The sequence below is a fragment of the Anomaloglossus baeobatrachus genome, chromosome 1, assembly GCF_048569485.1.
Source record: "Anomaloglossus baeobatrachus isolate aAnoBae1 chromosome 1, aAnoBae1.hap1, whole genome shotgun sequence".
NCBI lineage: Eukaryota > Metazoa > Chordata > Amphibia > Anura > Aromobatidae > Anomaloglossus > Anomaloglossus baeobatrachus.
Window position 1 is genome coordinate 320,124,889 of NC_134353.1, and position 288,358 is coordinate 320,413,246.

At 46.9% G+C, this 288,358-nt stretch overlaps 2 protein-coding genes across 2 annotated transcripts; one reads left to right on the forward strand and one right to left on the reverse strand.

The window, feature by feature from the left end:
- The first annotated feature begins 40,366 nt into the window (after positions 1 to 40,366).
- LOC142312550 (putative E3 ubiquitin-protein ligase HERC6) lies at positions 40,367 to 189,902 on the forward strand. Its single transcript, XM_075351539.1, has 23 exons — positions 40,367 to 40,671; positions 48,731 to 48,890; positions 49,549 to 49,625; positions 50,083 to 50,310; positions 50,390 to 50,481; positions 79,913 to 80,040; positions 83,096 to 83,229; positions 89,405 to 89,481; positions 99,022 to 99,140; positions 104,663 to 104,722; positions 107,677 to 107,773; positions 109,243 to 109,432; positions 120,157 to 120,293; positions 164,176 to 164,292; positions 170,068 to 170,175; positions 174,714 to 174,884; positions 175,187 to 175,330; positions 175,600 to 175,766; positions 179,519 to 179,585; positions 181,531 to 181,601; positions 185,114 to 185,297; positions 188,582 to 188,684; positions 189,059 to 189,902. Exons 1-23 carry the CDS (start codon positions 40,446 to 40,448, stop codon positions 189,268 to 189,270), a joined length of 3,069 nt encoding a protein of 1,022 aa, XP_075207654.1. The 5' UTR covers positions 40,367 to 40,445; the 3' UTR covers positions 189,271 to 189,902.
- A 16,967-nt stretch (positions 189,903 to 206,869) lies between these two features.
- Positions 206,870 to 207,274, reverse strand: PIGY (phosphatidylinositol glycan anchor biosynthesis class Y). The gene has a single exon (XM_075351552.1). It carries the CDS (start codon positions 207,177 to 207,179, stop codon positions 206,964 to 206,966), a length of 216 nt encoding a protein of 71 aa, XP_075207667.1. The 5' UTR covers positions 207,180 to 207,274; the 3' UTR covers positions 206,870 to 206,963.
- Between the last annotated feature and the right edge of the window lie 81,084 nt (positions 207,275 to 288,358).

A 288,358-nucleotide genomic window follows, 5' to 3' on the forward strand; every position in this document is an offset into this window, starting at 1 on the left:
TCAGCACCCACACCCCCTTATACAGCACACACACGCCCCGTATACAGCACACACACGCCCCGTATACAGCACACACACGCCCAGTATACAGCACACACACGCCCCGTATACAGCACACACACGCCCCGTATACAACACACACACGCCCCGTATACAGCACACACATGCACCGTATACAGCACACACATGCCCAGTATACAGCATACACATGCCCAGTATACAGCACACACACCCTGTATACAGCACACACACGCCCCCTTATACAGCACACACACGCCCCGTATACAGCACACACACGTCCCGTATACAGCACACAAACGCCCCGTATACAGCACACACACGCCCCGTATACAGCACACACACCCCGTATACAGCACACACACGCGCCGTATACAGCACACACCCGCCCCAAATACAGCACACACCCACCCCGAATACAGCACACACCCGCCCCGTAAACAGCACACACACGCACCGTATACAGCACACACACGCACCGTATACAGCACACACACGCCCCCTTATACAGCATACACACGCTCCGTATACAGCACACACACGCGCCGTATACAGCACACACCCGCCCCGAATACAGCACACACCCACCCCGTAAACCGCACACACACGCCCCGTATACAGCACACACACGCCCCGTATACAGCACACACACGCACTGTATACAGCACACACACGCCCTGTATATAGCACATACATGCCCCGTTATACAGCACACACACGCCCCGTATACAGCACACACACACCCCGTATACAGCACACACATGCGCCGTATACAGCACACACCCGCCCCGAATACAGCACACACACGCCCCGAATACAGCACATACACGCCCCGTATACAGCACACACACGCCCCGTATACAGCACACAAACGCCTCATATACAGCACACACACGCCCCGTATACAGCACACACACGCCCCCTTATACAGCATACACACGCTCCGTATACAGCACACACACGCGCCGTATACAGCACACACCCGCCCCGAATACAGCACACACCCACCCCGTAAACCGCACACACACGCCCCGTATACAGCACACACACGCCCCGTATACAGCACACACACGCACTGTATACAGCACACATACGCCCTGTATATAGCACATACATGCCCCGTTATACAGCACACACACGCCCCGTATACAGCACTCACACGCCCCGTATACAGCACACACATGCGCCGTATACAGCACACACCCGCCCCGAATACAGCACACACACGCCCCGAATACAGCACATACACGCCCCGTATACAGCACACACACGCCCCGTATACAGCACACAAACGCCTCATATACAGCACACACACGCCCCGTATACAGCACACACACGCCCCGTATACAGCACACACACGCCCCGTATACAGCACACACACGCCCCGTATACAGAACACACGCCCCGTATACAGCACACACACGCGCCGCACACAGCACACACCCGCCCCGAATACAGCACACACATGCCCCGTACACAGCACACACCCGCCCCGAATACAGCACACACATGCCCCGTATACAGCACACACACGCCTCGTATACAGCATACACACGCCTCGTATACAGCACACACACGCCCCGTATACAGCACACTAACTCACCGTATGCAGCACTGACTGGGTAATGTGTGGCCAATCAGCGCTGGTTTCCTCTCCTCTTCTGTCTCCTCTGTGGGGCACACAGGCCTGAGTGCACAGAACAGGAGGGTGAGAGGCTGAGCACATTGCACAATGCAGCCTCCAAAAGTGCCGTGCATGTCCCTCCCCGATCTCAGTGCTTCCAACTGCAATCTGATAGGAGATCGTGCAGGGGGAGGGAGTTCTCCCCCCAGCGCTGTCTGCCGGCCGAGTCCCTGTGCCACTGCATAGGTCGCACAAAGCTACTGCCGACAATGCAGTTGGTCACAGCGAGCCGCGCACCACACTTTCTCTGACTCGGCTGTCAGCTTGACTGATGGACTCAGAGAATAGCGTCTCCCACTACAGAGAGCGGAAAACACAGCCGCGGGGAAGACTCTCAGAGCCGCTGCATCAGGCAGCCTGTCAGTGCCCCCCTGACAGCTGCGCCCGGGGCAGATGCCCCGCCAGCCCCCCTAGATACGCCTCTGCATTATGAAGCTATCAGGGACTTATGATAAATTGCTGGGGAAGGACACAAGTCAGAGACTTAAGGCCCCGTCACACTAAGCAACATCGCTAGCAACATCGCTGGTAACGAACAACTTTTGTGACGTTGCTAGCGATGTTGCTGTGTGTGACATCCAGCAACAACCTGGCCCCTGCTGTGAGGTCGTTGGTTGTTGCTGAATGTCCTGGGCCATTATTTAGTTGTTGCTGTCCTGCTGTGAAGCACAGATCGCTGTGTGTGACAGCGAGACAGCAACAACTAATGTGCAGTGAGCAGGAGCCGGCTTCTGCTGAGGCTGGTAACTAATGTAAACATCGGGTAACCAAGAAGCCCTGTCCTTGGTTACCCGATATTTACCTTTGATACCAGACTCCTCCGCTCTCACTGCCTGTGCTGCCGGCTCCTGCTCTGTGCACACATGTAGCTGCAGCACACATCAGGTAATTAACCCGATGTGTGCTGTAACTAGGAGAGCAAGGAGCCAGCACTAAGCAGTGTGCGCTGCTCCCTGCTCTGTGCACATTTAGCTGCAGCACACATCGGGTTAATTAACCTGATGTGTGCTGTAACTAGGAGACTGGGGGCTGGTCACTGGTTGCTGGTGAGCTCACCAGCAACTCGTGTAGCCACGCTCCAGCGATCCCTGCCAGGTCAGGTTGCTGGTGGGATCGCTGGAGCGTCGCAGTGTGACAGCTCACCAGCAACCTCCTAGCAACTTACCAGCGATCCCTATCGTTGTTGGGATCGCTGGTAAGTTGCTTAGTGTGACTGGACCTATATGCTCAAACATTCAGGATTTGCAGCTTAAAATTGTGATGCAAATCCTGATGTGTTGACAGGAAGAACACTGCATGAAATAAGAGTTTTTACATGCGTTTTTCTTGCATATTTTCCCCACTGATTAGTATGGGTGAAATATGCTTCAAAAATGCTGCAAGAATTGACATCCTGCAGATCTGAATCTGCTGCAAATCTACAAGGAAAAAATTAATCAGCGTGTACATGAGATTTCAGGAATCTCACTCAGTTTGCTTGTAGCTGCGTAAACAAAAAATGCTTTGTATTTTCAGCTACAAAATCACAATGTGTGTACATAGACTTAAAATTAATTGGGGGGAGAGTCACAGAGACTGATTAGTTTATATTTATTAAGAGAAAGAGATTATGGTTAATGGGGGCCACAGGGCTGGCTTATTTATCACTTTATATTTAGAATGGAGTGTGGCTAATTGTATAATATATAATCTGGTACATATTTATATTCAGGGGCGAAGGGTGGGGGATTTTTTATTCAGGAGGCAAATGTATGTATACAATATATATGACCTTGTTATTTTCAGCGCTGTGGTGATCAGTGTGACAAGATGGGTCGTGGCTGGAAGATGGCGACATGAAGGTCTGACCAGATGGAGAAGAAACTACAGAAAACTATTCCTATAAGATGTCAGCTGTAAGTAACTTTATGAAAATCTTTATTCTGTACTGTATATCTTGGAGTAATGCTGTTACCTGTTAAATCCTTTAGGCCAGTCTCACATTCGTGTGACATTTCCGTGTGTTGCCAGACTTTTTTTTATCAGATGGCACACAGGCTTCTAGAGTTTCAGAGATCCATTTAATTCAAATACTTATGCCCCAAGAACGACAAACGTATTTTAGGAGTGATACCTTTATTAGCTAACCAGAAAAATTATATTAGCAAGCTGTCAGAGGACCAGGGCTCTTTCTTCAGGCAAAATTACAAATTAATTACTGAGTCAAAATCCAAACATTTAAATTAATGTTACAACAGGACATGGGAAAGCTGAGTGCCTCTTAAAGATAAGCCAAGGAAATTAAAGTAAGGTTTTTGTTACAAATGCAGATGAGTTGGAAGTGGTCTTTTCAGATCACTTCTGAAGGTATTCTTGTGGATGTGTGAAGTGTTTCCATTTAGGGAGTCATAAAACCAGTCCTTTTGTTAAAGATCCTAACATCCTTATCAATTTAAATTCTCAATTTTTTTTCTCTCCGTCATCCTTAAAATGAGCTTACAGGATTGATACTTTTAAATCTGTCATACTGTGTAAAGGTCTAGAGAAATGTTTTCCCACAGGTCTATCCAGCTCATTTTTTTTTATTGTGTGCCTGTGTAGATTCATCCTTGTTTGTAGTTTTTGTTTAGTTTCCCCACCTTGTGGATTGTATCATGTATACCACATTGGAGGATGAACATGAAAATAAATCCATGATCTTATACATTGTGTGCAGATTTATTAGGCAAATGAGTATTTTGATCACATGATACTTTTTATACATGTTGGTCTACTCCAAGCTGTGTAGGCTTGAGAGCCAACTATCAATTAAGTAAATCAGGTGATGTGCATCTCTGTAATTGTGGCGCCCTGGACAAGCCAGGGGCCACAGAGAACAACATCAACACACCCCACACTCCCAGCAGGCACACCGAAGTCAAACACAAAACCCTTGTTGCCTTCCTCCAGGGGCTGATGTTCACACCAGGGGGTGGGCCAGGCGGTTGGTCCCGCCCACCGAGGAGTTCACAGTCCTGGAGGCGGGAAAACAGACAGATTAGTTTTGGAGGTGAAAGTGGAAGGAGAAGTGGTAGTGGAGCAACTAACTGACAGCGTCCGGGTGTGTGGCCCGGGCGAGACAGCAAGGTTGGCAGACGGTGGTGACCGTCTGCAGGAGTGGCTGATTCTAGTCTACCGTAAGGACCGTGGACGGGCGGTGGCCCGGCTGTACCGGACCGGTACACAAAGAGAAGCCAGCACCATCTGGCAGGGGCTTACGGACCCCGGCAAGGCTAGGAGTCGCCGTGAATTTGCCAAATTCGTTAGTGAAGGGAACCTCCTGGGTTTCCCAACAGCCAAGTCCCGACAGAAGGCAACAGTCCAACCAAAGTGAGGGGGACACCGCCACCGCCAAGGCTACCATTTCTCAGGGCCAGAGCCTGCGGGCAAAAGGGGCTCCTCCGGCTCATATCCAAGCTGGGGAGCGAGTTACCGGTGGGAACCCATTGGAACCATCTACCGTACATAGGTGCAGGGAAAGGCAGTCACCATCAACCTGCCGGGAGAAACAACACCGCAGCCGTCTGTGGGACCTGTCCATCCAGCTGTGTGTTTTACCGAGAACTGTGTCCTCATCATTGGCTGAGTGAGTACCACTGTGTCGTGCGGCACAGCACTGCCCCTGCGACCCTGCACCTCACCAGGCCCTGTAACCCGCCTGCCATCCATCCCTACCCCATCACCGGGCCCCGGGACAACCAACCCCCTACCCACAGAGGGTAGAAATAACAACCAAGCTGCTCCCTGTCACCGCTCCTGGGATCCCCGTCTAGAGCAGCGGTGGTGTCACCAATATCACCACAACCGTGGGTGGCGTCACGGACAATAACCAAAACCCCCACAATCTAAATCCCCTTTTCACTCACGGGCGAGGAGCGCCGCTCGAGTCCCTGGGATCCGGCCCACCGCTTGAGCCACCACAGAGCAGCAGCAGCCGGACCCGAGCAGTGGGAGAGCGCAGCGTCCCCTCCTCCGCCCGCGACATAATGAGGAGGGGTGTGGTGTAATGACATCAACACCCTATATAAGGTGTGCTTAATTATTAGGCAACTCCTTTCCTTTGGCAAAATGGGTCAGAAGAGAGATTTGACAGGCTCTGAAAAGTCCAAAATTGTTAGATGTCTTGAAGAGGGATGCAGCAGTCTTGAAATTGCCAAACTTTTAAAGCGTGATCACCGAACAATCAAGCGTTTCATGGCAAATTGCAACAGGGTCGCAAGAAGCGTGTTGTGGAAAAAAGGCGCAAAATAACTGCCCATGAATTGAGGAAAATCAAGCATCAAGCTGCCAAGATGCCATTTGCCACCAGTTTGGCCATATTTCAGAGCTGCAACGTTACTGGAGTATCAAAAAGCACAAGGTGTGCCATACTCAGGGACATGGCCAAGGTAAGGAAAGTTGAAAAACGACCACCTTTGAACAAAACAAAAAAATAAACCTTATGTTTCATAAGATAAAACATTAAGACTGGGCAAAGAAATATCTTAAGACTGATTTTTCAAAGGTTTTATGGACTGATGAAATGAGAGTGACTCTTGATGTGCCAGATGGATGGGCCAGAGGCTGGATCAGTAAAGGCTGAGAGCTCCACTCCGACTCAGACGCCAGCAAAGTAGAGGTGGGGTACTGGTATGGGCTGATATCATCAAGGATGAACTTGTGGGACCTTTTCGGATTGAGGATGAAGTGAAGTTCATCTCCCAGACCTGCTGCCAGTTTCTGGAAGACAACTTGTTCAAGCAGTGGTACAGGAAGAAGTCGGTATCGTTCAAGAAAAACATAAATTTTCATGCAGGCTAATGCTCCATCACATGCATCCAACTACTCCACGGTTAGCCAGTAAAGGTCTAAAAGATGAAAAAATAATGACATGGCCCCCTTGTTCACCTGATCTGAACCCCATAGAGAACCTGTGGTCCCTCATAAAATGAAAGCTCTACAGAGAGAGAAAACAGTACACCTCTCGGAACAGTGTCTGGGAGGCTGTTGTGACTGCTGCACACAATGTTGATCGTAAACAGATCAAGCAACTGACAGAATCTATGGATGGTAGGCTGTTGAGTGTCATCATAAAGAAAGGTGGCTATATTGGTCACTAATTTTTTGGGGTTTTGTTTTTGCATGTCAGAAATGTTTACTTCTAAATTTTGTGCAGTTATATTGGCTTACCTGGTGAAAATAAACAAGTGAGATGGCAATAAATTTGGTTTTTATTAAGTTGCCTAATAATTCTGCACAGTAATAGTTACCTGCACAAACAGATATCCTCCTAAGATAGCCAAATCTAAAAAAAAACCACTCCAACTTCCAATAATTTTAAGCTTTGATATTTATGGGTCTTTTGGGTTGATTGAGAAAAAAGGTGTTGATCAATAATGAAAAAAATCCTTTAAAATACAACTTGACTAATAATTCTGCACACAGTGTAGTCCTGATTTGTGTTGGGTATATGGACTGTATCTTTTGGTAAAATGTGGGTACAGGTCCTGCATTTCTTACCATTTCAGGGGAATGTGACCATCTCTGATGGTGATGAGAGGACACTTCTAACAAGGAGATTCCTTAAAGGGAACCAAGCACCAGGCATTTGTATAAAACCTAAAGCCAGTGCTATACAGTCACTATCAGGCTGTTTATCTACATACCTGTAGTGGTCAGTTTAAATGGTTAGGTTTTGAAATCCAAAAAAGAAAAGTTTATAAATTTAGCTGCTTGTTGAGTGACAGCAGCAAAGCAGCAGATAATATATTCATAGTTAACCCCTCCCTCTTTTAGAATTAGTATAAGTATTATACAAATGATTCACTTTGTCTCTTGCAGGACCTGTGTGAGGTCATACCCATGTGACCAGAAGGGGCGGGGTCTCAGCCAACAAAGCTGGATACCAGGTCACATGGGTATGACCTCACACAGGTCCTGCTAGAGACAAAGTGAATCGTTTGTATAATACTTATGCTAATTCTAACAGGTGGAGGGGATAACTATCAATATATTATTTGCTCCTTTGCTTCTGTCGCTCAACAAGCAGCTAATTTTATAAACATTACTTTTTCCGATTTCAAAACCTAAACATCCGAGCTGACCACTAATGGTATGTATAGAATCAGCCTGATAGTGCCAGTATAGCACTGCCTTTAGGTTATATACGAAAATCCTGATGATTGGTTCCCTTTATGTTGGAGATATGTTTGTAGGTGAGAAGTGCTAGTTCTGGGAATATTGCTTTCAGTCTGTGGTGTCTGTGGAATATGGGTTGAAGATCAGGGCCTTAAGCAGGCTTTACACGCTGCGACATCGCTAGTCGATGCTAGTGATGGCGAGCATGATAGCACCCGCCCCTATCGTTATGCCGATATGTGAAGATCGCTGCCGTAGCGAACATTATCGCTACGGCAGCGTCACACGTACTTACCTGCTCTGCGACGTCGTTGTGACCAGTGAACCGCCTCCTTTCTAAGGGAGCGGTTCGCTCGGCGTCACAGCGACGTCACTGAGCGGCCGCCCAATCAAAGCGGAGGGGCGGAGATGAGCGGGACGAACATCCCGCCCACCTTTTTCCTTCCTCATTGATGGCGTGTGGCAGGTAAGGAGAGGTTCCTCGTTCCTGCGGCATTACATGTAGCGATGTGTGCTGCGGCAGGGACGAGGATCAACTTCGCCCAAGCGACAGCAGCGATAATTGGGAGAGGACCCCCATGTCAACGAGGAGCGATTTTGGACGTTTTTCCAATGATCCAAAATCGCTCCTAGGAGTCACACACAACGAGATCGCTACAGCGGCCGAATGTGCGTCACAAAATCCATGACCCCAACGAGATCGCTGTAGCCCCTTGAAGTTGTTTCCCTAAGAAAATTACATAGACAGACTGTGTACACAGACAGACAGACTGTGTACACAGACAGACAGACTGTGTACACAGACAGACAGACTGTGTACACAGACAATACAAAAAATAAGCCTGGCTCACTATCTAGTTGGGTGCTCTGGAGAAAAATAAACCTCAGAAACATAAATATAGCTCCGGCACTCCTTAGAAAAAATTGCAAAAAGTCTCGGGTGGTGCTGAATGCGTTTTTATTAAGAATGAAGTCTGTCCCATAACATTTCGGTCTACATCAGACCTTTATCAAGGGATCTATCAGACTGACAAGATAAACATAAAACAGAAACAGAAAAAATAAATAAATAAATGTACATTAAGGGAATATTTCATCACGAAAAACATTGTACAAAAATGAATAAGGGGAGACACAGCATGTTATGATGCAGCATTGTAGTAAACCGCAAATTGTGATACAAATATATGCAACGGCAGCAACGGCACATTATACCCTGGACAAAAAGGATCAGAACAACACGAAAATACAGACAATGTATGAACATGTAATATAATGGATAGATGCCGTAACTAGTAAGTAATATATGAACATACCTAGAGTACTGTAGAAATGAATATGCACCAACGGACAACAAGTGTAATCATCAGTCGCATCTAACAGTAGGGTTGAATACTATATGAGAGAATAAATGAAAAAACTCTAAGGTACGCGAAAAGATCCATGTTAAACAGTGTGAACACTGACCTATGATAAGTACCTGTGACAGTGTAACCCAGGTAGTGTGTCACGCTAATTGCACGAAAAATAGGAAGAGTCCCGTTTTACAACACCTTGAGGGGCGAGATATTGTTTATACTCTAAGTAAAAAAAGTAAGAGTCAAGAAGGAAAGGTACGAAATCATACCAAAAGCCAAACGTGAATTATCTGAGATCATACCTGCGCATGTGCTGACGGGCAGAAAAAGAAGGAGGAAGGGGAAACCCAATTTTATATATAGGGTATTATGCCCAAAGAAGTAGCCTAATGGGAAAAAGAGAGATGGTGAGATGTGCTAGTGTCAATCTCCATACTCAGTCATGATGGATGACTATGTGCTAAAAGTGAGATCAAATGCTGAGGTACCTGAATAATCAGGGTTGAAATCACAATAACAGTGGTTCTCGGTCGGAGGTAAATACCGTGTATTCCTAGTCGAGCATTAAGGGATGTCATATGGCTAATGTCAAAGCACCAAGGAAAGAAAGAAAGAAAGAAAGAAAGAAGAGATGATAAGGTAATAACCTTGCGATCAGGTGAAGAATCTAGTAGAAGAAATGGAGGAGATTATATGTGTATCAATAAAATGAGCAGGAACTATGGGAGGGAGGGGGAATAGGGTATCATTGTGGTGAATTACCATACGATATAGGTGCTAGGCAACAGAAACAGCTGCAGGTGTGTCGCCCTGGGCAAGCCAGGGGACACAGGTCACAAACCACCACACCCTACATCTCAGTTAGGAACACCAAAGCTAACCAAAAATCCTTGTTGCCTTCCTCCAGAGGCTGATGATTCACACCAGGGGGTGGGCCAGGCGGTTGGCTCCGCCCACCGAGGAGGACACAGCTCTGGAGGCGGGAAAAACCAGGCAGTCAGCTCAGGGAAGAGCTTGAGAGTTGAGCCCAGGCAGGGCAAGAGTTGAAGTCTAGCTGAGGGCTAGAAAAGAGTAAACAGCTAAGTGAAAGTGAAGGAAGAAAAGTAGTAAAGGAGGAAAGCAAGAGTGGTGACAGAACAGAAAGAGTGTGCTAAAGCCTGAAGTAGTCCAGCGGTGTGCAGGACAGGTCAGCAAGGTCAGCAACGGCGGTGACTGTCTGGAGGGGGACCGTTTGGAAGTTCCTGGAAGGACCCCGGAGGCTGTGTGCCCGGCGGTCTGGAGCAGTGTTCCGAAGGACAGTCAGCACCAGGGCAGGGGCCTCTCGGACCCCGGCAAGGCTAGGAGTCGCCAGAATTTGCCAAATCCGTCAGTGAAGGGGACGTAGATCCCCCAACAACCAAGTCCCGATTGAAGGCAACAGCCCAGCCAGTGTAAGAGAGACGCCGCCACCGCCAAGGCACCAGTTTCTCAGGGCCAGCGCCTGCGGGCAAAGAGTAGAGCTCCTCCGGTCCAGCTTGAAGCCGGGGAGCGGGTTACCGGTGGGGACCCATCACAACCAACAAGTACACAAAGGTGCTAGGAAGAGGGACATCACCGTCACCTACTGGGAGAGCAAGTGCAGCCGTCCGTGGGACCGTCTTACCAGCCGTTTGGTTTACCGTAAAAACTGTGTCAACGTCTCAGGCTGAGTGAGTACCACAGTGCCGCAAGGCACAGCGCTGCCCCCGCGTCCCTGCTTCCGCCAGGCCCTGCACCCCCCAAGCCATCACCGGGCCCCGGGATCACCAACCCCTACCCACGGAGGGGCAACACAACACCTGGCTGCTCCGCATTACCATCCCCGGGATCCCCGTATTGAGCAGCAGTGGTGAAATCACCACAACCGTGGGTGGCGTCACGGACAATCAACAATCCCCACACCCAACAACCCCCTTTCACTCACGGGCGAGGAGTGCCGCTCGAGAAACCCCCGGGATCCGGCTCACCGCTCGAGCCACCACTGAGCAGCAGCCGCCGGACCCGAGCAGAAGGGGTGAGCGTAGTGTGCTGACACCCTCCTCCCCGCCCGCGACAACTTGGCGTCACGAACAGGATCTTACCGCTCTGCCATTTGGTAGAGGTGCGCCTTGTTACCGCCGGAGATATCCGGCAGAAAAATTTCAGAAGCCGCCATCTTTGGCGTGAAAAGTTTCCGCTCGAGCGTCTTCTCGAGTAGTAGAGGCGCGAAGGCCAAAACCCCGCCCCGAGAAAGGAGGGGCCGGAAAGAGCTAAGGGGGACGCGATGGCGGCTGGACGCATGTAGCTGCAGCTATAAAAGCAGGGACGCCAGGACTCTGCAGACATACCGTTCCTGGAAAAGAAGCCATCATGTGGATGCCGTCCCGCGACACCGTAGCCCCCGCGCCTGGAACCGCGGCGTGGGTGGAAATCCGAACTGCGCAGCTCTACCAAAGGCTGCAGGTCAGGATGCAGCTCCTCATGGAGGAGTGGGAGGCCGACATGGCGGACGTTGTAGCCACCGTGCGGAGACGCGAGGAGGAGGCGGAGAAAGGGAGGGTGAGTGACCCACGTCCCGATGCCCTTGAAGGGCCGGTCATTGCGGCTGTGGGGCCCGGTCCAAGCCCTCTCCCCCCGTCGCCTCCCTCGCCACCCGTTCCGGAGGCCGTGACCCCGCCACTAGGCCTGCTACCACCGCAACCGGTAGCAGTACCCAGGGTCCCCGCCCAGGCGGGTCAACCTGTAGCCGGAGCCCGCAGTACACCGGAGGTGTTACCGTGGAAGATTCCGAAAGTTGAACCGGAGGCATCCCCTGAAAAATCCCCCGAGCCGGAGCCGATGACCCGCTCCGAGCCGAAGGCCCAGCAGCGGAAAGCCCTTATGCCCATCCCCCACACCTCGGCTGAGGTAGCGCCGGGTTGCTGCTGCAAGGCAGCGCCCAAGGCCAAGACACCGCGGGACATGCCGCCCAGATTCCTGACAGTGGGCAACGTCCAGGATGTCCCGCGGGGCCCGACCCGTGCGCCGGCGCTGGCAGCAGTGCCGTATTGGGATAGGGAGCCGGTACCGCTGGGCCTGGAGATCGCCGAGAGGGAGCGGAAGAAGGCCGAGCTGGTGGCCCGAGCTATCCGAGAAAAAGAAAGTCTCCGCCAGGCCACGTTCCGTGTCCGGGGACCGCTGTACGAGGGACAGGTGAGGCGGTTTGATGTCCGCCGGGGCTACGGGTTCATCTACGAGCCGGGCCTGGAGGCCGAAGTGTTTGTAGCCCGGCGGGATGTGAATGCCCACCTGCCCGAGGAGCATCCTGGCCGCAACCTAATGCCGGGAGACCTTGTGCGGTACACCCGACACTGCGGAGAGAGGGGGTGGTTTGCCCTGGATGTGAAACTACGGGGCAGCCAGGAGAGCAGAGTGAGCTCGGCACCCCCTCCCTCGGATGAAGCTGAAGGCCTGGAGTAGGGCAGCGGAGCACCGTTGTCCAGTCCCCGTTGGGACCACCACTTTGTTGTTTGTTTAAAAGTTTGAAAGAAGATGAAAATGATTACCGAAGTTTCACCTGATTTGCTTTGTGATTGAACCGGCTGGGGCCGGCACCGTTGTCCCCGTGGGGACCGTTTAAAAAGTTTTGCATGGGAACTATCCATGGACAAGCCCGTGAACTTGCAGGGCAACCACAAACGTTAAGTGGCTTGTAAATAAGTTGTTTGCCGTTACCGTTTTCCGCAGGCCGCCTCCGGAGAGGCAGGTTGGAGGGAGGGCCCTGAGCAGAGCAGGCTAGGGCCCAGCCACCAAAGGAACCGGTGGCTACCCTCTGGAGGGAAGGACAGATCCCGCTCGGGTACCGTGTGCTGGACTGTGGGTCAAGGGGTGCTGCCTGGGCTTTAGGGGCAGCATCAGGGCCAGGTTGCTTGGGTGGGAGAGAGCGGAAACCGTAACCGTAAACCGTTATGCAACGTTAAAGTAAATGTGCCTCCCGTTAAGGGAAGAGTTATTAAAAATGTATTTATGTTTGATTTACCATGTTATCTTTTCAGAAAAATAAAACCGGTGTTGGACGGCAGCCCGCGGACGGTCTGCATTTTGCTAAGGGGGAATGTGTTGCCCTGGGCAAGCCAGGGGACACAGGTCACACACCACCACACCCTACATCCCAGTTAGGAACACCAAAGCTAACCAAAAATCCTTGTTGCCTTCCTCCAGAGGCTGATGATTCACACCAGGGGGTGGGCCAGGCGGTTGGCTCCGCCCGCCGAGGAGGACACAGCTCTGGAGGCGGGAAAAACCAGGCAGTCAGCTCAGGGAAGAGCTTGAGAGTTGAGCCCAGGCAGGGCAAGAGTTGAAGTCTAGCTGAGGGCTAGAAAAGAGTAAACAGCTAAGTGAAAGTGAAGGAAGAAAAGTAGTAAAGGAGGAAAACAAGAGTGGTGACAGAACAGAAAGAGTGTGCTAAAGCCTGAAGTAGTCCAGCGGTGTGCAGGACAGGTCAGCAAGGTCAGCAACGGCGGTGACTGTCTGGAGGGGGACCGTTTGGAAGTTCCTGGAAGGACCCCGGAGGCTGTGTGCCCGGCGGTCTGGAGCAGTGTTCCGAAGGACAGTCAGCACCAGGGCAGGGGCCTCTCGGACCCCGGCAAGGCTAGGAGTCGCCAGAATTTGCCAAATCTGTCAGTGAAGGGGACGTAGATCCCCCAACAACCAAGTCCCGATTGAAGGCAACAGCCCAGCCAGTGTAAGAGAGACGCCGCCACCGCCAAGGCACCAGTTTCTCAGGGCCAGCGCCTGCGGGCAAAGAGTAGAGCTCCTCCGGTCCAGCTTGAAGCCGGGGAGCGGGTTACCGGTGGGGACCCATCGCAACCAACAAGTACACAAAGGTGCTAGGAAGAGGGACATCACTGTCACCTACTGGGAGAGCAAGTGCAGCCGTCCGTGGGACCGTCTTACCAGCCGTTTGGTTTACCGTAAAAACTGTGTCAACGTCTCAGGCTGAGTGAGTACCACAGTGCCGCAAGGCACAGCGCTGCCCCCGCGTCCCTGCGCCCACCAGGCCCTGCACCCCCCAAGCCATCACCGGGCCCCGGGATCACCAACCCCTACCCACGGAGGGGCAACACAACACCTGGCTGCTCCGCATCACCATCCCCGGGATCCCCGTATTGAGCAGCGGTGGTGAAATCACCACAACCGTGGGTGGCGTCACGGACAATCAACAATCCCCACACCCAACAACCCCCTTTCACTCACGGGCAAGGAGTGCCGCTCGAGAAACCCCCGGGATCCGGCTCACCGCTCGAGCCACCACTGAGCAGCAGCCGCCGGACCCGAGCAGAAGGGGTAAGCGTAGTGTGCTGACACCCTCCTCCCCGCCCGCGACACAGGCTTAACAGGGTAAAACCCGTGGAGAATCTGTATGAAAGGTGGTGAGAGCATAATATGTTATTAGTGACAGAGACAGATGGTGAACAACATGTGACAGATACAGTTATACCCAAAGAGGATGGAATGGTAACACATACCGTCAGGAGAAAGATAATGGACATGTAACCTGCGCTGGACTGCGCCTATGGTAATGAAAACATAAGTTCACAGAGAGCTATAGTACAAGGCTGAGGTAGGAAGGAGTTGATACAGACCTGTGTCCGGGTGGGTGTGTGTAGACCGGATGCTCTGTGAAATGTGGAGGGACCGGATCTGTTATAGGTGCCAAGAATCAGGAAAGTGGAGTCAGGTGACACCACTTCCTGATTCGGAGGGGCGCAGTGCGGTGACGCGATGCATGCGGCAGCGCATGCGCAGACCGCATTCCGGTCCGCGCATGCGCACCGCGCATCACGCAGTGGAAAGATCAGTGGTGGCTGGTGGTATTGCGGCGCTGTTCGCGCCTGCGCGATAGCATAGAGAAACATGAGGATGTGGGTGGCAAACGGTATTGCAATGCTAGTGAGCGGCAGCACCTAACAGAGGGGGAAAAAGGTGATTATACAGTAGTGCTATCCACCGGTGACAACTGAGAGGAGGTGCCTTTTCTAAACTTCTATCGGTGGTAATGGTGGGTGAAGAGCAGGTGATCACGTGTTGTAGAGTGCCTAAGGAGAAAAAAAGATAATTTTAGTATATCATAGTGTAGAAAGTTTATACTGTAATGAAGCACAACATCACGCACATATCTACCAATAGATACACAGGGATAAGGGTGATATGTTTAATCAGTATGCAGTGGAAACCACAGGGATATATACAGTAGAGGTGTGTAGAGGTCACTCAAAAATGGAATGGAGGCCCAAAACCTATATATGATTATATATGTACGTCATACTCTCGGTTTAACCCTCTAGGTTCAAGTGTGCCCAATGTGTGTATCCAATAGGATTCTCTATCCTTTAATCTGCGAACCCTATCACCACCCCTCCGCATGGACGGAACATGTTCTATGACTTGAAATCGTAGCTGAGCCACTGTGTGGTGTGCTGTATCAAAATGGTGAGGAATGGGTAACAGGAGTTGTCCACATCGTATCGTGGATTTGTGCTTGCTGATGCGGTCCCGGATATGTTGGGTGGTCTCTCCAACATATCCGAGACCGCACGGGCATTTAATGAGATACACAACAAATGAAGATTCACAGGTGAAGTAATCTCTGATTGTGTGTAGGGATGCATGAATGTATTTCCCTTGGTAAGGTTGTTGCATTGGAGACAATGTAGACAGGGAAAATTGCCCATTTTGGGTGGACCCAGAAATGTTTGTCGAACAGGGGTAAGTGATCCTATATCTGCTCTGATCAAGTCGTCTCTAAGGTTCCTGGGTCTCTTGTGACAAAAAACCGGGGGTGTCGTGAACTCCGTAATTGAGGGATAGGCTTTATGTAAGAGTGGCCAATGCCTAGAGATTATTCTCTCTTTTTCCCATTAGGCTACTTCTTTGGGCATAATACCCTATATATAAAATTGGGTTTCCCCTTCCTCCTTCTTTTTCTGCCCGTCAGCACATGCGCAGGTATGATCTCAGATAATTCACGTTTGGCTTTTGGTATGATTTCGTACCTTTCCTTCTTGACTCTTACTTTTTTTACTTAGAGTATAAACAATATCTCGCCCCTCAAGGTGTTGTAAAACGGGACTCTTCCTATTTTTCGTGCAATTAGCGTGACACACTACCTGGGTTACACTGTCACAGGTACTTATCATAGGTCAGTGTTCACACTGTTTAACATGGATCTTTTCGCGTACCTTAGAGTTTTTTCATTTATTCTCTCATATAGTATTCAACCCTACTGTTAGATGCGACTGATGATTACACTTGTTGTCCGTTGGTGCATATTCATTTCTACAGTACTCTAGGTATGTTCATATATTACTTACTAGTTACGGCATCTATCCATTATATTACATGTTCAATCAAACAAGTATAGTTTTTGTTTTATTTAAGTTGTGAAAAAAAAATTCTGAAATTTTGAAAAAAAAAATCTTGGACTGTGTGAGGGCTGACTCATGATTTTATTGATATTAAAATGTTTTGATCACCCATTACATTGTTTTCTTTTCTCGTTACGCTGTTTACTGGTCAGATTAATTTATTTTATATTTTGATAGATCGGACATTCCTGAACGCAGTGATATCAAATATGTGTATTTTTTTTAATTGTCTTATCTTCAATTGGCCAAAAGAAAGTGATTTAAACTTTTGTGTAATGTCATGGATAAAAAGAAAGACACTGGATTTAGTCCATCACTATGGTGAATGCTAATGTAGAGAGATTCTACATCGCATGTTACTAATAAGTATACATTGTCCCGCGATCTCCTCCTGGTTTCTTTGCCTGCATACACTTGTTTGCCATCTAGTTTTAAACCATTTTTTAAAAATTTCACAAAAAAGTTTTTCAGTTTCATTTAGGCGGCTTTGCACGTTGCGACATCGCAAGCCGATGCTGCGATGTCGCACGCGACAGTCCCCGCCCCCGTTGCAGGTACGATATCTTGTGATAGCTGGCGTAGCGAAAACTATCGCTACGCCAGCCTCACATGCACTCACCTGCCCTGCGACCGTCGCTCTGGCCGGCGACCCGCCTCCTTCCTAAGGGGGCAGGTCGTGCGGCATCATAGCGACGTCACACGGCAGGCGGCCAATGGCGGCGGAGGGGCGGAGATGAGCAGGTGTAAATATCCCACCTACCTCCTTCCTTCTGTATAGCCGCTGGCGGCAGGTAAAGAGATGTTCCTCGCTCCTGCGGCTTCACACACAGCGATGTGTGCTGCCGCAGGAACGAGGAACAACATCGTACCTGTCGCGGCACCGGCATTATGGAAATGTCGGAGCCTGCACCGATGATACGATAACGACGCTTTTGCGCTCGTTCATCGTATCATCTAGGATTTACACACTACGACATCGCAAGTGACGCCGGATGTGCGTCACTTTTGATTTGACCCCACCGACATCGCACCTGTGATGTCATAGTGTGCAAAGCCGCCCTTAGTCGTGGTTGCGCATTTTTTACATGATCATAGTGCATTATGCTGGCTTACTTGATTGCTGTAAGTGATGATTTTCTAATTTCATTTATACCATATTATTGCCTCTCGCTTAATAAAAGAATAATGAAAGAAAAAAGTATCAATAATACTGTAATAGAATATCCATAATACCAGTGCTTTTTTTGCGGTGGTACGCGCCGGTACGGCGTACCGGAAAATCTGAAGAGCGCTGAGGATAAGCACCTCTGCCTCTGTCCACATGGCTAATTTGTAAATTTGCTATATCATCAGCCATTGGCTGGAGCAGGGTGACCTCTGTGTCTCCCCCTCCCCTCCGATCTGATTGGAGCTAGCATCCATGTGACGCTATCCCTCCAATCAGATGTGGAGGGGCGGTGGATGCCCGCCCTCTTCAAGATGTTCGTGGACACTGAAGATCGAGGTCACGGCCGGTAACCCCGATCTTCTGCCATCCGGTAAGGTATTTGCTCCCCTCTGCTGTCTTCCACTCCTCCCTGACCTCCGTTGCCCCCCTGTCGTCCGATTCAACCCCCCCACCGACTTCCGGTCCCTCCCACCTGTCCTGTAATCACTGTGCTGCTCCTGCCGCCGGCGATTGGGTCCCCCAGTGCTCACCCCCCTCCCCGACCTCCGCTCCCTTCCACCTGCTCTGTAATCACTGTGCTGCTCCTGCCGCCGACGATCGGGTCCCGGAAGTGCTCACCTTCCACCGGCCCCCAGTGCTCGCCCCCCCCGTTCCCCAGTGCTCACCCCCCCTGCTTCCTCCTGCTACCACCGCCGCCATGTCCACTCCCAGCTGCTAAGCGGGAACACTAGAAAAAGAAATCTCACACTTACCGGTCTGCAGCCTCCCGGGACACGTCTGATCAGCTTCAGGACCTGCCGGTAATCAGCTGATGCAGTCACGCTACGGCATCAGCTGACAGTCTAAGTCCAGCGGTGGGGCTGGCATTTTAACAGCCCAGCTGATTTAAGCGATCAAGTGAGGCTCTGAGGTGACTGCACCAGCTGATTACCGGCGGCTCCTGGAGTGATCAGATGTGTCCCGGGATTTTGCAGACAGGTGAGTAGTTTTTTTTTTGCACTGATGCATCAGCTGATTGTATAACTGGCTTTTATACAATCAGCTGAAGTGTGATGTGATTCAGGCCCTTGAATCAGACACATCATCTGATTGCTTTGCCTTCCAGCAAACCGATCAGATGATATTGGATCCAGATTGGACGGCGCGGGAGCCTTGACCCAGGATTACTGCGGAGGGGGGTTCTTTATTTCAATAAAGATGGAGTCCCTAATTGTGTTGTGTTTTATTTCTAATAAAACTATTTTCTCTGTCTTGTGTTTTTTTTTTTTATCTTTACAAGAAATTCATGGTGGCCATGTCTAATATTGGCGTGACACCATGAATTTCGGGCTTAGGGCCAGTTGATAATATACAGCTGGCCCTAACCCCTTATTACCCTGCGAGCCACCCATCACCAGGGCTGCTGAAAGAGTTGGATACAGCACCAGAATATGGCGCTTCTATGAAAGCGCCATTTTCTGGGGAGGCTGTGGACTGCAATTTGCAGCAGGGGTGCCCAGAAAGCTTGGGCACTCTGCGCTGCGGATTCCAATCTCCAGCTGCCTAGTTGTACCTGGCTGGATACAAAATTTGTGCGAAGCCCACGTCATTTTTTTTTTCTTAAATTATTTCATGAAATTCATGAAATAATTAAAAAAAGGGCTTCCCTATATTTTTGCTTCTCAGCCGGGTACAAATAGGCAGCTGGGGGTTGGGGGAAGCCCGTACCTGCCTGCTGTAACTGGCTAGCATACAAAAATATGGCAAAGCCCACGTCTTTTTTTTACGTTTTTGGGCAAAAAAATCCTGCATACAGTCTTGGCTGAAGGATGCTGAGCCTTGTAGTTTGGCAGCTGCTGTCTGCTCTCCTGCATACACTAGTGGATGGAGTATGCTGAGCCTTGAGGTTCTGCTCCCCCTGCCTCTCTCTCCTGCATACACTAGTGGATGGAGTATGCTGAGCCTTCTAGTTCTGCTCCCCCTGCATACACTAGTGGATGGAGTATGCTGAGCCTTGTAGTTCTGCACCCCCTGCCTCTCTCTCCAGAATACAGTACTGTATGTAGTAAACCGTGTACAGGATCTCCCAGCAGCACGACAGCAACGACAGCACACCCTCCCATTCCTCAAACTCGGCCTCCGGCGCCTAACAGCACCCCCCCCACCCCGCTCCGTGTCTCAGAGATGCGTACCAGCAAATATTTTTTTACAAAAAAAGCACTGCATAATACTATACAGAATTACCTATACAGCTGTTCATTTCTTTCTTGGGAAACATTATATGAACCCAATCAAACACTAATGGGAAATTCTGAGGGTGCGGGTGGGTATCCCTCTACATCAAGCATGCAGGAACTAAAAGAGGTAAATCTTTAAGAATGCAAAATGATTCATGTTGTAATATCTCGCCAACTTGTTCATTCCATGCTAAAAGACTTGATGCTGTCCTTAAAAATCATGGAGGTCATACTTGATATAGTGGTTTTTGATGTGAGTGTATTCAGTTTTGCATCAACTAATTTGAGTAAGTGCTCGTGCACATGGCCGTATTTTCAATCTGAGTGTGATCTGGGAAACCATTCGATCAAACTCAGACCATTGTTCTACTAGGCCATGCACGTTGCATTTTTTTCCTCGGATCAAGCCTGTCTGAGGAACAAAATTGCAACATGACCCAGTAAGATCCAATATTCGGACTACACTTGGCTATGGAATTCAGTGAGTCCGTGGCAACAATTTTCAGAGTTTAATCAGAATGTACCCTCACCTACTGTATCCTCCATCCTTCGCAGACTGAGCCCTTGTGGGTAGGGTTCTGTCTCCTCCTGTATCTTTCTGTGCCCTGTATTGTTTATGATTATTGTACTTGTCCCTTGTCACACTGTGTGGGTGGCTGTAAGGTCATCATTTTTTTAATGGGAAACTGTTAATCAAGGTATAAGGGCTGAATAAGAAGAGTAGTATGATTCACTAATTTACAAACTTGAAAAAAAATTATTTTGTCAAATAAACACACATGTGACATGGGGTGTGCCTACAAGGGTTAATTTATCTCCACTCACTCAATCCAATAAGCTCTTTCATAACATGTATTAGCAGTAAATGCAAACATGCTTATGCCAGCAACCCTGGGCAAGGACTCAGTTTCTTCATCCCAGCATGCTGCAGACAAGGGTGGTTGAGTGTCTGTGGAAGCTTTACCTTGTTACACCGCTACCCTACTTATCAGCCGCAGGCTAGCTCCTTATCATCTGATGCACACTGTGCGGTACCGCATTCAAAGTCATTAAGGGAGAGTCTGCGATGGTTAACAACTTCATGCACTTTACTGATTACACGTTTCAAACTTAAATTCTTACAAAGCATTCACATTTTAGTATAGACCTCCTTTTCCATTACAGATACAGACATGGTCACACCAGCTACCAAGGAGGGAGGGGGAGTTCAGCTCATCTCTATCCCTTGAGTATCTAACCACATGGGTCATTGTGTACCACTGTGATTAGAGTATCCAGCATGACTCTGCTGCTTCTACAGTGTCATTCCTAGAGTCTATTCCCTGTACTAGTGGCTGTCAACCAGGCATCTTCTTTTCTGTCTCTAAATGGGCCCCCATAACAAATTGCTCTGCCACTGTCTGCACCTTTGCACACTGCTTGCGTAATGGGGAGTCCTCTTCTGTCGCTCAATACGCATCCAGGAAGCTTAGTCTGTCATCCAATTCCGTTCACTCCCGCTTCCTCCTGTACATGAATTCTATCTAAGCTTTCCCTACACAACACTACTAAAACAAGGAAATACCCTTCACTATATTCTCATCACTGTAGGTAGGCTCTTCAGTTAATAATTCTTAATAATAATTCTTTATTTTTATATAGCGCTAACATATTCTGCAGCACTTTACATGCATCAAGAATGCTGTCCCCATTGGGGCTCACAATCTAAATTCCCTATCTGCATGTCTTTGGAGTGTGGGAGGAAACCAGAGTACCCAGAGGAAACCCACAGAAACAAAGGGAGAACATACAAACTCCTTGCATATGTTGTCCTTGGTGGGATTCGAACCCAGGACCCCAGCGCTGCAAGACTGCAGTGCTAACCACTGAGCCACCATGACGCCAACACTGTCCGTGTTCCTAAAGCTAAATCTTTCCCATACAACCGATGAACTCGGAACTGATAACATCTAGTGGTGTCTGGTAACACTGTAACCATGCATGGGGAATTAACCAAGTTACCACAACTACACATGTAAATACACATTACACATAAAAGCAATAACATCTTCAGGGGAGTGTGGGGATCAAAGACCACCCTCCTACATAGCAGCAGTCAACATACTTAATTCTGCTCAGTATTAAGTGACAAAAATTAATATAACATTTAAAAAAAAAATAACAAAAATAAACAGATATATGTTTGGCCTATTGATTCAACCCTCCACAACAGGGACAATTTCTCATGTGGCTCTTAGGAAAATTAATTGTCCACCCCTGCCATAGAGACTGCTGAAACCCTAATTGGGGTTGTGGTCTCCTACTTAAACACAAGACATCACAGATCTTCATAGAAAGAGATTAACTGGCATCTAGGATCCATAAAGAGTAGAAATGTATTGTTATCAAATTAAAAACTTCCAATCCATATAGTGAAGATAAAAATACAGTGGCCAAGAATATTAAGAATCATACAAACGAATTTCGGAGTAACTGTCCTTAGTCATTGTATATCCGAACCATGTGTCTTGGCCGTTTTACCTCACATCCCATCCATCACATGTCAAAAAGCAGCTAATCGTAGAAATTTAGACAGGTCCTTAAAAGTTATTGCAGTATCAACATGTATTGTAATATAAAGAAATAACAAAAATATTAATATTCTATAAATAGGATAAATAATATAAACATCAATTATAATGATATAATATCATCGCTCTTATTTAATCCATGTTGGACTCTGGTCTGCAAACAAAAAAATCCACCAGGATTCCCAATTCAGCAAGATCCTCCTGTGATCTCCCCCACTAGTAGGCTAATTAATTCTTTCTATCCCTTAAATTTTACACATGGAAGTATCCCCATTGTGTTTTTCAGTAAAATGTCTCATGGCTGTTAAACATTTAATAGTAATTTTTTTAGAAGCATCTGATAAATGTCAACGGGTACGAATCTTCAATGGGTCTGCTGTGCAACCCACATATTGTAGCTTGCACATCTCCCAAGAGCAGCGAAGCCTATTAGACCCAATTGACACGTAGGTGAGTATAATAAAGGTCTACTTTACGTTATGATATACAATGCAGCATGGGCACTTACACTTGAAACCAGAAGTTTACATACACTATCTAAAAATACATATATTCATGTTTTTCACAACTATTTGACATGAAATCAGAATAAACCATTCCCATTTTAGGTCATTTAGGAACCAAAATTATTTATATTTGCCCAATCCCAGAATAATAAGAGAGAGAGAGAGAGAGAGAGAGAGAGAGAGAATGTTTTAAGGCATTTTTATTACTTTCTGCAAACTCAAAAGTTTACATACACTAAGAATACTATGCCTTTAAACAATATGGGACAGCCAATATGATGAGGTCATGTCTTTGGAAGCTTTTGGTTTATTGGCAACATCGAGTTAATTAAAGACACACCTGTGGATGTATTTTAATGCACACCTGAAACACACTGCTTCTTTGTGTAGTATCATGGGAAAGGCAAAAGAGATCAGCTAAGATCCCAGGAAGAGAATTGTGACCTTGCACAAGTCTGATTCATCCTTGGGTGCAATTTTTGGATACCTGGAAGTGCCTTGTTCATCTGTTCAAACAATTATACCCAAGTACAAACAAGATGGGAATGTCCAGCCATCATACCACTCAGGAAGAAGATGGGTTCTGTGCACCAGAGATAAACGTCCTTTTGTCAGACATGTGCATATCAACCCAAGTTCAAAAGCAAAAGACCTTGTGAAGATGCTGGCGGAAGCTGGTAAGATTGTGTCATTATCCATAGTGAAACAAGTATTGAATCAACATGGGCTGAAAGGGCACTCTGCCAGGAAGGCGCCATTACGCCAAAAGAAACATAAAAATGCTAGATTAATGTTTGCAAATGCACAAAGGAACAAGGGCCTTAATTTTTGGAGACATGCTATGGTCTGACGAAACTTGACTTAAAATTAAACTTAAAACTTAAAATTGAACTGTTTGGCTATAATGACCATTGTTACGTTTAGAAGAAAAAGAGAGAAGCTTTGAAGCCTAAGAACATCATCCCAGCTGTGAAACAAGGGGGTGGCAGCAACATGTTGTGGGGTTGCTTTGCTGCAGTAGGGACTGGTGTACTTCACAAAATAGATGTCTTTATGTAGACAAAAGATTATGTAGCAATACTGAAGCAACATCTCAAGACATCAGCCAGGAACTTAAATCTTAGGTGAAAATGGGTCTTCCAAATGGACAATGATCTGAAGCATACTGTCAAACTGGTTGCAAAGTTGCTTAAGGATAACAAAGTCAATGTTTTGGAGTGGCCATCAAAAAACCTTGCTCTCAATACTATTGAAAATTTATGGGCAAAGCTGAAAAGGCAGGTGTGAGCAAGGTGACCTAGAAAAATGGCTCAGTTATACCAGTTCTGTGAAGAGGAATGGGCCCAAATTCCTGCCAACTATTGTGAGACGTTTGTGGAAGGAGATCCAAATTGTTTGACCCAAGTCATATAGTTTAAGGGCAATGGTACCAAATACTAATGAAATGTATGTACACTTTTGACTTTGCAGAAAGTAATACAAATGCCTTGAAATATTCTCTTTCCTCCCTCCCCACCCTAAAGCTGGGGTCACACATAACGACAACGACGTCGCTGCAACGTCACCATATTCTGTGACGTAGCAGCGACCATAGATGATTGTTAGTAAGCTGTCAAACATGTTATAAAAAGCAGCAATGGAGCAGCGATCATAGCGACGTCGACGGTCGTTGTGTGGTTTCAGACGTAGCGTAGCGTCCCTGCTGCGGTGTCAAACACAAGGATTATCAGCTTATCAGCATGGCGCAGTGGGATAGCAGCGATCAAAAAATGACCTGGAGCATTCAGGAGCGAGCAACGATTTCGCAGCAGGGGTCTGATCGTTGTTATGTGTCACACACAGCGACGTCGCTGTTGAGGTCGCTGCAACGTCACAGAATATGGTGACGTTGCAGCGACGTCGTTGTCGTTATGTGTGACACCAGCTTAAGCCTCTATCCCTATAGATAGGAATGTTTACTCCTTTGCCACATAAATTACACTATATATTGCTACTTACTGTGTATTGATTTTAGTGTTATTGTTTGTTTTGTGATCCTTTGTTATGAAAAATTGTTCAATAAAAATTATTTACAATAAAAAATTCTCTCTCTCATTATTCTGGCATTTGGCAAATATAAATAAATTTAGGTAATCCTAACTGACCTATAACGGGAAAAGTTTATTCTGATTTCATGTCAGATAGTGAGAAAAATATGCATATGTGTCTTTTTAGATAGTGTACAGTCAGGGCCAGAAATATTTGGACAGTGACACAAGTTTTGTTATTTTAGCTGTTTACAAAAACATGTTCAGAAATACAATTATATATAATATGGGCTGAAAGTGCACACTCCCAGCTGCAATATGAGAGTTTTCACATCCAAATCGGAGAAAGGGTTTAGGAATCATAGCTCTGTAATGCATAGCCTCCTCTTTTTCAAGGGACCAAAAGTAATTGGACAAGGGACTCTAAGAGCTGCAATTAACTCTGAAGGTGTCTCCCTCGTTAACCTGTAATCAATGAAGTAGTTAACAGGTCTGGGGTTGATTACAGGTGTGTGGTTTTGCATTTGGAAGCTGTTGCTGTGACCAGACAACATGCGGTCTAAGGAACTCTCAATTGAGGTGAAGCAGAACATCCTGAGGCTGAAAAAAAAGGAAAAATCCACCAGAGAGATAGCAGACATGCTTGGAGTAGCAAAATCAACAGTTGGGTACATTCTGAGAAAAAAGGAATTGACTGGTGAGCTTGGGAACTCAAAAAGGCCTGGGCGTCCACGGATGACAACAGTGGTGGATGATCGCCGCATACTTTCTTTGGTGAAGAAGAACCCGTTCACAACATCAACTGAAGTCCAGAACACTCTCAGTGAAGTAGGTGTATCTGTCTCTAAGTCAACAGTAAAGAGAAGACTCCATGAAAGTAAATACAAAGGGTTCACATCTAGATGCAAACCATTCATCAATTCCAAAAATAGACAGGCCAGAGTTAAATTTGCTGAAAAACACCTCATGAAGCCAGCTCAGTTCTGGAAAAGTATTCTATGGACAGATGAGACAAAGATCAACCTGTACCAGAATAATGGGAAGAAAAAAGTTTGGAGAAGAAAGGGAACGGCACATGATCCAAGGCACACCACATCCTCTGTAAAACATGGTGGAGGCAACGTGATGGCATGGGCATGCATGGCTTTCAATGGCACTGGGTTACTTGTGTTTATTGATGACATAACAGCAGACAAGAGTAGCCGGATGAATTCTGAAGTGTACCGGGATATACTTTCAGCCCAGATTCAGCGAAATGCCGCAAAGTTGATCGGACGGCGCTTCATAGTACAGATGGACAATGACCCCAAGCATACAGCCAAAGCTACCCAGGAGTTTGAGTGCAAAAAAGTGGAACATTCTGCAATGGCCAAGTCAATCACCAGATCTTAACCCAATTGAGCATGCATTTCACGTGCTCAAATCCAGACTTAAAGGGGTGGTTCACCCATTTTTTTTTATTTTCTGTATGAGTTCTACTTACCTTTCTAGGTGTTTTCTCCTTTGGCTTCTGTTTCCAGTTCTGGCACTGAGCGGCGCTATCCTGCACGCTCAGTGCCGGTCACATGACCCCCTGGAGCTGTGGCCGCCAGCATCCTCTGATGTCCCGGCATTTCCGGGCTCTCAAACTGGACGGGTACGTCAGAGGAGGCTGGCACCACTCAGATTGAGTGACAGGGCTGTGGGCGGTAACTACCGCACATCACAGCCCAGCATCGAGGGGAGGATCCGGAGGACGTCACTGTGGAGCCGGCGTCCTGCAGATGGTGAGGCACGGGGCGCCAGTGTGCAGTACAGGGGGGGGGGTTCTTCAGCTGAATCCCCCCCTGCACGTAAGTATGTGATCACAATGTCCACCCGCCCGCTCTGCTGCGATGTCAGGAGAGCGGCCGGTGTCGGGCAGTGTGATCATCTGCTCCTCCCAGCAGCAAGACACTGACAGGCATGTCACCGCTGTGCTCTGCCATCTGTCCTGCTGCATGGGACCAACTGTCTGCACTCTGTCACCTGCACCACAAGTCACAGAGTGGAGACAGTTGGTGACAGACACCTCTGCCCCCCCCGTTCTTTCCCCACTCTCTTCTCTCCCCCCCTCTTCTCCCCCTCCCCTCTTCCCCCTCTTCTCTGCCCCCCTCTTATCCCTCTCTCTTCTCCCCTCTCTTTTCTCTCGCTCTCTTCCCCCCCTCGCTCTCTTTTCCTCCCCCCCGCGCTCTCTTTTCCTCCCCCCCGCGCTCTCTTTCCCTCCCCCCCGCGCTCTCTTTTCCTCCCCTCGCGCCTCTCTTTTCCTCCCCCCGCGCTCTCTTTTCCTCCCCCCGTGCTCTCTTTTCCTCCCCGCGCTCTCTTTTCCTCCCCCCGTGCCCCGTGCTCTCTTTTCCTCCCCCCCTCGCTCTCTTTTCCTCCCACCCGCGCTCTATTTTCCTCCCCTCCGCGCTCTCTTTTCCTCCCCCCGCGCTCTCTTTTCCTCCCCCCCCGCGCTCTCTTTTCCTTCCCCCCGTGCTCTATTTTCCTCCCCCCACGCTCTCTTTTCCTCCCCCACTCACTCTTTTCCTCCCCCACTCACTCTCCCCCCCTCTCTCTCCTCCCCTCTCTCCCCCCCTCTCTTCTCCCCCCCTCACTCTCTTCTCCCCCCTCACTCTCTTCTCCCCCCTCGCTCTCTTCTCCCCCCCTCTCTCTTCTCCCCCCCCTCTCTCTTCTCCCCCCCCTCTCTCTCTTCTCCCCCCCTCTCTCTCTCTCCCCCCTCTCTCTCTTCTCCCCCCCTCTCTCTCTTCTCCCCCCTCTCTCTCTTCTCCCCCCCTCTCTCTCTTCTCCCCCCCTCTCTCTCTTCTCCCCCCCCTCTCTCTCTTCTCCCCCCCTCGCTCTCTTCTCCCCCCCCTCTCTCTCTTCTCCCCCCCCGCTCGCTCTCTTCTCCCCCCCCGCTCGCGCTCTTTTTCTCCCCCCCGCTCGCTCTTTTTCCTTGCTCTCTCCTGGCATGGTCAGTACAGAAACCTCTCCATCGTGGAGGGGTGAGAGGGAGTAATAAACATGGAGTCCCTACTGTGTCTGTGTATTTATTTCTAATGTGTGATGTCTTTTTTTTTTTTTTTAAACCCTTTGTTGGAGATTCTTAATGGCCAGGTTAAACTTGGCCTGACATTAAGAATCTCGGGCTTTATACCAGCTGGTAAAACATAGCTGGTATTAACCCCTTATTACCCAGCGTGCCACCTGCCACCAGGGCCACTGGAAGAGTTGGATACAGCGCCTGAAGATGGCGCTTCTATGAAAGCGCCATTTTCTGGGGCAGCTGTGGACTGCAATTCGCAGTGGGGGGCCCAGAAAGTTTGGGCACCCTGCACTGTGGATTCCAATCCCCAGCTGCCTAGTTGTACCTGGCTGGACTCAAAAATTTGGCGAAGCCCACATCATTTTTTTTTTTAAATTATTTCATGAAATTCATGAAAAAAAGGGCTTCTCTATATTTTTGGTTCCCAGCCGGGTACAACTAGGCAGCTGGGGGTTGGGGGCAGCCCGTAGCTGCCTGCTGTACCTGGCTAGCATACAAAAATATGGCGAAGCCCACGTCATTTTCTTAAAAACGTTTTCAGGAAAAACCTTTATAAAAAAAAAAAATGCTTCCCTGCATTTCTATTGCCAGTGAAAGTAACACCAAGCAGCGGGGGCTAGCAGCCAGTAGCTGCTTTGGTTACCCTTAGCAATAGAAAATGCAGCGGGAGCCCACAAACAATGTGATTTTTTTGTTTTTTTATTTTTAATGAATTTTTTAAAAAAAAATCGGCATGGGCTTCGCCCATCGAGCACCAGAGCATTTTACTTCTCATTCATCCCAAGTAATCAGATGACTCCAGTGTCGGCCGATTACTTGTTCTGTGTCCCCCTGCATCCATCGCAGCGTGTACGGGCTGTGAGGTCAGCGGAGTGGAGACAGTGACATGCTCTGCTCTGACACATAGTGTGCTGCATGTCACTATCTTTCTCCACTCTGGTACTTGTTGGGCAGCTGACCGGATGCTACATGTCACTAACTGTCTCCACTATGGGACTTGTTGTGCAGGTGAGAGTGTATACAGTTGGTACTATGCAGCAGAAATCACAGAGTGGGGCACTTAGTGACATGTATCATCCGGTCACCTGCACAACAAGTCCCAGAGTGGAGACAGTGACATGCTCTGCTCTGACACATAGTGTGCTGCATGTCACTATCTTTCACCACTCTGGGACTTGTTGTGCAGGTGACCGGATGATAAATGTCACTAACTGCCCCACTCTGAGACTTGTTCAGGTGAGAGTGTATACAGTTGGAACAATGCAGCAGAAGTCACAGAGTTGAGCAAGTTAGTGACATGTATCATCCGGTCACCTGCACAACAAGTCCCAGAGTGGATACAGTGACATGCAGCACACTATGTGTCAGAGCAGAGCATGTCACCAACTTGCTCTGCTCTGTCACCTGCGGTGCTGCATGTCACGTTTTTGCCGCGATTTGGTGCATTTTTTGCTGCGTTTTTGCTCACTGCATTTTTAATCAGTGCACAATGCCATTAAAGATTGTTGATGAAAAAAAAAAAGGTCTGATGTCATTTCCTTATTCAAAATGTTCATTGTATGCAGGAGAGCAGACAGCAGCTGCAGAACTACAAGGCTCAGCATCCTCCATTCACTAGTGTATGCAGGAGAGCAGACAGCAGCTGCAGAACTACAAGGCTCAGCATCCTCCATTCACTAGTGTATGCAGGAGAGCAGCCAGCAGCTGCAGAACTACAAGGCTCAGCATCCTCCATTCACTAGTGTATGCAGGAGAGCAGACAGCAGCTGCAGAACTACAAGGCTCAGCATCCTCCATCCAAGACTGTATGCAGTTTTTTACCCAAAAAGAAAAAAAAATGACATGGGCTTCGCCATATTTTTGTATGCTAGCTGGGTACAGCAGGCAGGTACGGGCTGCCCCCAACCCCCAGCTGCCTATTTGTACCCGGCTGGGAACCAAAAATATAGAGAAGCCCTTTTTTTTTAATTATTTCATGAATTTCATGAAATAATTTAAAAAAAAAATGACGTAAGCTTCGCCTAATTTTGGTGTCCAGCTGGGTACAACTAGGCAGCTGGGGATTGGAATCCACAGTGAAGGGTGCCCAAGCTTTCTGGGCACCCCCACTGCGAATTGCAGTCCGCAGCCACCCCAGAAAATGGCGCTTTCATAGAAGCGCCATCTTCTGGCGCTGTATCCAACTCTTCCAGCTGCCCTGATGCCGGGTGGCTAGCTGGGTAATAATGGAGTTAGGGCTAGCTGTATATTATCAGCTAGCCCTAAGCCCGAAATTCATGGTGTCACGCCAATATTAGACATGGCCACCATGAATTTCTAGTAATGATAAAAAAACACAACAACCAGAAAAATATTTTTATTAGAAATAAAACACAACACAATTAGTGACTCCATCTTTATTGAAATAAACCCCCCTCCGCAGTAATCCTGGGTCAAGGGTCCCGTGCCGTCCAATCCGGATCCAATATCATCTGATCGGTTTGCTGGAAGGCAGAGCGATCAGATGATGTGTCAGGTTAAAGGACGTGAATCACATCACACATCAGCTGATTGTATAAAAGCCGATTATACAATCAGCTGATGCATCAGTAGAAAAAAAATAAAAAATAAATAAATACTCACGTCTGTGCTGATTACCGGCAGCTCCTGCAGCGGAGTCTGATCCTGGCCCATCACTGCAGGAGCTGCCGGTAATCAGCTGATGAAGTCCCCTGACGGCAGGATCAGCTGATAGCCGGCCGGGCGCGAAAAAGCCGGCGACACCACGAGAATCGATCAGCTGATGCGTCAGGTGACTGCATCAGGTGATCCACCGCCAGGTCCTGCAAGCTTCGTACGTGCCCCGGGGAGACTGCACACAGCCAGAGCGGCGGTACCGAGACAGAGGCTGGAAGCAGGCATGGCACCGGGACCCTGCAGACAGGTGAGTATGACATACACACACACACATACACACTCACTGTATATATACACACACTCACTGTATATATACACACACACTGTATATACGCACACACACTGTATATACGCACACACACTGTATATACGCACACACACTGTATATACGCGCACACATACACACACACTGTATATACGCGCACACATACACATACACTGTATATACGCGCACACACAATTTCTTCCCCTGGCTGTGTAGAGCTGCTGCTGTCTCTGTGTGATACTGTGATTGCTCTCAGTGCACATCCACTGGGAAGAGGCAGGGAGGAGGGTTTGGGTGGGAGCAGAGTGGGTGTATTAGACACAATGGGTGTGTTAGATAAGCTTGACACCGCCCTAGAGCCACAAAGAATTCTGGGACTTGTAGGAACTGAACACAGGAAGTCAGAGGAGAGATTAACCCCATCAGAGCTGGAGCCAGCAATGAGCATGTGCTGCTAGTGCACAATAAAAGATAATTTTGCTGAAAAAACATAATAGATGTGTTGAGGGGCACATATTAGCAAGATTTATCAGAAAAAAAAAAAAATCAGTTTTGGTAACTGGACAACTTCTTTAAGACGGAAAGACCCACAAACAAGCAAGACCTGAAGGCTGCGGCTGTAAAGGCCTGGCAAAGCATTAAGAAGGAGGAAACCCAGCGTTTGGTGATGTCCATGGGTTCCAGACTTAAGGCAGTGATTGCCTCCAAAGGATTCGCAACAAAATATTGAAAATAAAAAAATTTTGTCTGGGTTTGGTTTATTTGTCCAATTACTTTTGACCTCCTAAAATGTGGAGTGTTTGTAAAGAAATGTGTACAATTCCTACAATTTCTATCAGATATTTTTGTTCAAACCTTCAAATTAAACGTTACAATCTGCACTTGAATTCTGTTGTAGAGGTTTCATTTCAAATCCAATGTGGTGGCATGCAGAGCCCAACTCGTGGAAATTGTGTCACTGTCCAAATATTTCTGGACCTAACTGTATGTATACTTCTGGTTTCAATTGTAATGCTGTATATAATGGTTCACAGTTTATAAGGGAAACTCCTTGTGACAGTTTGCCTTTAAGAGATGTGACAACAGGACAATTGAGCCAGGCAAAGATGGGTGGTACCGCCTAAAGATAAGCTAGGGAAATCAAATTAAGGTTTTTTTTTTACAAATGTAGATGTGGTGGAAGTGATGGCTAGTGATCTGGAGTCAGTCTGGTGACAGAAAAATCTGGGAACTCAAGCTAATAAGGATATTCATGTCTTTGATAAAAGGACTCAATCTAACACCTGGATTTAAGACTCACTACATGGACACTTCACACCTCCACTAGACTGACACCAGATCAATAAGCCAACACATCTCAATTTGTAACAAAAATCTTAATTTAATTTCCTTGGTTTATCTTTAGGAGGCATCACCCCTTCTTTACCATGCACAAATGTCCTGTTGTAACATCTCTTAAAATGTGCTGGTCTCAGTAATGATATGAAAATAACCCTAAAGAAGGAGCCTCTGTGCTCTGAAAGCTTGCAAATATAACTTTTCTGGTTAGCTCATAAAAGTATCACTCCTAGAATGCTTCTGTCATTTTTGGACATGAAAATATTTACATACATCAATTAAAAAATATGCTTCTGAGACCATTTAAGGGCATCACAACTCTGGGCAAGACCTCAATCAGAGGACAATAAAACTTTGTCACGGGGGTATATGAATGGAACAAGGGCTCCTAGGCTGACCTTAAGACTGGGACCCCTGTGCTGTCCCTTATCCCAATGGTAGACTTGATGGTAGTCAGGGTCGAGTCTCCAATGAGGCCCTTTCTCCTATCCAAGCCCTGATACTACTTCCCCACCACCCAAGGAGTGGGCCGAAGACCCAGTTACCAACACCCCACAAATAGTCACAGACAAGGGTAAACGAAAACTTGTGCACACTGCACTCAAACACAAAGGAGTGACAATATGTAAACTGGGCAATAACCACACAACTGGAGGACTCACACGCCACACAGAACCGCAAACTGAAGATCACCATGCAACTGGCTAGCAACAGGAACCAGGAAGCAAAGAGCTATTTTTTGCAAACAGCCGCATAATCCAGAATCTTATAAAGGCTGTAGATGGTGATCAGCAGCCTGAGCTCCCAGCAGCTGATCACAAGCCAGCAGAAATGAACTCTCTCTGAACTGGAGTGCTGTGAAGCCAGAATCAGCCAACGCCCATGACAGGCTGTGCAACAAAAGAATCTCAGGCAGTTTGTTGGACTCTGCAGTGTGAACAGAATCCTATGCCGCCATGACACCCAGCAAGTGCAACGCAGAACACCGCACACCACTTTCACATTACTTATCTATGAACTGCTCCAATATTTACTTTCACAACTGTTTTTCCCCTTCCCATACTGATAGTTCTGCTTCACGTCACTTGTCTTATTTTCCGCACTATTCTATGTACTGTTGTGTATAAGGCTACAAAGATGCAGCGTTTTTGTCCCCAAAAATGCACCTGCAGCAAAAATGCATCAAAAAAACGCATTCCTTTTATTATGTCTAATCTATTGACTGGAAGGGCTCAAAAACGCTGGCAAAAACGCAAAAAGAATTGACATGCTGCATCTTCAAAATGCAGATAAAAAATGATGCATTGTGTGGACAGCAGTCTAGAAATCTCATAGACTTTGCTGGGGGAAGGAAATTCATGCATTTGGGTGCATCTTTGTGATATCAAAAACGCACCAAAAGCTAAGTAAAAGATGAGTGTGTGAACATAGTCTAAATATGTGACTTCAGATTTTGTGTTCTACCATGCCTGATGAAGAGAACTGAAAGCTTGTCTTTTGTTACCATCTTCTCAGAAAATTGCAGTATGGTAGGGAAAGTGAAATTCCCATGGTTATTACACTACCGAACTTGAGGGTGTAGATTCCAAAACTGGGCAACATGTGGTTGCCTTTCTTTGTGCTAGTAATTCAGAGGCTCTGCAAATATGTAATGGCAGCCAAAATATATTCCAACCAATTCTGCACTCCAAGAACCAAATGGACATGTCGCTGTGTGGAAAACATAGACACGCATGTGTTCCACACGGACACATGGTCCATGAGAAAACATGGATGTGTGATCAAGCCCATTGATTTTAATGGGTCTACATGTGTCCATGTTTCCAGTACGTGTGAAAACGGACGTCACAAGTACCGGAGACATGGATGTGTGAAGGAGGCCTAAAGCTTTGCCTGGAAGTGCATTGTGTCGTGACGATGCACTTGTAGCTTCTCAGCCCCATACTACTTTTCCTACCTAGCTGAACCCTCACCTGGCTGTTTGACAGAGAATTTGCTTTGATATACTGACACTGATCTGTCAACCAGCCAGGTTCTGGAAGGTGCTGCTAGGTAAGAAATACCGGATGTCCCTAAGATGCTAGAACTACATCGTCATGCCTCAATACACTTCCAGACACAACTTAAAAACGTAATTTGTCTCTGCTGCAGCAGCACTTTGGGGTTACAAAGGAATTGACTGTCTCATCTTTTAAAATGTTACACCATTGTGTACATGATTTTGGTGGACTAAAATGGCTGAAATTTGCCGTTATTTGTTTGAATATATATTCTTTCTGTCCCTCCATCCCAGAATTACTTCACTATTGTGTTGCAAGTAGAATGTAAGGAAATTAGAAGCATTGTTCTATTCTCTAATAATCCTAAGAAAAGTTTTGTGTTCTTTTTTTGTTTTTTACTGCCAAGAGCCCCATGGTCACTTCACCTCTTCACCCCCAGCCTGTTTTCACCTTAATGACTGGGCCATTTTTTGCAATTCTGACCAGTATCACTTTGGCAGGTTATGACCCTGGAACGCTTCAATGGATCACGGTGATTCTTCGTGACATATTGTACTTCATGATAGTGGTAAATTTAGGCCAATTTTTGCTTTTATTTGTGAAAAGATCGGAAAATTTTGCAATTTTCAATCTTTTAATTTTTATGCCCTTAAATCTGAGAACTATGTTACACAAAATAGTTAATAAATACATTTTCCACATGTCTACTTTACATCAGCGCAAATTTTGAAACATTATTTTTTTTGTTAGGAAGTTAGAAGGGTTCAAAGTTTATCAACAATTTCTCATTTTTTCCGAACAAAATTTACGAAACCATTTTTTTAGGGACCACATCCCATTTGAAGTGACTTTGAGAGACCCAAGTGACAGAAAATACCCAAAAGTGACACAATTCTAAAATCTGCACCCCCTCACACTGCTCAAAAGCACATTCAAGAAGTTTATTAAACCTTTAGGTGCTTCACAGGAACTATAGCAATGTGAAATGAAAAAATGAAAATTTTACTTTTCGCACAAAAATGTTAATTTAGCCATAACATTTAGCATTTTCACAAGGGTAGTAAGAGAAAATACACCATAAAGTTTGTTGTGCAATTTCTCCTGAGTACGCTGGTACCTCACATGTGGTGAAAATATATAGTTTAGGCACACGGCAGGGCTCAGAAAGGAAGGAGAGCCATTTGTACTTTTGAACACAAAATTAGTTGGAAACATTAGCAAACACCATGTCGCGTTTAGAGAGCCCCTAAGATGCCTTAAGAGTGAAGTTCCCCCACAAGTAACCCCATTTTAGAAACTAGACCCCTCAAAGAATTTATCTAGATGTTTATTGAGCACCTTGAACCCCCAAGTGCTTCACAGAATTTTAAAACGTTGAGTCGTGAAATAAAAAAAATACATTTTCACCACAAAATTATTATTTCAATCAGATAGCTTTTTTTCACGAGGGTAACAGGAAAAAATGCACCATACAATTTATTGTGCAATTTTTCCTGAGTACCCAGATACTTGTAAATCAACTGTTTGGGCACATGGCATGGCTTGAAAGGGAAGGAGTGCTATTATTATTATTAATAATAATAATAATAATAATATTTATTTATACAGCACCATTGGTTCCATGATGCGGTACATGAGAAGGGGTTACATACAAAATACATATACAAGTTACAATAGAAAGACTGGTACAGAGGGAAGAGGACCCTGCCCTTGCGGGCTTACATTCTATAGGATTTTGGGGAGGAGACGGTAGGTGGGTGTAGGTTGGGCGGCAGCTCTGCACGGTGGTGAGGCTGCAGCCCCGCATGGTGGTGAGGCGGCAGCCCTGCACGATGGTGAGGCGGCAGCTCCGCATGGTGGTGAGGCGGCAGCGTTTTTGACTGCAATATTGGCTGGAACCATTAGCGGATGCTGTGTCGCATTTGGAGAGGCCCTGATGTGCTTAAACAGTGGAGCTCCCCCACAAGTGATACCAGTTTGGAAACTAGACCCCTCAAGGAATTTATCTAGATAGTTGGTGAGCACCTTGAACCCCCTGGAGCTTCACAGAATTTTATAACATTGAGCCATGAAAAAATACATTTTTTTACTACAAAAATGTTGTTTAATCACCAAAGCTTTCATTTTCACAAGGGTCACAGGACATAATGGACCATGCAATTTGTTGTGCAATTTCTCCTGAGTATGACAATACCCTATATGCAGTGAAAAACTACTTTTGAGGCACAGTGCAAAGTGAAGAAGGGAAGGAATAGGTAAAAAAAAAGAGGATCTACAATGCGTTATGCAATTTCTCCTGAATGTGGCAATACCGCACATGTGACTATACAGTACTGTTTGGCTACACCACAAGACTCGGGAGGGAAGGTGCGCCATTTGATTTTTGTAGGTCAGATTTTTCTAGAATAGTATGCGGACTCCATTTGCAGAGCCCCTAAGTGCCAGAACAGAAAAAATCCCCCAAGTGACCAAATTTGGAAAATTACACCCCTCTGGGAATTCAACTATGGGTGTAGTGATGAGTTAATCTTTCGAAAACGCCCATAGTGTCAAATATATCAAAAAGACTGACCCTCACATCCAACAGGTATGAACAGGGGATAGTTGAAACATGACATAACTACAAAATACATAAAGCTGCACTCTAGAATGCTAACAATGAATAAGGGAACTCTGGTATTGCATTACTGCTATAGGAATATTTGAAGAAAAAAAAAAAGAGAGCTTATGTATTGGTTAATGGGTCGGTCCCATGGCATGTTTCCAGAACATTTTGTCTACTAGTAATGTGGAAGCACCCTATATTACCACTTTCAAATGGCAGATCTGAGTGGGGACTTGTGTTTTCGTGGGTTGAGTTGAATGTTATTTGGTGGCAATTTTGGTACAGAACATTTTGGATCAGTCCATATTTATTTTGTGCTCTATGCTGAGAACTTACATCGGGGTTTCCATCTACATCTCCGAAATATATAGTTCAGGTGAAACCTGCAACCTGCAATGGACCCATTCACTAATGAAGCAGCAGAGTTAGGGATACTTTGCACGTTGCAACATCGCTACTGCGATCTCGTCGGGGTGAAATCGAAAGTGACGCACATCCGGCGCCGGTAACGACGTTGCAACGTGTAAAGCCTAGAAGTACCGATAAACGATCGCAAAAGCGTTGAAAATCGGTGATCTGTGTAGTGTCGGTTATTTCCATAATTTCGCTGCAGCGACAGGTATGATGTTGTTCCTCGTTCCTGCGGCAGCACACATCGCAGTGTGTGAAGCCGCAGGAGCGAGGAACATCTCCTTACCTGCCTCCACTGGCTATGCGGAAGGAAGGAGGTAGGCGGGATGTTTACGTCCCGCTCATCTCCGCCCCTCCGCTTCTATTGGCCACCTGCCATGTGACGTCGCTGTGACGCCGCACGACCCACCCCCTTAGGACGGAGGCGGGTCGCAGGGCAGGTAAGTGCGTGTCAAGCTGCCGTAGAGATAATGTACGGCAGCTATCACAAGATATCGCATCTGCGATGGGGGCGGGTACTATTGCGCTCGGCATCGCTACAATCAGCTAGCGATGTCGCAGCGTGCAAAGTACCCCTTACTCCAGACTCTGTTTGGCCTCTATGCAATGGTGTCTGTAAAAAGATGGACACTGTCGGACCACAGGCCAGATGTGAGGTCAAAGTGACTCACTCTGCCTCATTACAGTGAATTTTCCATTGGGAATTTTGGCTGAATCACATTTTTCAGAGGTTTAGGGTTTGTGCCCATGATCTGCACATGCTGTCTTCTGGACACAGCATGTCTTCTCCTGAGGAGATGCGAGTGTTTTCCACAGGAGACTGCAGCTGCCTGTGCCCATGATCAGGGTTTGTGGCACTGTGGACTTTTGCTCTGTTTTCCCCAGGGAGAACAGTGGCATCTCCGCAAGCATAAATTGACAGGATGGGAAGCCACGCCACATATCAGTTTATGCTGTGGAGAAAAGAAGCACAGCGGGCATGGGATTTCTACAAAGCCATCCACTGTGCTTGTACTGTACAATGTAGCGTTTTGGAAGCAGCAAAAATACGCTGCCTCCAAAAGGCTGCTAAGACTGATTGTGGGCACCCATTCTTACATGTAATCCTCGGAGTGCAGGATAAATACGAGCCGCGCCATACTGCGATATTTTAGAGGCAGAATGAACAAATCATTAATCGTTGAAGAATTGGCTTTATTTATTTATTATGCCATTCACCTTGCGGTATAAGTGATTAGGCGGCTTTATTCCTCAGGTCAGTACGATTACAGTGATACCAGATTTATATCATTTTTTTTGTTTGGCGACTATCATACAGAGGGATTTTTTCTGCATCACTGAATTTTGAAGGCTATAGTTCTTATGTTTCTGCCGACAGAGTCATGTGAGGGCTTGTTTTTTGCAGAATGAGTTGGATTTTTATTGGTACCACTTTGGGCCATATAATATTTTTTTATTGCTTTTTATTCCACTTTTTGTCAGGGATAATCATGAAGAAACAGCAACTCAGAAATATATATATTTTTTTACACCTTTCACCGTGGCATAAAAGTGATAAGACAGTTTTATTCTTCAGGTCAGTACAATTACAGCGATACCACGTTTATATAGCTTTTTTTTGTTTTGCCGCTTTTGTGCCATATAAACTATTTTATAGAAAAAAAAATGTTTTTTGCATTGCTGTATTCTGAGAGCTATAGCTTTTTTATTTTTTTTGCTCATGGAGCTGTACGGTGGCTTGTTTTTTGCTGGACAAGATGATGTCTTCAGCGGTAACATTTTCATTTATACAGTAGTATGACTTATTGATTGTGTTTTTCTCAGCTGTATGATGAAAAGACATTGTTTTTGCAAAGTTTATATTTAATTTTTTTACGGTGTTTACTGATTGGGTTAACTAGTGTGCCAATTGTAAAGATTGGCTTGTCATGGACGCAGCAATACCAAATGTGCGCGTGTGTACTTTTTTGTTTATTTTTCTTTTTTACATAAATATACTGTAAGATTTAGGGGGTTGGACGCGGACACCGTCCCTGGCTGTGAGGCTATGAGGGACGGGGCTCACCTGTCAGATAAGCGCACTGTGCCCCCGCGATTTCTAGGATGTACTGGTACATTCAAGGTCAGGAAGCATCTGAAAAATAGGATGTAAAAGTATGTCCAAGGTTGTGAAGGGGTTAAAAATATGTATATGAGATAAATTGCTTAAAGGTAACCTATCATGTACAAAAACACTATAACTGCAGACATGGGGCTAATCTACAGGTTAACAGCGTTATGACTCTGTGTGCCCATTGCACTGAGAACCCAGCTGTTGGGAGAAAATGAACTTTATTCCTCCTACCAGCCTCAGGCTTTCAGTCATTGAAGCAGGGCTGATGCAGTTTCTGTCAGTGCTCAGTGCATAGTGAGTGTCATCTATAACTATAACCATGTCACAGACGCTGACTGACAGCTGGCTGTACACTGGTGCAATGCAGAGCCAGCTGTCAGTCAGTGCCAGGTGTGCGGTTACAGATGCCGCTCACTATACAGTGAGTGATGACTGAAATCACGCCGGCCGTGCCTCTGTGACTGAAAGTCCGATGTTGCTGGGAGGAATAAAATTGATGCCCTCCTCGCAGCGGGGCTCACAGTGTGGTGTGGTGGTTGCATGGCTTCAGAATACTAATAACCTCATATGTGCAGGTTAATAGCTTTTTTTTTACATGACAGGTTCCCTTTAAGTCTGAATCATACTAAAAATCAATTACACTGTATAAAAAAAAACAATTAATGACAAATTAAATTATGCTTAGCTGTTCTGTATGTCAAAAGCAAATAAGTTGCACTCTCATGTATTATTGATAAAACCTGGAGAAACATTCTTCACTTTAGGTGACAACTACTGGTGTGGCTCAGTAAGGTGGAGCCTGGAGGCAGCTGACACTGGGCTGAGGGGGATGAGAGCTTTATTTTCTACTGAGACATTAGGACTCCTCTCAGCCCTTGACCATCACCTCTGGGATTCTAGCTAGCAAACATGCACTGCTGGGGCGACAACAGGTTCAGGCAACTGGGTCTTCCAGACAATGGAGAGGAGAATGTCACCTTCGCAGCACATGACTACTTTATAAGTCAGCTGGGGGTTCGGAAGGTGGCATGTGGAGGAAGGCATACACTTTTCCTCCAAGAAGATGGCATTGTTCTGTCTTGTGGTCAAAATAACTGTGGACAGCTGGGCAGGAAGACCAACACCAGCTCCTTAGGTAAGATCTGATGGTCCTTTATTATACTTAGGTGTTTACACATTTGTACACTTATTTTTTGCACTTTATATCCCTTGTGATGTAAGTTAAAATATTGGAATAAGTTGCCCTACAGTCTTCTGTGAATCCATATCAAGCTTGTCATAGACTGAGCCCTGCCATGGATGTCATATTTCCTCTGTATCTGTGTGATGCTGGTGGACAAACTAGTCATACAAGTTATTACTTCTTACTGTAGCACTGAAACAACACATTTCTTAAACATCTAAAAACACAAACCTTTTTTGTGGTTTTGCTGTGAAGTATTACATAAATATAATAGATAAAGTAATATTCACTTCTTTATAAAACATAACATGACTGAGATCCTGTATTGTAGGATATTCCACATAAGGAGAGTCTGGAAATCAAGTTTCATTTCTCTCCTTTTTCAGGTTGCCAAGTTTCACTTTCCTTTTATGTAGAAGACACAGATAACATTTTCACAGGGTGGAGGCTATGATTAGTGATGAGCGAGTACTAAAAAGCTCGGGTGCTCGAGGCTCGGGCCGAGCCTCCCAAGATACTCGTGTACTCGGCCCGAGCAACGAGCCCAATGTTATCCTATGGGAGACCCGAGTATTTTTGTGAAATGACCCCCGGCAGCATGTAGAAACCCTAAAAATGTCACAAAAGTCTCAGAAGAGTGCTCAAATGACATGGCAACAGCATGCGGAAGACCCCTTGAAGCATTTATCACTCAAAAATCACAGCTGTGAACAATTTTGTCCGCGTTTTACGCCATTTTTACGGACTCACCAGAAAACCTTGCAAAATGACCCCAAAACGAATTTTCATGGCGGAAATGTTAAGGGCACATACACAATAGTGAGATAGAGCTGGTGTATGTTACTTTTTGAGATTAATACATGAAAGATTTTACATAAACATTGTGTGGCACTCCGATGTCCAAAACGCACGTTTTGTGCTTTTTACTAGCGATGTCGGTCATTTTTTTTTTCATTCTATCTCCCGTCGGTCGGTCTCGCTCTGTCGGTCTCTCTCTGTCTTGTCTGTCCCCCTCTCACAGTCTGTCGGTCATTCTCCCCCTCTCTCTTACTCACCGTTCCCCGATCACTGCTGCGGCACTGCACGGCATTCACACTGCTCCGGCGGCTTTTCCTCTTTTGAAAAAGCCGGCCGCTCATTAATCAATCTCGTATTCTCTGCTTTCCTGCTTTTCGGCGCCTATGATTGGTTGCAGTGAGACACGCCCCCACTCTGAGTGACAGGTGTCACACTGCACCCAATCACAGCAGCCGGTGTGTGTGTGTATACTGTGCAGTGAAATAAATAATTAAATAATTAAAAAAAACGGCGTGCGGTCCCCCCCAATTTTAATACCAGCCAGATAAAGCCATACGGCTGAAGGCTGGTATTCTCAGGATGGGGAGCTCCACGTTATGGGGAGCCCCCCACCCTAACAATAACAGTCAGCAGCCGCCCAGAATTGCCGCATACATTATATGCGAGAGTTCTGGGACTGTACCCGGCTCTTCCCGATTTACCCTGGTGCGTTGGCAAATCGGGGTAATAAGGAGTTATTGGCAGCCCATAGCTGCCAATAAGTCCTAGATTAATCATGTCAGGCGTCTATGAGACACCCTCCATGATTAATCTGTAAATTACAGTAAATAAACACACACACCGGAAAAAATCCTTTATTAGAAATAAAAAACAATAACAAAGTCCCTCATCACCAATTTATTACCCACAACAAAGCCCTCCATGTCCGGTGTAATCCACGGTCCTCCAGCGTCGCGTCCAGCTCTGCTGCATGAAGGTGACAGGAGCTGCAGAATACACCGCCGCTCCGGTCAGCTTCACACAGCAACTGAGGAGAGTATAGCGATCAGCTGCTGTCACTGAGGTTACCTGGATCCAGCGGTGGATGCAGCGGTGGCCGCGGGTAACCTCAGTGACAGCAGCTGATCGCGCTACTCACCGCCGCTCCGGTCAGCTCCATGCACCAACTGAGGAGAGTATAGCGATCAGCTGCTGTCACTGAGGTTACCTGGATCCAGCGGTGGATGCAGCGGTGGCCGCGGGTAACCTCAGTGACAGCAGCTGATCGCGCTACTCACCGCCGCTCCGGTCAGCTCCATGCACCAACTGAGGTGAGTATAGCGATCAGCTGCTGTCACTGAGGTTAATCGCGGCCACCGCTGGATCCAGCGGTGGCCGCGAGTTACCTGACTGACAGCAGCTGATCGCGCTTCTCACCTCAGTTGCTGTGTGAAGCTGACCGGAGCGGCGGTGAGTAGCGCGATCAGCTGCTGTCACTGAGGTTACCCGCGGCCACCGCTGGATCCAGGTAACCTCAGTGACAGCTCAGCTGATCGCTATACTCACCTCACATTAGCTGCGTGGAGGTGACCGGAGCGGCGGTGTCTTCTGCTGCTCCTGTCACCTGCATGCAGCAGAGCTGGACGCGACGCTGGAGGACCGTGGATTACACCGGACATGGAGGGCTTTGTTGTGGGTAATAAATTGGTGATGAGGGACTTTGTTATTGTTTTTTATTTCTAATAAAGGATTTTTTCGGGTGTGTGTGTTTATTTACTGTAATTTACAGATTAATCATGGAGGGTGTCTCATAGACGCCTGACATGATTAATCTAGGACTTATTGGCAGCTATGGGCTGCCAATAACTCCTTATTACCCCGATTTGCCAACGCACCAGGGTAAATCGGGAAGAGCCGGGTACAGTCCCAGAACTGTCGCATATAATGTATGCGGCAATTCTGGGCGGCTGCTGACTGTTATTGTTAGGGTGGGGGGCTCCCCATAACGTGGAGCTCCCCATCCTGAGAATACCAGCCTGCAGCCGTATGGCTTTATCTGGCTGGTATTAAAATTGGGGGGACCGCACGCCGTTTTTTTTAATTATTTAGATATTTATTTTACTGCACAGTATAGACACGACCACCGGCTGCTGTGATTGGGTGCAGTGTGACACCTGTCACTCAGCGTGGGGGCGTGTCTCACTGCAACCAATCATAGGCGCCTGTGGGCGTGGAAAGCAGGGAATATGAGATGGCTGTGTACAGAGCACAGCGCGCCCGCCGGTATAAAGGCTCGGTCACGCTGTGCAGGCCGGCCAATCACTGCAATTCCACAACTAACAGGGCTGTGGCATTGCAGTGGTCTGCCAGCCAATCCCTGCATGAGGGCTGGCTCTCAAAAGAGCGCCAACATGCAGAAATGAAGACCACGAGTAAAGCACGAGTATTGCAAAATTACTCGGTACCCGCCGAGTAGCCCGAGTACAGTGATACTCGTGCGAGTACCGAGTAGTAACAAGCATACTCGCTCATCACTAGCTATGATACATAGCTCTCTATTTGCTCTCAATGTGGTATTTAATTATTAACCCATAAAGGAAAAGTTAATTTTTGGCAGTACAATATATATTCTCCCAGCACTTCAGCAGCTTTCATAATTTAATATTTGATTAATTATTTTTTTGTAGAATTAGTTGTAGAACTTTCAGGCACAATGATAGCTTGTTTCATTTATACATATTTTCAACTTTTTTTTTACATCTATTTGCTAGTCATTTAGATTTTTGCGCTTGGCTTTTTTCTTCCACTTATTCTAAGAATCATAAACTTATTTTCCATTGGCATAGTGGTATTAAGTTTTGTGGGATAAGATGTAGTTTTATATTAACCTGTTTTTATAAGGTTTTTAAGAGAAAGAGTAAGGGTATGTGCGCACCTAACATTTTTTGGTGGCATCAAAAACGCTGCGTTTCTGGCCGCTAAAACGCATAACGAATCAAAATAACGCATGGGTTTTTACCGCGAATTGGTGCGTTTTTGTTCGCTGCATTTTTATGCGTTTTTTTTTTATCTGTAAACAATGTCATTAAAGATTGGTGAAGAAAAAAAAAGATCTGATGTAATTTCCTTCTTCAATCTGTTCTTCTTTCTCCACTAGTGTATGTGTGTCGCCCAGGGAAGGGGGGTACTCTGTCCCGGGCAGTACTTATACTTGGGAATGTCACTCTGGTGGCCGTTGCCCTTACCCGTGCCCTGGGCCTCTTTTGTAAGGGTACTTTCACACTTGCGTTCAGCAGAGTCCGTCACTATGGAGAATAGCGCAGTCCGTTAACGCACTATAGACTTGTATGGACGACGCACTGTAACGCAAGTGTCAGCGTTGCATCTGCTGGACGACGCAGCGTCGTTATTTGATGCTGCGTCGAGCGGAAGAAACGCAGCATGTAACTTTTTTTGAGCAGCGCAATCCGTAGGATTTCACTGCGCATGCTCTTTTTTTTTTTTTTAAATCACAAACTTTATTTTGTCTCTCGGTGGCCGAACGTTCAGCTGAGAGCCCGCCTGCCGGCATGTGAGAGCGCTCAGCTGAGCGCCCGCCCGCCGGCATGTGAGAGTGCTCAGCTGAGTGCCCGGCCACTGGCTATTGAGAGCGATCAGCTGATCGTTCACAATAGTCTGCTGTAACCGTTGTCTTGTACGATCCGTAGCATCCATTGTGCCACTATATGCAACGCATCCGTTGCATCCGTCACACAACGCAATGCAACGGAAGCCGTCCAACGCAAGTGTGAAAGTAGTCTAAGGAGGGATATTTACAGGGGAGATAAGAGTTAATGTCATGTGACGCCACCTGCGGGTTGCGGTTAAAGGGAACCTGTCATCAGTTTTTTCCCTATTAAACCAAAAATATCCCCTTCTGCAGCGTCTGTGCTGCATTCTAGGAAGGTGCACCTTGTTGCTGGCCCCCCTTGCAGACCCCAAAAAGAACTTTATAAAATCTTACCGTTTTCCTATGCAAATGAGTTTGGTTGGCCAGATGGGCGGGCTCTAATTCGTCTCCTGTCTCCCCCCTCTTGCCGCTGTTCGCGTCCCCCAGGCATGATTTAAATGGATGACGCCGCCCCCCGTCTTCGTGCACGCTGCTCACCAGCGTCATCCTCATACCCGCCCATAATCTTGCGCCTGCGCAACTACATTATCGGCGCTCGCGCGAGAGAATCTTTATGCTCAGCCCCGCAATAGGGGCACAGCAAAATGCGCCTGCGCGAGACTCCAGCAGCGTGCACGAAGATGGGGGCGGCGTCATCCATTTAAATCATGCCTGGGTGACGACAAACTCCAGCAGCTTGCACGAAGACGGGGGCAGCATCATCCATTTAAATCATGCCTGGGTGATGGCGAACTCCAGCAGCGTGCACGAAGACGGGGGCGGCGTCATCCATTTAAATCATGCCTGGGTGATAGCGAACTCTAGCAGCGTGCACGAAGACTGGGGCAGCGTCATTTAAATCATGCCTGGGGGACACGAACAGCGTCAGGAGGGGAGACAGGAGACGAATTAGAGCCCGCCCATCTGGCCAACCAAACTAATTGCATAGGAAACGGTAATATTTTATAAAGTTCTTTTTGGAGTCTGCAAGGGTGGCCAGCAACAAGGTGCGCCTTCCTAGAATGCAGCCCAGGAGCTGCAGATGGTGATATTTTTGGTTTAATAGGGAAAAAACTGATGACAGGTTCCCTTTAAGGATGGAGAACTGCCACTGCTGAATGTGAGTATCATAGGAAATAAGGGGGCACCTTTCTCCTATTGGGATCACCACCAGCAACAATAGGCCATATCAAGAAAGAGAGAAAAAGAATTGCTGTATATAGGGATCAACCAATACGATTTTGTTCAAATCATCAAAAATGTATTTTATTGGCACAAATTTTATACATACAAAAATATCCACACAGAACAGTGAAAAATAGCAAATAAAAACATCTAAAAACAGTCAACGAACACCCCAATATATAGTTCCATGTTAGGAACCCAGCACCATGATCCTGAATGAAATTCCACTAGATGTACAAATCAATAATATTCACAGGCATAAATGCAGGACCTGTGTGCAAATTCACTGCAAACTCTATGCCATATAGTACTCTAGAGAATTGTACCCCATCTGGCACCACCATCAATAAATACAATAATAAGAACAAAATACTAGAAAAAGAAGGGGATGAAGATAACCTTATAATGAGGAAATCAATACACCCAGTTCAATAGTTAAATCAGGTAAGTCACAGACTATCCAGAATAATCCAGAAAGTCATCACCAAGATGTATTACCCCCTGCTAGAAGTCCCAAGTTTAAGGTGGTGTGAGGCCTCAGGATCGGCGCGAGTATGGGGTGTTTCCCCACGCGTATCGCCACTGGAGATGTGGCTTCCTCAAAGACCAAAAAAATGAATGTCCATTGCCACATATTAGAGATGGCCAGCATGAATTTTTAGTAAAGATAAAAAAACAACACACAGAAAAATATTTTTATTAGAAATAAAACACAACACAATTAGTGACTCCATCTTTATTGAAATAATAAACCCCCCCTCCGCTGTAGTCCTGGGTCGAGGGTCCCGCGATGTCCAATCTGGATCCAATATCATCTGATCGTTTGCTGGAAGGCAAAGCAGTCAGATGATGTGTCAGGTTCAAGGACCTGAATCACATGACACATCAGCTGATTGTATAAACGGCTTTTATACAATCAGCTGATGCATCAGTAGAAAAAAAACCCTACACACTTCTGTGCAGACTCCCGTCCGATCGCTCCAGGATGGGCGGTAAAAAGCCGGCTGTTCACTGCTGGACTTTAACTGTCAGCTGATGCTGTCAGGTGACCGCATCAGCTGATCATCGGCAGGTTTTGAAGCGATTGGATGTGTCCCGGGAGTCTTCAGACAGCCGGAGCAGGGGTGGCGATACCGAGAGAGGAACTGGGGGCGGACATGGTGCAGAACAGGAGGTGGGACCAGGGGTGGCGAGCTGGGAGCAGCCATGGCGCAGGACGGGAGCGGATATGGCGCCGGACAGGAGGTGGAAGCAGGGGTGACGGTACCGGGAGGATTCACTCTTCTGTGTTTACGAACACAAGGACTGCTGGGGGAGTACAATCCTCTTCCTGTACACGTGACTGTACTACCAACCCCTTCCATTTATAGCTGCGTTTTTAGTCATAGAAATGCAGCTATATTTGCAATTTGTGTTTTTCATTGCGTTTTTGAACATCTCATTGAACTCAATGGGTGAAAAACATAGTGAAAAACGCAGGAATAATTGACATGCTGCGTTTTTGTGGGCACCACAAAAACGCAGCTAAAAAAAACGCTGTGTGGAGACAGCAGAAATGAAAACTCATGGACTTTGCTGGTGAAGCAAAGTCATGTAGTTTTCTGAACAAAATCCAATCCTAAGAGCATACAGCTCGAAACGCGTACCATCTACTTCTTTCTATTTCCCATGGGGATTTTTATGCTATGCATATGATCTCTATCATCTTTTAATGGAATGTGAATAAAATCAAGTTTTATATTCTGGACGTAAGTGCTGGATCCTTCCTTTGTCCTTGGAGTTTCTTGGCCGGGCCGACCTTTTCCGTGCACCTGTCCCTCATTGGAGTCTCTACTAACCTGGGTGAGCTGAGTTTTTTCTTCTCTGTTTCCACTAAGCAAGTATATTGATCACAGACTGTAGATAACACAGGATCCACTATTCACAACTAGTTATCGTCATATTTCACACCCTTTTTTCACAATGACATCTGACAAGATCAGGGCATGCCTAGAAAGCTTTGTTCTAGAAATAAATGAGTCAGAACCTGTTCATTGCTGGCCTAGTCCATGTGACTGCTGAAAATGTATCTGTACCAGGAGACAGGAGACAGGAGAGGGCCCCTTTGCAAGAACAGTATATGGGCCATTTCCAGTTCAAGAACTCACCTTGATACACAATTATGGAGGTGAAAGCGGTCCCCCATTATCATTTGGATAACTGTGCAGACACCAATGGTATGTCTGCCTCTGATCTCTCCAGAATAAATATAAGCCTAATATAAGTCTAAGGAGCCAGGGTGAAAATAGCAAAATTTCTGATTTATTTTTTTATGCATTTAATATCAGAAAAGGATTTATTGTTTAAATCAAGTTTTATGATTTACCTTTTAATAGTGATTCATGGCATTGTTCATTACAGAGCAAATCTATTCCCTGGAAGCCCAGACAATTTTGGATGTGAGCTGTGGTTTTCACCATTCTGTTGCAATTTGTAATGAAGGCAACATATTCACCTGGGGTGAAGGATCACAAGGACAACTTGGATCAGGACAATTTCCTCCGCAATCTCCTATTCCTAGGTACAGTACAGTCTTGACCAGCTACTGTATTTGGTTCTTTTAATATTAGAGAGCAAGCAAAGCCTATAATGGTACTGTCCCTATACTTTGTTGGGGTGTTTACAGAATGTGTTCTTGCCGGTGATGCTCTTAAGTCCCTAAAGGACCCTGTTCCATTAATAATGGTATTTTCAGATATCTTGCCATAAAAGATGAGCGGATTGCTTTGCGCAACCCTGGTCCATGGCCCAGGTAAGTGCTCTTTGGCTGTGAACAAGAGCTACGCAAATTTCCTGACCTTCTAGGATACCGGCCTGGTTTTATGCTTGTCTTAGCCTTGTATTTCCTATGCTGGCTTGTTGTTTCCCATGCATGCCACACCACACAGATGGCGTCACACCAGGCTGGCAAGTCAAAAACAGCACCGAAGAAAGGTCATGAAATTGGCTCAAATGCCTGTCTCCGGCCAAAGAGCACTGACCTGGATTATGAACCGGAGTTGAGCGAAGCAATCCGCTCATCTCTGTCTGTCATACTTTTTTACATTGTAACTCACTAGGGTCTGTATCTCTAAGATAGTGCTAGGGTGTGAACCTGGGGAATAAATTTCATGAAACTCCTAACATAATATGAAAAAAATATGTTTCACTAATGACTGCCCTGTTTCTTCATAACATAGGAAGATTACTGGATTGTCCGACATAAGAATAATTCAGATCTCTTGTGGACACTTCCATACAGTCGCTCTTTCAGAAGGTAAATAATCACTGAGCTTGTAGCAATGCAAGATTACTAAATACTAGCAACTAGACCCTTTCTCTAGAATATGTAACTTTAGAACATGCTTTATTTTCCATTATGATTCTGTAGGTTCCTAGAGCCTGTTTTATGCATATCTTTTCCCAAGATGATCCTTCTAATAATAAAATGATCACGATACTCAGTCACTACAATACTTCCCTGGAGACTTGAGGCAAATACAAATTTAGAGAAGAATTCCATATCAAACCATCAAAGTTGGCCTCTATCTGGTGCTGGGAGTTTTCTGCGGATTACTTCATTAAAGCCATGGCATACTGAGATGTCTCCAACCTTAGCATGCAAAGTACTCTATTTGCTCCATTCCGTTGCATTTGTAAGGCCTCCATTATTGATGATTACTTTTTAATGTTGGATTAGACGTTTATGGTATTGTTGGCATTTTTTTTTTCAGATAGCAATGTTTTTTCTTGGGGAAAGAATGATGTCGGTCAACTGGGGCTGGGTAAACAGGTGCCTAACCAAGCAAGCCCTCAACTTGTGAAGTCTCTGAAGGGAGTTCCACTGGTTCAAGTCTCTGCAGGAGGCTCTCAGAGTTTTGCTCTGTCAATGTTAGGAATTGTGTTTGGATGGGGAAAGAATAATGCAGGGCAACTGGGACTTCAGAGCGATGCTTTAAAAGGTAGGTTGTGCTTATGGTCATCTGTATGAATACTTAGCTGAAAGAGTAACCTTTGTGTTTTTTTTCTTTTAATTAGCAGGTGTGTTTAAACCATATGCAATAAGTTCTTTGAGAGATAAAGATGTTATCTATATCAGTTGTGGAGATGAACACACGGCTGTATTAAGCAAGGTAATTACAATATTTTGTACTTGTGGTGCCCAACATGAGAATAGATACTGTAGTACCTGATGTGGTAAAAATAATGAGAGCATCCATACTCCTAGGATATTGAATTTTCCAGTAGTAATATATAGTAGAATAGGGTATGTTTAAATGTATACTGATCATAGAAAACTCTATTCATTATATTATATACTGTATTGTTCGGATTATAAAACGCGTTTTTCCTCCCAAAAATTTGGGAGGAAAATAAGAGTTGCGTCTTAAAATCTGAATATAGCTACCCGAAAAGTGGAAAATTGGCGCAAGGGGCTGTCTGCGTGGGTGGCCAGCTGCCGCTCTGTACGGGCGGCTCTCTGTGCGGCCGGCTGTCTGTGCGGGCAGCCGGGTGCTTCTCTATGCGGACAGCCAGGTGCCTCTCTGTGCGGCCGGCCAGCGGCTGCTTCTCTGTGCCAGCGGCCTACTGCCTCTTTGTTCCGGCGGCTGGCTTTCTCTCTGTGCCGGTGGTTGGCTGGCTGCCTCACTGTGCAGGAGGCTGGCTGCCTCTATGTACGGGCGACTGACTGGCTGTGCTGGCAACGGAAGCTGCGGTGGCTGGCTTGAAATGAGAGCTCCATCTGCGCATGCACCGCTCCGGGTACCATTTCTTTGAAGCCTGGACCGCCGACAGAGCATCTGGGACACCCGCCGCACCGGCCTGCTCCACACAGCCACTGCAGCTTCCGCTGCCAGCACAGACCCCCACCTCTGCCAGCACAGACCCCACCACTGCCAGCACAGACCCCACCACTGGGAGCACAAACCCCACCAGCACCGCTCTGCCTCCTGTGACTCAACTCCACCACCACTGCGGCCCCCCTCCAGTAAGAAAACACCGGAGTATAAGACGGACCCAATTTTTTTTATCTCTAAATTTGGGGTGCGTCTTATAAAGCGAAAAATACGGTATATAATCAGAATAACAAGTTTTTCTCCAGTCTCTATCCTTAGTAATACTTATCAAAAAGTGGGAAACAAACATAAATTATAGTAGTTATATATTTTTTTGTCTAACTAGAAAAATTATAGTTCCAAGCCTTCGGAGCACAGAGACATCTTCATCAGAAAAGTTTACAAATGAATGACTCTGACAAAAACACAACATGTAAAAGACGTTACAATAAAACATTTGGACATGGGGTGATTACTCTTAAAGGGAATCTGTCGCCACTGTGAACTTTTTAAACTGTTAATATGGGCATACAGGTTATAGAATGCTGAAAAATGTCATACCTGTGTCTCATGTCAGATGCCTTCTTGTCATCTGTTATCACTTTATGTAAATTAGCTCTTCATGGGGCTGATGTAGCCTGGAAGATAACTCCGCCTCTAGAAATTATTCTAAATGAAAGGGATGTTACAAGTGTGACACAAGTAACTGACACAGGGCAAGAAATATTTAATTTTTCTTCATTCAACACACATTTTTGCAGCTCCCTGAGCTGTGCTTCATTGCAACAATGTTGCAACACTGTCTGCCTGCAAACTGGAGGCGAAGCTGAGAGGCACCTTGTTTTGCCAAATTTTTAGGGTACTTTCACACTTGCGTTCAGTGCAACCCTCCGCTATGGAAAATAGCGCAGTTCGTTAATGGACTGCGCTATTCTCCATAGACTTGTATTGACGACGCACTGTGACGCAAGTGTCTGCGTTGCATCCACTGTCCGCCACTGAGTCGTTATTTTGACGCAGCGCCGGGCGGATGGAACGCTGCATGTAGCGTTTTTGGTGTCGTTAAAACAAAGCACCTTGGCGGATTCCGTTGGAATCCGCCATGGTGTCTAATATTTGTCTATGGTGGCGGAATCCGCCGCTTTGCGCTAAGCGGCGGAATCCGCTGATGGATTCCGTCACGTTCTACTGATCATGCTCAGCATGTCCAGCAGAACGATCTAAATCGTTTAAATTTTGAAAATGCCAGCCGGACTCTACCTAGCTCATCCCGAATTGCCCTGGTGTGGTGGCAATCGAGGTAATAAGGAGTTAATGGCAGCCCATAGCTGCCACTAAGTCCTAGGTTAATCATGGCAGGCATCTATGAGACACCCCCAATGATTAACCTGTAAGTGAAAGTAAATAAACACATACACCCGAAAAAATACTTTATTTGGAATAAAAGACAAAAAAACACCCTCTTTCACCACTTTATTAATCCCCAAATACCCCTGCAGGTCCGACATAATCCAAACGATTTACAATTGTTATATTCCCTCATAGTTGTAGCACCCAACTTTATTGAATACATGAATATTTATTGGGCATATGTGCACCCTGTTTTCTATGTATATAATCCAAACGAGGTCCCACAACGCTTTCAGCTCTGCAACATCAAAAGCTGACAGGAGCGGCCGTAGAACACCGCCGCTCTCTGTCAGCTCCACGCAGCAACTGAAGTGAGTCACGCTGTCAGCGGGGACGTCACTGAGGTAGTGTGTGCGGTGATGATGGGTGCGTTAGTGCCAGTATGTGTGTGGTGATGATGAGTGCGGTAGTGCCTGCATGTGTGCGGTGATGATGGGAGCGGTAGTGCCGGGGTGTGTGCGGTGATGATGATCGGGGCGGTAGTGCCGGAGTGTGTGCGGTGATGATGGGGATGGTAGTGCTGGTGTGTGCAGTGATGATGATAGGGGCGGTAGTACCGGTGTGTGCAGTGATGATGGGGGCGGTAGTGCCGATATGTGCAGTGATGATGATGGCGGTTGTGCCGGTGTGTGCAGTGATGATGATGGGGACGGTAGTGCCGGTGTGTGCAGTGATGATGATGGGGGCGGTAGTGCTGGTGTGTGCGGTGATGATGGGGGCTGTAGTGCCGATGTGTGCAGTGATGATGATGGGGGCGGTAGTGCCGGTGTGTGCAGTGATGATGATGGGGGCGGTAGTGCCAGTGTGTGCAGTGATGATGATTGGGGCGGTAGTGCCTGTATGTGTGCGGTGATGATGGGAGCGGTAGTGCCGGGGTGTGTGCGGTGATGATGTGAGCGGTAGTGCCGGGGTGTGTGCAGTGATGATGGAAGCGGTACTGCTGGGGTGTGTGTGGTAATGATGATGAGTGCGGTAGTGCCGGGGTGTGTGCGGTGATGATGGGAGCGGTAGTGCCGGGGTGTGTGCAGTGATGATGGAAGCGGTACTGCTGGGGTGTGTGTGGTGATGATGAGTGCGGTAGTGCCGGGGTGTGTGTGGTGATGATGATGGGGGTGGTAGTGCCGGGGTGTGTGCGGTGATGATGGGGATGGTAGTGCCGGTGTGTGTAGTGATGATGATGGGGGTGGTAGTGCCAGTGTGTGCAGTGATGATGGGGGGGTAGTGCCGATGTGTGCAGTGATGATGATGGGGGTGGTTGTGCCGGTGTGTGCAGTGATGATGATGGGGGCGGTAGTGCCGGGGTGTGTGCGGTGATGATGGGTGCGGTAATGCGGGGGGGGAGCGGTGCTGATGAGTGCGGTAGTGCCTGCGTGTGTGCGGTGATGATGGGAGTGGTAGTGCCCGGATGTGTGCAGTGATGATGGAGGCGGTAGTGCCGGGGTGTGTGCGGTGATGATGATGGGGGCGGTAGTGCCGGGGTGTGTGCGGTGATGATGGGGATGGTAGTGCCGGTGTGTGCAGTGATGATGATGGTAGTGCCAGTGTGTGCAGTGATGATGGGGGCGGTAGTGCCGATGTGTGCAGTGATGATGATGGGGGTGGTTGTGCCGGTGTGTGCAGTGATGATGATGGGGGCGGTAGTGCCTGTATGTATGCGGTGAAGATGGGAGCGGTAGTGCCGGGGTGTGTGCGGTGATGCTAGGGGGTGATAGTACCGGTATGTGTGCGGTGATGATGAGTGCGGTAGTGCCTGCATGTGTGCGGTGATGGGAGCAGTAGTGCTGGGGTGTGTGCGGTGATGATGGGGGCGGTAGTCCCGGTGTGTGCAGTGATGATGATGGGGGCGGTAGTGCCGGTGTGTGCAGTGATGATGATGGGGGCGGTAGTGCCTGTATGTGTGCGGTGATGATGGGAGTGGTAGTGCCGGGGTGTGTGCAGTAATGCTAGGGGTGGTAGTGCCGGTATGTGTGCGGTGATGATGAGTGCGGTAGTGCCTACATGTGTGCGGTGATGATGGGAGCGGTAGTGCTGGGGTGTGTGCGGTGATTATGGGAGCGGTAGTCCCGGTGTGTGCAGTGATGATGATGGGGGTGGTAGTGCCGGTGTGTGCGGTGATGATGGGGGCGGTAGTACTCTCTCACGGCTTAATGCAACGCGTTATTTCACAGGAATCCGTTGCCTTTATATCACACTATTTACAACGCATCCGTCACATGCGTCACACAACGCATTGTGATGGATGCCAAACGACGCAAGTGTGAAAGTACCCTAACACTAAGGTCCAGATACAGCTTTTAAAGAAGGCAATTAAATAATTTTATTATAAAGGTTAATATGAAATACACAATAAAAGAAAAAGTATGATATTGTGTACACTTCTTGTATATTCAAAATACAAAGGTTAAGTACTTACATCACCAAGGAGCTTTTGAACATCATCTGTTTGGAACATCAGTCAGAGAAGCATGACAAAGACAGTGTTAGGTTGACCTACTGGTCACAACTGTTGCCAGCGATGTCCAAATGCGGAGGGAGTCCCGGTAACCCCCCTGCTCTTTCCCAGTCTCAATGAAAACAGGCAGACGCTGTTATACACATAAGCACTGGAGATGTGCGGCTCCCAAATAGAACTGTATTGATTTGTTTAGATACATAGGGTTATACAAAAATAATTAGGGCGTAACTATATAACATACATATTCATTATAGGCGTGGATTACATGTTCTCGCAAAAGAAAATAACATGGCTTTTATTCTAAAAGCAAAAAAAACAACTGTTTGTGTCAGCAGTGTTCTTCACTTTCTTTAAGCCAAAACAATGAGTCCTTGAAAATGTATCAGTCTGTTAGGTAAAAATTTCTTGGTTGTTTTCTTTTCAAGGAGAACGAGAGTCCATGACTTTTCTAACCAGTAAAAAGTTAACTCTTTCCTCACAATACCCCCTTTTGGCGTGAGTGATGGACGGGGAGCTATGTAGCAGGCTAGTCACCAGATACTATCTGAGCTGCGTGTTGCTCAGGGAGTGTCGTCCACATCTGTCCTCCAGAAAACTGCCTGCAAGCTTCCTGACATCGGTCGCATCATGATACGCCAAGGTGTTTCTAGAGGAAAGAGTAGAGAAGAAAAAAAAACCCAAAACATATTAGTGATTTCATAGGGGTGCTGAATAATCATTATATCTGCATTTCTTCAAGCAGCGGGAAAACAAAGCCATTAGCAATCTAAACACTGCATAGGCAACTAATAAACAGAGTAACACTTGGAATACCGATTGCAGTATCCCCATGAACCAGCCTCCTAGTCCCTTAAACTAGTTTGCAGGATTGAACATGGAAAAGGTATTGCTCCACCAAGCATCTGAGCTTCTGAGTACCTCTTCATCATGTTTTTTTCTCAGCTTTTGTATCTCAGTTAAACTGGCTTGGGCTTTTAAGGTTCCTTTTAGATCTATGTAGTGACAACAGCTGGAACCTATTATTTGGCACATCCCCCCTTGGGCCGCAGTGAGGTAATCCAGTACCAAAGTATGTTGGTTGGTTACAATGATTAATTGTCTCTGTATGGCAATGGTACTATTTACTGCTTGGAGAACCTCAAAAATGTGATCATCAAGATAGTCGGTGCTGTCCGCCAACTTATCATACATCTGCATTATCATGGGATAGATAAAAACTTATTTCTTCGGCGCTCCATTGGGAGACCCAGACGATTGGGTGTATAGCACTGCCTCCGGAGGCCACACAAAGCACTACACTAAAAAGTGTAAGGCCCCTCCCCTTCTGGCTATACACCCCCAGTGGGATCACTGGCTCACCAGTTTTTTGCTTTGTGCGAAGGAGGTCAGACATCCACGCATAGCTCCACTGTTTAGTCAGCAGCAGCTGCTGACTATGTCGGATGGAAGAAAAGAGGGCCCATACCAGGGCCCCCAGCATGCTCCCTTCTCACCCCACTTTATGTCGGCGGTGTTTGTTAAGGTTGAGGTACCCATTGCGGGTACGGAGGCTGGAGCCCACATGCTGCTTTCCTTCCCCATCCCCCTGAGGGGCTCTGAGGAAGTGGGATCTTACCGGCCCCCAAGCCCTGAGGCCGGGCTCCATCCACAGACCCATGGAACCTGATGGATGCGGAGCTGGGTACCGTTCAGGGACAAGGCCCTGCGACATTAAGGTACTCTGTGTCCCCGTATGTACAGGCACGCACACCCCAGGCTTGCTGGGTGTGCTAGTGCGCCGGGGACAGTAGCGCTGAGCGCTGGGGTTATAGTCACTACAGTTTTCTGAGTGACTTTATGTGTTGGGGGACTGCCGCGCCGACCGCCCCTAGATCGGCGGCGCGGCTGCGACTTGTAGTGCGCCGGGGACTTAGCGACGGCCGTGCTTTTACGACGGCGTCGCTTATAAATTTAGTCCCCGGCTTCTGCGGCCTTGCTCCGTTTCGTTCCCGCCCCCACCCTGTCAATCAGGGCAAGGGAGAGACGCTGTACGATTCATCAGCGCCGAGGGCTGGAGTCTTATTTACATGCTCCAGCCCTCTCACTGAGCACAGTGGGACGCAGGCTTCCCGCTCTTTGTCTGCACACGCCCAGGGCCCGCCCCTCTCCATAGGACGCCGGCAGCCATTACTACATGCGGTCTGGCTGGAGAACGGACACAGGCTCTGGGGGACCCAGACAGGGGATTTCTGGCGACCACACACCCGCGTTAAGCGGGCGGTAAGCAGCACTTAAGTGCTGGCCCCACTAGTGCCACAGTGTTATATTTGTGTACTTTTCTCTGTACCATATATATAGATATATTGCACTGTAAGGTCGCTTCTTGGCTGTATACCCCAATTGCTCTGAGGAGAAGGCAACATGTCATCTGCAAAACGCAAGGGTGCCAAGACACAGGCTGTGAGCGCTGCTTGTGCCGCTTGTGGGGCTGATCTACCGACAGGTTACAATGACCCCCATTGTGTGCAATGTTCGGTCCCTGTGCCACTTCGTCAGCCGGAGTCTATGGTGGTGGTGGCCCAGGCAGAGACACCTGTGAACCCTGTCCCGGTGACGGGGACAGAGTTTGCAGTTTTTGCTGACAGGATGTCTGTCACTATGACAAAAATCCTAGAGACCTTGCAGGCCAGGCCAGTTACTCAGTCCATGGACACTGCTGCGGCAATGTTCCCCGGTCCCCCTCAGTTGGAGTTAATCCGAGCTTCAAGGGGGTCCCAGGCATCTCAGCCTGACGGATCTGATTCAGATGACAGTCCCAGGCAGCCTAAGCGTGCTCGCTGGGAGAGACCCTCCACGTCATCACGCGGATCAGGGTCTCAGCGAGAAGAGTCTCTACATGATGAGACAGAGGAGGGGGATCAGGAGTCTAATCCTGAAACCGCTCTCAATCTGGATACTCCTGATGGTGACGCCATGGTAAATGACCTTATAGGGGCCATCAATAGTCTATTGGAAATTTCTCCCCCTGCCCCTTCTGCAGAGGAGGCAGCGGCACAGCAGGAGAAGTTCCATTTCAGGTATCCCAAGCCTAAACTGAGTACTTTTATGGACCACGCTGACTTCAGAGATTCAGTCCAGAAACACCATGCTTGCCCAGATAAGCGTTTCTCCAAACGTCTTAAGGATACACGTTATCCCTTTCCCCCTGACGTGGTCAAACGCTGGACCCAGTGTCCAAAGGTGGACCCCCCAATCTCCAGGCTTGCAGCTAGATCCATAGTTGCAGTGGAAGATGGGGCTTCACTTAAAGATGCCAATGACAGACAGATGGACCTTTGGTTAAAGTCTGTCTATGAAGCTATCGGCGCGTCGTTTGCTCCAGCATTCGCGGCCGTGTGGGCACTCCAAGCTATTTCAGCTGGCCTGGCACAGGTGGACTCTATCATATGTCCAGCAGTGCCGCGAGTAGCGTCCCTAACCTCGCAAATGTCTGCGTTTGCGACTTACGCTATCAACGCTGTCCTAGACTCTACAAGCCGTACCTCAATTGCGTCTGCCAACTCTGTTGTCTTGCGCAGAGCCTTGTGGTTAAAGGAATGGAAAGCGGATTCTGCTTCCAAAAAATGTTTAACCAGCTTGCCACTATCTGTAGATAGACTGTTTGGTGAACAATTGGCTGAAATCATTAAGCAATCCAAGGGTAAGGACTCCTCCTTACCCCAGCCCAGATCAAGCAAACCTCAACAGAGGAAGTGGCAGTCGAGGTTTCGGTCCTTTCGAGGCTCCAGCAAGACACAATTCTCCTCGTCCAAAGGGACTCAGAAGGAGCAAAGGAGCTCAGATTCCTGGCGGGCTCATTCACGCCCCAAGAAGGCAACCGGAGGAACCGCTTCCAAGGCGGCTACCTCATGACTTTCGGCCTCATCCCTCCGCATCCTCGGTCGGTGGCAGGCTCTCCCGCTTTTGCGACATTTGGCTGCCACAGGTCAAAGACCGGTGGGTAACAGACATTTTGTCTCACGGGTACAGGATAGAGTTCAGTTCTCGTCCTCCGCCTCGGTTCTTCAGAACCTCCCCACATCCCGACCGAGCAGATGCCCTTCTGCAAGCGGTGTGCTCACTAAAAGCAGAAGGAGTGGTGATCCCTGTTCCTCTGCAGGAACAAGGGCAAGGTTTTTACTCCAATCTCTTCGTGGTTCCAAAAAAGGACGGCTCGTTCCGTCCTGTTCTGGACCTAAAGCTCCTCAACAAGCATGTGAACGCCAGGCGGTTCCGGATGGAATCCCTCCGCTCCGTCATTGCCTCAATGTCTCAAGGAGATTTTCTTGCATCAATAGACATCAAGGATGCTTATCTCCACGTGCCGATTGCTACAGAGCACCAACGTTTTCTACGTTTCGTGATAGGAGACGACCATCTCCAGTTCGTAGCTCTGCCATTCGGTCTGTCGACAGCCCCACGGGTTTTCACCAAGGTCATGGCGGCAGTGGTAGCAGTCTTGCATTCTCAGGGACATTCGGTGATCCCTTACTTAGACGATCTACTTGTCAAAGCACCCTCTCAAGAGGCATGCCAACACAGCCTGAATGTTGCGCTGGAGACTCTCCAGACTTTCGGGTGGATCATCAACTTTTCAAAGTCCAACCTGGCACCGACTCAATCACTAACGTATCTTGGCATGGAGTTTCATACTCTCTCAGCGATAGTGAAGCTTCCGCTGGACAAGCAGCGGTCACTACAGACAGGGGTGCAGTCTCTCCTGCAGGGTCAGTCGTACCCCTTAAGGCGCCTCATGCACTTCCTTGGGAAGATGGTGGCAGCAATGGAGGCAGTCCCGTTCGCGCAGTTTCATCTGCGCCCACTTCAATGGGACATTCTCCGCCAATGGGACGGGAAGACAACTTCCCTGGACAGGAAAGTCTCCCTTTCTCAGGAGGCCAAGGACTCTCTGCAATGGTGGCTTCTTCCCACCTCATTATCACAGGGAAGATCATTCCTGCCCCCATCCTGGGCAGTGGTCACGACAGACGCGAGTCTGTCAGGGTGGGGAGCAGTTTTTCTCCACCACAGGGCTCAAGGGACGTGGACTCAGCAGGAGTCCACACTTCAGATCAATGTTCTGGAAATCAGGGCAGTGTATCTGGCCCTATTAGCCTTCCAGCAGTGGCTGGAAGGAAAGCAGATCCGAATTCAGTCGGACAACTCCACAGCGGTGGCATACATCAACCACCAAGGAGGGACACGCAGTCCGCAAGCCTTCCAGGAAGTCAGGCGGATTCTGATGTGGGTGGAGGAAAGAGCATCCACCATATCAGCAGTTCACATCCCGGGCGTAGAAAACTGGGAAGCAGACTTCCTCAGTCGCCAGGGCATGGACGCAGGGGAATGGTCCCTTCACCCGGACGTGTTTCAGGAAATCTGCCGCCGCTGGGGGGTGCCGGACGTCGACCTAATGGCGTCTCGGCACAACAACAAGGTCCCGTCCTTCATAGCGCGGTCTCGCGATCAAAAAGCTCTAGCGGCAGACGCCTTAGTGCAAGATTGGTCGCAGTTCCGGCTCCCTTATGTGTTTCCACCTCTGGCACTCCTGCCAAGAGTGTTACGCAAGATCAGATCCGATTGCGGCCGCGTCATACTCGTCGCCCCAGACTGGCCGAGGAGGTCGTGGTACCCGGATCTGTGGCATCTCACGGTCGGCCAACCGTGGGCACTACCAGACCGTCCAGACTTACTGTCCCAAGGGCCGTTTTTCCATCGGAATTCTGCGGCCCTGAACCTGACTGTGTGGCCATTGAGTCCTGGATCCTAGCGTCTTCAGGCTTACCCCAAGGGGTCGTGGCCACCATGAGACAGGCTAGGAAGTCCACTTCTGCTAAGATCTACCACAGGACGTGGAAGATTTTCTTATCCTGGTGCTCTGCACAAGGAGTATCCCCCTGGCCATTCGCGTTACCTGTCTTTCTTTCCTTCCTGCAATCTGGGTTGGAAAAGGGCTTGTCGCTCGGCTCCCTTAAAGGGCAAGTCTCGGCGCTATCCGTGTTTTTTCAGAAGCGTCTAGCGCGACTTTCTAAGGTGCGCACGTTCTTGCAGGGGGTGTGCCATATCGTACCTCCGTACAGGCGGCCGTTAGATCCGTGGGATCTAAACAAGGTCCTTGTTGCTCTCCAGAAGCCGCCTTTCGAGCCCCTGAGGGATGTGTCACTTTCTCGACTCTCACAGAAAGTGGCATTTCTGGTAGCGGTCACGTCTCTTCGGAGAGTGTCTGAACTAGCAGCGCTATCATGCAAAGCTCCTTTCCTGGTGTTCCACCAGGACAAGGTAGTGCTGCGCCCCATTCAGGAGTTTCTCCCTAAGGTGGTATCCTCTTTTCACCTTAATCAGGATATCTCCTTGCCTTCCTTTTATCCGTATGCAGTTCATCGGTATGAAAAGGATCTACATTTGTTGGATCTGGTGAGAGCACTCAGAATCTACATTTCCCGCACGGCGCCCCTGCGCCGTTCGGATGCACTCTTTGTCCTTGTCGCTGGTAAGCGCAAAGGGTCGCAGGCTTCTAAGGCCACCCTGGCTCGATGGATCAAAGAACCAATTCTTGAAGCCTACCGTTCTGCTGGGCTTCCGGTTCCATCAGGGCTGAAGGCCCATTCTACCAGAGCCGTGGGTGCGTCCTGGGCATTACGACACCAGGCTACGGCTCAACAGGTGTGCCAGGCAGCTACCTGGTCGAGTCTGCACACTTTCACCAAACATTATCAGGTGCATACCTATGCTTCGGCGGACGCCAGCCTAGGTAGAAGAGTCCTGCAGGCGGCAGTTGCCTCCCCGTAGGGGAGGGCTGTCTTCGCAGCTCTAACATGAGGTATTTCTTTACCCACCCAGGGACAGCTTTTGGACGTCCCAATCGTCTGGGTCTCCCAATGGAGCGCCGAAGAAGAAGGGAATTTTGTTACTTACCGTAAATTCCTTTTCTTCTAGCTCCTATTGGGAGACCCAGCACCCGCCCTGTTGTCCTTCGGGATTTTTGGTTGTTTTTCGGGTACACATGTTGTTCATGTTGAACGGTTTTCAGTTCTCCGACGTTACTTCGGAGTGAATTTGTTTAAACCAGTTCTTGGCTTTCCTCCTTCTTGCTTTTGCACTAAAACTGGTGAGCCAGTGATCCCACTGGGGGTGTATAGCCAGAAGGGGAGGGGCCTTACACTTTTTAGTGTAGTGCTTTGTGTGGCCTCCGGAGGCAGTGCTATACACCCAATCGTCTGGGTCTCCCAATAGGAGCTAGAAGAAAAGGAATTTACGGTAAGTAACAAAATTCCCTTCTTTGATTCCTTCTGTTGGAATCTTGCCCATAGTAGGTGTTTTTGTGTAGTTACGGGGTACCCAGCTGCTTCCTTCAAAGGCTAAGAATTGCTGGGTTCCGGGAAGGCCGGTAGTAAGGTTGCCTTGCCACCAGGGGAAATCTACCCATCCTACAATTGGTATAGCTAAGTAAGGCATAGAAGGGGCTGTCACAGGTGCATGTGTACATATCCAGCAGTCTGAGATGGAAAGTTTTTTAGCCAACACTTCATGGTGGGTCTCAAATGAATTCTGCCGTGGTGTAGAAGGCCCCAAAAAGGAAGTACACATAGAAATACTTATCAGCAGTATTAGGCCTTCTAGCAGTGGCTGGCATGGACTCATGTCGATCTCCCCTCAAGTTTGACAGAGGTTGGAGGGGTCAGCTGGACAGTCAAAGGCCCTTCGAATCGTGGCTCAAGGGTCTTTTTCACGTGTTTCTTTAGGTAAGCCCGGTCACCAGGCTTTAGGGAGTGGATTCCTGGAATGGCATCAGGATCGGGCAGAGAAGAATAGACCCTTTGGTGGGTTTCAGTTAGTCTCTTCTGCAGGGAAACAACATAAGACATTAGGCTATCACATTGCAGGTGTAACTCCTGTGTGAAGTAGCATCCTAATCTGGGTGCACTACCAAAGAGTATTTCAAAGGGTGAGAGCCTGTGCTTTCCCTGCGGGGTGGTCCTTACAGAGTAAAGAGCTATGGGGAGACATTCTGCCCATGGTCTACCAGTCTCCTCCACTGCCTTGGCTAGTTTGAGCTTTAGAGTTCCATTTAACCTTTCCACTTTCCCTGATGACTGTGGGTGGTAAGGTGTGTGTAAGGCTGACTGAATGCCTAACAGGGCACAAGTGTTCTGGAAAACTTGTCCAGTGAAATGGGTACCTCGGTCTGACTCTATGACTTCAGGGAGTCCAAACCGGGGTACCAGCTCACAGGCCAATTTTTTTGCTGTGATTTTGGCCGTGGCTGAGCTGACAGGGTAGGCCTCTGGCCATCCTGAAAAGAGGTCTACACAGACAAGTACAAACTCGTAGATGCCATGTTTTGGCAACTGGATATAGTCTATTTGTACTCTTTGGAATGGGGCAGACGTCTTTGGCATGTGTCTTTGCTGGGTTTTTGTTAGCTTGCCTGGATTATGCTGTTGACAGATGTGACAAGCTTTTATTCTCTGGGAGGCGTATTGACTGAAGCCGGGGGCTACCCAATGAGGTTGCATCTGGTTCATGATTGAGTTTGTGCTACCGGGCGTAGGGTAGTTGAGTATTTGGAAAATGTCAGGGAACCAACTGCGTGGCAGGACGGAAAGTCCGTTTAGGGGCCAAATCCCCTCCACCTTTTCTGCCCCCTTGGCCCACCATCCGGCCTTTTCTTCCTCAGAGGCGTTTTCCTGTGTCTCAGAGAGGTTCTGCATTTCTTCCTCCGTCGTTGACACTGTTTCCGTCTCCTTCAAAGGAAGTAGGGCTGATTGTTTTGCTGTTTGGTCGGCCAAGCGATTTCCCCTTGCCTCGGGTGTTTGAGCCTTGGTGTGGGCAGCAACCTTTATGATAGCTAGCTGTTTTGGTATCAAGGCTACTTCCATTAGTTTCTTCACTGAGGCTCCATGCCTGATGGGATTTCATGTTGCTGTGAGGAATCCTCTAGTCTGCCAGATAGTGCCAAAATCATGCACAATGCCGTGTGCATAGGCTGAGTCTGTGTAGATACAGTCAGGGCCAGAAATATTTGGACAGTGACACAAGTTTTGTTATTTTAGCTGTTTACAAAAACATGTTCAGAAATACAATTATATATATAATATGGGCTGAAAGTGCACACTCCCAGCTGCAATATGAGAGTTTTCACATCCAAATCGGAGAAAGGGTTTAGGAATCATAGCTCTGTAATGCATAGCCTCCTCTTTTTCAAGGGACGAAAAGTAATTGGACAAGGGACTCTAAGGGCTGCAATTAACTCTGAAGGCGTCTCCCTCGTTAACCTGTAATCAATGAAGTAGTTAAAAGGTCTGGGGTTGATTACAGGTGTGTGGTTTTGCATTTGGAAGCTGTTGCTGTGACCAAACAACATGCGGTCTAAGGAACTCTCAATTGAGGTGAAGCAGAACATCCGGAGGCTGAAAAAAAAGAAAAAATCCATCAGAGAGATAGCAGACATGCTTGGAGTAGCAAAATCAACAGTCGGGTACATTCTGAGAAAAAAGGAATTGACTGGTGAGCTTGGGAACTCAAAAAGGCCTGGGCGTCCACGGATGACAACAGTGGTGGATGATCGCCGCATACTTTCTTTGGTGAAGAAGAACCCGTTCACAACATCAACTGAAGTCCAGAACACTCTCAGTGAAGTAGGTGTATCTGTTTCTAAGTCAACAGTAAAGAGAAGACTCCATGAAAGTAAATACAAAGGGTTCACATCTAGATGCAAACCATTCATCAATTCCAAAAATAGACAGGCCAGAGTTAAATTTGCTGAAAAACACCTCATGAAGCCAGCTCAGTTCTGGAAAAGTATTCTATGGACAGATGAGACCAAGATCAACCTGTACCAGAATGATGGGAAGAAAAAAGTTTGGAGAAGAAAGGGAATGGCACATGATCCAAGGCACACCACATCCTCTGTAAAACATGGTGGAGGCAACGTTATGGCATGGGCATGCATGGCTTTCAATGGCACTGGGTCACTTGTGTTTATTGATGACATAACAACAGACAAGAGTAGCCGGATGAATTCTGAAGTGTACCGGGATATACTTTCAGCCCAGATTCAGCCAAATGCCGCAAAGTTGATCGGACGGCGCTTCATAGTACAAATGGACAATGACCCCAAGCATACAGCCAAAGCTACCCAGGAGTTCATGAGTGCTAAAAAGTGGAACATTCTGCAATGGCCAAGTCAATCACCAGATCTTAACCCAATTGAGCATGCATTTCACTTGCTCAAATCCAGACTTAAGACGGAAAGACCCACAAACAAGCAAGACCTGAAGGCTGCGGCTGTAAAGACCTGGCAAAACATTAAGAAGGAGGAAACCCAGCGTTTGGTGATGTCCATGGGTTCCAGACTTAAGACAGTGATTGCCTCCAAAGGATTCGCACCAAAATATTGAAAATAAAAATATTTTGTTTGGGTTTGGTTTATTTGTCCAATTACTTTTGACCTCCTAAAATGTGGAGTGTTTGTAAAGAAATGTGTACAATTCCTACAATTTCTATCAGATATTTTTGTTCAAACCTTCAAATTAAACATTACAATCTTTACTTGAATTCTGTTGTAGAGGTTTCATTTCAAATCCAATGTGGTGGCATGCAGAGCCCAACTCGCGAAAATTGTGTCACTGTCCAAATATTTCTGGACCTAACTGTATTCGCTGTTTGTTCTTCCAGAAACTCAATGGCCCAGATGAGGGCAAGAAGTTCTGCTTCTTGGGCAGATATGCGCGGAGGTAGCGGTTGTTTGGCTAAGACTGCATGTAAAGTCACTACCGCAAATCCGGTGTGGAATTTGCCTGCTTCATCAGCATATCTGCTACCATCCACAAAAAGTTCAAAGTCTGGATTTGTAAGTAGTGTTGCCTGAATATTGTGCAGGGGCTTTGCCTCATGTTCAATGAGTTCTAGACAATCATGGTCAAATGGTGCGCTGGTACATTTGTCACTCTCTTCTTCTGTCCCCCCTTCTAAACTTGTGAAGATCAGCAGATCAGCGAGATTTAGACTGGTCACTCGAGCAAATGAGATGTTTGGGGGTAGCAACAGCGTGCACTGAAGTCTGACTTGTCTTGCCATGGAGAGATGTTTCAACTGCACTTGATTGAGAACAGCATAGATGTCATGGCTGGTAAGGATGGTGGTCGGGAAATCGAGTGAGATTTCAGATGCTTTCTGCAGTATGTTTGAAACTGCTGTAACAGCACGGACACAGGTTGGTGTTGCTTTAGTGACATTGTCGAGTTGAGAGGAGTAGTACCCGATTATGTGATGTTTGTCCGTCTTCTGGGTGAGTACTCCTACGGCAAATCCTTGAAGCTCTGTTACGAACAGATAGAAGGTGAGATCATAGTTCGGTAGTGCAAGAGCAGGTGCATCAATCACTAGTTCTTTGAGCTGTTGAAAGTTTTGTCGAGCTTCTTCTGTAAGGCAGAAAGGAACATTCTTCGTGCAATCATACAGCGGTTGCATGAGTAGCGATGCATTGGGAATCCATTGTCTGCAGAATGATATTAGCCCTAAAAATCCTCTGAGCTGTTTGAGATTCCTAGGAATGCTTGCTTTTCTGATCACTTCTTGTCTGTCCGGGCTGAGGTGTTTTTGTCCCGCAGAGAGACAGTGACCCAAGAAGGTGACCCTCGTTTTGCAGAATTGTAGTTTATCTTTTCTTGCTTTGCAGCCTACTTCTGCTAGAAAGATGAGAAGACTTATTGAAGCCGTTTTACATTCTTCTTCACTGGGGCAGCACAGTAGTAAATCATCCACGTACTGAAGGAGGACACAGCAGTCTGGGGGCTGCCAGCTTTAAAGGACACTACTCATAGCCTGAGTATATAGCGTAGGGGAATGTTGCATCCCTTGGGTCAGCCTTGTCCACGTATATTGATTTTGCTTGTGCGTGAATGCAAAGAGGTCTTGACATGCTGGGTCTAGTGGTACTGAGAAAAAAGCATTTGCAAGGTCTATGGCCGTATAATGGGTAGATGTAGCCGGTACTTGTGTAAGCAGTGTATGTGGATTAGGAACAACGGGAGTGAGGGGCTGCAGTATTGAGTTCACTGCCCTCAAATCGTGTACCATGCGGTACGTGACTGGATCACCTTTTTTCACTTGTTTCTTCTTTACAAGAAACAGTGGAGTGTTGTAAGGAGACTTAGTAGTTCTGAGAGCTCCCGACTTCAACAGTTCTTTTATCTGTTGATCCAGGGCAGCTTCCTGTTGAGCGTTGAGAGGATATTGTCTCAGCTGCGGTGGTGTAATTCCAGGCTTGACTGAAACTTTTACGGGGGGCACAGGTAGTGTGCCGAGGTCAGTTTTTGATGTGGACCAGAGTTTTGCAGGAACTTGTAGAAGTACTGGATCCGTGTTTGCTTCCTGTGTGGCATCAGATTCTGGTTGATCTTCGATCATTTAAAGAGTGCACAGGACTTCTTCAGGAATATCCTCCGGAATTTGCAGGATAGCAGATCCATCTTCATTGTAGACAATCTGAGCTTGTAATCTTGATAGTACATCTGCTCCCACTAGGGCATCTCCACCCAGGGGGGACACTAAGAATTTGGGCACGAACATGTGTGGTCCCAGTTTCACCTTCAATGGATATGTTATTGGGATTATCTGGGCTTGTCCATCAAAACCGGATACTACAGTAGCTTCAGATGAGATGGATCCTTCAGGCACCAGGTTCCTGGGGAGTACGTAGCGTGAGGCTCCTGAGTCCACCAGAGCCCTGATTTCCTTGTTGCCAATTTGAAGGGGGACGTGTATAAATGGACCTCTGGCATCCCTGTCCCGTGCTGCCGCAAGTCAGGCAGTCTTCTCCTCCTGACTCTCGGGCTGGTTTTGAGTGTCCCTCTTCTTCTTTCTACAGTCTCTGATCACATGTCCTCTGATGCCACAATAGTAGCAGGTCGGTGCCTTCTTTCTTGTGCCTTCTGGCTTACCGTCCACTGCTGCTATGACAACTTTCTTGTTGGTCCTTTTATCCTTTGTGTCGGTTTCTAAGCCACTTGCTTTGTTGACTAGAAGATCTATGTCTTCCATGTTTCTCCATTCGGGGCAGAATGCTTTCAGTCTATCTGCCAGAGGTGCATGTATCCCATCCATGAAGGATCTTACCATGAGGCGACGTATTGCACCTTCTTGTAAGTTCAGCCCTTCATCTGCGAATGACTGCATCAGTCTGTCGTAAAATGAGCTGACATTCTCCACAGGACCTTGATGCACTGGTCCCATTGTGCCCTTAGTTCTTTGCTCCTGGGCACAAAAGAGTTTGAGTCTTGTCATGAAGTCTTGGCCCGATTCCACATTACGGGTATCAGCTAGAACATGTCCTGTCAGATGGGCAGTGAGTTTGGCATACATCTCAGGGGACATTTTAACTCTACATAAGCCCTCCATGTCCTGCTTCTGTAAGAGACCTGTATTTGGTTCAGATAGCGTGAAAAACTGGCAGGGTTTCTAGCCGGGTCTGGAGCATTTTGCAGGAAAGCCATCTGTTCGGCTGGAGTCCAGGGTACGTAATCTTCATACGTATGAGGAACTGCATCTCTGGGAGCATCTGGGTTTTGTGGATTAACAGGTGGTCTTATTAGGACTCTTCTTTCCACTACGGGATAAAGAGGCACTGGTGCTGTAGCTTGTGGCTTGTGCTGTGGGGCTCCACAGGCTAGGCATGTTTCACTCCAATCCGGATTTTGTTGGCCACAGTTTGTGCAGGTCCATTCCGAGGATCCTGCTATTTTTGGAGTTGTTGCAGGAGTAGTTGACAGGTACTGAGAAGGCTGCTGATCCTTATTAGCCTTCTTCCCAGTTTCTTCCCATGTGTCTGATTCTTCATGGTATATCCAGCCTTGATCGTGGGCTGTTTTTGCCATATCAGAAAAAGTTCTGACCACTTCAGTCCATGATTTATCTGCTATTACTCCTGCTCTAGTAGCTCTTATTTTCTTCCATTTGTTGGGGTCCAATTGATCTTTTCCCTTCAATCCAAATGTCTTGAAAACTTCCTTGGACTGACTGGCTGTTCTTTTGCCATGATAACACGTAATGAGGTGCTGCAGGGTGCATCCAGCTCTGTCTTTTGATATTCCTTGGCTCATTCTTCGTCTATCTTCAGCTTTTAGACCCTTGAACGTCCCTTGGACTAGACCTACCTATCCTGGAAGTACTCAGAGACTAACTCCTTATTTGTATTCCTACCTAAGGTGAGGTCTAGAACCACCTATCCTAGAAGTACCCAGAGACTGACTCTTGATCTGTATTCCTACTGAAAGGTGGTGTCCTAACTTTGTTCAGAGAGGGCTGAGTATGTTGAATGGTGGTGGGTTTCCCTTCTTCTACCAGAGGTACACTCTATATCCGATGGCAATGGCAAACAGGGCTATCCCACCTAACGCTAAGGCAGCGAATATCACATCCATTAGACAGAGCAGACACACTGTTCCCTTAGCAACACTCACTGACGTGAGGGCCAATGGAGTTGGTTATCTGGTTCATCCCAAGGTGGTTTTAGCACTGGCACTGGTCCCACTGTACTCGCTCCATAACCCGAAGGTGTCCGGCCTGACCCTGGGCACACAGTTTTAGCCTGGAGGAACCAGATGTTACCAACTCCTCTGATCTTGGACGGACAACAAACGCAAAGCACAGAGAGCAGACAAACAGACAAGGACACAGAAAAACATCTTCTGGCAAAAGTTCTCTCAGAGTTCAGTAGTGACCCGCCAATTACCCAGTATCTACTCACAGTGTCCCTCTTGCACGTTGAGGAGGGAAGAGAACAGAGATGGGGAGCAGAGCAAAGAGCAGAAAGCATTCAACTCTTACCTGGCCAGGTATTTCTGGTCCCCACGTCTGGTCACCTCCTCCTCGAGTTGGCAAGACGATCCACCGGGTCTTGGGAAACTGGTTCCTTCTTTCGGGCGCCAGAAAATGTTAGGTTGACCTAACGGTCACAACTGTTGCCAGCGATGTCCAAATGCGGAGGGAGTCCCGGTAACCCCCCCTGCTCTTTCCCAGTCTCAATGAAAACAGGCAGACACTGTTATACACATAAGCACTGGAGATGTGCGGCTCCCAAATAGAACTGTTTTGATTTGTTTAGATACACAGGGTTATACAAAAATAATTAGGGCGTAACTATGTAACATACATATTCATTATAGGCGTGGATTACATGTTCTCGCAAAAGAAAATAACATGGCTTTTATTCTAAAAGCAAAAAAAAAAACTGTTTGTGTCAGCAGTGTTCTTCACTTTCTTTAAGCCAAAACAATGAGTCCTTGAAAATGTCTCAGTCTGTTAGGTAAACAATTCTTGGTTGTTTTCTTTGCAAGGAGAAAGAGAGTCCATGACTTTTCTAACCAGTAAAAAGTTAACTCTTTCCTCACAACAGAAACTCCTGTAAATCCCAGCACTCACCTGGTGTCTCAGGGTGCAGGTAAATGAGCTTCTGTCATTGCCATATTACACATGTGGTCTTAACTAGTGACTTGTACAAATATTACAAGCTATACACAGCAGCAGACCATGGAAAAAAGGTCAGCACTCACCCGACATCTTGAAAAAGTCAATCTTTTATTTCATCTAATAAAAGCAGAACAGAGGGGAAGGGGAGGATGCGGAGAGCAGAAGGGGAGGATGCGGAGAGCAGAAGGGGAGGATGCGGAGAGCAGAAGGGGAGGATGCGGAGAGCTTGGTTACTGCACCCCATGACTCTTGCTTCTCTACCCAGCTTTTCAGCTATGCTGTCTTTGCGACTGTAGTGTGTGTTAGTAGTGCCAGATACTTTGTTTTTTAGTATTAAATATTACAAGCCTTAACATTAGGCCCCTTTCACACATCAGTTTTTTGCCATCAGTCACAATCTGTTGGCTCTACGGATCAGTCGTAGATTGTGGAAAAACTGATGCGACGGATAAATAAAAAAAACGTATCAGTTTTTTCAGCCCAACAGTGTTTTCTTCATCGTTCCTTATGGGAGACCCAGACCATGGGTGTATAGCTTCTGCCTCCGGAGGACACACAAAGTACTACACTAAAAGTGTAGCTCCTCCCTCCGAGCATATACACCCCCTGGATGACACATCTAACCAGTTTCAATGCTTTGTGTTCAGGAGGTCACACACACACATGCATTCTCTGATTTTTGATTTTTAAGATTTTTGATTTCAAAGATTTGGAAGAAAAGTGGGTCCAGTCTGGACTCCCGGCATGTCCCTTCTCACCCCACTGTGTCGGCGGTGCTGTTAAGGTTGACTTTACAAGGCTGGAGCCTTCACATGCCGCGCTCCTTCACCATCCCCTGAGGCTCTGGCTTGAAGTGGGAGCCATCACGGTTCTCACTGCTTTGCAGGAGACCGACCTCCATCCGCAGCCCTGTCAGGATCCTGTCGGACGGAGCGTTTACCCCCCCCCCCCCCCAGGGACATGGCCCTGCGTTTCAAAAGCTAAGTATTGAGACGTTATTCAGAGGTCCCGGGTACTTTTATTGTGGGGAGAGTGTGTTTTGACACTTTGCTGTAATTTCCGGCCGGTTCTCTGTTTTTTTCCTGAGAACCGCGCCGAGGGTGCCTGCTCGTCGGCCGCATGGAAAAATCTAGGCCCCGGCTTCAGTTGCGGCCTAGTTTCGTTTTCAGTTCCCCTGCTCATGCAGGGGAACAGTGCGGCGCCGCCCACTGGCCGTTCAGCAGAGGGGAGGACACTCCTCTTTGAGGAGATGTTTCCCTCCCCTGTATCTCTCCTTGGCCCTCCGGTTCCCGCTCTTGGCCTAATCCCCGCCCCCCCTCCTCACTCCAGCGCCATTTTATCAGCGTTCACTCACTGATCGGCGCTGGCTGCTGCAACTTCTGCATCCACTGGGGGGTCCGAGCTGGGAATCCGGAGAGCACACAAGAATCGGTCTGGTAAGCCACAACCTCTGGTTGTGGGCTTTATTATACACTCTCTGGGGGTCATTCTGAAGGAGTGTATTTTTACTGCAGCCTCCACCTCAGCAGCATGTCTGTCACTAGGAGCAACGCCGCAAGGCTATATGCTACCGTATATGCACGGCATGTCAGCTCATTCTGCCTGAACCGAGCACATATCCACATTGTGATGCCTGCTCTAACATGGTGGTGCCTCAGCCTGGAGCCTCCCCAGGGGTCCCTCCGGCTGCTCCGGCCCCGGTGGCTGAACCCCCGGCTTGGGTAGCATCGTTTTCTAATGCTATCTCCCAGTCCTTTGCCGACTCCATGGGACAGCTGTCCTGGACTCTGCTGACCATGCATCAGCCCCCTTCTCAGGGCGCCTCTGCTGCTCCGACTCGCTCTGCAGAGCTCACAGAGCATGTTTTAGGACCCCGTCCTCCTAAACGGAGACGCAGGGACTCTTCTCCTGCCTCGTCCCACGGCTCTGATTCACAGGCTGAATTGCAGGGCGAGGAGGATACTTTTACTGTGGGCTCAGACGCTACCTCTATGTACCCCATTGATTTATCTGAGGGTGATGCGGATGTTAGTGACTTGATTGCATCCATTAACTCCGTACTGAACCTCAATCCACCAGTGTCAGAGGAACAAGCCTCTCTGGTAGAAAAACACCAGTTTACCTCACCTAAGAGAGCAAGGAGTATGTTTTTTAACCACTCCAGTTTTCAGGCCACTGTGACCAAGCCCAGGGCCTGTCCTGACAAACGCTTTCCAAAGCGTAGTTCTGATGACCGTTTTCCTTTTCCACCAGAAGTGGTCAAGGAGTGGGCTCAGTCACCAAAGGTAGATCCTCCGGTGTCTAGAATCTCAGCCCGGACAGTCGTATCTGTGGCCGATGGCACCTCTCTTAAGGATCCCACTGACCCCCAGGTTGACCTTCTGGCCAAATCTGTATATGAGGCGGCAGGAGCCTCGTTCTCCCCGTCCTTTGCAGCAGTGTGGGCTCTTAAGGCAGTCTCTCCTTCTCTGGCGGAGATACATTCCCTCGCCAGGGACTCTATACCCGAGATGGTTGCCTTAACCTCCCAGGCTTCGGCTTTTTCATCCTATGCCATGTCTGCCATTCTGGAGGCTTCTCACCGCACTGCGGTGGCTTCCGCTAATTCCCTCGCGATCCGCAGGGTCTTGTGGCTTCGAGAGTGGAAAGCAGACGCTTCTTCCAAGAAGTATCTTGCTGGGCTCCCCTTTGCTGGGTCCCGGCTGTTCGGTGAACAATTGGATGAAATAATTAAGGAGGCTACTGGCGGGAAGAGTACTTCCTTGCCACAAACTAAAACCAGGAAACCTGTCGAGGTTTCGTTCCTTTCGTTCCTCTAACTGGTCATCCTCTAAGCCCTCAGCTTCGTCCACCAACTCAGCCAAGGATAGAAAACCCAGCTGGCGCGCGAAGCCGCGTCCTCAGAAGAACGGAGGAGCCGCTGCCACTAAGGCAGCCTCCTCTTGACTATCTAGCTGCGCCAGCAACGTCCTTGGTCGGTGGCAGGCTCTCCCACTTTGGCGACGTGTGGTTTCAACACGTCTCCGACCAGTGGGTGCGGGATATCATCTCCCATGGCTACAGGATAGAATTTTCTTCCAGCCCGCCAAACAGATTTTTTATGTCCACTCCCCCCTGCTCCAAAGCCGCCGCCTTCTCACAGGCCGTGGCATCCTTGCAGGCCAACGGAGTAATTGTTCCGGTTCAGAGGTTTCTACTCAAACCTCTTCCTAGTCCCCAAGAAGGACGGTTCCTTCCTGGATCTCAAGCTTCTCAACAAGCATGTTCAGGTGCGGCACTTCCGCATGGAATCTCTGCGATCGGTCATTGCCTCAATGACCCAAGGAGATTTTCTAGCATCCATCGACATCAGAGATGCCTATCTGCATGTGCCAATTGCAGTTTCACACCAGCGTTGGCTACGTTTTGCAATCGGAGAGGAACATTTCCAATTCGTGGCTCTCCCCTTCGGGTTAGCCACGGCTCCTTGTGTTTTCACCAAGGTCATGGCAGCAGTGGTTGCGGTTCTGCATCTCCAGGGGTTGGCAGTAATCCCTTACCTGGATGACCTTCTAGTCAAGGCCTCATCCAGTGCAGACTGTCAGCGGAGTGTCTCGCTCACTCTCGCCACGCTTGTTCATTTCGGGTGGCTTGTCAATCTGCCCAAGTCCACTCTGACCCCGACCCAGAAACGTACGTACCTAGGGATGCAATTCGAGACTCTGCCGGCACTTGTGAAGCTGCCCTCAGTCAAACAGCAGTCTCTTCATCTGGCGGTGCGTTCTCTGTTGAAGCCCCGCCGTCATTCCATCAGGCACCTCATGCAGGTGCTGGGTCAGATGGTGGCGTCAATGGAAGCGGTTCCCTTTGCCCAGTTCCATCTGCGTCCCCTGCAGCTGGACATTCTCCGCTGTTGGGACAAGCGGACCTCTTCCTTGCACAGGCTAGTGGCTCTGTCGCCACAGGCCAGGAGCTCTCTCCAGTGGTGGCTTCGGCCCCTCTCTCTGTCTCAGGGACGCTCCTTCCTGACTCCGTCCTGGGTGATCCTCACCACGGACGCCAGTCTCTCCGGCTGGGGAGCAGTATTTCTCCACCACCGAGCACAGGGCACTTGGACTCCGTCCGAATCAGCCCTCTCGATCAATGTGCTGGAAATCAGGGCTGTACTTCTAGCTCTCGTAGCCTTTCACCATCTTTTGGCAGGCAAGCACATTCGAGTCCAGTCGGACAACGCAACGGCAGTTGCCTACATCAATCACCAGGGCGGGACTCGCAGCCGCCTGGCGATGTTGGAGGTTCAACGCATCCTTCAGTGGACGGAGGACTCCAAGTCCACCATATCCGCAGTCCACATCCCAGGCGTAGAAAACTGGGAGGCAGATTATCTCAGCCGTCAAACCGTGGACAGCGGCGAGTGGGCCCTGCATCCGGCAGTGTTCCGGTCAATCTGCCGCAAGTGGGGCACTCCGGAAGTGGAACTAATGGCATTCCGGCACAACAACAACAACAAGGTCCCGGTTTACGTGGCTCGTTCCCACGATCCTCAGGCCTTGGCAGCGGACGCGCTGGTTCAAGATTGGTCCCAGTTCCGTCTGGCTTATGTGTTTCCCCCTCTAGCTCTCTTGCCCAGAGTCCTGCGCAAGATCAGAATGGAGGGCCGTCGGATTATAATCATTGCTCCAGACTGGCCCAGGCGAGCTTGGTACCCAGACCTGCTCCGTCTGTCCGTAGAAATGCCGTGGCATCTCCCGGACCGCCCAGACCTTCTCTCTCAAGGTCCGTTTTTCCGCCAGAATTCTGCGGCCCTCAGATTGACGGCGTGGTTCTTGAGTCCTGGATCCTGACAGCTTCAGGCATTCCTTCCGAGGTCATCTCCACTATGACTCAGGCTCGGAAGTCTTCCTCGGCCAGGATTTACCACAGGACTTGGAGGATTTTCCTGTCCTGGTGTCGCTCTTCCGGCCATGCTCCTTGGCCGTTTTCTTTGCTGACCATCCTGTCCTTTCTACAGTCCGGCCTGCAGCTAGGACTATCCCTCAATTCCCTCAAGGGACAGGTTTCGGCTCTGTCAGTGTTGTTCCAGCGGCGTATCGCCCGACTGGCCCAGGTGCGCACCTTTATGCAGGGCGCATCTCACATCATTCCGCCTTACCGGCGGCCTTTGGATCCCTGGGACCTTAGTCTGGTCCTCACGGCCTTACAGAAACCCCCCTTTGAACCTCTTAGGGAGGTTCCTTTGTTCCGACTTTCACAGAAAGTGGTCTTTCTGGTGGCCATAACTTCTCTCAGGAGAGTCTCTGATATGGCTGCGCTCTCTTCGGAGTCACCCTTTTTGGTTTTTCACCAAGACAAGGTGGTTCTCCGTCCGACTCCGGACTTTCTCCCTAAGGTGGTGTCTCCTTTCCACCTTAACCAGGACATTACATTGCCTTCCCTTTGTCCGGCCCCTGTGCATCGCTTTGAGAAAGCGTTGCATACTTTGGATTTGGTGCGGGCACTCCGGATCTATGTGTCACGCACCGCCGCTCTTAGGCGGTGCACCTCTCTTTTTGTACTAACCACGGGTCAGCGCAAGGGTCTCTCGGCTTCTAAACCGACCCTAGCTCGTTGGATTAGGTCGGCCATATCCGATGCCTACCAATGTTCTCAGGTGCCCCCACCGCCAGGGATTAAGGCGCACTCGACCAGAGCTGTCGGTGCCTCCTGGGCTTTCAGGCACCAGGCTACGGCTCAGCAGGTTTGTCAGGCTGCCACTTGGTCTAGTCTGCACACCTTTTCGAAGCACTACCAAGTGCATGCTCATGCTTCGGCAGATGCGAGCTTGGGCAGACGCATCCTTCAGGCGGCTGTCGCCCATTTGTGAAGTTAGGTTTTGCCTACTTCTCAGTTCTGTTTATTTCCCACCCATGGACTGCTTTGAGACGTCCCATGGTCTGGGTCTCCCATAAGGAACGATGAAGAAAAAGAGAATTTTGTTTACTTACCGTAAATTCTTTTTCTTATAGTTCCGACATGGGAGACCCAGCACCCTCCCTGTTGCCTGTTGGCAGTTCTTGTTCCGTGTGTTTTCACCGGCTGTTGTTGTAGACAGAGGTTCCGGTTATTCCGGGTTTTACTCTATCTCTATGGGTGGATGTCCTCCTTCAGCTTTTGCACTAAACTGGTTAGATGTGTCATCCAGGGGGTGTATATGCTCGGAGGGAGGAGCTACACTTTTAGTGTAGTACTTTGTGTGTCCTCCGGAGGCAGAAGCTATACACCCATGGTCTGGGTCTCCCATGTCGGAACTATAAGAAAAAGAATTTACGGTAAGTAACAAAATTCTCTTTTTTACACCCCATCTGAGCATGCTCAGTTAAAAAAAAATGGAATCCGTTGCTGGATTCCATCATTTGATGTATTACGACGGATCCTGCGCGCATAGGCTTCTATTATACCAAACAACGGACGGCGACAGATGCGTCATTTTTTGACGTGGACAAAAAACGTTACTTTGTCCGTTGTCTCCGTCCGACGGACAAACAATTTTCGACGGATCCGAGTTTATGAGAAAAACGGATCCAGCAGCATTAGTCGCCGGATTCGTTTTTTTAAAAATTCGATGGATTGTGACTGATGATAAAAATCTGTGTGAAAGGGGCCTTAATGTGTCGTATGTCTCACTGACCCATGTCTTCTGGTGTCCGGCCTTTGAACCAAGATAAGTTTGACATACACCTCACAATCTCAGACAATGGGGCAATAAACCCACACAATTCAAATCTCCCGTATGTACATTTCAGATATTTGAGCTAAGTAAATAACAAAGTTTCAATGGACATATTGTCTGTTTGTGTATATAAAGCAAACGCACAAAAACCCACAAGAATGCACAAGGATTTTTTGTCACAATGAACCATTGTCTGTCTCAATTAACACTGTTATAGTTTAACATTCTGTATGGCCTCAAAATACCCATTTTTATATTTGCAATACACATCTACAGAAATGTCAGTTATAATCACATAAAGCTGTTCAATGAGAGCAGAGAGCAGCCATCACACATCACACTGTCTGCCTGTGAGATGGAGGCTGAAGCAGAGAGGCACCTGCAGAAGTGTCAGTTAGGGCAGAATCACACTTGCGTATGACTCACACGAGTGCAATGTGAGAAATTTTCACATTGCACTCGGCCCCATGTAAGACAGTGCTGCAGCTCAGATCTGTGAGATTTTCCTCAGCCATAATTGGACTGAGGAAAAAATGGCAGCATGCTGCGATTGTCTGCGAGAGCCGTATCACTCGCACCCTTTCAAGTGAATGGGTGCGAGAGAAACATCGGACTGCACTCGGATGGTATCCAAGTGCAGTGCGATATACGCACAGGCTGACAATAGAGGAGATAGGGAGATTAACCCCTCCCTGTCCTCTGCAGCGCAAGCCCTCTCCTTCGCAGCTGTGACCCGATCGCAAGATTGGGTCACAGTCGCATGACACTCGGCTCACGCTCGCAGCATAGCCTGAGCCGAGGGTCATTACATCCATTGCTCTCGCATCGGATGCCATACGCTAGTGTGAGTCCAGCCTTATAATCACACACAGCTCTCCAGAGAGCGGCCATCACACATCACACTGTCTGCCTGTGAACTGGAGGATGAAGCGTAGTTTCTGTAATCTCCCCAAACAGAGTACATCAAACAGATGATCTTCAGATTGTACATATGACTATTATAGTCTCCTCTGGTGCTGGCGTATCTTTAGACTCCAAAAGTTGCCAGGTAATACAGAGTTCCATACAATATTAGTGTGGATGTTACAGAACAAAAAATTCCTGTTATAGAAATATTTTTCATATTTTTGTCATCTCATTCGGGACAAAGCTGTACGTTCTAGGTGAATGATGGTGTCACCTATTAATGACATGCCCATTCATAATTCCCCTTCAACAAGCTTTTTTCTTTTCTGTGTCAGTGGGGATGAATGGACTAGGGTCCCCTCAGGTTGCACTTGGTATGTCCGGTCCACATAAATTTAAAACTATATACCAGCATGTAGTTGGGGCTCCCTGCAATGTTCAGAGCGTTCCCAGCCTCTGCAAAATCCACGTGGAGACAGCGTTCAATCTGAAGATCATCTGTTTGATGTACTCTGTTTGGGGAGATTACAAAAACTATGTCTGTATTCACTATATGATTGGAGGATAATGTATAAATTATTTGTATTTTTCTATACTACTTTTTGATGACCCCTGAGGAACGTTCTATTAGAAGGGGAAACGCGTCGGGTCGATTAGGGGTAGAAGGTTGACAGCCTCCTCACTAATATAGGAAGTGGCAGTATATACAGAATTATATCTCAGTGCAGAACCAACTAATTTAGGGTAAAAAGTGCTGCCTTTAGGGACTGTAGGACCCTTGACTATTGGACTGTTTAGGGATATATTTTTGTATTGCGCCTTACTGACATTTGTTCTTGCTCCTAAATTGGGGAAACACATAGGACTATAAAAATAAGGGGGATATATGTTTGAAATTGTTGTATGGCACCAATGAATATTTTCTATATATAATGTGGAAGTGTGTTTTAATTGCTTCTGTTAATAAAATTAATAATTTTTAAATTAAGGAGTTTTTAGTCTGTGAACCACCATAGAGAGTAGAATATCCCTATGAAATCTGTTACTTCGTCTTACACTAAAGGTCACTTTACACACAGCGACATCGCTAGCGATGTCGCTAGTGAAAGCACCCGCCCCTGTCGGTTGTGCATCACGGGCAAATCGCTGCCCGTGGCCCACAGCATCGCTAGGACCCGTCACACATACTTACCTGCCTAGCGAGGTCGCTGTGGCCGGCGAACCGCTTCCTTTCTAAGGGGGAGGTTCGTGCGACGTCACAGCAGAGTCACTAAGCGGCCGCCCAATAAAAGCGGATGGGCAAGGCGGAACATCCCGCCCACCTCCTTCCTTCCTCAATGCGGGCGGCCGCAGGTACGGTGATGTTCCTCGTTCCTGCGGTGTCACAAATAGCGATGTGTGCTGCCGCAGGAACGACGAACAACCTGCGTCCTGCAACAGCAACGATAATCGGGATTAGAACGACCGATCAACGATTAGGTGAGTAATTTTGATCGTTAACGGTTGTTCATGCGTTTCACACGCAACAACGTCTCTAACGAGGCTGGATGTGCGTCATGAATTCTGTGACCCCAACGACATCTCGTTAGCGATGTCGTTGCGTGTAAAGCCCCCTTACATAATAAATATGACCTGCACTACATCTACTGGTAGGATTTTTTTTATAATATAAATGATTCTCTTGTTAATGTTGTATTCCTAATTAGTTTCTATTTAGTGCATATTTCACAAAAAGCTACCAAGTTTCCAAATTTCATTTGCTGATTTTATATTGATACCAGGCGGGCACGGTGTACACTTTTGGAGATGGCTCTTATGGACAGCTGGGGAAAAGTTCTGTTACTCACACTTCTGTGCCTCAGAAGGTAGAAGAATATGAAGGACAGGTTTCACAGATAGCTTGTGGAAGGTAAGACAAATCTGGGAAAATATCTACAACAAACATTGCGGGCTGCAGATTTGAATCTTTTTGCATTTTTCTGCTGCATGTCCATGGGACAGGTTCTCGGCTGAGCTGCATTTTTCTGCTGCATGTCCATAGGGCATGTTCTGGGCTGAGGTGCATTTTTCTGCTGCATGTCCATAGGGCATGTTCTCGGCTGAGCTGCATTTTTCTGCTGCATGTCCATAGGGCATGGTCTCTGCTGAGCTCCATTTTTCTGCTACATGTCAATGGGACATGTTCTCGGCTGAGCTACGTTTTTGCTGTATGTCCATGGTGCTTGTCCATGGGGCATGTTCTCAGCTGAGCTGTATTTTGCTGCTGCATGTCCATGCGGCACATTCTCGGCTGAGCTGCATTTTTCTTCTGCATGTCCATGTGGCAGGTTCTCGGTTGAGCTGTATTTTCCTGCTGCATGTCCATGCGGCATGTTTTTGGCTGAGCTGCATTTTTCTTCTGCATGTCCATGGGGCATGTTCTCAGCTGAGCTGTATTCTCCTGCTGCATGTCCATGGGGCATGGGGCATGTTCTCGGCTGAGCTGCATTTTTCTCCTCCATGTCCATAGGGCATGTTATCGGTTGAGCTGCATTTTTATGCCGCATGTTCATGGGGCAGGTTCTCGTCTGAGCGCCATTTTCCTGCTGCATGTCCATGCCGCATGTTTTTGGCTGAGCTGCATTCTTCTGCTGCATGTTAACGCGGCATATTTTTGGCTGAGCTGCATTTTTCTGCTGCATGTGTATGGGGCATGTTCTCGGCTGAGCTGCATTCTTCTGCTGCATGTCCATGGGGCAGGTTCTCATCTGAGCTCCATTTTTCTGCTGCACGTCCATAGGGCATGTTTTTGGTTGAGCTGCATTTTTATGCTGCATGTGTATGGGGCATGTTCTGGGCTGAGCTGCATTTTTCTGCTGCATGTCCATGGGGTTTTGTTTCGCACTCAAGCGTCAGGGAGCATATAATAAAAATTATACAATAAATATACAGTAATAAGCTGGCTTCACATATCTGAGTGTGGACCAGGATTTACAGACCGGCAGCAGGCCTCCTGACTCGAATACGACAGCCTCAGACAGGCCCAGACTGACTATAGGGCAATTCTGGCAAATGCCAGATGGGCCGGTCCCTGTAGTGTGCCGGTGCCTGTAGTGGGCCGCTCTATCTGCAGTCACCGGCACCGCCAGCGCCGCGCTTCTCAGCAGTGTGTGCATGCCGGGCACACTAGCTGCAGCAGGAGCAGGAGGCAGCACTGTGCTGTTGGCTCTGCTGTGTGATGGTGTGCCCGGCATGCACACACTGCTGAGGAGCGCGGCGGTGGCGATGCCGGTGACCGCAGCTTTCTCCTTCCTATTCAAAATGTATTTGCGTCTTTCAGACGTAAATACATTTGAACAGCGCGTCGGGACTGGGCCCCGCCCCCGACGTGCAGCAACGTGATGAGATCAGCACCTTGCTGACATCATCACAGTGCTGCGGGCGCCATGCAGGAGACATCAGGAAGTGGTAAGCGCTCCATGGAGGAGCCGAAGATGAAAGGTTTAATTAATGGGGATGAGTGGGGAGGGGCTGAGGACATAACGGGGAACATTTATGAAGGAACACAGCTTTGTGACAGGTAGAGGGGGAGAACTGTATTCCGAGGGAGGGGGGGAGGCAGGAGTGTGTAGTGATAGGGTAGTGTAATTTGTGTGTGTAGAGGGTGATGGGGGGGTGCAATGTATTATGTCTGGGGAGGGGGTAATGGAGAGTGCATTGTATTGTGTAGGGGGAGGGGTAATTGGGGGGTGCATTGTATTGTGTGTGGGAAGGGGGTAATGGGGGGTGTATTGTATTGTGTGTGTGGGGGGAGAGGTAATGGAGCGTGCATTGTATTGTGTGTGTGTGTGTGTGTGTGTGTGTGTGTGGATGGTTAATGGGGGTGCATTGTATTGTGTGTGTGTGTGTATGGGGAGGGTTAATGGGGGTGCATTGTATTTTGTGTGTATGTGTGGGGAGGGTTAATGGGGGTGCATTGTATTGTGTGTGTGTGTATGTGGGGAGGGGAAATGGGGTGCATTGTATTGTGTGTGTGTGTGTGTGTGGGGCGGGGTAATGGGGGTGCATTGTATTGTGTGTGTGTGTGTGTGTGGGGAGGGGTAATGAGGGTGCATTGTATTATGTGTGTGTGTGTGTGTGTCTGTGTGCGCGTGTGAGGTTAATGGGGGTGCAGTGTATTGTGTGTGGGGAGGGGCACCGAGTCATTAATTCAGGACTAATTAGTGTGATATCAGTAATATTAGTCCTGGACCTGTCCACACAGGTACAATCCCCTGTAGTGACTGTAGCGCTTGTAGAGTGATTAGGACACTGGTATGTGGCGGAACCATCCACAAATCAGGGAAGCAAAGAGCAGAAAATACATCAAGGTCTGCTACACACTGCAAAAATGTGTCACATAGTGCCATACAGTACTCACATAGTGCCATACAGTACTCACATAATGCCATACAGTACTCACATAATGCCATACAGTGTCACATAATGCCATACAGTACTCACATAGTGCCATACAGTACTCACATAGTGCCATACAGTGTCACATAATGTCATACAGTGCTCACATAGTGCCATACAGTGTCACATAGCACCATACAGTGTGACAGTGATACAGTGTCACATAGTGCCATACATTGTCACAAAGTGCCATACAGTACTCACATAGTGCCATGCAGTGTCACATAGCGCCATGCAATGTGACATAGAGTGATACAGTGTCACATAATGCCATACGGTGTCACATAGTGCCATACAGTGTCACATAGTGCCATGCAGTGCTCACATGCCATACAGAACTCACATCTACAAGTGCACAAAGATATTACACATTCACCACGCGAAAAGTGGGCCTGTGTACCCCCAAATGCCAGGGCTGAATTTTAGTCCCAGTCCGGCCCTGGCCTCAGATATATATTTGTGAAACCGGCCTATGTGAAGTATTTCTATAAAAAATTCTGTTAACTAGTATTGTTTTTTGTTTATAGCTATCACACACTTCTATATGTTTTCAAGTCTCATCAAATTGTATCATTTGGTCCTGGACTGCAAGTGAGACCAGATAACCCTCCATCTGAAGTGTCTTTGGCGTCTGACATTAGCAGCCTGTTCAATTCAAAAGGTACAGTGTTTTAAGTTCAATAATGCACATATTTTGCTTCATACATGTGAGTGGATTACAGTAACTTGTACAACCCCAATGTTTCACTATGGGATAAATGGTTCTCTGTGGCACTTTTAGCTTAGAACTTTAGACCCGTAGTCTGGCTAGATTTTCAGCTATAGTGCCAATGTTTGTTAGAACTGGTCTTATAATTTTCCGTATAGAAAAGTTAAATGTAAAGTAATTGAAAAAGGTATCAAACTAAATTTACCGAACAAGTAAAGAATGATGTATGAGAACAACAATGTCAGAATTTATTGGATATAATGCAATGTAATAATGTTACAAAGTTATTAACAGATAAAGTAGCACATGCTCTATCTGGTTGTACAATTTTCAACAAATGAATTAAAGGATTTTCATGAAGGTTTTCTAATATGTTCTTTTCTTCATCGTTCCTTATGGGAGACCCAGACCATGGGTGTATAGCTTCTGCCTCCGGAGGACACACAAAGTACTACACTAAAAGTGTAGCTCCTCCCTCCGAGCATATACACTCCCCGGATGACAAATCCAACCAGTTCAATGCTTTGTGTTCAGGAGGTCATACACACACATGCATCCTCTGATTTTTGATTTTTGATTTCAAAGATTTGGAAGAAAAGCGGGTCCAATCTGGACTCCCGGCATGTCCCTTCTCACCCCACTGTGTCGGCGGTGCTGTTAAGGTTGATTTTACAAGGCTGGAGCCTTCACATGCCGCGCTCCTTCACCATCCTCTGAGGCTCTGGCTTGAAGTGGGAGCCATCACGGTTCTCACTGCTTTGCAGGAGACCGGTCTCCATCCGCAGCCCTTTTCAGGATCCTGCCGGACGGAGCGCTCACCTCCCAGGGACCTGGCACCTGCGTCTCACAAGCTAAGTACTGAGACGTTATTACCACAGACAGTGGTCTTTCCAGGGGTCCCTTGTACTTTATATATTGGGGAGAGTGTGTTATATAACTGTGTTAACATTTCCGGCCGGTTCTCCAGTTTTCATTGGAGAACCGCGCCGATGGTGCCTGCACGCTGGCCGCATGTTTAAATCTAGGCCCCGGCTTCGCCTGAGGCCTAGTTTCGATTCACTACCCCTGCATGTCAGTCGTGCAGAGGGACAGTGCGGCTCCGCCCAGCGGCTGTTCAGCACAGGGAACGGACACTCCTCACTGAGGAAGGATTCCCTCCCCTGTATACCTCATTTGCCCTCCAGATCCTGCTCTCAGAGTAGGCCCCGCCCCCTCTCCTCGCTCCGGCGCCATTTTCTCAGCGTTCTCAATGTCTGCATAACCACATTGTGACAAATGGGGGCCTGGGCTGGGGATCTGGAGGGCACAGAGATGTCCCTATGTTAAACGGTCTGGCAAGCCACAACCTCCGGTTGTGCAGCTGCTTATATACTCTGTTTATATACTCTGCTGGGGGTCATTCTGGACAGAGCCCCCACTTCTGCAGCATGTCTCACATCAGAGCAAGGCTGCAAGGCTGTTCTTATTATGCACTGCATGTAGACTCGTACTGCCTGTACCGAGCACATAACCACATTGTGATGCTTGCTCTAACATAGTGGTCCCTCAGCCTGGAAGCTGATCAGTGGTCCCTCCAGCTGCTCCGGCTCCGGTGGCTGATCCCCCGGTTTGGGCAGAATCCCTCTCTTCAGGGGACAGCTGTCCCGGACACTGCTGAGCATGCATCAGCCCCCTTCTCAGGGCGCTTCTGCTGCTACGGCTCGCTCAGCAAAGTTCACAGAGGATTCTTCATCTGGTCTCAGTCCCCGTCCTCCTAAAATGGAGTCGCAGGGTCCCCTTTCCTTCCTCGTCCCGCAGCTCTGATTCACGAGCCGACTCGCAGGACGAGGAGGATGCTTTTACTAGGGGCTCGGATGATCTGTCCGAAGGTGACGCAGATGCTAATGATTTGATTGCGTCCATTATATTTGTACTGGACCTCAATCCGCCTGTATCAGGGGTGCATTCCACTCTGGCAGAAAGGCATCAGTATACCTTAAGAGAACAAGGAGTGTGTTCCTTAACCACTCCAGTTTTCAGGCCACTGTGACCAAGCCCAGAGCCTGTCCTGACAGACGCTTCCCAAAGCGTGGTTCTGATGACTGTTTCCCCCTTCCACCAGTGGTGGTCAAGGAGTGGGCTCATTCACCAAGTGTGGACCCTCCGGTGTCTAGGCTTTTAGCCCGGACAGTTGTATCAGTGGCTGACGGCTCCTCTCTAAGGATCCCACTGTCCGCCAGGTTGTCCTTCTGGCCAAATCTATATATGAGGCGGCAGGGGCCTCGTTCTCCCCATCTTTTGCAGCAGTGCGGGCTCTCAAAGCCATCTCTGCTTCTCTGGAGGAGATGCATTCCTTCACCAGGGACTTTATGCCCGAAATGGTTGCCTTAACTTCCAGGCTTCAGTCTTTTCATCCTATGCCATGTCTGCCATGCTGGAGACTGTCACCGCACTGCGGTGGCCTCGGCTACTTCCCTCGCTATCCGCAGGCTCCGGTGGCTTCGAGAGTGGAAGGCAGATGCTTCTTAAGAAGTTCCTTGCTGGGCTCCCTTTTGCTGGGACCAGTCTATTCGGTGAACAACTGGATGAAATTATTAAGGAAGTTTTTTGGCAGGAAGAGTACTTCCATGCCACAAACCCAGGAAACCTGTCCAGGGCAGGAACCAGTCGAGGTTTCGTTCCTTTCGTTCCTCTAACTGGTTGTCCTCTAAGCCCTCGGCCTTGTCCACTAACTCAGCCAAGGTCCGTAAACCAACTGGCGCATGAGGCCGCGTCCTCAGAAGTCCGCAGGAGCTGCGGCCACCAAGGCAGCCTCCTCTCGTCCTTGGTCGGTGGCAGGCTCTCCCTCTTGGGTGACGTGTGGTTTCAACACGTCTTCGATCAGTGGGTGTGGGTTACCATCTCCCACGGCTACAGAATAGAATTCTATCCAGCCCGCCAAACAGATTTTTTTCTGTCAACTCCCCCCTGCTCCAAGGCCGCCGCCTTCTCACAGGCCGTGGCATTCTTGCAGGCCAATGGAGTAATTGTACCAGTTCCCGACTGGGAACAGTTCTGAGATTTCTACTCAAATCTCTTCCTAGTCCCCGAAAAGGACGGTGCTTTCCGACCTGGATCTCAAGCTTCTCAACAAGCATGTCAGGTGCGGCATTTTTGCATGGAATCTCTGCGATCAGGCAATGACCCAAGGAGATTTCTTAGCATCATCGACATCAGAGATGTCTTTCTGCTTGTGCCAACCGCAGTTTCACACCAGCGTTGGCTACGTTTTGTAATCGGAGAGGAACATTTCCAATTCGTGGCTCTCCCCTTCGGGTTAGCCACGGCCCCTCGGGTATTCACAAGGTCATGGCAGCAGTGGTTGCGGTTCTGCACCTCCAGGGGTTGGTAGTGATTCCTTTCCTGGACGACCTTCTAGTCAAGGCTTCATCCAGTGCAGACTGTCAGCGGAGTGTCTCGCTCACTCTCAGCGGAGTGTCTCGCTCACTCTCGCCACGCTTGCAAGTCCACTCTGACCCCGACCCAGGACCTTACGTACCTAGGGATGCAATTCGAGACTATGCTGGCACTTGTGAAGCTGCCCTTAGTCAAACAGCAGTCCCTTCATCTGGCGGTTCGCTCTCTGCTGAGGCTCCGCCGTCATTCCATCAGGTGCTGGGTCAGATGGTGGCGTCAATGGAAGCGGTTCCCTTTGCCAGTTCCATCTGCGTCCCCTGCAGCTGGACATTCTCCGCTGTTGGGACAAGCGGACCTCTTCCTTGCACAGGCTGGTGGCTCTGTCGCCACAGACCAGGAGCTCTCTTTAGTGGTGGCTTCGGCCCCTCTCTCCGTCCCAGGGACGCTCCTTTCTGGCCCCGTCCTGGGTGATTCTCACCACGGATGCCAGTCTATCCGGCTGGGGAGCAGTGTTTCTCCACCACCGAGCACAGGGCACTTGGACTCCGTCCGAATCAGCCCTCTCGATCAATGTGCTGGAAATCAGGGCTGTACTCCTAGCTCTCGTAGTTTTTCACCACCTGTCGGCGGGCAAGCACATTCGAGTCCAGTCAGACAACGCGACAGCAGTTGCCTACATCAATCACCAAGGCGGGACTCGCAGCCGCCTAGCAATGTTGGAAGTTCAACGTATCCTTCAGTGGACGGAGGACTCCAAGTCCACCATATCCGCAGTCCACATCCCAGGCGTAGAAAACTGGGAGGCAGATTATCTCAGCCGTCAAACCGTGGACAGCGGCGAGTGGGCCCTGCATCCGGCAGTGTTCCGGTCAATTTGGCAGGCGGGGCACTCCGGAAGTGGATCTAATGGCATCCCGGCACAACAACAAGGTCCCGGTTTACGTGGCTCGCTCCCACGATCCTCAGGCCTTGGCAGCGGACGCGCTGGTTCAAGATTGGTCCCAGTTCCGTCTGGCCTACGTGTTTTCCCCTCTAGCTCTCTTGCCCAGAGTCCTGCGCAAGATCAGAATGGAGGGCCGTCGGGTCGTACTCATCGCCCCAGACTGGCCCAGGCGAGCTTGGTTCCCAGACCTGCTCCGTCTGTCCGTAGAGGTGCCGTGGCATCTCCCGGACCGGCCAGACCTGCTCTCACAGGGTCCGTTTTCCGCCAGAATTCTGCGGCTCTCAGATTGACGGCGTGGCTCTTGAGCCCTGAATCCTTACGGCTTCAGGCATTCCTTCCGAGGTCATCTTCACTATGACTCAGGCTCGGAAGTCTTCCTCGGCCAGAATTTACCACAGGACTTGGAGAATTTTCCTGTCCTGGTGTCGTTCTTCCGGCCATGCTCCTTGGCCGTTTTCCTTGCCGACCATGCTGTCCTTTCTACAGTCCGGCCTGCAGCTAGGACTGTCCCTCAATTCCCTCAAGGGACAGGTCTCGGCTCTGTTAGCGTTGTTCCAGAGGCGTATCGCCCGGCTGGCCCAGGTGCGCACCTTCATGCAGGGCGCATCTCACATCATTCCGCCTTACCGGCGGTCTCTGGATCCCTGAGACCTTAATCTGGTCCTCACGGCCTTACAGAAACCCCCCTTTGAGCCTCTTAGGGAGGTTTCGTTGTTTCGTCTTTCACAGAAAGTGGTCTTTCTGGTGGCCATAATTTCTCTCAGGAGAGTCTCTGATTTGACTGTGCTCTCTTCGGAGTCACCCTTTTTGGTTTTTTTTTTCACCAAGACAAGGTGGTTCTCCGTCCGACTCCGGGCCTTCTCCCTAAGGTGGTGTCTCCTTTCCACCTTAACCAGGACATTTCATTGTCTTCCCTTTGTTCGGTCCCTGTGCATCGCTTTGAAAAAGCGTTGCATGCTTTAGATTTGGTGCGGACGCTCCGGATCTATGTGTCACACACCGCTGTTCTTAGGCGGGGCACCTCTCTTTTTGTGCTGACCACAGGTCAGCGCAAGGGTCTCTCGGCTTCTAAACCGACCCTAGCTCGTTGGATTAGGTCGGCCATATCCGATGCCTACCAATGTTCTCAGGTGCCTCCCCCGCCGGGGATTAAGGCGCACTCGACCAGAGCTGTCGGTGCCTCTTGGGCTACGGCTCAGCAGGTCTGTCAGGCTGCCACTTGGTCTAGTCTGCACACCCTTTCGAAGCACTACCAAGTGCATGCTCATGCTTCGGCAGATGCGAGCTTGGGCAGACGCATCCTTCGGACGGCTGTCGCCCATTTGTGAAGTTAGGTTTGCCTACTTCTCACTTTCTGTTTATTTCCCACCCATGGACTGCTTTGAGACGTCCCATGGTCTGGGTCTCCTATAAGGAACGATGAAGAAAAAGAGAATTTTTTTTACTTACCGTAAATTCTTTTTCTTATAGTTCCGACATGTGAGACCCAGCACTCTCCCTGTTGCCTGTTGGCAGCTTTCTTGTTCCGTGTGTTTTTCACCGGCTGTTGTTGTAGACAGAGGTTCCGGTTATTCCGGGTTTTACTCTATCTCTACTTATGGGTGGATGTCCTCCTTCAGCTTTTGCACTAAACTGGTTGGATTTGTCATCCGGGGAGTGTATATGCTCGGAGGGAGGAGCTACACTTTTAGTGTAGTACTTTGTGTGTCCTCCGGAGGCAGAAGCTATACACCCATGGTCTGGGTCTCCCATGTCGGAACTATAAGAAAAAGAATTTACGGTAAGTAAACAAAATTCTCTTTTTTTCAGATCTCAAAGACATTCATTTAAAGCAGATCTTTGCTGGACACAATGTGAACTTTGTAACCTCCACTGTTCAACCGCAGGTTAGACGTCATTATGCATGATAGCGTATAAGACTTTTATAAGATGTTAAACATTATGGACCTGGGTAAAATTCCATTTCCAGATGTAATTTGTTGTTTTCAATCTAGTTTGTGAGAAGGCAATGAAAATTGTATGACAATGTACATGCTACACAATATAGTCATCTGGATTGGATAGCTACTGAACACCAAAAGTTGAAGTCTGTTTCTGAGTCTTCAGAGAAATCATATTTTTCCTAACATACTTCTTCCTTCGCTAATCATTCACAACATTAAATACCCTTCACATTCTTGCTATCCTAGCACAGGACAGCGGCCGGTTCTATATATCCTCAATACATGATATCTATAGAAATGAAACCATCTTACAAGATGAAACTGATATATCCAATACATTTACGCTTTAATTGCTCTTGGTGGTGGTGGGTACCTCATGAAAACATACATGTACATGATACATTCACGCTAGACTTCCACTAACAAACATGTCATAACCCATTAGTATAGCTTGTACACATATACACATGTGTTTTCTGAGGGAAAAAATAAAAAAACAGAGGCGCTGAGTTAGCCTGGCCGGAGGGGAGGAAGGGGAGTGATGGAACAACTCATCTGAACGAGACACAACTCTGATGATCACCATAAAGAACTGCTGCACACATTGCCAGACCCTCAATGAGGGAAATAAATGCAAAATCAAATAGAAAAGATGGCAATGAAGGGGCACTGTTCTGGATGAATGGAGACTTTATTGCAACGCGTTTCAAGAGCGATCCGCTCTGGAGGGAAAACATTTTTAGGGCTATAAAGAGCAGAGGCTCATTCAGACATGAATGATTTTCTCGTACGAAAAAAACGGTCCGAGTTTCGTCAGTGTTTTTTTCTTCATCGTTCCTTATGGGAGACCCAGACCATGGGTGTATAGCTTCTGCCTCCGGAGGACACACAAAGTACTACACTAAAAAGTGTAGCTCCTCCCTCCTAGCATATACACCCCCTGGATAACCAAATATAGCCAGTTCAATGCTTTGTGTTCAGGAGGCACACATCCACACATGCATTCTCATCTGATTTTTGATTTTAAAGAGTTTGAAGAAAAGCGGGTCCAAGCTGGACCCCCGGCATGTCCCTTCTCACCCCACTGTGCCGGCGGTGTTTTTAAGGTTGATTTCAAGGCTGGAGCCTTACATGCCGCGCTCCTTCACCATCCCTCGGGCTCTGGCTTGAAGTGGGAGCCAGCACGGTTCTCACTGCTTTGCAGGAGACCGGTCTCCATCCGCAGCCCTTTCAGGACCCTGCCGGACGGAGCACTCATCCCTCAGGGACCTGGCCCTGCGTCTCACAAGCTAAGTATTGAGACGTTATTGTCAGGGGGGTCCCTTGCACTTTAATGTTGGGGAGAGTGTGTTATGTAACCTTTTGTGACATTTCCGGCCGGTTCTCCGGTTTTCACCAGAGAACCGCGCCGAGGGTGCCTGCGCGCCGGCCGCATTGTAAAATTTAGGCCCCGGCTTCAGCTGCGGTCTACTTTCTTTTTCACTGCCCCTGCATGTCAGTCATGCAGAGGGACAGTGCGGCGCCGCCCACCGGCAGTTCAGCACAGGGGAGGACACTCCTCTCTGAGGAGATGTTTCCCTCCCCTGTATATCTCCTTGGCCCTCCGGTTCCCGCTCTTGGACTAGGCCCCGCCCCCCCTCATCACTCCGGCGCCATTTTATCAGCGTTCTCACACTGATCGGCGCTGGCTGCTGCATCTCTGCAACCTGTCTGGGGATCCGAGCTGTGGGATCCGGAGGACACACAAAAAAACGGTCTGGTAAGCCACAACCTCTGGTTGTGGACCTTCTTATAAACTCTCTGGGGGTCATTCTGAAGGAGTGTGTTCTTTACTGCAGAGCCTCCACCTCAGCAGCATGTCTCACACTAGGAGCAAGGCTGCAAGGCTGTACTCAATATGCACTGCATGTAAGCTCGTACTGCCTGAACCGAGCACATATCCTCATTGTGATGCCTGCTCTAACATGGTGGTGCCTCAGCCTGGAGTCTCCCCAGTGGTCCCTCCGGCTGCTCCGGCCCCGGTGGCTGAACCCCCGGCTTGGGTAGAATTGTTTTCTAAGTCTATCTTCCAGTCCTTTGCCGACTCCATGGGACAGCTGTCCCGGACTTTGCTGACCATGCATCAGCCCCCTTCTCAGGGCGCCTCTGCTGCTTCGGCTCGCTCTGCAGAGCTCACAGAGGATTCTTCATCTGCTCCCAGACCCCGTCCTCCTAAAAGGAGACACAGGGTCCCCTCTCCTTCCTCGTCCCGCGGCTCCGATTCACGAGCCGACTCGCAGGACGAGGAGGATGTCTTTACTGGGGGCTCGGACGCTACCTCCATGTGCCCCATTGATCTGACCGAGGGTGATGCAGATGTGAGTGATTTGATTGCGTCCATTAATTCTGTACTGGACCTCAATCCGCCAGTATCAGAGGAGCAACCCTCTCTGGCAGAAAAGCACCAGTTTACCTTGCCTAAGAGAACAAGGAGTGTGTTCTTTAACCACTCCAGTTTTCAAGCCACTGTGTCCAAGCCCAGAGCCTGTCCTGACAAACGCTTCCCAAAGCGTGGTTCTGATGACCGTTTTCCTTTTCCACCAGAGGTGGTCAAGGAGTGGGCTCACTCACCAAAGGTAGACCCTCCGGTGTCTAGACTCTCAGCCCGGACAGTTGTATCTGTGGCTGATGGCACCTCACTTAAGGATCCCACTGACCGCCAGGTTGACCTCCTGGCCAAGTCTGTCTATGAGGCGGCAGGGGCCTCGTTCTTCCCATCCTTTGCAGCAGTGTGGGCTCTCAAAGCCATCTCTGCTTCCCTAGAGGAGATGCATTCCCTCACTAGGGACTCTATGCCTGAATTGGTTACCTTAACTTCCCAGGCTTCAGCCTTTTCAGCCTACGCCATGTCTGCCATGCTGGAGGCCTCTCACCGCACTGCGGTGGCCTCCGCTAATTCCCTCGCTATCCGCAGGATCTTGTGGCTTCGACAGTGGAAGGCAGATGCTTCCTCAAAGAAGTACCTTGCTGGGCTCCCATTTGCTGGGTCCAGGCTGTTCGGTGAACAACTGGATGAAATAATTAAGGAGGCTACTGGCGGGAAGAGTACTTCCTTGCCACAGACTAAAACCAGGAAACCCGTCCAGGGCAGGAACCAGTCGAGGTTTCGTTCCTTTCGTTCCTCTAACTGGTCGTCCTCTAAGCCCTCGGCCTCGTCCACTAACTCAGCCAAGGACCAGAAGCCCACCTGGCGCAAGAAGCCGCGTCCACAAAAGTCCGCAGGAGCTGCTGCCACCAAGGCAGCCTCCTCTTGACTATCTGGCCGAGCCAGCAACGTCCTTGGTCGGTGGCAGGCTCTCCCACTTTGGCGACGTGTGGTTTCAACACGTCTCCGATCAGTGGGTGCGGGATATCATCTCCCACGGCTACAGGATAGAGTTCTCTTCCAGCCCGCCAAACAGATTTTTTCTGTCAACTCCCCCCTGCTCCAAGGCCGCCGCCTTCTCTCAGGCCGTGGCATTCTTGCAGGCCAACGGAGTAACTGTACCGGTTCCCGCCAGGGAACGGTTCAGAGGTTTTTACTCAAATCTCTTCCTAGTCCCCAAAAAGGACGGTTCCTTCCGGCCCATCCTGGATCTCAAGCTTCTCAACAAGCATGTTCAGGTGCAGCACTTTCGCATGGAGTCTCTGCGATCAGTCATTGCCTCAATGACCCGAGGAGATTTCCTGGCATCCATCGACATCAGAGATGCCTATCTGCATGTGCCAATTGCAGTTTCACACCAGCGTTGGCTACGTTTTGCAATCGGAGAGGAACATTTCCAATTCGTGGCTCTCCCCTTCGGGTTAGCCATGGCCCCTCGAGTATTCACCAAGGTCATGGCAGCAGTGGTTGCGGTTCTGCACCTCCAGGGGTTGGCAGTGATTCCTTACCTGGACGACCTTCTAGTCAAGGCTTCATCCAGTGCAGACTGTCAGCGGAGTGTCTCGCTCACTCTCGCCACTCTTGTTCAATTCGGGTGGCTTGTCAATCTGCCCAAGTCCACTCTGACCCTGACCCAAAAACTCACGTACCTAGGGATGCAATTCGAGACTCTGCCGGCACTTGTCAAGCTGCCCTTAGTCAAACAGCAGTCCCTCCATCTGGCGGTGCGCTCTCTGTTGAGGCCCCGCCGTCATTCCATCAGGCACCTCATGCAGGTGCTGGGTCAGATGGTGGCGTCAATGGAAGCGGTTCCCTTTGCCCAGTTCCATCTGCGTCCTCTGCAGCTGGACATTCTCCGCTGTTGGGACAAGCGGTCTTCTTCCTTGCACAGGTTGGTGGCTCTGTCACCACAGACCAGGCGCTCTCTTCAGTGGTGGCTTCGGCCCCTCTCTCTGTCTCAGGGACGCTCCTTCCTGACCCCGTCCTGGGTGATCCTCACCATGGATGCCAGTCTATCCGGCTGGGGAGCAGTATTTCTCCACCACCCACCGAGCACAGGGCACTTGGACTCCGTCCGAATCAGCCCTCTCGATCAATGTGCTGGAAATCAGAGCTGTGCTCTTAGCTCTCGTAGCCTTTCACCACCTGTTGGCGGGCAAGCACATTCGAGTCCAGTCAGACAACGCGACAGCAGTTGCCTACATCAATCACCAGGGCGGGACTCGCAGCCGCCTGGCAATGTTGGAGGTTCAACGCATCCTTCAGTGAACGGAGGACTCCAAGTCCACCATATCCGCAGTCCACATCCCAGGCGTAGAAAACTGGGAGGCAGATTATCTCAGCCGTCAAACCGTAGACAACGGCGAGTGGGCTCTGCATCCGGCAGTGTTCCGGTCGATCTGCCGCAAGTGGGGCACTCCGGAAGTGGATCTAATGGCATCCCGGCACAACAACAAGGTCCCGGTTTACGTGGCTCGCTCCCACGATCCTCAGGCCTTTGCAGTGGACGCGCTGGTTCAGGATTGGTCCCAGTTCCGTCTGGCTTACGTGTTTCCCCCTCTAGCTCTCTTGCCCAGAGTCCTGCGCAAGATCAGAATGGAGGGCCGTCGGGTCATACTCATTGCTCCAGACTGGCCCAGGCGAGCTTGGTACCCAGACCTGCTCTGTCTGTCCGTAGAGGTGCCGTGGAATCTCCCGGACCGGCCAGACCTTCTCTCACAAGGTCCGTTTTTCCGCCAGAATTCTGCAGATCTCAGAATGACGGCGTGGCTCTTTAGTCCTGGATCCTGACGGCTTCCAGCATTCCTCCCGAAGTCATCTCCACTATGACTCAGGCTCGGAAGTCTTCCTCGGCCAGAATTTACCACAGGACTTGGAGAATTTTCCTGTCCTGGTGTCGTTCTTCCGGCCATGCCCCTTGGCCTTTTTCCCTGCCGACCCTTCTGTCCTTCCTGCAGTCTGGTCTGCAGCTAGGACTATCCCTCAATTCCCTCAAGGGACAGGTCTCGGCTCTGTCAGTGTTGTTCCAGCGGCGTATCGCCCGGCTGGCTCAGGTGCGCACCTTCATGCAGGGCGCATCTCACATCATTCCGCCTTACCGGCGGCCTCTGGATCCCTGGGACCTTAATCTGGTCCTCACGGCCTTGCAGAAACCCCCTTTTGAGCCACTTAGGGAGGTTTCTTTGTCTCGTCTTTCACAGAAAGTGGTCTTTCAAGTGGCCATAACTTCCCTCAGGAGAGTCTCTGATTTGGCTGCGCTCTCTTCGGAGTCACCTTTTTTGTTTTTTCATCAAGACAAGGTGGTTCTCCGTCCGACTCCGGACTTTCTTCCTAAGGTGGTATCTCCTTTCCACCTTAACCAGGATATTTCCCTGCCTTCCTTTTGTCCGGCTCCTGTTCATCGCGTTGAAAAAGCGTTGCATACTCTGGATCTGGTGCGGGCGCTCCGGATCTATGTGTCTCGCACCGCTGCTCTTAGGCGGTGCACCTCTCTTTTTGTGCTGACCACTGGTCGGCGTAAGGGCCTCTCGGCTTCTAAGCCGACCCTAGCTCGTTGGATTAGGTCGGCCATTTCCGATGCATACCAGTGTACTCAAGTGCCTCCCCCGCCGGGGATCAAGGCACACTCGACCAGAGCTGTCGGTGCCTCTTGGGCTTTCAGGCACCAGGCTACGGCTCAGCAGGTCTGTCAGGCTGCCACTTGGTCCAGTCTGCATACCTTTTCGAAGCACTACCAAGTGCATGCTCATGGTTCGGCAGATGCGAGCTTGGGCAGACGCATCCTTCAGGCGGCTGTCGCCCATTTGTGAAGTTAGGTTTCGCCTACTTCTCAGTTTTCTGTTTATTCCCACCCATGGTCTGCTTTGAGACGTCCCATGGTCTGGGTCTCCCATAAGGAACGATGAAGAAAAAGAGAATTTTGTTTACTTACCGTAAATTCTTTTTCTTATAGTTCCGACATGGGAGACCCAGCACCCTCCCTGTTGCCTGTTGGCAGTTTTCTTGTTCCGTGTTTTTTCACCGGCTGTTGTTGTAGACAGAGGTTCCGGTTGTTCCGGGTTTTGCTCTATCTCTATGGGTGGATGTCCTCCTTCAGCTTTTGCACTAAACTGGCTATATTTGGTTATCCAGGGGGTGTATATGCTAGGAGGGAGGAGCTACACTTTTTAGTGTAGTACTTTGTGTGTCCTCCGGAGGCAGAAGCTATACACCCATGGTCTGGGTCTCCCATGTCGGAACTATAAGAAAAAGAATTTACGGTAAGTAAACAAAATTCTCTTTTTTTATCAGTTTCATCACAGTTTGCTCAATGTGTCAGTTTTTACCATCAGATTGGTCCTAGTTTCATCGTTTTTTTTTGGACGAGAAAGCCTTCAAAACATGTTCTCTATCATTTCCTGTCTAGCAGCACTCGGATGCAATCCAAGTGCTGTCCACTTTTTTCATGGACACCTAGACTTGCATTGGCGATGTTGATCCAACACTCAGATCATTATTGGACATGATTTCTCAATTTTGCATGGACCACAAGCTGAAAAACACATTTCACTTGTACACAAAAAATGGACGTGTGAATGAGCCCTAAGGCCGAACTACCTCAGGTTATAAAGAGAACTTGTCATGTCGCATAATGGTATAAACCCACAGATATCGTGTTAATCTGCAGATTGATAGCGTTAGAATGGCTGCTGTACTGAAATTGTGGCACCTGGGAGAAAAATAACTTTATTTCTCCCAGGAGCCGCCGGCTTTCAGTTATGTAGACATTCACATAGTGACTCTAGTGACCGCTAACAACAGTCATTTTCTTTTGCAGAAATACAAGGGCAATTGATAACTAAAAATATTTGGCCTAAATGCCATGCTATGGAAAAATGTAAAACAGTATTACCAGTGTTCACGTGACAAGTTAAGTTTTGCAGAAAAGCTGTTGTCTTTTTGAATTTGTGATTAAGAAAAAGTTAACCAGTCAGGATTGGAACTCCGGCAAAGAACTTTAAGGCCCTGTGGCACACTGCGTTTTTACCTGCGTTTTTTTGTGTTTCTGCTGCAGAAATTTCTTGAGAAAATGGTTGTAACCTTTCTGCAGACATTTTCCAGCAAAACCTATGGAAAAAAAAAATTAGCTGTGCGCACACTACGTTTTTTTTTCTCAAGAACATTCTTTCTGCAGAATTTCTTTAGATAAAGAATGTGCATGTCACTTCTTTTCTGCAGGTAGCTGCGTTTTTTGCCATAGAGAATGGTAAAAAAAAAAACACAAGGACCAACCTGCGGAAAAAACGCATAAAAACGCATCAAAAACACACAAAAACGCGGTAAAAACGCATGCGTTTTTTGGTGAGTTATTGGTGCGTTTTTTAAACGCAAGTGCGCTACTCTTTCAGACTCTCAAGAAATTTCTGGAGAAAAATTCTTTTTCTAGTGTGCACAGGGCCTAAAACCTTTTGCAGGATAATGTGTCCGTCCACAAATCTCCTATTGCCCTACAAAAATGTAGTGAAATTGTGTTAAAAATTGTCAATTATCCACCATATTATCTTGAATTTGTCCTCTAATTATTATCTCTTTACAAAACTAAAAAAATCCTTCTAAGGATAAATAATTATGAAAAATGAGGTCGTAATTGATGCTTTGGAGCTGTGATTTGACAGTTTGTCAACAAAAATATCAGATTGTGATGACAATATTTGTAATTTAGGCCTTATTCAGACGTCCATTTTTCACGTATAAGTGTTTTCAGTTCTTTTCACGGATAGTACTCGTGCATATGATGGTCTATAGGATAGTTCACATATCCGTTTTTTTCCCTCGGGCCGAGCAGTCCATGCAAAATCGCATGTCCTATAATGATCAAAGTGTTGTGTTGAGGAGAGCCATAAGATGAAATACTTGATTAACCTCTGGACATAGAGCATTGTGAGAAGTGTGTTAAATTAAATGAATTCTCTATACATAAGCCAGTCACTCTTCAGAGGAAGCAAAGATGGCCCCCGATGACATCACAGACCAAACCATCAGCATGGATACACCAGATGACGTCCCTCCCATCACCATCACCATGGATCCATCCAATGATGTCATAGACCCGCCTACAATGACGCCCACCAATCAGCTCATGGACTAACACATTGTTCGACCCACTGACCAATGAACACATCCGTACATGCCCCTTTGCAAGGTTATATCAGAGCAAGCTCAGTTGTAATAAAGGCAGAGCATGGGCTGACTTCTGTCGAGGAAAGATGAATATCCGACAGTGTCTGATCTCATTTTTCAAGCATGCACTCGATCCACACCAATTAGGCTAGGCAGTAGGCAACTAGTGATCTCTGATTAAGAGTTCACCCTAACAGTTGGATCAAAATCAGATGCCATTTGTGAGCTTTCCGTTTTTCACTGACTGATAAATAGAAGAAGTGGAAGAAGGTGGAGAAAGCTCTTTTTTACTCATCAGTGAAAAAACTGATGGAACACTGACCAAGCCCTGATGGAAACCACTGATGAAACTCGGTCCATTTTTCTCAGACTTGAAGAAAACTGATGTCTGAATGAGGCCTTAGGCTGCATTCAAACATCTATGAGACACGTCTGCGTGCTCTCATATTATTTAGCGGAGAGCACTCTGATCCATAGAGTAGAATGCATATAGTCATGGAGCAAGATCCATGTGACTCAGATCATGTCACATTCTGATCCCATTTTGCGATCAGACTTGGGCATTAAAGTCTATTTGAAATACATGAGACACAAGTGCAAATCGTGAGGCTTCTCATTTTCTTTAACTTTGGATCAATACCTTATGGATCTGTTTAGTGATAAATTTGAATAAAAATGTGACCTTCAAGGTTTTTTTTTATTGGCTCACTTCCTCAGAAAAAAATAGAAGCAACTAGGATGACACCTGAGAAAAAAAAATCAGTCCATTTCTCTTGGATTGTAACGCTTACACGGATGCGTGAATCTAGCCTTCTCCTCAGGCCTTAGGCTTACTTTCTCCAGGAAGAAAATTATTGCTTTCTTTTGCTTTATTTCTTTATGTACAGTTCCTAACAAAATACTTCTATTTTGTCTTGTAGACCCATACTATTACTCTGGTGACTGCTAACTTACAAAAGATTTGCCGACTAGATGGCACTCTAGTAAAAAGCTGGATAGACACAAAATCTGGAAGTACAAAGCGGAAGGATGCAAAAAGGTTTTTAATGATTAGTGTTATTATATTGGTGTGTGTGTGTCATGTAACAAGGAATCCACCAAAGTATCATTTATATTTAGAGTAAGATGCAGACATTTTCTACATAGGATCCATTACTTTTGGGTCTCATGAATGATTAGATTTGTGAAACACAGAAAAGTTCCACTGAGGAAAAGCCTGAAATAGTATTAATCACACATTGATAGCAACAGAGGTAAATCTAAATGTTCCAAGTCCCAATGTATAATCAGTAACAGGAACAGCCTTATATATAATTTACAGTTCTTATTTCCTCTACTAAGTACTGGGACCTCTTAGGCTCGTTTAGGCACCAGGACCCTGCTTCTACTGCACCCTTTATACCCATTATTATCAAGAAATTGAGAGGTACATGGAGAACATGAATGGCCATTAATAATCTGTCATAATATATTGTCCCCTGATTAATTGAGGGGAACATTAAATGAGCAATATGACTTCATGTTTAACAATACTTTTAACAATCTAATATTTATTAGAACAGCAAAAGAAAAATCTCATACTTCTTTATTTTGTATCCAGTCCATGCAAAGCTGACTTGTCCCACACACAAAGTACATCTTAAGGCTGAAACACACATCCGTGAAAAGCACGCACGTGTAATACGGGCCGTTTTTCAGGTCCGTGATCCATTTTTATGTCCGTTTTCATTGTCTGTGTGGCATTCGTGTGAACGGCGTATGCTAACCGCGTGTGCGTGTGTAATGCCCGTGTGTGCGTGAGATTCGTAACTGATATGTGAGTGTGATGTCCGTGTGCAATGGTACGTGTGTGATGCACAATGTCATTGATACATACCCGCAGACAGAGTCGCGCACTGAGAATGAACTCAGGTGAACTTCACCCGACTTCATTGTCATCCCGCGGCTCTGTCTGGGTGTCGCGTACTGATTAGCGGTCACCCCTGAAGGTCTCACCGGTGACCGTTAATCCCCTGAGTGACAGAAGTGAGCAGCACGATTAACGCTGCCGTCACTCATGCTACCCGCGGCTAGCTGGATCCTCCACCCGAGACCGCAACTCACCTGTGACTTCATCGCTGTCTCTCGGGCGACTTGCTGTCACAGTTGGAGGATCCAGTGGTGGCCGCGAGTAACCTCAGTGACAGCACAGCTGATCGTGCGGCTCACCTCAGTTGCTGCGTGGAGCTGTCAGGAGCAACGGTGTTCTTCTGCAGCTCCTGTCACCTTCATGTAGCAGAGCTGGAAGCGACGCGGGACCTCCGTGGATTACGCCGGACATGGATGGGTTTTTGGGGCTTAATAAATTGGTGAACGAGGGTATTTGTTAGTGTTTATTATTGTAAATAAAGGATTTTTCGTTGTGTGTTTATTTACTGTAACTTACTAATCATGTAAGGTATCTCAGGGAGATGCCTGCAATGATTAATCTTGGACTTAGGGGCAGCTATGGGCTGCCATTAACTCTTTATTACCCCAATTGCCAACGCACCAGGGCAATTCGGGAAGAGCCGGGTAGAGTCCCAGAACTGTCGCATCTAATGGATGCGGCAATTCTGGGTGGCTGCTGGCTGATATTGTTAGGCTGGGGGGCTCCCCATAACGTGGAGCTCCCCATCCTGAGAATACCAGCCTTCAGCCGTGTGACTTGACCCTGGCTGGTATCAAAATGGGGGAGGACCGCACGTCGTTTTTTTATTATATATTTATTTTTTTACTGCACAGTATAGACCCGCCCACCGGCAGCTGTGATTGGTTGCAGTGAGACAGCTGTCACACAGCGTGGGGGTGTGTCTCACTGCAACCAATCATAGGCACCGGTGGGCAGGGAAAGCAGGGAATACGAGATTGATTAATGAGCGGCCGGCTTTTTCAAAATAGTACAAGCCACCGAAGATTATTTAACAGCCGTGCAGCGCTGCGCCGGTGATCGGGGATCACTAAGTATGAGAGAGGGGGGAGACTGACAGACAGACAGAGAGAGGGACAGACAAGACAGAGAGAGAGACAGACAGACAGAGACCAACCGACCGAGGGAGATTGACCGACATACACAGGAAAAGAAAGAATGACCGACATCGCTACAAAAAAGCACAAAACGTACACGGAGCATACGGAGATGCATCCGTGTCACGTACTTGTGCGCACAGACCCATTGACTTTCATGGGGTCCGTGTGTACGTGTTCCGTACAGAAAACGGACATGCTTCCGTGCAAAACGGAAACACATACGGATCACGTACATGCACACACGGACATTATGGAATAACGCACGTGTGACCTCAAACATAGCCTAACATTGGTGCACGTTTGTCTGTGTCTCCGGTATATACGGAAACGGACCAAACACGCACGTGTTTAACGGATGTGGGTTGAGGCCTTAAAGGGAATCTGACACCAGGTTTTTGCCACCTAATCTGAGAGCAGCTTAATATAGAGACAGACCCCTGTTCCTGTGCTGAGATAATCTAATCACACTGTCCCTGCTATGTACTGTGTAATGGCCATGTCTGACCGTACCAGAACATGGTCTGATCAATCCACATCTCCTGGACAGGGACTGAAACAAACGAGTGAATACAGAGAAAACAGCAGGGGAGGCCCCTTTACACACTGCAACATCGCTAACGACATCGCTGTAACGTCATTGGTTTTGTGACGCAATAGCGACCTCCCCAGTGATATTGCAGTGTGTGAAAGGCATCAGCGACCTGGCCCTCGCTGTGAGGTTACTGATCGCTACAAATCATTCAGTACCATTTTTTGGTCCTTTGTTTCCCGCTGAGCAGCATGCATCGGTGCGTTTGACACCGTTACAACAACTTCGTTAGCGACTTCCCTTTCAAATAGCTGCTTTAACACATCCCCAATGACCAATTACGTTGTTCTGCAGGTCTGTATTGCTGCTGCGTCATTGGCCAGGTCTGCCTGTTTGACAGCTCACCAGCGATTCAAAAGAGACTTTGTAGCGATCTCGGCCAGGTTGGGATTGCTGGTGGGATCGCTAGAAAGTCTCAGTGTATAAAGGGGCCTTTACAGAGAAGCTGAACTGAAAAGTGACATGGAAAAAAAAAAGAGAGGAAGGTGTTAACAGGAACTGAGATTTCAATAGGATGACTTCCCTGAAGGTTTCTACACCTAAATTTCAACCCATTCAGGTTTACCAAAAAGTACAAGACATTTCGGCTCCAATATGCTTAAAACCATATAAATAAGCCACATACGGTTGGCAATTCTGTTCTGTTGAGTGATGAAACAAAACTGGAACTTTTCAAGCCAATGGATCAGCAAAACCTCTTGAGGAGGAAGGATGAAGCAAATGCTGAAAAGACTCATTAATAGTCTGCAGCATGTATGCGTGCCTGATGTCGGGATCTCACGGCATGTGTCGGTCCTATCTTGGACAGTAACTGTATATTCAGACACACCGTTAATTGCTCTCCTGAAGATGAGGAAACGTGTCAAGAGTGGAATCCAGACATAAATGGTCTAGCTGACAAATTTACTAGATCCTAAAATTAATACTTGGGAGGACCAGGGAATCTGGTGAATGTCACTTTGTCTGACGGCGAAAAGGGACACACTATCACGTCCACCGAAGACTGGTGAGATCGTTCCGGTTTTTGCTTATATGGGATAAATATTGACCTGTGTAAGTTTCGCTGTAGTTCTCTCTAATATTGGTGTTTTGTGATTTGATATGCCTTATAATACTAAAGGGTAACACTAAGGATAACACTTGTGGAACATGCTGCGCATGTATGTTTGTTTTGTTTGGTATTTTAACTATATTTATTAAAAGTTAATTTTTAGGCGTTATTTTCATAGCTGGTATTATCAGGATGGGAGGAGCCATGGATATTGCCACTCCAGCCTAAATACTAGCCTGCAGCTGCCCAGAATTGCCGCATCCTTTAGATTTTATAATTTCAGGCTTTACCTGACTCAGTCCGATTGACCTGGTGTGGTGGCAATTAGGGTAATATAAGAGGTTAATGACAGCTGTGATTTATCAGCTGCCATCAAGTCTTAGATTAGTAATGTGAGGCGTCTATGAGTCCCCCCAATTACTAATCCTGTAAGTGAAAAGAAATAAAAGACAAACATTGAAAAAATTATTTATTTGAATTAAAATAAGCACACCCTCTTTCACCCCTCTATTAAGAAATACCCTTGTAGCTCCAACGTAATCCATATGAAGTCCCATGATGATCCTCAGCTCTGCTACATCCAGCGGCTGGAGAAAGAGAAAATATATCCGCTCTCTGCAGTCTCCAGGAAACACTGACAGAGTAGTAATGGGAGCCCAGTTGTGAGCAGTGATGTCACTCAGTTCACCGAAGGTCACATCCGCTGCTTTCAGTGAAAGTGCAGCTGGATTGTCAGATTGCAGCACTCTAGCGTTTACTACAGCCATTTTACCATCCCGAATGTTTTGTCCCCATTGACTTGTATGGGGTTGCTTGTTCGGGGTCAAGTTCGGTTTCAAGTTCTCTCTCTGACCTCATTTTTTTTTTTTCCTGTGCTGGATCAGCGTACCCAGGTATCCACACGTTTGCTCATCATTACTCTGGAACATTGCCAGAAGCTGGTATCTGGTTATGCAACAAGTTTGGACAAGGTCGTAGCAAGGAATAGGTGTTCTACAGACTCTTGTCATGGAGGGGTTGAATAATTCTGAGCCAAAGTTATCAGTATAAATCTGATAAGATGATATCCCTGGGATGGACTCAGAGTGAAGAGGGCCCCTGTGCAAGAACAGTACGTGGGCTCCATTATGTGTCTGTGACAGAAGCTACTAGTTACTTTGGAGGTGGAAGTAAGACCCTTAAGGCTGCTTTACACCTTACAATTACACATGTGATCTCGTATGAGATCGCACACGCCCCCATCGTATGTGCGGCACGTTCAATTTGTTGCCCGTGTCACACAAACGATTAAATCCCGTCACACGTACTTACCTTCCATACGACTTCGATGTGGGCGGCGAACATCCACTTCCTGGAGTGGGAGGGACGTTCGGCGTCACAGCGACGTCACACGGCAGCCGGCTAATAGAAGCGGAGGGGCGGAGATGAGCGGGACGTAAACATCCCGCCCACCTCCTTCCTTCCGCATAGCCGGCGGGAGCCGTGGGACGCAGGTAAGTTCATCGTTCCCAGGGTGTCACACACTGAGATGTGTGCTGCCTCGGGAACATTGAACAACCGGACGTTCAATTTTTAGTAATTGAACGACGTGTATGCGATCAACGGTTTTTCGTTCAATCGCAATCGCACGTAGGTTTCACACGCTACAACAACACTAACGATGTCGGATGTGCGTCACTTATGACGTGACCCTGCCGACACATCATTAGATATTATAGCATGTAAAGCCCGCTTTAATCTCTCGGGACTCTGTGCGGCTGCACAAGATGCACCAATTTTTCCCTGTGATACCCAATGTCCCACATTTGCTTATACATTTCACAATTACCTATAGGAAACCACATGCTTAGATTTCTGTTTTTCTCTTTTCCAGGGAAATTAACAAAATGTTTTCATCACCTGCTTGCCTGACTGCAAGTTTTATAAAGAAGAGGTAAGGAAAAAACTGCATTATTTTCTGGTATATTTTATTATTTTAGAATTACAATTACAGTTTGACAGTAGTTATAACAATTCTTTATATGATTTGTATATGACAAAATGACATCCCCAGTGCTGTGAGAATGCTGATATATGTTTAATAATAATAATAATATGATATGTATATTGAATGTGGACATTTCTTACTGTTCCAGTGCATATGAATTTGCACATATTCTTCATTAAAATGTTACTTTTATGTTTACAACTCTAATACTATTCTATGTATTTCCATGGTTACAGACTACAAATGAAACCTCTGTAGTCATAGCTAGTGCGGACCCGGACTGTAAAAGTCTGGATCCACGTGGGTTCAAAAGTAACTGAGCACCGACCCTGGGTCCAGAGTTCTCAGGGAACTAGGTGTACCAATCTAAAAACGGCAACTCAGGTAATGAAAAAAAATAAAGAAAAGAAAAATAAAGGGAAAAGCAGATATACTTATCAGTGTCCTCATAGTACTTCTGGGGCAGCTCATTATCCTTCATGCATATGAACTGCTTCCCCTACCCACCGGCAGTCCTGGCATCTCGGATTGGTTGCAGTCAGATGCTCCCCCACTATGTGTGACAGCGTGTCTAACTGCTTTCAATCAAAGACGCTGTGTGCATATCTATAGTGTAAAAATAAATAAATAAAAAAATTGGTATAGAGTCTCCCCATATTATGATACCCAACACAGATAAAGCATACGGCTACAGGCTGCAGCCTCCAGCCATGCATTTATCTTGGCTGTGTATCAAAATAAGAGGGACTGCATTTATTAAAACAATTTTTGAGATACATAATTTAAAAAAATCGGCGTGTGGTCACCCCCAATTTTGATACCCAGCCGTGATAAAGCCGACATCTGGAGGCTGGTATTCTCAGGCTGGGAAGATCCATGGTTATTGTGCCCCCCCACAGACTAAAATAGCAGCCTGCAGCTGACCAGGATTGTCAAATCCATTAGATGCGACAATCCCAGCATTTTACCTGGCTCGTCCCGATTGCCCTGGTGCAGTGGCAATCAGTGTAATAAGAGGTTATTGGCAGCACACAGCTGCCACTAAGTCCTAGATTAGTAATAGGAAGCATCTAGGAGACTCCCCTCATTACTAATCTGTAAGTAGAAAGAAATAACCACAAACACCAAACAAATATTTTATTTGAAATAAAATGCAAAAAAACCCACCCTCTTTCACCAATTTATTAACCCCAAAAGTACCCAGGTCTTACATAATCCACACAAGGCCCCATGATGATTCCAGCTCTGCTATATCTCAAGTGACAGCGGGCGGCCATAGAACATGTCTGCTCGCTGTGAGCTTCAGGCACAGACTGAGCTTCAGCGCTGAGCGGTAACGTCACGCTGGAGGTCACAGCTGGAGGTTCCCACGATCCTCCACCTGTGACCTTAGTTATCCCGATCTCATGTGACCTCAGTACAGTCAGTAGTTCACAGACCTGCATCTTCTGGCAGATAACCACGTTTTTTATTTTTTGCCAAGAAATACTGAAATTTCAAAAGCATATTCATGCACCCAATCTACACTTTCTGCAAAAAAATTGCATTAGTACCACATGCGTTATGATGTGGTAGTGATGCGATTTTTTGCCAGTAGGTGTAGATTGGGTGCAGGAATATGGTGTAATTTCAGCACCAAATTTGCATCTTTTCTGCCAGGAAGTGCACATTTGGTGCTGAAATCTGATGCATACATTTCAGCACAAAATTTGCACCTCCTGGCAGAAAACCGCACTGACATGGCATGAAAACCTTTTTTTTTTTTTTTCTGCATTTCTGGGCCAAGAAAAGCATATTTGGTGATGACATTTTTAGACCATATTCATGCACCCAATGTACACTTCCTGGCAAAAAAAAACTGCATCAAAACCACATGTTGTGTGATGCAGTTGTAATTTTTCTGACAGGTGGTGTAGAATGAGTTCAAGAATATGGTGTAAAAATTTCAGCACCAAATGTGCATCTGTTGGCAAAAAACCAGCGGTGTTCTGCCAGAAGTGAGGTAAGGTTACCTGCGATCACAGGTAGAGGACCGTGGGAACCTTCAGCTGTGAACAAATAACCTCAGTGATGTCAGCTCATCGCTGCGGCTCAGTCTCTGCCTGAAGCTCACAGCAGGCGGTCATTGTTCTATAGCCATACGCTGTGCCTTCAAATGTAGCTGGAATAGTCAGGGGACCTCGTGTTTTGAGGGTTAATAAATTAGTGAAAGAGGGGGAGTTTTGTATTTTATTTCAAATAAAGGATGTTTTCAGTGTTTGTTTATTTACTTTCACTTACAGATTAGTAATGGAGGTCTCATAGACACCTCCCATTACTAATCTACGGCTTAGTGGCAGCGGTGAGCTGCGATTAACCCCTTATTACCCAGATTGCCACTGCACCAGGGCAATTGGGAAGAGCCGGGTAAAGTTCCGGGATTGTCACATCTAATGGATGCGAAAATCCTGGGTGGCTGAAGAGGCTGCTATTTTTAGGCTGGGGATAGCCCAATAGCCATGGGTCTCTCCAGCCTGAGAATACCAGACCCCAGCTGTTAGGCTTTATCAAGGTTGGGTATCAAAATTAGGACCGCATGCCATTATTTTAAAAATTATTTTTTTAAATAATAATAGTAATAATAATAAAAAAAAGCCGCATGCGGTTTCTCTTATTTTGATACACAGCCAAGATAAGATAAGCGGCTACAGACTATAGGCATATGCTTTATCTATGCTGGGTATTATATTATGGGGAGAGCCAATGACAATTTTTTTTATTTGATGGAGTTGAGATCAGCTTCCATGCAGTTAGATTGTAATGATTTTAGAATATGAAAATGATAGCAACATACCATACTAATAGTTAGATATGTCTGCTATTATATAACTCATTTTCCTTCTCTGTTAAACCCATTATAGTGCTCCAACATCTGACACATCTCTTCCAGTAGTGGATCTTGTTGTTGCAGATCAAATGTTCACAAAACTGTGCCAAAACAAGTGGATTGCTGACATTGTAAGTCATTTTCTTCCAAAAATAATAACTTATTTTTCCATCAAAATAGCTTGATTTTCCGGGCTGAATTGTAGTTTGGAATAACACAATTTCTGTACCACATAATATATGAAAAAAATTGAGATTATGAAAAAATAAAAGTTAAGTTCCTTAATTGTTTTTCGGGTATTATTTTTACGATGTTTAGTGTACTGTAAAAACGACCTAACAAACTGATTCTGCGGATCAGTGACTAAACTTATATAGGTTTTTCTTTTATATTTTAGTAATTTAAAAAAATCCACAAGACTTTGCAAAAATTTGGTTTGTGTTTCCTTTTTCTAAGGCCCATAACTTTTTTACTTTTCTGTCAATGGAGTTTATGAGTTCTTGTCTCTTTGGGTCATGAGTAGTGATAGGCGAACGGGCTCGCCACTGATCGTTACTCGATCAAGCCTCTAACACGTGAGTTTGAAAATGCTCGAGTTTCCCATTGAATTACATTATACTTGTTACTTATGTTGCGTTGGCTCAATCATGCTCGATCGAGTAACCAGCAGTGGTGACCACACTTGCCCATCACTAGTCATGAGCTGAAATTTCTATCAGTTCCATTTTTTGGAGTAAATACAATATGTCAAACGCACCTTTTGGAGGTTGATAAGATGATGAAAAATGACACTTATCATTTCAGGATAGAACACGGCAGTCAGATAAGAAGGATCTGGTGTTCAAGTTGGGTCGTGATCCTTTCACTGCTATATGTAGGGCTAAGCACAAGTAGGATGACAGGTATAGCCCTAAAGAGTGATGGTGCTACTTATCTTCATTTTGAGGTATACCTGCTATCTCACATGTGCTAAGACCAACATAACACCAATCTATCTACAATCTGATGTTTGGTGATGGTTATGTGAGATGACTAAAATGTCACATGTTAAATCCCTGGGATTGTGCAACTAGAAACAAATCTAATTCACAAGTGATAGTTGAGGGAAGGGTTCGTTCTATAACGTTGGTGTTTCATTTCATTTGTTACAGCATGTTACGTTTGTGTTAAATAATTTTATATTTTGATTGGATTTTATAAAAGCAGAGATACCTCGGCTTCATAGGAGCTATATTATGGGGTGATGGGGGCTTCAGTAGGCACCCATCACTACCCCCCACTTTGCAAATGTCCACACCATTTAGAACCACAGAGTTTACTGTCGTGAAGAAAATCTATATATTGTGGTAATTGCTGTTACACAGCCTTGTATGCAGCAGGCTCAGCTCCTGAGCCTGCTCTTTGCACTTGATGTGTTATGTACATGTATGTCACATGTTGAATAACAGTTAATAGTGATAAATAGCGGTTTAAGAATTTATTGAAAATGTTTCATTCTGGAAATCTGTGGATTATCATAGTTTTATACCAGCTCAGATAAGTGTAGAGACTCAAATTCTATAAGGTCTGCTATTAAATGTTTTTTTCTGCTTTCTCCTAGATATGCTCAAGTTTGAAAAATGAACTGATTCCCGCAACTGACAATCTTCCAAATCTTTTTGAGGCTCTGTCCATCTTCCTTTTAATCCCATCATGCCCTATAATGCATGATGACAACATCTGCTTGCCGTTAGCAGCTCCTTTTGCACAGGCCATCAACAATCTCAGCTCAAATGCTTTAAAAATGTTGGGTATGTTCTTTCATGTTTCACATAAAAGCACTAACAAAGGAAACATTAGTGACATAATTGTGTTTGTTTTATTCCTGAGCTTTATAATGATAGTTCCCAATTGGGGCCTACAGGCGATGTCCCACACACAAAATTCATTTTAATCAATAGATCTTGGAATAAAATAAGTTCCACAAATGGATGTGATTGAAAAAATATTCCTGTGCTGAGATAATCTTATGTATGTGCCCCTGCTGTGTACTGTGTAATGGCCGTGTCTGACCGTACAGGACATAATCTGATCATACCACATCTCCTGTGCGGAGATAATCTTATATACTGTATGTGTCCCTGCTATGTACTGTGTAATGGCCGTGTCTGACCATACAGGGAAATGGTCCAATCACACCACATCTCATGGGCAGGGTAGGAAGCAAAAGAGTATAAAGACATTACAGCACACTTTAGATCTGAAATGGAACATTAAGCAGCTAGAGTAGGTAACAATTTTTCATCTGTTTTGCATCTACAGCTTCTATGAAGAGCTATAATTTTTTAAAACTCTGTAGTCTGAACCTGTGGTCCTCGTTGTCATTTTTGATTTGTCTCCTCCATCTTACCAACTTATTGAATGTTTGATGACAAAGAACAGGGGCAGATGGAGGAGAGTATGACCACAAGATCAGACGACATAATTTGTCTATAACTATTACTATGGAGACACAAAGATCTTCATTGAACCAGTAACCGCAAAACAATTGGACAATTTTAATCAAGATCCATTGCAAAGTTGCTCTGTTATTTTATGTATTCAGGAAAAATGCCTAACTACAGTGGCATGCAAACCTTTGAGCACCCCTGGCCAAGTTTACTGATATTCTGAACAATTAAGCAAGTTGAAGATGAAATTATCTGTAAAAGCCATAAAGTTAAGTATAACACATATCCTCTGCATTTTAGACAAAAAAAATATATATATTTTTTACATTTTTAAATTCACAACAAAAAATAAAGTTGGCCAATGCAAAATAGTGGGTACCCTGCATCGTTAGTACCCAGCAGCACCCCCTTTGGCAAGTATCAAAGCTTGTAAATGTTTTTTGTAGCCAGCCAAGAGTCTTTCAATTCTTGTTTGAGGGATTTTCATGCTTTCTTCCTTGGAAAAGTCTTCTTGTTCTGTAAGATTCCTGGGTCCTCTTGCATGCACTGCTCTTTTGCGGTCTAGCCACAGATTTTCAATGATGTTCAGATCAGGGGACTGTGAGGGCCATTGTAAAACCTTCAGCTTGTACCTTTTGACATAGGCTAATGTGGATTTTGAATTGTGTTTAGGATCCCTATCCATTTGTAAAAGTCATCCTCTTTTCAACTTCAGCTTTTTCACAGATGGTGTTATGTTTACTTGAAGAATTTGTTAAACTTTAATTGAATCCATTCTTCCCTCTACCCGTGAAATGTTCCCAGTGCCATTGGATACAACACAACCCAAAGCATGATTAATCCACCCCCATGCTTAATGGTTGGCGAGATGTTCTTGTCATGACATTCTGTCTCCTTTTTTTCCCAAACATTTGGTTTGATCATTGTGGCCAAGGAGTTCTATTTTAACCTCATCAGTTAACACGACTTGTTTCCAAAATACATCAGTCTTGTTTAGATGTTATTTTGCATACTTCTGATGCTAAATTTTAGGACGCAGGAGAGGTTTTCTTCAGATGACTCTTCCATGAAGGACATTTTTCTGTAGGTGTCTCTGAACAGTAGAACAATGTACCACAACTCCAGAGTCGGCTAAATCTTCCTGAAGGACTTATGCAGTGAAGTGAAGGTTCTAATTTGCCACTCTAGCAATCCTACGAGCAGCTCTCACAGAAATTTTGCTTGGTTTTCCAGCCCTTATCCTGACCTCCACTGTTTCTGTAAGTGCCATTTCTGAATTACTTTTCGAACTGAGGAAAGGCAACTTGAAAATGCTTTGCTATTTTTTTCTAGCTTTCTTCTGCTTTGTGGGCCTTTACCATTTTGATTTTCAGAGTGCTAAGCAGCTGCTTTGAAAAACCCATGGTTGTTGTTTTATTTGCACAAGGTTAGAGGAAGCTGGGTTTTTATAAAGCTGTGAAATTTGCATCACCTGCCCCTTCCTAACTATGATAATGAACAAGCCACAAACCTAACAGGCTAATTAAGGTCTGAAATGATAGTCAAAGTTATCTGAGCTCACAAATCTCCAAGGGTGTTCAAACTTTTGCATTGGCCCATTTTCATTTTTATAGTTTTTAAAATGTTAAAGATGAAAATATTTTTTCTTTGTCGCTCCATTGGGAGACCCAGACAATTGGGGTGTATAGCTTCTGCCTCCGGAGGCCACACAAAGTATTACACTTTAAAAAGTGTAACCCCTCCCCTCTGCCTATACACCTTCCCGTGGATCACGGGCTCCTCAGTTTTATGCTTTGTGTGGAAGGAGGCACACATCCACTCATGCATTCTCAACTTAGTTATGTCGGTTGGAAGAAAAGAGGGCCCCCACGGGGCCCCCGGCATGTTCCCTTCTCACCCCACTACGTTGGCGGTGTTGTTAAGGTTGAAGTACCCATTGCGGGTACAGAGGCTGGAGCCACATGCCGTCTCCTTCACCATCCCTTAAGCGGCTCTGGGAGAAGTGGGATCCTAAGCGGTCATCCATTTACTGGGACTGTGCTCCATCCGCAGCCCCTGTGGGAACCTGCCGGACCGGAGCCTCTTCAACCTCAGGGACCGGGCCCTGCAACTCAAAGGTACTCTGTGTCCCCATTGGGGACTGTGCAGGGAGCGCACCTTCTTCCCGGAAGCCGCGGCGGCTGCTGAATTCAGGAGGCCGGTGGACTTCCGCGCCGACCGTGCCTGCTTGTCGGGCGCGGTCTCAAATTTAGTCCCCGGCTTCATCGCGGCCTAGTCGCAAAAATCCCGCCCCCGGGCCTGCCTGTCAGAGGTAAGGGCGGGATTACCGACCTGACGTCGGATGTGAGGGCTGGAGCATCCTGCATGTTTCCTCCCCCCTCACTGATCACTGTGGGGACCCGAGATTCCCGCACTTTGCTGGCGCCGCCCACGGCTCCACTCCTCCCCTGAGAGCTCCGGCAGCCATTTTTTGGCATTCTGCCGGTGGAGGATTCTCAGTGAACAGCTCTGCAGCTCCGGGGGATCCAAGGCAGGGAATCTGGAGGACACACTCCGCTCGTTAGCGGTCGGTAAGCCACACCGGTCACCCGGTGCTGGTCCCCCTAGGGTGCCGGATTAGATACGTATATATCTATATCTATCTGTTCGGTGTGCTATATACCCCTTTCCCATATACCCTCAGTGATCACTCTCCTAGGAGACAACAGCATGTCGTCCACAAGGAGCAAGGCTGCTAAGGCACAGGGTTTTTTTCGCGGCCTGTACCTCTTGTGGGGCTATGTTGCCTGCGGGTTCCACCTACCCTCACTGTGAGCAATGCTCGACCCCTGTTTCGCTTGCTCAGCCGGAGCCTCGGACACTGGTGGGCCCCTCGGCTCATGTAGACCCCCCTGCTCCCCCTGACCAGGCTGCAGGGACAGAGTTCGCCTCTTTTGCTGAGAAACTCTCTGAGTCACTTTCTCAATCCATTGCACAGTCTATGGACAAATGGTCTTCTAAGCTGCTAGAGGCTTTGCAGTCCAGACCGGACCTTTCACAGGCCCCGGCCCCTGTGGGCTCGTCGCCTCCAGGCCCCTCTCTGTCCGCACCACAGCGCGCTCATAGGTTGGCCCCTCGGTCTCAGGCGGAAGACTCCTGCCCGGACCGTAGTCCTAGACCGGCTAAGCGGCCTCGCTGGGACTCTTCCTCGACTTCCTCTCGCTGCTCGGGATCCCAGCTTGGGGACTCTCTGGAGGACGAGGCGGACGTCGCAGCTCAGGGCTCTGACCCTGACGTCGCCCTTAACCTTGATACACCTGAGGGGGACGCCTTAGTAAATGATCTTATCTCGTCCATCAACCAGGTGTTAGATCTCTCTCCCCCGGCTCCTCCTGTAGAGGAGTCGGCGTCTCAGCAGGAGAAACACCAGTTTCGGTTTCCCAAACGTACACGCAATACGTTTTTTGATCACTCTAACTTCAGGGACGCTGTCCAGAAGCCGAGAGCGGTCCCGGACAAGCGCTTTACTAAGCGCCTCACTAACACGCGTTACCCCTTCCCATCTGAAGTCGTTAAGGGTTGGGCTCACTGTCCCAAGGTGGATCCTCCAGTCTCAAGATTGGCGGCTAGATCCGTGGTGTCGGTTGCAGATGGCTCATCGCTAAAGGATGCCACTGACAGACAGATTGAGCTCCTGGTGAAGTCCATCTATGAGGCCACGGGCGCGTCTTTTGCCCCGGCCTTTGCAGCCGTGTGGGCACTCCAAGCTATCTCGGCTTGTCTGACTGAGATTAATGCTGTCACACGTAATTCTGCTCCGCAAGTTGCGTCTTTGACCTCTCAGGCGTCAGCCTTTTCATCCTACGCTATGAACGCCGTCCTGGACTCTGCTAGCCGTACAGCTGTAGCATCCGCTAACTCTGTGGCAGTCCGCAGGGCCATGTGGCTGCGCGAATGGAAGGCAAATTCGGCTTCCAAGAGGTTCTTAACCGGTTTGCCGTTTTCTGGCGACCGTTTGTTTGGCGATCAATTGGATGAGATTATTAAGGAATCCAAGGGAAAGGATTCCTCCTTACCCCAGGCCAAACCTAAGAGACCTCAACAGAGAAAGGTTCAATCGAGATTTCGGTCCTTTCGTCCCTCCGCCAAGTCCCAATCCTCTTCGTCCAACAGGCCGGAGAAGGGCCAGAGGAACTCCTATGCGTGGCGATCCAAGTCTCGCCCACAAAAGGCCGCAGGAGGCACTGCCTCCAAGACGGCCTCCTCATAACTCTCGGCCTCCCCTGACCGCATCCTCGGTCGGTGGCAGGCTCTCCCGCTTTGGCGACGCCTGGTGGCCACATGTTCAAGACCGATGGGTGAGAGACATTCTGTCATGGTTACAGGATAGAGTTCAGCTCTCGTCCTGCGGCTCGCTTCTTCAGAACCTCTCCACCCCCCGCTCAGGCCGACGCACTTTTTCAGGCAGTAGCCGCTCTAAAGATGGAAGGAGTTGTGATCCATGTTCCCCTTCAGGAACGTGGTCGCAGATTTTACTCCAACTTGTTCGTGGTGCCAAAAAAGGACGGGTCATTCCGTCCCGTTCTGGACCTCAAGCTACTTAACAGACATGTGAGAACCAGACGGTTCCGGATGGAATCTCTCCGCTCGGTCATCGCCTCAATGTCACAAGGAGACTTCCTAGCATCGATCGACATCAAGGATGCTGTTCTCCATGTACCGATCGCACCCGAGCATCAACGTTTCCTGCGTTTCGCCATCGGGGACGAACACCTCCAGTTCATGGCATTGCCTTTCGGCTTGGCGACAGCACCACGGGTTTTCACCAAAGTCATGGCATCCGTTGTGGCGGTCCTGCATTCTCAGGGCCACTCGGTGATTCCCTACTTGGACGATCTCCTAGTCAGGGCCCCGTCTCGGGTGGCGTGTCAACAAAGTCTATCTGTCGCTCTGGCGACTCTCCAGCGGTTCGGGTGGATCATCAACTTCCCGAAATCCAAGTTGACACCGACCCAATCACTGACGTACCTTGGGATGGAGTTTCATACCCAGCAAGCGTTAGTCAAGCTTCCGAGCAACAAACAGCTTTCTCTGCAGGCAGGGGTGCAATCCCTTCTTCGGAGTCAGTCACACCCCTTAAGGCGCCTCATGCACTTCCTGGGGAAGATGGTGGCAGCTATAGAGGCAGTCCCGTTCGCGCAATTCCATCTTCGGCCACTCCAATGGGACATTCTCCGCAAATGGGACAGGAGTTCGGCTTCCCTCGACAGGAAGGTCTCTCTTTCCCTTGCAACCAAGACGTCACTTCAGTGGTGGCTCCTTCCCAACTCTCTGTCGCAGGGAAAATCCTTCCTACCCCCAACCTGGGCTGTGGTCACTACGGACGCGAGCCTGTCAGGGTGGGGAGCGGTTTTCTCCACCACAGGGCTCAGGGAACCTGGACTCCGATAGTCATCCCTTCAGATCAATATTCTGGAGATAAGGGCAGTGTATCTAGCCCTATTGGCTTTTCATCGGTGGCTGGAGGGCAGGCAGATCCGGATCCAGTCGGACAACGCCACTGCCGTCGCATACATCAACCACCAAGGCGGCACTCGCAGTCGTCAAGCCTTCCAGGAAGTCCGACGGATTCTGCAGTGGGTGGAAGCCACAGCTTCCACCATCTCCGCAGTTCACATCCCGGGCGTAGAAAACTGGGAAGCAGATTTTCTCAGTCGTCAGGGCATGGATGCGGGGGAATGGCCTCTGCACCCAGAAGTGTTTCGAGAGATCTGTCGCCGCTGGGGAACGCCGGACGTCGATCTCATGGCGTCACGGCACAACAACAAAATCCCGGCATTCATGGCACGGTCTCAGGATCACAGAGCTCTGGCGGCGGACGCGTTAGTTCAGGATTGGTCGCAGTTTCGACTGCCTTATGTGTTTCCTCCTCTGGCGATGCTGCCCAGAGTGTTACGCAAGATCAGGTCCGACTGCCGTCGCGCCATTCTCGTCGCTCCAGACTGGCCGAGGCGGTCGTGGTACCCGGATCTGTGGCATCTCACGGTGGGTCAACCATGGGCGCTTCCAGACCGCCCAGACTTGCTGTCACAAGGCCCGTTTTTCCATCTGAATTCTGTGGCCCTCAACCTGACTGTGTGGCCATTGAGTCCTGGCTCCTAGCGTCTTCAGGGTTATCTCAGGATGTCATTGCCACCATGAGACAGGCCAGGAAGCCTACGTCCGCCAAGATCTATTATAGGTCTTGGCAAATCTTCCTATCCTGGTGCGCTAATAACGGTTTTACTCCATGGCCGTTTGCCTTACCCACTTTTCTTTCATTCCTTCAATCCGGAATGGACAAGGGTTTGTCACTTGGCTCTCTCAAGGGCCAAGTATCGGCGCTCTCCGTGTTTTTTCAAAAGCGCCTAGCCAGGCTTCCGCAGGTCCGCACGTTCCTGCAGGGAGTTTGCCACATAGTCCCACCTTACAAGCGTCCGCTGGAACCCTGGGATCTTAACAGGGTGCTAACGGCTCTTCAGAAACCACCTTTCGAGCCACTGCGGGATGTCTCTCTATCACATCTTTCGCAGAAGGTGGCCTTCCTAGTGGCAGTCACATCACTTCGGAGAGTGTCTGAGCTAGCAGCGCTGTCATGCAAGGCCCCCTTCCTGGTGTTTCACCAGGATAAGGTGGTTCTGCGTCCAGTCCCGGAATTTCTCCCTAAGGTGGTATCCCCTTTTCATCTCAATCAGGATATCTCTTTGCCTTCATTTTGCCCTAATCCAATTCACCAGTGTGAAAAGGATTTGCACTCTTTGGATCTTGTGAGAGCACTCTGGCTCTACGTGTCTCGCACGGCGCCCCTGCGTCGTTCAGATGCGCTCTTTGTCCTTGTCGCTGGCCAGCGTAAGGGTTCGCAGGCTTCCAAGTCAACCTTGGCTCGGTGGATCAAGGAACCGATTCTCGAAGCCTACCGTTCTTCTGGGCTTCCGCTTCCTTCAGGGCTGAAAGCCCATTCTACCAGAGCCGTGGGTGCATCCTGGGCATTGCGGCACCGGGCTACGCCTCAGCAGGTGTGTCAGGCAGCTACGTGGTCTAGTCTGCACACTTTCACGAAACACTATCAAGTGCATACCTATGCTTCGGCAGACGCCAGTCTAGGTAGGCGAGTCCTTCAGGCGGCGGTTGCCCACCTGTAAGAGGGGGCCGTTTTTTTCGGCTCTTTTTATTGAGGTATTCTTTTACCCACCAAGGGACTGCTCTTGGACGTCCCAATTGTCTGGGTCTCCCAATGGAGCGACAAAGAAGAAGGGAATTTTGTTTACTTACCGTAAATTCCTTTTCTTCTAGCTCCTATTGGGAGACCCAGCACCCGTCCCTGTACCCTTCGGGCTGGTTGTTTTTTTTTTTGTGTACACATGTTGTTCATGTTGAATTGTTCTTTTGGTTCATGGTTTGCAGTTCTCCGAACATCATTCGGATTGCATTTACCCTAGACCAATTTATAAGTTTTCTCCTTCCTGCTTTTGCACCAAAACTGAGGAGCCCGTGATCCACGGGAGGGTGTATAGGCAGAGGGGAGGTGTTACACTTTTTAAAGTGTAATACTTTGTGTGGCCTCCGGAGGCAGAAGCTATACACCCCAATTGTCTGGGTCTCCCAATAGGAGCTAGAAGAAAAGGAATTTACGGTAAGTAAACAAAATTCCCTTCTTTTTGTTCTTACCTAAAATATAAAGGAAATGTGTCATCTTTAACATTATGCCTTTTAGAGATCATTTCATTTTCAACTTGATTACCTGTTGACAATAACAGTAATTTTGACCAGGGGTGGCCAAACTTCTGCATAGCACTGTATCAGTATGAGGAGGCAATCAAGTGGGTAGAAAGGGAGAGACTTTTTTCAAGGTCATATTTGGGGTGATACCTGCAGTTAAAGGGAATCTGTCACCAGGTTTTTGTTACACCATCTGAGAGCAGCATTAGTAGAGGCAAAGACCTCAATTCCAGTAATGTGTCACTTTCTGGGATGCTTGCTGCAATTTTGATTAAAAACTGTTTTATATGCTGCAACTCTTCTCTATATAACCCCGCTCACACCACTAATTGATAGTTGTGTATACTGTGCATAGTCAGAAAATTGGTAATCAGTAGAGGAGGTGGGATTATACTGAGATCATAAATATGATAGACTGCATGGCAACAAGTTTTCTTGTCCTCTAGTGAGCATCTCCTGATAATAAAAAAGTTTTTATAAAAACTACACTTAGCAGCCCAGTAAGTGATACATTGCTAGACTAAGTATCTAATTCTCTAGATCTTGCTCCCTTCAGTTGGGGTAGCAAAAAGTTTGTGAAAGATTCCCTCTACGTTAGTACAGATAGAAATAGAAATGAACTGTACTAGTCTAAGGATTTTGAATAGAACTCTGTCTTATTGTATTTTTCATTCTATTTTTATCTTTTTCTGCTCGTTTGAAAGGGAATCTGCCACAAGGTTTTTGTCACCTAATCTGAGAGCAGCATAATCTAGAAACAGAGACCCTGATTACAGTAATGTAATTACTGGGCTGCTTGCTGTAGTTTCGATAAAATCACTGTTTCATCAGCAGGGGATTATCACTAGAGAACTAGTAAACCAGCTGTCAGGTTGTCAATCATAATAATGACCGCCACATAATCCCGCCTCCAACACTGAGTGGCAGCTTTCTGTGTACACTCTGCTTGGGCAGAAAGCTGCCCATCAGCGATGTTGGCAGGGTTATACAGAGCTCAGCATTCAGAGAACTGCTAGATCTGCAGCAGATAAATCAGTGTTTTTATAAAAACTGCAGCAAGTAGCCCAGTAATTACATTACTGTAATCAGGGTCTCTGTTTCTAGATTATGCTGCTCTCAGATTATCACTGTAATCAGGATCTCTGTCCCTATATTATGCTGCTCTCAGGTGGGGTAGCAAAAACCTGGTGACAGATTCCATTTAACAGAACACTAAAGCGGGCTTTACACGCTGCGACATTGCTAGCCGATGCTAGCGATGGCGAGTGTGATAACACCCGCCCCTATCGTTATGCCGATATGCGGAGATCGCTGCCGTAGCGAACATTATCGCTACGGCAGCGTCACACATACTTACCTGCTCGGCAACATCGCTGTGACCGGCGATCCGCCTCCTTTCTAAGGGGGCGGTTCGCTCGGTGTCACAGCTACGTCACTAAGCGGCCGCCCAATCAAATCGGAGTGGCGGAGATGAGCGGGACGAACATCCCGCCCACCTCCTTCCTTCCTCATTGCTGGCGTGTGGCAGGTAAGGAGAGGTTCCTCGTTCCTGCGGCGTCACACGTAGCGATGTGTGCTGCCGCAGGGACGACGATCAACTTCGCCCAAGCGACAGCAGCGATAATTGGGAGCGGACCCCCATGTCAACGAGGAGCGATTTTGGACGTTTTTGCAACGATCCAAAATCGCTCCTAGGAGTCACACACAATGAGATCGCTACAGCGGCCGGATGTGCGTCACAAAATCTGTGACCCCAACGAGATCGCTGTAGCGATCTCGTAGCGTGTAAAGCCACCCTTAGTCATGTGAGAAGTTTATATTAGCATTTTTTTGGGTGCTGAGATATTTATCAAGCCATAGAATAGAGATGCCCAAACACTCAGCTTAGCAATATGTCCAGTTCATTCCTAAAAATGTATTTTGGCTTTTATCGGAAAGCTATGGCTAGCTAAGGATCTGGTAACTGAAGTAGGAAAATGCCAACATGAGCCCAACCAATTAATGAAACATCTGTCATGTCACTGAAGGAGATGAAACTCCCTGAAAGAAAAATCGTCTTTGTTGCTCATGTCAACCAATCACAGCACAGCTTTAATTTCAAATTCTGCTCTTGTAAAATAAAAGCATTGTTGTGATTGGCTGCTCTGGGAAAAAATATATCTGTTTTTTCTTTTAGACTTTGTTTTATAACTCTGTCCCATAAGGTTTAATGAATCTCATATATTCTTGTATATTGTAGGTAGCATATTCTTGTATGCATAGTTTTTTTTATTTAATTTTTGTATTGACAGCAGAAATAAAAAATATCCCATTTGCAAAGCAGTAAATGCTCTTTTGTAATTTTTCAGAGGCATTATGGTCATCTTTGCTTGAACCTTCTCTGATGAAGCAAATCCAAATGTTTAAGATTGCCTTGGTAATATCTGTGTTTAGTGACAAGGTTTCTACAAAATGTATATTAGACGTGCTAAAGAAGTTGTATAAGGTGAGTGTCAATGGGTTGGTATCTGTATAGTCCGAAATCTAAGACCACAAGGCGACATTTATGAAGAGCCTTGAGCCACAATTGTGACCAAACAGTTGCATATTTTTGAGCAAAGACATCAGCTGCATTCAATGTAAATTGTAAAATCATGATAATTAACGTATTTTTCAGCCCATAAGACGCACCCTGGGTTTAGAGGAAGATAATAGGAAAATAAAATTTCTTCATCGTTCCTTATGGGAGACCCAAACCATGGGTGTATAGCTTCTGCCTCCGGAGGACACACAAAGTACTACACTCAAACGTGTAGCTCCTCCCTCCGGGCTATATACACCCCCTGGATGACAATCTAACCAGTTCAATGCTTTGTGTTTCAGGAGGTCACACACACACATGCATTCTCTGATTTTTTTCATTTTTATTTTTATTTTAAAGATTTGGAAGAAAAGCGGGTCCAGTCTGGACTCCCGGCATGTCCCTTCTCACCCCACTGTGTCGGCGGTGCTGTTAAGGTTGACTTTACAAGGCTGGAGCCTTCACATGCCGCGCTCCTTCACATCCTCTGAGAGGCTCTGGGTTGAAGTGGGAGCCGTCACGGTCCTCTCTGCTTGCAGGAGACCGGTCTCCATCCGCAGCCCTGTCTGGTTCCTGCTGGAAGGAGCGTTTAACCCCCCCTCAGGGACTGGCCCTGCGTCTCAAAAGCTAAGTATTGAGACGTTTTTCAGGGGTCCCGGGTACTTTTATTAGGGGGAAAGTATGTTTTTTGTCTTTACTGTAAATTTCGGCCGGTTCTGGGGGTTTCCCCTGAGAACCGCGCCGAAGGTGCCTGCTCGTCGGCCGCATGTTAAAATCTAGGCCCCGGCTTCTGTTTGGGCCTAGTTTCGGTTTCATCTTCCCCTGCATGTCATTCATGCAGGGGAATAGAGTGGCGCCGCCCACCGGCCATCCAGCAGAGGGGAGGACACTCCTCTCTGAGGAGATGTTTCCCTCCCCTGCATCTCTCCTTCGCCCTCCAGTTTCCCGCTCTTGGGCTAATCTCCGCCCCCCCCTCCTCCCAGCGCCATTTTCTCAGCGTTTATCACACTGATCGGCGCTGGCTGCTGAACCTGCTGCTTTCTAGGAAGGCTGACGCTTTACTGGGGGTCCGAGCTGTGGAATCCGGAGGGCACACAGAGAGCGGTCTGGTAAGCCACAACCTCTGGTTGTGGGCTTTATTATACACTCTCAGGACATTCTATAGGAGTGTATTCTTACTGCAGAGCTTCCACCTCAGCAGCATGTCTGTCACCCGGAGCAAGACTGCAAAGCTGTACGCTATATGCACTGCATGTAAGCTCATTCTGCCAGAGCCAAGCACATACCCACATTGTGATGCCTGTGCTAACATGGTTGTGTCTCAGCCTGGAGCCTCCTCAGGGGTTCCTCCGGCCGCTCCAGCCCCAGTGGCTGATCCCCCGGCTTGGGTAGCATCCTTTTCCAAAGCTATTTCCCAGTCTTTTGCCGACTCCATGGGGCAGCTGTCCCGGACACTGCTGACCATGCATCAGCCCTCTTCTCAGGGTGCCTCTGCTGCTCCGAGCTCTGCAGAGCTCTCAGAGCATGTCCTAGGACCCCGTCCCCCTAAACGGAGACGCAGGGACCCTTCTCCTTCCTCGTCCCACGGCTCTGATTCACGAGCCGAGGTGCAGGGCGAGGAGGATTCGTTTACTGTGGGCTCAGACGCTACCTCTATGTACCCCATTGACTTGTCTGAGGGTGATGCGGATGTTAGTGACTTGATTGCGTCCATTAACTCCGTACTGAACCTCAACCCACCAGAGTCAGAGGAACAAGCCTCTCTGGTAGAGATACACCAGTTTACCTCACCTAAGAGAGCTAGGAGTATGTTTTTTAACCACTCCAGTTTTCAGACCACTGTTACCAAGCCCAGGGCCTGTCCTGACAAACGTTTTCCGAAACGTAGTTCTGATGACCGTTTTCCTTTTCCACCAGAGGTGGTTAAGGAATGGGCCCAGTCTCCAAAGGTAGACCCTCCGGTGTCCAGAATCTCAGCCCGCACAGTCGTAGCTGTGGCTGATGGCACTTCTCTTAAGGATCCCACTGACCGCCAGGTTGACCTTCTGGCCAAGTCTGTATATGAGGCGGCAGGAGCCTCGTTCTCCCCGTCTTTTGCGGCAGTGTGGGCTCTTAAGGCAGTCTCTGCCTCTCTGGCGGAGATACATTCCCTCACCAGGGACTCTATGCCTGAGATGGATGCCTTAACTTCTCAAGCTTCGGCTTTTTCATCCTACGCCATGTCTGCCATCCTGGAGGCTTCTCACCGCACGGCGGTGGCCTCCGCTAACTCCCTCGCGATCCGCAGGATCTTGTGGCTTCGAGAGTGGAAAGCAGACGCTTCCTCTAAGAAGTACCTTGCGAGTCTCCCTTTTGCTGGGTCCCGGCTGTTTGGTGAACAAGTGGATGAAATAATTAAGGAAGCTACTGGCGGGAAGAGTACTTCCTTGCCACAAACTAAAACCAGGAAACCTATCCAGGGCAGATACCAATCGAGGTTTCGTTCCTTTCGTTCCTCTAACTGGTCATCCTCTAAGCCCTCGACCTCGTCCACTACCGCAGCCAAGGATCGTAAACCCAACTGGCGCGCGAAGCCGCGTCCTCAAAAGACCGGAGGAGCCGCTGCCACTAAGGCAGCCCCCTCTTGACTATCTGGTTGCGCCAGCAACGTCCTAGGTCGGTGGCAGGCTCTCCCACTTTGGCGACGTGTGGTTTCAACACGTCTCCGATCAGTGGGTGCGGGATATCATCTCCCACGGCTACAGGATAGAATTTTCTTCCAGCCCGCCAAACAGATTTTTTCTGTCCACCCCCCCCTGCTCCAAAGCCGCCGCCTTCTCTCAGGCCATGGCATCCCTGCAGGCCAACGGTGTAATTGTTCCGGTTCCCGCCCGGGAACGGTTCAGCGGTTTCTACTCAAACCTCTTTCTAGTCCCCAAGAAGGACGGTTCCTTCCGGCCCATCCTGGATCTCAAGCTTCTCAAAAACCGAAAGACTCAAATTACCCATAAAACAATTTTATTACATATATGCCACAAACAAGGTACACACGTTAAAAAATTGATGAATCTCATCAATTTTTTAACGTGTGTACCTTGTTTGTGGCATATATGTAATAAAATTGTTTTATGGGTAATTTGAGTCTTTCGGTTTTTGGTTTAATATAATTACCTTGATATCGAATTCGGTGTTTGATCTCAAGCTTCTCAACAAGCATGTTCAGGTGCGGCGCTTTCGCATGGAATCTCTGAGATCGGTCATTGCCTCAATGACCCAAGGAGATTTTCTGGCATCCATCGACATCAGAGATGCCTATCTGCATGTGCCTATTGCGGTTTCACACCAGCGTTGGCTACGCTTTGCAATCGGAGAGGAACATTTCCAATTCGTGGCTCTCCCCTTCGGGTTAGCCACGCCCCCTCGAGTATTCACCAAGGTCATGGCAGCAGTGGTTGCGGTTCTGCACCTCCAGGGGTTGGCAGTGATTCCTTACCTGGACGACCTTCTAGTCAAGGCCTCATCCAGTGCAGACTGCCAGCGGAGTGTCTCACTCACTCTCGCCACGCTCGTTCAGTTCGGGTGGCTTGTCAACCTGCCCAAGTCCACTCTGACCCCGACCCAGGTACTTATGTACCTAGGGATGCAATTCGAGACTCTGCCGGCACTTGTCAAGTTGCCCTTAGTCAAACAGCAGTCCCTTCGTCTGGCGGTGCACTCTCTGCTGAGGCACCGCCGTCATTCCATCAGACACCTCATGCAGGTGCTGGGTCAGATGGTGGCGTCAATGGAAGCGGTTCCCTTTGCCCAGTTCCATCTGCGTCCCCTGCAGCTGGACATTCTCCGCTGTTGGGACAAGCGGATCCTTGCACAGGCTGGTGGCTCTGTCGTCACAGACCAGGAGCTCCCTTCAGTGGTGGCTTCGGCCCCTCTCTCTGTCACAGGGACGCTCCTTCCTGACTCCGTCCTGGGTGATCCTCACCACGGATGCCAGCCTCTCCGGTTGGGGAGCAGTATTTCTCCATCACCGAGCACAGGGCACTTGGACTCCGTCCGAATCAGCCCTCTCGATCAATGTGCTGGAGATCAGAGCTGTGTTTCTAGCTCTCCTAGCCTTTCACCACCTGTTGGCGGGCAGGCACATTCGAGTTCAGTCGGACAACGCGACAGCGGTTGCCTACATTAATCACCAGGGCGGGACTCGCAGCCATCTGGCGATGTTGGAGGTTCAACGAATCCTCCAGTGGACGGAGGACTCCAAGTCCACCATATCTGCAGTCCACATCCCAGGCGTGGAAAACTGGGAGGCCGATTATCTCAGCCGTCAAACCGTGGACAGCGGCGAGTGGGCCCTGCATCCGTCAGTGTTCAGATCAATCTGCCGCAAATGGGGCACTCCGGAAGTGGATCTAATGGCATCCCGGCACAACAACAAGGTTCCGGTTTACGTGGCTCGCTCCCACGATCCTCAAGCCTTCGCAGCGGACGAACTGATTCAAGATTGGTCTCAGTTCCGTCTGGCCTATGTGTTCCCCCCTCTAGCTCTCTTGCCCAGGGTTCTGCGCAAGATCAGAATGGAGGGCCGTCGAGTCCTAATCATTGCTCCGGACTGGCCCAGGCGAGCTTGGTACCCAGACCTGCTCCGTCTGTCCGTAGGGGTGCCGTGGCATCTCCCGGACCGCCCAGACCTTCTCTCTCAAGGTCCGTTCTTCCGCCAGAATTCTGCGGCTCTCAGATTGACGGCGTGGCTCTTGAGTCCTGGATCCTGACGGCTTCAGGCATTCCCTCTGAGGTCATCTCCACTATGACTCAGGCTCGGAAGTCTTCCTCGGCCAAGATTTACCACAGGACTTGGAGGATTTTCCTGTCCTGGTGTCGCTCTTCCGACCATGCTCCTTGGCCGTTCTCCTTGCCGACCATCCTGTCTTTTCTACAGTCCGGTCTACAGCTAGGACTGTCCCTCAATTCCCTCAAGGGACAGGTGTCGGCTCTGTCGGTATTGTTCCAGCGGCGTATCGCCCGACTGGCTCAGGTGCGCACCTTCATGCAGGGAGCATCTCACATCATTCCTCCTTACCGGCGGCCCTTGGATCCCTGGGACCTTAATCTGGTCCTCACGGCCTTACAGAAACCCCCCTTTGAGCCTCTCAGGGAGGTTCCTTTGTTTAGACTTTCACAGAAAGTTGTTTTTCTAGTAGCCATAACTTCTCTCAGGAGAGTTTCTGATTTGGCTGGGCTCTCTTCGGAATCCCCCTTTTTGGTGTTTCACCAAGACAAGGTGGTTCTTCGTCCGACTCCGGACTTTCTCCCTAAGGTGGTGTCTTCTTTCCACCTTAACCAGGACATTTCATTGCCTTCTCTTTGTCCGGCCCCTGTGCATCGCTTTGAGAAGGCGTTGTATTCCTTAGATTTGGTGCGGGCGCTCCGAATCTATGTGTCACGCACCGCCGTTTTTAGGCGGTGCACCTCACTTTTTGTGCTAACCACTGGTCAGCGCAAGGGTCTCGCTGCTTCTAAACCGACCCTAGCTCGTTGGATCAGGTCGGCTATCACCGATGCCTACCAGTGTTCTCAGGTGCCTCCTCCGCCAGGGATTAAGGCGCACTCGACCAGAGCTGTCGGTGCCTCCTGGGCTTTCAGGCACCAGGCTACGGCTCAGCAGGTTTGTCAGGCTGCCACGTGGTCCAGTCTGCACACTTTTTCGAAGCACTACCAAGTGCATGCTCATGCTTCGGCAGATGCGAGCTTGGGCAGACGCATTCTTCAGGCGGCTGTCGCCCATTTGTGAAGTTAGGTTTTGCCTACTTCTCAGTTTGGTTTGTTTCCCACCCATGGACTGCTTTGGAACGTCCCATGGTTTGGGTCTCCCATAAGGAACGATGAAGAAAAAGAGAATTTTGTTTACTTACCGTAAATTCTTTTTCTTATAGTTCCGACATGGGAGACCCAGCACCCTCCCTGTTGCCTGTTGGCAGTTTTTTGTTCCGTGTGTTTCACCGGCTGTTGTTAGTAGACAGAGTTCCGGTCTTTCCGAGTTTTACTCTATCTCTACTTATGGGTGGATGTCCTCCTTCAGCTTTTGCACTGAACTGGTTAGATTGTCATCCAGGGGGTGTATATAGCCCGGAGGGAGGAGCTACACGTTTGAGTGTAGTACTTTGTGTGTCCTCCGGAGGCAGAAGCTATACACCCATGGTTTGGGTCTCCCATGTCGGAACTATAAGAAAAAGAATTTACGGTAAGTAAACAAAATTCTCTTTTTTAAACAAAAACTGTGGTCATGACACACTGTTATTGGGCGAGGATCTGCTGCTGACACTGTTATGGGGGTAATGTCCCCAAATTCTCTACTAAGGTACCCCATCCTGGTAATGATCCTCCTGCTTTGTATATGATCCCAATCCTTGTATACAGTGTGTCCACCCATATCCTGAGAACGTGAGAACGGCGGCAGCTATAGGAATAGAAGTGGTGTCTAGGTATAGTAAAGTAGCCATGCGCTACGCAATGAAACCACCTACAGCGCCACCTGGTGGAAAACAACGGAGTTAGCATTTTTATCTCGAAAATGGAACGAGATAGAGAAAAAAAGTGAATTAAAAAATTGTAGGGCATCATTAATTCAATACGAATCGACATCTTGCATACAGAAATGCTATGATTAGAACATGTAAAACTCACAAGGCTGCGGACGTGAAGAGATACCTCTTGGATACCTTCCTACAAGTCATTGGGTATGGTGGTGGCTGTGTGGAGTGGCCTCCACGCTCACCTGACCTGACCCCATTGGACTTCTTTCTGTGAGGTCACATCAAATAGCAGGTGTATGCGACCCCTCCACCAACATTGCAGGACCTACGACGACGTATCACAGATGTTTGTGCAAACGTGTCACCTACCATATTGCACAACGTGCAGCAAGATACAGTATGCTGTCCAGAGTCCATATGTGCATTGCAGCTGACGGTGGCCACTTTGAGCATCAAAGGTAAATGAGCGCCACCAGCGTGACCAGCATTCAATGTTTTGGGGGGTCATGGGTTTCATATGATAGCATTTCTGTATGCAAGCTGTCGATTCGTATTTAATTGATGATGCCCTACAATTTTTCAATTCACTTCTTTTCTCCATCTCGTTCCGTTTTCGAGATAAAAATGCTAACTCCGTTGTTTTCTACCAGGTGGCGCTGTAGGTGGTTTCATTACGTAGCGCATGGCTGCTTTACTATACCTAGACCACTTCTATTCCTATAGCTGCCGCTGTTCTCAAGTTAATGGCGGTGAACACACTGTATATGTCCCTCATCTAGGTATAGCCCCCATTCTGATAAATACTCCCATCTTGATAAATACCCCCATCCTGCTATATACCCCCATCCTGCTATATACCCCCATCCTGCTATATAGACCCATCCTGATAAGTACCCCATCCTGCTATATAGCCCCATCCTGATAGATACCCTCATCCTACTATATACTCCCATCCTGCTATATATCCCCATCCTGCTATATGCCTCCATTCTGCTATATACCCCCATCCTGATAAATACCCCCATCCTGCAATATGCCCTGTATCCTGTGGCACAGAAAAAAACAAACGTTTATACTCACCTTTCCTCCCTCCAGCCACATCGCTCGTCCTCCTTTCTGTGTCAGCAGCAGCGCCGCTGACCAGTGTGGAGCCGGTCACCGTTCCCTGCAGCATTGCAATGTCCTACAGGAGAGCGGTGAGTACAGGGATGATGTCATCGCTGTCGCACAGCTCCACACACATCAGTGGGCCGGCAGAAAGGAGGACATCACGATGCTGCAGGGAACAACCAGTGAGTATACCGTACTTATTCACTGCCCTCCGCTCTGATGATGATACGCGGGGGGCAGTGAATATAGCCACACATGATCACTCCAGGCTGTAGTTGCCAGGGGTGATAACGCAGGCCGGCTCTTTACTATGCACACACCCCCCGCCCATTATACCGCCCACCTGTCAGCGCCGGCTTCAGCGCTGAGATATGATGGACGGGAGGATGCATGCATATGAAATAAGCAGGCCCACGTGGTCACGGCAGGCGCTGCTACATCCTGCTCGTGTGTTTTATAGTCCGAAAAATACGGTACAATCAAAATAGTATATATAAATTTCTTTAGTTTAAAAAATATCACGAACACCTTAAATTGTTTTTACGGACAGGGCAAAATAGTGCAAAACAGTCAAACAAGCTTGTTTCTAGTTCATTTGTGCTGAAAAATTATATTTGCAATATACAATATATTTGTATCATTTATATCAGGGCTGTGAAGTCGGAGTCGTGGAGTCGGAGTCGAAGCTCATTTTGGTGGAGTCGGAGTCGGTATAAAATGCACCGAGTCCGACTCCTAAAATATATAATAAATTGGGGACAGTAGTGCAATGCAGAGTGCGATGAAAATTTTTTCATAGGAATTTGGGAAAGGTATGAAATGTCCTGTAAATGTTTGTTCTATTCCTGATCTAAGGCTGCATTCACACACAGCGTTTTTGCTGCGTTTTTTTGAGAATACATTTTTCAGCTGCAAAAGCAGATCAGCTTTTTAAAAAAACGCATCACCGGAAAGGTTTTTGAACTCATAATAATGCTTTCAATAGCAAAAGCAGATTAGAAAACCGCCACAAACTGACATGCTCATTCTTTGTGAGGATCCTCACAAAACGCTGTGTCTGAATGTCCTATCTTGAAACCCATTGCCTTTGCTGGGATGCCCAGAGTCACTGCATTTCACTGAATTATTTTGCCATCAATGTTCGATATGTTTGTGACAAGAAAGAAATTGTTAGCAAGACACTGGCAGTAAAAGATAGTAAAACTCATCACATAAGCCAGTTTCTCCAGGCCTTAGTGGAAAAAGTTCTGCAAGATTAGGAACGCCAAAAAGAACAGGTTCTTGCCATTGTAACGAACAATGCTTCAAACATAAGTACAATTAAACTGATGAATGAGAGTAATGAACAACAGCTAGAAGAAAATTTAGGATTTAGTATGTGTGAGATGGAGCCACAGTGCTGTTCATGTAACTGAGGAACAAACAGATATTACAACAGAAGAACAGCAAAATGATACTTTAGGATTAGATGATCTTGTTGAAGCTGCTTCAAAACACTTTCATATTCATCACATGCGCTGTGTTCAACTGGCAATAAGAGATAGTCTGCAATGGGGACCCCGGTTTCACACATCCGTCTTTTCGCCGATTTGGCGGATGCGGCGCACTCCAGTACAGTGTATACAGTACAGTGGCAGCGCGACAAACGACGGTCACATGCTTTCATGTGACTGGAGCATGTGACCTGGAATTTGTGGCGCTGTCACTGTACTGTATCGTACTATACTGGCGTGCGCCACATCCGCCAAACCGGCGAAAAGCCGGATGTGTGAAACTGGGCGGACATGCTGGAAATCTGATTGGAAAAGTGAGGAAGTTGGTTATTGCCGCCAGAACCCCTAAAAGTGATTCCATCTTGAAGAGACGTGCTGGGAAAGGGGCAATTGTTGATCAAGCCACTCGGTGAGGCAGCACTTATTTAATGACTGCGCGATTGCTTGAACTAAAATCGTTTCTTATAGATATGATGTACCCTCAAGTAACCTTAAATGAAAGTCAATGGACACAGGTGGCTGAATTGAAGGAATTGCTTAATCACCCATTTACCGTGACTAAAAAATTACAAGCTGAGGATTTAACTCCTGGCATTTTCATTAGGCCCCTTTCACACGTCAGTGATTCTGGGACGTTTGTGCTTTTTTTAAAACGTACCAGAATCACTGACATACGCAGACCCATTATAATGAATGGGTCTGCTCACACGTCAGTGATTTTTCACTGCACGTGTCTCCGTGCGGCGTACCCGCATGTGCGTGATTGCCGCACGGAGACATGTCTATTTTTTTCTGGCATCACTGATGTCCCACGGACCACGCGGTGGTGTGGTCCGTGAAACACGTGCCAGAAAAAAACGTGCTTTTAAAATAAAAAACATTTTAACTCACCCGGTGTCCAGCGATGTCCTCTGCAGCCCGTTCTCCCTGCTGCTTCTGAGCCGGCTCATTATTGTCGCGCATATTCATTATGCGCGACACAGCCGACCCGGAAGCAGCTGCTGCGGGGGTCAGCGCCGGCCGGATGCTGCACCGCGGGAGCGATCAGCACCATGGAGAGCGGGAGCGTGCACAGGTGAGTTGTTTTTTAAGTGCAATCACGGGCCACGGAGAACGGAGCCCGGATTGCACTTAGACAACTCACGTGTGCCGTGAGTCACGGCACACGCAGGGACATGTGCGTGTTTTACACGCCAGTGAAAAACGTCACTGTTTTTCACTGACGTGTGAAACGGGCCTAAGGTAGTGGAAGAACTTGCTAGTTTACCTGTCCCAAAGAGGAGGTTTAATCACAGATGGCATTTCTGCTTCAATGAAACAGAGAGAAAGACACAGCTATTGGAAAATAAAATTCTTCTTCTTGGCAGCTGTTTATGTGAACCCAAGTCATCATATTCTGCTTGATGATCAACAGCTTACTAAAGGAAAATAAGCTTTGAGTGAGGTAGCAGTTAGGATGAGCAGCTACAGGACTGCCAGGCGCAAGAGGACTTGGGGCCTGACAGTGCTACTGCTGCTATATCTTCACCTCATCAGATGAGTAGTTTAGCTTTGACAAGTATTTGGATGACATGGAGCAGCAAAGTGTTGCCGCAAGGAAAAAGATTTCACTCTGTCTCCTATAGCAGCAGATTGACCAGATTTCAGTAAAATTTTTCACTTGCTCTCAAAGAAATAGAAAAATTCAACCATTCATCAAAACTGACTGAGCATGAGGCAATTCCTTTATACCCGGAAATTGTTAGAGATGTTGCCCATGTGGTTACGGCTTTGCCTCCAACCCAAGTTAGTGTAGACAGGTTGTTCTCTAGCCTTAAAATTATTAGGTCAGATTTGAGGTCATCTATGAAGGAGGATCTGATGGAAGCAACTCTATTTTTTAGAACAAATTCACAGACTGCACAAATGTTATTTAGTATGTTTTTGTTGAAAACTATTTTTTGGCACTTACATAGTTTATTACATAGTGTTATATATAACACTATATAATAAACCATGTAAGTGGCAAAAAACAGTTTTCATCAAAAACATACTAAATAATAAAATTTAGTATAATGCTTATATTTAAGTGAAAAATTTATTGTAGTACAATGTGAACATCAGACATTTAATCATTTTTATGATACAATAATCAAGATATTTAAATAGAACATAAAATATTTTTATTGGAATACAACTTTAGAACACAAAAAACTGTAATAAATTGTAAATATGTAAATATATATATTATACATGCACACACAAGATATATATGCAATGTACTGTATATTACATATTGTATAACATATTTACAATTTATTACAGTTTTTTGTGTTCTAAAGTTGTATTCCAATAAATATATTTTATGTTCTATCTAAATATCTTGATTATTGTATCATAAAAATGATTAAATGTCTGATGTTCACATTGTACTACAATAAATTTCTTCATCGTTCCTTATGGGAGACCCAAACCATGGGGTGTATAGCTTCTGCCTCCGGAGGACACACAAAGTACTACACTCAAACGTGTAGCTCCTCCCTCCGGGCTATATACACCCCCTGGATGACAATCTAACCAGTTCAATGCTTTGTGTTTCAGGAGGTCACACACACACATGCATTCTCTGATTTTTTTCATTTTTATTTTGATTTTAAAGATTTGGAAGAAAAGCGGGTCCAGTCTGGACTCCCGGCATGTCCCTTCTCACCCCACTGTGTCGGCGGTGCTGTTAAGGTTGACTTTACAAGGCTGGAGCCTTCACATGCCGCGCTCCTTCACATCCTCTGAGAGGCTCTGGGTTGAAGTGGGAGCCGTCACGGTCCTCTCTGCTTGCAGGAGACCGGTCTCCATCCGCAGCCCTGTCTGGTTCCTGCTGGAAGGAGCGTTTAACCCCCCCTCAGGGACTGGCCCTGCGTCTCAAAAGCTAAGTATTGAGACGTTTTTCAGGGGTCCCGGGTACTTTTATTAGGGGGAAAGTATGTTTTTTGTCTTTACTGTAAATTTCGGCCGGTTCTGGGGGTTTCCCCTGAGAACCGCGCCGAAGGTGCCTGCTCGTCGGCCGCATGTTAAAATCTAGGCCCCGGCTTCTGTTTGGGCCTAGTTTCGGTTTCATCTTCCCCTGCATGTCATTCATGCAGGGGAATAGAGTGGCGCCGCCCACCGGCCATCCAGCAGAGGGGAGGACACTCCTCTCTGAGGAGATGTTTCCCTCCCCTGCATCTCTCCTTCGCCCTCCGGTTTCCCGCTCTTGGGCTAATCTCCGCCCCCCCCTCCTCCCAGCGCCATTTTCTCAGCGTTTATCACACTGATCGGCGCTGGCTGCTGAACCTGCTGCTTTCTAGGAAGGCTGACGCTTTACTGGGGGTCCGAGCTGTGGAATCCGGAGGGCACACAGAGAGCGGTCTGGTAAGCCACAACCTCTGGTTGTGGGCTTTATTATACACTCTCAGGACATTCTATAGGAGTGTATTCTTACTGCAGAGCTTCCACCTCAGCAGCATGTCTGTCACCCGGAGCAAGACTGCAAAGCTGTACGCTATATGCACTGCATGTAAGCTCATTCTGCCAGAGCCAAGCACATACCCACATTGTGATGCCTGTGCTAACATGGTTGTGTCTCAGCCTGGAGCCTCCTCAGGGGTTCCTCCGGCCGCTCCAGCCCCAGTGGCTGATCCCCCGGCTTGGGTAGCATCCTTTTCCAAAGCTATTTCCCAGTCTTTTGCCGACTCCATGGGGCAGCTGTCCCGGACACTGCTGACCATGCATCAGCCCTCTTCTCAGGGTGCCTCTGCTGCTCCGAGCTCTGCAGAGCTCTCAGAGCATGTCCTAGGACCCCGTCCCCCTAAACGGAGACGCAGGGACCCTTCTCCTTCCTCGTCCCACGGCTCTGATTCACGAGCCGAGGTGCAGGGCGAGGAGGATTCGTTTACTGTGGGCTCAGACGCTACCTCTATGTACCCCATTGACTTGTCTGAGGGTGATGCGGATGTTAGTGACTTGATTGCGTCCATTAACTCCGTACTGAACCTCAACCCACCAGAGTCAGAGGAACAAGCCTCTCTGGTAGAGATACACCAGTTTACCTCACCTAAGAGAGCTAGGAGTATGTTTTTTAACCACTCCAGTTTTCAGACCACTGTTACCAAGCCCAGGGCCTGTCCTGACAAACGTTTTCCGAAACGTAGTTCTGATGACCGTTTTCCTTTTCCACCAGAGGTGGTTAAGGAATGGGCCCAGTCTCCAAAGGTAGACCCTCCGGTGTCCAGAATCTCAGCCCGCACAGTCGTAGCTGTGGCTGATGGCACTTCTCTTAAGGATCCCACTGACCGCCAGGTTGACCTTCTGGCCAAGTCTGTATATGAGGCGGCAGGAGCCTCGTTCTCCCCGTCTTTTGCGGCAGTGTGGGCTCTTAAGGCAGTCTCTGCCTCTCTGGCGGAGATACATTCCCTCACCAGGGACTCTATGCCTGAGATGGATGCCTTAACTTCTCAAGCTTCGGCTTTTTCATCCTACGCCATGTCTGCCATCCTGGAGGCTTCTCACCGCACGGCGGTGGCCTCCGCTAACTCCCTCGCGATCCGCAGGATCTTGTGGCTTCGAGAGTGGAAAGCAGACGCTTCCTCTAAGAAGTACCTTGCGAGTCTCCCTTTTGCTGGGTCCCGGCTGTTTGGTGAACAACTGGATGAAATAATTAAGGAAGCTACTGGCAGGAAGAGTACTTCCTTGCCACAAACTAAAACCAGGAAACCTATCCAGGGCAGATACCAATCGAGGTTTCGTTCCTTTCGTTCCTCTAACTGGTCATCCTCTAAGCCCTCGACCTCGTCCACTACCGCAGCCAAGGATCGTAAACCCAACTGGCGCGCGAAGCCGCGTCCTCAAAAGACCGGAGGAGCCGCTGCCACTAAGGCAGCCCCCTCTTGACTATCTGGCTGCGCCAGCAACGTCCTTGGTCGGTGGCAGGCTCTCCCACTTTGGCGACGTGTGGTTTCAACACGTCTCCGATCAGTGGGTGCGGGATATCATCTCCCACGGCTACAGGATAGAATTTTCTTCCAGCCCGCCAAACAGATTTTTTCTGTCCACCCCCCACTGCTCCAAAGCCGCCGCCTTCTCTCAGGCCGTGGCATCCCTGCAGGCCAACGGTGTAATTGTTCCGGTTCCCGCCCGGGAACGGTTCAGCGGTTTCTACTCAAACCTCTTTCTAGTCCCCAAGAAGGACGGTTCCTTCCGGCCCATCCTGGATCTCAAGCTTCTCAACAAGCATGTTCAGGTGCGGCGCTTTCGCATGGAATCTCTGAGATCGGTCATTGCCTCAATGACCCAAGGAGATTTTCTGGCATCCATCGACATCAGAGATGCCTATCTGCATGTGCCTATTGCGGTTTCACACCAGCGTTGGCTACGCTTTGCAATCGGAGAGGAACATTTCCAATTCGTGGCTCTCCCCTTCGGGTTAGCCACGCCCCCTCGAGTATTCACCAAGGTCATGGCAGCAGTGGTTGCGGTTCTGCACCTCCAGGGGTTGGCAGTGATTCCTTACCTGGACGACCTTCTAGTCAAGGCCTCATCCAGTGCAGACTGCCAGCGGAGTGTCTCACTCACTCTCGTTCAGTTCGGGTGGCTTGTCAACCTGCCCAAGTCCACTCTGACCCAGACCCAGGTACTTATGTACCTAGGGATGCAATTCGAGACTCTGCCGGCACTTGTCAAGTTGCCCTTAGTCAAACAGCAGTCCCTTCGTCTGGCGGTGCGCTCTCTGCTGAGGCACCGCCGTCATTCCATCAGACACCTCATGCAGGTGCTGGGTCAGATGGTGGCGTCAATGGAAGCAGTTCCCTTTGCCCAGTTCCATCTGCGTCCCCTGCAGCTGGACATTCTCCGCTGTTGGAACAAGCGGATCTCTTCCTTGCACAGGCTGGTGGCTCTGTCGTCACAGACCAGGAGCTCCCTTCAGTGGTGGCTTCGGCCCCTCTCTCTGTCACAGGGACGCTCCTTCCTGACTCCGTCCTGGGTGATCCTCACCACGGATGCCAGCCTCTCCGGTTGGGGAGCAGTATTTCTCCATCACCGAGCACAGGGCACTTGGACTCCGTCCGAATCAGCCCTCTCGATCAATGTGCTGGAGATCAGAGCTGTGTTTCTAGCTCTCCTAGCCTTTCACCACCTGTTGGCGGGCAGGCACATTCGAGTTCAGTCGGACAACGCGACAGCGGTTGCCTACATCAATCACCAGGGTGGGACTCGCAGCCGTCTGGCGATGTTGGAGGTTCAACGAATCCTCCAGTGGACGGAGGACTCCAAGTCCACCATATCTGCAGTCCACATCCCAGGTGTGGAAAACTGGGAGGCCGATTATCTCAGCCGTCAAACCGTGGACAGCGGCGAGTGGGCCCTGCATCCGTCAGTGTTCAGATCAATCTGCCGCAAATGGGGCACTCCGGAAGTGGATCTAATGGCATCCCGGCACAACAACAAGGTTCCGGTTTGCGTGGCTCGCTCCCACGATCCTCAAGCCTTCGCAGCGGACGAACTGATTCAAGATTGGTCTCAGTTCCGTCTGGCCTATGTGTTCCCCCCTCTAGCTCTCTTGCCCAGGGTTCTGCGCAAGATCAGAATGGAGGGCCGTCGAGTCATAATCATTGCTCCGGACTGGCCCAGGAGAGCTTGGTACCCAGACCTGCTCCGTCTGTCCGTAGGGGTGCCGTGGCATCTCCCGGACCGCCCAGACCTTCTCGCTCAAGGTCCGTTCTTCCGCCAGAATTCTGCGGCTCTCAGATTGACGGCGTGGCTCTTGAGTCCTGGATCCTGACGGCTTCAGGCATTCCCTCTGAGGTCATCTCCACTATGACTCAGGCTCGGAAGTCTTCCTCGGCCAAGATTTACCACAGGACTTGGAGGATTTTCCTGTCCTGGTGTCGCTCTTCCGACCATGCTCCTTGGCCGTTCTCCTTGCCGACCATCCTGTCTTTTCTACAGTCCGGTCTACAGCTAGGACTGTCCCTCAATTCCCTCAAGGGACAGGTGTCGGCTCTGTCGGTATTGTTCCAGCGGCGTATCGCCCGACTGGCTCAGGTGCGCACCTTCATGCAGGGCGCATCTCACATCATTCCTCCTTACCGGCGGCCCTTGGATCCCTGGCACCTTAATCTGGTCCTCACGGCCTTACAGAAACCCCCCTTTGAGCCTCTCAGGGAGGTTCCTTTGTTTAGACTTTCACAGAAAGTTGTTTTTCTAGTAGCCATAACTTCTCAGGAGAGTTTCTGATTTGGCTGCGCTCTCTTCGGAATCCCCCTTTTTGGTGTTTCACCAAGACAAGGTGGTTCTTCGTCCGACTCCGGACTTTCTCCCTAAGGTGGTGTCTTCTTTCCACCTTAACCAGGACATTTCATTGCCTTCTCTTTGTCCGGCCCCTGTGCATCGCTTTGAGAAGGCGTTGCATTCCTTAGATTTGGTGCGGGCACTCCGAATCTATGTGTCACGCACCGCCGTTTTAAGGCGGTGCACCTCACTTTTTGTGCTAACCACTGGTCAGCGCAAGGGTCTCGCTGCTTCTAAACCGACCCTAGCTCGTTGGATCAGGTCGGCTATCACCGATGCCTACCAGTGTTCTCAGGTGCCTCCTCCGCCAGGGATTAAGGCGCACTCGACCAGAGCTGTCGGTGCCTCCTGGGCTTTCAGGCACCAGGCTACGGCTCAGCAGGTTTGTCAGGCTGCCACGTGGTCCAGTCTGCACACTTTTTCGAAGCACTACCAAGTGCATGCTCATGCTTCGGCAGATGCGAGCTTGGGCAGACGCATTCTTCAGGCGGCTGTCGCCCATTTGTGAAGTTAGGTTTTGCCTACTTCTCAGTTTGGTTTATTTCCCACCCATGGACTGCTTTGGAACGTCCCATGGTTTGGGTCTCCCATAAGGAACGATGAAGAAAAAGAGAATTTTGTTTACTTACCGTAAATTCTTTTTCTTATAGTTCCGACATGGGAGACCCAGCACCCTCCCTGTTGCCTGTTGGCAGTTTTTTGTTCCGTGTGTTTCACCGGCTGTTGTTAGTAGACAGAGTTCCGGTCTTTCCGAGTTTTACTCTATCTCTACTTATGGGTGGATGTCCTCCTTCAGCTTTTGCACTGAACTGGTTAGATTGTCATCCAGGGGGTGTATATAGCCCGGAGGGAGGAGCTACACGTTTGAGTGTAGTACTTTGTGTGTCCTCCGGAGGCAGAAGCTATACACCCCATGGTTTGGGTCTCCCATGTCGGAACTATAAGAAAAAGAATTTACGGTAAGTAAACAAAATTCTCTTTTTTTCACTTAACTATAAGCACTATATGTGGGAGTCGGAGTCGTGGAGTCGGAGTCGGTGCAAGGGAAATTGAGGAGTCGGAGTCGAAGGTTTGGCTTACCGACTCCACAGCCCTGATTTATATTCTAGCTGCTTCAATCCCTCATATCTAATGATCTTTAACACACTCTGTGCACTGCATCTATATCAGTCCTTTTCTCCTTCCCTCTCCTTTGTACAGGATTAAACCACACAGATTAATTTACTCCCACCATACAACACAAGAGATGATCTCACAAATCACTGAAACATCTGCTCACTCTCCCTGGTATTCTTCTCTTCTATAGCCGCAGGAGATGTCTCCTCTAACCCAGGCCTTTTTTTTTATAATAGTAAGTTTAACTCCTTCCCTGCTACATTCAGAAACCCCCCGGGAATCTCATTCAAATTGTTTGCATGCCTTCCGTCTCCTTTAACTCTATGCTCTGGAACCCATGATCTGCATGTAACAAACTCTCCTACATCCGTCTCTTTTTACTTTCAAATACCATTAACCTCCTTGCTCTTACTGAAATCTGGTCTGCTCCTTTCAACAAAATGTTCTTTCCAAATTTTTCCTCCAATACCCTCATTTATCTTCCTTCTTTTGAGGTCCACACTGTTATACTTTACAGACCCTTTTCCCTGCGAGTGGTGGTTGTGTATCACCCTCCAGGCCTCTCCCTTCAGTTCTCCGATCACTTTGCAACCTGGCTTCCACATTTTCTATCCTGTGAAATTACCACTCTCATCATGGGGGACTTTTAATATTCCTATCTGCCATTCATCTTTTATCTCTAATCTTCTCTCCGGCTTTCACAACTTACTATCTCTTCTGCACATGAAGAGTGGAATACGCTGGACCTGGTCTTCTCCCAGTTCTGCTCAGTGCATGATTCCACGGACTCCCCTCTCCGCTCTTTGACCACAACCTCCTTTTATTCTCAGTTAAGAACTTTTGCCTCCCTCAGAACACCCCCACTTATCACACTTATAAAACTTAATGTAGCCTATATGCTAACCACAGATTACATATGGCCCACTTAGTTTTAGCTACCAATACTAGATGTTGATTTTCTTCGGCGCTCCATTGGGAGACCCAGACGATTGGGTGTATAGCACTGCCTCCGGAGGCCACACAAAGCAATTACACTAAAAAGTGTAAGGCCCCTCCCCTTCTGGCTATACACCCCCAGTGGGATCACTGGCTCACCAGTTTTCTGCTTTGTGCGAAGGAGGTCAGACATCCACGCATAGCTCCACTGTTTAGTCAGCAGTAGCTGCTGACTATATCGGATGGAAGAAAAGAGGGCCCATATGGGGCCCCCAGCATGCTCCCTTCTTACCCCACTTGTGGTTTGTAAGGTTGAGGTACCCATTGCGGGTACGGAGGCTGGAGCCCACATGCTGTTTTCCTTCCCCATCCCCCTGAGGGGCTCTGAGGAAGTGGGATCTTACCGGCCACCAAGCCCTGAGGCCGGGCTCCATCCACAGACCCATAGAACCTGCTGGATGTGGAGCGGGAGTGCCGTTCAGGGACAAGGCCCTGCAACTTTCAGGTACTCTGTGTCCCCGTATGACAGGCCACGCACACCCCAGACTTGCTGGGTGTGCTAGTGCGCCGGGGACTGTAGCGCTGTGCGCTGGGCTTATAGTCCCCGCAGATTACTGGGGGACTTTATGTGTGTGGATCGCCGCGCCTACCGCCCCTATAGCGGCGGCGCAGCTGCGACTTGTAGTGCGCCGGGGACGCGCCGACCGCTCTTTTACGGTGGCGGCGCTTCTAACTTTAGTTCCCGGTTTTTCTGCGGCCTAGCTCCGCTTCGTTAACGCCCCCCACCCTGTCAATCAGGGTAGGGGAGAGACGTTGTTCAATCGGCAGCGCCGAGGGCTGGAGCACGATTTACATGCTCCAGCCCTCTCACTGAGCACAGTAGGACACAGGCTTCGCGCTTTTTCTCTGTGCACGCCCTAGGCCCGCCCCCAGGCTTGCAGCTCCCCAGGACGCCGGCAGCCATTATACACATGCAGTCTGGCTGGAGAACGGACGCAGGCTCTGGGGGACCCAGGCTAGGGATTTCTGGCGACCACACACCCGCGCTAAGCGGGCGGTAAGCAGCACATACGTGCGGCCCCACTAGTGCCACAGTGTTATATTTGTGTACTGTTTTTCGCTGTACCAGATATATTTATATATATTTATATATACTGCACTGTTTGGTCGCTTCTTGGCTGTATACCCTATATTACTCTGGGGAGACAACAACATGTCATCCACAAAACGCAAGGGTGCCAAGGCAAGGGCTGCTTACACTGCTTGTACAGCATGTGGGGCTAATCTACCAGCAGGCTCCAACGACTCTCATTGTGTGCAATGTTCAGTCCCAGTGGCACTTCGTCAGCCAGAGCCTATGGTGGTGGTAGCCCAGGCAGAGTCGCCTGCGACCCCTGCCCCGGTGACGGGGTCAGAATTTGCAGTTTTTGCTGATAAAATGTCTGTGACTATGGCAAAAATCCTGGAAACCTTGCAGTCCAGGCCAGTTGCTCAGACCATGGACACCGCTGTGTCTATGTTCCCCGGCCCCCCTCAGCTGGAATTAATCCGTAATTCAAGGGGGTCCCAGGCATCACAGGCTGAGGGCTCAGACTCCGATGACAGTCCCAGTCCGCCTAAGCGAGCTCGCTGGGAGAGACCCTCCACGTCATCACGCGGATCAGGGTCTCAGCGAGAAGGGTCTCTATATGATGACTCAGAGGTGGGTGATCAGGAGTCTTGTCCTGACGCCGCACTCAATTTGGATACGCCAGATGGTGACGCCATGGTAAATGACCTTATAGCGGCCATCAATAGGCTGTTGGATATTTCTCCCCCAGCCCCTTCTGCAGAGGAGGCAGCTGCACAGCAGGAGAAATTCCATTTCCTGTATCCCAAGCGTAAATTGAGTACTTTTCTGGACCACTCTGACTTCAGAGAATCCATCCAGAAACACAATACTTATCCGGACAAGCGTTTTTCTAAACGCCTTAAGGATACCCGTTATCCTTTTCCCCCTGACGTGGTCAAACGCTGGACCCAGTGTCCAAAAGTGGACCCTCCAATATCCAGGCTGGCAGCTAGATCCATAGTTGCAGTGGAGGATGGGGCTTCACTTAAAGATGCCAATGACAGACAGATGGACCTTTGGTTGAAATCTGTCTATGAAGCTATCGGCGCGTCGTTTGCTCCAGCATTCGCGGCCGTGTGGGCGCTCCAAGCTATTTCAGCTGGTCTGGCACAGGTGGACTCTCTCATACGTCCAGCAGTGCCGCAAGTGGCGTCCCTAACTACACAAATGTCTGCGTTTGCGACCTACGCTATCAATGCGGTACTGGCATCTACGAGCCGTACCTCAATGGCATCCGCCAACTCTGTAGTTTTGCGCAGAGCCTTGTGGTTAAAAGAATGGAAAGCAGATTCTGCTTCTAAAAAATGTTTAACCAGCTTGCCATTATCTGGAGACAGACTGTTTGGTGAGCAATTGGCGGAAATCATTAAACAGTCCAAAGGTAAGGACTCCTCCTTACCCCAGCCCAGATCAAGCAAACCTCCACAGAGGAAGTGGCAGTCAAAGTTTCGGTCCTTTCGAGGCTCGGGCAAGCCCCAATTCTCCTCGTCCAAAGGGACTCAGAAAGAGCAAAGAAGCTCTGATTCCTGGCGGGCTCACTCACGCCCCAAGAAAGCAACCGGAGGTACCGCTTCCAAGGCGGCTGCCTCATGACTTTCGGCCGCCTCCCTCCGCATCCTCGGTCGGTGGCAGGCTCTCCCGCTTTTGCGACATTTGGCTGCCACAGGTCAAAGACCGGTGGGTAACAGACATTTTGTCTCACGGGTACAGGATAGAGTTCAGTTCTCGTCCTCCGCCTCGGTTCTTCAGAACTTCCCCACATCCCGACCGAGCAGATGCCCTTCTGCAGGCGGTGAATTCTCTAAGAGCAGAAGGAGTGGTGGTCCCTGTTCCTCTTCAGGAACGAGGTCAAGGTTTTTACTCCAATCTCTTTGTGGTGCCAAAAAAGGACGGCTCATTCCGTCCTGTTCTGGACCTAAAACTGCTCAACAAGCATGTGAACGCCAGGCGGTTCCGGATGGAATCCCTCCGCTCAGTCATTGCCTCAATGTCTCAAGGAGATTTCCTAGCATCAATAGACATCAAAGATGCTTATCTCCACGTGCCGATTGCTACAGAGCACCAACGCTTTCTACGCTTCGTGATAGGAGACGACCATCTTCAGTTCGTAGCTCTGCCATTTGGTCTGGCGACAGCCCCACGGGTGTTCACCAAGATCATGGCGGCAGTGGTAGCAGTCTTGCACTCTCAGGGACACTCTGTGATCCCTTACTTGGACGATCTACTGGTCAAGGCACCCTCTCAAGAGGCATGCCAACTCAGCTTGACTGTTGCACTGGAGACTCTCCAGACGTTCGGGTGGATCATCAACTTCTCAAAGTCAAATCTGTCACCGACCCAATCACTAACGTATCTTGGCATGGAGTTTCATACTCTCTCAGCGATAGTGAAGCTTCCGCTGGACAAGCAGCGGTCTCTACAGACTGGGGTGCAGGCTCTCCTTCAAAGTCAGTCGCACTCCTTAAGACGCCTCATGCACTTCCTCGGGAAGATGGTGGCGGCAATAGAGGCGGTTCCGTTTGCGCAGTTTCATCTGCGCCCACTTCAATGGGACATTCTCCGCCAATGGGACGGGAAGTCAACATCCCTGGACAGGAAAGTCTCCCTTTCCCAGACGGCCAAGGACTCTCTGCAGTGGTGGCTTCTTCCCACCTCATTATCACAGGGAAGATCCTTCCTACCACCGTCTTGGGCGGTGGTCACGACAGACGCGAGTCTGTCAGGGTGGGGAGCAGTTTTTCTCCACCACAGGGCTCAGGGTACGTGGACTCAGCAGGAGTCCACCCTTCAGATCAATGTTCTGGAAATCAGAGCAGTGTATCTTGCCCTACTAGCCTTCCAGCAGTGGCTGGAAGGAAGGCAGATCCGAATTCAGTCGGACAATTCCACAGCGGTGGCATACATCAACCACCAAGGGGGGACACGCAGTCGGCAAGCCTTCCAGGAAGTCCGTCGGATTCTGATGTGGGTGGAAGCCACGGCCTCCACCATATCCGCAGTTCACATCCCCGGCGTAGAAAACTGGGAAGCAGACTTCCTCAGTCGCCAGGGCATGGACGCAGGGGAATGGTCCCTTCACCCAGACGTGTTTCAGGAAATCTGTCGCCGATGGGGAAGGCCGGACGTCGACCTAATGGCGTCCCGGCACAACAACAAGGTCCCAGCCTTCATGGCACGGTCTCGCGATCAAAGAGCGCTGGCGGCAGACGCCCTAGTGCAAGATTGGTCGCAGTTCCGGCTCCCTTATGTGTTTCCACCTCTGGCACTCTTGCCCAGAGTGCTACACAAGATCAGATCCGATTGCAGCCGCGTCATACTCGTCGCCCCAGACTGGCCGAGGAGGGCGTGGTATCCGGATCTGTGGCAGCTCACGGTCGGCCAACCGTGGGCACTACCAGACCGACCAGACTTACTGTCCCAAGGGCCGTTTTTCCATCGGAATTCTGCGGCCCTGAACCTGACTGTGTGGCCATTGAGTCCTGGATCCTAGCGTCTTCAGGATTATCCCAAGGGGTCGTTGCCACCATGAGACAGGCTAGGAAGCCCACGTCCGCTAAGATCTACCACAGAACGTGGAGGATATTCTTATCCTGGTGCTCTGCTCAGGGAGTGTCTCCCTGGCCATTTGCATTGCCTACCTTTCTTTCTTTCCTGCAATCTGGGTTAGAAAAAGGTTTGTCGCTCGGCTCCCTTAAAGGTCAGGTCTCGGCGCTATCCGTCTTTTTTCAGAGGCGTTTGGCACGCCTTCCTAAGGTGCGCACGTTCCTACAGGGGGTTTGCCATATCGTACCCCCGTACAAGCGGCCGTTAGATCCATGGGATCTGAACAGGGTACTAGTTGCCCTCCAGAAGCCGCCCTTCGAGCCTCTGAGGGAGGTTTCACTTTCTAGACTATCACAGAAAGTGGCTTTTCTGGTAGCGATCACATCTCTTCGGAGAGTGTCTGAGCTGGCAGCGCTGTCATCCAAGGCTCCCTTCCTGGTCTTCCACCAGGACAAGGTAGTGCTGCGCCCCATTCAGGAGTTTCTCCCGAAGGTGGTATCCTCTTTTCATCTGAATCAGGATATCTTTTTGCCTTCGTTTTGTCCTCATGCAGTTCATCAGTATGAGAAGGATTTACATTTGTTAGATCTGGTGAGAGCACTCAGAATCTGCATTTCCCGCACGGCGCCCTTGCGCTGTTCGGATGCACTCTTTGTCCTTGTCGCTGGTAAGCGCAAAGGGTCGCAGGCTTCTAAGGCCACCCTGGCTCGATGGATCAAAGAACCAATTCTTGAAGCCTACCGTTCTGCTGGGCTTCCGGTTCCATCAGGGCTGAAGGCCCATTCTACCAGAGCCGTGGGTGCGTCCTGGGCATTGCGACACCAGGCTACGGCTCAACAGGTGTGCCAGGCAGCTACCTGGTCGAGTCTGCACACTTTCACCAAACATTATCAGGTGCATACCTATGCTTCGGCGGACGCCAGCCTAGGTAGAAGAGTCCTGCAGGCGGCAGTTGCCTCCCTATAGGGGAGGGCTGTCTTGCAGCTCTAACATGAGGTATTTTTTACCCACCCAGGGACAGCTTTTGGACGTCCCAATCGTCTGGGTCTCCCAATGGAGCGCCGAAGAAGAAGGGAATTTTGTTACTTACCGTAAATTCCTTTTCTTCTAGCTCCTATTGGGAGACCCAGCACCCGCCCTGTTGTCCTTCGGGATTTTTGGGTGTTTTTCGGGTACACATGTTGTTCATGTTGAACGGTTTTCAGTTCTCCGACGTTACTTCGGAGTGAATTTGTTTAAACCAGTTATTGGCTTTCCTCCTTCTTGCTTTTGCACTAAAACTGGTGAGCCAGTGATCCCACTGGGGGTGTATAGCCAGAAGGGGAGGGGCCTTACACTTTTTAGTGTAATTGCTTTGTGTGGCCTCCGGAGGCAGTGCTATACACCCAATCGTCTGGGTCTCCCAATAGGAGCTAGAAGAAAAGGAATTTACGGTAAGTAACAAAATTCCCTTCTTTTTATCATGGTCATTGGTAAAACACTACTGTGCTGTGCTCTATAAACTAGGTGGTTATATTGATCCTAACAACTTTTTAGTCATGGATCATTGATAGATATCTTCTTTCATTGTTTGATATTGGTACTGGTCATTTATTTGGTATGTAGGGATGATCTAGGGATACAGTAGAGGAACGGATTGAGCGGAGGTGCCATCTTATGCTTATTACTAGGGTGACAACCTCCGCAGTCAGATAGGGCATTTTTCCTAGTGGCATATTAAGGTTCCATTTAGGCATCCTACATTAAATACTTGTTTGCTGAACCAATCCCCTATACCCTTTACATCCTATTTAACACTTTTATCCAGTACCAATTTTTAATGGTAATCTTTGTTTTTACATTTTTAACGTATATCGAACAAAAATTTGAAGATTTTATTAAGAATTTTTGAATTATGTTAGCATATTTTTTTGAATTGCTCTTCAATTCATTTGAACTAACCAAACAACCGGACTACCCCTTTAAGTAAATACTAGCTAGCTTGTGACGTATTTTTCCTTAGAGAAGCAGATCATTTTGTTTCTGAAAAATATCAAAACTGGTTGCCTCTGTCAGAAATGTAGTCCCTTTTTTCCCTTGCATGTGTGACAGTAGCCACTTACACAGGTATGGACCATTCTCATTTACTAGAAACTCCCCCCTATTTCACGTCTGGATAACATACACAGAGTAGACACAAAGTAGAAAATTGATGCTGGTTAAAAAAATAGCATACCGTAAATTGCAATGCAACAAATCCAATTCTGCTCACTTTCGTCCAATGCCCCACCTGCCTGGCTCACAGGTGTATATGCAAAAACAAGGAAAGAATAACAGGCATTTCCAGGACTACAATCCACTTTTATTTAATCATGTTAAAATTCATATGCTGCAGGCATTCAGAGATGTTTCGAGGTTTATTATTCGCTCTTAATCATAGATCATATGATTCAGAGCGTGTAATACGCTCGAAACACGTTAGAGCTCTGAATGCCTGCAGCATATGAACTTTTACATGATTAAATAAAAGTGTTTGGATTTTAGTCCTGGATATGCCCCTTCTTCTTTCCTTGTTTTTTTAATTGCTGCTGGTTGTTGTATATGGAGCAAAGTATTTCATGCAAGAGATGGAGGATGTGACCCTTTAAAGAGGACAGGATAGGATGCAGTGGCTCTTCTGGTAGAGTGGTTCTCAATTCAGGTACAGTACCTTGTGAAAGTTTTCACCCCCTTGACATTTTCTGTGTTTTCTCACAAACTTTTCATTTGTGAGAATTTCATCAGTTTTTTGGGCTTTTTTTGGGAGGGTTTACATCAGTTCATGTAAAGAACATACCTAGAACTGTGAACATTTGGTTTACTTTGTATTGTGAAGCAATCAACAAATACAGTAGAAAATAACTGGAAACTTCAGTGTACATAACTATTCACCTCACTAAAGTCACTACTTTGTAGAACCTCCTTATGCTGTAATTACAGTTGCAATTTGCTTATTTTGCTTTGGATAAGTCTCTATGAGCTTTTCACATCTTGTCATTGGGATTTTTGCCCATTCCTGAAGGCAAAACTGTTCCAACTCCTTCAAGTTAGGGGTACTTCTCACATATCGAGATCGCTAGCGAGATCGCTGCTGAGTCACGGTTTTTGTGACGCACCAGTGACCTCATTAGCGATCTCGCTGTGTGTGACACTGAGCAGCAATCTGGCCCCTGCTGTGAGATCGCTGCTCGTTACACACAGTGCTGGTTCATTTTTTAGACGTTGCTCTCCCGCTGTGAAGCACACATCGCTGTGTTTGACAGCGAGAGAGCAACGATCTGAATGTGCAGGGAGCAGGGAGCCGGCGTCTGGCAGCCTGCGGTAAGCTGTAACCAAGGTAAATATTGGGTAACCAAGTGAAGCCTTTTGCTTGGTTACCCGATATTTACCTTGGTTACTAGCGTCCGCCGCTCTCAGGCTGTCAGTGCTGGCTCCCTGCTCAAGTAGCCGGAGTACACATCGGGTAACTATAAGCAAAGCGGTTTGCTTATTAACCCGATGTGCACTCTGGCTAGGAGTGCAGGGAGCCAGCGCTAAGCAAGTGCTTGGTTACCCGATATTTACCTTAGTTACCAAGCGCAGCATTGCTTCCACGCGTCGCTGCTGGCTGGGGGCTGGTCACTGGTCGCTGGTGAGATCTGCCTGATTGACAGCTCACCAGCGACCATGTAGCGACGCACCAGCGATCCTGACCAGGTCAGATCGCTGGTGGGATCGCTGGAGCATTGCTAAAGTGTGACGGTACCCTTAGATGGTTTCCTCTGGTGAACAGCAATCTTTTAAGTCTGACTAGAGATTCTCAATTGTTTCATTATCTTGTTTGAATGAGAACCTTTGTCCCAGTCTCAAGTAGCTGACAGACTGAAATAGGTTTTGTTTAAGAACATCCCTGTATTTCTCACCATCCATCTTCCTCTCGACTAGTATCATTTAAGCCCTTCAGCCCCCGGGCACTTTTCGTTTTTGCGTTTGTTTTTTGCTCCCCTTCTTCCGAGAGCCGTAATTTTTTTATATTTCCGTCAATCTTGCCATGTGAGGGCTTGTTTTTTGCGGGACGAGTTGTACTTTTAAATGAAACCATAGGTTTTACCATATAGTGTACTGGAAAAACTGCAAAAAAAGTGTGATCGCACAATAGTTTTTGGGATGTTTTATAACATTCACCGTGTTCACTATATGGTAAAACTGATGTGTGGGTGTGATGCCTGAGGTCGGTGCAAGTTTGTAGACACGAAACATGTATAGGTTTACTTGTATGTAAGGGGTTAAAAAAAATTCACAAGCTTGTCCAATAAAAGTGGCGTACGTTTTGCGCTATTTTCCGAAACCCATAGCGTTCTCATTTTTTGGGATCTATGGCTCAGTGACAACTTATGTTTTGCGTCTTGAGCTCCATCTTTAATGGTACCATTTTTGCGCAGATGCTACGTTTTGATTGCCTGCATTCTGCGTAAAACGTGCGGCGACCAAAAAATGTAATTTTGGCGTTTGGAATTGTTTTGCCACTACGCCGTTTACCAATCAGATTGATTTTATAATTTGATAGATCGGGCATTTCTGAACGCGGCGATACCAAATATGTGTATATATTTTTTTTTTAACCCTTTAATCTTCAATGGGGTAAAAGGGGGGTGATTTGAACTTTTAGGTTTTTTGTTTTTTCTAAACTTTATTACTTTTTTTTTTTATTTTACTAGTCCCCCTAGGGGCTATAGCGATCAGCAATCCGATCGCTCTGATCTATCTGCTGATCACAGCTGTACAGCTGTAAACAGCAGATATGATCACTTCCTGATTCATTCGTCTCCGGGCCGAGTGAAAACGAAAGTGACTCGTCATAGCTACAGGCTTCATCACATGACCCTGTGCTACCATGGCAACCACCGAAAGTCACGTGATCACGCACGTGACTTTTGGTGGGGGCGGCGGTAAGTGAAAATCATGGCCGCGCGCATATAGATCTCACTGCCAGACTTTGGCAGCAAGATGTAAGGGGTTAAATGTTGTGAGTGGAAGCAATTCCACTCGTAACATGCAGGCACACATGTCAGCTGTTGAAAACAGCTGATATGTGGGCCGATCGCCGCAACCTGCCCGCGGCAGGGGGCGGGGCTTAATGTCACACGCTCCGTGACGGATAGATCCGTCAAGGGTCGTAAAGGGATTAACCTGTCCCCAATGTCGAAATATATTCTTTTAACATCACCATTTTTCACTGTGGGGAAAGTGTTCTTGGGGTGATGAGCTGTGTTGGTTTGGCACCGGACATAGCGTTTACCTTGGTGGCCAGAAACGTAAATGTTGGTCTCCTCTGTCTACAAAACCCTCTTCCATAGATTTGGGAAGTCTCCCACATGTCTTTTGGCAAACTCAAAATAAGCCTTTCAATTTTTAGCTGTAAAGGTTTTTTCTCTTCCATAAAGACCAGCTTTATGTACTAAACAGCTAATTGTGGTTGTATGGAAAAATACTCCAAACTCTGCAGCTTCTGCACAGTTACCTTTGGTCCCTGTGCTGCCTCTCTTATTAATGCTCTCCTTGCCCAAGCTGAGAGTTTTGGTGGGCGCCCTCTTGGCAGGTTTGTTGTGGTATTATGTTCCTTCCATTTGATAACGGATTTGATAGTGCTCTGGGGGATCATCAGAGAGTGGGATATTTTTTAGAACTCAACCCTGACTTGTAATTTTCAACAACTTTGTCTCTGACTTGTTTGAAGATCTCCTTTGTCTTCATGGTGTTGTTTGGTTAGTGGTCTCTCTTGCCTAATGGTGTTACAGCTTCTGTGAACTTTCAGTAAGACCCCCTTCACACGTCTTTGAAAATCACGCATGTTTTTCACGGACGTGTCAAAGGTGCGTATTGTCCTCCATGTGCCGTTTTTATGGCACAACGTGTTTTCTTCGTGCGTTATCCGTGATAAACACACGGAGAACCGGAACTTTATGCTCGCCTGTCCTTGGCGTTGCTGTCCGTGGTGCTGATCTTCGATCCTGCCGACTCCCCGCTGCTGCTGCTTCCGGCCCACAGTGGAGTGAATATTCAATGAGCATAATGAGCGGGGGTCAAAAGCAAGTGACAACAGCAGCAGAGACTGCAGTGCTAAAGAAGGTGAGTATAGAATTTTTTTTTTTACAAACACGTGTTTTCTCTGGTGCGTGTCACATGGATCACATTTGTGCGGTACGTGTGCGGGCCGTGTGACACCCGTGATGCCGGAGAAAAACGGACATGTCTACATGTGGAGCACACGGGCCCACGTATGCTCCACACATACACACGGTCCATAGCAAAACACGTACGTGTGTGCAGACCCATTGATTTTAATGGGTCTACGTGTGCCCTTGTCTCCGGGCATGTGAGGAAACGGACCAAACACGTACCGGAGACACGGACGTGTGAAAGGGGCCTAAAGGCGTGTATATACTGACAGACTATGTGACACTTAGATTGCACACAGGTGAACTTCCTTTCACTAAGCATGTGACTTATGAAGGTAATTGCTTGCACCAGAAATTTCTTCGGCGCTCCATTGGGAGACCCAGACGATTGGGTGTATAGCTACTGCCTCCGGAGGCCACACAAAGCATTACACTAAAAAGTGTAAGGCCCCTCCCCTTCTGGCTATACACCCCCAGTGGGATCACTGGCTCACCAGTTTTCTGCTTTGTGCGAAGGAGGTCAGACATCCACGCATAGCTCCACTGTTTAGTCAGCAGTAGCTGCTGACTATGTCGGATGGAAGAAAAGAGGGCCCATATAGGGCCCCCAGCATGCTCCCTTCTCTCCCCACTTGTGGTTTGTAAGGTTGAGGTACCCATTGCGGGTACGGAGGCTGGAGCCCACATGCTGTTTTCCTTCCCCATCCCCCTGAGGGGCTCTGAGGAAGTGGGATCTTACCGGCCCACAAGCCCTGAGGCCGGGCTCCATCCACAGACCCAGTGAACCTGCTGGATACGGAGCTGTGTACCGTTCAGGGACAAGGCCCTGCAACTTTCAGGTACTCTGTGTCCCCGTACAGGCAGGCACGCACACGCCAGACTTGCTGGGTGTGTTAGTGCGCCGGGGACAGTAGCGCTGTACGCTGGGGTTTGGAGTCACAGCAGCTTAGCTGGGTGACGTCATATGCTGGGAACTACCGCGCCGGCCACTCTCGGAGCGGCGGCGCGGCTGGGACTTGTAGTGCGCCGGGGACTTAGCGCCGACCGCGCTTTTACGGCGGCGGCGCTTATAAATTTAGTCCCCGGCTTTTGCGGCCTAGCTCCGCTTCGTTCCCGCCCCCTCCCTGTCAATCAGGGAAGGGGAGAGACGCTGTACGTTTACTCAGCGCCGAGGGCTGGAGCCTTATTTACATGCTCCAGCCCTCTCACTAGGCACAGTGGGACGCAGGTTTCCCGCTTTTAGTCTGGCACGCCCAGGGCCCGCCCCCCCCTCCACAGGACGCCGGCAGCCATTCCTGCATGCAGTTCTGGCTGGAGGACGGACACAGGCTCTGGGAGACCCAGACTAGGGATTTCTGGCGACCACACACCCGCGTTTAGCGGGCGGTAAGCTGCACTTTTGTGCTGGCCCCACTTAGTGCCACAGTGTGTATTGGTGTACTTTTTCCTGTACCAGATATATATATACTGCACTGTAAGGTCGCTTCTTGGCTGTATACCCTATATTGTATTGCTCTGGGGAGACAACAACATGTCATCCACAAAACGCAAGGGTGCCAAGGCACGGGCTGTATACACTGTTTGTACAGCATGTGGGGCTAATCTACCAGCAGGCTCCAACGACTCTCATTGTGTGCAATGTTCAGTCCCAGTGGCACTTCGTCAGCCAGAGCCTATGGTGGTGGTAGCCCAGGCAGAGACGCCTGTGAACCCTGCCCCGGTGACGGGGACAGAATTTGCAGCCTTTGCTGATAAAATGTCTGTGACTATGACAAAAATCCTGGAGACCTTGCAGTCCAGGCCAGTTGCTCAGACCATGGACACCGCTGTGCCTATGTTCCCCGGTCCCCCTCAGTTGGAACTAATCCGTACTTCAAGGGGGTCACCGGCATCACAGGCTGAGGGCTCTGACTCTGATGACAGTCCCAGCCCGCCTAAGCGAGCTCGCTGGGAGAGACCCTCCACGTCTTCACGCGGGTCAGGGTCTCAGCGAGAAGGGTCTCTATATGGTGAGACAGAGGTGGGTGATCAGGAGTCTAGCCCTGACACCGCACTCAATTTGGATACGCCAGATGGTGACGCCATGGTAAATGACCTTATTGCGGCCATCAATAGGCTGTTGGATATTTCTCCCCCAGCCCCTTCAGCAGCAGCTGCTCAGCAGGAGAAATTCCATTTCCTGTATCCCAAGCGTAAATTGAGTACTTTTCTGGACCACTCTGACTTCAGAGCGTCAATCCAGAAACACGATGCTTATCCGGACAAGCGTTTTTCCAAACGTCTTAAGGATACACGTTATCCTTTTCCCCCTGACGTGGTCAAACGCTGGACAGTGTCCAAAAGTGGACCCTCCAATATCCAGGCTGGCAGCTAGATCCATAGTTGCAGTGGAGGATGGGGCTTCACTTAAAGATGCCAATGACAGACAGATGGACCTCTGGTTAAAATCTGTCTATGAAGCTATTGGCGCGTCGTTTGCTCCAGCATTCGCGGCCGTGTGGGCGCTCCAAGCTATTTCAGCTGGTTTGGCACAGGTGGACTCTTTCATACGTCCAGCAGTGCCGCAAGTGGCGTCCTTAACTACGCAAATGACTGCGTTTGCGACCTACGCTATTAATGCGGTACTGGACTCTACGAGCCGTACCGCAATGGCATCCGCCAACTCTGTAGTTTTGCGCAGAGCCTTGTGGTTAAAAGAATGGAAAGCAGATTCTGCTTCTAAAAAATGTTTAACCAGCTTGCCATTATCTGGAGACAGACTGTTTGGTGAGCAATTGGCGGAAATCATTAAACAGTCCAAGGGTAAGGACTCTTCCTTACCCCAGCCCAGATCAAGCAAACCTCAACAGAGGAAGTGGCAGTCAAAGTTTCGGTCCTTTCGAGGCTCGGGCAAGCCCCAATTCTCCTCGTCCAAAGGGACTCAGAAAGAGCAAAGGAGCTCTGATTCCTGGCGGGCCCACTCACGCCCCAAGAAAGCAACCGGAGGTTCCGCTTCCAAGACGGCTGCCTCATGACTTTCGGCCGCCTCCCTCCGCATCCTCGGTCGGTGGCAGGCTCTCCCGCTTTTGCGACATTTGGCTGCCACAGGTCAAAGACCGGTGGGTAACAGACATTTTGTCTCACGGGTACAGGATAGAGTTCAGTTCTCGTCCTCCGCCTCGGTTCTTCAGAATTTCCCCACATCCCGACCGAGCAGATGCCCTTCTGCAGGCGGTGAATTCTCTAAGAGCAGAAGGAGTGGTGGTCCCTGTTCCTCTTCGGGAACAAGGACAAGGTTTTTACTCCAATCTCTTTGTGGTGCCAAAAAAGGACGGCTCATTCCGTCCTGTTCTAGACCTGAAACTGCTCAACAAGCATGTGAACGCCAGGCGGTTCCGGATGGAATCCCTCCGCTCAGTCATTGCCTCAATGTCTCAAGGAGATTTCCTAGCATCAATAGACATCAAAGATGCTTATCTCCACGTGCCGATTGCTACAGAGCACCAACGCTTTCTACGCTTCGTGATAGGAGACGACCATCTCCAGTTCGTAGCGCTGCCATTTGGTTTAGCGACAGCCCCACGGGTGTTCACCAAGGTCATGGCGGCAGTGGTAGCAGTCTTGCACTCTCAGGGACACTCTGTGATCCCTTACTTGGACGATCTACTTGTCAAGGCACCCTCTCAAGAGGCATGCCAACTCAGCCTGAATGTTGCACTGGAGACTCTCCAGACGTTCGGGTGGATCATCAACTTCTCAAAGTCAAATCTGTCACCGACCCAATCCCTGACGTATCTTGGCATGGAGTTTCATACTCTCTCAGCGATAGTGAAGCTTCCGCTGGACAAGCAGCGGTCACTACAGACTGGGGTGCAGGCTCTCCTTCAAAGTCAGTCGCACTCCTTAAGACGCCTCATGCACTTCCTCGGGAAGATGGTGGCGGCAATGGAGGCGGTTCCGTTTGCGCAGTTTCATCTGCGCCCACTTCAATGGGACATTCTCCGCCAATGGGACGGGAAGTCTACATCCCTGGACAGGAAAGTCTCCCTTTCCCAGACAGCCAAAGACTCTCTGCAGTGGTGGCTTCTTCCCACCTCATTATCACAGGGAAGATCCTTCCTACCACCGTCCTGGGCGGTGGTCACGACGGACGCGAGTCTGTCAGGGTGGGGAGCAGTTTTTCTCCACCACAGGGCTCAGGGTACGTGGACTCACCAGGAGTCCACCCTTCAGATCAATGTTCTGGAGATCAGAGCAGTGTATCTTGCCCTACTAGCCTTCCAGCAGTGGCTGGAAGGAAGGCAGATCCGAATTCAGTCGGACAACTCCACAGCGGTGGCATACATCAACCACCAAGGGGGGACACGCAGTCGGCAAGCCTTCCAGGAAGTCCGGCGGATTCTGATGTGGGTGGAAGCCACGGCCTCCACCATATCCGCGGTTCACATCCCCGGCGTAGAAAACTGGGAAGCAGACTTCCTCAGTCGCCAGGGCATGGACGCAGGGGAATGGTCCCTTCACCCGGACGTGTTTCAGGAAATCTGTCGCCGCTGGGGAAGGCCGGACGTCGACCTAATGGCGTCCCGGCACAACAACAAGGTCCCAACCTTCATGGCACGGTCTCGCGATCACAGAGCTCTGGCGGCAGACGACTTAGTGCAAGATTGGTCGCAGTTCCGGCTCCCTTATGTGTTTCCACCTCTGGCACTCTTGCCCAGAGTGCTACGCAAGATCAGATCCGACTGCAACCGCGTCATACTCGTCGCCCCAGACTGGCCAAGGAGGGCGTGGTATCCGGATCTGTGGCATCTCACGGTCGGCCAACCGTGGGCACTACCAGACCGACCAGACTTACTGTCCCAAGGGCCGTTTTTCCATCGGAATTCTGCGGCCCTGAACCTGACTGTGTGGCCATTGAGTCCTGGATCCTAGCGTCTTCAGGATTGTCCCAAGGGGTCGTTGCCACCATGAGACAGGCTAGGAAGCCCACGTCTGCTAAGATCTACCACAGAACGTGGAGGATATTCTTATCCTGGTGCTCTGCTCAGGGAGTGTCTCCCTGGCCATTTGCATTGCCTACCTTTCTGTCTTTCCTGCAATCTGGGTTAGAAAAAGGTCTGTCGCTCGGCTCCCTTAAAGGGCAAGTCTCGGCGCTATCCGTCTTTTTTCAGAAGCGTCTAGCACGTCTTTCTAAGGTGCGCACGTTCCTACAGGGGGTTTGTCATATTGTACCCCCGTACAAGCGACCGTTAGATCCATGGGATCTGAACAAGGTGCTAGTTGCCCTCCAGAAGCTGCCCTTCGAGCCTCTGAGGGAGGTTTCACTTTCTAGACTATCACAGAAAGTGGCTTTCCTGGTAGCGATCACATCTCTTCGGAGAGTGTCTGAGCTAGCAGCGCTGTCATCCAAGGCTCCCTTCCTGGTCTTCCACCAGGACAAGGTAGTGCTGCGCCCCATTCAGGAGTTTCTCCCGAAGGTGGTATCCTCTTTTCATCTTAATCAGGATATCTCTTTGCCTTCTTTTTGTACTCATGCAGTTCATCGGTATGAGAAGGATTTACATTTGTTAGATCTGGTGAGAGCACTCAGAATCTACATTTCCCGCACGGCGCCCCTGCGCCGTTCGGATGCACTCTTTGTCCTTGTCGCTGGTAAGCGCAAGGGGTCGCAGGCTTCTAAGGCCACCCTGGCTCGATGGATCAAAGAACCAATTCTTGAAGCCTACCGTTCTGCTGGGCTTCCGGTTCCATCAGGGCTGAAGGCCCATTCTACCAGAGCCGTGGGTGCGTCCTGGGCATTGCGTCACCAGGCTACGGCTCAACAGGTGTGCCAGGCAGCTACCTGGTCGAGTCTGCACACTTTCACCAAACATTATCAGGTGCATACCTATGCTTCGGCGGACGCCAGCCTAGGTAGAAGAGTCCTGCAGGCGGCAGTTGCCTCCCCGTAGGGGAGGGCTGTCTTCGCAGCTCTAACTTGAGGTATTCTTTACCCACCCAGGGACAGCTTTTGGACGTCCCAATCGTCTGGGTCTCCCAATGGAGCGCCGAAGAAGAAGGGAATTTTGTTACTTACCGTAAATTCCTTTTCTTCTAGCTCCTATTGGGAGACCCAGCACCCGCCCTGTTGTCCTTCGGGATTTTTGGTTGTTTTTCGGGTACACATGTTGTTCATGTTGAATGGTTTTCAGTTCTCCGACGTTACTTCGGAGTGAATTAGTTTAAACCAGTTATTGGCTTTCCTCCTTCTTGCTTTTGCACTAAAACTGGTGAGCCAGTGATCCCACTGGGGGTGTATAGCCAGAAGGGGAGGGGCCTTACACTTTTTAGTGTAATGCTTTGTGTGGCCTCCGGAGGCAGTAGCTATACACCCAATCGTCTGGGTCTCCCAATAGGAGCTAGAAGAAAAGGAATTTACGGTAAGTAACAAAATTCCCTTCTTTTAGGGGCTTCATAGCAAAAAGGGCGAATACATATACATATGGTAGTTTTTATTTATTTTATCCTATTAATTTAAAGGGGTTCTCCACTATTAGTTGTGACGACACTCGAACGCCGCATCCAATCAGCACCAGCTTCTGTCCGCTTTTGAACAAACAAGTTAATCAACAGGAAGTGAGCGCTGTGGCTGCTTCTCACTTCCTGTTGATTGCTCGTGTCTGAAGTTGGAGTTACAGAAGCCGGCGATGAATAGACTCGGAGCTTGAGTGAAGTCACATCGTTACGTCAGCTCCGGGAATGCGAGCCACACCATTGTTGGAATTATGGCGGCCGCGGAGGTGAGTATAGGCTTTTTTGTTTTACATGGGGGAATCACGTAGAATCAAAAGGTGTTTTCCTAGTAGTGCATAACCCGTTTAATTTTTGCCTTTATTTTTCTCACTTTACTTCCCCAACTTAGGCTATTTAGTGCTGATGCATCACACACATATCGGATTATAAAAATATTTAAACACATGTTGAAATCTAACAAAATAGATAAAAAGTCAAGGGAGGTGAACACTTTCTCAAGGCACTGTATGGCGAAAAAAGTCTAGGGCAGTTCATAACGTTACATACAGAGAGGCAACGAGCTTGATAGTTTCAATAATCTAAAAAGGTACAACAGATTAATTGGGACATACTGTAGGTAGACAATTGGTAATGACTATGATGAGTTTATACCTCTAATACTGGTAAGGCTTTATTCATACATCACTATTTGTCGGCAGTGTGTCGTCAGTTTTTTTTTACTCAGTGACACCTTGTACAGGGTATTACTTGATGTGGTGCATATTTCTCCTTTATTGTTAGCTTGGCTCAAATATTACAGTATGTGTGAGTTTTGTATTCTTTCTCCTTTGTTCTGGCTATGGTGGCATGTGATGTGCTGAGCTTTAATGGAGTCCAGGCTCATATTTGGTGCAAAAAAATGAGGTAATCTAGAGTCAAGGAGCCCAATAACTCATGACTTTGAGTAATATCATTATATATTCTTATGTGGCTTCTCCAGCTATTAGCTTTAAAAAGTAATATTTCTTTCTCGCTCCATTGGGAGACCCAGACAATTGGGTGTACAGCTTCTGCCTCTGGAGGCCACACAAAGTATTACACTTTAAAAAGTGTAACCCCTCCCCTCTGCCTATACACCCTCCCGTGGACCACGGGCTCCTCAGTTTTATGCTTTGTGTGGAAGGAGGCACACATCCACTCATGCATTCTCATACATAGTTATGTCGGATGGAAGAAAAGAGGACCCCGATGGGGCCCCCGGCATGTTCCCTTCTCACCCCACTATGTAGGCGGTGTTGTTAAGGTTGAGGTACCCATTGCGGGTACGGAGGCTGGAGCCACATGCCGTCTCCTTCACCATCCCTTATGCGGCTCTGGGAGAAGTGGGATCCCGAGCGGTCATCCATTTGCTGGGACCGTGCTCCATCCGCAGCCCCTGGTGGAACCTGTCGGACCGGAGCCTCTTCAACCCCAGGGACCGGGCCCTGCAACTTGAAGGTACTCTGTGTCCCCATGGGGGGACTGTACAGGGAGCGCGCCTTCTTCCCGGAAGCCGCGGTAGTTGTAAAACTGAGGAGCCCAGCGGACTTCCGCGCCGACCGTGCCTGCTTGTCGGGTGCGGCCTCAAATTTAGTCCTCGGCTTCGCCGCGACCTAGTCGCGAAAATCCGGCCCCCGGGCCTGCCTGTCAGGGGTAAGGGCGGGATTACCGACATGACGTCGGATGTGAGGGCTGTAGCATCCTGCATGTCTCCCTCCCCCCTCATTGACCACTGTGGGGACCCTAGATTCCCGCTCTTTGCTGGCGCCGCCCTCGGCCCCACTCCTCCCCTGAGAGCTCCGGCGGCCATTTTTTGGCATTCTGCCGGTGGATGCTTCTCAGTGACACAGCTCTGCAGCTCCGGGGGATCCACGACAGGGAATCTGGAGGACACACTCCGCTCGTTAGCGGTCGGTAAGCCACACCGGTCACCCGGTGCTGGTCCCCCTAGGGTGCCGGAATAGATATATATATAATAGATATCTATATCTGTTCGGTCAGGCTGTATACCCTTTTCCCATATACCCTCAGTGGTCACTCTCCTAGGAGACAACAGCATGTCGTCCACAAGGAGCAAAGCTACTAAGGCACAGGTTTTTTTCGCGGCCTGTACCTCTTGTGGGGCTATGTTGCCTGTGGGTTCCACCTACCCTCACTGTGAGCAATGCTCGACTCCTGCCACGCTTGCTCAGCCGGAGCCTCGGGCACTTGTGGGCCCCTCGGCTCATGTAGATCCCCCTGCTCCCCTTGAGCAGGCTGCAGGGACAGAGTCACCGGTGTTGGCCTCTTTCGCTGAGAAACTCTCTCAGTCACTTTCTCAATCCATTGCACAGTCTATGGACAAATGGTCATCTAAGCTCCTTGAGGCATTGCAGTCCAGACCGGGCCCTTCACAGGCCCCGGCCCCGGTTAGCTTGTCTCCTCCAGGCCCCTCTCGGTCCGCGCCGCAGCGCGCTCCCAGGTTAGCCCCTAGGTCTCAGGCGGAGGACTCCTGCCCGGACCGCAGTCCCAGACCGGCTAAGCGGCCTCGCTGGGACTCTTCCCCGGCCTCCTCACGCTGCTCGGGATCCCAGCTTGAGGACTCTCAGGAAGACGAGGCGGACGTGGGAGCTCAGGGCTCTGACCCTGACTTCGCCCTTAACCTTGATACACCTGAGGGGGACGCCTTAGTAAATGATCTTATCTCGTCCATCAACCAGGTGTTGGATCTCTCACCCCCGCCTTCTCCTGTAGAAGAGTCGGCTTCTCAGCAGGAGAAACACCAATTTCGGTTCCCCAAACGTACGCGCAATACGTTTTTTGATCACTCTAACTTCAGGGATGCTGTCCAGAAGCCCAGAGCGGTCCCGGACAAGCGCTTTGCTAAAAGGCACACTGACACGCGTTATCCCTTTCCATCTGAAGTCGTTAAGGGCTGGGCACACTCTCCCAAGGTGGATCCTCCAGTCTCCAGATTGGCTGCTAGGTCCGTTGTGTCTTTTGCCGATGGCTCATCCCTGAAGGATGCCACTGACAGACAGATAGAGCTCTTGGTGAAGTCTATCTATGAGGCCACGGGCGCATCTTTCGCCCCGGCCTTTGCGGCTGTGTGGGCTCTCCAAGCAATCTCGGCTTGTCTGACTGAGATTAATGCTGTCACACGGAATTCTGCTCCGCATGTTTCTTCTTTGACCTCTCAGGCATCAGCCTTTTCGTCCTACGCCATGAACGCCGTACTGGACTCCACTAGCCGTACGGCTGTAGCATCTGCTAACTCCGTGGCAGTCCGCAGGGCCATGTGGCTGCGTGAATGGAAAGCAGACTCGGCTTCCAAAAGGTTCTTAACTGGTTTGCCTTTTTCTGGCGACCGTTTATTTGGCGAACGATTGGATGAGATTATTAAGGAATCCAAGGGAAAGGACTCCTCCTTACCCCAGTCCAAACCTAAGAGACCTCAGCAGAGAAAAATCCAATCGAGGTTTCGGTCCTTTCGTCCCTCCGCCAAGCCCCAATCCTCTTCGTCCAACAGGCCGGAGAAAGGCCAGAGGAACTCCTATGCGTGGCGGTCCAAGTCACGCCCCCAAAAGGCCGCAGGAGGCACTGCCTCCAAGACGGCCTCCTCATGACTCTCGGCCTCCCCTAGCCACATCCTCGGTCAGTGGCAGGCTCTCCCGCTTTGGCGACGCCTGGTGGCCACATGTTCAAGACCGATGGGTGAGAGACATTCTGTCTCATGGTTACAGGATAGAGTTCAGCTCCCGACCTACGGCTCGTTTCTTCAGAACCTCTCCGCCCCCCGCACAGGCCGACGCACTTTTTCAGGCAGTGGACGCTCTGAAGATGGAAGGAGTTGTGATTCCCGTTCCCCTTCAGGAACATGGTCGCGGATTTTACTCCAACTTGTTCGTGGTGCCAAAAAAGGACGGGTCATTCCGTCCCGTTCTGGACCTCAAGCTACTCAACAGACATGTGAGAACCAGACGGTTTCGGATGGAATCTCTCCGCTCGGTCATCGCCTCGATGTCACAAGGAGACTTCCTAGCATCGATCGACATCAAGGATGCTTTTCTCCATGTGCCGATCGCACCCGAACATCAACGTTTCCTGCGTTTCGCCATCGGAGACGAACACCTCCAGTTCGTGGCATTGCCTTTCGGCCTGGCGACAGCCCCACGGGTTTTCACCAAAGTCATGGCATCCGTCGTGGCGGTCCTGCACTCTCAGGGCCACTCGGTGATCCCCTACTTAGACGATCTCCTAGTCAGGGCCCCTTCTCGGGTGGCGTGTCAACAAAGCCTTACCGTCGCTCTGGCAACTCTCCAGCAGTTCGGGTGGATCATCAATTTCCCGACATCCAAGTTGACACCGACCCAATCACTGACTTACCTCGGGATGGAGTTTCATACCCAGCCAGCGTTAGTCAAGCTACCGCGGGACAAACAGCTTTCTCTGCAGGCGGGGGTGCAATCACTTCTTCGGAGTCAGTCACACCCCTTAAGGTGCCTCATGCACTTCCTGGGGAAGATGGTTGCAGCTATGGAGGCAGTGCCGTTCGCGCAATTCCATCTACGGCCACTCCAATGGGACTTTCTTCGCAAATGGGACAAGAGTGTGGCTTCCCTCGACAAGAACATCTCTCTTTCCCTTGCAACCAAAACATCACTTCAGTGGTGGCTCCTACCCACATCTCTGTCTCGGGGAAAATCCTTCCTACCCCCAACCTGGGCCGTGGTCACCACGGACGCGAGCCTGTCAGGTTGGGGAGCGGTTTTTCTCCACCACAGGGCTCAAGGAACCTGGACTCCGATAGAATCGTCCCTTCAGATCAATATCCTGGAGATAAGGGCAGTATATCTAGCCCTATTGGCTTTCCATCGGTGGCTGGAGGGCAGGCAGATCCCAATACAGTCGGACAACGCCACTGCCGTCGCCTACATCAACCACCAAGGCGGCACTCGCAGTCGTCAAGCCTTCCAGGAAGTCCGGCGGATCCTGCAGTGGGTGGAAGCCACAGGCTCCACCATCTCCATGTTCACATCCCGGGCGTAGAAAACTGGGAAGCAGATTTTCTCAGTCGTCAGGGCATGGACGCGGGGGAATGGTCTCTGCACCCAGACGTGTTTCGAGAGATCTGTCGCCGCTGGGGAACGCCGGACGTCGATCTCATGGCGCCACGGCACAACAACAAGGTCCCGGCCTTCATGGCACGGTCTCAGGATCACAGAGCTCTGGCAGCGGACGCTTTAGTCCAGGATTGGTCGCAGTTTCGACTGCCTTATGTGTTTCCCCCTCTGGCGATGCTGCCCAGAGTACGACGCAAGATCAGGTCCGACTGCCGTCGCGCCATTCTCGTCGCTCCAGACTGGCCGAGGTGGTCGTGGTATCCGGATCTGTGGCATCTCACGGTGGGTCAACCGTGGGCACTTCCAGACCGCCCAGACTTGCTGTCACAAGGCCCGTTTTTCCATCTGAATTCTGTGGCCCTCAACCTGACTGTGTGGCCATTGAGTCCTGGCTCCTAGCGTCTTCAGGGTTATCTCAGGATGTCATTGCTACCATGAGACAAGCCAGGAAGCCAACGTCCGCCAAGATCTATTACAGGTCTTGGCAAATCTTCCTATCCTGGTGCGCTGATAACGGTTTTCCTCCATGGCCGTTTGCCTTACCCACTTTTCTTTCATTCCTACAATCTGGAATGGACAAGGGTTTGTCCCTTGGCTCGCTCAAGGGCCAAGTATCGGCGCTCTCCGTGTTTTTTCAAAAGCGTCTAGCCAGGCTTCCGCAGGTCCGCACGTTCCTGCAGGGGGTCTGCCACATGGTCCCACCTTACAAACGTCCGTTGGAACCCTGGGATCTTAACAGGGTCCTGACGGCTCTTCAAAAACCACCTTTTGAGCCGCTGCGGGATGTCTCTCTCTCACGTCTTTCGCAGAAGGCGGCCTTCCTGGTGGCAGTCACATCACTTCGGAGAGTGTCTGAGCTTGCAGCGCTGTCATGCAAAGCCCCCTTCCTGGTTTTTCACCAGGATAAGGTGGTTCTGCGTCCTGTCCCGGAATTTCTCCCTAAGGTGGTATCCCCTTTTCATCTAAATCAGGATATCTCCTTGCCTTCCTTTTGCCCTAATCCAATTCACCAGTGTGAAAAGGATTTGCACTCTTTGGATCTAGTGAGAGCACTCCGGTTCTACGTGTCTCGCACGGCGCCCCTGCGCCGTTCAGATGCGCTCTTTGTCCTTGTCGCTGGCCAGCGTAAGGGCTCTCAGGCCTCCAAGTCAACCTTGGCTCGGTGGATCAAGGAACCGATTCTCGAGGCCTACCGTTCTTCCGGGCTTCCGCTCCCTTCAGGGCTGAAAGCCCATTCTACCAGAGCCGTAGGTGCGTCCTGGGCATTGTGGCACCGGGCGACGGCTCAGCAGGTGTGTCAGGCAGCTACATGGTCTAGTCTGCACACTTTCACGAAACACTATCAAGTGCATACCTATGCTTTGGCAGACGCCAGTCTAGGTAGGCGAGTCCTTCAGGCGGCGGTTGCCCACCTGTAAGAGGGGGCCGTTTTCGGCTCTTTTTATTGAGGTATTCTTTTACCCACCCAGGGACTGCTCTTGGACATCCCAATTGTCTGGGTCTCCCAATGGAGCGACAAAGAAAAAGGGAATTTTGTTTACTTACTGTAAATTCCTTTTCTTCTAGCTCCTATTGGGAGACCCAGCACCCGCCCCTGTGCCCTTTGGGCTGGTTGTTCTTTTGTGTACACATGTTGTTCATGTTGAATTGTTCTTTTGGTTCATGGTCTTCAGTTCTCCGAACATCCTTCGAATTGAATTTACCCTAGACCAATTTATAAGTTTTCTCCTTCCTGCTTTTGCACCAAAACTGAGGAGCCCGTGGTCCACGGGAGGGTGTATAGGCAGAGGGGAGGGGTTACACTTTTTAAAGTGTAATACTTTGTGTGGCCTCCAGAGGCAGAAGCTATACACCCCAATTGTCTGGGTCTCCCAATAGGAGCTAGAAGAAAAGGAATTTACGGTAAGTAAACAAAATTCCCTTTTTTCCTTTTATGTTTGATGCTTAGAATATGTAGGCACTTTCTTAATACATGTCTTTGCCACATAACAGAGATGTGCATTTCTCTAAGCCAAACTCCTTCTAGCAGCAAAAAAAGAACCAATCCTCCATCTTTTAGAGAAAAAAACAATGAAACTGCCTTAATAGCATAGCTAACATGTAGTTGTACCATTCATAACAAAACCGCTTCAGGCCCCCTTCACACGGATGTGTCAAAGGTGCGTTTTCCCCTCCGTGTGCCGTGTTTATGGCACTACGTGTGTTATCCGTGATAACACACGGAGAACGAGAACTTTCAACTCACCTGTCCCTGGCGTCACTGTCCGTGGTGCTGATCTTTGGTTTCCAGCCCTGCCGACTCCCCGCTGCTGCCGCTTCCGCCGCAGTGAAGTGAATATTAAATAAGCATAATGAGCAGCGGTCGGCAGCAAGTGACAGCAGCGGCAGAGACAGGAGGGCTGGAGAAGGTGAGTAAAATTTTGTTATTTTTTTCTCTGACACGTGCGTTTCTCCGGCGCGTGTCACACCCGTGCTGCCGGAGAAAAACGGACATGCATCCGTGTGGAGCACATGGGCTCACGTCTGCTCCACAGGGAGGCACGGGCCAATGGCTGCACACGTGCGTTCACATAAACCCATTGATTTGAATCGGTTTAAGTGTGCCCGTATCTCCGGTACATGCGGGCACGGACCTAACACGTACCAGAGAGTGCGTGTGAAGGGGGCCTCAGAGAGTGCTCTTTACAAGGTCCAGCCCTTCTGAATGAAGACAGCCTGCCCACAAGAGAGAAATCTGTAGCAAATGCTCTGAGAGATCTGTGTCACATGCGTCCTAGAACTCCTAGACAATATTCTGGAGTAGGAAACTCTGGCTAAAGATTCAGGGTAAGATTTCATGTTTAAAACTTATTTTTATTTAGCAGAGTATTAACCATCATTTCTATATGTATTTTTATTGCAGGCAAACATGAAAGCCGGTTATAAAGTACCAATAAACTACTTCTGCGTGCTTGAAGTCTCCAATGTAATCATCGTCCCTGCAGATCTTAACAACTGGCGGGCCTATCAAAGGCAAAGTGTGAGTAAATGATTTTACGCTAAAGGCATTTCATAGGGAAATCTGACATGTTTTTTTCCAAGAATCCATGACAGAAATGCAAGACTGACATTTGATTTCTGGTATAAATGGGGTTGCAGATTATCAGCAGTATTAGCACCCTTCAAATTGTTCCAGAAAACAAAGTATTTCTCCCAGAAATTATTGCAATTACACATGTTTCTTATACACATGTTTATCTCCTTTGCGTGTTTTGGAACAACACCAAAAAAGAGAAAAAAGGCAAATTGGACATAATTTCACTCAAAATGGGCAGGACAAATTGTTGGCACCCTTCCAGACTTGTGGGTAGTTTGTTTCATGCATGTGATGCTTGTTCACCTGTAGAAAGTAAGGGGTGCTTTACACGCTGCGACATCGCTAGCATTTTCTGGCGATGTCGAGCACGATAGCACCCGTCCCCGTCGCATGGCCGATATGTGGTGATCGCTGCCGTAGCGAACATTATCGCTACGGCAGCGTCACACGCACATACCTGCTCTGCGACATCGCTGTGACCGGCGATCCGCCTCCTTTCTAAGGGGGCGGTTCATTCAGCGTCACAGCGACGTCACTGAATCGCCGCCCAATAAAAAAGAAGGGGAGGAGATGAGCGGCTGGAAAATGCCGCCCACCTCCTTCCTTCCTCCTTTTCCGGTGGACGGAGGTAAGGAGATGTTTGTCGTTCTAGCGGCGTCACACATAGCGATGTGTGCTGCCACAGGAACGACAAACAACATCGTACCTGCAGCAGCACTGATATTATAGAAATGAACGACGTGTCAATGAGCAACGATTTTGCACGTTTTTGCGCTCGTTGATCGTCGCCCCTTGGTGTCACACGTTGCGATGTTGCTACCGGCGCCGGATGTGCATCACTAACGACATGACCCCGACGATATATCGGCAGCGATGTCGCAGCATGTAAAGTACCCCTAAGGCTACTTTCACACATCAGTTTTTTGGCATCAGGTACAATCTGGCATATGCCTGATGCAACGGATCCGGCGCAGAATATGCAAAAACGGATGCGCCAGATCCTTTTTTTTTTTGACGGATCCGGTATACCTGATCCGTCAAAAAACGGATCCGGCGCATCCGTTTTTTGCATCAGTTTCATCCGTTTTATGCTGGATCTGTTTTTTTACAATACATTGGCGCATGCTTAGTTTAAAAAAACGGATCCGGTGGCTGCATCCGTTTTTTGCCGCATTACGCCGGATCCGGCATCCATAGGCTTCCATTGTAAATCACGCCGTATCGCACCAGATCCGGCGCAATGCGGTTTTTTTGTCAGAGACAAAAAATGTTAGAAGAGACGTTCCATCCGGCCACTGCATTAGCCAATTACAACGGATCCGGCAAAAGCCGGATGCAACGCAAGGCCAGGCACAATCCGGCGCTAATACAAATCAATGGGATAAAACGGATCCGGTGCTGGATCCATTTTATCCGTTTTTTTCCGGATTGTGCCTGATGGCAAAAAAAAATGATGTGTGAAAGTAGCTTAAGTAGAGTGGGCAATATGAAAATCACATCTGAAACCAGATAATGTTCACTCAGTGTTTGCATTGTGTGTCTGTGTGTGCCACAGTAAGTATGGAGAACAGAAAGAGGAGAAGAGAACTGTCTGGGGACTCGAGAACCAAAATTGTTGAAAAATATGAACAATCTCAAGGTTACTAAGCCATCTACAAAGATCTTCATGTTTCTTTGTCCCTCATGTGTAATATAATCAACAAGTTTACAACCCATGACACTGTAGCTAATTTCCAAGGACGTGGACGCAGAGAAAAATTGATGAAAGGTTGCAACACAGGATAGTCTGGATGGTGGATAAGCAGCCCTAGTTTAACCATACTCTTAACACTATCTTTCTATATACAATGTAAAATGCATTGAAAAAGTATTCATATACCATGTACTTTCCACATTTTTTTCACATTACAAACACAAACTTAATGTATTTTATTGGCATTTTATATAATATACAACGGGTGAAATAAGTATTGAACATGTCAACAATTTTCTAAGTAACTACACTGCATGCAGAATTACTAGGCAAATGAGTATTTTGATCACATGATAATTATTATACATGTTGTCCTACTCCAAGCTGTATAGGCTTGAGAGCCAACTACCAATTAAGTAAATCAGGTGATGTGCATCTCTGTAATGAGGAGGGGTGTGGTGTAATGACATCAACACCCTATATAAGGTGTGCTTAATTATTAGGCAACTTCCTTTCCTTTGGCAAAATGGGTCAGAGGAGAGATTTGACGGGCTCTGAAAAGTCCAAAATTGTGACATGTCTTACAGAGGGATGCAGCAGTCTTGAAATTGCCAAACTTTTGAAGCGTGATCACCGAACAATCAAGAGTTTCATGGCAAATAGCCAACAGGGTCGTAAGAAGCGTGTTGGGCAAAAAAGCGCAAAATAACTGCTCATGAATTGAGGAAAATCAAGCGTGAAGCTGCCAAGACGCCATTTGCCACCAGTTTGGCCATATTTCAGAGCTGCAACGTTACTGGAGTATCAAAAAGCACAAGGTGTGCCATATTCAGGGACATGGCTAAGGTAAGGAAGGCTGAAAAATGACCACCTTTGAACAAGAAACATAAGATAAAACGTCAAGACTTGGCCAAGAAATATATTAAGACTGATTTTTCCAAAGGTTTTATGGACTGATGAAATGAGAGTGACTCTTGATGGACCAGATGGATGGGCCAGAGGCTGGATCAGTAAAGGGCAGAGAGCTCAAACTTCGACTCAGACGCCAGCATGGTGGAGGTTGGGTACTGGTATGGGCTGGTATAATCAAAGATGAACTTGTGGGACCTTTTCGGGTTGAGGATGGAGTGAAATCTCAACTCCCAAACCTACTGCCAGTTTCTGGAAGACAACTTCTTCAAGCAGTGGTACAGGAAGAAGTCGGTATCCTTCCAGAAAAACGTGATTTTCATGCCTGACAATGGTCCATCATATGCATCCAACTACTCCACAGCGTGGCTGGCCAGTAAAGGTCTAAAAGATGAAAAAATAATGACATGGCCCCCTTGTTCACCTGATCTGAACCCCATAGAGAACCTGTGGTCCCTCATAAAATGTGAGATCGACAGGGAGGGAAAACAGTACACCTCTCGGAACAGTGTCTGGGAGGCTGTGGTGGCTGCTGCACGCAATGTTGATTGTAAACAGATCAAGCAACTGACAGAATCTATGGATGGTAGGCTTTTGAGTGTCATCATAAAGAAAGGTGGCTATATTGGTCACTAATTTTTTTGGATTTTGTTTTTGTATATCAGAAATATTTATTTCTAAATTTTGTGCAGTTATATTGGTTTATCTGGTGAAAATAAACAAGTGAGATGGGAATATATTTGGTTTTTATTAAGTTGCCCAATAATTCTGCACAGTAATAGTTACCTGCACAACCAGATATCCTCCTAAGGTAGCCAAATCTAAAAAAAAAACACTCCAACTTCCAAAAATATTAAGCTTTGATTTTTATAAGTCTTTTGGGTTGATTGAGAACATAGTTGGTCAAAAGAAGCAGATAAGTAAGTCACCACCTGAGCATAGAGATCATTATCAGGCAGAACAGGAAGGTAGTTAGCAACTACTTGCCATTAGGTTCTTAAGGTACTGTCACACTAAGCGACACTCCAGCGATCCCACCAGCAACCTGACCTGGCAGGGATCGCTGGAGTGTCACTACACGGGTTGCTGGTGAGCTGTCACACAGGCAGATCTCACCAGCAACCAGTGACCAGCCCCCAGCCAGCAGCGACGCATGGAAGCGATGCTGCGCTTGGTAACTAAGGTAAATATCGGGTAATCAACCCGATATTTACCTTGGTTACCAGCGCACACCGCCTAGCGCTGGCTCCCTGCACTCCTAGCCAGAGTACACATTGGGTTAATTAAAGGGCTACTTGGTTACCCGATATTTACATTGGTTACCAGCGTCCGCAGAAGCCGACTCCCTGCTCCCTGCACATTCAGTTGTTGCTCTCTCGCTGTCACACACAGCGATCTGTGCTTCACAGCGGGAGAGCAACAACTAAAAAATGGTCCAGGGCATTCAGCAACAACCAGCGACCTCACAGCAGAGGCCAGGTTGTTGCTGGATGTCATACACAGCAACATCGCTTGCAACATCGCTGTTGCGTCACAAAAGTCGTACCTCAGCAGTGATGTTGCTAGCGATGTTGCTTAGTGAGACGTGGCCTTTAGCCCCATACAACAAATAAAAGCCACTGTCCCAGATAACCCCTTTAAAAACAGAATCTGCACATAAAAGTCGACTTGCAGTCAGAAATCAGCATCTAAGGGGTGCTTCACACATAGCGAGATCGCTACCGAAATCGCTGCTACGGCACGGTTTTGGTGACGCAACAGTGACCTCATTAGCGATCTCGCTGTGTGTGACACTGAGCAGCGATCTGGCCCCTGCTGCGAGATCGCTGCTCGTTACACACAGCCCTGGTTCGTTTTCTTCAAAGGCGCTCTCCCGCTGTGACACACAGATCGCTGTGTGTGACAGCGAGAGAGCAACGAAATGAAGCGAGCAGGGAGCAGGAGCCGGCATCTGGCAGCTGTGGTAAGCTGTAACCAGGGTAAACATCGGCTAACCAAGGTGGTTACCCGATATTTACCTTAGTTACCAGCCTCCGCAGCTCTCACGCTGCCTGTGCTGCCGGCTCCGGCTTTCTGCACATGTAGCTGCAGTACACATCGGGTTAATTAACCCGATGTGTACTGTAGCTAGGAGAGCAAGGAGCCAGCGCTAAGCAGTGTGCGCGGCTCCCTGCTCTCGCGGTTATGATCGCTGCTGCGTCGCTGTGTTTGACAGCTAAGCAGCGATCATAACAGCGACTTACAAGGTCGCTGTTACGTCACAGAAAATGGTGACGTAACAGCGACCTCGTTGTCGCTGTCGCTTAGGGGTGCTTCACACATAGCGAGATCGCTACCGAAATCGCTGCTACGGCACGGTTTTGGTGACACAACAGTGACCTCATTAGCGATCTCGCTGTGTGTGACACTGAGCAGCGATCTGGCCCCTGCTGCGACATCGCTGCTCGTTACACACAGCCCTGGTTTGTTTTCTTCAAAGGCGCTCTCCTGCTGTGACACACAGATCGCTGTGTGTGACAGCGAGAGAGCGACGAAATGAAGCAAGCAGGGAGCAGGAGCCGGCATCTGGCAGCTGCGGTAAGCTGTAACCAGGGTAAACATCGGGTAACCAAGGTGGTTACCCGATATTTACCTTAGTTACCAGCCTTCGCAGCTCTCACGCTGCCTGTGCTGCCGGCTCCGGCTCTCTGCACATGTAGCTGCAGTACACATCGGGTTAATTAATCCGATGTGTGCTGTAGCTAGGAGAGCAAGGAGCCAGCGCTAAGCAGTGTGCGCGGCTCCCTGCTCTCTGCACATGTAGCTGCAGTACACATCGGGTTAATTAACCCGATGTGTACTGTAGCTAGGAGAGCAAGGAGCCAGCGCTAAGCATTGTGCGCGGCTCCCTGCTCTCGCGGTTATGATCGCTGCTTCGGCTGCTGTGTTTGACAGCTAAGCAGCGATCATAACAGCGACTTACAAAGTCGCTGTTACGTCACAGAAAATGGTGACGTAACAGCGACCTCGTTGTCGCTGTCGCTTAGTGTGAACCAGCCCTTAGTGTGAACCAGCCCTAAATTGTTGCATTATCAGTGATCTTTTGTTCTCTAAAGCTCATTATCATGTTTTCACAGGAAGCTGAAAGTTTGGCATCACTTACAATATATTGTCGTTATCCATTCATCCTTACATTTGACACCAAGGTTCAATATTTGATTTTTGATGCTTTCCTGAAGAAAGAAGTAAGTTCTCTTTTTAAAATGTAATAAAGCTGGAATGACACAAGGTTTATGATGCAGTTTTTGATGCAAACACAGGAGTTGATAGAGGACAGCAGACATATTAATTTTTCTTCTTTTTGTATCTATTCCTAGAATTAGCGCTAAAACTGCACCAAAAACTGTTAATTTGTTACATGTGTATGGGGGGGGGGAAACACTGTCTCATGTGAATGGTCAAACTTTTGTCTTATGCACCTGGCGGTATGTGTGATAAGGATCCCAAATATGGCAACCACTTACAATTGCTTCTCAATAAATTAGAATATCATCAAAAAGTTAATTTATTTCAGTTATTCAATACAAGTGAAACATACTGTATATTATATAGAGGCATTACAAACAGAGTGATCTATTTCAAGTGTTTATTTCTGTTAATGTTGATAATTATGGCTTACAGCCAATGAAAACCCAAAAGTCATTATCCCAGTTAATTAGGATAATTAAAACAAAGCACCCGCAAAGGCTTCCTAAGCATTTAAAATGATTCCTTAGTCTGGTTCAGTAGGCTACACAATGATCGGGAAGACTGCTGACTTGACGGATGTCCAGAAGGCAGTCATTAACACACTCCACAAGGAGTGTAAGCTACAAAAGGTCATTGCTTTAAAAGCTGGCTGTTCACAGAGTGCTGTATCTAACCATATTAATGGAGAGTTGAGTGGAAGGAAAAAGTGTGGTAGACAAAGGTGCACAAGCAACAGGGATAACCGCAGTCTTGAAAGGATTTTCAAGAAAAAAACATTCAAAAATTTGGAGGCGATTCACAAGGAGTGGACTACTGCTGAAGTCAGTGCTTCAAGAGCCACCACACACAGATGTATCCAGAACATGGGCTACAACTGTCGTATTCTTTGTGTCAAGCCACTTATGACCAATAGACAATGCCAGAAGCGTCTTACCTGTGCCAAGGAGAAAAAGAACTGGACTGTTGCTCAGTGGTGCAAGGTTTTGTTTTCAGATGAAAGTAAATTTTGCATTTCATTTGGAAATCAATGTCCCAGAGTCTGGCGGGAGAGTGAAGAACCACACAATCCAAGCTGCTTGAGGTCTAGTGTGAAGTTTCCACAATCAGTGATGGTTTGGGGGGTCATGTCATCTGCTGATGTAGGTCCATTGTGTTTTATCAAGACGAAAATCAGCACAGCCGTCTACCAGGAAATGTTGGAGCACTTCATGCTTCCCTCTGCTGACAAGCTTTTTGGAGATGGAAATTTCATTTTCCAGCAGGACTTGGCACCTGTCCACACTGCCAAGTACCAATACCTGGTTTAATAACCACAGAATCTATGGGTTATTGTCAAGAGGGAGACTAGAGACACCAGACCAATAATGCAGACGAGCTGAAGGCTGCTATCAAGGCAACCTGGGCTTCCATAACACCTCAGCAGTGCCAAAGGCTGATCGCCTCCATGCCACGCCGCATTGATGCAGTAATTCATGCAAAAGGAACCCCGACCAAGTATTGAGTGCATTTACTGTACATACTTTTCAGTAGGCCAACATTTGTGAGTTAAAAATCATTTTTTCAGTTGGTCTTATAAAATATTCTAATTTTCTGAGATGATGACTTTTTTCATTCATTTTGATTGGTTGTAAGCCATAATCATCAACATTAACAGAAATAAATGAAATAGATCATTCTGTTTGTAATGACTCTATATAATATACTGTATGTGTTTCACTTTTTGTTTAACTGAAATAAATTAACTTTTTGATGATATTCTAATTTATTGATATGCACTTGTAAATCTATGGGCCTTTACTAGACATCTATACAGAACAGCACACAAAGGGTTTATACTTATTGAATCCACATTTGCCATATGATATCTCATGAAAGTTAATGTATAACTTATGTGAAATAAAAGTGGACCCAATGTAGGAGATTTTAATGGTGGAGAGGAGTCAGCATGGGCACTGATTGGTCTTTTGCTACCCAGCAAGCAGTGATTGCATTGTTTGTTCTGCATTTTCGATAATCAACAGAATTAAATTTATGCCGCAAAAACTCTTTTGTGGGAGTGGATAGCCTACATTGCTAATCTTTACTCCCCAAGTGCATCCATGACATCTATGGATGCACTTGCTTTCTTGAGTAATAAACATTCTGTGTTCTTACTGCCCAACAACCAAGTAAAGCCCCAACCAAACAAGAAGGAACCACAATTACTGTCTTTATTTTACTTATATAGCACCATTAATTTCCACAGTGCTTTACATACATCAGCATCACTGTCCCCATTGGGGCTCATGATCTAAATTCCCTATCAGTATGTCTTTGGAGTGTGGGAGAAAACCTACACAAACACAGCAAGAACAAATAAACTCCTTGCAGATGTTGTCCTTGGTGGAATTTGAACCCAAAACCAGGGCTGTGGAGTCGGAGTCGTGGAGTCGGAGCTCATTTTGGTGGTATAAAATGGACCGACTCCTAAAATATATAATAAATTGGCTACAGTAGTTCAGTGCAGAATGTGCTGAATACTTTTTCATAGGAATTTGGGAAAGTTATGAAATGTCCTATAAATGTCTGTTCTATTCCTGATCTAAGGCTACATTCACACACAGCGTTTTTGCTGCGTTTTTTTGAGGATACGTTTTTCAGCTGCAAAAGCAGATCAGCTTTTTAAAAAACCGCATCACCTGAAAGGTTTTTGAGCTCATGGATAATGTTTTCAATGGCAAAAGCAGATTAGAAAATAATGGACAATGCTTCAAACATGATAAGTACAATTAAACTGATGAATGAGAGTAAAGAACAACAGCTAGAAGAAAATTTAGGATTGAGTATGTTTGAGATGGAAGGCCACAGTGTTGTTCATGTAACTGAGGAACAAGCAGATATTACAACAGAAGAACAGCAAAATGATACTTTAGAATTAGATGATCTTGTTGAAGCTTCTTCAAAACACTTTCATATTCATCACATGCGCTGTGTTCTGCACACGCTGCAGCTGGCAATAAGAGATAGTCTGCAAGAGGGACATGCTGGAAATCTAATTGGAAAAGTGAGGAAATTGGTTATTGCCGCCAGAAGCCCTAAAATTGATTCCATCTTGAAGCGACGTGCTGGGAAAGGGGCAATTGTCGATCAAGCCACTCGGTGGGGCAGCACTTATTTAATGATTGAGCGATTGCTTGAACTAAAACCGTTTCTTATAGATATGGCGAACAGCTATTGGAAAATAAAATTTTTCTGGCAGCTGTTTAGGTGAACCCAAGTCATTATATACTGCTTGGTGATCAACAGCTTACTAAAGGAAATGAAGCTCTGACTACTGAGGTAGCAGTTAGGATGAGTGGCCTACAGGACTGCCAGGAGCAAGAGGACTTGGGTCCTGACAGTGCTACTGCTGCCATATCTTCATCCTTATCAGATGAGGAGTGTAACTTTTGACAAGTATTTGGATTACTCTGTCTCCTATAGCAAGCAGATTGACCAGATTTCAGCAAAATTTTTCACTTGCTCTCAAAGAAATAGAAAAATTCAACCGTTCATCAAAACTGACTGTGCATGAGGCAATTCCTTTATACCCGGAAATTGTTAGAGATGTTGCCCATGTGGTTACGGCTTTGCCTCCATCCCAAGTAAGTGTAGAGAAGTTGTTCTCTAGCCTTAAAATTATTAGGTCAGATTTGCGGTCATCTGTGAAGGAGGATCTGATGGAGGCAATTCTATTTCTTACAACAAATTCATAGACTCATATTCACATTGTACTACAATAAATTTTTCACTTAAATATAAGCAATGTATGTGGGAGTCGGAGTCGGTGCAAGGGAAATTGAGGAGTCGGAGTCGCAGGTTTGGCTTACCGACTCCACAGCCCTGCCCAAAACGGCTACTTTTAGGCCGTGTCACACGTTGTGTTTTTAGATTCATTTTTGAGTGCAGATTTGTCACAAATTCAGAAGGGAATCCTGTTGCCAGCAAAGTCAATGAGAATCTTGAAGTCTCATGCACACAGTGGGTATTTTTTCCTTGCAGAAATAAATATGCAGAATGTCAATTTCTGCATTGTTTTTGTTGCAGATCTAACAGTTTCTAATGAATGGAAAAAATCTGCACCAAAAATGTATAAAAAAGGCGACAAAACGTGCTTTTTTGCGTCTTCGTTTTTTCTTCCAAGAAATGGTGCAGAAATGTATGCACCAAATACTTAATGTGTGCACATAGTCTTATTCACCTAATAAAATAAATACTCGCCTATAATTGCAAGAAAAAAAAAAAATCTAAAGTGAGGTTCCTTCTCCTGGGTTGATGCTTTGTGTGCATCATTGATCCTTGGGTGCATATCTACCTGTCACTGGCTCACCGGTTGTCCTTTTTTGGGCCACTTTTGTTATCTAATAGCCACTGCACACCAGATGCTCTGATCCAACACATCAACTTCAAGGTCTAACTGTTACTTGGAAACTTATATAATCCAGCCTTTGACAGGTGATATTGAAATGAGATGATCAACTGTATTCCTTTCACCTGTCTATATATTTATCCCTAGGAAACAAAGGTACAAGCCAGTCAAGTGCTCTTGCTGAATCGAATGCAAGGCAACAGTGATGTACCCAGAATACCTTTCTTACACTTCAAACTCAGACGTCAACATCTCCTGGAAGATGCACTGAAGAAGTTGAGCATTGTGGAAGACTGTGACCTAAAAAAGGAATTACAGGTAAAATCGGTCTATCTTTAACAAATAGACCTTGTTGGGGGATTTTTAAAGTTTATTGACCTGAGCACAAAGTTTGTAGTGCACCCTATAAACTATAAATACAGATCATTAAAGGTAACTAGCTGATTTTGTATTACCATTCATCCGTATTTAAAAGTTTGCCTCCGTTTCCGTATGAACGTGTGCCAATGTTACATTTTCTTTATCAATTCGGGTACACAGAAGTATCAGAATCCCCAAAAACTAAGGCTCTTTGGGAAATTTAGTAAATGTTAAAACATCTCAATATCTTTTCTTTTAAGGTAGAATATAATGGTGAGGTGACAACCGATAACCGAGCAGCAATGACCAAATTCTTCCACTTTGTGGCTGAAAAGATGGTACAACCTGACTATGGGTTATTCACTTGTTCTGATCCACTATTGCCAATATGGTTTCCAAATCATGTAAGTATCCCCCACCAATAAATGTTTACTGTAATGGAATTTTTGTTGCATGAATACTTACTACACCTTTTAAATACTGTACATTTTTCACAAACAGTGCCATAGTTGTCTATGGGTTGTGTCTGGTATTGCTACTGAACCTCTTTAAAATCTCTAAATTATGATTATTTTTGGGAAGCACATAGGGAACATTGTTACTATCTCATACAAGGATTGTGAATAATTTCCTGTTGAAATATTTAATTTATATTATAATTTTTTTTTTGCAGCCATTAGTGGACAAAAAAATGTATTATCATTATGGTATACTTTGTGGATTGGCAGTTTTCAACCAGTTTACTATTTATCTACCGTTCCCACTGGCTTTGTTTAAGAAACTTCTGGGTAAAAAAGTTACCCTAGAGGACCTAAAAGAGCTACAGCCTACCGTGGGGAAGTAAGTGAAGGCTAACTTTATCTCTTAACACAACATATGCTTTACTTGTATGGGTAATATAGTATGATAATTACCGTATTTTTCGCTTTATAAGACGCACCTGATTATAAGACGCACCCCCCAAATTTGGTGAAGGAAAAGAGATTTTTTTTTTTAATGTTAAATGGGGTCCATCTTATAATGCCAGTGTCCGTCTAACAAATCATATAGGGTATATGTCCCTCATAGCCCCCCATCCTAAAATTAGGCCCCTAATTCTGGATATGGCCCCCTTATATTGAATATAGCCCCCTTGTGCTGGCACACGTTCCCCTGTGCTGCCTATGGCCCCCTATGGATTGCACACGTTCCCTGTGCTGCCTATGGCCCCCTATGGATTGCACACATCCCTCTGTGCTGCCTATGGCCCCCTATGGATTGCACACATTCCCCTGTGCTGCCTATGGCCCCCTATGGATTGCACACATTCCCCTGTGCTGCCTATGGCCCCCTATGGATTGCATAAGTTCCCCTGTGCTGCCTATGGCCCCCTATTGATTGCACACGTTCCCCTGTGTTAGATATCGCCCCCATGCGGCTGCCCATAGTAAAATAAAACTCTTTCCTTACCTCCTCCAGCGCTGATCTCCCTCCTGTCTCCCTGCGTGCTTCTGTTCCTCCACTCCCTGGTTCTTGGTGCCGGTCATGTGATCGGCACAGCAGAGTGATTTCATCTCTGCGTGCCTGATCACAGTGGAAGCAGGGACACCGGGGAGAAACGCTGGAGGAGGTAAGTAAAGCTGTTTTATTTTAGGATGAGCAGCAGCATGGGGGCCATATCTAACACAGGGGGGCATGTGCCATCACAGTGGGACGCAGGCTCATATAATATGCACCGCTGCCCCAGCCCGTCACTGCGGTGCGATTTCAGCACCACGGTGATGGACAGCGGCTGTGCATATTATATGTACGGGAGCAGGAGATCTAACGCCCGCAGCGTTCACCTGCCTCCAGCAGCACTCCAGAGCAGACCCTATATATATATATATATATATATATATATATATATATACACCCCCTCCCCCCCGTATATTCGGCTTATAAGACGCACCCCCTACTTTCCCCCAAAATTTGGGGGAACAAAAGTGCATCTTATAAAGCGAAAAATACGGTAATACATCAATTCTCACTCTCTCTACTTATGTGTCCGTCCACCACTGATTAATGTGAATGACTTCTGGTTCGGCATCAAACAGAATTCTAAGGGCGGCTTTGCACACTACGACATCGCAGGTGCGATGTCGATCCGGCGTCACTTGCGATGTCGTAGTGTGTAAAACCTTTTTGATATCATGAACGAGCGCAAAAGCGTCGTTATCGTATCATCGGTGTATTCTCCGACATTTCCATAATGCCGGTGCAGAGACAGGTATGATGTTGTTCCTCGTTCCTGCGGCAGCACACATCGCTGTGTGTAAAGCCGCAGGAACATCTCCTTACCTGCCTCCCGGCTGCAATGAGAAGGAAGGAGGTGGGCGGGATGTTTACATCCTGCTCATCTCCGCCCCTCCGCCGCTATTGGCCGCCTGCCGTGTGACGTCGCTATGACGCCGCACGAGCCGCCCCCCTTAGGAAGGAGGCGGGTCGCCGGCCAGAGCGACGGTCGTAGGGCAGGTGAGTGCATGTGAAGCTGGCGTAGCGATAATTTTCGCTACGCCAGCTATCACAAGATATCGTACCTGCGACGGGGTCGGGGACTATCGCGTGCGACATCGCAGCATCGGCTTGCGATGTCGCAACGTGCAAAGCCCGCCTAAGTCCTATCAATGCACAGTTGCTCAAAATACTGGCGCATGGGAAATATGCACAAGCACAAACAGTAGTCATCTGCACACATGCTGGTCTTGCAAATGCAATATTTTAGAGACTGTGTGACTGACATAAGTGATGCCAGCTACATCAATAAGAGGCAGAAGTGTGGCTTTAGTAGGCACAAAAGAGGCCCATGGGACCAATTAGCGGTCATTATCATAAGACGCACCGGACCATAAGACACATCCTGGTTTTAGAGCAGGAAAATAGGAAAATAAAATGTTTAAGAAAAAATTTGGTCATGACACACTGTTATGGGGCGAGGATCTGCTGCTGACACTGTATGGGGGTAATTTAAAAAAATAAAGAAAAAATAAAAAAATGGCGTGCAGTTCCCCCAATTTTGATAACCAGCCAAGATAAAGTCTTACAGCTGGGGGCTGGTATTCTCAGGCTGGGGAGACTCACGTTATTGGGAGCCCCCTAAGCCTAAAAATATCAGCCAGCAGCTGCCCAGAATTGCCATTAGATGCGACAGTCCTGGGGCTTTTCCCAGCTCATACCGATTACCCTGATGCGGTGGCAATCGGGGTAATAAGGAGTTAATGGCAGTTAATGGCAGCACATAGCCATTACTAAACTGCAAGTAAAAGTAAATAAAAACAAACACATAAAAATCCTTTATTTGAAATAAAAGACAAAAAAAACACCCTCTTTCACCACTTTATTAACCCCTAAAACACCCAGGTTCGACGTAATCCACACGACATCCCACGACACATCCAGCTCTGCTACATCTGACAATCACAGAGAGCGGTATAGAGCACGACCCCTCTCTGCGAGGGTCAGGCCGCAAGTGAAGTGAGCCGTCGGGATCAGCGGTGACTCCAGCTGTCACCGCACATCACCTGACTGAAGTCATCGCTGATCCCATGCGGCTCACTTCAGCCGCTGTCGGATTTGTGGTAGCAGGTGGAGGACTCCCGCTGTATACTCACCTTTTCTCACTCCAGCAGCATCGCTCGTCTTCCTGTCTTTTCCATCAGCAGCGCCGCTGACCTGTGTGGAGCCGTGTGTACAGCGATGACGTCATCGCTGTGCTCACCGCTCTCTACACAGATCAGCTGGCCGGCAGACAGACAGGAGGACATCGTGATGCTGCAGGGAACAGTGACCGGTGAATATACCATACTTATTCACTGCCACCCGCGCTGATGATAATGCTCGGGGGCCAGTGAATACAGCCGCACATGATCATTCCAGGCTGTAGTTGCCTGGGGTGATCATGCGGGCCGGCTCTTTAGTATGCGCGCATCCCCCGCCCATCATACGCCCACCTTTCAGCGCTGGCTTCAGCACTGAGAGATGATGGGCAGAAGTATGGGCATGCATATGAAATTAGCGGGCCCACGTGGTCATGGCAGCCTGCTAATGTTGCCGATGACCCGCTCCACCACCACCGCACCCGCCTTCACCCGCTCCACCACCACCGCACAGCAGCCATCGGACTATAAGACGCACCCTCCACTTTCGCCCAAAATTTTGGGGAAAAAAGTGCGTCTTATAGTCCGAAAAATACGGTATACTGTATCAAGAAGGAGCTTTGTTGCTAATTACTGCTAGAGAGGAGATCAGAATTTCCATGCAATGGGCAAGAATTCTGAATTCAGGAAACATCAATGCCCTGTTCTCGAAATAAATACTGGTCTTATAGACAGAATCCACATCTTCTATACATTTCTGGCACATCTTGGGATATGCTATAAATGTTTGAGATGGGAATAGCACTATAAGGAGGAGGCTTATATGAAAGCCCTACATATATGTAGAACCCGTACATTAATATTAGACCTCAGACCAGACCCATATACTGGAGGAACATCAGACCCCAGAACAAACCCAATAAATATATTTAGACATGTTGCTTAACAACCAATGGGATAACTATAACTATTTTGTAGGAGTATGCAGAGTCTACTGGATACTGAAAATGAAAAAGATGTGGAGAACCTACATCTGTACTTTAATGTAAGTATAATACTATTGCACAATAAAGAATTGCCATTGTATTTCAGTTCATAAGGGGTTGGTGGTTCATGAATCAACCTTCAGGCCTTACCTGGTCTGAAGGTTGGAATGGGTGCATACTAAACATACTTTGCAGTTCTACAGACACACATTTATGCTATTCTGTACCTTTATGACCGATCATCAATATCAGACTGATGGGGGTGACGCCAGGCACCACCATAGATCAAAGTACAGAATCAGAATAGCACAGCACACTGTACAATGGGTGTTATCGGGTGCTGCAGTTCAGCTCCTATTGTAAATTTATACCAACTTTATACAGTTTTCCTGATGATTTATTCTTTTTTAAAAAGAGCAAAAGAATAGCGTGAGTGTTAGGGTTTGCTTCTTTAAAATTACCTTATGCTAAGACCATAGAGCATGTCTAGACATCTCTCCTATAGGTCAATGAGCATCAAGTCAAGTTTGGCTTCCTACTTGTCATCATCACCATGTATGAAACATTTTATACAAAAATCTAAAATCAGAAAATAGAAACAGATCACATGCTGTATATTAGATATGGCTCTTCTTGAGCCATCTTACTTATACCAACTCTTATTTTGCCATTTGTAGATAATCTATTTTCAACCAAAAAGTGTCATGTATAATGTTCTTTTGGAAAAAGAGGTTGATGGCGCAACTTCTGACTCTTCTTAGCCATGCTAACATTAGAACTAAATAAAAATTGTTGAGGGTAGCACACAGAGCCATTCTTTTCAGTGCTACCGTTTAAAAACATAAATAAATACAAATGTGTGTATATACACTGCATATACATTAATATACATACGTGTATATACAGTCATGGCCAAAAGTGTTGGCATTCTTGAAATTTTTCCAAATAAACAAAGTATTTCTCCTGGGAAATTATTGCAATTACACATGTTTTGTTATACACGTTTATTTCCTTTCTATGTATTGAAGCAAAAAAAAATAAAATAAAAAAAATTAGCAAAAAAGGCATATTGGACATAGTTTCACACAAAACTCCAAAAATGGGTCTGACAAAATTGTTGGCACCCTCAACTTAATATTTGTTTGCACACCCTTTGTAATAAATAACTGTAATCAATCGCTTCCTATAACAATCAATAAGCTTCTTACACCTCTCAACTGGAATTTTGAATGCTGAGAATCGTGGACAAAGAAACATCAAAATCTCTGGAGGTGGTGTTGTAACCTTGAGATTGTTGATATTTTCAACAATTTTGGTTCACAAGTCCACAGGCAGTTCTCTTCTCCATTTTCTGTTCTCTGTGCTTAGTATGGCACACACAGACACACAATGCAAAGATTGAGTCAACTTCTCTCCTTTTTATCTGGTTTCAAGTGTACTTTTCATATTGCCCACACCTGTTACTTGCCACACGTGAGTTTGATTGAGCATCCCATGCCTGAAACAAAATTTTTTACCCACAATTTTGGAAGGGTGACAACAATGTCCAATTTCCTTTTTTGTCCCCTGTTTTTTGTGTTATTAGAATACACATAAAGGAAATAAACATGTGTATAACAAAAGATGTGTAATTGCAATAATTTTCTGGGAAAAATGCTTCATATTTTGGAACAATTTCAAGGGTGCCAACACTTTCAGCCTTTACTGTATATATTTTATATCCTTATACAAAATGCCTAGGCACAACACCTTATGACCCAGTAAGCTATAGCGCCTTGCTCTTCCATTACATCACAGCCATAATCATATTAAGGGATTCATACAAGCTCTGGGGATTCCTGTTTGACAATAACATTGTAGACTGACAGATCTATAAATGGATTGTGGCTATTTGCGTAGGAGGCATTTGCACGTATAAAGAGTGACATGCAGAACGAGTCAATTTAACATGTTCTGTTCTTGACTTCTATATAAGATATTAACATGTCTTACTGATACCTGCAGCTGTCCTGGGAAAACAAAACTGTAGAGCTGAACCACAGTGGAGCAACAGAGCGTGTGACCCATTTAAACAAGTATGTATGATGTAATCCTGACTTTGCCAAATAGCACCTAATACACATAGCAGGGCTTCTGGTAAATTCTGTGTCTATCATCCCTTTAAAGCGAATGAGGAAAAACAGTTTTACCTACCTCATCTCAAAGCACCATGATGTGGGAAATGAGATCCTGATTCCAACAATGTATCACTTAGTTTACTGGGTGCAGCAGTTGTGACACAAAGTTTTTAGATGTATCCGAGCTCACAAAGCTAACTCCGTCCACACCACATTTCTTTTTTTTTGTTTTTTTTATTTCTTGGTACATTGTATATTGACCGTGAGCTGCTAGTCAATGCTGATGGTGAGGATGGACCACGTGGGCACCTAGTCCGAGCATTGATAATCGCCTGCAAATAAAATACTCATTGTATTGAAATAACAGCACACAGCCTAATAAGTTCAGCCAACCTGAACCTGTGATCATCTGATCTCCTATTTTATATATTGTGTGACGACGTGGGCCCCGAGCGTATGGGGGACCATGCCTCAGGTAGCAGGATTGAGTCACACTGGAGCACTTTATCACTTCAAATGTCCATGCAGTTTATTTAGGCCAGTCATAAACCGCTGTTACATTTCATTAAAACATATTCGCAAGTATTCATACACAGTGTCCCCGTGCTGGCATCACCGCCTTTACTCACTGACCTGTCAGCTGTATGTGGGCAAAGACATATATGGCGGTCTCTACTTGCTCACACCCAGTGAGATCACAACCCCCTTCTCCTGGGGATACCTATTTAGGAGTTTCAGCACACTCCTCACATGGTCTCACCATGTGCTCCAGCAGGGCCGTGTCCTTCCAGGAGCCTGGTAGACCGCCATGTGATCACAACCAGACACATGATATCCTCCCAGACACTTCCCTGGGTGGGAGGTATGTGGATGGTCAGTCCCGCCCATCACTTTCACGGACTATTCCATGAATCTAGCCCTGAAACATGTTACCAAAAGACATGTGGAACTACAGGTCCCAGCGAAGAGTCCAGGTTCATGGCAGAGGTTCTCTGCGACACATACTGGCCATTTCCGATATTACCGAGTGCCATCTCACAAATGAAATACAACTGAATTGCAGTTTATAGTAAAAATCATGGTCTCCTATGAAGACCAATCACAGGCTGAGTTTCAATGGAGCTCTGTAATGCCAGGCACGATGGTCTTCAGCAGACGCCCAGCTCTGATGGAACCCCTTCAGCACCCTTGCGATCGTGTCTCAGGGAGAGGCTGAAGTAGCTTGCAACAGCGTTTTCTTGAAGCTTCTTCCTATAGCCAAAACAATGTGGGTATGTCAGCATCTAAAAGTCATCGTGTGCACATACAATAGCTACCTCCAGATTGTTAAGATCCAGATCAGCTCTTTATTGTTGGATTAGAGTCAGAAATTGCCAGTTAGGGTACGCTCACACGAGCATATGAATCGGACAAGTGCAATACGAGAAAATCTCACATTGCACTCTGACCAATGTTAGTCAGTAAGGCAGAGCAGTTGGTCAGCTTTTTTCTCATCCAAATTTTGGATGCGAGGAAAGTCACAACATGCTGCAATTTGCTGCTGAAAACGTCCGAGACTCACCAATACAAGTCAGTGGGTGCGAGAAAAAAAAATGGACGTCACACGGACCATCCTACTGGCATCTGTTTTTATGGATACATTACTATCATGTTGCACAGAACACTGTAAATGCTCCTGTACATGACTGTAAATCACTAATAGCTGCTGAGAAAAAAATCGGATTGCACACGGAGAGCACACTGACAGCACATGGATGACAAGTGAGAAAAAATTGTCCTACTCTCTTGGATGAGAATGGGACAGTTTTTTCATACGTTCGTGTAAGTCCAGCCTAATACTGAGTTGCTGTGTAAAAAAATAAAATAAATGAAAAGATAAAATTCCCTACAAAGGTCTCTTAGGAACGTAATTGGGGACATAATGTTTAGAAACAAATAATAAAGTACAAAGTGAAAGAAGGAGGAATAAAAAGTCTGGCCACAAAGAATAACTACAATTCTAACCAGTTACCGCATGGTCTAAAGAACACTTCTCCTCGCTGCTACTAAAATGCTTTCACTATTCAAGTAGAAACCCTAAAAGTGTTCTATGTCACTGTATTATGTCATTGCAATATTGTATTTATATTGTTGTTACTTAGAGGCCATAGTGCAATAACCCTTATGATATGCTGTATGATATAGGTACTTACAAAGATCACCTGTAGCAATCAATAAAGGTACATGCTGGATTCAGCCAAAAATGCCCGACTTGTCTGAACCAGCTTTGTCTGGGGCAACACATAAATGAAACATTATATATACATATATCAAGTAAAGAAATCTATAAAAATATTATATGTAAAAGCAAAAAAATATAGCACAGGAATGTTTGGAATTTAATTTTTTCAAATGTATAGCACTCAGAAGAAAACCGGCATGGGTATATCGAAAATACCACTTTCACCATAGTAAATACTCAAAATGACCAAGTAAAGGGGTTGTCCATTTTCTATATTTAATGTCATTGGCTTTCGTTATGTAAACATAATAAACTAAGCTGCATTTACCCATACCAATCAAGCAGCAGCATTCTACTATGCGCTCTGCGCTCAGTCTTTCTTGATATGTGTTACACACCTGTCCTGGGCACCCGGGTCTGTGCTTCTTTCCCCATGGTCCACTGTCCTGTGCTGTGCTCCACATCGGGTTTTGCAAGTTGCCTGGCATGTGTTTGATGACATCATCTCCCTCCTTTGATTGCTGCTTTGGAGTTGCCTTTGTTTTCTCTGCACCTTTCATCCTTGGTCTCCAGTGTGCTCAGGTCCTGCCTGCTACTACAAAGCGCAGGGTGCGTATGCCCACCTGGACTTGAGGCTTCATTGATGCACCTCCCTGGTGAGCCTAACAATTTGGCTCCAATGGTGATGTCACAACAACCATCACGTGACCTCTGCTGCCAATGACTGAGCTTTGTATTCTTGTGCCAATGCTATTACATTGGTGTCTCCACCAAACCCAGTGATTGGCAGCAACAGTTGTGTGATGTCATGGTGATTATTGCTGCTGCAGCCAAATCAACAAAGGCTGGGGCAGCAGTGGAGAGACTGGAGTGAATATAACCACTGCATAGCTTAAAATTATTATACAACCATATTATCCACATTGCCCAATTATTATCTGATATGGTCCACACAAATCCAGATCCTCCTGGTATGTAGAGTGCCAGAGTGATTTTTAAGGATTTTTTAGGAATGATTTATGTTCTGAAAACGTGCACATTGACCTTTATTTTAATACAACTCTGTACTAAATAGGCAAAACTCCATTGATGATTGAAATAAAAAAAAAATAAAAATAAAAAAAAAAAGCAACTCATTACTTGAATACTTGGATGTTGTAAGAAATGTGGTGCATTTGTAATGGCAGCTAAGAAAAGTGTGCTGCTATATAAGATTGTGCATTTATTTTGCTTATTCTATATTTTATAGGCAAGACTATGTCAATAAATGTGTGGACTACATTTTCAATACATCAGTGGCAGAGACATACGAAGAATTCAAGAAAGGGCTTTACAAAGTCTGCGACAAAGATATTTTCTTATTTTTTCAGCCAGAAGAGCTGATGACTCTTGTCGCTGGTCACACCAACTATAACTGGACTGCATTCGAACAGGTAAATGGCGTGAATTGTGTATGTTACAGCCGGCAGTGCTTTTACAAAGCAGAACTGTGCAGAAGACAAAGTCAAAAAGCAACAGTAAAAAAATGGTTGTCATAATAAAAAACATGGCTGCCTTCTTTTAGTCCATGGGAGGAGTCTTGTATTGCTATTCAATTCTGTTCATTAATTTCTGTGTCACTCCTTGTAACTGTAGATTGCCAAACTGTGACAGTGTACGATGCGTATATTATCTCAATCCTTTCTATCTCCAGCGTGAGTGGGCGATCACGTGACTGTAAGTATGCGATTTCCAGCTATTCAGAGAAGCGGATGAGAATCTAGTGGGTATGTGAACACAATTATGCAAATCACATACTGGTGGTCACATGGACGCCCACTCACAATGGGGATACAGGTTAATTGGGACAATGTGCACATTACACATGATTTGACAGTGTGTTGTCACTGAGTGACTACAAACATTTTGCTGAGCCCAGAAATCTCTTTGGGCCAAATTAATTCATGACAATCTTGATGAGAGGTTTGTGCAGGAGCCAGGCACTCCTGATTAATGAAGAGTGCATGCTCCTTCATGAGTCTAGAGCTTCTGACGAGTGGTGTGCGCCTTCATGCGCTACCCCAGAAATCTGTCATGATTTCTCTGCTCAGTGCATCTTGGACGCAATTACTGACTATTTGCTGTACTATGGAATCAGGGCACGCTGAGTTGCAACTTTGGTGAGTGACAGCTCAGTCGTCCAATCTGATACTGGGAGGTGCTGGTTTTCTCCAGGTGTTCCTTGTTTTTCTGACTACCCAGCTACTTAGCTAAGCAGTTAATCCCAGAACACTGCCAGTCATTGCATTCTGCTCAGTGGTGCTTGTTGGCCTAGTTGGGACCTCATCTGACCTTCCATTTGCTTTGTACCTTTGCTCAGATCCTCCATGTATTCTGACTCCAGACAGTTACCTCACTACAGCTTTCTGTCCCCTTAATTCTTGACGTGCTCCCCTGGTATTTAACCCCGGAACGTTTGATTAGCCAGCCTCACGACTTGTCCATGTAGTGACTTGCGTTGCAAAGTTTAACTCCAGTCAAGTACTGGTGTGAAATTCTGGCATATGGAATGCCACATCTTATCATGAATTAGACAAGCAGAGATGTCACACCCCTGCCGCTCCCCCATCCTACACATCTCTACCCATTTTGGTAGGGCTGAAAGAAACTGGCATGCAGATACCAGAAGTCATGAAATTTAAGTACTACTCAGAGTTACGACTAAATGTTGCCACTTTTCAACCTTTTTTTGCCAGAATTCTGGCATGCAAACTTTGAATAATCAGGCCCTTTGGAGCTTAGCAGCAGTACCACACATGGACAGTTGTGCAACTGTTTCTGATAAAGCAGCATGTTTATGGCTCAAGACCTAAACCCTATTGAGCACCTGTGAGACATTCTTAATCGGACATTGGAGGAGCGCAAGGTCTTTAACATCCACCAGCTCCATGACGTCATCATGGAAGAGGGGAAGAGGATTCCAGTGGAAACTTGTGAACCTCTAGTGAATGTCATGCCCAAGTGAGTTAAAGGAGTTGTCCGACATAACAAAAATTTTTGAGCTTAAGCTAATCTGTGCTGTATTGTCATATAAAACACCCCTACATTGTTATTTTTTGTTTTCTAACTTTTGTTCCTCTTGAATTATCCCTTTATTCTCTGCAGCACTCTGTTTACATTCAGCTCCAGCAAACTGACCACTTCCTGTGCTAAACCTCCCAGTCACAGCTGGCACCGCCCGGCCTCACTGTCCAGCCCCACCCCAGTGTCCAGCCTCGCCCCTTGCCCGCCCCCTGCACACACATTCCCTGTCAGTATATTCTGCCCCAGCACCTGACCTGTTATCATACAGCATTGCAAATAACAGCCTCACATCGGGCTCTGCACCGCATACACACATCAGGCTCTACACCGCATACACACATCAGGCTCTACACCGCATACACACATCGGGCTCTGCACCGCATACACACATCGGGCTCTGCACCGCATACACACATCGGGCTCTGCACCGCATACACACATCGGGCTCTGCACCGCATACACACATCAGGCTCTGCACCGCATACACACATCAGGCTCTGCACCGCATAAACACATCAGGCTCTGCACCGCATACACACATCAGGCTCTGCACGCACACACGGCGCTCTGCACCGACCCCCCCCCTCCATAGGCAACACCTGTAGGGAGTACATACTCACCCGTCCTCGGTCCCCGCCGCTTCTGCACGTTCACGCGCTGTCTGTGCTCTGGACATATCAGCACAGTAGTGACGTCACCGCTGTGCTGAAGAGAGCAGACAGCCGGGCAGTGATGAGAAGCGCAACGCTTTCAAATATACCGGCATCTGTGATGCCTGTATATTTGAATGCGTGATCCTGAGCAGGGGGCCCGGTGCTGGCGCTGACACCACAGCAGCCGCTGCCCGGCCCCGCCCCCAGGTCACGGACCCCACAGAAGTGCAGGGGGAGGTTGTGGGCAGAGTACGGGGTGCAGGGGAATGTGTGGGAGGGTGCAGAGAAGGGGGCGGGGCTCATCGCACTGTAGTCGCCCAACAGGGAGGCGACATGCTGTTCCAGATTTGCATGTCAACATGGCCCTGCCCATGTTGACATGAAATGACCGGAAGCAGCAAAATCGCGGCAGGAGAGGTCACATGATCACTCTGAGCCGGGGGAGAGGGGCTGACAGCAGGGCAGGTAAGTGGTCTCTATCTACTTACCTGCCCCAATGTAGCCCAATAGGGTAATAATGAAAAATACTCAAAATAAGCCGGATAACCCCTTTAAGGCAGTGCTTGAAAATAATGGTGACCACACAACATATTTTCACTTAGGGGTGTACTCACATTTGTTTCCAGTGGTTTAGACATTGAAGGGAACCTGTCACAAGAATTTTCTCCTATGAGTTGCGGCCAGCACCAGTCAGCCCTTATTACAACATTCTATAATACTGTATGAGAGCTTTAATAGCTGTGTGTTGAGTTATTTAGAGGGCACACCAAATTTACACTGTTATACAAGCTGTACACTGACTACTGTACATGATATCAAAGTGTCACATCTTCAGTGTTGTCCCATTATAAGATATAATAAAACATTTACAAAAATGTGAGGGATGTACTCACTTTTGTGATATACTGTAGCTAAGATAATGGTAAATCTGCAAGTTAAGATCAACAATATGCATATCTATTAAAAAAAAAATAAAAAATGTTTACGCTTTCCCTCTGCAGACTACGGTTTACATGGGCAAATACTCTGCACAACACCCAACTATTATTAGTTTCTGGAAAGTTTTCCATCAACTACCACTGGAAAAAAAGAAAGCGTTTCTCTGTAAGTTCATCACTTCTATTAAACTTTTTCTTTGTTTTTTCATTTCACTTCAGGTTTAGTTTTTATTGCAGGAATTGAAGTTGTTTCTTCCCCATGCAGATAAATGGAACAGCGGCAGAAGTGTCTATAATAGATCTGCCACATGTGACCCACATTACCATATGAGTGACAATATCATCATACATATCTGTATATAGTGGCACACTGCACCTGTTTTACTATGCACTGCCACCTTGTGGTTTACATTACTCATTACAACTATACTCTGCGTTTGCAATACGAGCTGTCAGAAAAAGTTGTCATCCTGGACTGAAGCCTTTAGAATACACAATCACTGGCAAATCCTCCATATAATTTATCTGTTTGTGTTTTAGATTTCATAACAGGAAACAACAAAATCCCAGCGCTTGTGGCACAGAATATTTGCATGAAGGTCTCCTCGTTTGGGGTCCCAAATGAAAATTATCTTCCAGAGGCAAATACCTGCACCCGACTCCTCTTCCTTCCCGACTACTCAAGCCATACAGTCCTGCGCAAAAAGCTTCTTCTAGCCTTAGAGAACAACAAAGGGTTTGAAAAAGATTAGATACCTGGTTCTCGGCATTTATGATTACAGACACAGATAAGGACTAGGTTGTCCGTTAACCTAGGCTATGCCCTCTGGTGTGTATTTTTCCTATGCTTTATTTCCCAATTCTACCTAGATTGGATGTAGCATTATATATAGACTGATATACAAAAGTCTTTAACTATTTGCATTACAGAATAGTAAGTGTAAGCTCGCAGTCACACTGCCACATGACTGGGCAATCGATTGCATCACAATGCTCGGACTGGTAGGTGGCTCTCCTGAACCGAGCATGAGAGCTGCATAAAAACACGTCACGCTTGGGTCAGGAGAGCCGTCAGCCAGTCCGAGCATTGTGATGTAATCGTCAGCTGAGTTATACACCCTTAATGTTAGATCTCCTGAACATGACAGCCCCTAGTGCATATACTCTTAAAGGGAACCTTTCACCACTCCTTAGTTCATATTTTAATACCCCATGAATCTGGAGCATCTATTCTTATTACTCTGCATTTTTCTGTTCCTTTTGTTAATCCTTTCAGAATTCTATAAATAAATGTAAATTGAGTGTTACCAGTTCTGGGTGGCTCATTGTTATACCAGCGTTTTGCTATCTCAGCAGACATTCAGTTTGCTTCATCACAGCAAATAAATGGCAGAACATATAACATGTGGCTGTGCGAGTGTTTGTTTGCATCTCTCCACTCTTGGGGTCTATCACTCAGGACCCCTCTATCTCTGACATTCATGTACTGTATTAAGATCTATGGAAACAGGTTGGCTCAATGAGATGGACCCCTTTAACTGTTTTTCATAGGGTTTAAACCTCAGGAGATGATCGTTATGACACGCCCGCCCCAGGGCCGGGGGACTCAGAACCCTACATAGAATCTCCTCAGTAACAGCTGTCCTCTCCTATCTCAGTATGTTATTATAATTGTATATGTTTTAAAAATCCTTTTATCTTTTTGCAGTTAAACAAAATAAACCGGTGGTGGTCAGACAGTTCGCGGACAGTCTGTGTTTAACCAAGGGGGAGTGTGACGCCCTGGCCGGGCCAGGTAGTCACAAATAGGGCCCCAAACAACACCCGTCCCTCACAGGTGACATCAGCCAACCTTAAAACCCTAGTCACGGGGGGGCGTGTCCAGGATGCTGAGCTGAGTGGACGTGGGGAAGAGGAGCTCCTGTTGACCCTCAGCTAAATCAGCACTTATCATAAGCACAAACCTACTCACCGGCTCTCAGGATGGGACCACGGAGGATTAAACCATCGCAGCAGGCATCGGTGGCCCCCCCGCTGCACACCACGGCGCTGGATACTTTCTTGGGCCTGGAACAGGGTCCAGGGGAGGCCCGAACGCCATCTTTCCAGGAGCATGGAGGGGAAATGGAGGCACTGGCCCGGCCTGCTAAGCAGCAAGAGAAGGAGGAGTGGGTGAGCGGGGACACAGTTGAAAGTGGAGGAATCTCTGCAGCAGTTCCAACAGGGAATGCCTTGGCTCAGCAGCCCTGCACTGCATCGGATCCTCAGGCACAGCAGCAGCAGGCCCAGGAGCACATAGTGGCTGTGGGAGATAAGGTGGAGGTCGGGGGGCAGCCCTCCCCACTGCCGGGAGAAGGGACTTCAGCCACAGCTGGTAATATCAGGGAACAGAGCAGCCTGCTTCCCCCCTCTGGGCCTCGGTGTGGAGATCAACCTTCCCAGCTTCCCCAGCACCAGACTAAAACTCCAGCGTCTATTACTGCAGGTGCTCACCTTAAAGGGCCAGACACCTTCTATAAGGACATGCATGATTTCATAAGTAAACTTCCTTCTAAAGAGGACTTTCAATGCCTCATACGTGAGGTTAAAGCAACTTGCAGGTCAGAAATAGCTGAAGTGAGGAGAGATTTGCAGCAATTGTCTAGCAGAATTGAATCCCTGGAGGAAGAGCATGACATCACCAGATCCCATGTATCAGAATTACACAAACTGGCAACATCGCAACAAAAAATAATGGAGGATATGCAGTCTCACATAGAGGATCTCGACAACAGAGGACGCCGTTGCAATGTCCGTGTGAGGGGGGTCCCAGAGTCAGATGGGCCCGAGGACACAAACTCCATACTACAATCCATCTTTAATGAAGTGTTGGACGCTCCCCCTTCTAACATCATCAAGCTGGACAGGGCACACAGGGCTTTACAGCCGAAGAATTTATCCACCCAACCCCGGGACATCATTTGTTGCATTCACGACTTCTCCACCAAAGAACTGATCATGGCTAAGGCTAGAATGAGGCGCACGGCACCTGTGTTCAATGGCAAGGAAATCCAGCTTTTCCCGGATCTTTCTCGCATCACACTCCAGAAAAGGCGGCACCTCAAACCCCTTCTCACGAGCCTGAAGGAGCACCAGGTTCCATACCGCTGGGGTTACCCGTTTGCACTAACAGCGCGCAGAGGGGGTAAATCGGCGACCCTTCGCACTCCAGCAGATACCACTCTGTTCTGTGAAGCACTGGACATTCCAGCGGTCTGTATCCCAGATTGGGACTTGCAAAGGTTGGAAGGGCCGCCCCCTCCCGTGTGGTCCAAGGTGAGGGGTGGAGGGCGTGGGGCTTTGGGGGGGAGAGGAGGTAGGGGCCACGGGTCGCCCCCCTCCCCGGCTCACCGTTGAGGACACTTCTTAACCTGGTTGGTGCCTATTTCTTATACCCTCTGAGTTCCAGTGGCTGAGCATGCTTTGTGATACTGTGACTCTCTCTACAGCAAGCCTCTGACTGTCCATTGTGTCATCTGCGGCCCTCTGGGTCTGTTGAGCTGCATAAGGGGGGGGCTGTAGCCACAATGATGCCGTGGGTGGTAGGGGGGTTGGCGGGAGCCCGGTCCCCTTACTTGGAGTTAGTGGTTGAGGTTTTTTGTTTTGTTTTTTTTTTCCCTTGTTTCCTTTTGGCACGGGCCCGTGCCCACTGGACTGACCCCCGTGGGAGGGCTACTGGGGAGTGAGGTGGGTGGCTCTCTTAGCTCAGACGGGTTGGGGAACCTCCCTCTAGGTCTCTCCCTTCCGGGTTGACCCCCCGGGAATCTATGCCTAAGGTTTATGCATTTTGGTTAATGTTCTTAATTCATGTTCATTTCTATGTTTGTCCTTGTCTTCCCCCCTCCCCGATGTTTTTTCCTTATGTGTCCTTTCAGGTACCACCCCTTCTAGAGTCCCTGGGAGCTGCGGCCCTTTGTCGTATGGACCATCTCCTCTGGCCGGCTTCACAGGGGAAGTCATGCCCCCGACGGTATAGGTGTGCCATTAGCTTTTTCTTACTTCTAAGTTTTAGATATGACCCGCATTATCTCTCTTAACGTAAAAGGTCTGAATTCACCCCGTAAGAGGAAATTGCTGCTACAGGAACTGAAAACATCAGGTGCAGACATAGCCTTTATCCAAGAAACACATTTTGTGGAATCAAACACTTTCAAATTTGCGTCCCACCGCTTTCCCATCCATTACTCGGCTTACTCGGGCTCCAAGAGGGGGGGAGTTGCTATTTTAATATCCTCCAGTTGTCCTCTACAAATTACGGGTTCTCACTGCGATCCAGAGGGTAGATATGTGATTCTGGAGGGCCAACTGGGGGGATCCCCGCACATAATGGCCAACATTTATGCACCTAATGAAGGGCAGATACGCTTTCTTAAGAAAATACTCGATCTGATAGGCGGACTGGCACCGGCCTCTACGGTGTTGGGGGGAGACTTTAACATCCCTTTTTCGGAGGTGGCCGACAGACTCTCTGTGGGTGGACACCCTCCATCGGGTGCTTTGAAAAATTTGTCCCGGGACTTTCGTAGGCTCATTAGATCAGGGGCTTTATACGACGCTTGGAGGGTGGACCACCCGGGAGAGAAGGCCTTTTCCTTCTACTCGCATCCGCATCAGACGCACACCAGAATAGACTATTTTTTCATTGACTCACAGCTGCTGGGGCGTCTTGAGAGGGTGGAAATGGGATCCATTACGTGGTCAGACCATTCCCCACTCATAATGGACTTCAAGAAAGATGGTCCTCGACCTAGGCCTCAGCATTGGCGCCTTAATGAATCTCTGATCAAAAATCCCGACACTAGGGCCTTTTTAAATAAGCAACTGGTCGAATTCTTTCAGTTGAACACGGGCACGGTCACGTCGCCGGCAACACTCTGGGAAGCTCACAAGGCAGTGATGAGGGGACTATGCATTAGAGAGGGCGCCAGGGCTAAAAAGAATGCCACAAGCCAGCGGGACTCTATAACGGCCCATCTTAAGCTACAGGAGGGGAGACTGGCGGCTGCCCCATCACTGACTATTCTTAGGAGAGTCATCAGCCTTAGGGAAAAGTTGAGAGACTTGGCAATTGGCAGAGCAGAAAAATTGCTAACCTTTTCCAAACAAAGATACTATGAAAGGAGTAATAAGGCTCATACCTTACTCGCCAGGCAGCTTAAGGAGCGCGCTACATCCTCATGCCCTCAGGCTCTGCGCGACGAAAAGGGCACTATCCACTATCACCCCGCTTCAATAGCTGACATTTTTTTCAATTACTACAACAAGCTTTATAACCTTCCGGTTCCCCCGGGCATGGCTTCGCGCGGGGCTGGGGCACTTGGGGACTATTTTTCGGCCCTTGAGCTCCCTTCACTGCCTTGCGGAGCAGCCGCGGCTTTGAATGAAGAGATTACTACAGAGGAACTGGAGCAAGTTCTGGAAGCCCTGCCTGGCGGGAAGTCACCGGGCCCGGACGGCTTTACTTATTTTTATTACAAGGTGTTTGCGGCGGAGCTCCTCCCACACATGGCCGCCTTGTTTAACTCTTTCCTTCAGGGTGACCCTATCCCTCCATCCATGCTACACTCCCATTTAATCCTCCTGCCCAAGCCACCCAGGGACCCATTGGACTGTGCTAATTATAGACCAATAGCCCTTTTGAACTCCGATTTGAAGATGTTCACCAAGCTCTTGGCGGCCAGGCTTAATCGATGGTTGCCCCAACTCGTGTATAAAGACCAGGTGGGTTTTGTCCCTTGCCGTCAGGGGGGGGACAACACCAGGAAGGTCATAGACCTGGTGGATGTGGCAAATCGGACGAAGCAACAGGCGTTGGTGTTGAGTCTAGATGCAGAGAAGGCTTTTGACCGCCTTGCGTGGCCTTTTCTCTTCAAGACAATGGAGGTCTTTGGGATCTCGGGTGGCTTTATGCGGGCCTTGAAGTCCCTGTATAGCGCTCCTACGGCCTCTATCAAACTCCCCCTCCACATCTCTAAGCCTTTTCTCATCTCCAATGGCACCAGGCAGGGGTGCCCCCTGTCCCCCCTCCTTTTTGCACTATGCATAGAGCCCCTCGCGGCCTCGGTCAGGAGCAACCCAGACATCTCGGGGGTCCTGGTCAGGAATAAACCGTTTAAAATCTCACTTTTTGCCGACGATGTGCTCATTACACTTACTAACATCCATGTGTCCCTTCCAATTTTAATGTGCACCTTGGGTAGGTACGGGAGCCTTTCGGGGTATAAGATCAACTCTAGCAAAACGGAGGCAATGCCCTTGAATCTCGACCCGGTGGCCCTGGATTACCTGCGTTTGAATTTTAAGTTTCGTTGGAAGACAGATGCGGTTAAGTACCTGGGGGTTAACCTCACATCTACTTATGATTCCCTCTATAACCTTAACTTCCCCCCCCTTTTCCGAGAGCTGAGAACTCTTTTGAGCAAGTGGTTGCCCCTCCCTCTTTCGTGGATGGGGCGCATTGCGGCGGTTAAAATGAGCTTGCTCCCAAAATTATTATATTTCTTTGAAACCCTCCCAGTTAAGGTACCAATAAAGGAGCTGAAGTCCCTTCAGGCGGCTATCCTTAGATTTATTTGGTGTAACAAACGTCATAGGGTGGCCAGGGAGGTGTTGATGGCTCGGAGAAACAGGGGGAGGCTTTCTGTCCCGGACATCCTAAAATACTATTGGGCGGCCCATCTTAGGAGGATCCCCTGTTGGGTGTCCCTTTGGGCATACAACAGGTGGACTGAGATTGAAAAACTTTGGCTGGCGCCTATACATCCAAACGCGCTCCTGTGGCCCCCGGCCCAGTGTGATTCGCCCCCCCCTCTTCTTGGACCGATGCAGTTCACTAGGGACCTCTGGGCATTTTGCATTAGAAGATTTCCTTTGGCATCCCCATGCTCCCCTCTGGTGTCCTTCATATACCAACCCTTGCTCCCAAGCAGTCTGGAGTCGGACATGGTGCACCCCTGGCTCAAGGCAGGTCTATTCAGATTTGCAGACATTATAGATGGAAGTACAATGCAGATCCATTCCTTTGAGTACCTTAGAGATAAATTCTCTCTCTCTAATCGAGAGTTTTTCCAATATCTGCAGATCAGAGACTTGGCTGGCTCCTTGTTTGGCAGGGCAGGGGCCTCGATTCCCACAGATTTTGAGAAAATTTGCAGAAGGGGCACTGATACTAAGGGGCTGATTTCGGAAATTTACATTTTGCTTTCTGATTCACGGGAGGGGCCCGAGGGGTCTTTTCCATACATGCGGAAATGGGAGTCTCTATTGGGAAGGCGGATACTTCCTCAGGAATGGGCAGCAATCTGGGGAAACGCCGCCAAGACGTCAATATGCACACTATATAAGGAAAATATCTATAAAATTTTGCTATTTTGGTACCACACTCCAGATTTCCTTCATGGCATAGACCCCTCCATACCGGCTTGTTGCTGGAGATGCGGGGGAGGCAGGGGCACCATTCTGCACATATTCTGGTCCTGTCCAGGGATAGTCCCCTTCTGGGAGCGGGTTAGAGGGTTGATCCATAAAGTACTATATATAGAGGTTGATCTTGATCCCCTGATCTATGTTCTGGGTCTTGGGAATGGGGGATTGGGAAAAACGGCCTCTAAGCTTTTGTCCCACATCCTTACGGCGGCCAGATGCTTAATTGCAAAGAATTGGAGGCAGCCAGGGACACCCTCACTCCAGAGCCTCAAGTATAGATTACTGGACGTTAGACGCATGGAACATCTCACGGCACTATTGCATGACACAGTTGACCGCTTCCAGGCCGTGTGGGCACCATGGGACTACTTTGCGGGACAGGAGGATCTGTGAGACTGAGGCCTATGGGTCCTATGGAAGGAGCATGGACTCTTGAAACCCTTCCCTCTTCCCTCCTATTTCTCCTCTCCCCTCCTAACCCTCCTCACCTGTCCTGTCATTGTTTGTCTAGGTTCGATAAGAATTGTGAATTTTATGTTTTATTTTATGTATGAAAAACGTAAATTGAAAATCTCAATAAAAATTCAAAGTTTAAAAAAAAAAAAAACCCTAGTCACCCCCTTGGGGCTTGATAGACACATCAGGGGGCGGAACCAGGCGGTTGGAAGACGCCCACCTAGGAGTTTTAGACAGCCGGGCAGGGAAAAGTCAGATCAGTTGTAGAGTTCAAGGAGAGTGGAGGTCAGGCCTGTGTCTGAGGCCTGAAGGAAAACTGACAGGTACCAGGGTAGGAGCCCTGGTGCCTTGTGCTTGGAGGCAGATGGCAGTCTCCGTCTGCAGGAGCCGGGAAGACGGCTCGGTGGAACCGAGGTGGACCGGGACAGGGTAGTGGCCCGCCGGTACCGACCGGGGAACTGACTTGGAAACTGCAGCACACAGGGGGGTACTTAGACCCTAAAGCTAGGTCCAGAAGCGACTGGAACTTGTTAATTAACTGATTGCGGCCAGGACTAGAGGTCCTGTCCCACCCAAAGTCCCGATTGAAGGCAACAGCCCACCGAGGGGGATAACAGGCCACCGCCAGGGCTCAGAGATCCCACGGGCCAGCGTCTGTGGGCAAGGGCTCCTTAGGCCACATCCAGCCGGGAGCGGACTCCTGAAGTTGCAAGCACAGGCAGTCCACCATTACACAAAAGTGCAGGAGAAAGACAGAGACTACCAGCCAGGTGGGGGAACCAGAACGCAGGCAGCTGCGGGCACCGACCACCATCACCTTGGTTTACCAGAGACTCGTGTGTTTTCTTAATAGTGAGTACACCAGTACCCTGCGGTCGTCATTCCCCCTGCACCACCAACCCCAACGGGTCCCGGGGCCACCATCCCTGCCCACGGAGGGGTTAACAACTTGCTGCACAACATCTCCCCCGGATGCCCCGTAACTGCAGCGGTGGTGTCCAATATCACCACATACCGTGGGTGGCGTCATGAACCTAGTACGGCCCAGCCCATACATATATGTCCACCACCCCCTGACCCTTTTCATTTGGAGTGTCCGCGGGATCCCCCGGGTCCGGAGACCCTCGAGCCACTCACCGGAAGGTCCGGACCCGAGCGGCGGCAGGCTGCCGGCAAGGGGGCGGCACACTATGGTTTTAGAAGTGCCCCAGAAGTGTTGACAATGAGATTAGGGTGGAAATACCATTGGTGTAACCTGTGTAACTGCACAAGGACCCAGGCGGTAAAGGGGACCACTTCTACCTCCAAGGCAGATGGCAGTGTGCATTATGATGTGCTATTGAACTGCAAAGGGTTCATATATTAACCTTGCCAATCTTTACTGCAAAACCCAGATCCTTTCTCTGCGAGGACCAGTTCAACTGTGGTGACAGCCCAGGTGGATATGGGAATCATAACCAACTTTCCCTTCTCTATTATGGAGTAGGTTGCGATAGACTGCATCCTAGGGCAGTTTGTTTTTTGTTGTTTTTTTTTTTTTTGCATTGTTCACATTTTCTGCAAACGTGCATGAAGAGTACGATCTTGGGTTGTTAAAAAAAAATATTCTGGCCTGATCCAAAGCATCCATTATTAGTTGCTGATTCACGTATATCCTATCTTTGTCGTTATTGATGATGTGAACTTTTATGTACATGGACTGTAGCATAATTGATATATGGTTGTGATTTGCATTACAAACATATGTGATCTCATTTTCTAGAACTTCTCAAAGAAAAGCTTTGATATAATACTTGCAATGTAAGAGAAGTAATAGAAAAACTGTTGTTCACACATGGAAACTACTGGGGAAGAATTTTGCTTTTTTACTGCATACTTTTATTTCGTTTTTATTGTTGTGCTGCTATGAATGCTGTCTGTATGTCTCAGTAATAATACCTTATTAATATTTTTGTCGCATTGCTTACTAAGACATAATCGAGCAAAGCTAATATTATGTTTTTTCTATTAATCAGACTGCTAGTAAGCCTTATGCATGTATTTGCTAATAAGTCAAGCTGACCTGTTTATTCACACAAGCCATAATTACAATAAAACAGAGCTATAATAAGATCTGTCAAGAGCACCTGCAGGCGACAATAAGAGTTTATTTTTATTTTATTCGGAATAAAAAGTTAAATGGGGAAAAAGTGCAGCATGGAGCCATAAAAGATGTTCAGCCTTTACATTTGTCAACTATGTTGCTAAAATTAATTATCAGGGCTGTGGAGTTGGAGCTCATTTTGGTGGAGTCGGAGCTCATTTTGGTGGAGTCGGAGTCGGTATAAAATGGACCGACTCCGACTCCTAAAATGTATAATACATTGGGGACAGTAGTGCAATGCAGAATGTGCTGAATATTTTTTCATAGGAATTTGGGAAAGTTATGAAATGTCCTATTAATGGCTGTTCTGTTCCTGATCTAAGGCTACATTCACACACAGCATTTTTAAAGGATACGTTTGTCAGCTGCAAAAGCAGATCAGCTTTTTAAAAAACCGCATCACCTGAAAGGTTTTTGAGCTCACAGATAATGTTTTCAATAGCAAAAGCAATTAGAAAAATAAAGGACAATGCTTCAAACACGATAAGTACAATTAAACTGATGAATGAGAGTAATGAACAACAGCTAGAAGAAAATTTAGGATTCAGTATGTTTGAGATGGAAGGCCACAGTGCTGCTCATGTAACTGAGGAACAAGCAGATATTACAACAGAAGAACAGCAAAATGATACTTTAGGATTAGATGATCTTGTTGAAGCTGCTTCAAAACACTTTCATATTCATCACATGCGCTGTGTTGTGCACACGCTGCAGCTGGCAAGAAGAGATAGTCTGCAAGAGGGACATGCTGGAAATCTGATTGGAAAAGTGAGGGAATTGGTTATTGCCGCCAGAACCCCTAAAATTGATTCCATCTTGAAGAGACGTGCTGGGAAAGGGGCAATTGTCGATCAAGCCACTCGGAGGGGCAGCACTTATTTAGTGATTGAGCGATTGCTTGAACTAAAACCATTTCTTATAGATATGGCGAACCCTCAGGTAACTAAATGAAGGTCAATGGACAGAGGTGGCTGAATTGAAGGAATTGCTTAATCAGCCATTTACCGTGTCTAAAAAATTACAAGCTGAGGATTTAACTCCTGGCATTTTCATAAGGGAGTGGAAGAACTTGCTATTTTGCCTGTCCCAAAGAGGTGGCTTAATCGCAGATGGCATTTCTGCTTCAATGAAACGGAGAGAGACACTGATATTAGAAAATAAAATTCTTCTGGAAGCTGTTTATGTGGACCCAAGTCATCGTATACTGCTTGATGATTAACAGCTTACTAAAGGAAAAGAAGGTCTGACTGAGGTAGCAGTTAGGATGAGTGGCCTACAGGACTGCCAGGCTGGCCCACAGGCAGCTGTGGTCTCCATACGGAGCAGACTTGCGGCCCCGCAGGTTAGGACCCACCGCGTCCAGGACGTAGCGAATCCTGATCATGGACATGTATCTTACCTGCTTGTTGCGGCCTGTGACGATCACGGCTCTATGCCAGGGGTTGGCGCCAGCAGGACTTTACTATAGTTGAATCAAACAGAGTCCAGAGTAAGTCTGCTGCCTCATTATAGTGAATGGATCCATTGGGGATTTTACCCGAGTCACGTATTTCGGATATGTAGATTGAAACCCCGATGTAAGTGCTCAACATAGAGTACAGGATAAATGGGAACTGATCCAAAATGTTCTATACCCAAATGGACACCAAATAGCATTCAACTAAACCCGCAAAAGCACGTCTCCACTCAGGTCTGTCATCTGTCAATAGAAATATAGGGGGCTTCCATGTTACTGGTAGCACAAAGGATCTGGAAAAACACTATAGCTACCCCCTCAAATAAGAAATCTTGCAAAATTTGCCCTCCAAATCCAAATGACCCACTCCCTTTTGAGCCCCACAATATGCCTAAACCACAGTTAGTGTCCACATTTTTGGCATTGTTGCAGTGAGGAGAGCGTGCTTAATTTAAAGGGTACAGGTCTCCAGAAACACGAGCTGGGCACAATGTACAGGCACTACAATGTAGTGGGCACTACAATGTACTGGACACAACAAGGGCTTCTTTTCAGTTTTTAATTCTGCAATAATCACTGCGTTTGACACCTTGTTTTTTCCAGAGACTAAATAGTCTCTACAGTTGTAGAATTCCCAGAGGGGTGTCATTTCCAAAATGTGATCACTTGAGGGGGTTTCTGTTGTTTTGGCACTTAGGGGCTTTGCAATTGGAGTCCACAAACTATTCTAGGAAAATCTGTGCTCCAAAAATCAAATAATGCTCCTTCCCCCCCCGAGCCCTGTGGTTCAGCCAAGCAGTTCTGTACAGTCACATGTGGGGTATTGCCACGTTCAAGAGAAATTGTATAACCCATTATGGGGCCACATTTTTTATGATTAAAAATGTATTTTTTCATTTTCATGGGTTAATGTTATAAAGTTTTGTGACGCACCTGGGGGTTCAAGGTGCTCACCAAATATCTAGATAAATTCCTTGAGGAACTATTTTGTTAGACATAACTCTCCAATTTAATGTCATAAAAATAAAAAGTTTTGAAAATGGGAAGTTTACAAAATTTTAGCTCAATTTCTGGTATTTTCACAAATAAAAAGCAAAAAAAAAAAAATCTTAAATTTACTACGAACATGAAGTACAATATGTCATGGAAAAAAAACAGTGTCAGAATCACTGGGATTCATTGACGCGTTTCAGTTATTGCATCAAAGTGATACTGGTCAAAATTGGGAAAAAAAAAAATGTCTGGGTCATGAAGGTAAAAATCATGATTGGGGTAGAGGGGTTAAAAAGTCTTAGGCCCCCCTTCCCATGTACATATAAAATATGTACGTGAAAAAAACGTACTGGTATCATCAGTGTTTTCCAACAGTGTGCCATCCTTGTTTTTCTGGTATGGATAAAGAACGAGATTACAAATCTTCTCCTTTACTTTGCAATGTTAAATATGGACGGCACATGGATGGTGCACTGATGACATCTGTGTGTTTCTCACGGACCCATATACAAATACTGGCCCTTGTCATCCATGCTGCCGGAGCAAAACTGACATGTCTCAGTGTGGTTTGCATGGACGCGCAGCCATGTGAGCAGCCCAATAGGTTATAATGCCCATGTGTGGGATCCGTGACAAAAATGGATTCCACATGTATTGGAAACAAGGACGTGTCAAGGAGGCCTAAATCAAAGGGGTTGTCTTGGATGAAAACTATTTTACCACAAGGTTGCAACAGAAAAAAAAAAAAGAAACAAAACCCCCAAAACTATATTTGTGCTCCTCAGGTCCATCGCCACCTTCTCTGAGCCCAGTTATTAGCACTGTAGACATAGTGTCAGCGCTGCGGCCAGTCAAAAGGTGAGCATAGATAAGTACAGTATGTTTTCTAGGGGAATGTTTCTTCCCATCTCAGATAACTCCTTTAATAAAGTATTAAAGGGAACCTGTCACCACTTTTTTGGCCTATAAGCTGCGGCCACCACCACCGGGCTCTTATATACACATTCTAACATGCTGTATATAAGATACCAGGCCGGGGGTATAACATAAAAAACACTTTAGAATGCTTACCTAACGGTCGCGCGGTGGGCCTAATGGGCGTCTCCGTTCTCCGGTGCTGCCTCTCGGCCATCTTTGTTCTTTTTTTTCTCTAGCTGCGGTGCATGACGCACCCGACGTCATACACACTCGCCAGAATTCAGGTCCTGAGCAGGGCAGATCAAAGTATTGTAGTGTGCCTTGCCAGGATCGGCGAGTGTGTATGACGTAGCCGCGTCATGCACTCAGGCTACAGAAAGAGGACGAAGATGGCCGAAAAAGGCGGCGGCGGTAACGGACAATGGAGACGTCCATTAGGCCCACAGTGCGACCGTTTGGTAAGTATTATAAAGTGTTTTTTACGTTCTCACAGCGGCCTGGTCTCTTATATACAGTATTCTAACATGCTGTATATAAGAGCCTGGTGGTGGTGGACGCAGCTTACACGCCAAAAAAGTGGTGACAGGTTCCCTTTAAGGCTTCGCAATTACGAGGGTTAAATGAAAAGCAATTCCTTCACCTTCATAACTTGGCTTTTGATGGAAATATCAGAAAAAAGCAGAAATAATCCTTATAATGTGCCTTTAATTGCCAATATTCACTTTTCCACATAATCACCAGGCAATTGGATACACTTCTGCCAACGATTAACAAGTTTTCTGAAGCCGTCATGGAAGACTATTTCTTGTGAAATGCCGAAAACTCTTGCAATTTCTCTCTGAGTGATACAACGATCATTCTAAATCGGTCTGTCAACATTGTGCATGTTTTACTCAGTGGTTGCTGTCACAGGACGTCAAACTGTTTGTCACTCAAGTCAGACGTTCAGATCCAGCTGGCCACGGGTAACCTGAGTGACGGCAGCGCTAATCGCGCTGCTCAATTCAGTCACTCAGGGGATTAGCGGTCACCTGTGAGTCCTTCACGGGTGACCGCTAATCAGGACACGACACAGACAGAGCCGCGGCATGACACTGAAGTCGGGTGAAGTTCACCCGAGTTCATTCTGATCGTGCGGCTCTGTCTGTGTCTGCGGTCATCTGCCATTCAGCTCTGCTACATGGCTGTCTGTGGCTGCTGTCAGCGGCCATGTAGCAGAGCTGAATGGCAGATGACAGCTGCTGAGAAAAAAAAAGGATCACACACGCACTGCAATCATGAGAAAAATCTCAGGATTGCAGTGCAGTTGTGTTGCACTCTGACCTAACGTGAACTAAAATCAGCCGAGTTTTTTTCAGCTAACTCGGACCGATTTTACTCGCATAGATGGGTTTCCAGCCATAGATGTTAGGGTGCGATCACCGCTGCCCACCACTGGAACTGACCCCATCTCAGATCTCAGCTCCTGGCACCTCCTCCTGTGAGCCTGGTGTCTCAGCAGCTACTCCGGTCAGCCCAGTGTCTCGTCAACGCCTCCTGTCACAGCTCGACTAGCGCTGAGCACAGAGCGGGTGACGGGGAAAGTGCAGCACACAGCATATGCTGTGGGCTCCACAAAGATGGCGGCGGTCTCCTCCCAGAGCTGTGATCTGGACAGCCCAGGGGGGTGTGTCCAGGTCACAGTAGGAAGCAGCCACAGTGCAGGAGATAAGGGCTGATAGTCAGGGTCTGACCCTATGCGCAGGGGCTGCAGTATTTGAGGTAACTGTAGCTACACAGTGCAAATCCAAGATGGCAGCCCCCAGTGTATGAGTAAAAATAGAATTAAATAAAAAAAGTAAAACAAAAACAATGAATTTAATTTTATATTAAAAATAATTGATTCCATAATCACTATTAATACAAAAATTAAAAAACGTGATACCTTCCCTTTAAACTTACTTGCATTTTCTGATGGATTTCCTTGGTGGTGGTGGGGGGGGGGGGGGGGGGGAACAACACCTTCTGCTGTTAAGAATTCAATGACAGCCCTTTGCTCTAATCGCATTGACCGACTGTGCAAGGTTCCATTCTTTACACTTTATCACCACAACCATTCATTGCTAAGGCTTTCCGCCAACTGGAGGTGTAGAGGAGAGAGTCTGCTGCGCAGTCCAGTACCAGCCATCTGCTGAGGAGGTAACATTATCTTTCATTCAACCCTTGTATGTTCAACACGTTTACTATTTTAAATACTGTTGATGGTCCCCAGTGCAATAGTGGTCAATATTATTGGTGCCTCAAATGTAGCCTTATGCAGGCGTCGCACGAGACGATCTATCGTGCGATATGTCGTCGGGGGTCACGGTTTTCGTGACGCACACCCGGCATCGTTTACAACGTCGTCCCGTGTGACACCTACGAGCGACGTAGAACGTTCGCAAATAGTGTATCGTTGAGACGTCGCTCATTTTTAAAAAGTCGTTTATTTTTCTTTGTGCCGGTTGTTCATCGTATCCGGGGCAGCACACATCGCTCCGTGTAACACCTCGGGAACGATGAACACCGCTTACCTGCGTCCCGCGGCTCCCACCGGCAATGCGGAAGGAAGGAGGTGGGCGGGATGTTTACGCCCTGCTCATCTCCGCCCCTCCGCTTCTATTGGCCGGCCGCTGTGTGACATCGATGTGACGCCGAACGTCCCACCCCCTTCAGGAAGTGGATGTTCGCCGCCCACAGCAACGTTGCTCAGCAGGTAAGTACATGTGACGGCGGTTTAACGACTTTGTGCGCCACAGGCAACTAATTGCCCGTGACGCACAAACAACAGGAACGGGTACGATCGCTCGTGCGATCGTACGATAGATCGTATCGTGTGACGCCCGCATTAGACTCCAGAACATTTAGCCACAACCACATGTAGACATAGACTGAGGAACAAAAGGGTAATAATGTGTTGAACTACTGACTTTCAGTTTCCTTATCTCACCATCCACTACAGTTTTGACCGTGAGACACCATTTTTTTTTTTTTCTTAAACCCATTCATGCCTAAATCCCTTTATGACCAAGGACGTAACTGTACGTCCTTGGCCATGTCGGGGTAATCACCATTGGCTTCTGCAGTGAGCGGGTGTTCAAATCAGCAGACATGTAGGGCTAACAGGCGCGGGTGGATTCGCGATCCACCAGTGCCTATTAACCCCTTAGATCGGGCTGTCATATTTAACTAGATATGGAGGCAACGCGCAGTTCCCTGAAACCATCTGAAGTCCTGTGACGCGATCATGGTTGCCATGGTAGCAAAAGGTCATGTGATGACCCCTGTCACTATCATGGCATATTTCCTATTACAACCGACAGAGCGCTGGCTCTAAGGCCGGTGTTACACTTACAATTGCCTTGCGTGTATCGCGCACGAGTCTCGCGGTGCATCACCCGTCACGGACTCACACTCTCCTCACAGGAGCGTCTCAGCTGCATAGAGATGCATGCAACCAACCCTCTCTTGTGAGGATAGTGTGAGGCCGTGCCGGGTGATGCACCGCAAGACTCGCGCGAGGCAACAAGTGTGACACTGGCCTAATAGGAATGCTGCATTTCTGCTGATCAGAGCTGTGAGGCTCTGAGCAACAGAAATAAACAAGCAATCAGACTACTGATCAAAAAAAAAAAAAAAAAAGTTTTTAAAATATGAAAAAATAAAAAAAACCCTAAAGTTCAAATCACCCCCTCATTGAAAATAAAATAAATAAATACACATATTTGGAGTCACCAAGTTAGGAAATGCCCCAATCAAAATATAAAATCAAATAATCTGATCGGTAAATGGTGTGGTGAGAAAAAAAAAAAATTTTTTTTGGTCGCCACAAAACTTTTTGAAATGCAATAGCAGGTGATCAAAACGTAGCATCCACACAAAAATTTGATCATTAAAAACGTCAGCTCAATACGCAAAAGATAAGCCATTACTGAGCCTCAGATCCTGAAAAATGAGAACGGGTCTCAGAAAATGGTGAAAAAAAGCATTACTTTTTTTTGGACAAACCTCTGAATTTTTTATAACCCCTTAGATAAAAATAAACCTATACATGTTTGGTATCTACGAATTCGTACCAACATGAGGCATCATACCAACACATCAGTTTTACCATATAGTGAACACCGTGACTAAGATATATCCAAAACACTCGTTTTACAATTTAACGGCAGTTGGAATTTATTTCCCAGTACACTATATGCTAAAACTAAAATGTACAACTCGTACCGCAAAAAACAAGCCCTCATAAGGCAAGATTGACAGAAAAGTAAAAAACGTTACGGCTCTCGGAAGAGGGGAACAAAAAACGACAATGAAATATCGCCAGAGGGTGGAGGGGTTAAAGACATTTATAAAGGACACCCCTCTTAAGCATTTCCATGCACTCTCACATTGTAATATGTCAATTTTCTGATAGTGGAAGTTCCAGGCTTAAATGATTACTGAACAGCACAGAGCTTTTCCCACTGAGGTTATAAGCATTGCCCTAAAGCCGGCTGGGATCAATGGAGTGCGCTCGTAGACCCTAATCTCTGCTAGCTTCAGTACCACAGCATTTCTGATGCTAAAGGCAAAGTCATCTAATATAGCAGAATGGGAGCAGAGTTCAGGCCTGCAGGGTGACAATTTCGCTGGTCTGAACTGTCAGTCAATCAGGAAGTCAGAGCAGTGCTTTACTCCAGAGGAAAGAAGATTGCAATAACACTAAGATACCGAATGAAGGGGCCACAGCCTTGAAGTAGCAACTTTGAGTGTTTTTCTCTGCCAAGTGTCACTTCCGATCAAGCAATGTATAGGCACAGCTCCCCCTTCTGGCGGCTAAGGGAATCAAATGATTCGGGTCTCTGCATTAGTGTCCCCTGGGATAGCATTTTGTAGCAGGACTTGAGAACTGGGGATGCACAAGGTTTACACATAGCATTTATTATAGAAGAGAATACACCTCTCAGTTGTGATTGGTTTCCAGCAAAAGAAAACTGACCACACTACAATATGCTTTAATTATGTCTGAAAAGCTTGAGTCCCATCCATGTCCACAGATGAAAAAACACATAGACGGGTAGGGTGATGGGCAGCAGGAGACTGTAGAAACACACACTTGCCATGCTGGTACATCCCTGGGGGAAATCAGCGTCCACTGAGGCAGAGTAAAGGATTCCAGTCAGCGACAAGAGAGGAACGAGCACAGTCAGCGTGGGGAGAGATAGAAACATGGCTCCAAGGCTGCCGAGCACGTTCTTCCAGGCTACTGCTGAGTGGTATCACAATCCTTTGTCTTCTGGTCTTTGTTAATCATCCGAGCATCCTGAGGAATCATATTGGGTATTCCATCTACTATAGGATAAGCTATGCCAAGCTCGTCATTAATTAGTTCATTAGTAGATTCGTCATACCTAGGATATAAAAACAGGGTTTTAGGAAAATGATTAGGTAAGCTTCAGAGGAGTACCAACATGGCAGCCAGGGGGTCTTCAGCAGGCCCAGCTAAGTGTCACAGGCGTACCAACATGGCAGCCAGGGGGCCTTCAGCAGGCCCAGCTAAGTGTCACAGGCGTACCAACATGGCAGCCAGGGGGCCTTCAGCAGGCCCAGCTAAGTGTCACAGGCATACCAACATGGCCGCCAGGGGGTCTTCAGCAGGCCCAGCTAAGTGTCACAGGCGTACCAACATGGCAGCCAGGGGGCCTTCAGCAGGCCCAGCTAAGTGTCACAGGCGTACCAACATGGCAGCCAGGGGGTGTTCAGCAGGCCCAGCTAAGTGTCACAGGCGTACCAACATGGCAGCCAGGGGGTCTTCAGCAGGCCCAGCTAAGTGTCACAGGCGTACCAACATGGCAGCCAGGGGGTCTTCAGCAGGCCCAGCTAAGTGTCACAGGCATACCAACATGGCCGCCAGGGGGTCTTCAGCAGGCCCAGCTAAGTGACACAGGCATACCAACATGGCCGCCAGGGGGTCTTCAGCAGGCCCAGCTAAGTGTCACAAGCATACCAACATGGCCGCCAGGGGGTCTTCAGCAGGCCCAGCTAAGTGTCACAGGCATACCAACATGGCCGCCAGGGGGTCTTCAGCAGGCTCAGCTAAGTGACACAGGCATACCAACATGGCCGCCAGGGGGTCTTCAGCAGGCTCAGCTAAGTGACACAGGCATACCAACATGGCCGCCAGGGGGTCTTCAGCAGGCCCAGCTAAGTGTCACAAGCATACCAACATGGCCGCCAGGGGGTCTTCAGCAGGCCCAGCTAAGTGTCACAGGCATACCAACATGGCCGCCAGGGGGTCTTCAGCAGGCCCAGCTAAGTGTCACAGGCATACCAACATGGCCGCCAGGGGGTCTTCAGCAGGCTCAGCTAAGTGTCACAGGCGTACCAACATGGCAGCCAGGGGGTCTTCTGCAGGCTCAGCTAAAGGTGGTGTCACACATAGCGACGACGACAACGACATCGCTGCTAAGTCACCATTTCTGTGACGTAGCAGCGAAGTCCCATCGCTCTCGCTGTGTGTGACATCCAGCAACGAGCTGGCCCCTTCTGTGAGGTCGCCGGTCGTTGCTGAATGCCCTGCTTCATTTTTTGGACGTTGCTCTCCCGCTGTGCCGCACACATCGCTGTGTGTGACCGCAAGAGAGCGACGAAATGAAGCGAGCAGGGAGCAGGCGTCTGGCAGCCTGCGGTAAGCTGTAACCACGGTAAACATCGGGTAACCAAGAAGCCCTTTCCTTGGTTACCCGATATTTACCTTAGTTACCAGCGTCCGCCGCTCTCACGCTGCTAGTGCCGGCTCCTGCTCCCTGCACACATAGCCAGACTACACATCGGGTAATTAACCCAGTACCATTGTACCAGTTCTAAGGTAAATATCGGGTAACCAAGAGAAGTGCTTCCCTTAGTTACCCGATATTTACCTTAGTTATGCTTCCACGCGTCGCTGCTGGCTGGGGGCTGGTCGCTGGTGAGATCTGCCTGTTTGACAGCTCACCAGCGACCATGTAACGATGCAGCAGCGATCCTGAGAAGGTCAGATCGCTGGTCATGATCGCTGCTGCGTCGCTATGTGTGACACCACCTTAAATGTCACAGGCGTACCAACATGGCAGCCAGGGGGCCTTCAGCAAGTCCAGATAAGCTTCACAGGCGTACCAACATGGCCACAGGGGGGTGGGGTCTTCAGCACACCCAGCTGAGTGTAACAGGAGTACCAACATGGCCGCCAGTGGGTCTTCAGCAGGCCCAGCTGTCACAGGCGTACCAACATGGCCGCCAGTGGGCTTTTCAGCACATCCAGCTAATCTTGACAAGAGTACCAACATGGCTACCAGGGGATCTTCAGGCCCAGCTACCATGGTAACCCATCGGTACCCCGCCATAGCGTGACAGGTTCCCTCCACACCTGCTACATCTCCGTACTAGGGAGCCGCCATTTCCTGCGGTGTCCCCACAGTTGTGCCATGCACATACAGACATAGACGAGTTACCTCACAGCCTTCCTGGACAGGGGACAGACCAGGAACTCCAGCACTGAGGGGTCAAACGCCGCGCTGCCCGTGCCCTCCCGCCCTCCTGGCGCGGTGTGCAGGCTCTGCCGCCTCAGTACTGCCCGCTGTAAGATCCCTCTCCACACACCGAGCACCGGCATCATCCACCGGCTACAAGGACACCAACACCTGCCCTTACCCACAAGTCTCCACTCCTTCCAAGTCATATCCCCCTATTCCAGGCACAATGGTACGTTCCCAATCATTCACTTCCGGGTGTCTGGGAATGTTGTGCAAATAACTTTATTAACACAATGAACCGTGAACAATCACACACAGACTGTTGTTATGTGTGCGCTGTGTAACCCTTCCTGTGCCGTTCTGTAGGCTGCACACAGGTTTGCGCTTCTGAAATCAGATGTTTTCTATGTTTTCCAACGAAAATGGCTCTAATGACCCTCGGATGGAGAAACGTCAGTGTGCAGAGGTGACCGACTCGGCTAGCCGGCCACTACCACTAGGGGCGCCTGATGCACGTGTGTTTAGCCGGCCACTACCACTAGGGGGCGCCTGATGTACCTGTTTTTAGCCGGTCACCACCACTAGGGGGCGCCTGATGCACGTGTGTTTAGTGTGTTTAGCCTGCCACCACCACTAGGGGGCGCCTGATGCACGTGTGTTTAGCCGGTCACCCACCACCACTAGGGGGCGTCTGAGGTACGTGTGTTTAGCCGGCCACTACCACTAGGGGGCGCCTGATGCACTTGTGTTTAGCCTGCCACCACCACTAGGGGGCGCCTGATGCACGTGTGTTTAGCCGGTCACCCACCACCACTAGGGGGAGCCTGATGCACGTGTGTTTAGCCAGTCACCACCACTAGTGGGCGCCTGATGTACGTGTGTTTAGTGTGTTTAGCCTGCCACCACCACTAGGGGGAGCCTGATGCACATGTGTTTAGCCGGCCACCACCACTAGGTTGCACCTGATGCACGTGTGTTTAGGCTGCCACCACTAGGGGGCGCCTGATGCACTTGTGTTTAGCCTGCCACTACCACTAGAGGGCACCTGATGCACGTGTGTTTAGTCTGCCACCACTAGGGGGTGCCTGATGCACTTGTGTTTAGCCAGCCACTACCACTAGGGGGCGCCTGATGCACTTGTGTTTAGCCTGCCACCACCACTAGAGGGCACCTGATGCACGTGTGTTTAGCCAGCCACTACCACTAGGGGGCGCCTGATGCACTTGTGTTTAGCCTGCCACCACCACTAGGGGGCGCCTGATGCACGTGTGTTTAGCCTGCCACCACCACTAGGGGGCGCCTGATGCACTTGTGTTTAGCCTGCCACCACCACTAGGGGGTGCCTGATGCACGTGTGTTTAGCCTGCCACCACCACTAGGGGGCCCCTGATGCACTTGTGTTTAGCCTGCCACCACCACTAGGGGGCGCCTGATGCACGTGTGTTTATATTGGTCACATTGATTGTGATTAGAATTTAGCAGATTCCCCCAAAATTTTGATTCAGAATTAGTAATTTGGTCACAAGTCTGACTTGATTTGCCTGAAAATACAGATGATCACTTGGGGGTCTGCTTGGGGTCTGCAGGAGCCTTTTGAACACTGTACGATAAACAGCCTTATCTTGCTACAGAAAAATGGCTGGCGACCAGCTCGTATTTATCACCACTCCTCAGTGTCAGACGCACTCGTAAGGGCCGAGCCTCACTTTACAATTCTGGTCACTGTCACTTTATGAGGTTATAACTCTGGAACACTTTAGTGGATCTCGGTGATTCTGAGATTGTTTCTTCATGACATATTGTACGTTATGTTAGTGGTTTATGAAAATATCAAAAATTTGGCAATAAATAACATTTCCCACGTGTCTACTTTACATTAGCGTAATTTTTGAAACATAATTGTTTTTTGTTAGAAAGGGTCAAAGTTTATCATCAATTTCTAATTTTTACAACAAAATTTACAAAACCATTTTTTTAGGGACCACATCACATCTGAAGTGACTTTGAGAGGCCTATGTGACCGAAAATACCAAAACGTGACACCATTCTATAAACTGCACTCCTCAAAACCACATCCAAGAAGTTTATTAACTCTTCAGGTGCTTCATAGGAACCAAAGCAAAGTGGAGGAAAAAAATGAAAATTTTACTTTTTCCCACAAGAATATTACTTAGGACCCAAATTTTGCATTTTCAGAAGGGTAACAAGAAAAAATGCAGTGTACAATTTGTTATAAAATTTCTCCAGAGTACACCGATACCTCACATGTGGTGGAAATCTACTGTTTGGGCACACGGGAGGGAAGGAGCATCGCGTTTGGAGAGCCCCTGGTGTTTCTAAATAGTGGAGCTTCCATACAAGTAACCTTATTTTGGAAACTAGACTCCTTAAGGAATTTATATAGATGTGTGGTGAGCACCTTGAACCCCCAGGTGCTTCACAGAATTTTATAACGTTCAGCTTAGAAAATTAAAAAAAAAATTCCCACAAAAATTTTGTTTTAGCCACAAAATTTGCATATTTACAAAGGAAACTGAAAAAAATGACCCAGACAATATGATGTGCAAATTCCCCTGAATACAGGTGTTTGGGCGCACATCAGGGCTTGGAAAGGAAGGAGCACCATTTTGACTTTTGGGGTGAAAAATTGGCTGGAATAGATAGTAGACGCCATGTCGCGTTTGGAGAGCTCCCAAGGTGCCTAAACAGTGGAAAACCCCCTTCAAGTGACCCCATATTGGAAATTAGAGCCCTCTAGGAATGAATCTAGAGGTGTGGTGAGCAATCTGAACCCACAGGTGCTTCTCAGAATTTATAATATTAGGCATTGAAAATTAAATATTACTTTTCTTCAATGAATTTGATGCTGAAGGCCCAAGGTTTTAATTTTCTCAAGGGAAACAGGAGACTGGACCAGAACATGTGTTATGCATTTTCTCCTGAATACGGCAATACCCCATATGTGGCCTGAAGCTACTTTTCATGCACAGTGCAAAGTGAAAGAAGAGAAGGAGCACCATATTGGTTGAAATTTGGCTGTGATGGTTTAGGGGTGCAATGTCACATTGGCAGAGCCCCTAATGTGCCAAAAAAGCAGACCAACCATAAGTAACCCCATTTTACAAATTACACTACTTAATGAAATCAAGTGAAATGCAGTGAGTATATTGATTCCAAAATGTTTTATCATTGGGTGGTGAAGAAAAAAATAATTACATTTTTACCACTAAAATTTTCAGATTTCAAATTTTCACAAGGGGAATAGGTAAAAACAAGCGTATAATTGTTACACAACTTGCCTTGAACGGGGCAATACCCTACATGTAGCTCTGCAGTACCGTTTGGCCATACGACGACACTTGGGAGGGAAGAACTGTTAGAGCACATATTTTCCTAGAATAGTTTTTGGACTCCATATACAGTGCCCCTAAGTGACCACAATTTGGAAATTACAACACTCTGAGAATTCATTTATGGGTGTAGTGATGATTTTGACTGGGTGTTTACCAGAAAGAAACTAAAGAAAAACTCCTAAAATACACAATTTTTATTTATGTTCAGTATTAAAAGGGAGAAAAAAAATCCCAACATCTATGTCAAAAGTTTAAGATAAAAATTAGATATTCAATGTACAAGGGAGGGGCCTGACACTTATATCGCCCTAAGCTCACCCGTTCCTTGCCGCAGAGGTTGGCACCGTAAAGCCTGCGCATTTGGCGCCCCCCGCTCAACGAAGACTATCCCTTCAGACCCTGGAGTGACCCTAGCAGATGTGAAGGTGATAGCACTAGCAAGGATAAAAATTCCAACAGTGAACCAACAGTGAGATCTAATATAGATAATACAAATATATACTATAGCCAATATGATTAAATTGGAAACATAGTGGGGTACAATGACCCAAAAAAACCACTCAGTTATATACCAGCGGCTCCTAACGGAAACCACCCGACGCGTTTCCCCTCATCTATCTGAGGTTCCTTAGGAGGGGAATAAAGAGTTACTTCAAAGAGACAATACATAAACAATAATAAATGCTGGTAGTCCCATGTAACACTGAAAATCCAATAATCCCTGAATCTATCCGGTCCCACCAAATTGAGGCTATATTCAACAGCTAAAAAGCCTCAAAATACACAGTACCAGGTCTCTGGCACCCATCTGGATAACAGGGGTTAACCAAGGTATCTATACATATAGCAATGGGAATAAGGGTACCGTCACACTTAGCGACGCAGCAGCGATCCCACCAGCGATCTGACCTGGTCAGGATCGCTGCTGCGTCGCTACATGGTCGCTGGTGAGCTGTCAAATAGGCAGATCTCACCAGTGACCAGCCCCCAGCCAGCAGCGACGTGTAAGCAACGCTGCGCTTGCACGGAGCCGGCGTCTGGAAGCTGCGGACACTGGTAACTAAAGTAAACATCGGGTATGGTTACCCGATGTTTACCTTAGTTACCAGCGCACACCGCTTAGCTTAGCGTGTGCAGGGAGCAGGAGCCGGCACTGGCAGCGTGAGAGCTGTGGAGGCTGGTAACAAAGGTAAATATCGGGTAACCACCTTGGTTACCCGATGTTTACCTTGGTTACAGCTTACCGCAGGCTGTCAGACGCCGGCTCCTGCTCCCTGCACATTCAGGATTGTTGCTCTCTCGCTGTCACACACAGCGATGTGTGCTTATCAGCGGGAGAGCAACAATAAAAAAATGAACCAGGGCTGTGTGTAACGAGCAGCGATCTCACAGCAGGGGCCAGATCGCTGCTCAGTGTCACACACAGTGAGATCGCTAATGAGGTCACTGGTGCGTCACAAAAACCGTGACTCAGCAGCGATCTCGGTAGCGATCTCGCTGTGTGTGAAGTACCCCTTAGTACAGAGGGATAAGAAGTAGCCACTATTCAAAAAACAAGGCATTAGCCACTTATCTTAGGCCTCAGTGTACACCAGATAAAGACATTCCTCACAGGACTCCCTGGATAAGAAGTGGATCCAGTATCCCCATCAAAGCAGTCAGTAAGCTCCTCAGTTCATCACCCTCCAGTCCAGATGCGGTCAAAGTAATGAGGTGCAGGTTTAGGGGGCAAAGGCCCTTTTGACATAGATGTTGGGATTTTTTCTTCTCCCTTTTAATACTGAACATAAATAAAAATTGTGTATTTTAGGAGTTTTTCTTTAGTTTCTTACCGATGTACTTCTAAATCATTTGGCTCAGAATAAATGTGTTTACCAGAAACAAGCAGCAATGAATGTTGCAGACTAAAAATGTAATCTGCCATTGTAGTGCCTTTACATTGTGCCTAGTTTGAGCTTCTGGAGACCTGCACCCATAAATTAGGTGAGATCCTCCTCACTACAGTAATGCCAAATGTGTGGGTGCAGTTTAGGCACACTGTGGGTCTCAGAATGGAGGGAGGGGGGCATTTGGATTTGGGGCCGCATATTTAATTGGATTTTTTGAGGGGATGAGGAATCGTAACGCTTTTCCAGAGCCTTTGTGCTACCAGTAATGTGAAAACCTCCCTATATTTCTGTTAACAGAGTGCGGACTTGTTTTATGTGGGTTGAGAAGAAGCTTTTATTTGTGGCATTTTGAGGTACAGAACATTTTGGATTAGTTCACATTTATCCTGTGCTCTATGCTGAGCACTTACATTGGGGTTTCCATAAACACCAAAAATCAGCCTTAGAAAGATCATGAATATTGTGGGAATAATATAAAGTGGACTCTTATCATAAGAGAAAGTCCCACCACCCACTATTCATAGAGATTAAATGGATAAACTGATCCATAGAAGCATAAAAACCAAATAACAAAAAGGATCAGGAGACAAAAGTATATATATAATAAATCTTTATTGAGAAAAATATATACATTAAAAAGAGATGGGTGAAATGACAGAGAAGGTGCACTAGATGGCATACGAAACCAGCAGAAAGTAATGCATGTGCTTGATTGTTTGAAAGCCCATGTAACAAACCTCATAAATAGAAGGTAAATCACAGAAAAGTATGTCAAGATATGACAATATATATACCATGTGCATCAGCAACATGAAGTGCATAAATGAGGTAAGGAAGTCATGGCTAACGAAAATATAACATTTACTTACAAGCTGGAATGGCGCCAAGTCCCATCCGACGCACGTTTCAGCAATAGCCTTCGTCAGGGGAGGCGTGGCGACATACCGGCAGGTGGGCGAAATATATACGGACTCCAATTAATGAATGATCACAAGCGGCGCACGTGCCGTCTAAATCCAAGGCAGGGCGCAGACAGGAAAGCGCGTCATCGTCACTAAGCAACCGGCTGTCCAAATATGCGTCACGGCATCACGTGACTCCAGGTCACGTGACGCGATGACATCAGAAGGAGGAACCCGGAGCCCGGACAATTGAGATACGCCCACTGTGAGCGCGCTGCCCGGAGACAACGCATGCGCACTGATCCAGGGAGCAAGAGGTGAACCTAATATATTCATACATTCATTGCAAAATAAAAAAACAATGTGTTTGATCATATGGAATGATAGTTACAGATATGAATAAATAAATACATACATAAGTACAGAGTATGTGGAGATAAAAAGGGGGAGTCATAGAATATAAATTCATAAATATAAGATAAAAAAGCAGAATAGACAGTCACATATATAAAATTCATGTCAAAAATCCATATAAAAAACTAGAAATGACAGTAGCGTGTACAGGAATGATTGTGCATGCTAAACATATATGTGAAATCAATCCCAAATGAGCTTATGTGTACATAAACACGTGTGTGCAAAAAAAGTAAGCTAAAATACTTGTGTAGACAAATATGTATGTGAAAATGTGTAATAGTGAGTGCTGAAAATAAGACCATTAACTGGAAAAATGTGTAATACTGAAAATGTGAAGCATAATATACTATTATATGCAAGTAAAGGGAAAAACGAAATTTATCATATAAGGAAGTGTATGTTGATGAGAAAAATATAAAAAGTGAAAGTGAATTAAGCAGAGATCCAAAAGGGAAATCTGAAAAAAGACCCTTGGTGTGAATATAAAAGACTATATATGATAAAAAATAGAAATATATTTTTTTAAAAAATGCAAATTCTGCCGAAATTATCAAAAAAATATAATATTAATATATAATAGAAACCCCCCAAAAAAGAATCCTTCTCCACAATCCCACACTAAAGATGTCTTAAAAGGAATTCCTGAAGCTCCATGGAAGAAGATATAAAAAAAATCCGTCTTGGAATCCATCAGCACCGAACAAAAGTTCATGACAGTCAAAGGTGTATAGCAAAACTATTAGAGAAAATCAGAAAAAGATATATTAATAGCAGACGAAGGCTATTGCTGAAACGCGCGTCGGATGGGACTTGGCGCCATTCCAGCTTGTAAGTAAATGTTATATTTTCGTTAGCCATGACTTCCTTACCTCATTTATGCAGTTCATGTTGCTGATGCACATGGTATATATCTTGTCATATCTTGACATACTTTTCTGTGATTTACGTTCTATTTATGAGGTTTGTTACACGGGCTTTCAAACAATCAAGCACATGCATTACTTTCTGCTGGTTTGGTATGCCATCTAGTGCACCTTCTCTGTCATTACACCCATCTCTTTTTAATGTATATATTTTTCTCAATAAAGATTTATTATATATATATACTTTTGTCTCCTGATCCTTTTTGTGATTTGGTTTTCATTGGGGTTTCCATGTAAATCAATAACATATTTGATTTAGATGAAACCCCCTACAGATCCATTCACTAATGATTTGGCAGAGATACTCTGGACTCGGTATCTTCTGTTTGGCGATACCTTGCTTTTAAGATGTGCACAAAAGAGGTGGTCGGCCACAGTTTTATGCATGCCTAAAAAGACAGGCACCAATGGATCGTAGGTCAGAGAGAGTCCAAAGTGTCTCCATTTGACTTATTATTGGGAATCTTCCTTTGGGGACTCACATATCACGTATTTCAGAGATTTAAATGGAAATCCTGATATAAACGCTCAGCGTAGAGTGCAGGATAGTTGTGAGCCGAGTCTTGCTGCAATCTTTGGGAGGCAGAATAAACATTTATTTATTACGCTTTTCACCATGCGGTATAAGTGATTAGAGGCTTTATTCTTTGGGTTAGTGTGAATACAGCGATACCAGACTTCTATTTTTTTTCTGTTTGGCAACTCACACTAAAAAAATGTTTGTTTTTTTTTACAAAAAAAAAGTTTTTGCATCGTCTTAATTTGAGAGCTATAATATTTCCACATTTCTGCCTACAGAGTCATGTGAGAGCTTGCTTTTTGCAGGCTAATTTGTCGTTTTTATTGATACTATTTTCGGGCACATAATATTTTTTTGATTGCTTTCTACTTTGATTTTTGGGATACAAAAATGCAAAAAAAACCATCAATCCAGAAATAGTTTTTAGTGCCGTTCACTGTGTGGTAAAAGTGAAAAGACAGCTTTATGTTCTGTCTCCGGTTCGTCTGTAGTCCATATTCTGTCTTCGCTGTTTGAACATCAGCGTCTGGTGTTAGGTCTTCGTGTTCCTTCTGTAGTCGGTATTTGGTCTTTGATTCTTGACTGTTGGCGTCTGGTATTCGGTGTTTAGTCTTCGGGTTCCTTCTGTAGTGGTGGCCACGAGCTTTCCTTTGGCTTTGGTATAGCTCAGGCCCTTTCCAATATCTAACCACTTTTGGACCGTTCTGCGCCTGTGGGGCTATTGGTGTACTCCAGTGCCACATGACCCATCTGGTTCCTCTTCTATACGCTTCCCTTGGGGAAAAGCATATTCATTATTTAGTTTTTGCTGTCGTTTCTGGTCAGCAGATGGCGATGTTCTCCCACAAACGTTGAATGTCACTTGAGTGTATCTTTTGCTGTCCAGCTTTTCCTTACACCAGCTCCACCCATTTTGGCAAAGCTGGCTGGGACTGCTGCGAAAAAGCTCAAATAAAGCTCAGCTCTTTTGTACTGCCTCTCTACCCACACTGACTGTTGCGAGATGAAAGCTGAAGAGGTTTTAGTAAACAGCTCCTTGCACTTTGCAATAAAACACAACTCTGCAGTGAGATTAGTGAGCAGACTCTCTGTCATTACATGTCTCACGCTGAAAGATCTGCTCTCTTGTGGGTGCATGTTCTTTTTTCTATGTTTGTTGCTGCTTGCTTATGATAGATCAGCCTTATGCAGTAGAACTAAAAGGCCCCGGTGAAAATTCTCTGCTAAAACACCCTTGGACTTAACATAAATTATTACCTGAATGTTACAAGCTAATCTCCACAACAGAGATGAGAATTATGAAAACAAAAGCTACAATTTACTCAGTTCACAGCCATTTTCCCCTGATGTGGCCAGTTTAACATGATCAAACTGGTGAAATATCCTCTTTAAATGTATGAATAACTTGCCATCCATGTGTCATCATTTCCCTTGCCAAGGGGGAATGTCCGCTACACTATCTAATATTGTCTGACTCACAATGTGAGAATGTGTATGGACACACTATATTGACAAAGGAACTTCTAGTTAGTTATAACACACATCAGATAAGAGAAAGAATGGTATTAAGCCTCATAGGTATAGAAATAAATTGCAATAAAACTTTTGTAAATAAGAACATAATATAGGTCAGAAGAGAAAAATTCAGCAATAAAAGGGCGACATTTGCAACAGGAGAGGACACTACATTAAAATATGCGAGATGTCTCAAAAATAGACATGTGGGTATTGCGTAAGTGAGTAAATTGACAAAATAGATACATTATAAGAACAAAAACAATAGTGTTAATGATGATAGTAAGAGTCATGTACATACTCACTGGTAGCCCCTCCTGTTGGAATAGCGCCATTTGGCTTTTCTCAGACCTTTTGATTTACCTTCTTATCAAATGTATTTAATTTCCAGTAGAATAAAGAAAGCTATAAATGAGAGTTCTAAGACAAGATGCTTCAGGATAGCTATATAATTTAGATCAGGGGTCTCAAACTCGGCTGGGTGTATGGGCCGCATATAGAAAAAAAAACTGAGAGGGGCCGCATTCTTTGCAGGACAAAGTGACATTTTTAGTGATTCCATGGAGGTTTTTTTATACACCTTTGGATCACTTTTTGAAACTTTTTTGCTTGTTTATTAGAACAAACCTGCATTTTTTGTTTGGTTAAGTTCATATATAAAAAAGCATTATTAATGGCAAAAAAAGTAATTTTCATGCTTTATTTTGATTTTTTTTTACATTTTATCACCTTCTTGTAATATTGTTTTACAATTAGCAGCATCATATAGTAATCTTAGCCAACATCTTGCAGTAATGTTCCCATCTGTGTACCCTGTAGTAATGTTCCCATCCTTGTAGTATTGTGCCCAGTAGTATTGTGCTCATCCTTGTAGTATTGTGCCCATCCTTGTGCCCTGTAGTATTGTGCTAATCCTTGTTGTTTGGTGCCCTGTAGTATTGTGCCATCCTTGTGGTATTGTGCCCATCCTTGTGGTATTGTGCCCAGTAGTATTGTGTCCATCCGTGTGCCCTGTAGTATTGTGCCCATCCTTGTAGTATTGTGCTCATCCTTGTGGTATTGTGCCCTGTGGTATTGTGCTCATCCTTGTGGTATTGTGCCCTGTAGTATTGTGCCCATCCTTGTACCCAGTAGTATTGTGCCCATCCTTGTGCCCTGTAGCATTGTGCCCATCCTTGTGCCCTGTAGTATTGTGCCCAATAGTATTGGGCTCATCCTTGTGGTATTCTGCTCTGTAGTATTCTGCCCATCCTTGTGGTATTCTGCTCTGTAGTATTGTGCCCATCCTTGTAGTAGTGTGTCCAGTACTTTTGTGCCTATCCTTGTGCCCTGTAGTATTGTGCTCATACTTGTGGTATTTTGCCCCGTAGTATTGTGCCCATCCTTGTGCCCAGTAGTATTGTGCCCATCTTGTGCCCTGTAGTACTGTGCCCATCCTTGTGCCCTCTAGTATTATGCCCAGTAGTATTGTGCTCATCCTTGTGGTATTGTGCCCTGTAGTATTGTGCCCATCCTTGTGGTATTGTGCCCAGTACTTTTGTGCCCATCCTTGTATTATTTTGCCCAGTACTTTTGTGCCCATCCTTGTAGTAGTGTGCCAAGTACCTTTGTGCCTATCCTTGTAGTATTGTGCCAGTACCTTTGTGCCCATCCTTGTAGTATTGTGCCCAGTACTTTTGTGCCCATCCACACACAAACACACACACAGCGAGGAGAGCGCAGCGCACTGAACCCTGATCGCGGGCACGGGCTGCTGCGGTCTCATGCGGAAAAGACTTGTGGCCCCGCAGATCAGGACCCGCGGGGTCCTGACCTGAACGCAGTGGGTCCTGATCGTGAGCACATACTTCCTTGTTGCAGCCCGTGACAATCGCGGCCCTATGCCGGGGTTCAGCACCAGCAGGACTTTACTACAATTGAATAATGTCAGTGCGACGGAGAGGAGATGGCTGCTGCCCGCCAATCAGATGCAAGGAGGTGACCTCATACAGCGACGTCACTTCCTTGCATCTGATTGGCGGGCAGCAGCCATTGGTATAGCGCGGACAGCTCCTCTGCACGGCACCGCAAATTACTCAATTGTAGTAAAGTCCTGCAGGGCGCTGGCCGCCGGCATAGGGCCGCGATCGTCACGGGGTCTGCGGGCCGCAACAAGCAGGTCCGACCTGTGGAAGCACCTGTTACGGTGCGAAACGGCTGTCATCCGGCATACCTGCACCCCTCCCTCCCCATCTATATTGTAATTGTGCGTACTATTGCGCAATAAAAATATCGCAAATGCTCCACTGTGAAGTGCCGCTTTTCCTGACTTAAAGATTTCGTTTTATTTTTATAGTTTTCTATTTGTTGACTAGGTTACCTCCACTGCTGCAGTCTATCAGAGGTGGCCCATATCCTAAGCAATAAAGCTTGTATGCACTGCTCTGAAGCTGGCTGTATTGGTGGATCAGGACAGCTTAAGTGCCACTGTGTTCCCCCAATGTTGACTGCCTCTGCTTTGTGCATGGGAGAGAGCATTGTAAAGGCCAGCGATTCAGCTACGTCATTCATCGGGGTGCACCCTTCCCTGGCTATCCAGAAGTCTGGAGGCAGAGGAGCAATGCAGTTCTGAAGAATGAAGATGGGAAAAATCCTTAAACTTTTACCTTTTATAAAATAATAACTAAATTTCCAAGAGTTTCATAACCTTAAAGAAATATGGTTGTTTACCACTGTTTGGCCTCAGTAAACACTAAGATTACAAGTAAGTCCCTCCTTTCCTTATCCCAGGGCATCAGGCTCCGGTATAATCTTCAAGTCCTTTATACTTGAATCTGTTTTCTCAGCTAGTCTTACTTTTATGTGACAAAAATGTCACAATTTATTTTATTTGGCACATAATTTAGTTTTACTTCATAACTTCTCATCTGAGAAAAGTAGACAGTAAAGCTCCAAAAGTTCAAAATGCTAAGTTACTTACTTGTCTTGCTGGCATCAACCAGCCAGCCATGTGCCAAGTCTAAACTTGAATCATTTCTTACATATGGCACAAAATACACTTACTTTTCTCACTTCCTTAAAACCAATTAAATTAAAATGTTCAGTCCCTGCTCAATGGATGTACCACAAGAAAAGAAAGAAGTCTTATATTTTCACATGAGCTCATCTCTATTAATTCAGAGAATACAGATCATTCAAAATCCTTGTTCTACTGGGCAACAATAATTAACAGTGACACCCTGAATCTTTCACAAGTCCGCTAAATTTGAAAAGGATAAAGCAAGTTCTCATTTATCCATAGAAAAAGCGATAACAGTCTGATTAGTGGGATCTGACCACTGGGACTTGTAACGATTGGCAAATCAGGGTACTTTTATCCCTGTTACAAAATGACATGGCAGGTCAGATGCAAAGCTGCCACTTAAATGCTCAGTATGCGGCTGCCAAGCCGTACATTTGGCTTTTTTCAGCAGCCCTTTAGAGAAACAATGGACTTGGCACACCATCCTGTAACGAAGATTTACTGTTTTGATTTTACTTTGGAAATTATTTTATTTTTATTGATTGATTTTAATTTTGAAACTATTTTTAAAATAATTTTTGCTCTTGGTTACATCTGTAGATTTTTCTTTGAAGCTTTCTGAACAATCTAGTTTAAAGCAAAAACTATTGATATCAATGGACTGCAAGGTTACAATTGTTTTAAAAGTAAGAGGTGATTTTTATATACTTTCGTCCTCTGACTCAGTAAAAATATCCCAAAAAATTCCATCACTTACAGTTTTTTTACCATCGGTTTCCAAAATAATAGAATTCCAATAGGAATTTCTTCCATGCTTTTCTCAAGACGGTGCTTTAGTGTATTGCAGTGATGTTCCTGAGCTGATGTAAAAATTTAACATTGAGTACAATGTAAGTGGAGATTCTTTATTGATTCATCCAAAAAAGTTTGAAAGTTGTGCTCCTGCACAATGGCAGCAAGTATGCTTCAGCACCTGTAGGGCATTCTGTGCACTTGAAGGAAAGCTATGACACTTTAGACTTTATTCTCAAGAAACTGAATTACGAGGATGATCAATATGTGGTTGTGAGGCAAATCCCGGGATATGAAGATGAATTATGACTCCAGTCATAGTCCCTCATCACTCCCTGGCAGTGCCCCCTCCCTTCTTGTTCTCAGTGTTCCACTTACACCTCCATGGCCATGTCCTGTGATATGGAGATGAGGTGGTGTGGGAACAATGGACACAGGATGACTCCCTGCCGTCACCCTGTAGTAGGAGCTGCTATCTAATTAGCCAGGCTCTGGAAGTAGCCAGACAGAACGACTCCAGTAAAAAATGGTTCATATCTCGCAAGCCATATTTCCGATAAATATGGCAACCATAAAAATGGTGTCTCCGCATGCGGACGATGCCGGCACACCCTTTTTATGGGAGCAGGACATTGGGAAATGCCCCAGGCGTGATATCAGCCAATGGGGAACTGGCAGACAGGTCATGAGTCCCCTCGTTCTGTAGCTAAATTCATAACTGTCACAATGAGAGCATTGGCGTCCGCCTACGACGCTCCCAGGCAAAGTTATGGCCCATATTCCATGTTGTGGATTGTCCATAACTCAAGCCAGGGGTGGAGCAGTGCTTCCCTGTGAGGTCACTAAGGTAGGAGGGGACCTGGATCTGCCCAGGTTGATAACCCTACTTCGGCCATTTTCCAGTGTTCTTTCGCTGGGGGCACGTGTAGGAAACATCTGTGGGAAGGATCCTAGAAACCTGGGTACAGCGCCCCCCTGTGGCCAGACGCAACAAGGTAACTGCTGGAACTGTGTATGCCTGTTTGTAACCCATGCTTTGATTGTAACTGTACTCTGACATATGTATATTCTGTAGATTCCCTATTGTATATATTGTAGTTTCTAGTGTGCTTTAGGCTGATTAAATTATATAATTAATCTTGGGCTGTTCTGTTATCTCGATCTTGAATCCCACGTCTGTGTGTTCGGCTAATAGTTACCGTGAAGCGGTTGGTGGCAGCGAGTTGTGCCAAGGATTATTGTGGGGAGGCCAGTGAGATTCGGGGAGATTTTATATATTCCGCCCGCGGAGGTCGGGGGAATATATACCCTACTCTCACCGGGGACCCTTCAATAATCGGCATAAGTAGTATAGCGGCCTCCTTGCTTATTGTCGGGCAATTCCATAATTGGCCTGACTATAAGAGGGGCGCTAGAGAGCGCGTCACGTGCTCTGTCTGTCGGTCGGGAGGTATAAAGGAGGGGTGACCCCCACTTGTTACCCCCCGATTGTGACGTACTGGTAGCCAGCGCGGGGGATTTCTGAGTGACCCCCCCGGTGGTTTGTGACATATTGGTGGCATAGCGGTGGGATCGAGATAATAGTGTGTGTGAGTGTGAGACCCATACTCCCAGACACTAAAGACTGCCTGCAGCAGCTGTGGCTGCTGGGGTCTTCAGACTAGCTCAACACTAGAGTGTCAGAGTGCAGATACTGTAAGGTGTGTGGAGGCATCAGGTGTCAGTTCTGTGTCAGTGACCAAAAGTCTGCAAGAATGGCTGATGGCACCAGGAGCAGAGCTATGCAACTGGCCAATGCTAAGGCAGGAGCCGAAGAGAGGGAGGACGGTGCTGTGGACAGCAATGAGGAGGTTGCCCACGAGTCCTCCAGGAGCTCGACGCCAGAAAACCGTTCTGCCGAGGACATTGCGCAACCTGGCACTGCTGGACAAGATGAGGAGGAGCTCACCCAAGGTTCCTCAACGAGCCAGATGCCAGCCCTCCGCTCTGAAAGGGACAGTGAATCGCCTAGCTCTGCAGCGTGCCGCAGATCACCACGTGCCATTCCACCGAGCCTGGGAGGCTCGGATAGCCTTCTTCAAATGGCTATGGCCCTTCTCCAGGCTGGAGACCAGAAGGGCTACAAGGAACTCCTGGCAGAGCGCAGGGCAGAGCGGCAGGCAGCGCGTGACGCTGAGGCTGCGGAGCGGCACGCAGAGCGTGAGGCTGCGGAGCGAGAGCGGCAGGCAGCGCGTGAAGAGCGAGAGCGAGAGCGACAGGCAGACCGTGACTACCAGCTGCAGCTAGCTCAGCTCCGGCCCTCATCAGCCACACGTGACCTTCGAGACACCAAACTTCCAAAGGTCCGTGTTGAGGACTTCCCAGTGCTGGAGAAGGATGGAGACTTGGACTCTTTCTTGACTGCTTTTGAACGGACTTGCTTGCAGCACCATCTGGACAAGGACCAGTGGGCCAACTACCTGACCCCCCGTTTAAGGGGTAAGGCCCTGGATGTCCTTGGGGACTTGCCTGCTGAGGCAGATCAGGGCTACGACACCATCAAGCGGGCCCTGATCCAACAGTACAACCTCACTCCAGAGTCCTACCGCAAGAAGTTCCGGAGCCTACAGAAGGGACCAAAGGACTCCTGGGCTGACCACCGGCGGGCACTTGCCCGAGCTGCCGACCACTGGACCCAAGGCCTGCAGCTTTCCACCGGACCGGAGATCCTGGACTTGTTCATCACGGAGCAACTCTTGTGGAACTGCCCTGAGGATCTCCGCCAGTTCATCCGAGACCAGAAGCCAAAGGGGTCCACGGCTACAGCTGCCCTTGCCGATGACTACACCAACAACCGGGCTCCTGAAGCCAGGAGAGCAGCCACCAGCAGCACCTGGAGAGGGGGTAAGATGAACTCTGCGACTGCCCCACCTGCCCCTAGACTGCAGGGGGTGTCCCCCTCAACTCCCCTCTCCAGGCCCGTGGCGGAACCAAGACGGTGCCACCAGTGCAACCTACCTGGACACTTCAAGGCCATGTGCCCTCAGCGTCCCAAGGCCCCGGCTCCGTCCCCGTCCCAAGGGCCGCCCAAGGTGTATTGTGTGGGTGGGGGTGGTGGTAGGTCCCTGGACAGCTTCCAACCTGTCACCGTCGGCCGGTCTGTGACCATAGGACTGCGAGACAGCGCCTCGGAGGTGACTCTGGTGCGGCCTGAGATGGTGTCCCCCCAAGACTTGATCCCTGGAAAAACCCTCGCTGTCTCCGGGATTGGAGGCATTGACCCGGCGCTGCCTGTTGCTGACATTTATGTGGACTGGGGCGCAGGGCGAGGGGTGAGGGAGGTGGGGGTAACTGATCGGATCCCTGCAAACGTGCTACTTGGGACAGATTTGGGGCAGATAACCTCCCAGTTTGGGCCCCAACCAAGGGCTGAACCTTCAGCCAGTACTGACATGACTCCTAACAATGTTAATGTGTATTCTATGAATGATGTGAGGGAGGAGGGAGTGAACTCTGATATTTCTGCTTGCATAGACACCATAGACACACACACAGCTGCAGCTGTGACAGGGGAGGGGGTCAGAGAAAGGTGTGACAATGCCTCTACAAGTAATCAGCCTGTGAGCTGGGATCTGTTGCCCTCTGCAGGGATAAGCAGAGAGCAGGGTGCTGCAGGGGGAGGACCAGTGTGTGGGGTGGGGGCTACCACAGCAAATGTGGGGTCCCCAGAGATTTCACAGCGGGGTTCTGTTGCTGCAGGAGGGGAACAGGCAGGTGAGATTGGGGCCGGTCCAGGAGCGGAAGTGCTCCCAGGTAAGATCTCGGTGCATGGTTCCCCCACAACCGGGGTGTCAGGAAGCCAGGTAGGTCTGCCTGAACCGGCGACTTGGTCAGGAACGGAGGAGGAGCAGGCACGACCCACGGTCGCAGCGGCTGTGGCCGCTGTCACCCGCAGTGGGAGTGCTGGAAGCCAAGGGGCCTCCCGGAGGTCCGATAGCTCTTCCCCTTCTGACCAAGTGGCAGCCGAGTCAGGTGGAGGCCAGGACACAGGTCCCGGGGTACTGACTGAAGATGTGACAGTCTCGTCGATTCTGGCCACATCTAGTCAGGGGTTTCAGGCAGCGTTAGAAGCTGACGACAGCCTGAAAGCTCTTAAGGAGCAGGCGGCACAGCCTCCCTCGGACTCGGACCCGGAGCGAGTGGTCTGGGACCAAGGACGGCTGTACCGGGCCACGGTCCAGCAGGGTTCACCGGAGGCGTGGCCCAGGGACCGACAGTTGGTGGTACCCTATCCGTTCCGGACGGAGTTGTTGCGGATCGCACATGAGATTCCGATGGCCGGACACCTAGGGATCGCTAAGACCAAGGCCAGGTTAAACCAGCATTTCTACTGGCCAAAAATGGGGGCCGATGTGGCTGCCTACTGCCGTTCGTGTGAAACCTGTCAGAGAGTGGGGAAGGCGGGGCCACGCCCCAAAGCCCCACTAGTATCTCTGCCAATCATCGATGAGCCTTTCAGGAGGGTGGCTGTGGATCTGGTCGGCCCGCTGGCCATCCCCAGCAGCTCCGGGAAACGCTTCCTACTGACGGTAGTGGACTATGCCACCCGGTACCCAGAAGCAGTGGCCTTGTCGTCCATTCGGGCTGACAAGGTGGCCACCGCATTGCTGGAGATTTTCTCCCGAGTGGGTTTTCCCCAGGAAATGCTCACTGACCGGGGGACCCAATTCATGTCCCAGCTGATGGAGGCCCTCTGTAAGCAAGTCCAGGTGCGACATCTGGTGGCCAGCCCGTACCATCCACAGACTAATGGCCTGTGCGAGCGGTTCAATGGCACCTTAAAGCAGATGCTTAAGATGTTGGTCGACTCCCATGGGCGTGACTGGGAGCGGTATCTCCCACACCTGTTATTTGCTTACCGGGAGGTTCCACAGGCCTCAACAGGATTCTCACCGTTTGAGCTCCTGTACGGGCGACGTGTGCGGGGCCCCCTGGCTCTGGTGAAAGAGGCTTGGGAAGGGGATTTGGCCACCCCTGGAGTGTCGGTTATCGAGTATGTCATGCGCTTCCGGGACAAAATGCAGGCCTTGACGCAACTGGTACACGACAATATGGCTCAAGCCCAGGCCGATCAGAAGCGTTGGTACGACCAGAAAGCTTGTGAGAGGACCTACCAAGTGGGTCAAAAGGTGTGGGTACTGGTCCCCGTACCACAGGACAAGCTTCAGGCAGCCTGGGAAGGCCCATACCTCGTGTACCAGCAGCTCAACCCTGTAACGTACCTGGTCACCCTGGACCCTGCCCGTGGAAGGCGGAAGCCCTTCCATGTGAACATGATGAAGGCACATCATGAGCGGGAGGCATGTGCGCTCCCCGTGTGCAACCTGCCCGAGGAGGGAGAAGCGGAAACCCTCTTGGATATGCTAGCCCAGGTTAGGGCAGGCGGATCCATTGAGGATGTGGAGGTTGGCCACCAGCTCTTGGAGGACCAACGGTCCCAGCTGTGGGCCACCCTACACCCCTTCCGGGGGTTGTTTACCAACCAGCCCGGAAGGACTGACTTGGCTGTCCATCACGTGGACACTGGGGATCATCCCCCGATCCGGCGTTCAGCATATCGGGTCTCCCTGGAGGTGCAGCAACACATGCGCCAGGAGATTGACGAGATGCTGAAGCTGGGGGTGATCCAGGCATCCAACAGCGCTTGGGCCTCGCCTGTAGTCCTCGTCCCTAAGAAGGACCGAACCACTCGGTTCTGCGTGGACTACAGGGGGCTCAATGCGGTCACGGTCGCCGATGCGTACCCAATGCCACGCATCGATGACCTGCTCGATCAGTTGGCCGGGGCTCAGTACCTGACCATCATGGATCTGAGCCGGGGATATTGGCAGATCCCCCTGACTCGCAAGGCCAGGGAACGCTCTGCCTTTATTACCCCATTTGGACTGTACGAGTCCACGGTGATGCCATTCGGGATGAGGAATGCCCCTGCCACTTTCCAGCGGATGGTCAACACCCTGCTCAAGGGACTTGAAGGGTACGCGGCCGCGTACCTGGATGACATTGCCGTCTTCAGTCCCACCTGGGAGGACCACCTAGAGCATCTAGCACAGGTGCTCAGGCGGGTCCACCGGGCAGGTTTGACCATCAAGCCGGGCAAGTGTCAGCTGGCCATGAGCGAGGTCCAGTACCTCGGTCACCGGGTAGGCGGGGGAACACTGAAGCCCGAGCCTGAGAAAGTGGAGGCCATCGCATCCTGGCCCACCCCCAGGACCAAGAAGCAGGTGATGTCCTTCTTGGGGACCGCTGGGTACTATAGGAGGTTTGTTCCATGCTATAGTAGCCTGGCAAAGCCCTTGACGGACCTCACCAAGAAGAAGCTGCCCTCTGCAGTCGATTGGACAATGGACTGCGAGACAGCCTTCCGGGCCCTAAAGGACGCCCTGTCCAGCCCGCCCGTGCTACAGGCAGCCGACTTCACGCGGCCGTTTGTAGTACAGACCGACGCCAGTGACTTCGGCCTCGGTGCGGTGCTCAGCCAGGTGGACTCTGCGAGCCAAGAGCACCCAGTCTTGTACCTGAGCAGGAAGCTGTTACCAAGGGAAGTTGCCTATTCCACGATGGAGAAGGAGTGCCTGGCCATAGTGTGGGCCCTGCAGCGTCTGCAACCCTATCTATACGGGCGCCACTTCATCGTGGAGACGGACCACAATCCCCTCAGCTGGTTGCACACCGTCTCTGGGACGAATGGGCGATTGTTGCGATGGAGCCTTGCGCTCCAGCAATACAACTTCACCATTCGCCACAAAAGGGGCCGTGACCACGGTAACGCAGACGGGCTGTCCCGACAAGGAGAGGTCGCGGACGGGCGCACGGGGGAACACCGGAGTGTGCTGCCCCCTAGCGCCCTCAAAAGGGGGGAGGTGTGAGGCAAATCCCGGGATATGAAGATGAATTATGACTCCAGTCATAGTCCCTCATCACTCCCTGGCAGTGCCCCCTCCCTTCTTGTTCTCAGTGTTCCACTTACACCTCCATGGCCATGTCCTGTGATATGGAGATGAGGTGGTGTGGGAACAATGGACACAGGATGACTCCCTGCCGTCACCCTATAGTAGGAGCTGCTATCTAATTAGAAAGGCTCTGGAAGTAGCCAGACAGAACGACTCCAGTAAAAAATGGTTCATATCTCGCAAGCCATATTTCCGATAAATATGGCAACCATAAAAATGGTGTCTCCGCATGCGGACGATGCCGGCACACCCTTTTTATGGGAGCAGGACATTGGGAAATGCCCCAGGCGTGATATCAGCCAATGGGGAACTGGCAGACAGGTCATGAGTCCCCTCGTTCTGTAGCTAAATTCATAACTGTCACAATGAGAGCATTGGCGTCCGCCTACGACGCTCCCAGGCAAAGTTATGGCCCATATTCCATGTTGTGGATTGTCCATAACTCAAGCCAGGGGTGGAGCAGTGCTTCCCTGTGAGGTCACTAAGGTAGGAGGGGACCTGGATCTGCCCAGGTTGATAACCCTACTTCGGCCATTTTCCAGTGTTCTTTCGCTGGGGGCACGTGTAGGAAACATCTGTGGGAAGGATCCTAGAAACCTGGGTACAGCGCCCCCCTGTGGCCAGACGCAACAAGGTAACTGCTGGAACTGTGTATGCCTGTTTGTAACCCATGCTTTGATTGTAACTGTACTCTGACATATGTATATTCTGTAGATTCCCTATTGTATATATTGTAGTTTCTAGTGTGCTTTAGGCTGATTAAATTATATAATTAATCTTGGGCTGTTCTGTTATCTCGATCTTGAATCCCACGTCTGTGTGTTCGGCTAATAGTTACCGTGAAGCGGTTGGTGGCAGCGAGTTGTGCCAAGGATTATTGTGGGGAGGCCAGTGAGATTCGGGGAGATTTTATATATTCCGCCCGCGGAGGTCGGGGGAATATATACCCTACTCTCACCGGGGACCCTTCAATAATCGGCATAAGTAGTATAGCGGCCTCCTTGCTTATTGTCGGGCAATTCCATAATTGGCCTGACTATAAGAGGGGCGCTAGAGAGCGCGTCACGTGCTCTGTCTGTCGGTCGGGAGGTATAAAGGAGGGGTGACCCCCACTTGTTACCCCCCGATTGTGACGTACTGGTAGCCAGCGCGGGGGATTTCTGAGTGACCCCCCCGGTGGTTTGTGACAGTGGTGATCTGAAAATTCTGTCTTTGCTCCTTAGGCAGCAAGCAGAATAAAGAAAGTACCCCTGCTTTTTGGTGAATGAGACAGCTGGGATAGAACTCCTCGCCAGAGCCAAAATAGTTGACCAAAGAGAACATCTTTGCAACCGGGACTCAAGAACATAGTTGCAGAAAGTTTAGTTGATCCCACTGAACTTCTCCTGCCACCACGCCACATTAAGCTTGGACTGAGGAAGCATTTTGTGAAAGCTCAACCAAAAAGGAGAGACTTTTCAATAGCTGTATCCAAGTTTCAGGGACTGTCCGAAGCAAAACTGAAGAAAGGTATTTTTGTGGGTCCAGATATTTGGAAACTCAAAGGATGACGTGTTCAAAACAAAAATGAAAGCTGTTGACAAAAGGGCTGAGGATTCTTTTAACCCCATTAGGACAGCCTTACGGAGATAAACGACGGCAGAATTAGGTACTTATTCTGATCTGCCGTTTATAAACGGCGGTCAGAAAAAAGTAAATGGCGCCCCCCAGCGTCAGAAAATCTCCGGGGTTTCAGATACCGGGGGTAGCTGAGACCCTGGAGATCATGATTCAGACCGTTTTTTCCGGTCCCCAGTCACGTGATCATCGGTATACACCGTATACCGATGATCACGTTATAGTAAATGACAGCGCCGGTAAAAAATGATTTATCTCTCATCTGGCATGAACAAACATGTCAGATGGGAGATAAATCTCCTCCCCGGTCCCCCGGTGTCGCCAAAGGGCCCCCCCAACCCCCAACCCCTTCCCGAAAATCCAAGATGGCGGCGCACACAGCAGCGCACCGTCCGCATTTACCCGTTTTCCTCTGGTTTCTGTCGCATGTGCCAAGACAGAAACCAGGTGGGACGTTATATATGATAGACATCTATCTATTCATCCATTGTAGCATTTTACGCTGTGCGTCCACAATCAGGGTTTGCAGTGTTTTGAGCGCAGAGTGTTTTCCCTGTGTCCATAACGCTGCATTGTGCAGTAGAAGCACAGTGGAAGGATTTTTAGAAATCCCATGCCCACTGTGCTTCTTTTCTCCGCAGCATAAACTGACCTGCGGCATGGCTTCCTGAGTCTCAGCATGTCAATTTATGCTGCGGAGACAAGAGTGCTCTCTGCAGGTAGAATAGAGCTAAAGTCCACAGCAGCCTGAACCCAAATCGTGGGCATGGGCAGCTGTGTTCTCCCGTGGACAGCACTCACATCTCTGCAGGAAGGCTGACATTGTGTACTAGACACTGTGTCGCTGGATCATAGTCACATAGCCTAACAGTGAGAAATTTGTTGCTACAGCAACATTTTTGTGACGTACCTGTGGAATCAAAATGCTTACTATACTCCTGAATAAAATCCTTGAGGGGTCCAGTTTCCAAAATGGGGTCACATGTGGGGGGTTTCTGATGTATAGGTACCCAAGGGACCCTGCTAATGTGACATGGTGCGCGCAATTTATTTAAACTTTTCCAAAATTCAAATGGTGCTCCTTCCATTCCAAGCCCTCCCATTTATCCAAACAGAGATTTTTTTGCCACATGTGGGGTATCCCTGCGCTCAAAAGAAATTGGATAACAACCTGTGGGGTCCACGTTTTGTTGTTGCCTCTTGAAAAAGTGAGAAATTTGATGCTAAATCAACTTTTTGTGTGAAAAAAATGAAAATTTTCAATATGGCAACCTAAGCTTATCAAATTCTGTGAAGTACTTGTGGATTCAAAATGCTCACTATACACCTAGATAAAAGCCTTGAGGTGTCTTGTTTCCAGAATGGGGTCAGTGTGGGGGACCTCCACTGTTTAGGCACCTTAGGGGCTTTCCAAATACGACATAGCGTCCGCTAATGATTCCAGCCAATTGTGCAGTCAAATGGCGCTCTTTCCCTTCCGAGCCCTGCTGTGCACCCAAACAGTTGATTTCCACCACACATAAGGTATCAGCATACTCAGGAGAAATTGCACAATAAATTTTATGCCAATTTTTTTCCTTTTACTCTTGATAAAAAAAAGCTGTCTGGTTGAAGTAAAAATTTTGTGGTAAAAATGTATTTTTTTTATTTTCACAGCTCAACATTATAAACTTCTGTGAAGCACTTGGGGGTTCAGGGTACTCACCAAACATCTAGATAAATTCCTTGAGGGGTCTATTTTCCAGAATGAGGTCACTTGTGGGGGACCTCCACTGTTTAGGCACCTCAGGGGCTCTCCTAATGCAACATGGCGTCCACTATTGATTCCAGCCAATTTTGCAGTCAAATGGCACTCCTTCTCTTCTGAGCCCTGCCGTGGGCCCAAACAGTTGATTTCCACCACATACAAGATATCACCAAACTCAGGAGAAATTGCACAATAAATTTCTTGGTGATTTTTTTCCTGTTACCCTTGTGAAAAAAAAGCTACCTGGTTGAAGTAACAATTTTGTGGTAAAATGTTATTTTTTTATTTTCATGGCTCAACATTATAAACTTCTGTGAAGCACCTGGGGGTTCAGGGTACTCACCAAACATCTAGATAAATTTCTTGAGGGACCTAGTTTCCAATATGGGGTCACTTGTGTTTTTTTTTTTGCTGTTTACGTACCTTAGGGTCCTCCAAATGCGACATGGTGCCCGCAATCTTTTTCAGCCAAATTTCCTTTCCAAAATTCAAATATTGCTCTTTCCGTTCCAAGCCCTACCATTTCTCCAAACAAAGGTTTCAGACCACATGTGAGGTATCAACGTGCTCATAAAAAAGTGGGTAACAAACATTGGGGTCACATTTTTGGAATTACCTCTTGAAAAAGGGAGAAAATTGATGCTAAAGCAACATTTTTGAGAAAACAAAAATGAAAATTTTCAATATGACAACGTAATGGTATCAAAATCTGTGAAGTACCTGTGGATCCAAAATGCTCACTATACCCCTAGATAGAAGCCTTGAGAGGTCTAGTTTCTAAAATGGCATCACTTGTGAGGTGTTTCTGCTGTTTAGGTACCTTAGCGGACATGTAAATGCAACATGGTGCCCGCAATCTATTTCAGCCAAATTTGCTTTCCAAGATTCAAATATTGCTCCTTCTGTTCCGAGCCCTCCCATTTGTCCAAACAAAGGTTTCTGACCACATGTGGGGCATTGGCGCATTCATAAGAAAGTGGGTAACAAGTTTTGGGGTCCATTTTGTTGTGTTATTTCTTCTAAAAGTGAATAAATGTGGGGTAGAGCAACATTTTCATTCCACATTGCTTTAGTTCCTGTGAAGCACCTGAAGGGTTAATAAACTTCTTGGATGTGGTTTTGAGTACTTTGAGGGGTGCATTTTTTAGAATGGTGTCACTTTTGGGTATTTTCTTTCACCTAGGCCTCTCAAAGTCACCTCAAATGTGATGTGGTCCCTAAAAAAATGGTTTTGTGAATTTTGTTGAAAAAATGGGAAATTGCGGATGAACTTTGAACCCTTCTAACTTCCTAACCCCAAAAAATGTTGTTTCAGAAATTGCGCTAATGTAAAGTAGACATATGGAAAATGTTATTTATTAAATATTTTGTGTGACTTAACTCTCTGGGTTAAGGGCATAAAAATTAAAAGTTTGAAAATTGCAAAATTTTCAAAATTTTCATCAAATCTCCGATTTTTTTCACAAATAAAAGCAAAAAATATCGTTCTAAATTTAGAACTATCATGAAGTACAATATGTCACGAAAAAACAATGTCAGAATCACCGAGATCCGTTGAAGCGTTCCAGAGTTATAACCTCATAAAGGGACACTGGTCAGAATTGCAAAAAATGGCCTGGGCATGCAGTACAAAACTGGCTTCGTCTTTAAGGGGTTAAAGAAGTTGTGAAGAAATTTCTGGGTAACAACAAAGATCCAAAATTTAAGTCCATTGAGGAGAACATGCTGAAATGTGTTAAAGCCTTGGGTTACCTGATGATGAATTTGAAGATACAGTTTTTACATTCCCATTTGGACTACTTTCCTGAAAACCTTGGTGCTGTTAGAAAAGAGAAAAGAGAAAGACTTCATCAGGATCTCAAGAAGAAGGAACGACAATACCAAGGTGGATGGAATGTGACCATGATGAAGGGTCTACTACTGGATGCTTCCAAAGAAGATCCGCAGGACTTCTATAAAAAAAAAACGTATCAAGAGAAGCTTTGAAGAGAGAAGGAAAAAGCGCAAGAATTAATTTGCAATAAAGTTGCAGAATTAATGTTGAATAAATTTATATATATAAAATTGTTTACATTTTTGGCTACAATAAAGATTTTTGACCGCAAATAACCTGAGTGATGTCACCGCTGATCCTTGCGGCTCATTCTCTGCCTGAAGCCGTATGATGTGCCTTCAGATGTAGCAGACTGGAATCATCGTGGGACCTCATGTGGATTACGTTGAACCTGGGTATTTTGGGGGTTATTAAAGTGGGGAAAGATTGTGTTTTTTTTGTCTTATTTCAAATAAAGGATTTTTTTCGGTATTTGTCTTTATTTCTTTTCACTTACAGATTAGTAATGATGGGGTCTCATAGACTCCTCCCATTACTAATCTAGGGCTTAGTGGCAGCTGTGAGCTGTTATTAACCTCTTATTATCCAGATTGCCACTGCACCAGGGCAATCGGGAAGAGCCAGTTAAAGTTCCGGGATGGTCGCATCTAATGGATGCTGCAATCCTGGCAGCTGCAGGCTGCTATTTTTAGGCTGGGGAGCCTAATAAGCATGGGATTTTTGTATTTATTTTTACAGTACTATATAGACACACATAGCGCCTGTGATTGGAAGCAGTCAGACATGCTGACGCTCAGGGTGGGGGCGCTATCTATCTGCAACCAATCAGAGATGCCAGTGGGCAGGGAAATCAGTAAATATGTATGAGGCTAATGAGTGGCCTTGGAAATAAAATGAGCCACGAGAGCAGTTACAGCAGCGCTGGAGATTCAGTAAGTATAATGTGCTTGCTCCTATCACCCTGTCCCTTCTACCACCATTTTTAAGCACTGGATTCTGATCCCCATAGACTTAGATGGGGACTGGCATCCAGCCAGATACCTGGGATCATTTCTGGGCGAGAACTGTTTTTTTTTTTCTTAAATCCAGTTAAACCCACCGACCCCGGGTATCTAAAAAAGCTGCATGGGACAAAAACATGCAAAAAACCCGCATGAAAACGTGCAAAAATGTTTTGCTTTTTTTATGTGCTTTCTGGCACAAGGTGCGTTTTTCTGCCAGAGGGTGTGTTTTTTGGTGAAGGCACAAAACTGCAGCATGCACACATAGCCTAATATTATGGTGCCTAATATGCTACTGACCTTCACTATTCCAAGAAGTGTGTACTCACTCATCTATTCTTGCCCATTCCTCCTAAACTATGCCCACAAAGGGATGACTGACCTCTCTGCTATGTCCTGTCTGCCTCCACCCTCTGATCAAAATCGCTCACATGCGTGGTATGAATCATGACCCTAATGTTGACCATTAGTACTGCCTATATGCCAGTTGCCTATTATCACATTGCACATGCCCCAAAAACTCACATAGCAGTTGCTGGTAAATCTGTAGTGCTGACAGCTTGTAGCATTAGTGCCCAGTGCCACATCATCAGGGTAATTCGTCCACTGAAAATAAATAGCCTGCGAATCTTAATGGTGTCACGCTTGTGGCTGTGGACCTACTGCACCACGGGATCGGGCTCAACCTGGAGGGGCATAGCTAAGTGACTACCTTGTCTTCACTAGAGCCTCTGATGGTGAGGTTAGGCTTGTGCTGGAAGGTAGCACCAGGTACCACTCCAAGTGAGCTTTCGGTACAGAAGCAGCTGACCCCAGGGGTCAGAGATACAGGGACAGACTCAGGTGCAGGCCAGATGACTGGAGCAGACAGACAGTCTGGTACGGGCAGACAGATTGATACTGACAGGCAGACTGGTACAAGCAGACAGGCTGGTACTGGCAGTCAGGCTGGTACTGATAAACAAGCTGGTACTAACAGGCAGGCTGGTACAGGTGGACAGGCTGGTATTGGCAGGCACTGGAACACAGGTATGGGTTGGCAGACACAGGTTTCGTGCACAGGATACAGAACCTGACAACTAGCAACCATGCACAAACATAATGAACCCGTTGCTCAGGCACCTCCCAAAGAGGTAGGATGCCTTAAATACCCAGTGCTCAGGGCAGATCAAAGTGTGCCTGCGCAGGACCTCAATGCTGTCCAGCGTGAATGATGTAGTACGCGTCATGTACCCAGGCTTCAGAAGAATGAGGACAAACATGGCCAAAAGAGGAGGTGCCGCACCCGGAGAATGGAGACACCCATTTGACCAGTCTGCACTGAACCGACCTTTTAGGTGAGTATTATAAAGTGATTTTTACATTTTTCACACTGGCCAGGGCTGTTATATACACCATGTTAGAATGGTGTATATGAAAGCCCACTGGTGGTGACCACAGCTTATTGTCACCAAATCTGGTGACAGGTTCCCTTTAAGAAAATGCACTACAGATCAAAAAAAAAGGAGTGGAAAAATGTAACAAGTGAATAACATTTTAAAAATTTCATCAATATAGCAGTTATGTCAAAATGCTGTGTTTCATCTACTGGGAAAATTGGGTACATAAAACACAAAAAATCGCAAAGAGAGAACCAGCACAAATCCTCCAGTGGACGTAGGCGGAAATCAGATGTCTGAAGAACACTCCGTGTACAAACCAAGATGTAAAAAATGGCCTCATGTCCCCTGACTTGAACTAGTCAGCCTCATGGGATCCCTGGTCCGTACACCATGGTCTGTACATGGAGTGTTCTACACGAACATCTGAATTTGGCCTAATTTCTCTTATTTACATCTGTCAAATATTGTACAGTGGTGTGCACCAACTTCTATTGTTTTTATACTATATGAGGTGGGGAATGTATAATGCTTTTCACTTTGTGTTAAGCCTCCTTCAGATTCACATTTGTTTTTCTGTGTACATGATTCTCATCAGGACATCAGATTTTCATCAGTGTTTGGTCAGTGTTTCATCAATTTTTTCTTGTAAGCAAAAAAAAAAAATAATGAAAGTTCTTAACAAAGTGAAACACATCACACTGATGGTACCCAGATGGTATCCCAGTGCTGTATGTAAATTTTATTAACTCATAAACTAGTATTGGTGAGCTTGATCTCCAACTCAAATCAAAAACACCCATGCCGAGGTTTTTTTTTATTTGCGAAAACTAGTTCCTGTGAACAGTCCCATAGAATATATACATAGGCATTATAGTCTATCTGTAAAAAAAAGCATGGACAGAACACATGCGTGAAACTCAAATATTCTACTTACCGTAATTCTTCACCCTGCAGTAGAGATGTTTGGGCCAAGTCAATACAGCAGTGCACTGTTGTGGCTTTTATAACTTGTATCATTTGTATTTTACTTTTGACCATGAAAGATTGTTAACATCTGGTAAAAGGAATTTGGAACTAAAGAAATCTGCCAATTATGAAATTAAAAGTGGATGCTGGAAAGCAAATATGAAAGCTGTCCATGTCCCAGCATAAGATAACAGCAAACAAAACTACTTTCTCAAGAACATTCAAGTACCATGAAGGAAACTTTTGGAAAGACTGGAATTATACCAAGAAAGTCATTACTGCTCTAAGGACCTTTAATACAAAGCATCTCAGTGGCTAGAGAACAGTAATCAGTGTAAAATTTTTACAAATATATTCAACTTCCATCTAAAAAAGTCAAATAAAGGGCTTTTTGCTAGTACAGTCTGTCCTTGATTAAGTGAAAGCAAAAAAATGTCTCCTTGTTATGCAGGTGTAGGGTGTGCCCCCGAATTAGGGTTAAATCACATCTGCGTATACAATCTGCGAGTGCAATTGCCTTGCACTCTCCCTAATGTTAAACAATAGAGCAGAGCACATCTGGTAGTTTTCCCTCTGCAAAATTTGGCATATGCTGCAAATCGCAGCATGCTGCGAGTGCCTGCATGTCTCTCCAATTCAAGTCAATGGGTACAAGGCCATGTGTGCGCGATGTGGTTTTAACATGGAGTTTTATATACTATCAAAATCTAGATAGATAAATAGATAGGGGTGAAACACATCTATAATGAGCCACTCCCTACATATTTTAAGCTTGCACCCTTTAGTGCAATGTTTTCCCTTTTTTAGTACACTGTATGGTAAAACTAATGAATTCATTCAAAGTACAACTAGTCCTACAAAAAACAAGCCCTCATATGGATATATTGACCAAAAAGTTATGGCACTTGGAAAAAGAGGAGGAAAAAATGAAAAATCTCCAGAGGGTAAGGGTGTTAAAAAAAAAATGGTTATTCGGCCCTCCTCAACCTAAAAATAGCAGGCCGCTGCTGCCCCAGAAGGGGCGCAACTGTCACGGGCGGAGGAGGGGACGCCGCGCTCTCCCACTGCTCGGGTCCGGCTGCCGCTGCGGCTGCTGCGGCCTGCTGCTGCTGCTCGGTGGCTCGAGCGATGGGCCGGATCCCGGGGACTCGAGCGGCGCTCCTCGCCCGTGAGTGAAAGGGGATTGGGATTTGGGATAGTTTATTGTCCGTGACACCACCCACGGTTGTGGTGATTAAGTGGACACCACCGCTGCTCTGTCTGGGGAGCCCGGGAGTGATGGTATGGAGCAGCCAGTTGTTGATTTGCCCCTCCGTGGGTAGGGGGTTTGGTGGTCCCGGGGCCAGTGATGGTGTTGGTATGGTGGACAGGCGGGTATGGGGCCTGTGGAGGCGCAGGGACAGCGCTGTGCCGCACGGCACGGAGGTACTCACTCAGCCAGTAAACACGACACAGTTCTCGGTAAACAAACGGCTGGTTGGACGGGTCCCTCGGACGGTTACGGTGCTGCGGTTCCCTGCAGTTAGCGGTGACGGTCTCTTCCCTGCACCTATGTAAAGTCTCTTGGTAGCGATGGGTCCCCACCGGTTACCCACTCCTCGGCTTCAATCTGGGCTGAAGGAGCCCTACTTTGCCCGCAGGCGCTGGCCCTGGGAAACTGGTGCCCTGGCGGTGGCGGTGTCTCCCCTTCACGGTCGGGCTGTTGCCTTCAATCGGGACTTGGTTGTTAGGAGACAGAGGTCCCCTTCACTGACGGATTTGGCAAATTATGGCGACTCCTAGCCTTGCCGGGAAAGGCCCCTGCCCTGGTGCTGACTGTTCTTTGTACTGCTCCAGTACCGCCGGGTCACCACCCGTCCGCGGTCCTTCCAGTAACCTCCAAACAGTCCCCCTGCAGACTATCACCGCCGTCTGCTGACCTTGCTGTCTCAGTCCGGGGCGCACACCCGGACCAACTTCAGGCTTTCTTAACTGTTCCTTTTCTGTCACTCCTCTTAAGCTCCTCTACCACTTCACCTCCTTCTACTTTCACTTCCTAAACTTCACTCCACTCTAGCCCTCAGCTAGACTTCAACGCCCTGGTTTTCCCGCCTCCAGGGCTGTGAACTCCTCGGTGGGCGGAGCCAACCGCCTGGCCCACCCCCTGGTGTGGACATCAGCCCCTGGAGGAAGGCAACAAGGATTTTAGGTTAGCTTAGATGTACCTGCCGGGAATGTGGGGTGCATGTGATGTTGTGACCTGTGACCCCTGGCTTGCCCAGGGCGTCACACAACCATTAGATGCACCAATCCTGGCACTTCATCTCTGCTCTTCCCGTTACCCTGGTGAGGTGGCATGCGGGGTAATACATGGGGTTGATGCCAGCTGTGAATTGACAGCTGATATCAACCCCTGGTATTAAGGCCACTTTACACGCAGCGACATCGTTAGTGATGTCGCTGCCAATCGCACCCGCCCCCGTCGTTTGTGCCTCACAGGCAAATCGCTGCCCGTGGCACACAATATTTCTAGGCCCCGTCACACGGACTTACCTTCCTAGCAACGTCACTGTGGCCGGCGAACAGCCTCTTTTCTAAGGGGGCGGTTCGTGCGGCGTCACAGCGACGTCACACGGCAGGTGTCCAATAGAAGCGGAGGGCGGAGAGCAGGCGCATGAAAATCACGCCCACCTCATTGCCGGAGAACGCAGGTACGATGTTGTTCGTCGTTCCTGGGGTGTCACACATAGCGATGTGTGGTGCCTCAGGAACGACCAACAACCTGCGTCCTGAACCAGCAACGACCTTTGGGAAATGAACGACGTGTCAACGATCAACGATTAGGTGTGTCATTTTGATCGTTAGCGGTCGCTCATACGTTTCACAACGACGTCGCTATTGAGGCCAGATGTGCGTCACAAATTCCGTGACCCCAACGATATCTCATTAGCGATGTCGATGCGTGTAAAGCCCCCTTTAGTAATGGGTGGGCGTCTAGCAGACACCCCCATTACTATGCCAGTAGTTGTAAATGGGCAATAAAAAAAATATTCTGTCGTAATCCACAAGGCAGTTGCAGTTTGCAGAGATATTCACAGAGCAAAGCAGACTGTACACACTATGATTTTTGGTAGATTGAACTAACAGATTACATGGCCTGTACGTACTATTTATGAACAGCTACGCAAAGCTGTATTGAATTTTAATTTACATGCACCAATCACTGTTCCTCACTTCTACTGCGTCCGATCCCTACAATGTATTTGTTTTTGGACAATATGCACCTATCTCTGTCCCTTAATCCAACAGCATTCTTTCCCTATTCTATGCAACGCAAAATGGTGGAGCTGCCCTTGATCCGGCCTTTATACAGGCCAAGTTACAGAGTGTGTCGGCCAATCACAGCCATGCCAATACTTAGCATGGCTGCAATGGCTCCGGAAGTGTCCACAGCTTAAAAGCTTGCTGATTGGCTGCTCTGCAACCTTTCAACAAGCTGTACCTGGGTAACAAACCTGAACAGGAATTGGACGTACAGTCAAAAGTCTGTGTTCAGTGTTCAGCTCCGAACACAAGGTGTTCGGTACGGACACTTATCTTTACAGTTTAGGTTTGCTCATCCCTACTTATAGTATAAACCATGCTGCATAAATTAGGCACTCAGCTAGAGGTGAATGAGGGAATTGAGAAAGGGACCGTGAGAGTAGTATGTCATTGGCATAATGAAAAGCACAAGTGGGTTCGTAAATGAGAGCTCAAGTATATGATATCATAGTGCAGGACTTGTAGAGCACAAGAGTTTTTAATTTAATTCAATGATACTCAGGTATTAATGTAGAAAATTAGATTTAAGCTAATTAAAATGCCATAAGATCACGTTCTCTGCCATTCTCCGCTTACAGGCCATTAGCCACATACCAAAGCTGGGGAAGTTCTTTTAAGTGAGAAGCCTATAGCCTATATATGTATTAACTCTGGCAGGAAAAAATGTGTAGAACCCATAATTATATCCATACGTTTACTATAGACAATTGTGAGCTGTGGATGCATTATGTAAAAGTATTAATATTTGTGTTCAAAATATCCAATTGGGATGAGGACCGGTGTATGGCAGCGTGACCACCATGGAGGAAATGTCAGCAGATTCACAGGTAAGCAGACACTTTGCTTTGCTGATATTTTTTGTCTTCGGCCACCACAGTTCAGTAAGTTTAGGTTATTAATACCACTCTCAGGAAGATAATTGTTTATAAATTAATATAACGAGATACTCTACATCTTTTCAACCAAATTTGGCTTTGGACCAAATTAGTAAGAATCCCCAGTTATATTTGCACCACTCTGTGCTGGGATAATTATTACCTGATTTAAAGAGGATAAAAAATGATGAGAAGCAGATTTGTTGGTGAGAGTCTCACTGTCAGAATGTTGTAAAAATCTAATAAAGAAATGGGTTTGTTAGTAACGTTCCATCTGTAGAAGCTCCATAAAAGCGTGTGTATTTGTGATACCCTGTTACTTGTATACCAAATTTGTTTTCGGATGAAAATAGGCCCCAGTTCAGATTTGCATCACTGCTGGTAATTCTAAGCAGGTTTAACACTAGAAGTCCCAGAAATTTCGAGCTCAATAGGGTTCCAATGGTAGAAATGTTAAATGACCCCTCTCTGGGACTTCTAGTGTTAAAAGACTTAGAAATTACAGGGAACGAGTTTGCGGTGAGAGTCCTATCAATAATGTGTCAGGGTTGTTGTACAAGTCCCACGGACAGCATCTGTATATTAGGGTACTCTTACACTGACATAAAAAAATCACTACGATTTTCACCCAGAATAGTTGGGCGAGTGAAATCCGTATGTCATGGCAGTATGCAATATTTTTTCTCTCCTAGCATCCATATGATGCTTTTCTTTTTTCTCAGCAGCTATTATTCTGCAGTCATTTACAGGACCATTTACAGTGTTCTATGCTACAGAATGGTGATGTATCTGTAAAAAAGGCGGCATACGGATGGTCTGTGTGACTGTTTTTATACTCGCACCCATAGACTTGCATTGACGAGTCTTGGACATTTTACCTTACCATACGCAGGATACTGAACATTTTTTTCCTTAGGCCGTAAACAGCTGAGGAAAAAAATTACAGGTGAACATCATTAAATAACATTGGTCCGAGTGCATTGTGATTTTTTTTTATCGGATTAAACTCAGTATAGTTATATGCAGATGTGAATGAGCCCCCAGCCTGAGTTTTAGAGTACCACACTGGCATATGAAAAATCGATCCCATTCTCATCCAGAAAAGTGGGAGAAATCCATTTGGTATTCTGTATTTCATGTGACTGCTATGTGAGTGTGTGATTTCTTTTTCTCGCCTAGCATCTGAATGACATTCATATGACATGTTTTTTTTTCTTAGCAGTTATAATTCTACAGTCATTTACAGGACCATTTATACTGTTCTATACTACAGAATGGTAATGCATCCTTAAAAACCGAACGCCACATGGACATGCGTGTGGCATCCGATGTTTTTCTAACACCGATTGATGATTCATGTCTGCTAAACGACACTCACAGCACAATGTGAATTCTTCTTCAGTCCGATTTCAGCTGAAGAAAATCTCGCAGATCTGCTTTGACTCATTTACTAACATTAGTCCAATTTTTTTTCTTTACATGGTATTCGACCATTTTATATAACAGTGTGAGAGAACCTTAGTAGATGGTTTTATTGTGGAGATCTCAACTGACTGACAGAAGTGAAAATCCTTTAGATGTATTGTTTGTCTGAAAATGTTATCGCATTGTAACTGTTGCACCAACCATGATATACACTACTCACAAACATTTCGGGTGAAATTTCAGGGTGATTCTAAAATGCCCTCTAACCTTTTCAGGTGGACTTAATGTGACCTTCTCTAAACTTCTGACTGCACATGTCCAACTGTTCAATGTTTCAGTATTTTTTTGCACAACTTGCTGTTCTCTAACAAGGAGCTCCATGGCAACATTCACAATAGGAGTTTGATCCATGAATCGCACTGGTATTTAAACAGTTCTCATCATGCTGTTCACATTTTTACATCATGGGACCAAGACAATGCCTAACAGTTGATCAACAGTACCTCGCTATTGCGAGGTTTCAGTTAGGATATTCTGAGGCAAAAGTGGCCACTGAGCTGAGTGTCATCAGCAATTTGCAACAGAGATAGAGAGAGACTGGAAAAGTCACAGAAAATCATATAAGTGGATGTCCTTTGGCCATTGACGACAGGTTCATTGTGAACAATGCCCTTCAGAACTGAATGATGAATGCCACACAACTTGAGGCACATTTAAGGGAGGGGAGAGGCACCCAAGTGTCACGTCAGACCATTGAAATCTGTTTACATCAACATGGCCTGTGTACTCGATAACCTGCATGGGTACCTGACCACACCCCCAGGCACAGGCATCATCATCTGCTGGACAAGGGACCAATGGGCCTCAGTACTGTTCACTTATGAACGTCGATTCAAGCTGAACAGAAATGGCCACCAACGATGTTGGAGATGTCAAGGAGAGCACTATGCATCAGCCGATGTTGTCCCCAGACAAGCCTTTGGTGGTGGTGTTATTATTGTATGAGCACAAGGTAAAGTGACAAGCCCCTACTACTTGAATAACATAAGACCTCCATAGCTCATTAATATAACTCAAGAGTTATATTAATGCGCTATGGAGGTCTTTTGTAGTTTTTTGCGTCTTTTGTGGTGATTCTTCATACATATATTTCTTAAAAATATGGACCTGGTTATTCATATTTTCTGTCTTTTACTTGAATAACATGATTAATTCACTCATTGTGCCTCTTCTTGAACAATACAGGCCTAATATCATCTTCATGGATGACAATGTTCCAGCTCATCGAGGTTGCATCATTTGGGAACAGTTGCTGGAGACTGGGGTACCTCGAATAGAGTGTTCTGCACATTCTCCATACCAGAAGCCCATAGAAAACCTATTGGATCTGCTGAGCCCTTGCATAGAGGCTTGTAACTCTGTACCCAGAACCTCAATGGCCTGAGGGCCGCCCTTCAAGAAGAGTGGGATGCAATGACTCAGCAGACAATAACTCAACTTGTAAACAGCATGAGGCATCCTTGTCAAGCTGTAATTGATGCTCAAGGCCACATGACAAGCTATTTACATATTGACTTTTTTTTGGGGGGGGGGGGGTGTACCCACCTCTGTTGTTGGCTTTTGTTTCACTACATTGTTTGAGATGAAGAAATCATCATTGCATGTTTCTACTTAAATGCCCTACTTTCATGATAAAATATGATATCACTTCTTTGGCAGCCAAAGTTGACCCTGAATTTGACCCCAGAGAACGAATCTATACAAGTCAAGTCAATGTGGACAAAAAGTTATGGGCTGTAAAATGGTAGTGAGAGCAGGATAATTATACATACCGTGTTTCCCGGAGGATCACACTGCAGTAAGAATCTTTTCCAGGCCCGCTTATTAAGGTTGATCAATATTCACTGCATTCCCCACCCACCCTCTATGCCGTGTCCGTGATTGGTTGCAGACTGCTATAAACACCTCCCACCCTGTGTCCACATCTATGATTGGTTGCAGTCAGTTTGCTGTATGGTAGGGTAAAAAAGAAATAAATAATTTAAACAAAATGACATGGGCTCCCACCATATTTTGATAGCCAGTGCGGGTAAAACAACATTTACAGATCGCAGACCCCACCTGTGAGCTTTACCATGGCTGGATATCAAAATAGAGGGGATGCTACAGTGGTTAATAATTTAATAAATCCCCCCCAATTTTGATAACCATCCATGGTAAAGCAGACAGGTAGGGGCTGGTATTATCAGGATGGGAGGATCCATGGATATTGGCCCATTCCAGCCTAAAAATACCAGCCCGCAGCTGCCCAGAATTGGCACATCACACTAGATGTGCCAATCCTGGCGTTTTACCTGGCTCATCTTGATTGCACTGATGCGGTGGCAATTGGAGTAATATAAGGGGTTAATGACAGCTGTGATTTGTCAAGAAAGGACAGCTGCCATCAATCCCTGGATTAGTAATGGGAGGCGTTTATGAGATACCCCCCATTACTAATCTTGAAGTGAAAAGAAATAAAACACAAACACCCAAAAATCCTTTATTTGAAATAAAATACACATACCATTTTTCATCCCTTTAATAACCCCCAAACACCCTTGAAAATCTGATTTAATCCATATGAAGTCCCAAGAGGATCCTCAGCTTTGCTACATCCAGAGACTGCAGAGAGAGAAATCTTGTCTGCTCTCTGTTTTCTCTGGCATCACTGACAGTGGGGGGGGACCCGGATGTGAGCAGGCTTCGTCATTCAATTCACTGGAGGTCACATCCGGGTTCCCATGGTGTGACCTCAAGTGACCTGACTGTCGGACTGCAGGACAGCAAAATTGTTTGGAATAGATAGCGGATGCAATGTCGCGTTTGGAGAGCCCCTGAGGTGCCACAGGTGACTCCACTTTGGAAACTAGACCCCACAAAGAATGTTTCTAGATGTTTGGTGAGCACCTTGAACTCTCAGGTGCTTCACAGAATTTTAGAACATTGAGTCATAAAAATAAAAAAATACAATTTTACCACAAAATTGTTACCTCCACCATATAGCTTTTTTTCCACAAGGGTATCTGGATAAAATGCATCATACAAGTTATTGTGCATTTTTTTCTGAGTACACTGATACCTCACATGTGGTGGAAATCTACTGTTTGGACGCATGGCAGCAATCGGAAGGGAAAGAGCGCTATCCGACTTTTTGAATGCTTACAATAGCTGCAATAGTTAATGGACACCATGTCGCGTTTTAAGAGCCCCTGATGTGCCTAAATAGGGGAGCTCCACCACAAGTTATCCCATTTTGGAAACTAGACCCCTCAAGGAATGTTTCTAGATGTTTGGTGACCACCTTGTACTCAGGTGCTTCACAGAATTGTATAACATTGAGCCATGAAAATAAAAAGAAATAATTTTTAACACAAAATTTTTACTTCAACCAAATAGTTTTTTCACAAAGGTATCGGGATAAAATGCCCCATACAATTTATTGTGCAATTTTTCCTGAGTACACTGATACCTCATATGTGGTGGAAATCAACTGTTTGAGCACATGGCAGGGCTCAGAAGTGAACGAGCAACATTTGACTGCAAAATTGGCTGGAATCATTAGTGGATACCATGTCGTATTTGGAGAGCCCCTGATGTGCCAAAACAGTGGAGAACCCCCACAAGTGACCCCGTTTTGGAAAGTAGACCCATCAAGGAATTTATCTAGATGTTTGGTGAGTACTTTGAACCTCCAGGTGCTTCACAGAATATTATAACAATGAACAGTGACAATGAAAAAGTACATATTTAACCTAAAAAATGTTGCTTTAACCCTATTTTTTTCAAATTCACTGGGGTAATAGCAAATAATAGACCATATAATTTGTTGTGCAATTTCTCCTGAATATGCTAGTACTCTATATGTGGTCAAAAACTACTTTTGAAGCATAGTGCAAAGTGAAGAAGGGAAGTCATATTGTAGTGCAGATTTAGTTGGAATGATTTGGAGGTGCCATGTCATATTGGCAACACCCCCTGAGGTGCCACAACAGGTGAAATCCCACACAAGTGACCCCACTTAACAAACTGTACTCAATGAATTCACACAGGGGTGAAGTGAGCATTCTGACCTTACAGGTATGTCACAAAATATTATACTATTGAGCGGGGAATAAAAAATAATTACATATTTACCATTAAAATGTTGTTTTAACTCCAGAGTTCCAGTTTTAACAAGGAGAATAGGTAAAAAAGGCCCCATAATGTGTTACACAATTTCTCTTGAATATGGCAATACCCCACACATGACTGTTCAGCCACACTGCATGACTCAATCGGGAAGGGGCGCCATTCGATTTTTGGAGCATTGATTTTCTTAGAATAGTTTGCGGACTCAATTTTCAGAGCCCCTAAGTGCCAGAACAACAGAAAAACTCTCAAGTGACTACATTTTGGAAATTACGCTCATCTATGGAGTTCATCTCTGGGTGTAGTGATGATTTAGTCTTTGGAAAACACCCATAGTGTCAAACGCAGTGAATGTTGCAGAATTAAAAATTGCAAATAAGCCCTTTTCATGCCCAGTACATTGTAGTGCCCGTACATTGTGCCCAGCTCACCAAAGAGAAAGGAAAAAGAAAAGAAAAAGCGCACCAGTCTAAATGTAGCTGTATAGATAATTCATAGGTGAATGTTATATTTTCATGCACTCACCTTTAACAAGCCTTGTTAACTTACTTATCGATTCTTTAGGATCTCAGATCTCAATGGAGACTTTCTCCTTCCCAAACGGTGTGCTGCAGACTCCTGGTGGCTATTCTGTAACTCAGCCCGAGTTACCATAGGAATAATATCAATGTCAAATCCTCCAGGCTATGTGCGCTCCCAAACAATTTGATCATACAGGCTGTTGTTATTTCCTGTACAATTTTTTATTATTTTTACAAGAACAAGCAATGCGTTTCGACAAACAAATGTCTTCCTCAGGTATATTGTTTACTAGACATTATACCTAAGACATTTGTTTAAAAATAATAAAAAATTGTACAGGAAATAACAGCCTGTGTGATCAAATTGTTTGGGAGCGCACACAGCCTGGAGGATTTGACATTGATTGTGCCCAGCTTGCGCTTCTTGAGACATACACTCTGTAAATTAAGTGGGCTCTCCTCAGTACAACAATGTCAAAAATGTGAATGCTAACTGTGGTTTAGTCACATTGTGGGGCTTAGAAGGATGCAGGGTATTAGGATTTAGCAGCGCAGATTTTGCTGGATTTCTTTTTTGAGAGGGGGACTAGAGCATTTTTCCAAAACCTTTGTGTAGTAAGTGATGGACCTGAGTGGGGACTTGTGTTTTTGTTGGTTGGATTGAATGCTATTTGGTGGAAATTTGGATACAGAGCATTTTGTATGAGGTCACAATTATACCGTGCTCTATGCTAAGCACTTACATCAGTGTTTCCATCTATATCTCTGAAATATGTGATTCAAGTGAAACCGCTGACAGATCCATTCACTAATGAGGCAACAGAGTTACTCTAGACTCCGTTTGGCCTCTGTTCAGCAGTGTCCGTTTTTTCAATGGTGAACAAAAGTATTGATGACCGCACTTTTGTTCACATCTGAAAAGGGGCGTAAAAAGATGGAAACCGCCGCACCACAGGCCAGACATGTGATCAAAGTGACTCCCTCTGCCTCCTTACAGTGAATTTTCCTTTGGGAATTTTGAAAGCGCTCAATTTAGCGTGCTGGATAAATATGAGCTACGCCATACTGCAATCTTTTAGAGGCAGAATAAACAAATCAAGAGCAGGTGAGGAATTGGCTTTATTTATTTTTTACGCCGTTCACCTTGCGGTATAAGTAATTAAGCGGCTTTATTCTTTAGGTCAGTATGATTACAGCGATACCAGATTTATATCTCTTTTTAGGTTTGGCTACTATCACAATAAAAACCCTTTTTTACAAAATAAAGGTTTTTTGCATCACTTGATCTATAAGTTTTCTTTATTTTTCTGCCGACAGAGTAATATGACAGCTTGTTTTTTGCATGATGAGTTTGAGCTTTTATTGATACTGTTTTCTATTTTAGGCCATATAATAATTTTTGATCGCTTTATATTCTGCTTTTTGTGAGGCAGAATCATAAAAAAACAGCGATTGATGAATTTTTTTTTGTTTGTTTGGGGTTTTTTTTTGCCATTCACCGTGCCGTAAAAGTGATGAGACTACTTTATTCTTTGGGTCAATGCGATTACAGATATGCCAAATTTATGTAGGGTTTTTTTTTTTTATTTTGCCGGTTTTACACCATAAAAACGATTTTATGGAAAAAAAAATAGTTTTTGTATTGCTGTGTTCTGAGAGCTGTAGCTTTTTAATTTTTTGTCTGATTGAGCTGGCTGTCGGCTTGTTTTTTGCGGGAAAAGATGACGTTTTTGGCAGTATCATTTTTAATTATATGTGACTTTTTGATCGTGTTTTATTCCACTTTATATGTCAGCTATATGATGAAAAGACAGTTTTTGCTACATTATTATTATTTATTTTATTTTTTTACAATGTTCACTGAAGGTGTTAACTAATGTGCCAGTTTTATAGATCGGGCTGTTATGGACTCAGCGATACCAAATATGTGTATTTCATTTTTACATAAATAATTATTGAAATCATGTTTCTTGTTCTTCATTTTGAGATTTTTTTTTTTATCTTATTAACTTTTTTAAACTTTTTTAATTAGTCCCTTTATGGGACATTATATTTTAGTATTCCTATCACTGATATAACCCACTGCAATGCTTGATCACTGCAGTGGGTTATAAGTGTGAGAGCTACATTCACAGCTCTGACATTTCACCTCACACACCATGCATCTGGCATGGTATATGAGGCTTTCCATAGCAGGGTAACCGGGGTGGTCATGGTGACAATCCAGGGTTACCATGGCAGCGATCGAGTCCCCATGATCGCATTTCAGTGACCAGATAGTATGGGAGAGGAAAACGATCCTCTCCCTGCCTCCTGAATGCTGTGATCACTATTGATCCCAACATTTAGGGAGTTAAACGTCCAGCACCGTCGCAGGCACTGCTCCTGGCTGTAAAATCAGCTGGAGACCCGGCGGCAATCACGGGGGTACAGCACAGAAACACCTGTGATTGGCATGATGTACCCTGTACGTCATAAGTCGGGAAGACACCGACTTCCATTATGTACATTGTACATTAAGGGTCTAGAAGGGGTTAAAATAGGGCTGTAGCTCACATTTTGTTTTTTTTTACAGTTATTTCCCTGGCCAATCACAGCCATGTCAATATTTGACAAAGCTGTGATGGGACCGAAAGTGCATACACCAGAGAGGCTTGCTGATTGGCTGTTCTGTAACGTTTCAACAAGCTTTATTCAGATGACAAACTCGAGCAGGAATCGGACATACAGGTAAAAGTCTGTGTTCAGATTTAGGACCTGGACACCTAGTGTTTGGTATGCGGGCACCTGGTGTTCAGTCAAAATTCCGAACTTTACAGGTTGGGTTCACTCATCTCTAATTCTGATTACATCTGCTTTGCTGATGAAACTTTGATGAGGCTTTTCAAACCAGTAGTTGTTTGATAGATACAATACATATAGTCTACCAAGGAAGCTGCTCTGGTAGCCTAAATCCCCCGTTTCTAGAGCATATGCGGGCACCAACCAATTGACTGTCGGGGTGGATGTCAATTGGGCATGCCCATTTCAGATAGATGATCACTTTGTTCTCTCAGAGATAAGCCACCAAATATGTCTGTTGGCGTCTTTGTATAGAGAACATTTCAGCACTCTGCGAATGAGCACTCCGGTGCATGGAAGAGACAGTCATGATGACTGTTGGCTAAATGAGAGGACGAATAATCACTCTGTCCACATCCATCTAATATGTATGAGGATCACTATACATGTATTTATTCCAAGCACAACTCTGGACACTGCTTCTGCCTGTGTTGAAACCTAACTAGGGTAGAGCTATGTTGCAAAAATTATTTCAGCCTGTTTTACATACGTCCACATTGGGTAACTATTATGCGTTGTTGGTAATTCCGAGTAATAGTTTGTGTAACTCATGCCAAATATTGAAGTCCTTTCTTTAATAAGGTTTCTTCTACTTCGACAACTGTTTTACATTATTTCATTAAGCTACAGTTTAAATCATAGTAAGGGAAATTCCAAATCATGGCAATATATAGAAAATTTGAAAATGCATTTTCTTAAACAATACAATCACAAACACAACAAAATTACATTAATCATACCGACCTTCATTTACCACTAGTATAAAGTACGATGTGTATTGTAGGTCAACTCTCATTCCTCTACAATACATTGCTAATAACCACAGGATATAGGTCTCAATTTCTGCTAAAATTTGCTGAAAGTTGATATGTGGTTATATATTTTTATTGAAGACACTGCCATGAGTTGTTAGTTTTTATAAAACAAATACATATGGTTATTTGGCAAGAGACAAAACACCTTATGTATTGAGATCAGTAGGCCATGTTCATATTTTTGTGCGGTTTTCCATGCTTTGTTTTAGCCAAAGCGAAGTGTGAATCCTAAAGAGAGATCTACTTCTGGTTTTAGATCACTTTCTACTTTTTTTTTTTCCATAGGAACACAATAAAATGGCATTTTTACTGTACTCATGTTTCACCTTTGAAGACTGGGGCATATTCAGCAGATACATTTCATTATCATTGGAAAGTGGGAGAGTTAATATAATGACAGCTATACAACTGTAAAAAGATACTATATGCAAACAATCAATCATTTACAAAATGGCTTCAGCAATAAAATCAGCAATGTACATATATATTTAGCGCTAATGTATTGCTGGGGGCCTCAATAAAGGATACTAACACTATATGCTCTACATAGATAAAGTTCTCTATACAGTTTCATTGACACTCCCCAGGTCACTTTAAGAACGTGGCTGTACTTCATCTATTATAGTCTATTCCTTAAACCAGGGGTGGAAAAATAATTTTTCTGAGAGGCTACATGAGAAACAGTTACAGTATTGGAGGGCTAAAATTTATTTTATTCAATATGAATATTAACATATTAATGTAGCATGGAGTTTTGCACAAACTTTGTAGTCTGTCATGGCGGTATTGGTCTCTGTTCAGATTGCAGATTCTGACATTGACATGGTTTTTCTGGTGTCTGGGATCAACACAGGCAGACTCGGGTTTCAACCTGCTGTTTGCTGATTCATAGGCAGGCTAGCAAGAGATACGGCTCATGTGGACGTAACTGCTGAATATTCTGCAGCAATTTGACAGCACATGTGTCGCGGGCGGAGGAGGGGACGCCGCACTCTCCCACTGCTGCTCGGGTCCGGCAGCCGGACTAACTTCAGGTCTTTCTACGCTCACTTTTACTCTTTTCTTCTTTGCTCCACTACTACTTCACTTTCACTTCACTTAGCTTACTCCATCTTGCTTCCTCTCACCTTCACTTCCCTCACTAGACTTGACTGTTTACTCCTCTACTCCCTAGCTTAAAACTGCTTGGTTACTCCTGCCTCCAGGGCTGTGTACTCCTTGGTGGGCGGAGCCAACCGCCTGGCCCACCCCCTGGTGTGAACATCAGCCCCTGGAGGAAGGCAACAAGGATTTTAGTAGCTTTGGTGTTCCTAACTGGGATGTAGGGTGTGGTGGTGTTGTGACCTGTGACCCCTGGCTTGCCCAGGGCGTCACATTCCCCCTTAGCAAAATGCAGACCGTCCGCGGACTGCCCGTCCAACACCGGTTTTATTTTCTGTAAATGTATAAAAGAGGTAAACGGTAACATATAAATCAAAACATCATCCCACAATGGGAGGTACATTTCTTAAACATTACTAAACGGTTTTACGGGTACGGTTTCCGCTCTCTCCCACCCAAGCAACCTGGCCCTGATGCTGCCCCTAAAACCCAGGCAGCACCCCTTTACCCAAGTCCAGCACAAGTCACCCGAGCGGAATCTGTCCTTCCCCTCCAGAGGGTAGCCACCGGTTCCTGTGGTGGCTGGGCCCCAGCCGGCTCTACTGCGGGCCCTCCCTCCAACCTGCCTCTCCGGAGGCGGCATTGCGGAAACGGTACGGTAAAACAATTATTTACAAGCCACTAACGTTTGTGGTTGCCCTGCAAGTTCACGGGCTTGTCCATGGATAGTTCCCATGCCAACTTTTTTAAACGGTCCCCACGGGGACAACGGTGCCGGCTCCGGCCGGTTGCAAATCACGGTTAATCAGGTGAAGTACACGGTAATCATCATTTTTCTTATCATTTTTCAAACTTGTAATCAAACACAAACTTTGGTCCCAACGGGGACTGTGGCTGCGGGCATCCGCTGCCCTACTCCGGTTCTTCGGCTGAGGCGGACCCATCCTCTTCCGACATGGGCTCGGTGTCAGGCCCAGAATCACTATCGTCTGCCTCTGCGCCAGGCGGGTTGCCGCCAGCTGCCGCAGCTTCCAGGCTTGTCACTCTCTCGGCCGCGGTCACGAAGGGGTGTACGCCCGATGGGCCAGGTGCAGCGCGGTGCACGGGCAAGGAGGGCAGAGGTGGCATGGGGGCCAAGGGTAGACCGGGTCCCTCAGCCGCAGCGACCGGTCCCTCGGGGACATAGGGGCATGGGTCACTCACCAGCTCCTCCATCATGGCCTCCATTCCATACACTCGTGCAACTGCAGCTGCATCCTCCACCTCCGCAGTCCACTGTTCCATCAACCGGCAGATCTGGTCCCGGTAGTGTCGGCAGATCCCTGCCGTCCGGGCCCTCAGCCATGCCGCTGTTCCGGGCACCAGTTGGGTAGCCTCCGCATAGCTAGGGGGAGCGGCCATTCTTTGCAGGGGTCGGCGGATCGTGGGGCCCCAGCGTCCTTATCTGTATAGCCGCGGCTACATGCGACCAGTCGCCATTTCATCCCCCTTAGCTTCTTTCCGGCCACTTCTCTATTGGGGCGGAGTTTTGGCCTTCGCGCCTCTGCTACTCGAGAAGACGCTCGAGCGGGAACTTTTCGCGCCAAAGATGGCGACTTCTGGAAATTTTCAGCCGGATACCTCCGGCGGTCACAAGGCGCACCTCTACCCAACGGCAGAGCGGTAAGATCCTGTTTGTGACGCCAAGTTGTCGCGGGCGGAGGAGGGGGCGCCGCGCTCTCCCACTGCTGCTCGGGTCCGGCTGCTGCGGCTGCTGCGGCCTGCTGCTGCTCGGTGGTTCGAGCGTTGGGCCGGATCCCGGGGCCTCTAGCGGCGCTCCTCGCCCGTGAGTGAAAGGCTGGTTTTTGGGTGTGGGGATTGAGTCTATTGTCCGTGACGCCACCCACGGTTGTGGTGATTTGTAGCACCACCGCTGCTCAATATGGGGATCCCGGGAGTGGTGATGCGGAGCAGCCAGGTGTTGTGTTGCCCCTCCGTGGGTAGGGGTTGATGATCCCGGGGCCCAGTGATGGAGTGGAAGGTGCAGGGCCTGGTGGGCGCAGGGACGCGGGGGCAGCGCTGTGCCTTGCGGCACTGTGGTACTCACTCAGCCTGAGACGTTGACACAGTTTTACGGTAAACCACACGGCTGGAAAGACGGTTCCCACGGACGGCTGCACTTGCTCTCCCAGTAGGTAACGGTGATGTCCCTTTGACCTGCACCTAATGTTCGTGTGTTGGTAGCGATGGGTTCCCACCGGTAACCCGCTCCCCGGCTTGGATATGGGCCGGAGGAGCCCTACTTTGCCCGCAGGCGCTGGCCCTGAGAAACTGGTGCCCTGGCGGTGGCGGTGTTTCTCCTCAATGGTTTGACTGTTGCCTTCAGTCGGGACTTGGTTGTTGGGGGATCAACGTCCCCTTCACTGACGGATTCGGCAAATTCTGGCGACTCCAAGCCTTGCCGGGGTCCGAGAGGCCCCTGCCCTGGTGCTGACTGTCCTTCGTATACTGCTCCAGACCGCCGGGCCACTACCCGTCCGCGGTCCTTCCAGCAACCTCCGAGCAGTCCCCCTCCAGACGATCACCGCTGTTGCTGACCTTGCTGACACTGTCCTGCACTTAGCCGGACTAACTTCAGGTCTTTCTACGCTCACTTTCACTCTTTTCTTCTTTGCTCCACTACTACTTCACTTTCACTTCAATTAGCTTACTCCATCTTGCTTCCTCTCACCTTCACTTCCCTCACTAGACTTGACTGTTTACTCCTCTACTCCCTAGCTTAAAACTGCTTGGTTACTCCTGCCTCCAGGGCTGTGTACTCCTTGGTGGGCGGAGCCAACCGCCTGGCCCACCCCCTGGTGTGAACATCAGCCCCTGGAGGAAGGCAACAAGGATTTTAGTAGCTTTGGTGTTCCTAACTGGGATGTAGGGTGTGGTGGTGTTGTGACCTGTGACCCCTGGCTTGCCCAGGGCGTCACACATGTGTGCGTCAAATCGCTGCAGAAACACTGCATAATGGATGCAGTTTTTTTGTACAAGAAAAGCCAATTTCATGCGCTATGGCTGCTGCCCCCACCATAGACAGAGTGGGAGCTGCATCCATAGCGCACGGAATAATTGAATGCACGGATTTGGGTCAAAATGTTAGCACCCAAATCGCTGCGTTTATAAAAGCATTGTGCGAATGTACCATGCACAGTCTTCATAGATTGTGCAGGGGACGCAGGACGCATGCATTTAGGCTGCAGTGCAATACGCAGCGTAAATGCATGCAAATACGCAACATGCGCACGAGCCCTTAATCTCTGTTAGTCTGCTTGTTCCTTTAATCACATGTTGTGGGAAGACCTTTGACATTTTCTCCCCTCCTATTTATGCTGGTGGAATCCTACTCGTGCCAGCTATAGTTTATTCTATGTCGGTCTGTGAGGTGTATTGTCCCAGACTCTCTAGTGAAAGTTGTGCTTAAGTTGGGCTTATTGCTTGGAGCGGTTGTGGAGTTTACCCCTGTTGTTTTGTACTTCCTTCCTGATCTTGTTTTTCCTCCTGAATTTATTGTCTTTACCTTTGTATGCATGCTCTATGACAGAGTTTTGTTTTTTTCTTGTCTGTCTTTATCTGTGGGTTTCTACACACTCCAGTCCCGTCCCTCCCTGGGAAAAGGGGGATGGAGAATCAGATCAAGACTGGTCAGGAGCAGGGCCAGGAATGAGATGCAGGCATCTCCACCATTAGGAGTATCCCTCAGATTACGGATAGCATAGGGTCCCCTAGCTTGAGGGAAAGCCCTTGTTACCCTCTCTCCCAAAGTCATTGTGACAATAAATTATAATTATTTTATATTGATATTAATTGTGTGGCATGGTGGCTCAGTGGTTAGCACTGCAGCCTTACAGCGCTGGGATCTTGGGTTCATTTCTCACTAAGGACAACATCTGCAAGGAATAAATATTATTATTATCACTTTATATTGCATTTGATCCCCCACACAGTCCACCACTATACAGTATGAGCCCGCACACCGCTTCCCAAATGGAATGCTACAATACAGTCCCTCATATACAGGATAAGCCCACACACAGCCCCTATATGTATACAGTGTTAGCCCCCACATTGCCCCCTATATATAATATGAGCCCACACACATCTCCCATATACTCAGAATTACTCCAGACACAGCTCCTCTATATAGAGTATGAGCCCCCATACAGCCCCACCTATATACGGTATGAGCCTCCATGCGCTCTCCAAATGTCATGTTCTCACACACAGCCCCCCACCCTATATACAGTATGAGCCCCCACACATTCACACATATATAAAACAAAACACACAAAAAAAACCATATTCTCCCTACTCCCGTTCCCTGGAGCTTTCTGGTCTTTGCTGTTTGTACTGAGGCTCTGCACAGCAGACACTAGTGTAGTGACATGATTGAGTTTGCTGTCTCATTCGAACACACTGTATGGTGGAAGGAGCAGCTGGTGGCTCCCTCCTCCACCATTATGATCACTGCAATCAATATTCTGAGGATGCAGATATAGATGCAATTTGGAGGAGGGCCACTATTTTCAGCCTTTTGGCTGTCCGGACAAGTACAGCCATAGGGCCGGATGTAGCCCACAGGCTGCACTTTGCCCAAAACGTAAAAAAAAATAAATCATCTTTTGTGGAATCTATTTTTCTCTGTTTTTGTTTTGCGGATTCACAGCACATGATTTCCTATTGAACTCAAAAGAATTGAATAGTTGGTGGAAGACATGATTCTCCCAATAAGTGAAGGCCCTAGTAGGGGAACAATCATGTTTATTGAAAAGCTGTCCCTGTTGTTATCTTTTCAGTTATTTTTTTAACTTTATGGTCAACAGTTACTTTGAGTCATTGGAGCATTGTGTTAGCATGGCAGAGTTATAGCTGCAAACCTGCCCAGGAGACAATGACTGACATCAACCCTGCATGAATAAGTGGTCACTGTGTTCTGGGCATGTTTGCTGCTATGATTTCTGACTCCGCCATGCTGACACAATGCCCCTATAGATTCTGAAACTCTTCAAAAGCTTTTATAAGAACATGATTGTGTTTAACATTCAATTACCTGCAGCAGGTTGGTACCTGTTTCATAGGCAAAAAGAAGGCTCAATTTCAAGAGGTTGTCTGCCAGTAAAAAAAAATAGTCTTTTAATTATTTAAAATACATGTTGGTATCACCTTCTAGCTCCTTCACGATTCCAGCACAGCTCACTACGATGGTCTTGCCTAGCTCTTGAAGCATCCATGAATCCAACGTAGCTCATTATGATGGTCTTGCCTGGTTCTTGAAGCTTCCATGAATCCAGCACAGCTCACTGCGATGGTCTTGCCTGGCTCTTGAAGCTTCCGTGAATCCAGCATAGCTCACTACGATGGTCTTGCCTTGCTCTTGAAGCTTCCATGAATCCAACGTAGCTCACTATGATGGTCTTGCCTGGTTCTTGAAGCTTCCATGAATCCAGCACAGCTCACTGCGATGGTCTTGCCTGGCTCTTGAAGCTTCCGTGAATCCAGCATAGCTCACTACGATGGTCTTGCCTTGCTCTTGAAGCTTCCATGAATCTAACGTAGCTCACTATGATGGTCTTGCCTGGCTCTTGAAGCATCCATGAATCCAACGTAGCTCACTATGATGGTCTTGCCTGGCTCTTGAAGCTTCCATGAATCCAGCACAGCTCACTATGATGGTCTTGCCTGGCTCTTGAAGCATCCATGAATCCAGCATAGCTCACTATGATGGTCTTGCCTGGCTCTTGAAGCATCCATGAATCCAACGTAGCTCACTATGATGGTTTGCCTGGCTCTTGAAGCATCCATAAATCCAAAGTTGCTCACTGCAATGGTCTTGCCTGGCTCTTGAAGCATCCATGCATCCAGCACAACTCTCTATCATGGTCTCACCCGACTCTTGAAGAATTCTCTGCCCTGTTTGAAAGTCCCATCCCTGCTGCAGCCTGTAATTAGCTACAGTGGTCTGGTGACTAGGAGAGTGCAATATCTTCTAGTAATTTCACCTTTATAGCCAATTACAAACTGCAGTGATGTTTGGACTTCCAAATGATGCAGATATCAGTTCTTGAGCTGTCAGAGACCTCCGGTGCCCCAGCAGTCTGCACTGGATTTGATGGGGTATCGGAAGGTGAGTATATCAACAATTATTATTTTCAATCAATCCAAGGCGAAGAAAACCTTAATATAGTTTTACATACAGTATCATAGTTTCAGAAAGTATGTATTAGGGGTGAGTATGAATACATTTCAAAACTATTGTTAATTAATCCCGTCACCACTTGATTTGCATATACAAGGGGACAGCCCAATCCTATTGACATTACAGGAAGATGAAGGGATCAGTTTTTTGTTATTCATAGCATTAACTTCTGTGCTTATCTATTACTTCTCTAATCTATCTATATTTTAACAAATGCACGTGAGACATAATTTTGTCAAATACACAAAAGATGACCAATTTGCTGTCTTTCCAAATGTTTACTGACTGAGTGGCACTCCCCGCCTCATTAACCGTCAGTAAATTAACAGCTTCAGCCAATAATAATAGAATTAAGACACCTTTGTTCATAGTAAATTTTTAAGTTTTGCAATGTTTAAACACTTCTAATGTATTGTCGGGAATTAGCTCTGGTAGGCAGTGGCAGGGACATGGTAAAGAGGAACACATGGGTCCAGTCCAAAAACTCAGTGTTTTATTCACAAAGGTAGCAAACAGAAAAAAAAAAGTCTTACATCAGATTGTAATGCAAAGTACAAGTCCAGCATAGCATAGGTCCTGGACGTTCCAGTCCACGCAGGTTTAACAACCACGTGGGTTGTCCATGTGCAATCCATTATCCGTGCTCCATGATAACTGATTGCACATGGACGTATACTCACCTGTCCCAGCTCCTGCTGTCTGTGGTGCTGAACTCTTCGGCTCTGCTTTGTTTCTGCCACCGCTGCAGCTACTTCCGGGTCAGTTGTGGCTGCACACATGAATATGCATGAGAATAAGGCTAAGTTCACACTTCCGTTGTTTTGCATCAGTCACAATCAGTTGTGTGACTGATGCAACGACTGCATTGCAGATAATGGCACAACTGATGTGACTGATGCTGCAAAAAAAGATCCGTTTTTTTTTTCATTGAGTTACCGGTGGCAAGCTATTGTGAATGATCAGCTGATCGCCAGCCGTTTGATTGGCTTTTATATGCCCCTTCTGGCATCTCCACCCTCTAGTGCTGACGAGCTTTTCAGTCTCTGGCAGTTTGTGACCTGCCGGCTGCTCCTGTGTTTCATTGAGCCAGAGGTCACACCTCAATACAAGTCTGTGAGAGCCTCGTTCTGGCTTTTCTGGTTCTCCTAGACTTATATTAAGCAATTGTGAATTAATTTATGACTTACGGACAGTTAGAAGTTGCGCTCACAAGATGGCACCACACAAAAAAAATGCCAGAGAATGAGTATAAGACAAGGGAAGAGACCTTGGGTTAAAGCACCACTCCAGTGGGGAAAAAAAACCCAAAATGCTGAAGTGGTGCATTAATGTTCTAGAAAGAGCTGGTGACCACATTTTGGTGAAAACTCAATGATAAATGTCCGATGATGTGTATTAACCACTAAACAAATTGACCACCGCTGCAAATTTGACATGAGCAATGTGTCAGTTTATGCTGCAGATATTCACCACTGATTTCATCCTTTGTAATATAAAGGAATAGGTCAGCGGTAAAGGTGATTGAACCATTTGCACATTAGTAAACGCAGCAATATCTGCACAATATTTGCATGGATATTATCGCTGTTAATTTGCTGTGGGATATCCATTGTAGAAATTCTGCAGCAAATACATTATGTGAATGTGCATACTATACTGTATGTACTAAAAGTGGTAGGGGCCATAAATCAGTTATGTGTGACAATAGAGTGATATTGAAATAGAGCTTTCCCTCACATCTTTCATACACTTTACGTAAATATCTCTGTTACCTATAAGGCCATAACTTTTTATGAAAAGCGTCATTTTGTTAGTGATGGGGGAAGAAAACCAAAGTCAGTCAGGGGTGATACAGGGGGAAAGGATGCAGTTAGTCAGGAGTGATACAGGGGGAGGGGACACAGTCAGTGAGGGGTGATACAGGGGGAAGGGACACAGTCAGTGAGTAGTGATGCAGGGGGGATGCTGTCAGTCAGGAGTGAGACAAGGGAAGGGACACAGTCATTGAGGGGTAATACAGAGGGAAGGGGGAAAAGTCAGTCAGGAGTGATGCAGCAGGAGGGGATGCTCTCAGGGGTCATATACGGGGGAGGAGACGCAGTCAGTCGGGTGATACAGTGGGAGGGGATGCAGTCAGTCAGTGGTGATACAGGGGAAGGAGACACAATCAGTCAGGGTTGATACAGGTGGAAGGGTGCGCAGTCAGAGGTGATACAGGGGAAGGGGGTGCAGTCAGTCAGGGGTGATACAGGAGAGAAGGCACCCAGTCAGGGGTGATAATGGGGAAGGGGGTGCAGTCAGTCAGGGGCTATACAGATGAAGGGGGTACAGTCAGGCAGGGGTGATACAGGGGAGAGGCTTAGCCAGGCGAAGGTCATAAAGGGAAGAAGAGGCTCTGTCATTCAGGGATGATACTGGGGGAGAGGGTGCAGTCAAGCAGGGATCATACTGGGGAGAAGGGGCTCAGTCAATCATGGGTGATACAGGGGGAGGGGGCTCAGTCAGTCCAGGGTGATATCGGTAAAGGAGCTCAGTCAGTCCAGAGTGATACAGGGGGAGGGAGCTCAGTCAGTTCGGGGTGATACCAGGAGAGGGGATATAGTCACCAGTCAGGGGTAATTTGGGGAGAGTGTCTCAGTCAGTCAGGGGTGATACAAGCAGAAGGGGCTCAGTCAGTAATCCTAAGCCCCTCCTGGTATATATATCCCTTCCTGGTATATATCTATCAATCCTGGTATAAATGTTTCCATCCTGAGCCCCTCCTGGAAATATGTCTCCCTTCTGGTATATATGTCCCCTTCCTTGTCCCATACTGGTATATATGTCCCCTTCTTGGGCCCCTCCTGGCATATATGTCCCCCTCCTGGTATATAGGTCTGCCTCTTGGACCCTTCCTGGTGCATATATTTCCCTCCTGATGTATATGTCCCCTCCTGGACTCTTCCTGGTATATATGCCCGCCACTGCAAAAAGAAAAAAAACATGTTACTCGCCTCCCATATCATGAGGCATTTTCTCGGTGCCACAATGCATTTCGGCATGCTGACACAATGCCCCAATAACGGCTGAAAGACTACAAAAGCTATTATAAGAATATGATTGTGTTTAATAGTCAATTACCTGCAGCAGCTTGTTACCTTTTTCTAAGGCAAAAAGAAGGTCCAATTTCAAGCAGTTGTCTGCCAGTAAAAAAACATGTCTCTGATTAATTTAAAATAATACATGGGGGCATCTTCCAGTTCTTTCACGAATCCAACATAGCTCACTATGATGGTCTTGCTTGGCTCTTGAAGCATTCTCGCATCCAGCATAACTCTCTATGATGGTCTCCTCCGACTCTTAAAGCATCCTCTACCCTGTTTGAAAGTTACATCACTGCTGCAGCCTGTAATTAGCTGCAGTGGTCTGGTGACTAGGAGAGTGCAATATCTTCTAATAATTTCACCTTTATAGCCAATTACAAGCTGCAGTTTTATATACAGTATGAGAGTTTCAGAAAGTATGTATCATAGGTGAGAATGAATACATTTCAAAACTATTGTTAATCTCTTCTTCACTTGAATTTGCATATACAACGGGACAGCCCAATCCTACTTACATTACAGGAAGATGAAGGTATCAGTTCTTTGTTATTCATAGCATTAACTTCTGTGCTTATCTATTACTTCTCAAACCACCTTTATTTTAAGTGAAACAAGAGGACCGGCACTCCAAAATCTTCAAATAAACTAGGATTTATTCCATTAGATCACGGTACAAGCGAAAAATAACATGTTTCGGCTAGGTTTTAGACTTTATCACTATACCTCTGAATAAAGGCTAAAATGTAGCCGAAATGCGTTATTTTTCACTTGTACCGTGATCTAATGGAATAAATCCTAGTTTATTTGAAGATTTTGGAGTGCCGGTCCTCTTCTTTTATTATTGGGGGTGCTATCCTTTGACTGGTGCACTGTATTTTGAGTGCCGCCTGGAAATAATCCTTTACCTTTATTTTAACAAATGCATGGGAGACATGAAAAAGGCAAAAGATGACCATTCAATTTGCAGTCTTTCCAAATGTTTACTGACTGAGTGGCACTCCCCGCCTCATTATCAGTAAATTAACAGCTTTAGTCAATAATCATGACTCCTTCTTTCAACGTAAATTTCTAAGTTTTGCAATGTTTAAACACTTCTAATGTATTGTTGGGAATTAGCTCTGGTACGCAGTGGGAGGAACACGGTAAAGAGGAACACACGGGTCTTCTGTCTAAAAACTCAGTGTTTTATTCACACTGGTAGCAAACAGAAAAAATACAGCCTTACATCAAATAGTAATGCAAAGTAAAAGTCCAGCTTGTCAAATAGTATAGGTCCAGTCCACTCAAGATATTGGGTGGTATAATCAAGAACTAGTAGGATATGCTGTTGATTAAATATCTGCTGCTGGCAAGTAGCTTCCTTCTGCTGATGATTAAGTACCTGCTGCCGAGTGGCTTCCATAAACGCTTTCACCACAGCCTACATCTCTGCAGGTCTCCTGGACTGGGTTTGCGACACATGTTTCACCTAGGACATACACTGTCGCATAGCCAAAAGTGGAAAAACTATATAGCTTTGGCCTCACTGCGCTTGTCCCCTTTAAGCCATCAAATTTAGGGAATTAGTTCTGGCATATATGTCCACATCTTGGTCCCCTCCTGGTACATACATCCCACTCCTGGTGTATGTCCTCTCCTGGGCTCTTCCAGGTATATATGTCTGCACTGTGCTCTGCAGTGAGGGAGGAGAGAACAGGGAGATGTGTGGTGCCCCTGCGGCTTCAGGCGCCATAGGGTACTGCACCTCATCCGAACTGCAGTATTCATCTCGGATACGGAGGAGGTCGGCACCGGAATACAACCAACAACACACTCAACCAACACATAACACGGGAATTCATCCACTGGTACTGGGCTAGAGTAGGTGCTGGGGTGGCCATCACAAGGTTATGGGACCTCTTGCCCACTAGTTCAGGAACTCGGGAGGCGGGGTACCAACAGGGGTAGTTAGGAGCCATCTCCTAACTACCCCTGTGCTCGTAGCATTTAGTTAGCTACGGGCACAGCAAGCGCCTGGTTGCAGTCACGAGGAGATAAGGATACGGACAGTTCGGGGCCCGTGGTCTGGAGCTGGAAGCTCGGCCAAGGTTCTTAGGAAAAAAGGGGGAACCCAGATTTCGGGGGGAGTGCAGAAGGAACCCTTGACCCGTTCCACTGCCCAGGAGCTGGGGTGGAGGGAAACTGTCGAAAGAGGATGCTGTGAGACTGTGACCGGGGTTATCTATGACGGCCGGTATGTCTCGCCCCGGTTGTGCTCACTCCATGATAATCCACTATAGGGTTAATGCTGTTTTCTCTACAGGCTGAAGGGAGGGATAAATAGATTCAGGAACAAGGGCAGGTGTGCCGGGTGTGAGGGGGTGATCACATCTCCCTGAGTTCTCTGCCGGAAAGGCACCTATGTACTATTGTGAACTTTTTCTTTGGAATAAACCGTGTGCTGTGAACCTTGGTGCCTGGATCCCGTGTCTTCTGCAGCGCAGCCGACGACGCTACCTCACAATGCATAAAAAAAACCACCGGCCACGACCTTCGAAGTATCCGGGATAGGCTGAAGTCCATCACAGCGAGGCCTGGTACTCCATCGGCGGTGTGCTTCCTGTGAGTAAAGAACTTGAACTGCACCCTCTGTGTCGTCCCATTACTGCCATCACTCTAAACATCACGCCTCTGCGCCTTAGGTGACTACCACTCCCAACATACTCCCTGGGGCTTAGCTCTACCTGTGGAGAGCTGCAACACCCTAGCTGCATTACCATCTGCCCCAGAAGAATGAGACTTTCCACAACTGGCTGCATACCATAAGTGGCATCACGAACAACTATTCCAGACGCGCCAGACTCCGTGGGCGCGTCAGATGCTGGGCTTTCACACTGGACTGTGATGAGCGGTGAAAACCCGCCCACAGCACAGGGACTCATGGAGACTAGGGCTGGCCGTGGGGATGTCAAGTGAACAGGAAGTTGAAGTGATATCACCGGATCCCCAAGGTCATGGAGCCCGGGGGTCACGCGATGGTGGTCCGACAACTCATGGTATTGAGAGAAATATTGTTTCTCAAAATAATATCAATCTAGCAAATAAATAAAAGGGGTGAACCACCCCTTTAAGTGCTGTGGGAAGCCCACAGTGGGATGATAGAGCTTCAGGGTACAGCTGGGCCTGATCCAAGCTTTAGTTGGAGAGGTGAAGGGAAGAGTATAACTAGGGGTGTGTAAGCCAGCAAAAATCCTAAGGCTGAAGAAAGAGGGTGTCTGTAGCAAAAGCATTAGGGAAGAACTACAGCGTAAGACGGGACAATGGATCATCCCTATACTGCTGTAGTGAGTACCAGGCCTGAACCCGGGTATCCCGGTTAGAGACTGACTCCAGCAGTACTAGTCTCTAAAATCAAAGTCTCTAAAATCCACCAGTTCTATGTTGTAGTCATGGAGTAGGGGAAAAGGATTCCAGTGGCAAACTTTGAAGTTCTAGTGAACTCTGTGCCCAAGGCAGTGCTTGAAAATAAAAGCGGTTACACAAAATATTGACAATTTGGCCATTTTCACATAGGTTGTACTCATTTCTGTTGCCAGCAGTTTAAACATTAATGTCTGTGTTGAGTTATTTACACTGGTTTCTAGTTTCCCTAAGGGATTTATACCTGCAATCTCCTGATCCCTTGTAGTATATATTAGGTGTAATGTATAGTATATTGTAGTATATACTGAAAATTGAGGCTTTGTATAAAACTCAGCCTATGGCTGAGCTTGACAGGAGTACGAAGATGGCAGTGGCTTTGACCATCGGCAGCTCCTATGGTATCCCAGAGATTGACAGTGGCATCTAAATAGTTAACAGCAGGTGAGCTCTGATCATTGCTGTTAGAGATAGATGGCAGTTATTTAATCTCATAACGACGGCCGTACGACTTAAAGCGGCGGCAAAACAGGGTACATTCTGTTCCGGCGCTTTAAAGCGGCGGCCCGAAAAAACCCTGTAGCGCCCCCCAGCGACCGAAAATCTCGGGGGTTTCAGCTACCGGGGGTAGCTGAGACCCCCCAGATTATGAATCGGGGTGTTTTTTTTGGACCCCGATAATGTGATCGGCGGTATACACCGTATACCGACGAACACATGAAAAAAAAATAAATGGCCGGTAAAACTGATTTCTTTTTCATCTGACGTGATCAAACATGTCAGATGAGAAAGAAATATAAACCCCTAGTGCCCCCAAAGCCCCCGGTACCGGAGAGTCCCCCCCCACCCCTACCCCCCCGTCCGGAGCAGTCAAAATGGCGCTGAAGCTCACAGAAAACTGCCGCCGCCGCCGGCTCTGCATTCATTTCCCTCCGATCTGAAATGATCAAACATTTCAGATCGGAGGGAAATGTCCTCCCCCTGACCCCTCCTCCAGTCCACCGGAGCCCTCTGGTCCACCGGAGCCCCTCCGGTTCTCTAGAGCGCTCCCCCTTCCCCCCCTCCGGAGCAAGCAAGATTGCGGCGCGCAGCGCACAGCGCGCGGCCGCATTCATTCTGCTCTTTCTGCCGCATGTGACACGTCACATGCGGCAAAAAAGTCGTCCCCCGGTCAGCCCCCGGTCAGCCCCGGTCAGCCCCGTTACCTGGCTGCTGCTCCGTCCCCGCGATCACTCCGCCTCCTAGAAAGCTGGCGGCGCATGCGCAGACAGCGGCTGTCAGCTGGATCCTTGCAAGCAGGGACGCTGACCTCGCTGCTGCGCTGTGGACCGGGGGAGAGTGAGTGCAGTAATCTGCAGCCACACTCTTCACATGGAGAGCCTGCTGTTCTAGAAAATGGGGGGTACGTTCTGTGAGCGTGCCCCTCATATTCTGGAATGAGGTTACTGCAGGTCACTCTGCCCTAGGTTGGACCGGGGCAGTGTGAGTGCTGTATTCTCAGATTACTGCACCCACACTGCTTATGGAGAGCTTGCTCTTCCAGAAAATATGGGATACGTTCCCTGAACGTGCCCCCCATATTCTAGAAGGTCCAGAGTCGCCGAGGGACCTCCAAAATGGATTACAGCGACCGAAATTTATTTATTTTCAATAAATTGGTGAAAGAGGAATGTTTCGGGGAGTTTTTTTTTCAAATAAATTTTTTTTTTGTCTTTATTTTTCCTATTACTGACTGGGTTAGTGATGTCGGGTATCTGTTTAGATGCCGTGACATCACTAACCCCAGGGCTTGATGCCAGGTGACATTACAGCTGGTATCAACCCCGTATATTACCCCGTTTGCCACCGCACCAGGGCGCGGGATGAGCTGGAGCGAAGCGCCAGGATTGGCGCATCTAATGGTTGCGCCATTTCTGGGGCAGCTGCGGCCTGCTATTTTTAGGCTGGGAAGAGTCCAATAACCATGGCTCTTCCCACCCTGAGAATACCAGACCCCAGCTGTCCGCTTCACCTTGGCTGGTGATCTAATTTGGGGAAGACCCCACGTTTGTTTGGTTTTTTTTTTTTTTTTTTAAAAAACGCCTGGGGAGCCCTCCAAATTGATCACCAGCGAAGGTGAAGCTGTCAGCTGTGGTTTGCAGGCTACAGCTGTCTGCTTTACCCTAGCTGGCTATCAAAAATAGGGGGACCCCACGTCGTTTATTTTAATTATTAATTTTTTTGGGGGGCTAAATACAAGGCTAGGCACCCTTTAGTGCCACATGAAAGGCCCTAAAGGGCGCCAGCTTACAATATGCAGAGGGGTGGGACGTTATATATGTTTGACATCTATCCATTCATCCATTGTAGCATTTTAGGCTGTGTGTCCACAATCAGGGTTTGCAGCGTTTTGGGCGCAGAGTGTTTTCTCTGCGTCCATAACGCTGCATTGTGCAGTAGAAGCACAGTGGAAGGATTTTTAGAAATCCTATGCCCAATGTGCTTCTTTTCTCCGCAGCATAAACCGACCTGTGGTGCAGCTTCCCAAGCCTCAGCATGTCAATTTATGCTGCGGAGACAAGAGTGTTCTCTGCAGGTAGCATAGAGCTCCACAGCAGCCTGAACCCAAATCGTGGGCATGGGCAGCTGCGTTCTCCCGTGGACAACACTCACATCTCACAGGAAGGCTGACACTGTGTACTAGACGCCGTGTCGCTGGATCATGGCCACATAGCCTAAAAGTGAGAAATTTGTTGCTACAGCAACATTTTTGTGAAGTACCTGTGGATTCAAAATGCTTTCTATATTCCTGAATAAAATCCAGTTTCCAAAATGGGGTCACTTGTGGGGGGTTTCTGCTGTACAGGTACCCAAGGGGCCCTGCTAATGTGACATGGTGTCCGCAATTTATTTCAACTTTTCCAGAATTCAAATGGTGCTCCTTCCATTCCAAGCCCTCCCATTTATCCAAACAGAGGTTTTTGGCCACATGTGGGGTATCCCTGTGCTCATAAGACATTGGATAACAACCTGTGGGGTCCATGGTTTGTTGTTGCCTCTTGAAAAAGTAAGAAATATGATGCTAAAGCAACATTTTTGTGAAAAAAATGAAAATTTTCAATTTGGCAACCTAAGCTTATCAAATTCTGTGAAGTACTCTTGGATTCAAACTGCTCAATATACACCTAGATAAAAGCCTTGAGGTGTCTTGTTTCCAGAATGGGGTCACTTGTGGGAAACCTCCACTGTTTAGGCACCTTAGGGGCTTTCCAAATGCAACATAGCGTTCGCTAATGATTCCAGCCAATTGTGCAGTCAAATGGCGCTCCTTCCCTTCCGAGCCCTGCTGTGCACCCAAACAGTTGATTTTCATCACACATAAGGTATCAGCATACTCAGGAGAAATTGCACAATAAATTTTATGCTGAATTTTTTCCTTTTACACTTGTAAAAAAAAAAGCTACGTGGTTGAAGTAACAATTTTGTGGTAAAAATGTATTTTTTTAATTTCACAGCTCAACATTATAAACTTCTGTGAAGCACCTGAGGGTTCAGGGTACTCACCAAACATCTAGATAAATTCCTTCAGGGGTCTATTTTCCAAAATGGGGCCACATGTTGGGGAGCTTCACTGTATAGACACCTCAGGGGCTCTCCTAATGCAACATAGCATCCGCTATTGATTGCAGCCAATTTTGCAGTCAAATGGCGCTCCTTCCCTTCCGAGCCCTGTCATGCGCCCAAACAGTTGATTTCCACCATATATAAGGTATCGCCAAACTCAGAAGAAATTGCACAATAAATTTCATGGTGATTTTTTTCCTGTTACCCTTGTGAAAAAAAAGCTACCTGGTTGAAGTAACAATTTTGTGGTAAAATTTTATTTTTTTATTTTCATGGCTCAACGTTATAAAATTCTGTGAAGCACCTGGGGGTTCAGGGTACTCACCAAACATCTAGATAAATTCCTTGAGGGGCCTAGTTTCCAAAATGGGGTCAGTTGTGCAGGGTTTCTGCTGTTTAGGTCCCTTAGGGGACCTCCAAATGCGACATGGTGCCCGCAATCTTTTTCAGCCAAATTTCCTTTCCAAAATTCAAATATTGCTCCTTTCGTTCCAAGCCCTCCCATTTGTCCAAACAAAGGTTTCAGACCACAAGTGAGGTATCACCGCGCTCATAAAAAAGTGGTTAACAAACCCTGAGGTCAAATTTTTGGAATTACCTCTTGAAAAAGTGAGAAAATTGATGCTAAAGTAACATTTTTGAGAAAATTATTAAAATTTTCAATATGACAACGTAACGTTAACAAAATCTGTGAAGTACCTGTGGATCTAAAATGCTCACTATACCCCTAGATAGAAGCCTTGAGGGGTCTAGTTTCCAAAATGGCATCACTTGTGAGGGGTTTCTTCTGTTTAGGTACCTTAGCGGACCTGTAAATGCAACATGGTGCCTGCAATCTATTTCAGCCAAATTTGCTTTCCAAAATTCAAATATTGCTCCTTCTGTTCCGAGCCCTCCCATTTGTCCAAACAGAGGTTTCTGACCACATGTGGGGTATCGGCGCGCTCATAAGAAAGTGGGGAACAAGTTTTGGGTCCATTTTGTTGTGTGATTTCTTCTAAAAGTGAATAAATTTGGGTTAGAGCAACATTTTTAGGTAAAATTTAATTTTTGCTTTTTTTCATTCCACATTGCTTTTGTTCATGTGAAGCACCTGAAGGGTTAATAAACTTCTTGAATGTGGTTTTGAGTAATTTGGGGGGTGCAGTTTTTAGAATGGTGTCACTTTTGAGTATTTTCTGTCATCTAGGCCTATTGAGTCACTTCAAATGTGATGTGGTCCCTAAAAAAATGGTTTTGTAAATTTTGATGTAAAAATGAGAAATCGCTGATAAACTTTGAACCCCTCTAACTTCCTAACAAAAAAAAATGTTGTTTCCAAAATTGTGCTGATGTAAAGTAGACAAGTGGGAAATGTTATTTATTAACTATTTTGTGTCACAGAAATCTTTGGTTTAACGATATAAAAATTCAAAAGTTGAAAATTGCTAAATTTTCAAAATTTTTGCCAAAATTCAATTTTTTTCATAAATAAACGCAAAAAATATTGTCCTAAATTTGGTACTAACATGAAGTCCAATATGTGACGAAAAAACAATCTCAAAATCACCGGGATCCGTTGAAGCGTTCCAGAGTTATAACCTCATGAAGTGACACTGGTCAGAATTCCAAAGTTTGGTCTGGTCATTAAGGTGAAAATTAGCTCCGTCACTAAGGGGTTAATATTGCCAGCATCTACCACTTGACGAGGGAACTCTGCTCCTGAGCCCTGTGCCGAAACAATGACTGCAGAGCTGAAATACATATATGTCTATTACTTTCCACTCAGGCACGCCAATGATGTGCATGATGCTGGAAGGGGAAAATACAATGCACTAAATACTTTCACTGGACTATCTTGAAAATTTCATAAAAGTGGGAACATTCTAAAAGAATGTGATGCATGCCTGTAAGCACATGAACTTATTACTCAGCACACTCTACTTGACAAGTGATAAGAAGTAGACCACAGGATACAATGCATCCTGTTTACAATCCAAACCACAAGGAAATGTGTTAATCAGCAGAGCCCTGAATTTGGCAACAACATAATAACCAGCATAGTCATCTTATACAAACCTTGTACCATTATTACTATATCATACTTTTCTGAAGTTTTTTTTCAGCATTTTGCACTCCATACCTGACCTGTTTCTATCACTTGGTCATCAGGTCCCCTTCTTGAAAACATAATTCATACTTAAATCAGTATATTTCTTGCATTTTATTTCCTATGTCCTCTTATGCCCTTTCTGTCACGGTTTGTTCCTACCACGTGTGACATACCTGCTGCTTCCTATTGGACACTACGAGATATCTGTCTATATATGTATATATATATATATATATTACCATGAAAAGGTATTCATGCTCCCTGAACTTTTCCATATTTTTTCACGTTACACCCACAAACTTGAATGTATCTTAGTGTAATTTTATGTGCTATACCAACACAAACTAGCAAGTATTTGTGACATTTTAAGGAAATGGTACAGTTTTCTAAATATTTAAAAAATATAAATCTGAAAATTGTGAGAATTTGTATTCAGCCTCTTGTTGCCTGATACCCCTAAATAAAATGCTGAGTGAATATTTGCCTCCAGAAGTCTCCTAGTTAGTAAATTGAGTCCACCTTTGTGTAATTTATTGTCAGTAGAACTACAACTATTCTGTGAAGGCCTTGGAGGTTCATTATTAGGTTCATTCACTGGTTCAAATCGAGGAGCAGCCATGAAGATGATTTACCAAGAAAACAGCATCATCCAGCTCATCGATTATGGTCTTTTGGCCCAAAATATTGCATCATGTAAGTGCCATGACAGTTGAAAGAATATGAGATAAAGTCCATCCATCCATTCAAAAGCCACGAGATGGCTATCCAAGCAAAATATCAGAGTCAAAAAGTCAGCTTATCACAAGGTTTATCATTTCTGGAGTGAGAAACATGACAGTGAAGGTGACTCATATGTTTTGTAATAGTGAGATCACAGACTTTTATGCAAGCTCCGTGCAATCAACATTACACAAGTCTGAAATGGTGGTCCGAAAAAAGGTGCAAAAGCCTCGACTTCAGTATCATCATAAGAAGCATTGGCTCGACTTTTCCTAAAAGTTCGAAAAGTGGAGAGTAGAAGATTGGAAACAGGTTATTTGGAGCGATGAAACTAAAATCAATAGACTAAAGTCTGATGGGCGAAAATGGGTCTGGAAGAAACAAGGGAAAAAGGGGCTAACTGATTGAGAAATTGAAGGAAATGTCAAGTTCGGTGCTGAAGCCTGATTATATACAGTATGGCTGTTTCACAGCCATAGGTGATGGATACTTGACCGGTTCAATGGGGTTCTCAATGTTGAGCTATATGTGAGTATCCTACAAGATGAGTTGTTTCATACACTCGAGTGCTATGGGTATGACAAAGATGACATGATGTTCCAGTAGGACAACGACCCAAAGCATATGTCGAGATTAGTAAAGAAAGGGTTCAATATACATGAAGTAGAGGTGTTTGGCTACCACAGTCCCCAGACCTCAAACCAATAGAACACTTTTGGGTAGAGTTGAATAAAAAACCATATACGTACCCAAGTGGGTTGACCAGTATGCACCAACATTGGGAACGTGTAGAAGAGTCCTTTGATGAGACATGATTGAATCTGATCGAGTAGACCCAGATGCAGTCGGGCAGTGTTGAAAAAAAAGTGGATTTACAAAATACTAAAAAAGATTAATAAAAATGTATCTAGCTTTTTAGGAGCAAAACAGTGAAAATGCAGTAACATGACAAGAATATGTATAACTAATCATATGATAAATAGTAGCAAGTCAATTTTATGTATGAGATATCGAGGCTGAAAATCAAGGACACACATTCAGCTGAAATGCATTGCTATGCAAAGACCCACTAGCAAAATAGAGTCCAACACCTGACGTTGGCATGCCTGGGACTAGGGGTGCATAGTAGTGACGTCATGTTTCACCATAGCAGGCACGCCAATGTTAGCAGCTGACCACTGTGCCGGCTACAGAAAAGGATGCTGCACAACATGGAAGCCATGGAAAGTGAGTAAAATGTGTATTTTGCATTAGAGGCAGAAAAGGGATAGTATATACACCAGGAAAGGGCCCAGGATAAGGACATACATACCATGAAAAGGAGACATATGGGATAGGATGGGGGATATTTTTACTAGGAAGTGGCCAAGGATGGGAGACATATATACCAGGATGGGAGACATATGTGCTAGGAAAGTGCCCAGAATGGAGGACATATATACCAGGATGGGTGGCATAGTTATCAGGATGAGGAACAAATTTACCAGGATGGGGGACATGTATACCAGAATGGAGTACATATTTCCCGGGAAGGGGCCCAGGATGGTGGACATATTTAAAAAGATGGGACACATTTACCATGAAAGGGCTCAGGATAGGGACTCTTATTATTTTAGTGACCACTTCACTTTGAAGTGACTTTGAGTGGCCTATATGCGTGAAAACCTCCAAAGAATATCTAATGTTAAAAACTGCACTGTTAAAGTATTTGAAACTACATTCAGGAAATTTGTTAACACTTTAGGCGCTTTACAGGAATTAATGCAACGTGAAATGAAATTTTTTTTTCCACTCAAATGTTAGCTTCAATTTTTTTATTTTAACAAGGAATACTAGAAGAAAATGGACATAAAAATTTGTTATGCAATTTCTCCCAAACACGGTACTAGTCCACATCTGGACAGAAACAACTGTTGGGGCACACAATCAACCCTCGAAAGTTAGGAATGCTATTTATTTTTTGAAAGGCAAATTTTGCTGAAAAATTGTGGACTATATGTCGCATTTGAAGAGCCCTAGAGGTGCCAGAACAGCAGAAACTCCCCACAAAGAAACTACACTACTCCAAGAATTCATCTTGTGTATAATGAGCATTTTAAATTCTTAGGTGCATCACAGAAGTTTTGTAACATTGGGACGTGAAAATGAAAAATTCTACCGCTAAACGTCAATTTTAATCTCAAAATTTTAATTTTTACAAGGAGTAATAAGAGAAGCTTAACCTAACAATTTGGTAAGCAATTTCTCATAAATGCAGCAATGCCCCATATGTTTTTGGAAAAGTGGTAGGAAAGTAAGAATATTTATTTGACTTCTAGAGTGCAAATTTTGCTTCAAGAGATTGTGACCTCCATGTTGCTTTTACAGACCCCCTAATGTGTTTGAACAGCTGAAATCGACTGGCACATGGATGGGTTTGGCACGTGTAGTGCAAATTTGGCAGAAATAGTTTACTGGCACAACTTGCAGGAGCCCCAAGGTGCTACCACAACAGAAAAACCCCAAGTGACCCCATTTCAAACAGACACACTTAAAGGAATTAATTACAAGATGTAATGAGTATTTTTACCCTGGAGATCTTTCATTGATTTCTTCATAATTGGGCTGTGTGAGAATAAAAAATTACATATGTATAAATTAATAAGTAGATTTATCTAAAAATATTGCATTTTTACCATGGCTAATGAGAAAAAGTACCCATAAATTATTGTGTTATTTCTACCAATTTACATGGTCATACACTACTGTTTGAGCACACGGCAAAGCTCAGAAAAGGACCACAATTTGTCTTTTGTGGTGCAGATTTTAACATTTTCTCCACAATTTTTGGGGGAAGAATGAATAAAACCAAGCAATTCATGCATTGTTGGTTTTGTTTTTTTTCCCACCATTCACTTTGTGATAAAAGTAATAAGACAACTTTATTATTTCAGCCAGGATGATTACAGTGATATCACAATTATATACTTTTTTTTACTTTTTCTCCTTTCACAAAAAATAACTAGTTTTTGGATGCTTATATATGATTTCTTTATTAGTATACCATTTTTACGAGACAAATTTTGATCACTTTTTATTCCATTTTTTTCAATGTAAGGATGTTGAAAAAGTAAAAAATGTTTTATGTTTTTTTTTATTTCTTAGTTGTCCTAATGAAATAGTATAAGAGGATCAGTCTATTAAAACATGACTTTATCATAATTAGGACATGAACCAAGCGCTATTTCTCTACGTGACTAGAAATAATTTGCTCAAACTTTTAAGTTCAGTGTTCATATGTAACATGAAAACATCAGTGTTCAAATTCGGATTTCAGGTGCTTTACATATGCAAACAACTTGAGCGAGCAGAGCTGTGGTCGGGTATGCTCAGTGCTCTGCCCACTTGCGGTGTTTGAATAGCTCGGACTGGGGGTAAAATCAGAATTAGCAGATGTAGTTTGCTTAAACAAAAAAAAAAAAGTAGAAACCCTGGCCACGCTCTCTGTAAGTGTTCTGTTTATGGATGGCTGCATGTGCGCAGAAAGCTGGACTGCCAATCTGTGACTTGCAATAAAGTTCAGGTCAAGTACAAGTCCAGAACAGAGCTTTTTATAAAGTCCGACCGAACCTGTAGAACCTGAACTTCAACAGATCCACTAATCTCTACAAGTGGCTCCTATGCATCTGACCCTCCTCCTTTGGAAGCAAGAAATAAAGGGGATCCTCTAATGGATATCAGATGTACCCACAATCTTTAGCTTGCACAGGAAATCAGAGAATGGCAAATTTACGACCAGTAGACATAAGAGCTTCAGTTTGAACAGAAAACCAAAAAAGAACTTAGAAACCTTTTGTCTACCCTTATAGAAATTATGAATTGAAATTGTTATGAACTGTGTCAATATAAGATATAGGGAAGTCATATTTTCAGAATCATGAGAAAGGGGTGAACGCTAAGCATCATTTTGCGTCGTTGGATAATGTCTGGGATTCTGCCAAATGGTTATTAGCCAGATAGAAGACAATATCTATGCCTTGTCTCTTAACTGTGAACAGATAAAATTGTGATAGGAAAGATGACTGTAATATCTTCAACCTTGGACCTCCAGGGGCAAAGATATCATAAAAGAATCTCATTATTTTCAAAGAGTAAGATACATTGTATAGTTCTCTGAAGCCCAGAACTGCTATGAGTCAACAGAGAGGTATGTTAATATAAGTTGAGTTAATAAAAGCAAATGCCAAATTATAATTCTTGTTCAATCTAAAAGATACACTTCTGTGTAGAGTTGTCCCATATTTCTACAATGGTGCTTCCCTCCAAAAAGAGAATTGTGCCACTCCTGCAACCACAGTTCAAGTATTCTCCTTTTATTCATCTTTTTTATTTTATTTAATTGTATACACTGTATTGTTTTGTCCCCTTTTAATGTCTTTTGAATATTTTTAAAAATGCTGCCTACTTTTTGGGCTAAATCTATAAAATTTAATAGCTTAATTACTCTTGGTCTATAAACTGCACCCCTAAAGCCATACGCTACCTGTAGCGTTTGTCCAATAGGCCTATATGAACAATTGGTGGAGGCAGATAGTACCGTATTTTTCAGACCATAAGACGTACTTTTTTTCCTCCAAATTTGGGATGAAAGTGTGGGGTGCGTCTTATGGTCTGAATGTCAAAGCAGGGTACCTGCGGGGTAGGGAGCTGTGGGGAGGGAATGGCTGTGGAGTGGGATGACAGGAGGCAGGGAGGGTCGTTGCTGCAGGAAGTCGGCAGCTGGAGAAACCACGTGTGCCCGCTGCTTAAAGTAAACGAATATTCATTACCTGTTCCCCGCCCACCTCTCTCCACTCTCTTCAGTCAGTGTCTAGAAGTGGGTGTGAGGAGAAGCAAATCAATACTTGTTTAATGTAAACAGCGGGCACACCTGGGTTCTCCAGCCGCCGGCTTCCTGCAGAGGCTGGGGAGACTGTGTGTCCGCTGTTTAGGAGGCAGGAGCAGGGTGCCACTGCAGTCATGTCTGGCCCGAAGGAAGTGCACATCACTGCAGTGTCCGGGCCAGAGCACGGCATACCATCACAGCACAGCCACAGTCTCTGTGCTGAGTGCTCACATTGCTTTCATTTGCTCCTGCCTCTGCACTAGAAACAAAGTCTCCCGTAGCTGAACAAGGACCTGCAGTGATGTAATGAAGAGGGGTGGGCCAGAACAGCAAAGAACAGCACAGTGCCCCGCCTCTTCATTACATCACTGCAGGTCCTCTTTAGATATGGGAGACTTTGCTTCTAGTGCAGAAAAAGGACCAAACAAAGTTAGGTGAGCATCACATCTGTAAAATTAAGGCAATAAATAAATTTAGTATATAAAGGCATTACTGTACACCTGGACGGGGTTATATCATTATACACACACACACACAACACAAACACACACACACACACACACACACACACCCACCAGGTTGGAGGATCACACACATAAGGATGGGGAACATGCAAATTCCACAATGGGGGCCATATCTACCTGGAAGGGGCCCAGAATGGGGGATATGAGTACAGAATTTGGGGATATTAACAGCGTCATCAGCAGACCCACCCCCCCCATAACCCAGACCACATTTTTTACTTTAATTTTTGTTTCTATTTTTTCCTCCTCTAAAAAAAGGGTGCGTCTTATAGTCCAGTGCGTCTTATAGTCCGAAAAATACGGTAATTTTTCTTGACTTATTGTGGAGCTTGGCAGTGACCATACTGAGGTCTATATATTTCATGGGTTGGAATCAGTTGTATATATACTATGCACTCATTATGAGTTCCCCAAAAATTGGCCAAGTAGTGAAAGCAAATTGGCAGCAGTGGTTGGATATTTGAGTGATTTCTGTGGCAGTTATTCTTGACATAAGCCATTTAATATATGGGAATAACAGTTTCATTGCTCAGGCTGTCCTGAATGTGTCAGTTTCATTTATGTGCACTTTTATTTTTTTAAACATTTTTACTTAAAAAGAGTGTTCTTAGTGGCAAAACAATTTTCTGTTATTTTGTAGTGCTTTTTTTTTTACAATGTTACAAATTTCTTTGGAATTTTTTTTACTCGTACCTTGGGACTTGAATGATCACTTGTTTGATTTCTGGTCTAATACCAACTTTGTTTCTAACAACAACACTGTGCAGAATTATTAGGCAAATCAGTATTTTGATCACATGATAATTTTTATACATGTTGTCCTACTCCAATATGTATAGGCTTGAGAGCCAACTACCAATTAAGTAAATGTGCATCTCTGTAATGAGGAGGGGTGTGGTTTAATGACATCAACACCCTACAGTCCCTGAGAGGTTCTCTCGCTTATCCATGTTATGTAAATAAAAGCTTAAAACCTGACTTTACATTCATCCATTGGTTTCATAAATTACTCTTTGAAAGCTGAAACCCTCCCAAATTTGGTTTAGGTTATGAAAATAAAGTTGTTGCAAAGCTGAAATATTGATCATTTAATGAACCCAGAAAGGTCAGATTTTGGCAAGACAAATGTTCTGTCGCCCACAGAAAGTAATGTCATATTCAAACAAATAATTAACTTCTAATTCAAAGATATGTTGCATAACATTGGTGAATGAAGTTGTGGTGCTATTAGAGCCATATTTAATATTTTGTGTGACTTCCATGAGCTTGAAGGACTGCATCCATGCGGTTCAACAATGATTCATATAATTTATTGATGAAGTCATCAGGAATAGCAAAGAATGTAGTCTTACATGCCTCCCAGAGTTCATCTAGATTCTTTGGTTTTGTTTTCCAAGCTTCCTCTTTCATCATACCCCAAACATGCTCAACTATGTTCATGTCTGGTGACTGGGCTGGCCAGTCCTTGAGCTCCTTGATCTTCTTTGCCAGGAGGAACTTTGTTTTAGAGATTGATGTATGAGATGGAGCACCATCCTGCTGCAGAATTTGACCCCTTTTATTATTAAGAATGTAAGAGGTAGCTAATACTTCTTGATATTTTAGGCTATTGATATTGCCTTCCACCTTGCAAATATTTTGCACACTCCCATACTGAATGTAACCCCAGACCATGATCTTTCCACCACCAAACTTAACTGTTTTCTGGATCCATACGGGCTCCAGTAGGTCTCCTTCAGTATTTGCGGTGGCTGTGATGTAATTCAACTGAAGATTTATCAGAAAAATCCACCTTCTGCCACTTTTCCAGCGTCCATCTGTTTAGCAGGCTGTGGGACTTTGCAAATGCCAAATGGTTTTTTAATTGCCTTTTGTTTAGTGCTGGCTTCTGGGCACTGATTCCACCATGGAGGCCATTTTGAGACAAAATCCTACAAACTGTTCTAGTTGACACAGGGACTTGAGGTGACCAGGCCTTTTGGAGCTCTGTTGCAGTGGAAGAGGGGCTGGCTTTGGATTTTCTAACCACAAACGTTCCTCCTGAGCAGTTGTCTTGCTGGGTCTGTCGGACCTGGGCTTTCCAAAAACATCTCCAGTCTCTTCAAATCTTTTTATAATTCTTTGTACTTGACACTGAGACACATTAAAGGTGCCATCCGCCTCTGCAGTGGATCTGTTCTTCAGCCTCTTGATAATCAAGGCTTTGGTCGCAGGGTGGATTTTTGACATGTTGTTAGAGGTCAAGTTGCAGGGTTTCTTTTTTTACACACCCACTAATTTACCGATCATTTAATGAGCACAGGTGAGGATGTAAACTAGGATTGGGTGCATTATATGACAAGGCAACAAAACTTTTGTCTTATGAAAATCTGACCTTTCTGTGTTCATTAAATGATCAATATTTCAGCTTTGCAGCAGCTTTATTTTCATAACCTAAACCAAATTTGGGAGGGTTTCAGCTTTCAAAAGAGTAATTTATGAAACCAGTGGATGAATTTAAAGTCAGGTTATAAGCTTTTATTTACATAACATGGATAAGCGACAGAACTTCTGTCAGAGACTGTATATAAGGTGTGCTTATTATTAGGCAACTTAATTTCCTTTGGCAGTTAAGACTAATTTTTCAAAGGTTTTATGGACTGATTAAATGAGAGTGACTCTTGATGGGCCAGATGGATACGCCAAAGGCTGGATTAGTAAAGGGCAGAGAGCTCCACTCCGACGCCAGCAAGGTAGAGGTGGGGTACTGGTATGGGCTGGTTTCATCAAAGATGAACTTGTGGGACTTTTTTCTGGTTGAGGATAGAGTGAAGCTCATCTCCCAGACCTACTGCCAGTTTCTGGAAGACAACTTCTTCAAGCAGTGGTACAGGAAGAAGATGGTATCATTCAAGAAAAACATGATTTTCATGCAAGACAATGCTCCATGACATGCATCCAACTACTCCACAGCATGGCTGGCCAGTAAAGGTTTAAAAGATGAAACAATAATGACATGGCCCCCTTTTTCACCTGATCTGAACCCCATAGAGAACCTGTGGTTCCTCATAAAATGTAAGATCTAGAGGGAGGGAAAACAGTACACCTCTCGGAACAGTGTCTGGGAGGCTGTGGTGGCTGCTGCACGCAATGTTGATCGTCAACAGATCAAGCAACTGACAGAATCTATGGATGGTAGGCTGTTGAGTGTCATCATAAAGAAAGGTGGCTATATTGGTCACTAATTTTTTGGGGTTTTGTGTTTGCATGTCAAAAATGTTTATTTCTAAATTTTGTGCAGTTATATTGGTTTACCTGGTGAAAATAGACAAGTGAGATGGGAATATATTTGTTTTTTTTAAGTTGCTTAATAATTCTGCACTGTAATAGTTACCTGAACAAACAGATATCCTCCTAAGATAACCATACCTAAAAAAAAAACCACTCCAACTTCCAAAAATATTAAGCTTTGATATTTATGAGTCTTTTGGGTTGATTGAGAACATACAGTGCCTACAAGTAGTATTCAACCCCCTGCAGATTTAGCAGGTTTGATAAGATGCAAATAAGTTAAAGCCTGCAAACTTCAAACAAGAGCAGAATTTATTAACAGATGCATAAATCTTACAAACCAACAAGTTATGTTGCTCAGTTAAATTTTAATACATTTTCAACATAAAAGTGTGGGTCAATTATTATTCAACCCCTAGGTTTAATATTTTGTGGAATAACCCTTGTTTGCAATTACAGCTAATAATCGTCTTTTATAAGACCTGATCAGGCCGGCACAGGTCTCTGGAGTTATCTTGGCCCACTCCTCCATGCAGATCTTCTCCAAGAGTTATCTAGGTTCTTTGGGTGTCTCATGTGGACTTTATTCTTGAGCTCCTTCCACAAGTTTTCAATTGGGTTAAGGTCAGGAGACTGACTAGGCCACTGCAACACCTTGATTATTTCCCTCTTGAACCAGGCCTTGGTTTTCTTGGCTGTGTGTGCTTTGGGTCATTGTCTTGTTGGAAGATAAAATGACGACCCATCTTAAGATTCTTGATGGAGGAGCGGAGGTTCTTGGCCAAAATCTCCAGGTAGGCCGTGCTATCCATCTTCCCATGGATGCGGACCAGATGGCCAGGCCCCTTGGCTGAGAAACAGCCCCACAGCATGATGCTGCCACCACCATGCTTGACTGTAGGGATGGTATTCTTGGGGTCGTATGCAGTGCCATCCAGTCTCCAAACGTCACGTGTGTGGTTGGCACCAAAGATCTCGATCTTGGTCTCATCAGACCAGAGAACCTTGAAACAGTGTCTCAGAGTCCTCCAAGTGATCATGAGCAAACTGTAGACGAGCCTTGACATGACACTTTGAAAGTAAAGGTACCTTACGGGCTCGTCTGGAACGGAGACCATTGCGGTGGAGTACCTTACTTATGGTATTGACTGAAACCAATGTCCCCACTGCCATGAGATCTTCCTGGAGCTCCTTCCTTGTTGTCCTTGGGTTAGCCTTGACTCTTCGAACAAGCCTGGCCTCGGCACGGGTGGAAACTTTCAAAGGCTGTCCAGGCCGTGGAAGGCTAACAGTAGTTCCATAAGCCTTCCACTTCCGGATGATGCTCCCAACAGTGGAGACAGGTAGGCCCAACTCCTTGGAAAGGGTTTTGTACCCCTTGCCAGCCTTGTGACCCTCCACGATCTTGTCTCTGATGGCCTTGGAATGCTCCTTTGTCTTTCCCATGTTGACCAAGTATGAGTGCTGTTCACAAGTTTGGGGAGGGTCTTAATTAGTCAGAAAAGGCTGGAAAAAGAGATAATTAATCCAAACATGTGAAGCTCATTGTTCTTTGTGCCTGAAATACTTCTTAATACTTTAGGGGAACCAAACAGAATTCTTGTGGTTTGAGGGGTTGAATAATAAATGACCCTCTGAATAAACTTTTCACAATTTAAAAAAAAAAATAAAAAAAGAAATAACATTCTTTTTTGCTGCAGTGCATTTCACACTTCCAGGCTGATCTACAGTCCAAATGTCACAATGCCAAGTTAATTCCGAATGTGTAAACCTGCTAAATCTGCAGGGGGTTGAATACTACTTGTAGGCACTGTAGTTGTTGATCAATAATAAAAAAAATCCTCTAAAATACAACTTGCCTATTAATTTTGCACACAGTGTGGTCTGGCTTCTTCGTTCTGGGAACAAAGGGGTCTGATGTACAGAGAACGACTGGCCTGAATGTGAAGGTGTCCACAGTAGCCACACTACCAGGGTGTTAATGAAGCAGAACTTGCTCATGTCTACCTTCCCATGGCACGTTACAGGAAGATGCAGCAAAATACTACGCGAATGGTTGATAAATTGGACTAGTAAAACAGATATGTCAAATGTTAAACTTCTTTTCATTATATTTCTTTACTTTTATTAATTACCCTTTGTAATACATTCGGAAAGGAACATTTGGCAACAGCACGCAATATTGTTGTGTAAAACAGGAATGCAAAAAGTAAAATAGTTTTTTCAAATATTTTTTAAAAGTCATTGTATTCATGAGTTGTGTACAGATGTAATGTTGGACTACAAGAACAAGTGTACAAGAAATGTTAAAACTTGCACACTTTTGAGGGAGACAGGTGGGTTTAAATTTCTGGACTGTCGGGTATTTTCTTTTGTCTTTAAAAAAGATTATTATTATTATTTATTTTTATAGCGCCATCAATTCCATGGCGCTTTACATGTGAAAGGGGTATACATAATAGGGACAGGTACAATAATCATAAACAGTACAAGACACAGACAGGTACAGGAGGATAGAGGTCCCTGCCTGCGAGGGCTCAGTCTACAAGGGATAGATGAGGATACAGTAGGTTAGGGTAGAGCTGATTGTGCGGCGCTGTATCAGACTGAGGGTCTGAGGGCAGGTTGTAGGCTTGTCGGAAGAGGTGGGTCTTCAGGTTCCTTTTGAAGCTTGGCAAGGTAGGCGAGAGTCTGATGTGTTGTGGCAGAGCATTCCAGAGTATGGGGGAGGCATGGGAGAAATCTTGGATGCGATGGTGGGAAGAGGAGATGAGAGGGGAGTAAAGAAGGAGATCTTGTGAGGATCGGAGGTTACGTGTAGGTAAGTACCGGGAGACTAGGTCACAGATGTAAGGAGGGGACAGGTTGTGGATGGCTTTGTATGTCATGTTTAGTGTTTTGAACTGGAGTCGTTGGGCAATGGGAATCCAGTGAAGGGATTGGCAGAGAGGAGAGGTCGGGGAGTAGCGGGGGGACAGGTGGATTAGCCGGGCAGCATAGTTTAGAATAGATTGTAGGGGTGCGAGACTGTTAGAAGGGAGGCCACAGAGCAGGAGGTTGCAATAATCCAGACGGGAGATAATAAGGGCATGTATTAGGCGGGCTTTGCAAATTGTGACATCGCAAGCCGATGCTGTGATGTCGCACTCGATAGTCCCCGCCCCCGTCGCAGGTATGATATCTTGTGATAGCTGGCGTAGCAAAATTATCGCTACGCCAGCTTCACATGCACTCACCCGCCCTGCAACCGTCGCTCTGGCCGGCGACCCGCCTCCTTCCTAAGGGGGCGGGTCGTGCGGCGTCATAGCGACGTCACACGGCAGGCGGCCAATAGCGGCGGAGGGGCGGAGATGAGCAGGATGTAAACATCCCGCCCACCTCCTTCCTTCCGCATTGTGGCCGGCGGCAGGTAAGGAGATGTTCCTCGCTCCTGCGGCTTCACACACAGCGATGTGTGCTGCCGCAGGAACGAGGAACAACATCGTACCTTTCGCGGCACCGGCATTATGGAAATGTCGGAGCCTGCACCGATGATACGATAACGACGCTTTTGCGCTCGTTCATCGTATCATCTAGGATTTACACACTACGACATCGCAAGTGACGCCGGATGTGCGTCACTTTCGATTTGACCCCACCAACATCGCACCTGCGATGTCGTAGTGTGCAAAGCCGCCCTTATAGTTTTTGCAGCTTCTTGGGAAAGGAAAGAACGGATCCGGGAAATATTTTTGAGTTGGAGGCGGCAGGAGGTGAAAAGGGCTTGGATGTGTGGCTTGAAAGAGAGATCAGAGTCTAGGATTACTCACAGGCAGTGAGCACGAGGGAGCGGGGAGAGTGGGCAGCCATTAACATTGATGGATATGTCAGGTGGGGGAGTTAAGTGAGGAGGAGGAAAGACAATGAATTCTGTTTTGTCCATGTTCAGTTTTAGGAATCGAGCAGAGAAAAAGGATGAAATAGCAGACAGACATTGTGGAATTCTGGTTAGTAGAGAGGTAATGTAAAATAAAAGGCAGAAAACTGTCTCTTGTGACTTATCCTTCTCACAAGTGTTAGTTTTAGTATTTTTCTTCAATTTAGGACTGATAGGAATATAACTATAAAGGAGAGCAGTTTATCAAGCATGAAAAAAAAGGGGCTGTATTGCGGGATATCACAGAATAATCAATTCAGTCACTCTCTGCAAATCTTGTACCTCCCTATCACTTGAATGCATGTTTTATTATTCCCAGACTGACACTACCACTACCATTTTCTATGCTCTCCAGCTTTGCAGTAGTACAGCACACTCTGATTTTGGGCTTTCTATCACCATCTGCAATGATGAGCTGTAAGCTCTAACCTCTTTTCCCTAGGCTGTACAAAAACACTAAAATGGCCACTGCTTTTACAGTCCTCAACTTTTAGGCTGTGCGTTTTTTTCATGCGTTTCCACAGCGTTTTCAACTACAGCATTTTAATGCCAAAATGCATGTGTTTTGTTTTCCAAGCAAAATCTATGGGAAATAGGCATATTTTGTGCGCACTATGCGTCCAAAAACGCCGCGTTTTTTGTGTCAAAAATTTGTCAGAATCTCTGCGTTTGAAAAAGGAACATATCAATACTTTTGAGCATTTTGGCAGCGTTTTGCTAACATTGAAGTCAATGAGAATTATCAAAATGCATCCTAAATACAAATCATTGCGTTTTACTTGCATTGTTAATGTGATCTGCATGTATATTTGTCATCAAAAACGCATCCGTTTTTGGCTACAAGTGAGCTCAATGGCTTCCCTCATTACATCACATCCTCAACTAAATAAAGAGAGACATGTGCATTGAAGTTGGTGCAATTGTTAATCAAGCATTTTGTGAGCAGACAAAAAACTACAAACCAACCATGGCATGGTACAAAAGATTGAAGATTGATGTCTCTAAACTGATCAGCCTGGTAATGTACATTATACCGCTTTTTAATTTTTATTTTAAAAAAAATTTCAAAAGTGATTTAATGTTAGAATACATATGTCATTTTATGGTTTAAAAGGCCATGCAATTAATATAAACAAAGCCTCTAATCCTACTTTGGTTTTAAAATATATTCAAATATTATATTAGCTTGTCAACATTTGTAATTCTGTAATGTGTAAATAATCAATTTAATAAGCAACCAAACACTATTTAAAAATTGTCAGCAACCAAAAAATAAAAACTTTTTAAAAAAAATGTGCAAAATACAATTTTTTGTTGTGTTTAAACAACAAAAACAACACATGTTCATTTTAAATTCAATTATTGCACAAAATAGCAATCAACGAAAAAAAATTAAATTCAGAGATTGCCAATGGACCCATAGCGGTTCCCAACATGTGTATAATTAAATTGGACATATTTGTTTTTTAAATAATCTTTATCATAGAAAATTATCCTTAATTTAGTTTAATATATTTTTAAAGGACATTGATCATTGCAACTTTAATAAAATCATAATTTTTTTTCAACATTTATTTAATTATATGTTACATAGTTACATAGTTACTTAGGTTGAAAAAAGACCTAGGTCCATCTAGTTCAACCTTCCTCCACCAGTTCATATGTGAAAATAAATTTATAAATTTTAAATTTTAAAATAATAATTTATATATTAATTCAAGGTAGAAACAAGCCATGCATCTGGGATGCCTCTTCTCCAGAATACTTACAGGAGAATAAAAGATCCGATAGTTAGTTGACCATTTGCAAGGAGCTGTATCCTCAATGGCATGAGGCAGATCATCTGCTCCAAAATCAGATTGGTAAATCTGATTGATGTTCACTGTTTAAATAATGTAATTATAATCATATCACATCCTTATGTGATATGGCATCTATTGATTTTTTAATTCAAAAAAATTCTTTACATATTTCTTAGAAAAAGATGTTAGGAAGAGATGGCGCTAAGTCAGAGATAGGTTCAACAAAATCCGTATAGAAGCTTCCAGGAGTGGATCTTCACCAGTGCGCCCAAATTTCATCTACTACGAAGAACTCCAATTCTTGTGCACAAGCAGAGTTTTACGTCCGTAAGTATTTTTCTTTATTATTATTATTATTATTATTGTTTATTTATAGAGCACCATTGATTCCATGGTGCTGTACATGAGGGGGTTACATACAGAATACATGTACACGTTACAGTAGACAGACTAGCACAGGGGGAAGAGGGCCCTGCCCTTGCGGGCTTACATCCTAAAGGATTTTGGGGAGGAGACAGTAGGTGGGGTGTAGGTGGGGCGGCAGCTCCGCACGGTGGTGGGGCGGCAGCTCCGCACGGTGGTGGGGCGGCAGCTCCGCACGGTGGTGGGGCGGCAGCTCCGCACGGTGGTGGGGCGGCAGCTCCGCACGGTGGTGGGGCGGCAGCTCCGCACGGTGGTGGGGCGGCAGCTCCGCACGGTGGTGGGGCGGCAGCTCCGCACGGTGGTGGGGCGGCAGCTCCGCACGGTGGTGAAGCAGTGAGGTCTTTCTTGCAAAATTATTTTTAGTTTTAAATATTGTAATGTTATTTTTTTTTCTTTTTTATAAAATGTTTTCATTTAAAAACATTTAAAAAACAAAAAAAAAAACAAAAAAAAAGAACGGAGGGCAACATTGCTGGGCCAGAAGAGAATACAAATGATGGTACTCTGATTAAGCAGGAAATACCCACAGACCAAACTGCAATCAGCATAAACCAAAAAGCACAAATATTTGATGAAAATGATAATCATAATATTCCAAGCACAAGTGGATCTTCTGCGGCTGCAACAACATCACTTCCTCCAAATCCAATTGTATCACACAAATCTAAATCCAAAAAAAAAAATAACACAAACAAAACACCTGCTAGCCAAGATCCACTAACCAATCAAACCCTGGAAATCCTTAAATCAGCAACACATGAGGATCAATAGGACACCTTTGCATTGAGTTTTGGTAGCAGGATAAGAAATCTATCCAATAACAAAAAACAGGCAGCATGCATGACTGCAATGTGTGGCATGTTAGCATGTTTTGAAGAGGATGTGCTGTTACCAACTGGGGGTGAGTTTGTGAATAATATTGAAAAAATGTTTGAAAGCAAAAACCAACAACAAAAACCATTGCAACCCCAACCATCAATAACACATCAATTGAATAGACCAGACCCATACCCTGAATATCAGCAAACATATGGTGTGCAAACATATAAGCCTTATTTTCAAGCCCAACAAAGGCATGATT

Coding starts and splice junctions, on each gene's coding strand:
- LOC142312550 (XM_075351539.1), top strand. CDS start 40,446: ATGCACTGCTGGGGCGACAACAGGTTCAGGCAACTGGGTCTTCCAGAC. Junction 80,041..83,095: donor TCACAGATAGCTTGTGGAAG/GTAAGACAAATC, acceptor TTTTGTTTATAG/CTATCACACACTTCTATATG. Junction 185,298..188,581: donor ACTGGACTGCATTCGAACAG/GTAAATGGCGTG, acceptor TTCCCTCTGCAG/ACTACGGTTTACATGGGCAA.
- PIGY (XM_075351552.1), bottom strand. CDS start 207,179: ATGTTTCTATCTCTCCCCACGCTGACTGTGCTCGTTCCTCTCTTGTCG.